The following is a 217,622-nucleotide window of genomic DNA, read 5'->3' on the forward strand; positions in this document are numbered from 1 at the left end:
ATGGCATATAGTTAACATAAAAAATCTGATTTAAATTACTGCCACTAAGTGAGAAACTGGAATAAAATATATGTTGTCCTGGATTATTTGTGAAATATTATATTATTATGATTACCTTCATCTATTAAGTAGACCTTTTCATTGTTGTTTTAAAACTGATTTAGTTCATTGACCTGACTAAGCCTGCCTTTTCCATGGATGTGTAGAACCTTTCACCTGAGATAAAGATTAGACATTGCATTTCATCATTCAACAGGAACACATAAAATCTATTTATATTGCAAGGAAAATAGATCATTTTAATCATTTCAGCAATCCCTATTTTGCAGATTATTCAAATTAAAAATAATAATAATAATAATCCATTGATATTTACATCACTAATGATGAAAAATAAATAAATAAAGATAAATAAATAAAGATAATTGCAGGTTTCTAATTAAGTAAATAGCTTAAAAGAAATTCATATTAAAACAAGAATTTCCGTATGTTGCTATTGACATGAGTGGCCTCACAGAAAATATTTCAAATTTATCTGCAAATTGTTTTCATTCTTTGCATATACTGTGAAAAATACAGTACTTTTTTTTTTCAGAAAAGCCTTTGAATTCCCATTTTTAAACACATTAAAAGACAAAATAATGGAAAATTAATTACTAACTTAATTTTTCTTCTGTGCGACATTAGCTGTCATATTGGTCTGTCCACAATGATATTCAATTAAAGTTTATTTTTGGTTGATGATACCAAATTTTTATTTATTTTAAATGCTAGACAGTATCAATCTTCTCTGCATTTTACCAGTGCCTGTGGCAGACTACAAGGTATTTGAAAACACTGACCCATGCATGAGCACAACAAAATTCAGCTTTTGTAGACAGTGCAGAACAAAGTCTACAGGTGAAAACCAATTCAAAATCAGTGTTTTGTTTGTTTGTTTTTTAAATAAAAGAGGATCAGAGGTTAAGAAATATCTATTTTATATAAGTACTAACTAGTATTTCTTGTCATTTTAAATTACAGAGTTGTTGCAACAATAGTCAATGTCAGCGAATGACTCAGATCTGCACAAGCAGAAAGAATCAGTTGTCTTCAGATCACCTAGACTGCAATTAAATTGGCCCAGATATATACAGATAATTCTTTATAATTTCTTTTCTACCTCTTTTGCCATCTACAGTATTTTTTCCCCAGTTCAGTGAGATGCCCCAAAATAAGAACAGAATGGAGACAAGCCATGTTCATTTTACCCAGAGATAAAGTCACTCAGGCTGCCCCCTCAACAGTGAGTGAAAAATAATGGGTGGGAGAAGATCACGTTAGTAAAAATGTGCTGAATGTTAAAAAAATAAAACAAACATACAAAAAACAAACATGAGCAGGAAAGGTAATTTTGAATGGAAGTTAGGGGCTCTGTGGCAACAATTCTCAGAACTGCCTGAAATTTAAATGATGGGAGCTGAATAATGACAGCCCCACAGCCAAGAGGAATTTCCCATCTTGTAATTACATGGATTGCAACCAAAATCACCCATCTATACACTCCAAACAGGAAAAGCAATATTTTTCTATCAAATACACTTTAAATATAGTAAGATATGGCACACAAATACATCATGCAAGAATTCTAAAGAAATCAAATTTAGACAAGGTAGGGTATAGGCAAGTATACACAAATCTATGCACACATAGCATTGAAAATCATTTAAACTACATATAAACTACATAACAAATTGCAACAAACTTTTAATAAAACAAAAATATTTTCTTTTTCCCCTGCTCTTTTCAAAATTAGTTCATTTTTCTCCTTTCCTCTATATCTATATCTGTATATATTGCCTTGTTTCTCTTTTTTCTGTTGATGTTAGATTTTCTCCCTCTTCCTCCATTTCCATGTGTATTCTTTTACTCACCTACCTGACTTCCCTCTTCTTTCTCTCCCCTCTTTATTTATTGCCCCATATCTAAATAGCTGGGTGGTACATAGACTCCACCTAAGACAATCTCAGCGACTTTATACCCACTGCTTAGGGAGGGTGCTCAGGGCATAAATGACTTTTCCCTGGTACCTCAGTGTCCCTTGTATCAAGGCACACTCTTGTCAAGGTGTGGCCTGAAAATAATGAGGATGGAAATCCTTTTGGCTTAGGGATCTCCATGTCTGTGGTTTAGAAAAGACAGTAGGTATTTTACTGTACTTTTTATTTTTAATTGGTTTTTGCATTTGTTTTGTTCAACAGCATGTTATTTTAAAAATAAAATAAAATAATGAAATGAAATAATAAAATGTGAATATATTTAAGCTTCAATTATATTAAAATCTATTGATGAGGAGAGGAGGTTCTTTTAACAGAGTGCTAGGACATTCATGAAACCTTCTCTATCATACTATGCCAACGTTTTTACCAAGAGGTTCTTGCAAAGAGCTTCTGCCTTAGCTTGCTCCAAATCCTATATCCCAGATGTACATGGGCTTTAGATTCTGATAATTTTTTTTATGTTCAGTCCAACCTTTAGGCAAAAATGCTTCTTTTAACCAAGGTGAAAAATATCCCTGAATCAAGAAACACATTAAAACTTACCTTTCCCCCCCCCCAAAAAAAAATAATAATAGAATAATACAGTTTCCAGTTTACCTAATTTTGAATAAAATTAAATTTATATATATAATAATGGATGAAATTCCTGTAAGCAAGAGATTTTCTCTTCAGAAAGATTTTGATGAATAATTGAATTCTGCTGGGAATCACTTCATTGTGAAATTTCCATTCAATATTAAATCAAGCCACTCAATACATCAATAAAATAGAATCATTGGCCCATTCATTTGTTAATAGAATTGTTACCTTCATAAACATCACAGTCATAACTGAATCTTAAAAAGCAAATGCCATAACAAGATTGGTCATTAGACAATTAGGAGATAAGTGTGGCTACCCTTGTGGAACACATTTCCTCCTCTTTTATGCATATCTCTTAATTGAAGTATTAGGTTGCCACTGATTTCTTTTCAATAGCATATGTGTTTTTGTGACCAGTCAAGTTCTGTCTTCATTCTTCTCTGCGCATTTATCCAGTCTGTTTACACTATAATCTTGTTGCCATTAGGAATTAAGGCAATGCCAAGCAACACGTGGCCTTTATTATCTATTCTTTATAGAGCAGTAAATAAAGTTTTAAGAATTGCTTATATAATCAAAGTAAGTTTCTTTTTAGAGCTCTTATGTTGTCAAAAGAGAGGTTACTTTTATTTTTCTATATATTGATAGAATGCTTTTTTGCAATTACATTGGAATGGTTCCAATAAAGAACTGTCTTTCAGACACAGCAGAAAATAAACCAGTCATGTGTGCTGTTGCAATATTCATATTTGACACTTTCCATATTATGCTTCATTGGAAGCTTCATTCACCAAATATGATGTCAAATGTGCTCTATTTGCAAACCTTAGTTGCAGTATTTTTGGCTACTCTGTTGTTTTCTAGGGCATGTTTTCTGAGTAGGGACTCTTCAAGTGAAGTTGTGTGCAATGACAAGGAGGCCATATGCACTCTCTGTTCAGATGCAGGCTGACACAAAAGAAAAGGCACACCATGCTTCCTACAGATACTTCAGAGCCTCTAGTTCTGGACTTTGTTTGATATATAGAACAAAAATTATTAGACCTTGAAAGCAGAAGCTACACGTGGAATGTGGCAACACAATTTCTAATATGCTAATAATATTTTTATGAAAAAATGCTGAATTTCTTTAGAGCATTTTTACCTGTAGGCAAGCAGGTTAGATGGCTATGTGCTTATTGTATCAAAGTGGGGAAGAAAGGCTCTAGGGAGACCATACTGAGGCCTTTCAATATATAAAAAGAGTTTATCAGAAAGATGGACAGATACTTTTTTACCAGGGCCTGTAGTGATAGGACATGGAACAACAGTTTTAAACTGAAAAAGGTTAGATTTGCATTGGACGTAAGGAAGAAATTTTTTATGATGAGGGTGGTGAGGCACTGGACCATGTTGCCCAGAGAAGTGTGGATGCCCCATACCTGGAGGTGTTCAAGGCAAGGCTGGATGGGGCTTTGAGCAACCTGATAGCAGATGATCGCCCTGCCAGAGGAGGGGAGGGCTGTTAGACTAGATGGTCTTTAAGGTCCTTCCAACCCAAACTGTTTTATGAGTCTATGATCTAGAAGTCAAGCTGGAGGCAGGAACAAAGTTGCCCTGGTCATGAGTGACACAGCACATGAAGTCCAGCTTCCCAAGGAAGTGGGCAGCTGTAAGCCGGTCTCCACATGTGATGTGAAGAGAAGGCTCACATCCTGGTGAGTGTGGAATAAGACAAAGGTGTATTCTATACCACCCTATGAGGGCCTTCAATAGCAGTCTATTGAAAACTGGATAACAATCCATCGGCTAAGAAGCACTACTGGAATGTACACAACTGGTTCATTCTGTGGCAGTGAGGAATGATTTGATGAATGTTAACAATTTCTCCCACTAATTGATTGCAAAAACAATCTGTGTAGAAATTGCTAGGATAAGGAAGAACCAGTTAGATCTCCTCAATGCTTACAGTTAATTAGGCTTATCTTTTCCTAGTGTTCAGGTACACAGACAGAGGGACCAGAGCAGGGACCATTCTCAGCACAAGAGAACTTATGTTGACAGACAAGCCAGAAAAAAAAAAAAAAGGAAATATACATCCTCTGTAACAAATGATGAAAAAGGCACAGAAACCTTAGTTGTAGTTGTAATGGAACAACAGAAGATCAACACAAAAAACATTCTCATTATCCCTGAAGGAAAAAAAAAAAAAAAAAAAAAAAAAAAAAAGAATGCACAGATCACCTTTAATGTCTGCCTGACTTTAAATGTCTGCCTAACTCAGACACCTGCCTGAAACAAAAATAAATTTTGACAGCATAAACAAAACAGGATCATTTTGACAGTGCAAGGAAATATCTTTGGGGGAACTTAAAAAAAAAAAAAAAAAAAATGGTAACATGGCAGGCATGGCAAGGAGGGATAAAATAACTACAATCTTGCTCAAAGTGGCAAAGAGAATCTGGGATGGCAGTCCTGTGTCTGAGCATACCAGTCACCTGAAGGACTGGGAAAAAGGAACCTCTATGACTATGAAACTGTATTATAAGTGGTATTAAAATACCCTTAATAACTGGCATGTGATCATATTGCTAACTATTCATGGCAAATGTACCACACAGTTTTTCTGATCAGAATGCTAGCAATTGCAGATTTTAATATCCTACCCCTACCATGTCAGTTATATTTTGCCTTTCGACTTACCCTCACCTTGCAGAGTAATAGTTGTCACAAAAGAATCTCGTTGAACAAAGCTGGTTGGGTGGTATCTCTCCTCTTTTAGAAAAAGCTTCAATAGTGTAGTTGAAGGGCATATGTGTAGACAATGGTGAGATATTCCTTTGGATAAAACAACTTTCTGAAGTATTGTCAAAATAGAACATGTCCTCAGATGTCCATACCAGGACAAATTTATTGGCTGAATATTTCCTAAATGATTAAAAACAGATATATCCTTTTCCATTTGAGCTTGCCTTACAATAAATCTCTTTCACCAAACCAGAATTCTGCAGGGAGACAGAGAAATTAATTTTGCTCATGTTGTCTATTTCCTTCAGACATTGACAGATGAACCAAAAACTTACTTAGTGACTGGAGTCACTAAATGTTAAAACTTTAGGAGAAAAATTTCAATGAGATTTCAGAAAAGGTCTCTATTTCAAGACAGTTGACTAATGCATTTATCTAAGCAGTACACTCATTGTTCTGATGATTACATTTTTAATGTAACAACTGAAGTCAGCAAGGAGAACCGTGCCTCTCAAAACCTCAGCTGAAGAGCTTAACACCATTGCTCATCACCCCTAAGTAACAAGGCTTCAGTAATAACTTTTGTGCTCCTGTGTCAAGGGTTGTGAAGGAGCCACAAGTCTTCCCTAGAGAAAAGCTTTCAGTGCCAACGTATGTGACATATTGTGAAGCTATTGGGCAGAACAAAGGAGGTGGAGAATTCGGAGCAGTGACAATGACCAGCAGCTATGCAGCAGCACAGATGCAAAAGTAGACACATCTGGCCAAAGTAATGAGCTTGTAGTTATATTGGCAAGCCCAAGAACAATTCACAACACATTTAAAGAGTAAAAGCTGAAAAGTTGATGAAAGCATTTATCAGAATTCTCTGAGATGAGATCTGTGTTTGCTATCTCTCAAAGTGCAGGAAAGTGACTGGATTGGGATGGGGGGAGGAGAAAATTAAAAAAAAAGAAAAAAAAAAAAAGGAAAAGGAAGAGTAACAATTAATTTGTTTTCTAAAGTTAAAGAGCAATACTCTTCTATATATTTTCTTCATACTTATACAGCTCAATCGACACAAAGATGCAGCTCAGGGCAATGAAGCTAGTGAGGGATCTGGAAAACAAGTCTTATGAGGAGTGGCTGAGGAAGCTGGGATTGTTCAATGTGGAAAAGGAGGCTCAGGGGCAACCTTATCGCAATCTACAGGTACCTTAAAGGAGGCTGTAGCGAGGTGGAGGTTGGTCTATTCTCCCACGTGCCTGGTGAGGGGGAATGGGTTAAAGTTGCGCCAGGGAGGTTTAGGTTGGATATTAGGAAGAACTTCTTTACTGAAAGGATTGTTAGGCATTGGAATGGGCTGCCCAGGGAAGTGGTTCAGTCACCATCCCTGGAGGTATTTAAAAGACATTAAGATGTAAAGCTCAGTGATATGGTTTAGTGGAGGACTTGTTAGTGTTAGGTCAGAGGTTGGACTCGATGATCTTGGAGGTCTCTTCCAACATAGATGATTCTGTGATTCTGTGATTCTGTTAGGTCAGAGGTTGGACTCGATGATCTTGGAGGTCTCTTCCAACATAGATGATTCTGATGATTCTGTGATTCTGTGATTCAAAGTGTATTTCCAGGGTTAACAAAACTGATGATCTGAAAGGAGTTTCACAGCTTTTAAGCCAAGCTATAGGACATATAGACAATTTTTTATAATACCACTGCTGATTCACATTTCTTCCCATGTAACATTAACTCAGTGAAAACTTGCCAGCATAATTGGCAGTCATCTATTATGATGTTATCATTTCAAATGGAACAAATCCAAGTGCAGATATACACATCAAATGATTCCAATGAGTAAATGAAATAAATTTATCATAGATAAATATAGTGCTTTATGAGTAATACTTTTTTTTAAGGCAAGAGTATTTTGTAAGACAATATTTTAGTAAAGAAGACCAGGGACAGTTTTACTACAAAGCCAGGGAAAGATCTTGTATACTCCCCTGGCTTTTAGTCTTAATTCAAATGCAGTAACAAAAACATGCATTTTTAAAAAGAACCCTTTAAACTATGCTGCTGTCCTTCTGCCTTGCAGTTAGTTCATTAATTAAAACACTTCCACTAAAAATACTAACTGGCTGAAAGTGGAGTAGGGTACAAAGAAAAATGAAATTGAGCTTCACGTCTATTATAATCTCTACACAGCTAAAGGAAAATATGAATTTATTGAGGGTGAGAATTTTTCTTTCTCTAATGGAAAATTTCCATTTTATTTTTTTTTTAAATTCAAGTATAGACTAGAAAATGGGTGGTGTTTTACCAACATTATATTTTCATTATGTTAATTCAGATAGTAAGCATCCACGGTTTTTCAGATCAGACAGATAGTTAAGATGATTGCTTCTTTTATGTATATATACACATTTTAAGAAATTGCATGCTGTCTGCTTCTGCTATTGATTTCTATCCCCTTTTTTCAGCTGATAAATGCAAAAAGTGTCTATCTGCTTGGTGACCTTCCCAATATATAAATGCATACCTTCAGCAAAGGCATGCCCTTTCCCAACATTTTTTTTTTTTAGTTTGCATTTAACAAAATAACTGCAAATGTCAGGTATTAGAAGGGTTGAAACAACCTTTTCTATTTTGTTGTCTTTAGAACCCCATCTTTTATTCATGACTTCTCTCTTGGTGCTGGAAGGGAGGCTGTGTTGCTATAGCAATGCCCTGCATATCCTTGTGGATAGCTTACAGTTTCACTTTTTTTAAACAACAAAGAGCCATTGATACTACATGTTGCCAAAGGTTACAAAAGTTGAATTCTAAAATGGAAATATTTCTTCTGTAAGACTGCATACTATATATGCCATGCAAATTCAAAGATTCAAGTAAATATACATCCCTTTTGTGAATACAGACGAACCTGGGATAATACTCTTTGGTGTCAATATATTATGCAGAAGAAAAGTATTTAAAATATACTCCTAGTTATCTCCTATTTTCAAGTTATAAATGTTCAGATATGTACGACATACTCTTACAGCTTTCTGACCTATGGTAGAAAAAAAAACCTTTCTACATTTTAACAGTTCTGGATAATAAAATGCAATCTCGTATTCCAATTATGATTTAATGGTAAATACACTCCCAATGTCAGGGAACAGTCACCTTATAGGAGCTTCCTTGCCCACAATGGATATTAAATATAGTTGAGTGTCCTTCAAGACTTCTCAAGTATGGTTTTTGTTCCTACCCTAACTGATTTCTCTTCTGTCATATTTGAGTCCCACAGATAGATGTTTACATAGTACGGATTCAATAACAGTTCAACAAGTTAAATCAAATAACGAGTTAGATGGAAAAAATTAGGGTTACAGTCATAAAAAAAGAAAGGTATACTGGTGATTCAGCAGGCAGCACCCAATGACTCAGAACAGATCAAAGAGGGTAACAGGGGCAAAGCATCTCCTGTCACTTCTACAGATGAGTAAATCAGAGAGAAAATCCAGACTTTTCCACCCGCAAAAAGCAAGACAGACAATGAAACAAATGCCTCTCTCCATGACCAGACTGAAGGTCTTTACTCGTTTCTCCTACTATGCTTACCAGAGAACTAAAGCAACTTCAGTAGGGGTTTCAATGAAGGGATTCAATTTCATGTGCAATCCTTTTGGGACCACTGACTGGAAGTAACATGGTCCAGGTTCAGTTCCCAGATCGCTAAAGTACTCAAAATGAGCCTTTCTGTAGAAACCTGGCACACAAAGGCCACCACTCAACACCTGATAGCAGTGCCACACCAAGCATCTCCTGTGCCTCACGCCCACCCCAGACCTCCCTCAGGCCTGTCCCAATGCAGCCGTCTGCTGGGGCCATGCAGGAGACCATCTCACAAAAACAGCAATCACAGAATCATAGATGGGTTGGGTTGGAAGGGACCTTAAAGACTATCAGCATCCTGGCTTGCATAAGAAACAGTGTGACCAGAAGGGCTAGGGAGGTGATCGTCCCCCTGTACTCGGCTCTGGTGAGGCCACACCTCGAGTACTGCGTTCAGTTTTGGGCCCCTTGCTACAAGAGGGACATCGAGGTGCTTGAGCGGGTCCAGAGAAGGGCGACGAAGCTGGTGAGGGGCCTGGAGAACAAGTCCTACGAGGAGCGGCTGAGGGAGCTGGGCTTGTTCAGCCTGGAGAAAAGGAGGCTCAGGGGCAACCATATCGCTCTCTACAGATACCTTAAAGGAGGCTGTAGAGAGGTGGGGGTTGGTCTTTTCTCCCATGTGCCTGGTGACAGGACGAGGGGGAATGGGCTTAAGTTGCACCAGGGGAGTTTTAGGTTGGATCTTAGGAAGAACTTCTTTACCCAAAGGGTTGTTAGACGTTGGAACGGGCTGCCCAGGGAAGTGGTGGAGTCACCATCCCTGGAGGTCTTTAAAAGACGTTTAGATGTAGAGAATCATAGAATCATAGAATATCCTGAGTTGGAAGGGACCCTTAAGGATCATCAAGTCCAACTCTTGACACCGCACAGGTCTACCCAAAAGTTCAGACCATGTGCCTAAGTTCACAGTCCAATCTCTTCTTAAATTCAGACAGGCTCGGTGCAGTGACCACTTCCCTGGGGAGCCTGTTCGAGTGTGCAACCACCCTCTCTGTGAAGAACCCCCTCCTGACGTCCAGCCTAAATTTAGAGCTTAGGGAGGGACTAAGCTCTACAGCTTAGTAGAGTAAAGCTCTAGAGCTTTAGTGGGGACTGTTAGTGTTAGGTCAGAGGTTGGACTCAATGATCTTGAGGTCTCTTCCAACCTAGAAATTCTGTGATTCTGTGACTATCTCATTCCAACCCCTTTGCTCTGGGCAGGAATGTCACCCACCAGACCAGGTTGCCCAGGGTCTCATCCAACCTGGCCTTAAACACTTCCAGGGATGGAGCATCCACAGCTTCTCTAGGCAACCTGGTCCAGTGCCTCACCACCCTCTGAGTGAAAAACTTCTTCCTAACATCTAATCTAAATCACCCCTCTTTTAGTTTAAAACCATTCTCCCTTGTTCTATCATTATCTAGCTTAGCAAAAAGTTGCTTTCCATCTTTTTTATAAGCACCCTTTATGTACTGAAAAGCTGCAATAAGGTGTCCCCAGAGCCCTCTCTTCTTTAGGCTGAACATCCCCAGCTCTCTCCTTCCACTCACAGAATAGAGAAGTCCGCTGTAAGCCCTCAAGTTGGTTGCCAAACCTCACTAGATCTACTAATTCACAAACATTTGCTAACACGATAACAGGGGCAGAGTGCAACAGACAGAACAAGGAAATATTCATCAAATATCATCCTGACTGGACCATGTGGCTGCTTGACAGTAAAACTTCACCATCAAGCAGAGACTGGGACAGGCAGGTTTAAATGAACTGTTTAAGTGGAAGAGAAGGAAAAGGAAAAACATATATAAACAACCCCAAAACCCAACACCCTGGCAGAGTACCTAGAACTTGTCCTGATGCCATCTCCTCCAGGTGAGAAACTGCTGAGGCAAACACGTGTCATCTCCTCCCTCCCTGACCCCCACCACTTGCCCCTGGTAGAAGTTAGTTAGCTGCCTTTCCCTGCAGAAGGAGCTTCCCAGGCATTCCCCCAGCCAGCCCAGACAACCATTCTCCTCAGGTCATTGCCAGCTGCTCTGATTTTGGTTTTGCCACCAGTGCTGGAACCAGGTCTGCTGGTGCCTCTCTGCCACACCACCTCCCAGGAAAGCAGTGACATACTAGCTCCACCTGGGCCACTGACCCAAAGGGAAGGCCCCACTCCAGGTGGTCCCTTGGCCTTGCAAACAGCTCCTTGAAGCTTTGGCTCCTCACCTTTTTTTTTTTTTTTTTTTTTTTCCCCAACTCTCAAACTGCAGAATTTAATTAAGGTGGCTCCCTCATCCCTTGAAACAGATAGGCTGCTTCAGCTTTTCCCAATATTTTACAACTTTATTTATTTTACAACTCAGAAATGTCCTTAAAAAGCTGCTTAATAAATAAATAAACAAACAAAACTTTAAAGTTTTATCCCTCAGAGAGGGACAGGTTGCATTGCCCTGGCCTACTGGCCCATTTCAGCCACCACTTCCCAAAAGAGGCTCTCAGAGGAACAGGGGAGCTCTGGATTTATAGTTCCCAGAAAAGTATTTATCTTTGTCTTTCTTGACACCCACAGTTAAGCATACAAGGAAATATTATTTTAAACAAAAGACTAGAGTAAAGATAAAGCATACCACAGCATCAACTCACATTCTGTAAACTACCACAGAACATTTTGTAAAAATAAATAAATAAATAAATAAAAATAAAATAAAAATTTAGATTTCTTTTTGTACGTGATGACAGTGAAAGCTTGCTAGAAACTCCTTGCTGGACATCTACAAGGCTGCTGTGTTTGAGCCTGTCCCTTACCAAAAACAGTCCATAGAAAGCCTGTATGGACTTAAAAAAAAAATAAATATGTATGTCTTCATACACATTTAGACATTTGTGAACGCGATGCTGCTCACTTGTAACATCAGTGTCCTTAACACCAAGGGCAATTTTATGAATAGCAGAAAATGAAAAATTGTTTTGCTGATACATTTTTAGTAAATAATATGTCAGTGCTACAATGCCAACTTTGACTATTAAAGTAGTCATAGGATTGTCTCTGAAGTCACTGTTTCTTACAGCAAATAAAACTTAGGGAAAAATCAAATGGTTTAGATGAAAATATGTCATGCTGTCATCATGATAGAGAAGGCAGCCAAACCCATTTAAAATAAAGCATATGATGCATTCAATACCAAGTACAATTAATAGGCTGTACGCAGGCAGCTGCCCCAGACTACCACGTGCAGCTTTTAACAATTTGCACATTCCAAACCTGGGCCTAGAAGCAAAGCCGCCATCATTAGCTGGAGCCAAGCTGGAACCCAGACTAGCCAGTACAGAACGATCTTGCAGAGACCATACTTAGGTGTCTGAAACTTTTATACTCATTTTCTGTGTCTCTACCTACAGCTTATTAGAAACAGTATTTGTGGGTTGCACAAAGCATCAAACAGCAGTTTGAGGTGATTGACTTGGAAATTTTGTGGGTTTGCTTGCAAAGTAGAAGAAAATAAAGCATTCAGAAGAATGTGTGTCACATATTTAGTGCTTGAAAAGTTGTTAATTCAGTAAGAAATTAATTTGTTGCCATCCTACTTTAACCAGAATTACTATTTCTGGTTTACTTTAATTTTCCACTTAACCTGGCATTACAAATGGCTTTCCAAAAACGCTACCCACCTCCCACTGCAGAACCACCTGCAGTACCAAATACTGTCTTTTGCTCGCAAGTTCTCAGCTGCCCATCCCTCTTCCCTAGCCCTATTTCCCTGCTCCTGACCCATTATACATCTTTCTTCTGCTCTCTGATGTGTTCTACAAATATCTTCTTTACTGTTTGTGTGCTAAGTCCCGCTCTCAACACGCTCTTGCAGATGAAGTCTTGGGTTATGGGCACAGGTCCAAAAACTGCTCTTGGATAGTTTCATACCCCAGATCACTGCTGAGCAACAAATGTATAAGGGCTTTATTTCTATTGTGCTAGTCCCCAGTTGGCTGCTGTGTTTAAATGTATGGTTTTATGTTGCAAATTCTAAGTAAACCTACATGCATTGGACCTCCCTCCAAAACCCAATAACAAAGATCCACATTTACTGTCAGATAGATACTACTGGAAGATGGAAATTTGACAGTGCACAGAAAAGTCTTGTGGTAAAACCATTAGAGGACTGAATTGTAATCATTCATAAAATCAGGTTTTATAAATCCTTGGAAAATCAGGATGAAAATTACACTTTAGATAAATCCAAATATATCAAGGTATTTAGGATATCATTATACGCCTTTTTTTTTTTTTTATCCCATATTCAAGGGCCTTATGTACTGGCCTGGAATAACACCAAATAATAATCATGAGATTGTGATTAGGCAAATCTGGCTGTCGAGGCCAAGCTCAGAGACCTGCAGCTGTCCCATGGAGCTATATTGAAGCTTAGAGCATTTGCTTAGTCTTTAAAGTATTTGTCCTTAAAAGTCTGATAATAGCTATCATAGCAGACCATGTATTTCCACAATTGTCAAAGTTTTGAGGGCTCTCATATTGGGGATTTTTGTGCTTGTATGCCTAGATGAAGTCCACATTTAAAGCACAATTCATTTTTTATGCTTTCTTGCTCTCATAATGGGAGGGCTATTCTTATGGCCATTCAGAACAAAATAAAAGATGGAGAACTGTGTACATGACCCAATTTTTAATTATTTTCAATTTAATTTTGTCATATTGAAATGTTTTCTTTTTTAATAAAACAGTAACCAAGTCCATCACATTTTCTGAAGAAAATCACTGCAGCTTTCATATATTAATGCTCAGTGCAATACCACATATTAAATGGTTATGCTGAAGATATATATTCTATACAATTTCTTCTGTGTTTAATATAAGAATGGCAGGACAGAACTAGGCAGCAGTACTCAAAATCTGAGCTGTATTTGCAAATACCTTAATACATTAGTGTATCAGGCAGCTTCTAGTATCCAAGTGATAGACCTTGTAAAGAATTCAGAGGATACAGTGATGTATTAAAATCAACGTGAAAGATGACTTAGAAGAACTTATTATGGACCAGAAGCACAAAATCAGGCATCCAGGAAGGCAGGGAGGAGGATGTCACAGTGGTTTAAAAGAGAATGACTTCCTTCTTGAAATGACAGATTTAGAGATTCTGAAGAATAAGTATCAGGCTTGGGGCACTCCTGACACATGGGTTACCAACTAGTAGAAGGGCTGAGTATTATGCAGAGGCTATCTAAACTAGTGGTGCTAATAGTCTCTCTTTTTAACTGTTAGTTAACATGGTTCATTGTCTCTTTGCCTTGATTATGCATTGCAAATTAACCCCTTCAATGTTGCTTGTAGAAATGAAAGTTAAAATTAAATGGTCTTATTCAATCATGTGGCAATGTTTGCCCAAATTAGAAGTTGTTCTCTCGACCTCTGAATGTTTAATAAAATGCTAAGCAAAGTATTATTATCTTTTGTTTGTTCAGAATGACTGTCCCATATCTCTCTCATCTTTCCCACTTTCTGATAACAGCAATTAATAAGCAGTCTGCCCTTTACAAGCTTACGAAAGCGATCTTACTTTCAAAGGAAATGCACAGCATCCCTCTGCAACTAGAAATGGTTAATCCAGCATTTTATCTTCCATTTTCTTTATATATATACATATATATGTATTTTAGACCACACTGTAGCTACTAGTAAGACTAAGCACACATTTCATTCAGTATCAATTTGAAAACTTAAACATACATTTCTATACCTAACCTATCACTTGGTACTCACACATACTTTTAAATATGTGTGCATGTTGTGGATTAAAACCAACATTTTAATAGATTCCAGAAACATGAAAAGGAGACAGTGGTAGACAAACAGACTCCAACACTGTGCTTCAACACTGACTAGGCCAGTCATGGGCAGGATTCAGCCTCTGTCTATCCAATTCAGAGAACAACTTTCAAACTAAGGTCTACATGTACCTTTCTCACAAAGAGAGTCACTTAAAGGAGTCCTCAGAGAACCCAACAGATGCATTCCGGTGTCATTACAACCACAGACACCATGTTTCATATAAAAAAAATAAAATTAAAATAGTATCTAAAAACAAGGACTTAAACACAGGTGTCCCAGAACAGTGACGTAACGGCTAATCTCTCTCCTTTTATGTTCAATAGGTTTTTAGAATACTTTGTAATATACACAAAAATCAGGTTTTAGCAGGATAGATTTTTACTCTAAAACACACATTTTTGGCCTGCTTGTTAAAGCCTTCTACTGGAACACTGATGACTTGGGTTGCAATCTCTTTCCCAAATCAAACAACAAGGAGATCTGAATGTAGGTTTATACATTCTTCTTGGGAGTCTTGGTTACTGACTGCAAATAGATTAGGGGGGTTTCTCTTTGCTGTTTCTGTGAATGCTACCTATCACCTTAAAATTTGTATTAAGCCAAAAACAATTCATCAAATTGCACTCAAATTTGCAAAGCTTTTCCTTTCTCTTGAAACTTTCTCAGTGGGGGAGGAGGGAAGCAGGAGGGAGAAAAACAAAACAAAACAAAACCTCAACCATAGTAACTATACTATTGGGCATAAAAATTCTCAGTCAAAAATAAGAGGGTATGCACATGTGATAATTTTCAGGTTTGAGAACCATAATTAATACTCAAAAAAGAGTACAAACATCTACTAGCTACAGAAAGGATGCTGCTTAATAATACTTTATAGCTTTACCTTAAAACATATTGAAGGATAAAAGGGAATTCTGTTCATTAGTCTCCTGATCTCATTTTCAGTTATATCACACATAGTTGTTAAAGACAGTTGTTAAGGAGAAATAAATAAATAAAAATAAAAAAATCTGACTTAAATTAGTCCCCAGATTCTCCTTTATTCATTCCACAATTCTCAATTACTGGTAAGACCATAGAATAAAATATATGTGGGAATGCCATAGATCCATTCGATTCTAATTGGGTTTATGGGCACTTGTCTGGAGTGTCAAGCGGATAAGCTGCCCCTCTGGGAGTCCAATAATGGGTGCACAAGAGATTCCATAACATCCAGTACAGAAAACACCTGGCAAGAAGTTAAAAATGAGCATCCTTTTTAAATGACTGCTTTTGCACAAGTCAGGACCCTATACAGTAATGGAAACAAATGGAAAGAAGCGGGGGAAAAATGACCAGAACCATTTTTGATCAAGGTAATTTTATCAAATTTTATACCAGAGGGTAATCACAGGAGATAAGAGTATTTGAATAAGTATAATAGAAGAATTAAACTGATAATGCTGAGCACACATAAAACATAATATTGTTTGTGAAGTCACAAGTTTTTAAGTAACATAATACTATAACCAGTATATATAAAATATATATATATAAAAATAAATGCAAAGTATTTATTGCACAATGGCTACAGAAATCAAACTAAGTTATCTGAAGACTTAGAAACAGAAGCAATTATTTTTCTAAGGGGATGTGTAAATTGATGTGGCGGCTGCATTAAGACACAGGAGGTGGTGGTGTGCTGCCCTCCAGAGACTGGATTGATTGCTTCTGTGACCACTTTCTTATTTTTACTATTAGCAGCAAAATGTTATGTCCTTGCTTTGCCCTGTGCTCAAAAAACTCTGAACAAATTAGTTTTGTGGCATTATAGACTTCACTAGCCACTTTAGGAAAATTAATAATTTTATTTTCTGCTACAGCTGAAATCTGATTCTAAGTGCAATAAGTAGGTGCAGTGCCTTATGCTTTTCATTTTTGGGCATCTGAAATTTCTAATATGTCCACAGTCATCACAACAAATTTGAATATTTATTCTTTACTCACGCAGAATCACATATCCCCACATACAGTTTCTTTGTGTTTACATTTAAGAAAATAAAACGATAGATGATTGCATCTTACTTCATCTGACCTGCTTAGCAGCCATCACAAATGTACCATGGTAAGTCTTCTAGCTCATTCTTCCACAGCCTTTCTAGCTGCCTGAGTTCTTGTTTGGATTTGATATACAAAATCATTGTGTAATGTGGGAAATAAAGTGTTATCTTCAAAAAAATAGGCCTAGGAAGCCAGAACTCAAATATTCACAGCTGCTTTGCTGGCTGTCTTGCCTACATATATTTATTTTTTCATTAAACCTCTCTCATCTTCTCAGTGGAAATCAGTCTCAGGTATCTCCTCCTTTCTGGTCCTCTGACTTACCTGGTTGCCTCTCAAAATAAAGTTTTCCTTTATTTTGGTCTGTTTTTCTCCTCATCTTTTTAACCAAAATGAACATTCACAAAGGACTACTTTCTGCTTCGTATCTTTTCATTGTAACATTCTCTTTGTATTGTCTACTTCAACTCTATGTTTTACAAACCTGAAACCATAGTCTGCATTTAAAATTAATGAAAGTGTGGAGTTGAATTGCCCACAGTATTTTTCAACTAATTCTTTCTGCTTTAACATCCTCTTCCCCTCATCATCCCTCTTCACCTCTACATCCACATGCTTCCCATTTTCTCTATGAGGTCTCTAAGGCTAGGTCTGTCTTGTCTTGATTTTGGTTAAATAAAAAAAAAAAAAATCACAAAAATAAACAGAAACCCTGGTAGAGAGTATTTGCTGTATGGTATTATAATGTCAAGGAAAGAAAATGACTCATTTCTCTTCTGTCCTTCATCTTCAATCAAAATGCAAATTTGTTATTTACACCAAGCTGAGAGCTTGTCATACTGTCCTCTGTATTTTGAAGATAGAAGAAGCGATCTAGAAAACGAAGGGTTAGATTTGTGGGAGATTGATTACAAGGCAAGTTTACGTCTTCTGGGTACATACAGTTCATTCCCAGCAGATTGCCCCTGAAGCGGGTGGGAAATGAGGTGCAGGAAATATAAGGTGAAGTTGAACGTATGTGGTTAACCGTAGGTGCAGGGACGTTTAGCACCTGTACAATTTCTGAGTGATATTTTCACAAGGTTGAAGGTAAAGAACCACACAGGTAAATAGAAAAGGCATATCCCCACCAGTTTATCAAATTAGAAAAGTCAATACTTGAGCTCACAACATACATTTGAGGTGCAGAATGCTTCTCACAGCACTACTGTTAATCTGCATGAAGAAACATAATCTCGTGCCCAAGGATTCCAGGGAGAGCACACAAAGATGCAAGGACAGGGGTAGTCTTGCATACTGTCATAATTCAAAACCAGCCAAGGGTTTTCAAGCCACTGATCCAAATCAGACCACTTTAGCTTTAGCCAAGTAAAGAGCTCATATAGAGCCAGTTCCCACTGTCCTTTTTCCCTTAACCCTAAGAAGAGGAGGTCTCACTACCTGGTGTCTGACTGGCTTAACAGAGTGGTTTTAATGATCACTACCACATGTTTGTGTCATCAGGTATAAGTTAGAACCAAAACAAAAAATGGAGACAAATATTTTGGATTCACTGGCAAACCTCAGTGAAAATCCTCTTTCAACAGGACACAATTGTAATGTGGCACATCTTTATTATTTAGGAGTGACACACACAGCATCTGCCACTTCCCATTTCAACCTCGCTGCTTTGTAGTCAATGTTTGAAAGAGATCGCTCCCTTTATCAAAAAACATACGTACAAACCAACAGCAGAAGTTTAATTCAGAACTTCAGTCATGATTAGCCGCCACTTCTCAGGTATAAACATACAAATTCATATATGCTGTACATGTCTATATATGACTGATACACACTAGGATTATATGCATGCCTCCGAGCAACCTGCATTGGTGACTACCCCGACTGCAGGCCACCCCAGCACCAACCAGGCTCTGTGTGAGCCGGGTCCCAGGCCAGGGCCTGGCAGGCTGGTGCAGGCCTGCATGCAGGTGAGGGTGGCCCAGGCCTGCGGGAAGGGCGCTCTCATGGCAGTAGGTGTCCCCTTTTCAGCTCAGTAATCAAATCGGTTTGACTGGTCGATGTCCGCCTTTGTCCGGCGCTGACCTACATGTTCTGCCGAGGGACATCTTTGTCTCACTTTTCTTTGGTCACCGAGTTCATGGACCTCAATAGGCTGCGGCTCGCAGTCCATTAACAAGGGTTCTCAGCGCGGCCCGGGCCACCCAGGAGCCCCGGTGCATGTTCTCACTGAATGGCTTCACTGGTGGCCCATTCAAATGCGCTAATGTCGGAAAAAAGGGTTGAATGGAGGAGCCAATGTACACCATTGCTCAGGCAAAGTGACTGCAGCCTCCAACAAAGCCTCCCCTGTGGCGATGTTAAGCAGAGTTATCAATAGTGCTAAGGCAGAGCAAGAACTAATGCTCCAATCATGTCATCAACAGGTGGCACAGATGCAGCCACTTCAATGCAGAAATCACAGGGCAACATTTCCTGGTAATTCTCTCCTCTTTCCAGTGCTAACATACAGAAAAATGTGCAGATGTCATGTGGTTTTCTTGTAGTGTGTCAGACCCCCTTGAACTGCGCTCCAAAGGACTTTTTTGTTTCCAATTTCTTTTACTATTCACACCAACTGTAGGCAATGTTAAAGTCTCATTTTGCGTAAAGCAGAAGACTTGGTTTTAAGGTACACATAAATAATTTTCTGTAGTTTTCCCTTAGCTGCATGAATGGGTATTGCAACCAAGAAAAGGAACCATTTCAATATGCACAATACTGGACACATTCTTATACCATTTCATTAATTCTTTAAGGAGCACACTAAGTTATTTCAATTTATTTTAAATCAAATTATCGTTGAACTCACATCAACTACGAACACAATTATCTTTTCAGTTCAGTACTATGTCCACCTCCAAGATTTTTGGGGAAAATAGGGCACAGTAAAAACAGGGCTCATAACAATTCTGAATGCAACATCTATACAATGTGAATTTGAAAAACACATTTGAGGCAAAGAACTGCCACAGTTTCTGGCTCTAATTAACTCATTGTTTTTGCAATGGATTTCCATTGCTGTGCTCATAGTAGGTGGTAAATGTTCAGCAGGAGGGTAGTAACCATCTCCACAAATGTTACTTCAGAGGAAGATGGACACCCTCCTCTGTTAGGCTTGAAGACTTGCATTAATTTTCAAACTATTAATATGAGACAAAAGGGGAGGAAAAAAGCTCTATGGAAAATTCCCCTCCCAGGAGAAATCCCAGCACTCCAGAAGGCTGAGATAGGACTCCTTCCAAAAGTGATTCCCACAGTCATCAATCTTTCAGGACAAGCCCCAGGTCGTGGATGCAGACCCCTCACAAGAAAGCTTTCGTGAACTCTGTAACTAACCTGAAACCAAGAACCACAGCTGGAATGGGTCCCACAAAGACACAGGAGAAACTACACCAATGTTCTAGGTCTTTATGTTACAGGGCATTGGTTAAATGGAATTCCCAGATGATTTTAGGAAGCAAATTGAGCCCCATGCTACAAAGGTGAGAGGAAAAATTCCCTTTGGTTTCTAGCAGTCCAACCTGGGGAAGAAAAAAAAAAAAAACAAAAAAAGAAAGAAAAAGAAAAAGAGAATACACAAACAAACATACAAACTGAAAAACAACAACAACAAATTCTTATTCAGACTTGGGCTATTGTTTGGATATCCTGCTTACCAGCAGGGAACAACTTCTTTAGATAGACAGGAGAGAAACTGTGGGCCAAAAGCATGAACTAGCAATAGTCAGTGCACAAGTGACAGGTTTAACATTCCTCCAGTTCAATACAAAGAATATCCACTTTAATGACAAATAGAGTTGATAAAATGAGATAAGATTTTCATTGCCATCAGGTAGGTTTACTGTCAGAAGGGGTTAGTTTTTTCCTAGCTGCTCTAAATTCTTATAAATCCATTAATGTGTATACAGAATACTGAACCAAGATTTCAGTTTATTTGTTTGTTCAGTTGTCTGCATGTGATCTACATTGTTTATTGATAGCTATTTTAGTCATACATAATTTAGCTATTCCAAATTCATGCTGATAATAAGAAGGAAGGAAGGAAGGAAGGAAGGAAGGAAGGAAGGAAGGAAGGAAGGAAGGAAGGAAGGAAGGAAGGAAGGAAGGAAGGAAGGAAGGAAGGAAGGAAGGAAGGAAGGAAGGAAGGAAGGAAGGAAGGAAGGAAGAATACACCTAGTAATACACAGTGGTAACATTTTCATATAATCATTAAATCAACCTGGCTCTGAGATGTGTGATTATTCATTAAAAACAATAGAATGCCTGTACTGAAAAGCGTGCTTTTGCTTTAAACTCTACAAAACCCTAGAGAAACAACTGTAAGACAGAAATGAGCCCTTTATAGATACCTACCCATTACAGCAGATTTTCCATGACCCTTTCCATGAGAGTTTATGGAGTAGTGAATCACCGAACACATTAGCATTCTTTCTCTGAGTTTTTGAAAGATGGAAGTAGAAGCAAAAAGATATCCTGATAAAATAAATGTTTTCCTTATTTCTTTGCAAATTGTTACAAATTGTTTTCAGCTTCACATCCAGCATACAAAATTTCTAGCATATTTCACATATTGTCCAAAAAGGGGTCTAACCTGCAGAATTCAGGAACCCTTTGAATTCTGTATTTATCTTCAGTCTGTGCTTTGTAGTAATTTTCATTATAACTATAACTGAACAGAGATTTATATTTAAAAAAAAAAAACAAATAATACTTTTTTCATATTTTCATCTTAAATGCAACTAAACTATTATTTTTTTTTAATTTCAAGTTAATTTGCCCCAAGCAAACCTGCTTTTAGTTAGCACAGAATCACCTGCTTTTCATTATTTTCCTCTTCTTTCATTCTGTACGCTTATGACCTTAAAAGCTCAGCAGATCCCTGTGGACCTTTAAACTGTGAAGTGGGAAAGAAACTCCTGCTGCTTTGCATGACTTAGTCTTTACTGCCTTTATAAACATGAACAAAAAATGAAGGACCAAAATGCAGACTGCAGTAATTTCGCAGCTAGCCTTCTCCTTCCACATCTGATATTCTCCACGTCTAAAAGCAGCACCTCTGCGTTGCTGCCCTGCACAGCTGGCAAGAGTCAGCGATCTGGTGCCTGGCCCAGGGGTGTGACCAGAGGCTGTGGCTCCCAGATGGCAGCACAACAACTTTTGTTCTTAAAGGACAGGCCAAAGTGCTTTATATATTCATATTTATACTCAGAATACAATAAATAAAAAAATATTCCTATAAATATCAGTAGCTCTTGATTGTTTTGTGTTTTTTTAAAATGTTAGGATTTACAATGCTGACTATTGTTCCTTCCTATTTCATCCAGGTGTCCTCACTAGGTTTTCTAGTCACAGGAGATACAATGAGGACTAGAGGTTCATACATGTAAGGCCTCATCCCTACAGGCATACTTCATATACCTTCCTGTTTACACTTAGAGAAGTAATTAATTTGACTAAACAGTCTTTGGCTAAAACAAATCTTTAATATGCTTTTTGGTGTTATGCATACATGGATGGAGGATCCAAATATAACACAGGATCATTTTCTGAAATACTACTTAGTACCTTGAAGAGATGGGACAATAAAAGACCAAGATTAGAATAACTGTATTTTAAACTTTAAAGCTGGCTTTTAAAATTGCTCCATTTCCAATGAGAAGTGGCAGTTTCAGTTCTCCACAGTGTAATATTTAGCACTGTGTAAAGGAAAAGTTTGGTGCCTTACAAATTCTTTAGTATGTACATCAACTATTTCATATCTAGGTATTTAGGTAATGGTAAGAAATGTTGGCATTTCAGGATAGAGTAGCCAATGTATTTGGCTCCAGCTACTCTGTCCTGCACAAGTTAAAGATGGGAGTGAACAGCAACTCTCTCACTGGTGCTAGAAGATAGCAAGCACTGCCAGTTTTCCTTAGGTCAGTAAACCAGCCAGGCAAGGCGAGAGCCCTTCTCGTTTCTTATAATCCACCAAGTGTTCGCATAAAACCAGAGAGTGTGAGAACCTCACGAGGATCAAAATTTGGAACAGCATCCAAGAGCAGAGATCCTCAGCTATACTTGCAGAGGAGCCCTCCCTACCTCCTCTCTCCCGCTCCCATGCAGGGACTATAAAAATATCCATCACAGGGCAGGCAGAAAGAGAGATAGTATAGGAAAGGGAACACTGTGGCTGTGACCTCTGCTTTTTGAAGTATGATTCTCTTTCTTCTTGTCCCCCTTTATCCCAGTGCATTTTGCAACTTCTGTGCTACCTTCCGCCCCCCGCAGTGTGTAAGATTTCCTTACTCATCTCTTCCTGCGGTGCTCAGGAGGGCTGAGAGAGCTGTGAGGACCTCCTTTTCTGTCTTCCACCCACCCCACACACAAACACACTCCCACCTTCTCCTCATGGAGTGCAGCAGCAGCCTGTGCTTTTAAAAAGCAAGAACTTGAACCAACCCCCCCCCCCCTTTTTTTCTTTTTATTTTTGCCCTAGTCACTTAACAACACAGAGCAGAGAAAGGAAGAACAGGAGCTTGAATATGTGCCAAAATACTGAGATATTGCTGTGAAATCATAAAAATGCAGGGCTGAAATAGACTTCAAGAGGTCATCTAGCGCAACATCTAGCAACAGCTGGGATGGGTCATCTGTGCCTATGTTTGCTCCACCTCTCCAGTCTCAGAATCCATCAATATTAACACTTTCAAGATTCTAAAATATCCAAAGAGTAATTAGAAGAGCAGTTAAAAGATGTGTTGTTCAATCCTAAATGCTGTGTGTCAACATAGGGATTTTGTACTTCTCCGAGTAATTTCTCTCCTCTATCAGAGTCTCCACTTTGCTGATATACAAAACCAAACCAGATTACTACTAGCAAGATAAAAAGTTCCTCCAAACAAGCTGTTTTTCATTAAGATAATGTCTTTTTTATTTTTTATTTTTTGTGGAGGGAGAGGCCAATAGGATGGAAATAGCAATATAAAGTCAAACAAGACAGAGTATTTTGCAAGTTATATGGCATTCCTGCATTTTTATAGCCCTGTAAAAAGGAATACAGATTTTTTACATCAAAGGTATATATTGAGCTTGTATAGGAAGGAAAATCAAGGGAGGGAGTATTGGCCATGTTAAACTGCCTTGACATAAGGTGAATAAAAAAAGAAATAAGGTCAACACGATACACCTAAACATCTCTTACTAAGTTATCTTGAAGCGTATTGTTTCATATGTGTTAGAAACGGGCCCATTCATAGCATGAGCCTTTGCCTGTAGTTCTGGAGCTAGCTAAGGATTGCTACAACTGTGTTTGCCTTGAGTTACCAGTTTCACCCAGATCCAGGATTTATAAGCAAGGTGTTTACTGTATTATGAGCAGCCCACCACGACAGCACGTTTAGCAGGGATGTCGCTGAGCACCATGTGCTAGCAGCAGGTTCCTGTATGTTCACCACTGGCACCACCCAGGCACTGCATTGTTCCACATCCATCCCAACGTGCCGAGGTGATCAGAAACACCCCACTGCCAGGGTGACGTGCTCAGGTAATACACTCACACAGCCAGCAAAGCAGTCTGAGGGACAATGTGCCAACTTCTGCTACAGGGTAACCACAAAACATCCAAACTTACCTTCCTACAGATGAACACATCCTGCACTAAGTAACTCGGCTTACAAAATAGGTTTGATAATAGTATATTAAGCTATTGGGTAATTCCTGACAAAGTACTTCATTTCTTGAAATAAGACGTAGTTTAGGGCTTCAGCATATTGTATATTACTTAGATGCACTGGATGTATCACAGTAGGTCTGCAGCCTCCCTTTGCAGAGACTGGTGTGTATTTCTATATACATACATGTTTTTGTATGTAAACATACACAAATATATATGCAGAAGTGAACTGTAAGCTTAGTGTAAACTATGCTGGCGTGTTAGACTTATGTTTCCCTTAATATATCCTTGCCATCACATTATTTTTGGCCACTCTTCAGCAGGAAAACATGAATCTGAGTTTAGGAAGTATTTGGAAGCAGAAAATGCCTGCTTAACTAAAATCACTTGAGGCATTTTATTTTTGTAGTAGTTAGGTATAGCAGATTATCCTTATTCTACATTAGGCCCACAGCTTTCCTGACAAACACAAAGAACTCCCTCTGTCCTGCAAAGAGTCATACTGCAGTATTTTTATTTTTTATTTTTGCCAGCTTGAGTGCAAAACTCAAACTTTCCACAGTCTGAGTGGAAAAGAATCTTTGGAAACAGAACCTGGGTTTTCATGTAGTGATTGAAGCTGTTTCCCATAAAACTGTCTTAACAACCATGTAAAATATTTCCAAATTCTTTTATGTGGTATGTAGCCCATTACATAAACTAGAAGATTTTGGCTAAGTCTAAACGGTTAATGCCCGCACTTGTACAATTTAATCCTTATTATATCAGTGAGACTTGTTTTATATTGCAAATCTAATTAGAAGGAAGCCATTCATAAATAACAGTGTACATAAAATAGAATGGAATAATAAGGATGCTCAATACTTGTGTACTTTTTCTATAAGGTTTCTGGAACCTTTTCTTCTCACAATAATAGAAAACCTTGAATTTAATAGTTAACATAATTGGCATATATTCATTTTCTGTGCAAATTGGATGAGAAAACTAGAAGCAAACATGACCCTGAAAACACAGAAATAAATTCTCTGAGTATGTCTTATAAAGGGACTTATGCTATAACAGGTTCTTCATTTTATCTCACCTTTCTAGCAACTCAAAAATTTAAAAACAAAACCACCAAAAAAAAACAAAACAAACTAAAAAACTCTTTCTAGTCAGATCCCTTGTTCCATTCTCAGAGGAAAAAAGACACACCCATAAACAGAAGAAACCACAATTTTAGGTCTTTCCAGAAATCTCATAAAAAGGAACACAGTATGTTCTACCTGTTTAAAAATACCACATTTTTATCCTCTGAAGACTTGTTTTGGACATGTGTTTTAATTAAACATCACAAGGCTATCACACGACTATTAAAGGTACAAATAATCATTGCTGAACGTGCCCAGTACTTGTGATTACAGAGCAAACCCATCCATTTCCATACTTTTAGATGTTCAGAAGATTTCAGCAGAGAATAAGTGATGACATTACTAAAAGTACAACGATGCACTAATAGAAAATAGAAACAGAGCTGGGTTTTAAATGGATATCTTCTGTGTGATTCCCTCCAAGAAATTAATGAGTAACAGAGCAAGCACTTTGTCCTTAGTATGCACCAGTAGTTCTATGAAAACGAGAATCTGTTTCCTGCTGTCCTTTGAAGCAAATAGTGTATTAAGCAATTCAGTTATTTACTGGCAAAACCCTCCCTTCTTACAAGAAAATAAAAAAAAAAAAAAAGAAGTTATGAAAGTGCAATGGTAACAAAAATAAAATAAAATAAAATAAAATAAAATAAAATAAAATAAAATAAAATAAAATAAAATAAAATAAAATAAAATAAAATAAAAAAATAAAATAAAATAAAATAAAATAAAATAAAATAAAATAAAATAAAATAAAATAAAATAATAAAATACTACAACAAAAAAGCCAATTCACAATATGGGAATCCCACCTTTAGGATTTCTGGTGTTTAAATTTTTCTGGTCTGAAAAAGACCAAGTTGCTAATTGGTGTTTGTATGCTCTGACCTTGCAACGACGTAGCGCAGGAATAACTGAGTTCCATGAGCATTATTATGAAAAACAGGCGGAATATTTTATCCAAACCACCCTGGGATCACAATGTGCTCAGTGCATTTCTAACAGAAAAAAAAACTGAAACAGACTTAAATTTACATTCCTGAGATGGGTTTCTGGGTTTTGTGCAAATCAGGTAAGAATTGTTGTGATGATCCATCCAATTAGTTTTTTCACCTAAACAATACCATTTTTACATTTTCATTCTTTGTATATCTAAGACTATATTTTCTTAGCCAAGTAACCAAGTGCTCATATGCCCTCAAAATTTGATAAATTTTTACACACTTTTATTCCAAAACTCACAGATTGTTTTTTCTGGATTACAGGATATCAGTGTTCGCAATTAAATGGCAGATAAATGCTTCTAAATGTGAGTAGTCACCGCACATAAAGGTTGAAAAATAATGTAAGCTGTTTTAAAAGGAAAATAATACAAGTGCTAGTGCAACAACTGCACTCATATTTTCTCTTTTAACTCAATAATTTTGTTTATTTTAGAGAAGTTGCCGTGAAGCCTCCAGCATTCAGCAAAATGAAGGACCTTGCAGAGAAATTCAACTCCATTTACTAAACAACTCTTAAAAGAAAGTCCTTGTTATTTCCTCCAAAATCTTTACCCAAGATCTGCCAGACTCGAATGCCTCAGGTTATCACCCAAAGTGCATTTCAGCAAGCACCAAGCACTGATGAGTACATTTCTCATTTCTCCCAGACATTTATGTGCCAGCGCCAGTGCTTGCAAGACCCAGCAGCAAGCTGTGAAGAGGATTTGATTGAGGTGAATAACCATGGAAGGAAACATCTGAGGAACCCTGCCAACCCCCGGATGCTGTGTACCTGACCCTGAACCCACAGAGAAGCCAACTTTGCCCACACTTCACAACAAGGGACAGGGCTCCCATTTTCTGTTTCTGTGTGTAAAAAATACTTGTGGCTTAAATCACAGACCACTACGAAAAATATTTCTATAAGTTTCTTAAAGTGATCTTATGCAGAACATTAACAGACAAATTCTATATTATGCAATGTCAACAGCAATTTCTACTGCGGCTGGAGCTCACATCTGTACCTACCAGCTTGGAAGGAACATCATCAGTAGCACAGACAGTGACATGGTAGCCTTAGGAGTACAGAAGTTTTAAACACAGAAGCTGATAGAAGGTAGGTAATTCTCCCTTCTCACTGAAAGCCAAAAGCCTGATCCTTCAACAGTTGCGCACCTTCACAAGCAGATATGATACCTCTGCAACCCTCCTTCAGGTCAGTAAGGCCCTCCAGGAATGCAAATGTTTATCCAGGTTTCTCAGGTACAGGAGTGGCCTGCCTGTTCTGACAGCACCTGTTATGCACAGAGCTAAACCAACATTAACAGGCATCTAAACTACACAAAACAAAAGGCAAACAACTGGAATTGAATAGCAGGTCCTCAGAGTGGCTGGAATAGCACTCATCTTTTCTTTGTACACCTACAGTTGTTTAGGTCTTTCAAGCTCTTATGGAATTTTCTCTAAAGAAAGCAATTATGCTCATTTCTACTGTCAGCCACAAAGGATGTTCACAGGAGAAGGTGCTGCCTTTTGGACAAGGACAAGGCCCTGCAGCTTGCTGGTATGGTGATGGCGATGGCCAGCTCGTCAGCACCCTGGCTGGAATCGCTGCTGCCATGAGCATGCTGCTGGTGCTCCTGGTGCACGTGGCAATCCCCTGTTAGTTGAACAAGCTGCCAAGCCCTAGATCCTCTTTATTTTTCTGTTTTCCTCAAGGATTCCTCAAGGATTCCTCACAGCATTTAAAAAGGAAAATCCATTACACATATTTAAACTTGATGTGCCAACTATAAAAATTAAATTCCCAAACATGATAATATACATAGAAAACTGAAATGTCTGTAATACTCTTCTCATGATTGTTTCTGATAACTTCCTAGCAGTTTAGAAAAGAAACTGTGTTCTGTGATAACTTTCAGGCTACAAATTACCAAGAACAAAAAAATATGGACAGCAGGCAACAGTATGAACATTTGGGATTTCATTTACAATTAAGACATAAAGCACTATAAAAGTTATAAACAAAGATATAAAGGAAATAAAACCCTATTCCTTATTGTGTTTTGCTTGCTCACTGCTTTGATATGAAATACACATAGGATGGGCAGAGCTGCTTCCCCTGGTGACAGCAAGGGCCAGCTGAGAGCTGTTTGTGCAGCACCCAGAGGTGTGAACGTGTCTGCCTACCCACACTGTAATCGCTCCTGCCAAGGGAAGGATGCCAAATTCCCCAAAGCTGGCAAAGCTGAAGGCATCTCTAAATGGATATCACTGAACACAGGTGCTAACAACAGTCTGGCTAGGTATGTTTCTAAAGTCAAAACCAGGGATAATGTCATTAGTCTGGCCTAAGGTATCAGGGATAACCACTATGGCAATGGACTCCTTCACAAAATAAAATATGAACGTGTTAGGGTGAGTCTTCTGGAAGAGAAAAAGAAAAAAAAAAATAAAATAGAAAAAAGAAAAAAAAATTCTTTTATAAAATACAATAATAAAGCAAACCACATCGTGAGTCCTACATAGCCAGGAAAAACATTTTTATGCTATGCTATTCCAAACAATACCAGGCTATTTATATCCCATAAAAGCAGAAAAAGAAAAAAGAAAACAAAACAGAGTGAGCATTACTTAAAATGAGAAACAGCTTTTTGTGAGTTGAGCATGAAATTTTTATGATAGAGCCCAATTCACATGAAGCCTGATTAAAAATGCTTCATTTGCAGGCATGTTGGAATTGGCTCACTACTGCCTAATCATCAGGAATATTTATATGCATCTCAAACTATTTAAAAGGGAAACAATGGAAGAAAGACTTCAAAAATAAATAAATAAATAACAATGTAAGCTTTTCCTTACTTTCTATTTAGAGATTTAAGGAATACTGCAGTTACACAAGTAGCAAGACCACGCAATAAGAGAATGAAGGAAAAGAACCTGAACAAACATGAGAATTCAGCAGCTGTGTTTTGTAATTAATACATTTTATCACAGTATCTCATAAGTTTTTCCACAGGTGCCAAGTTTCAGGCTGTTCAGCACAGTACCGCACTATTGCTGTCTGCAGCACCTGCAAGCAGACTCAGCTGTGTACCCGCTCCTCTGGATCTTGCCCACAAGAGACTTAGAATAATTGGTGGTAGAATGGTACCTTGAACGCTTCCTCAGAAGTTTGGGGAATGTATTCTGGCACTTTATCAACTCTCACATTTACCCATCATTTCACTTTGGTTAATGCTTCATGTCATATTTCACGATATAACTCCTCTGTGCACCGTGATGGAGCCAGAGAGAGGATTCTAGCTTATTTCACTTAAAGAAGTGTGAAGCACTAAAACATTCTACGGTCTTCCTTAGTATTTAAGAATATATGTAAGATACTATATATCTCCCTGTAAAAGATTAAGTTGATCTGATACTTTTATAATTTTGTCACATCTACTTTTTTGATGAAATCTGAAAACACAACTTTTCAGCCCCCACTCTTCTTAAAGAGCGTCCATTATTTTTTTCTCCAAATGGTGATTAAGAAAAGATTTTCTTCTTTTGAATGCATTTGAAGGTTGCATTTGAATGTGTTTGAAAGCCCTACCAGTTGTAATGCAGCTTCATATCCACCATAGTAGTGCGCCAACTGCTTTGGCATCATATGTTTGCTGCTGAATAAATACCCTGGACTGAAATACTTTAGCTGTCTCCTCACACCAAGGCAATCAAGAGCTGAGTGGCAAACACTGAAGGAGAACAATTTTTACAAGCATCTTGCCAAGATAAGAAAGCTTAAAAATTATTTGTTTGGTAAAAAAAAAAAAAAAAAAAAAAAAAAAAAAAAAAAAAAAAATCGTCACAGCCTTTAGAAAGGTGCAGATGGCTTAAGGGTCAAGTAGTGTCTGGTGTAGGGCTAACCACAGAAAATCAGGAATTTGGTATTTTACAGATGCTAAACACACTCAGAGCATAACACGGGGCATGTTGTTAATCATTTAATAGGATAAGTAAATGGTGACAATTTTGCATTATAGTGAGGTAAAACAAGATTTCCAGCACAATAACATTGGATACAACACTTGTGGTGATTTCCCCTTACCTGTGAGGTGTATTATAAGGCTCTGTGGTCTCATAGAAGAGAGAGAAGCCAGCAGCCACCAGATGATTCAGCACATGCAGCTGAAACAACTTGGGTGAAAGGGGGGGATACTGCCAACAAGTCGGGATGCCAGTGCATCCAGACAAGAAGGCAGAGCAACCAACCCATAACTAGCGAGAACATAGCAGCTCTGAGGACTCAAACATCCAATAAGATATTTTTTTTCCTTGGTGTTTTAGTGCAATTCACAATTATTCTAGCTCTTTCTAAACTCTTTTATTTACTTTGCTTGTTTGAAATAACACTGCAGATAGCACCTACTGCTTCCATTTGACATGAGAGACATTAGGGCAATTTTTCATTAGGATCAAATGCCTCCATTAGGGAAGGCTTAGGAGATGGGAGGAAAAAAAAAAAAAAAAAAAAAAAAGAGTCCCTAAGCAATTTTTTTCACAAAGCTAAGACACAATTCTCTTGTGAAAAATTTTGGAAAAAAAAGTAATAATCAGAGAAATTCAAGCTCAAAATGCAAATCAACATGTCAAGAACAAACAAAACCACTTATCAATAAGAGACGTTAACAGCCAATTACTAGACATCCAAAAGCAGTTATTCTCTGGACAGATTGTACCCAAATGTTTTCTTCAATTAAATTTTGAAAGTTTGGGGATAATATTCAGTGTGGGTAGTGTTTATATCTCTTAGTTCTAGAGAAGTATCACTGATCTACTCCTTTTGTTTTGCTGTTAGATACAGTTGTGCATAACAAAATATAATCCAAAGCGTTGGAATTTTTACAAACAGGCAGATATTTCATACCAGCACAGACAGGACTTAAGTACCAGATTCACATGTTAAAATGTTTTTTTTGACAGGATTGAAAAAATAACATCTGATCCATTACAGCATTTTGTATTGCAAAAGATTTTTTAAACTATTGATAAAAGTGAAGAATCACAGTGAAGAATTTTAAATGGAAACAATTTAGTAGCTTAAGGCAAGACTCTAGACAAATGTTTATTAACTTTAAACACATACAAGTAAATAATATCAGTGAATTGAGTCTCACTTCAGTGTCTTCAAAAAAGTATAAAGACGAAGACGCTTTCATAATATTCCAAAATAAACCTGTTCCTTAATAATTAAGCAGTGGTTTACTAAAACACAATTATACCTTCCCACATGGGTTTTTGGGGGTCAACTCTAACACATCTTTGGCATTGCCCTCCCCTCATTTTTAAACATTTTTTGCAATTTTTGTTTTGGGGTGGCAGTGATGTTACATTCTAAGTTGCAGCATTTTGCTTGTAGAATATGTTTATTTATTTATTTATCCTATAAACACTCCAAAAACATTTAAAACCAACACATTTTCCCCACCATACACAACCAATTTCTTTGTTAGATTAGTCTACTTTGTAACTATGAAGAACTCCAGGTAACTTTGCCTGATTAAAAAAAAAAAAAAAAAAAAAAAAACAGGCAAAAAAAGCAAGTCTTTGCCTTCTGAAATCTTAGCAGTGGCAGGTAGGCTAAAGCATGGAGGATGAATAGGTTTCAGCATACAACCCAAAAGAAGAAAAACAAAGGGAAAAAGTCAAATTATTTTTCTATTTTTGCTTGTTTACTTGAAGATGCGTGTATGATAGCATTGGTTGCCTGGACTAATGGATGAGATGCTTTAGAAATCAGTTTAAATATAGGGCATCACAACAGGGCACACGTACCTGAGGATGAAACAACTGGTTGTTGAAGGAATAAAAGGTAGGCAGGCAGGCAGACCTGAAATGAATTCCTGTCTCAGATAATTCCAGGATTTTCTTTTGTCCTCTTTTTTCCCCCTCTATTTCCCTTTTGGTCTCGAGTGAGCGGGTAGAGACGGGACAAACTTTGCTCTTGTAGCAGTGCTTGCTGTCTGTGTCCCCTTCTGAAATGTCCTACGATTTGTTGAGACCTGGAGGTGCCAAGGACTACAACTAGGTATTGTAAAATAAAGGAAGGATCATAAGAAGTGATAAAATAATTTCATGTAGAAGCCTTGCAAGCAGGTGGAGGCATACCGCATGAAGTGCTTCCAAGGTAAACAGTGCCTGAATTGGGTAGATTCTGTCATTTTAGCCACATTTTGTAGTAAGTACCTGAACATGAAAACAAACATTGATCTGAATACAGGGTTTCTTTAAATCTTCCTTCATTTGCTTCACCCTGACAAATCGTATATTGGCACATTCTACGTCTCTCCTTTTTCTTTTCTGTAGAACTGAAAGGCAACCAATTTTAGTGCTCCTCCTATGGCCACACTTTGAACCATGTGCTAAATAAAAGATCCTTCCACAGAAGCGTGCATCCTTAATTTACTGTTAGCAAATGTGGTCAACTTCAGAATTAAGCTAACAAAGAGCAGTAACAGTCACTGCTACCTTTCTGAAATTTAAACCATTAAATTTTATGATTAAAAAAAAAAAAAAAAAAGGTGCAACTTTCAAAGTATTTCATAAGAAACCTCAAAGCGCCCTCTTCTGGCAGCTGGTACTAACTGCTCGCTGACTCGCATGCTAACCCCACAGTACTTGCTGATTTGATGGAAGATCTTTTGACATATTATCTGATACAAAATCATACTTAAAGTTCGCATCATTTCACAGTATCATCAGTATCACATAATATCAATGTTACTAATTTGCAGCAGTACTGATGAGAGGCATCAATGTATTGCTTACTGATTAACACTCCCTTTTATAACTTCACCCTAGGAAACAAAATATTTTTGCTTTGGGTTAGCTGAGTGCCAAATATGCAGTAGACAAAAATCGTATTAGAAAAATAATCCCAAATCCTGTTTATTTCTTGATGTTGCAATATAAAATACTCATTGTCCAACCTTTCCTGAGTACTTTTCATCAGTGTAAGAGTTGAAATATATTTCGTTTTGTTTAATTACATATTTTGTTTCTATAGCAACTAGAAAACATCTAATCCGTTTCTATTGCTTCCTAAGCCTTTACAAAGCAATTTTCCTTCACGATACAGTAGCAAAAGATAATCCTTCTTTAGAGCTCTGTGTACTATCTGTTCTTTTTAAATATCCCTTAATTAGTATGCATTAGGATTAAAACCAATTGTAATAGTGCTACAACTAAGAGAAACAGAGTAGAAAAAAAAAAAATTGACAGGATCTTGACAGAAAATTCAAAACCTACCAGTAACTTGGGCATAAATTTACTGCCACCTGCAGGCTTTCAGCAAGAGCACAGGAGCAAGGATACCCCCACATCCCAGATCATAATGAAATTTCTGCCAACTGTTTCAGACTTATTTTGCTCACAGGAAAAAGAGGATCTACTCGTGCCCCCCATTCAAGGGAATAATGCAGATTATTTTTCCTTTGCATTGCCCTATTCCAGTTTGTTTCTATTCATGGAGATTGGTGCTTTCTATAGTTCAAATAAATTATTATTTTCAAAAATATAACCCAGATTTTAAAAATATCTAGCAAATCAGATCTTATAATACAAATATTGTCAGTAATAAAAACACCTGAAAACAGTTTCTAGCAGAATTTGGAGATTACAGCCTTAAGGTCTGGAGTCCTTTATGTTTCTATTTCTTCCTACACACAAGCCATTCTCAAAAAACATTCGCACTTCCAAAGGTCAGAAATGCCAAATACAGCTTGCTTGCTAAGCCATGTTTGAACTCATTGCCTTGTGGGACACTTCTTAATTAAAAAAGCTTTTCTTCCTATCAGGAGTTGTCTGTCTGTGACCAAGATAACTAGGACTAAGTTACTCATCGCACCATTTTTTCAAGCAGCAATTTTTGTCACACTTCATTTTTTCCATTTATCCATTCAATCTTTATTCTGCAATTGAAATTTCTTCCTTTCAACATTTCCTTCAGCACCACAACTTTGGGTCCTCTGCCAGCTGGTCAGTCTCTCAGCTCACTTCCAGCATTAAAAGATTACAGACAAATATTACAGACTTTGTACAAGTCTGTAATATTTGTGGTAGGTGGACAGTTGGACTGGATGATTTTAGAGGTATTTTCCAACCTTAATAACTATGAACATGCCTGGGAAAGTCAAATTTCTAGAAATGAGGTCTCTGGGAGGCAGTACACTGAAACAGCCTCCAGCTCATCACCTTCTCGAACTGCCTGACTGCAAAGGTGAACTGTCTGAACGCCTACCTGGGCAGCCTGCTCTGAGGAACCTGCTTTGGCAGGGGGGTTGGACCCTATGATCTTTCAAGGTCCCTTCCAACCCCTACAGTTCTGTGATTCTGCGAACCCAGAAAGAAATCTTAAAGGTTCAAAGTCATGTTTCATCAAGACCACGCAGAGAAATAAAAGCATACACAAGTGTCATAAGGCTGACATTTCCAGGAAATATCAGGCTTAAGGAATACATGCTGTGTTTTTGATTAAATCGTAGACTGTAAATCCCACGCTGATTTCCTGCAGCTGTGTCACGCAGCTGAGCTACACGCATGCTACAGAACCACCAAAGGATTTCCAGGCATCAGGCAGTTACCAGCAGTACCACCAGGAAGTACACAGCACCCAGAGCATCCTGGCTGCAAGTCCCCGAGGTAAAACATTGGCTACTTGGTCTTAATGTCAATGGCTGCTGTGCCCCTGACCTAGAAGGGCCTTGTTTCTGAAGAACTTCCTTAGAAAGAATTAAGTACCCTAAAAAAATAGCTCAATCAACCATTTTAAAGGGGTTTTTGGACAGAATTGTTATAGGTTAAATGTAGAAAACAGGCCTCGTTTAGCTAACACTGACAGTGAGAAGTGCAAACCCACCTGATACAGGTAAAAGCACAGAAGATTTTGGCTACTTAAATGTGCTATGTACTGAGCACATTTTCTCTGTACCACTTCTCCTTGCCCTCAAAAAAACAGACAGAAAACACACCTCTTCCCACATTATCAGTTGAAGGGGAAAAAAAAAAAAAAAAAAAAAAGGAAAGTAAAACAAAAAACGTAATGAATTGAACCTGTCAGTGGAAGACAGCATAGATTTTGAAACAGAGTGAAAATTTTAGTACCTCCTCATCCCTTACCACTTGATGGGGTTGGTGAGCTGGCTACGCAGGCCTTGGCTTAGAAATTTCTAACAAAATGTTCCATGAACTACATGTATAAATAGCTGATTTTTAGTCTTAAAACACACACAGTGAGATGTGCCAACAACTGAGTGTTTTTAGAAAGTTTAAGAGCTTGTTGTTACAAGATACCTAAGCTAAGTTCCACAATATTCATGCATTAAATGTTTTCAGATTGCATCAATTGCATTTCAACTGAATATACTGGATATTTTGTTATGAGAAAGATGAACAGATGATCTTGCTCCATGTGATCGTCAAAAACAAACAGCATCTCCTCTGAAGCACAGCCTCATATATGTGTGTGTGTGTGTGTGTATATATATATATATATATCTTTGTCTATACATATACAGAAAGATATTTTTGTCACAAAATGATCTATTTCCCTTTCACATAGTGTATGTAAAGAAATAGTATGCCCAACATCTTTTTCCTTTTGGTGCTCTACTGATTTTAATCCTATTTGTAGTTTAAAACAATGCTACTGAGGCTTGAAATGTTTTTCTGTAGCAGTGCAAAAGATAGAAAAGATGAACAAGAAGTTGACAATGTCTGTACTTGAGAAGATTTTAGTCTTTTGAAGCCCCCTTATACTTCATGACAGAGTGAGCAAACCACTACCTGTCAAAATATAACAAAGATATATAGCATGTATCAAATATGGTTTGCATAAAAATAGAACAGTAAGTCATGTTATAAAGAACAAAAGCAATTATAAAATCCCTTCTCACTCCTCTCCTATCACATGCACAGAAGTGACCACATGTAAGAAGGAAAGCCATAGCTTGGAATTGTAGTAATGAAATAGAGAGATTCCAGCTGTTTGATCACTAAGACATACTGCTATTCTTATTACCTGCCATGTTAATACAAATAACGTTTATTCTAAATAAAGAAACCACACTCACCATGTGTCAATCCAAGCTGCAAAGTTTGTACAAATCAAAGCTCTGCACCACAAGAGATCAGATTAGAAACAGCTTTAGAAATAATTGATTGCAACTAGTGTGGTGCATAATACAGGGGAGAAAAGAGGAAAGAAGTGAACCACAGCCCCAGTACACCCTAAATGCAAATGGATTTAAGCTCTTTGGGAACCAAAACATTTTTGACAGTGTTTAATTTTGATTTTATAAACAGTGCAGATTATTGCTTGCATAAAATATTACAGAAAAAAAGTTTAGATACACATCTATACATAGTCTCAAATTTTGAGAGAAAATGCGAGTCAAAGGCCTTTAAAAAGATTTACACTTTCTGAAAACAACTTTTGATTTAGGATTTGTTACATGAGCAACTCCAACAGGACTAGAAAACCAAAAAAGCAAAACAAAATACAAGATGTCCACTACCACCAATGATTTATTTATATACTAAGTTAAAAAATACGAATATTTTATTACAAAAAGTTTATCAAACAACTGTATACATACAGTTCATATTGTTAAAAGCCAACCTCAATTAATACTTTATATACATTTGATTACTAATGTCATACACTTGTAGAAAAGCATCACTCAGCAGAAACCGATTTGGCATTTGGAAAGTAGTTACTACCCTGCAGTAAAAGAGACAACTAATATAGGAATAAACCATTTTTATGTTACAATAAAAATACTTATTTGCTGTGATCCTTTAAACCAAATGGATGCTTTCTTTCTCCAAAGAGAGTCATCATAAGTGGAGATTAAAGTGCATATAACCAACATATTAAAAATTCTTCAACAATCCCATCTAACATTTTAGATGTTCCAAGCACATCACAGTAACATTAAGGATTTAGGACCTTTCTCCGTGGCTTAAACAATAAGATTCAAGGGAAATCCAGCTTTAAAAACTGCATTAAATAATTCTGGTGTACGATAAGACAAAATAGGTTACAGAAATTTGGAAAATTGTGTTTGGTGAAAAAGTTGGTGTAAATTTGCCCACTTAAATGATTTCTGGGGAGATGTTTTCCTTTTGAAAAAAAAGAATTCATAGTATTCCATACAACATGGACCAAATAAGCAGAGCATGCAATAATATTTACATAATTGTCACAGCAGCCATCCTCTGTAGGCTGCATATAACAGGTTGGAGCAACACTGTCTACTTTATGCATAAATTTTGCTGGTAATCTGGGGGAGAAGAAAAAATCACCAATAATTTGTTTACTACAGACTAGGGTCCTAAGCTAGAAAAATGCTCCTGAAAAACTGTAACTCAAAATATTGGCTTTGTCTCATTATAAGCAAGATAGTAAACCTTACGAAATATAACACAGTTAGAACTAGCAGAGCTGTTGAGGGCAGATTTTAATAAATCAATCCACTTTGGATAAAAGAATGCTTATGCATGTTACAATCTATTCAAAAGCAACAGCTGAACAGGCTAAATTTACATCCACAAGAGAAGCATGACAATGTTCACTGAAAACAAAGTGAGTTGCTGGTAACTGTGGTTATCATTTTTATCACACAAACTGGTCAACAATTAATTTATTATTTTTTTTTAATTTCATTTTTACAAATATGACTATTAATGAGAAGTTCTGAGCCATTACATTTGAAGAGCGTACTTCATACCTTAGGCACTGGACCCAATTTAGAGGTAAAACTCTCAACATGATTTAACATCCTCAGGTTTCTGAAGGCCATCCATATGAAGTTTACATACAGCACTACAAATACACATCAGATACTGCTGTAAATTTATAAGGAATACAAAACACTATTAAATACAACTTTCATCCCATGGCACATCAAGCATGGCAATACCACTTGTTTCATTTCTGGTTAGCAATAGTCAGTTGTGGTTATGCTTTATTGAATATTTTCCTTTCTGTAGCTGAGAAATATATAGCTTGGACTTGCTTCCATCCGGTCTTTTGAACCAAACTTCATCATGGTTAATTGTTGTAATTATGGCACTACAGAAAATGAGGGAAGAAGGGTCAGGGAGAGAAAAATAGGAAATATTTAGACATCTTAGAAGTAATTAAATAACCTCAAAACTGCAGCTGTATTTCTGTACTGTAAATGAAAGTATGCAGTAGGTATAAACGCAAGCAGAATTCTTTAGTAACTGCATGTCTTCAGTAAAGGCAGTTGATTTTCCAGCTGTTTTCTTCTCCTGCTATAAGAAAACCCGCACAGTATCTACAAATATTTTAACTGTTTAAATGAATAGTCACCCACAGTAAGCAGATTACCCATAATAAAAAACAGATCTGCTGGAAAACATATCCAGAAAAAAGTTAAACAGTCTGAAACTCAAGACAGACAGGAGGAAAAGAAAAAAAAGCCCAACTGAATTTAATTGAATCATTCTTACATGAACTTTGCTTTTATCTTTTTTGTGGTAAACCTTAAGACAAATACTGAAAAAAATAACTTTTCCAAATATAATTGATGACAAAAATGGCTCAAAAACAGAGTAAAACAGTTAATGGAAGAAATATCCATCACATACAGCGTGTAACAAAACTCCCTGCGGGAAACTCTTTGGCATTAACAGTTGCTGAAATCTTGAAAGGCTGGGGAAATTCCACTGTATGCTAAATGACAGAGCTTTTAGCCACTGTCAGACATGGGGCACTAGGAAGATTTTTTTTTGATTTAGTACAACTGTTATGCTGTGCATAACAGCACAACTTCGGAATTCTTTAAATTTCAGAAATAATATATAATTTACTAAAACACCTTTGTTTCAGCACTGAAAAAAAAAAATAAATAAATCTGCTCTCCCTCACCAGGGAATGAAAGGAACTGACTGTTTTACAGTAAACTACTGCTATATAAAATTAAAGTTTCCCAATTCATGCTTATTTTCCTTAAGGAACAATATCTGTCTTACCTGGGTAGCAATGCTTATTAAATCAACACTCTGCTCTTAGACTGATTTATCCCATTCAGTAGAATTTAACATATACTTTTAACTATTTTTTTAAAATATACTTACACTACGGAATTGACAAATATGATCCATATAGAAAAAATACATTTAGATATCGTAAACATTCAACCAAATTTGCATAATCATATTTAGACCAGGGAGAAACTTAATTATGAGAAGGAACACTGTTTAAAAAAAAAACTTCTATTTGGTTTATTTCAGAGCATCAATCAATCAACAGAAAAACAAAGCTTATCTTTAATAGCAGAAAATATTTTCCATAATTAAGTATTTTTCAGCTGGCCAACAGACCAAATCCTCAAAGGAACAAAATCCCCGCTAAAAAAAAAAAAAAAAAAAAACACAATCCCAGGGTATTCAGAAATGAGCAAGAACTGAAGTCTTCTAGTGAGATACCACCCTGACAAAACATCACATCGGTGAAATTCAACCTTCACTCCTATCTCAGAAGCTAAGGGCTCAAACTTCTTTGATAATGGCTGCCTTCCAATGTAAACTAGTAAATGTTAGTAAGCTGGCACTACCTCCAAACAAGCTTTATTCTTCAATGCCATCATGCTATCTTTTGCTTTAACAGGACTGTACAGAGCTGTATAAAATTAATAAACTTTACCTTGTAGGACATTCATCTTTCTTATCGATGCATATCGTCTGTCCACGTCCATACCACTCTCCATCGTAATAGAGCCTTCCTTCTTCAGATCTAGCACTATGTAGATGTTTCTCTAATTTGACAGGTGCTGAAATGATCAATAAAAAGGGATTTAACATCAACTGGCAGAAGTCAGTAAAATTTATAAACACACTCATTAAGTTATTTACACACAACACAGTTTTTCCATTGCCAAAAGTAGCCATTTTCTAGATAATTAACTCCAAATGGATGAAAATTAGAAGATAACTTTTTATTTCCAGTCAGATAGAAGTTACATTTCCATTTTCAGATAGAAGTTTTCTTCTCTCTGTGTATGAATTTTCACAAATGGGGTAATGCAATGTAGACAAGACTGCAAATGCAAGACTCTGAAGCCTCTTTATCGATGCATTATCATAAAACGCATGTAAGTAATGCATCGCTGAAGAAATACACCACCTGCTTGTTTTCTCTCCCTTTTCCTCATTACTAACCACCTCCACATACTTGATTTTACCTAGGCTTAATGTGCTTCTCACCTCAGGCCAAATTATCCTTTACCACTCCTTTATCAGACCTCTATTTTTTCCAGAATTGTAGCTTGCAGTGAACGTGAGCTGCTTTTAAAAAGCTCCCACAAGGTTTCTCAGTTTTCTGCTTCATGTTTTGTAAACATTAGCATAGCTTACCAATATTTACTGGTATAACCCACTTTTAGAACTCTAAATTTTTTAGTAGTCAAGCCACAATTATCAGCACTTGAGAGCAGGGAAAGGCAAAAAGCCACATCTGCCAGTTACCTCACCCCACCCTCCATCAGTATACCATGGCTAAGATAAATATGACCTGCCTAGATGCAGCTTGCATCACTGCACACAGCAAGTTCTGTCTTGTGAAACCAGACAATGTTTACTTACGTTCCGGCTTTACTCTGTGTGGCCCCAGCGTAGCCATTGCCTTGAAACACACACACAAAAAAAGTTCGTCAGCAAACAGTCTTTTTTCTTAGCTGTCAGCTTTAATTGGGTTGTGTGGTGTAGCTCAAGATACTTGCTTTTGCATGCAAAAACACAATCAGAACAAATCTGAAAAGTGTGTTGAACAGTGACTCAGTAACTGAAAAAGGGCTTGGGAGGGAGTGGAGAACCAATTTTTTTTAAATCAATCTTGATTTTATGTAACTTAAGTTTTCTAAATTAAATCTTCAGAACTAGCGTTACGTAATTCTATCAAAAATGCAATATTGAATTAATTCTGATTCTGAAAAAAGTGCCATCTGAAGAAGTTACTCTTTAGATTCATATGCTATACTCACAAGCATTCTTCCATGTGAATTGCAGATCTCACACAGTAGTAAAGTAGGTGTAAAAAACAACTTTTTTTTTTTTTTTAATGATTTCAATAAAAGGCAAAATCCCCATCAGATTCTCGCTTTAAATCATGTTACGCTATAACAAAGAAACAGGGAAAGCTATCTCGTGTCTATGCCTCTGGTTGATAGGTAGAGAAAACACTCAGACAGGCTTTCACATAGGAACCACATTTTGGTTCTTTAGGAAATATTTACAAGTATGGATGGAAATAGACTCAAAGTCATCTCCCAGCAAGCTTTGAATTCTCAAAGTTGTTTCCTACTCCATAAACCGGAAAGCACCGATTTTTGCTGGATTACTATGGGATATTTTCCAACTGCAGATGCAAGGCAAGGATAGCATTTGGTTACAGCAAGTTATATTAACAATATGGTAAAGATCCTACATGATACTCTGTACCCAAAAGTTGGATTTATTTTTTTTCCAAATATATTAACTTGTCAAAGAAATTTATCTTCCTGTAAACCCTGGTCCTCTTATAATCTGGGAAAAAAATAGTTATACTTTATAAAAAAAAAAGTTGTAATCAAAGGCTGAAGAAGTCTTCATAAAATAAACAATTTACTATCAGAAAACATACTAAATGGCATGTATTCTTTTTTTTTTTTTTAATTAAAACAAAATCCTATCAAATTATCATAGTCTGACATAGTTGAGTAGAAATTTTGAGAAATCTCATCTCTATCACAGAAATTGTGGTCTACACATTTTACAGATAAGCTCTTCCTCTCCCTTACCAGATTCCTCTGCATGATTTGGGTAGAATCAAAAAGAGCAGCAATAACATAGCTTGAACAGAAAGCATTAGCTGACCAATGAAGAAATGAAAATCTGCTTTAAGTCTTGATTGTATTTAAAACACATTTAAGTATTTTTAAGAGGCAAAAGGAACAGCCAAGAATCCACACAAAACCCAAAGGAAGCTACTGGCATTCAACTTTTCATCTTACCTTCCTTATTGTCGTCCAATCTTCAAGAATATCAAGGTCTTGTAACATATAAACTATATAAGGGCGTGGAAAAGTTAAGGAAAACTCAGAGATAATACAGTGATAATAAGAACACTCTAAAGATTGTAGAAAGATATTAACACTTGTTCTGCCAATCTCTCACACAAAATACCTATGTGAAAGTAATAATAAATGCATCTTTGAATTATGCAACCCAGAACCATAGAATAGCTTGGGTTGTAGGAAACCCTAAAAGCCATGCCTGAAATTGCTGGGCTTTTAGACCTATTACTATGTTAATATTTTCTGTTAAATGGCAAGGTATTTCACGGTCCACAGAAGCAAATGCTGTTTGTCTTGACCTTCTAAAGACAACGATGACCGAGAGCTAAAGGAATGCACTTTCACACAACCTGGCACTGAAATTTCCAAAAGCAGTTAAGAAACTAAAGGCATTTGTAATCTGTATTGATTAACAGCATTCAGCTTTTAAGCACTAGTTAAAAAACATCCCCACTAAACTGGATATATGATGCAATCTAAAGGAAGATCAGTTGTTATTAGTACAAGTCATCCATTTGGGACTGTTCTGATAAATCAATTAGGACAGGTACAGAAAAAGAGAAAAGATAATACAAATAATATAAATACAGAAACAAAATAAACATTTTAAAATAGAAAATGACCATTCTGTCAAAAACTTCTTTCCTCACACTTTATCCTCCCAGTTTGTCTGAAAACCTTGTAAAAGTAACAGGATTTTTTTCAGCACCTTAGAAATAAAAATTGCATGTATGCCACACAAGAAAAAAGTCCTTTCCTAACTTGTAATAACTATTTAAGCCTTTCTGCTCTAAGCCCCTTCTCCCAACTTCCTTGCTTTCCAGAAGAACAGCTGGACCAAGCATGCTTCAAGATACATTATTCATTATGTACAGGGCATTCCTTAATATGCACAGTGCCTAATTCAGAACTCTGACATCCTTCCTTTCCAACCAACCACATTGGAAAAATGATGGCAAATACTCACCAAATACCCAAAACATGAGACAAATTACTTCTATTTTCTTAAGTCAAAATATGTCAAAAAGTCAAATATGAAACTAGTAGTTAAGAGATTCTTCATTTCAATTTTCAACTATGTTTCTCTAATCTGAATTAGAACATTTGTCATTCCAAAATCAAATTTGAGAATGCATCACCACTTCAACTTGTCAACAATGACATATGTAGTAAAAGCACCTATAAAGCAGTGAATGCTATCAAAAAGAACACCAACTTCAGTAAAAGGATATCTGATACAACAACAGGTTTCTTTTTATCTGGACTAAACGGATCCTTCCTTTTCTTCCGGGACTGTAGCTCATCATTCCATAATTCTGAAAATACATAGTAAGAATATGTTATGAATCAGAAATATGCACATCTAGCTCTTCTTACAGTAAGAAACACTGTCCAGAAGTGAGAAATACCAGATTTTCTGGCGAGATGCTGTGTCTGAACAGAATGAATGATTATACGGTCACAGATTAATATTCTCAAAACACACAATGGATGCTGACAATTACTCGACTGAAGTTTGATTAAAACTTAAATTCAAACCCACCTCCCAAAGCCTACACTGTAGTTCTGAACAGAATACTACTGGATAACCTGAAATATTATGAGTACTGTCAACTGACTAATCAGTAGGTACAACAATATTAAAACAAAACAAAAACTTTTAATTTCCATTCACCTGAGGTAATATCAATGCTATGCCTGTCTTCTTCAAGTCTTCTAATCTTCTCTTCTAATTCACTTTGTACAGTATCATACAACAGAAGCTTTTCACTCTAAAAGAAAAAAAATTAGGCATTTATACATGACTAAGTTCTATCATCTAAACATACATAAGAACTATTCAAAGGCTCAGCGGAAGGAAAGAACTGATTTGAGATTAAAAAAAAATAATAATTCAGAAGCAGTAAAGCATACAACATATCCCCATATCCATTTCCTTAGCACAAGATCCTGGTTTCTCAAAGACAGCACATTCATTGGCATAAGCATAAATACAGTCATCAAATATCAGAACCAAGAATAACTTAGTATATAAAGCACACAGCTAGATCTCCAGAATAGCTACTTGTATTTTGACACAAATACAGTATTTTCCTTTTGGGTAGCAAAGATTTATTCATGATGAGTTACTGTGAAGTGTTAAGCTCTCCTCCACCTTTCTTTAAAGATCAAATAAGCTGATGCTTTCATGGAAAGTCCTTTATTAACTTACCTCCAATATTAACAAGACTGTAGTCATTGATAGAGAAGTATCATCTACTACTACAGAATTTATAATTGCCTATTTTCAGAGAACTGAAAAATACCTACTCACAACAGAAATAATTATGCACACAAACTAAAGGTCTAGAAAATTGTGAAAGCAAAACTGTGTATGTTAAAGCTGAGAGAAACATTTTAAAACTGCTTTAGAAAAGTATGCTAGTTCATCCTTTCAAAATATAATTTCTGATCCAAATAGATTAACACAAACCTTCATTCTTTTTATATACAAAGTGCTAAAAACACACCAAAGATAAATGGTAACACTTCGGTGTGAACTTTGTACGGAACATGTTAGTCTACCCTCTCTTCCGTCTCTAAGCATTTGTCAATGAGAAAATCAACTTTGTAGTACAACTGCTCTCAATTATAATTCACCATATAGGACTGGTGCCAAAGTTACACAGTACCTATATAGATGAGTTACCCTTTTAACAGCAGCTTCTGAACACACTAAATACAATAAAACAGTAACTTCAATTTAAGCTAAGTTCCAAGCTTCAAGACAATAAATTTACTGCATAAAATTTGCACACTTCCTAAAACACAAGTAGGAAACACAGCCAACTGTTAACTATTATTATTACTTTAAAGTTCATTTTCACTGAGCAGCATCTCCAACTACTCTGGAAAACAGAGACTTGGACTTACGGGGGGGGGGGGGGGGGGGGGGGGGGCGGGGAAAAGAGGCCGCTTAAGCAGCCCAAGTGTCTAGCTATTAGGTACCACATTGCAACCAAAGATTGCAGTCCCTAGAGCCAAGTCAGTGTATGTCTGCACCTCAACTGCTCCTGCCCACAGAACAGCATACCAAAAGAACCTTACTTTTACCAGCGTTCAAGTTGAACTAGTGTGAAGCAAAAAGAGGTATAAAGAAAACAAGGACTCCTATTGCAATAAATGGCTGTCATGTTTAACATTCCCTTCAAGTCACAAAGTACTTACACTCCAGAGACCTCCTTTCATGTATTTTTCAACCTCCTGTTACTAAAAATAAAAATATTCCCCAATGAAATTGAAAAGACAAAAGCTTTTTTATATATACCTGAAAGGTCAGATGAGTGTTATTTGTTCTGAGACGGTTTTAACATTAAATTATGTTTGTGTTTAGACCCCTGTTTTGCTGCAAGCACTTGGCGACAAATACAGTGTGAAAAGCTGTGATAGGCAACAGAGGCTGAATGGCTGTGCTCTAGTGTAACAATGATTTTACAGGCAGTTCTACTGACTTTGAAGCGCTTTCCCCCTGAGAGACCCTTATTGGATGGTGCATGTTTGAATTCTGAAGGTTTCACAGAAGCATAGCAGCAAAAGAACCACCTGAAAGAGGAATACATAGCCAAAGCAAATCATTCATTTGTGGATGGGAAACCCTGCCAGTCTTATAGCATTCTGTCCAGCCACAGGAGAATTCACAGGAATGAAGAAAGTCAGTAGTGAGTAGTCCTACATTAGACCTTGAAGTAAACAAGAAAACAAGCAAAGAAGAAAACGCTGTAATGGGGAAGCTGAGAAGGACTATGATGCAAACCTCAGCATCTAAGTAGCTAGGATAGAGGATCAGACATACATGTACTTTAAATTTTGCACAACAGTATGCAGTATTTAGATACTTAAACAGAAATAAAAACGTTTATGCTCAAGGAGAGAAATGTATCTTTCTCGTAACTGCTTTTGAAATGACAACTCTTACCACCAGCGGACCAAGGTACTTTAAAAAGACTTTGTAAGACTATTATTATTACAAAAGTGTAGGGTACCTTTTGCTAAAATTATGGTAGATAATTTAGCTACTGTTCTTGGTAATCATTTCTTTAAAAAGCATAAAAAAACTAATTAAGAACCTGCTAATGAAAAATAAGAACTTAATTTATATTCAAATCTAAATCTATAAAGGCAATTTTGATATGCTTTGAACAAGCTTCAACGTGGGCTTAAATATCACAAAACAAATGCATTAAATTAACAACTGCAGTAGGAAAAGTATGCACTGAACATGACACACAGTAAAGACAGATGAAATTAGCTATCAATATAGAATAGCTAGCACAACCTCACAGTGCTGCCGAGAGGCTTGAATTTCACATTCATATTTGTTCTTCACAGATTCCAGACAAAGCTCTCTATAGATACCTGTAATCAAGCAAGTAACAACAGTATTAATTTATTTAGCTGACATCTGATTTCAAAATTCTCTTTTAGAACTTCCTGCACATCCCAAAATAAGTACAAAAGGGAAAACACAGATATCTTAATTTAGGCAATTACAGTGCCTAGCTCCTTTACAAAGTAAAAACAAGAGATCTCTTAAATCTAAAGATCTGATGGAAAAAAAAAAAAAAAAAAAAAATGCTATTTTCACTTTTTCCCCTATCAGTCAACAGATTATACCAGTTGTCATGCTAGCCTTACAAAACAGGTCTACTTCCTATTTCTGATCAAATTATCCTGGATATCCTTACTTTTCAAATATGAGAAGTACTTGATGGCCTCTTCTATTTTCTAATTAGTATTTTAAATAACAGGGGGAAGGGTGTTAAACAGCTAGAAAACAGATTTTACAGATATTTGGAATGAGAGTTGCTTTACACAGCACACTGACAAATCACATCAATTAACAAGACGGTTCCATTCTTAGAACCAGCCTTCTTGCAATGCAAGGAGCACTGCTTCTGAGCATTAGGAGTATTTCTTACACCTACCAATTCATAATCAATGCTTATTTGCCTGAAATCAGCAGTATGAGCATAAATGCTTCTAGAAGAAAGAGAGATGTTTTATTGACTTACTGAAATAATCAAGATTCATGTTTTGTGTGAAGTGCTCACTGCCTTAGAGAGCAGAGTAAAACAAGTTTCTTTTCTATTACATCCATAGTTTAACTTTTTTTTTTTTTTTCCCCTTCTTCCCCTCTGTAAGGAACAAGTGGGTCCCTTGGACCTGCTGGAGCTCAAGTTCTGCTACAACCACTTCTGTCAAGGCTGTGAAACAGCAAGGGCAAATAGACCCGTTCTGCAGTTTCCGGTGTCCTCTGGAACAACTCTGTGAATCTCAAGTTGAGGACAGAAGGAAAAAAAGAAATCTGATTTCTAGTCTACAAGTTTCCTTGAAGTTGAGACTTCTCCCTCGGCTTTTTACATTGGAACATGCATCTTCAGTGCTGCTGAAGACTCGAATCAGGAAAATCTTTAATATTCTCCCTATCCACACCCACCTACATGGTTTAACAGAAAGTCACGTTTAAAACCGAAAAACAACAGCTTGGATTAAGGTTGTTTTCATGTCAAACCTTCGGGGAAGTTCATTTGGGAATCTACGTGTAACACAAGAGGGCTGCTTAGTACTACTCAAGTAAATTTGCAGTAAAAATCTTAAAACCCAGAAATTCCAGGTCACCATCTGAGGGAAAGCATTATGGAGATGACCAGGAGAAAGAAAAAATGAGCCATATTTTTAATGCAATGTTATCAGGCAATTTGTGGAAAGTAGTAAGAAACTCGAAACTTTGACTTGAAAATTACTTTAAGTTTAAAACTATGCATGCCATGGTGTTTCTAGCTTTAAAACGCATCACTTTAATAATTCTAAAGTTAAAAAAAAAAAAAAAAAAAGATTTCCCTTAAAATTCATAGCAACATGATACTGTTGAAGCAGAAATATTTACTTTTTATGCCTACCTGCCACTTTGGTTCGGATTTGCATATTTTCTTGCAATGCTGCCAATGGTTCTAAATATTCAGGTGCTTTTCCAGCTATGACCTCTTGTAGTTTTGCGTCCACTTGGCTTAATCTTTCTTTGTAAAGTCTTTAAAAAAATAAATAAATAAATAAATAAAGAAATGAAAGCAAACAAATCAGAAGAATTTTTTCTAAAAGACCTAATCTACCTCTCTTTGTTAACATTATGGCACATCCACTGAAGCAAATTTAAGACTTGTTACCATTTGAATTTTCCGTGCTTATATCATGGAAGAGAGGGAAGGAGAGACATTTTGTGGACAGAAAATCCCATCCACTTTGTTGTTCACTTATCTGCTCTCACCCTACCACAGACCAAGGCAAAAGATAAGTAGGCTCTTACTGAAGCATCCCCTGTGAAAATCCACATTTAAAATACTATCAAAATGTCATGGGATATTTTGTAACTGACATCTTCCATTCCCACCAAAAGGAAATATTACAATATTTTTACTTCACCTGAAATTCCTTCTAAAAACTGGTATTTACTAGCAGCCTGAAGAAATCCACTTCCATTTTAAAGAATTTAGTGTAGTATCAATTACAAGCCTTTCAATCACATAACTAGTAAATACAATGTTAAAAGACAGAATCATCAATATAAACAGCTCCTCCTGTTCTTATGCTTTTTTTACTTTGCACTCCACAATCAAAAGTGGTAACATTGAGGCAAACGCATACAAACTTCCTTGTAAGTGCTGAGAACACATCAAACATTACCTTTTTACACAGTCTCCTCTTCAGGACAGCAATGTTACCTTTTTATTTGTTTACAGTATATTGCTTAAGTAATGAATTAAACAGAAGACAGTTCACACATACCAAAAAATCAAGACCTGCTTGAGAACTACTTCCTGTTCACTTGAAGCAACACCAGCCTGATTTTCACTTTACCTTGATGACAACTTAATAGTTCAAGCATATGTACCTAGCCCAGCTATAGTTAAACAGTGACCACTTCTCTTCTTACCTGCAAACTGTTAATAGACAGACTCAATCTGACCTGCAGCTAAGTGACATAGCCTGCAGTTGATTAAAGACCAATTTGGCATGCAGTTGTTAACATCTAGCTACAGCAGTTTTATCCAACAACAACATAAGCAGAGGTGCACAGTGCACATGCCTGGCTCCATCACTAACATCAGATTACACAGCACCAACTTCCAGCTAAATCAGGCCTGGGTGCTGCAAGCACTTGGTGTCACATAGCAGCTGATGAACTAAAACTGCTTATCCACTAATTTCCAACAGTGATCTGCCTAAAACGGGTACCTGCTGTCTACCAGCGTAAACCCCATTTGTATGATCAAAATTTAGTTTCCCTACAAAACAATCACTTTATCATCTCTGCTGCTGGCTGAGATTAAACACCCTGTTGTTCAAGCATCTTTCTCTTCTTTCCCTATTTTATAAAGTTTGCTAGTACCTATCTCAGTTCACCAGTAGAAAGAGCTATCACACAATATGAACACTTATCTGGAATGCAATGACAATTGACTCATTTTCAATTACAATACGTATGCCTAAGAATAGACAAGGTTTCCTGCATGTTTCTTTTGCAGGTACCTGATTAAGTTAATTGCCAAATTCCCATCAATTTAAATCAGAACAGATGCATCTAGCTTACCTGGGCACGTCTGAAAATAAATTTTAAATACATACAGAAGACTGGGCCTAACTCAAACGAGATTCACTTTTGAATAACTGTGGCTATTCAGTTCTTCTATTTATTCTGAGTGATTTAGATATTATGGTAAACTACTAACAGAGCTAACACTGGTTTCATTTCCAGTGTTGGTTTCTGGTTTGCAGTAACCACAGGAAATTTTCATTAGTACTGGCTATAAAAACTGCTACTATACATTAAAAAATAATAATAACAATAATAATTTCTAGCGTAACAAAGACAGTGCTTGGATCTGTTTATGCAATTCACACATATATAAAATGAGGACAAGGATCTTGATACATGTCTCCAAAGATCACAATTCCTTGGTTTTGCTAAGCATCTAGATGCAATAGACCCACATCAGCCCTATGTAGCAACACTTTAAAACCATTCTTACAGCAAAGAAGAAATAAAATAAGTATTTGTATATACACACACACATACAATAAATATTCTGTATATGTATATATAGAATATATGAAAACAAATATATTCTCTCATATAAGAGCTTGCAGAAAATAAAATAATCTGGAACAACAGTTTGCAAATCATTTCAGAACTTCCAATACTTATTCTTCTCAAAAATAGTATCTGCTTATTTGAAAAACAAGAAACGCCAGCTGCACACAGCATTCTCATAGAACAAAGCCTCAAATGACACACTTAAAATATTAAAATACTTACTGATCTTTGAGGTCTGTAAATTGCTTTTCAAGATTGGACATTTCATCTAAACACTCCATTCTTCTTCTTTCACAGTCCTCATCATCCATTTCTAAGAATAAGAAAAAGGTAACATATTTTGAACAACGTAAACAAATAAACTGGATCTTTTTTCTAGCCGATTTTAAACACATCTGAATTTTAGCCAAAAACAGATCAGCCTCTATTATTTTACAGCAGGTTATAAGAAATCATTTGTCACATAAACCGCAAAGTTAATAAACTTAGGTCTAATTCTAGAAGAAACCCCATGAATTGCAGTTTTTCTTCCCCAAACAAGACAACACCATTTTAAGTCTTCAAAAGGTCAAATTTTGTAACTGATAATGCGAAGTACACCTGAACAAAGTAAGAAACAGAACAATTAAACATTGTAAACATTGTATAGCACATCAGATGGAAGGCAGCATTACCCATGAAGATTTATTTACCATAACTGAAACTTGAAATTTTATGTTTAAGTTTAAACTTCAAGTTCAAACATAACTTCAAGTGCATCCTTGTGTTAGTACGAGCAAAAGCAATCCACAGAAAGCATGCACAGTCCAAATATTACATTTGTCATACATAATTCACAGTTTAGTTTTAATAATATCAGTTAAAAAGAAAAATGTAACACTTGGTTTTGAAAACAGGTTTCAACCTTTACAGTTTGGACAGTTGTTTGGGTCTCAATTACTCATGTAGAAATATCTGCAGCTCATCATAATGACCATTTAAAAACCCTGTATATGTAATGAAACAGTTCTTAACAGCAAAACCTGCAAAATCTAGAATTTTGAAGAAATTTGATTTCAGATGCTTTTATGGAGTAAGAGTTATTAACATGGAATTCTTTCCAGAGCTTTTGAAGTGCTTTGAAAAGTGGAACTAAAAGTTTTACTTTAGTTTCCTTTTGTTGAAGAAAGCATTATCTATCTTTTTCCTTGTTTTTATGATGAATTAAATAAACTAAAAGTTGAGAAGGCTTTCCTCAAAACAGTATTTTTTGCTTCATTTCTCTTCACACAGGATCTTACCCTCCACTCTTTCAGATTTACCAATGCACTACTCAAGAGGATAAAAGGTATGGTATCTCAAAAGACGTATGTAACAAGTAGTAAAGCACACAATGGAAAACTGCTGAATTTTAGTGACATGCAACCTTCTGCTGTACTTCAGCAAATATAAGGTAGAAAAAGGCAAGTTCCAAACCCTAATTCTGTCAAAGAGGCACATTTCCAAGGCATTAATGAAAGCGGTGCTTCATTAACCATAGTTCTCCATAATAAAAAAATAAATATTTAGGCTCAAAGCTACAAAATTCTTCACTGCTTCCTGCCCTTCCTCCACCAGCCCTGCCCATCTGAGTGTTTTAAAAAGAAGAGTGAAAAAAGGGTTCTGCTAAGCCACATTCAGAAGACAGAGATGTGCTGAAGCAGCTTTACAGCAGCAGCATCTCAAGGAAATAGCTCTCCAGTTCCCGTACAAGTGACTGATGATGAATGAGCGCAGGAAGAATGGAGAGCCACAGCATTAGGAGCTGGGGCTGGACTGGTGCAAGCATGCCACAGTGTGAGAGCTGTCCTGAGGGGGCTATGCCCAGCTGAGCAGTTACTCAAGAAAACTCCCAATTGCTGATAGAGAAGTGAAGCAGGATCAGGAGCCGAGTGGAGATGCTCAGCATCCATTCTTTTAGAGCCCTTGATTTGCTTTATACTGCCTCCTACACCAGCTTAAAAAAAAAAAAAAAAAAAAAAAAAGCAGCATTCCTCCTTATTGTTTTGCAAAAGAGCATGGCAAATTGCAAAGGTGATGGGATGAAAGGAGTACCTTCGGGCATGCACATCACCTCCCTGACTCAGAGGAGTCAGTAGCTCAGATCTTCCACTTAAACCTCTTGAAGTACGAGGTTCAGTCCACGTACCTTTATACTGATACCATCACAAGCTTTTCAGACTGAAAACCACACTAGCCCTTTCTGCCTGGATATGAAAACCAATAGGCAGTGGAGCAGTACATGAGTCCAAATCAAAGCCTTACTGCAGTTCCTCACACCGCAGCAAGTACGAGCAATAGAAGGCAACCTTTACAAAATTATAAAACGTGGGGTAGCCTGAAGAGAGACAAAATCTGAAGTCAGATCTTCAGAAATTGCTTGGCACATTGAGAAGGGCGTGGGAAGAGAATGAGGCTGCTAAAAGACACTTTCATTTTAAACTATCATTCTCATAAAAAAGACAGATCCCAGAACTCAGAATAAGATCGAAAGTCAGATTGAAGAGCAAAGTTTTCGTTGGCTGTCCAACATAGCACTTAAGCCAAAATTGACTGAGCAACTTTCATCTTGGCCAGATTTAAGGAATGTGCCAGTCACATTACTTGAAGTCTTGTCTGAAGTATTTATGTGCTATAAAAATAAATTTGCATTAAAAATTGACGGAACCTCCCTGTGAATCCAGGCAGGAACAAGCCCTGGGAACCAGATGGCTTCCCACTTGCTTCTCAAGTTCACATACACGTTTCAGACGTTTCCAGGTATGGTTTTGTTTCCAGGTATGTTTTGGTAAATAATTCATTCAGAAGTTTTCCTTACATTAATTTGGATTTTATTGCTTGTGCACGCTTAAGGACTGCAAATAAAAAAATAATACTAGAACTGTGGCTGTTTCTGAGGATCAATGCAGCCTGAAAGCAACTGCATCTTACATTTTTATCTTCTGCTGCAAGAAAAGAGGAATGCATTGGGATGTGAGGGCACAGCTGACTCTCCTGCAGATGCTGAAATAAAACACAGCACTCTCCTCAGCCAGGTCCACACTCAAAAATGTGGGAATTCCTGCCACAGGAACTACGTTCTCCCTATAATACTGAATGGCAACTGACATGCTAATTCACTCTTCTGTCGTTTCTTTATTCTGCCAATTAAACTTTTTCAGGCTTTCAGAGTCTTGAAATATCTTAATTTCCCCAATTACAGAACTTCTTCCCCATGACCTTAAACAATGTACAGATTGGGAAATATTCGTTATTGAAAAAGTAAGTTTTGAGATTAAATCCCATGGCTTTTCTGTCAAAAATTTGTATTGCTTGAGACAGAATATTTCTCATTTTATATTAAAATACTTGCTACCAGGCCAAAATTGTCTCAACACTTCAGATTTCCCATAAAGTTCCCCCATAAAGTTCTATATTGCACAAAGCATTTGGGGCATTTTTTAACACTGTCGAAATCACAGTCATTTGTTTCCTATTGCATTGGAGTAGTCCAACTCCCTAACTAGCGCAGCCCAGTTTTAAGACACACACACACACACAAAAAGTACTTAAAATGTAACAGCACCTAAAATAGTCCTTTTTAATAAGCTATGGCCGACTTAAAGTGCTCCACAAAAATGTTCAAATTCTCATCTGGGATGGCAAGCATAACTTGTGGCTTTTTTATTCATCCCTGATATGCTATTCTATACCATGGTCAATAATTAAAAAAAAAAACTCAATATGTATCATCAAAAGGAAAAGGATTGAAACAGTGCCAGCTCTCAAGGGCATGTTATGCTGTTTCTAACCACACCTCCTGTATTCTCAGTCATATAGTGGGGGGGGGAAACACCAATGAATGCAACTAAAGTAAAGGACAAATTTAACAAAAACAATCTCTTCCTTCTAAACCTTCTTTTTTTCCCCCTACTAATTTTAATTAAGACTTATTTCTTGCAGTGCTAATCATCTTGTATCTGTAGAAGCAATATGCTTCCATGGAGTACATCCATATTTGTCAAGACACCGAGACAAGCATATAATTTCCTGTAATCATCACTTTTTAAGTGCTCTCTTAAAAGCATTTCTCTGTGGAATGCTACAGAAATTATCTGGAGGGTTTCTTGTATTATTGTAAAGAAACACTTTCACACTACATTCACTTAAAACATAGCTCCTCCTTCTTCCTCCCAATCCCCAAAGAATCCAAGACCGGGAAAAGATAATAGAATTATTTGCCCTTGACAAAATAAAATTAAGTTTTAAAAAATAAAATAAAAATTAAAGAAATCGACCAAAGTATCTTTGTGGACATGTAACCACCAGTTTGGTTTTAAATTGTCAGCTGGTAAAAACTTCATACAGGAGTACGAGCAGGTTTTGAAAGAGAGCAAACTTCAAAGTCAGTGGCTGGAACTAACAGAGCCATTTTTCCTTTCACCAGAGCCAGGGAACTGGGGGAAAGAAAGAGATAAGTTTACATCTGTTATACCAAGCTCCTTTCTCACACAGAAAATTAGATTATTTTTTTTCGACATACAGATTGGCTAGAATAATAGATGAAGAAAAGGCACCCCCAGATATAATTGTAATCTAATTGTAATCTACATAAACTACATAATCTATTGCAACACAAACTGGAAGACAGAGACTTCCAGTAGGCTAAGTAGGGGTTATTGTTGCAGTGATGCTCCTGGGCCTCAACAAGGAGTCTTTCACAGCCCTGTGTCTCACTCTCATAATGCCCAATAAAATCATGTGTTCCTCCTCTACACTATTTTATATTTTCCCCTGAAAGATTGTTAAACTTCATTCAGCTGTGTATGTGAGAACTTTTTTGAAAAATAGTCACGTTTAGGAGGGAATAGCCATGCACCTGAGTTTTTTTTCCAAAATACAGAATTCACTTTCTAGTCCGTGTACAATAGTGATAATGAAAGAATTGAAACACACCTTCCTAAATCACGTCTGAAAGGAGCAGAGTAGGCTGCTGTGCAAACAGGGACATAACTAGACACCTTTCCAACTTAAAACTTGATTACCTCCAACTGCTTGTCCTTATATCCGCACTCAAGTTTGCCCTTCTTCCAGCATAATCACCAGCGCATAGGGATGCTGCACAGCTTCGGTTTCATCAAACCAACCCATGACAATTAAAGCACATTTTTCTGGCCCTGTTTTTCAATTCAGCCACTTAATGTGGTTAAGGAAAGACCAATCAGTCTTCTTCAGCAGCAGATCTGTAGCTGGATCAATAAACTCTCCACCTGTATCTGGAGCCCAACTGTTTATAAAAGTTGTGTGCACGTTCATGTGTAAGTACAGGAGAGCTTTCAAGTGAGGATCTGGATAGGCTGGACCGATGGGCTGAGGTCAACTGCATGAAGTTTAACAAGGCCAAGTGCCGGGTCCTGCACCTGGGGCGCAATAACCCCAAGCAGAGCTACAGGCTGGGAGAGGAATGGTTGGAAAGCTGCCAGGCAGAGAAGGACCTGGGAGTGATGGTGGACAGTCGGCTGAATATGAGCCAGCAGTGTGCTCAGGTGGCCAAGAAGGCCAACGGCATCCTGGCTTGTATTAGGAACAGCGTGACCAGCAGGGCTAGGGAGGTGATCGTCCCCCTGTACTCAGCTCTGGTGAGGCCGCACCTCGAGTACTGTGTTCAGTTTTGGGCCCCTCGCTACAAGAAGGACATCGAGGTGCTTGAGCGGGTGCAGAGAAGGGCAACGAAGCTGGTGAGGGGTCTGGAGAACAAGTCCTACGAGGAGCGGCTGAGGGAGCTGGGCTTGTTCAGCCTGGAGAAGAGGAGGCTCAGGGGTGACCTTATCGCTCTTTTTAGGTACCTCAAGGGAGGCTGTAGCGAGGTGGGGGTTGGCCTGTTCTCCCACGTGCCTGGTGACAGGACGAGGGGGAATGGGCTTAAGTTGAGCCAGGGGAGTTTTAGGTTAGATGTTAGGAAGAACTTCTTTACAGAAAGGGTTGTGAGGCATTGGAACAGGCTGCCCAGGGAAGTGGTGGAGTCACCATCCCTGGAAGTCTTCAAAAGACGCTTAGATGTAGAGCTTAGGGATATGGTTTAGTGGAGGGCTGTTAGCGTTAGGTTGGAGGTTGGACTCGATGACCTTGAGGTCTCTTCCAACCTAGAAAATTCTGTGATTCTGTGTGATTCTGTGAGTCCTATGACTGTGTGAGCTAACCACCCACTGGGTCAATTTGCAGCCATTTTGGAGAACACAAAACAGATTATTTTCCTATCAATTTAAACCCAAAGCTTCATTTCAGATTCTTGTCAAATGTGCTCCAATGTCTACAGAGGACACAAGGGCTTGAAGCAATGACTTGTTCTTCAAGCAGCTTCCAACCAAATGTGTTCAGTTGAGGATACATGATGTGAAACAAACCTCTAACTGCTTTGGAGATGTATGAGCCTCAGCACCATCTACTCTGGACCACCTATCTCTACTCTTGGTTTGCCAGATCAGTTGTTAATGTAGGCACAAATAAAATCGCTGTGTTTATGATCATTTTGCTGGCAAGGCAGTGGCAGCCAACAGTTTGATCCAAGCAGGCAGCCACGGACCAGCAGGCTAGAGCTGCAAAATGGGCTTCTGTCAGCGATACCTGCCATCTCAGAGGCACAGGGGAGTAAGGGAGGAGGGAGGGGAAAAAAAAAGACGCACGGGAAGCTCTACATAAACCCTGGGCAGACTGGGGATTAGCCGAGGCCTCTACTGGGGGATCACCTCTGGTGATCACTGGTCCAGTGAGTATTAACTCAGATCAAGGGCCAAGGGCATGACTCTGCTGTCTCCCAGCACAGCGGCCACACTTTCCCAGCCCTGGCAGAGCCTTTGCTCTACTTCTGGGGAGCCAGCGTGGCCGACCCTGTCCCCGCCGTGCCCCTGCGGGCTCCAGCAGCTTGGCAGCCTACACACAGCCCAGTAACGCGCTGAGGGGGCTCAGTTACAGCGCAGCGCCCCTCCCCAGCTGCCTGACAGCAGCCCCCGGGCAGTCCCAGCGCTGCCCCCCCCACCCCTTCGCCGGGCCGGGGCGTGGCGGAAAGGCCGTGGGGCGGGGTCCCGACGGGGCGGGCACCGGCGGCGCTGTGGGGCCGGGGGGAGGCGGGGGGGGGCCGCGGGCCGGCCCCGGGGCGAGGGGCGCAGGGGGGGGAGGTTTGTGAGGGGACGCGGTGTCGGTACCTGAGCTGTCGCCCTCCTCGGACACGGAGGAGCTCTCGGTCTCCTCCTCCTCCGAGCTGCTCCCCTCGTTCTCCCCGTAGTCCACCTCCATCTCATCGTGGTTGTTCTCCTTCTTCTCCCGGGAGTGCACCGGCATCGCTACGGCACCGCCACCGCCGGGCCCCGGCACGGCCCCTTCCCGCCGCCGCCGCTACCGCCGGCCCCGCCCCGCCCCGCCGCCGCAGCCTACCCCGCCCGGCGCCCGCCGCGCCCTCCCATTGGCTGAGCCCCGCCAGCGGCCGGGCCAGCAGGGTAGGTGAGCCCGCGCGCGGGGCGTGCTGGGAGTTGTAGTCCTCCGCGAGCGGCGCGGCGGGGGTGGGACTCCGGGACGGGGCCTCCCCGCCGCTGCCTCCCCGCCCGGCCTCTCCCCCGGGGCCGTTGCAGCCTCCTCACGGGGCGGTGTCACGGCCTCTGCTCGTTTGCCCACTGCCTTTAATAACGCTGTGCTGGCTGAGCTGCCCTCTTGACGAGGGAGGTGCTCAGCCTCACCTCACAGCACGCATCAACAGCCCCGAATCCCTGCTGGGTCGTGGCCCACAGGCAAGCGGGGAGAAGCTGGGTTGTGGCCATGGGTAGGTGGCCCAGCTTAGCTTTGTTACGGGTCTGGTTATTTGAAATAAAACAGGAGCAACAAGTGGTGGTGTCCTCGGGTTCTCCTTGTTTAAAAGCAGCTGCTGAGACCCCCAAACGTGGCCAAGTGCTGGTTCATAAAGTTCAAAAACTTAAAGGAAATTACCAAAGGGATTGTAAGTTGGTGTTCCTTCAAGCTAACGTGCCAGAAGTGCTTCAGTAGTGGTGTGAGATATCCAGAGAGCTGGAAGGAATTAGGAAAAGAAATGAAGTGAGCTGGAGATGTCCCCAAATGAAAATGGATGAATTCCACAAACTGGGATCCATAGAGATCTGCCAAAAAAAAAGAAGGGAAAAAAAAAAAAAAAAAAAAGAGGGAAAAAAAAATAATCTAAGAATTGCAGATTTGCAGATTCAAGGTTTGCATTTTAGTCTACTAAAATACAGCTAGAAATTAAAAGTTACAGACAAAAAGAAAAGAAAAAAAATAAAAATACAACCAGCGGCAGGGAAAGGAAAGGCAGGAAATCTGAAAACCTTTGGCCTCCTGATTGTAATTTCCTATCCAAACAGTTGAAACTAGGTCCAAGGGAGCTAAAAATAAGTCCCAGAAGGAAAACAAAGTTCCCATGCTACAGTGGAAATCAACAACTAGGATGGGGAATTGGGCCAGTTTTTTTTTTCTTTTTTTTTAAGCTCATTATATGTTTTTACATGCTTCTTCTATTCATTTTTTATCCTTTGAAGGCAGGGAGGAGCTACCCAGCTAAAGCAATACAACGTTTACAATACAACATTTACTGTCTAGAGGAAGAAAAAATGTACCAGTTGAAGTCAACCTCGCTGCCCAAATGGAATGCTAGAAAAGCTAAGAGAACAGGCTAATTCCACAAGCTATGTATGGTGGCACAGCAGTGTTGGCACATTATAACTTGTTTCCAGAAATATAGGTTTATCTGGATAATGAACTTTATAAGCCCATAACATGTAAAATGGCAACACCTGTCTGAATCAGCTATCTAAGGCCCAGATTTGTGCTAGGTGGACGAGGAATGATGCAATTCTGGCTGGCTTAATAGAGGACATTCAAAGATTTGTATTCTTGCCATGTGAAGATACCATCTAGGAATCCACATTCAGCTACCAGAAGACCAGTCTATAGATTGGCCATCTTATCAAGGTAAATGAAGGGAAGCATTAGATGTCTGCAAAGCTATGTTTCTGGATTCAGTTATACCTACAACCAGTAGAAAAATAAAATAAAATAAAATAAAATAAAATAAAATAAAATAAAATAAAATAAAATAAAATAAAATAAAATAAAATAAAATAAAATAAAATAAAATAAAATAAAATAAAATAATAACAGCCATTAAGAAGAAAATGATCCTCATCATCTTCAATAGCACAGCTCTGCATTTAATGGGGAAGTGGCATTTAACATCTGGTATGTGGTATTTTTGAACAACTAGAAAAATGGTCCATTAGCAGGCATAGTTGGCAATAACATAAGTTTCAAAACTGGCAATTCTGTTAAAAGCTGTTAGTGAAAAAATTTGGACACAAGAATAGTTGTAAATGAAACATTGGCCTGCACAGCCCTTGACAGATGGTGAAATTTCTTCCCAGTATGGGAAATAGGGGGATGATCAGGAATCATCATAGATGATCAGGATGATCATAGATGATCAGGAATCATCATCATAGGGGGTTGATCAGAAATAGGGGGAGGATCAGGAATGTGCTCTCTGTCTGTCTCTCTCTCCCTCTCTCACACACACACATGCACACACACAAAAAGCTTGAAAATGCAGGCATCAGCTTCATAGGACTTAATCTGCGCCAATTTTAAACCATTGATAGGAACTGGCTATTGAATAACCTCTGAAACACGCAGAAAAGTGGAATCTCATACAGACATGGTGGCTGTTAGACCTGGTATTTTCAGAAAAAGGCTGGGAAGCTGAGCTGTAATTTTGCACCTCATTTGTTGAGTGGAGACAGTGACTGGAAATGTGTGTCACTTTAGAATCTGATAGCAGTTACTGATCATAGCTTTCTGATCGTCAAACTGATTGCCAAATTTCATTGTAAAGTAAATGGATTATAATCCTACACATTTCTACATGCATTACAAATCCTCTTTAGAGAAGTGGCTTGGTGAATGCAAAAAGAAAAACGGTTGTATGTGTCAGTTTTGCCTTCTCTCTGCCCCCTAGAGACTGTAACCACAATAGCTATACCTCAGAAGAAAGGCCAGAGTGTTTGAAACCTGCTTGAGACTAGCTTTTCAAGTATTTTTTGCATCTGAAACTGGTAAAAATCCCAGTTAGTTCACTGAACGTTTCTGACAAGAAGATTGTAAAGAGAGAAGCCAAAGATGTACAGTTAGTAGTGATGCAAGTATAGATGAAATACTCAAGGAGAAGCAGGGACAGAAAAGTTCTTTTGTGTGCGATCCAATACATCACATCTAAATGAGTTTGAAATACCTTGGTAGTTGTTGTTCACCCAGTTCAGAGATGTAATTTGTCTTGTACTGACCATAAGATAGATTGGGGGGCACAAGAACACAGAAAAAAACTATTTTCCATGCACGACAAGGTCAGCAGCAAGGTAAAGTAGCAGTCTTCACAGTGCTACTATCTGCATTGGAAAGCTATTGGAGCATGTTCCTCCCTCAGCTCATGTGTTATCTAGGCAAGATATTCTGGTATATGCTGCGAATGGTCTAAAGTAAACTTGAAACTACTAATGAAAATAAACCCAAGGAGATAAGATTTATTTCTAAAAGACCTTGCTTACTCCTACAGGTGAGATATGAGGAGAGATTAGGGACAAAATATTTTATTTGATAAAAAGGGAACAATCGGTGCAAAACTGGCTCTCCCCTAGAGGCTGGAAGACATGCAGAGCTTCTGCAGGGCTTTTCTCTTCTAGAAGTACTTTCTGTGGGTTTGTCAGTATTGCAATACTATTTCATAAGTTGGGAAAGGAAAAGAGAACATCTTAGTTGTTGAGAGGGAGAGTTTGAGCTTTTTCAGTTTAAAAAAGGTTTCGTAACTGTTGCTATCAGTATATTCATATTTCAAAACCTCTGTCATATCAGATATGGGTGCCTGTGCTTACATAAGAACTCAAACACTGTAAGCTGGAGGTGACTTACTGCAGCAAAATCTAAACTCTCTGGAACCATTGGAGGGGAATTAGTAATGGTTACACTTGTTAAAAATAACTTTCATGTGTATGAGTTTCTGGTCATGACAGGCCATGTATCCTTTCTGTTCTTTAAGCATGGCTGATGTCTTTATTTAAGCTTTGTTTTTGTAATTTGTTAGGACTTTATTTTTTTTCCTCAGTTGGACATAATCTTTGCTACTCTTTAAAGTGTTGTCTAATTTAGATTGAATTTTACATGAAAGCAGAAGCATTGAAAACACAGTTTCTGAGTGTTTTGCAAAACCGTATCTGAAACAAAAAGCCCCCATTAATGTCTCACAGAGGACACTGTGAGATTTCATTTTTACCTTTCCAAGAGTCAGCAGTGAGCTCACCAACCTGTATACACGTAGTTAAGTCTTACCTGCAGTTGGGCCTCTTGCCTGTCTCAAATAGGTGGGGAAGGACTAAGCAAAGGAACATTTATGGCTGTAGATGGAGGTGACTCATGGCATTCAGTGGCTAGGGTAGAAATTCAGATGAAATCTGGCTTCATTAATCCTGTAGCTCATGGAAAAAACATTCAAGCTTGGGCTTTTTAGTGGATGAAAAGACTACAGTGTACAGACTTCGTACCAGATGCCCACACAAAAGTGTTAATGCTGATATAGTACTTAGCAAGTAAAGTAATAAAGCAATAATTGGTTGCTCAGAACATATGCTCACAAAGAGCTCTTTTACTCAATTACAGAAGAATATAGCTTCCAGATTTTTATCTGTGAGATAAGGGGTTGTGTGAATGGGAAGCTGTGCTTTTTTTTTGCAGACGGACAGGATTTTGTTGTTGGCATAGCTAGCTGTACCATTATTCTCATGCTAGAAATATCTTACAGGATCTTGATATTTGACTGCCTCAGTCAAAGTGGCCAACACCTCCAGTATCAGTATGTTACACTAGAGTAAAGAATTGTACAGAGGCCTGGTTTTGACTAGTCAAACCTGTGTTATTTAGATTTGGGGGTCTTTTTCTCAAATTAAAGTTGCCAGTCAAGTTAACTAAAAATTTGTTACGCAGGATGGTTATGCAGGATGGTTCACACAGGCAAAAGCCATATACTCTGAGGATTACAACACACCACCCTAAAGCACAGTGTGCAACTTCAGTTAAACTTAATCGTGGAGGCGCCCTCATGGCTGGATGAAAATATTTGAAAAGTTCTTTCTTTAGAGTAGAAATGCAAAGGATTGGGTACAGTACTAACGACCTAGAATGTAGTACAACCTAACCCCTCCCTAAATAATCCTGGTCTTTTCTAACTTTGTCCTCTATGCATTATCAAAGTCATTGAAGTCACACGCTTCAAAGTCAGGCTTTTGCAAGACCATGGCCTTCTGTAGAACATGCCCTTCCTGCCTGGTGTGCTTTCAATGAGGACATCCTCTACAGAAGCCATCATTAACTTGGTTAACACCACTCCCTCCCTCCTTTCATTTACTATTTTGTTGATGTCTTACTCTGTTCGTTTATTATTTTTTAACCTCTGTCTTGAGTTGAAGTCCCAAAAATAATCAGAAAAGCAAGTAAGTTTTTCAAAGTGTTTTTTAAAGGTTGTCAAAATACAAAAATATGCTTAGAATTTGTAAGATTTAGAAAACAAAGCACTTTATAGCGGTCAAATCTTACAGAGGTAAAATGTACTGTTATGGAAAAATAAATAGTTGTAATAATAGTTACTACATAACATTACTGACCCTCAGATCTTATTTAGAAAAGTGATAGAACTGTGAAATGATTTGTGGCAGACCACATGGGCAGATGACACCGACTCCCTAAAGCTGACTAAACCCACTGCCCCACTGCTCGTAATATTAACTACGATTGGCCATGCATTTAAAGATTTGGGTTATGTTATTTATTTATCATGGATATTGTTCAAACTCTTTGCAACTCCTATGATTTTATAACGTCTGAAATAGTGAGGTATTCCCTATAGTAAAAACGCTGGCTGTTGTAATCACTTACGGCTGAGGGAACTGGATATCCTTGATAGAAATCCAGGTACCAAGGACTATTAAAATTAATAATAATTCAAGCAGAGCCACTAGAAATCGCAAGTCTTAATCATTAGCAGAATTTTATCAAAAAGTCCAAGAATTCTCAATACATTTCATGATTGTAAAATACCATCAGGATTTTAGGAGAAACTCGGGGGTTTTTTGGCAGTACTAACAGAGGCCTCAGCAGCAAAGTTCCTGTAGCAGACAGCACGTGTTTTTGACTGCTGCCACAGACCTCACTGGTGACTTGGACAAATTTGGCTTCTTGAGCCTGTTCCTTGCGTTTCTCCCACTCTTGAGGAGCCATTTCGCCGTTTATTGAGGACCGGCAAGGGCGTGAGTGGCCTAAGTAGCGCAGCACAGAGGCAAGGCCAGCACCGCAGAGTGTCATGCTGCTTCGACCACCCGTGCCACTTCACTCTCGATGTCACCAGAGGCGAGGTGACGGCGGGCAGGAGCTGCCGTGAGGAGCTGCAGCAACTCGAGGGCTGGCATGGCAAGAGGGGCTGTGAGGCAGATCCTGCTACTGCTCAGCTGGGGCTTGACTGAAAGCAGGCTTGGAGCCACTGCCTTGGCAACTGCATTCTTGGCCTGCATTTTCTGTCCATGTTCCCTACGAGATTTCACAGAACCACACAGAACTGTAGGGGTCGGAAGGGACAGAGACACGACGAGACCCGACGGGGCGCAGCTCCCCCCACACACACCCCTCCCCGCCCAGCCACCGGCCTCCGCCCGCCGCGCCTCCGGGACGGTGACGTCACGGCGCGGTTGCCATAGGGACGGCCGGGGTCGCACCTGACGGCTGTCGTGAAGCAGCGGGAGGAGAGCGAGGGAAGGAGGAAGGAAGGGGGAGCCCAGGCCCGGCCCGGCCCCCGCCGGGCCCCTCCAGCCCCGCCGCTCCGGAGGAGGAGGAGGAGGAGGAGGAGGCGGCCGGAGGAAGAGGAGGCGGCGCTGCTGCTGCTGCTGTCGCTGCCGGCGGCTATGTAGGGGCCCCGGTGCGGGCGGATCCGGAGGCCGCTGCCCGCCTCTGGAGCGCGGCGCCGGGGCCGGGCCCGGCGGGATGTTCTCCAAGAAGCCGCACGGGGACGTGCGGAAATCCACGCAGAAGGTGCTGGACACCCGCAAGGACCCGCTCACCCGCCTCAAGCACCTGCGCGTCCTCATCGGTGGGTGAGGCGGGGGGGGAGGTGGCGAGCGGGGTCCGGCCCTCGGCGCTGTGCGGCCGCCGCCCCCCGGCCCCGGTGCAGGAGGGAGCCGGAGGCCGGGGGCACCGGCGGCAGGGGGGCGGGGGGCCCGCTGGGACACCCCGACCCTAAGCCTCGGGGCCGGGCCGGGGAGCCCCAGGAGCTCAGCTCCCCGCTGCTGTGCCCAGGCAGCAGCAACCCCACCTTGTCTGGGGGAGGAATTCATCGGGCAGCGGGGGACAGAAGCGAAAAACCGATGGATTTCCCCACCGAAACGCTGTTGTGAAGTCAGTCAGTTTGAATAGAAGTGGTGAGCAAGCAGTAGTGGTGCCCCTGGCTCCCTAATCCATTTTCCTAAAGTAACAACTGTGTGCTCTCGAGTTGGAGCTGCCAGGGTGAGTGCTCACCGGGACCCCAGTAGGTGAGCATCCATACGGCTATCCTAAAGACACCTCTGCCTTGCAAATTGGTTAGGAGGGAGCATAAGCACTTAAATGGCACCGTAGTGCAGTGCGGACAGCTGTTTAACCTGACCAGCAAATTATAATGTGTGATTATATGCAGTAACATGCCTAATGGAAAAGGCAGAGTTAACCATTTCAAAATATCTGCTAGCTGGAGGTGTTTGTAGAGATCTAGGTCCTTGTCATCAAGCTGTCCTTGGAAAATGCAGCTTCCTCTCGAGCATGTTTTGGGTCCTGGAGTTCAGTAACTGTATGGGTTGTTTCTGACAGTTTATTAACGTGTGAGCGGAGCGGGGTCAAGGGCAACTGCGTTCTGTATTTAGAACAGAGTGTTGAATGGATTATTTTGGTTTCTGCCCACAGTCTGGGGGTATTTAAGTACATTGTCCTCAGCCCGCAAAGCTGAATTCTTTCCTTTCAAAGGAAAACGGTTCTTGCTCCCTTTTTTCTTTTGTATTAGTGTTTGAAGGAACAGCTGTTCCCACATGGCAGCAACTGCTGCTGCATGACTTATTTCTGCAATGTAATTATGTCTTTTGAAATGGAGAACAGTTTTGTAGTGAGCTATCCCAGACACTTCAGTAGTCAGATATAGCCTCTTGCCTCACTCAGAATCTTAGAACTCGTCCTAGCTAGCTGCATCGAGCCAGTTGTGGCTTGTTTTATGTTGATTTATGTTTATTTTTAGCTCCTTAATCAGTTGAAGAAATTTAAGAGGAAAGATCATTATAAAGAAACTAAATACAGCTCTGAATTTAGTTTTCCTGGCTGTTGTGGGTTAACCCCAGTAGGCAGTACACTGGGTAAAGTATGCTGAGCATTTCCAGTTTGCTGTAGTCTTCAAAACATCGTATTTGTCCAATTCTGATCTGTTCTATTTTGGATTTGGCATTTCTGTAACTTGTCTTTTATTTACAAGATTTTTTCCTTCAGGTTTGTTAACAGTCAGCAGTCAGGTGCATTTAGTAAGATGCAAGCTGCGAGCTCTGTGTCAAGCAAACATTCTTATCTAATCTAGGGTTTCTGCTTACTGGCTTTAGGACAGAATAAGTCTGCTGGGACATGTTTTCGTGTGATGGTCATTCCCCTTTCTCCACCCCAAATGCGTATTTCTTGGCTGTTGAAGCACAGTTCCCACATGCTTTGTCCAAGTTTTGGAGAATACAGTTCAGTGTATGACTGTATGTAGGGAAAGGTGTGACACTGCTCTTCAGTTTGTCTGTCTTGTATCCATCTACAAACTTTTATTGTTATTCAGGTGTATCCTAGATCCAGGAGGTACAAAACCAAGTTTTTTTATGGGGGGGCAGAGGGATACTTCTCTTATTCATACATGAGTGCAAGAGAATTACAGTACAGATTATTTGAAATCCATTTTCTTCTGTGATCACATCTTTGCTTTATTCCTGAAAATTCTCTCCTCCCTAAACAGGCCTTCAAAGCATAAACTCTATGCCCTTTCTTCCCCATTTGTTTCTTTGACTAGTCAGCAGGACCAGATTAAAGAAGAGAAATGTGCCCACATGGGACAGACTGCTGCCCAAGATGGCTTTGGATTCAGACACCAGCCTGTAGCTTGAACAGTGTAGTGCTGCATTTTCCTGTTTATCATTTTTCTTCAGTGACAACTTCCCCCCCGCCACGCACACACCCCAGCATAATAATCAGCATGCTTCCATGTGCTTCAGGGGAGCCAAGGAGCTAGTGCCAGCAGGCTGTCTGGGGGAGAGGCACTCGTGGAATCTCTGTTCAGTATATTCATTAATGAAAAATGGTTTGTCTTGTTCATTGCTCTTAGCCTCTGTGTATTGGAGACTAAAAGACCATCAAGAAGAGAATTATCTGACGTTTCTCATGCAGAGAATGGGGAGAAGTGTTTCTTGTTCATAAATGGCAAAGTGCATTGGACCAGAATTATTTTTTTGCCATGCGTTTTAGCATTTGGTTCAGCGGCAATAAACTGAAACATGGCCTTAAATTCATGGAGAAGACTTGCAAGGAAGAAAGGAGTGCTACTTCATCTTCCTTGTATTTTAGCAAGGCATCAAAAGCACTCATTTTCCATTAAGACATTACTAAGATAATGAAATAGTTATGAAAAGAGGCAGAGTGGTCAGTAATTCTAGACTGATTGTTATCTGTTAGCCAAAGAAGATACATACAAACCATTTTGTTAAGGTGAAAGATGAACAGTTGAATCCCACAAAGCAGTGGTACAAGTCAGACATCATCTAAAAATATTTAAGCTAGGATCATATGGTTGTTAGGCAAGACCAGAAGAGAATGAACAGTTTCAGAGAACATAATATGAAGTAAAGTGACCGGATAGCACAAAGGCAGGCAATGTTTATTTTTAACAAATTAAAAATAGTGCACACTAGATGGAATTACATAAATGCCTTTTACAAGACAACTTAGAATCCCATGAATTGTATCATTTTGAGAAAAAAATCCTGTTGTTGACAGCTAAGTGCAAATTAGTCTGCCTGAAGTATACAGAAAACTTTGTCTTCATAAAACAGTAGTGTACCGTTATCTGAAAATATCACTGCAGCATTACTAGTCTTGTTGCTGTAGCCAGTATAGAGAGGATTTAGAGATGGGAATGACCCATATAAGAATAAAAGTTTAATGTAAAAAGAAATCTTTGGAATCCCTTTTTGGAGGGGCAGAGAGTGAAAAATGTGGAAACATACATGAAAAAGACAAGGAAATAAAACCTGTTAAGAGCTACCAAATTTGAAGTTACCGTAGAAGATTTTTGGCTTGAGGAAGCTCCTGAGCACTACCAGCGTGTCTACCACGTACGGGTAAAGTGGGGGTAAATGTATTTGTTCCCCCCTCAACTCTTATCTAGGATCTGCTCTTTGCCACTTCAGACCAGTATCCTGGTTTTCTGCTCTAGCTCAGTATGTTTTTTTTCATGGGATATCTATTCACTCTGTTTTGTAATTAAGTATCCAAAGAAAATTCAGAAATTTAGGCGACCAATTCATAATTGATTAGTTGTTAAAGTAAATATGTTAAATGACCAATTTACGCATGTCACAGACATTAGGTTTCCTTATAGAGGTCAAAGCCTGGAGGAAACCTCAAAGTAGTAGTAAATGCTGTTAATGCTAAGAACTGCCATGAAAAATTGGAAAGAGATTGAAGTCATCCTGGGACTTATCAGTCTGTGAGCAAAAGTAATCTGCCTTTGTGTGTTGCCGCTGCAGTATCTTTCTTGAAACAGCTGGAACTATCTTTTGAGAGACCTGATGCTTTTAAGTTGGGTTAGTTTCTTCCTGTAGAGAACTGATCATCCTCTTTAATTAGTTCTGGGATGTGCCTTTGAAGCATACGGGCTGCTAGCACTATCTCTGTCAGCATGTGACTTTTTTTTTAATCAAACTCTTCTCTCCGGTTCATGTACACCGGGAAGGCTGTGGCAGTTGTGCTTACCCAGAGCTGCTTTGGTGGTAAGAGCACGGGAACCCGAGAAGGAGCATGGCGTGGGATTCTGCTGCCAACAGCATGGAAGTGCCTTGTCAGCTAATGGCCATTTGGGGGATTGTTAAGAGGAAATAGCATGGAAATAATACTGCCTTTTTCTTATCATCAGTGTTGCACTGCTTAATTGGACCTCAGCATCAAAGAGGTCCTTTTGCTGTGCATATGCACATAAACAGTAGTAACAACGTAATTAAGATTCTCTGGTTTTAAAGTGATAGCTCTTAGAAGTTCATTCTAGTAATCCTTCAAGCAGCAAATCATGCTTGATTTGTCGTGTTGTTAAGGCTGTGCTTTGGGAACTCCGTAAATAATTAAGGCATAACGTCATACCTTAATAATATTGACTTCTTGTTTTTTCTCTGGCTTTGGTACGAAACATGTTGCTGCTATGGCTGAATATGTGGTTTCAGTCAGAATTTTAAATACATGTATATAAAGAAAGCTAAAACCCCGATATCTTTAATGATTTCTGCATAGTCTTACTATGTGAAAGCAAGACAAATGAATGTACTCAGTTTAGAATTTACTTTTACATCTGAATTCTTAAGGGAAATCCTTTGTTTTTCTGCTTTTTGTTAGGGGAGGAGTTACAGGCCTGTAATCTGTCAATCCAGGGTAAAGCAAAAAAGGAGTATTTTGTTTCTTAAATAATTTTATTTGCATCTGATACCTTTAAAATACACTGTATCTCTGGAGCCCTGGAGAGCATACTTGTTAACATTTAATGCAAAGAGAACAGGGTGCTTGAAGTGTGGATCTTATTATCTTGTTTGGGTGTTCCCGGTGGTTGGTTAGTGCTCAACATCTCCTGTGAGTGATCTCTGAAAGGGAGAAGTCTCAAGCTGTGTAGGACAGAATGAGACAGTCTATATTGGACATTGATATATTTCTCAATATTAAACAGTATACTTAGACAAAGATTGCATTTGTCTAAAGGGATTTTAATTTAAGAAATGTATCTCACTGGCAGCCAGCCCTAATGCTTCAGCTGGATGACATTCATTGGTGTTGCACATGGTCAACATCGTTCATTAGAGTATCGCTGATGTACTGTAAGAAACAAAAAATGTTTTACGGCTGTTCAGCTGAAAGGCGGGTGGGGAGCTGCAGCAAACTGGCTGCCTGGAATTTCCTCTGGAGATAACTGTTCCAGAAGTTTCTGTGGATATGCAGTGCTGTATTATTTTTGGCATGAGTTGTGTGTATTTTTTTATTTCCCTCTCCTGGTAATTTGAACTGCGGAGGACATGTCACCGGAGGTATTCATGGGTTTAGCTGCAGGCTAAGTACAGTTTAAGACATCAGAGTTGGTGTTCTGTCAGTGTTAAGCCTGAACCCTTTCTGATCTGTTTTTGCCAGGAGGAAGAAGTGTTTTGCTTTAGGATTTTGGCTAATGTTCCGCTTGACTTGCAGGCAGCAGCACTGGCCAGTGCTGCTGGCTTGCAAGGACAAGGGCTGGAATTGGATCAAAGTCCCAGAGCAGACAAAGGGACGGCTCTGACCGCTTGGATGCGAGGGAAAGGTCTGCGTGGGTTCAGCTTGTGGCAGTTCACAATGGAAATGACTACACTGCTGTGGAAGTGTTTGAAGTTGCTCACGCAAAACCTACCTTCTGGAACACACCTGAGTTGTCATGGAAGTATTTTTGTAAAGCTCACCGGTGTTGAAACTCCTCTGGAGTCCGCAGGCAACCTGAAACAATTAGGTTGGAGAGCTGTCAGCCATGCTGCTCATTCCTATAGAGCACTGGTGTTGAAATTTGACAATGCTCTGTATGTAGAGCTTGTTCATTAGTGCTGTTAATGTGCTTATTCATTCATGGGTTTTGCCTTGTACGTTTGTCTCTAAAAGATGCTTGTGATCTGGAGTTCAGACTTGTCCAATGCAAAACTGAAGCCCATTAAAAGATTTCTTCTAGTAGGTTCTTTTTTCAGTACCAAAACCCTCAAGAATATTTTCTTTGACAAAATTACTTCCAAAAAAAAAATGGAATTGTCTGGCCAAGTAGTTGTTATTGTTACAATAACGCTAAGGTGCAGCCCTTTTTTAATAGAAGTGCATTTGTAGCGCACTGTTAGAGCAAACCATGTTGTTTCCATCAGCTCTTCTTCGCTTTTTCACAGTCTGTTAACTATGTCAGAGCCATCAGTTAGTACCAGATGTTTTCTACTTAACCTTTTAAAATGACATGTTTTGGTATTCCAGAGACTGCTTGTATATAACTGAATCTCTGCACTGCTTTGCTATGAACAGCAGTTAAATTTTGCACCATGGGGAGTTAGGAATAAGTTCTACTGGATATTTTGCTTGTATATTAACTGAAATTTAGGACACTTAGAAACTTCTTGCTTACTAAAGCCAACAATTTATTATGGAAATTGATACTGAAAACTTCAGGCTGTAGCAGGTCTCTGCTTTACAGAAATAGAATTAGAGATCTGGCCATCTTCCAGGTCATTGTTTGTTGCAGTTGTCACTGGTATTGTGTTTTTGGCTGAGGATGAGGGAAAGTGACTTAAAAGCCACCAAGTCTCTGAATGAGACAAGATAATACTTCTGTTATCTATCAAACTACGGCAGCATGTAATATAAACACACTATTAAATTCCCTAACACTTAAAAATCAAATGCAAAATGAACCACAATTTGGAATACTGGTAGACTGTTCTGTTAGCTGCTACAGTAAATTTCTGTGATGCTTTGTGTAACAGTAAATTTCTGTGATGCTTTGTGTAAGCTGGTGAATGTTAATGTTTTCTTTTGGAAAAGTTAAGGCATTTCTAAGATCTGTGCATGGTTTTTTGTTGTGGTTGTTATAAGGTCAGTAGGTTGATTGTTTACCACTGAAGTTCTGTCCTGTGCAAAAAAATCAGGTTTACCTGCTTTATCTTTGTAAGATTTTAATTTCATACAGAGGTGCAATTATCTACATAGTATTCCTTTGCTTACTTAACTCATTCATAAATATGCAACAGATATTGCAGATTAGTTTATAATCATCTATAATATAATATGTAGGAAACAAAATAGGGAAGGAGAGTTGTATTAAAGCTCACTGAGGTTGTCCTCCTGCAGAGGATTGGGGTGTTACACATGTAAACAGTTTTCCAGAATCTTGCTCAGGTGAGCCTGTACAAGTTTAAATATACAATAAAAATCTCTGCTTTTTGTGTTTTACATCTGACAAAATGGTGGTTTGTGTTTGTTGTGTTTTTTTTTTTTTTTTTTTTTTTTTACTTAAGCTCTCTGAGATGGTACTTGGACTTAGAATGCCGAAGTATTGAATTCTACATATACCATCCAGATCATATCCTTATTCAAATGTTTGATATAAAGGATTTTTTATTAAAATCCTGAATTACTTTCATGGATAAAAATTATTCCTTCTTAAAAAGGGAGATACTGATAATTGAACCATAATTAAAACCTTTGAGCAAAAACACATTTACTCCTCAGCAGAGTTGTGCAGCAGAATTAAGCCTAGAACTGCTCTTCCTAAAATGGTCAGCCTCTCCAGGCACAGAGATCTGCATAGTTTACTGAGGTACTTGAAAAGAATGTAACCTTTTGGAAAGCTTGAACGATTAACCTTCAAAACAGTTGGCCATTTGAAAATACCTAAAACCAAGTTCCTGAAAGAGCAGTTGGCCACTTGAAAATAAATGAAAGTAAATTCCTGAAAGTATAGTCGCATATAAGCACAGAAGTTGATAGAGGTGGAGTTTTTTTGTTATTTGGTTCTGAAATTTTGTTTTCATTTAGTCCGGTGCTACAGCTCTTGTCTATAAGATGGGAAATAGTACAACTTCCAAGATTCTATGGATTTACTGGAAACCCGAATTCTGGTTGATCTGGTACTCGGTTGCTCTTGTGGTGAGGTTTGTACAGCTACCTTAGAGGTTGTCTTCCGTTTTTAGTTTGTTTCTCTGTATCATGCAACAAAATAGAAGTGAATTTGTAAACAGAATAGTTTCTACAGCTTCCATAGCAAATGCTAATTTACTTGCTTTATGCTGGACCTAGAAAAAGCAAATGCTGCTTTCATAAAAGCTTTGGGGGAGGAGGGAAGGACAGAGAAGTTTTATGGTGTCCCTTTGTGCTTAAACATAACTTTATCCCTTTATTAAAAAAAATAAAAAGAATACATAGTTAATGTAGAGATCAAATTTGTACCAATTTTTAGGTCACAGAGAAGTAGTAAGGAAGATTCACAAATCAAAACTCCATGCTTATTGCTATTGGGAAACGTGAAGAAAAGCACGTTTTCTTGGCAAAACTTCTGTAAATAATGCTGGAAATTTGGATTTTAGTGTATTGGAACTATTTTTGTACAGTTCAATGTTTGTTTTTTATTTTCTTGGAGTACAGTAAAATATATTGCCCCATTTTTCCCTCTTCTGTTCTGGGAAACTTTTTAAACTATTCTAAGTGGTGCCAGATCTATTTTTGAGTCCTTTTTCTTTTCCATCTGGGCAGGAGTACCAAGAACACAAGGAACACATTAGTTTGTGTCAGTTGCATGAAGCTGTGGTAAGAGGATACAAAGTTCTTTTGTTTAAAAATAAATAAATTGTAAGCTAAGGAGGCAAGTCTGTTTCTGTGTAATCGTACTTCATGCAAAAAGGCTACGTCTCTCCTAGGAAGGCAGGAAAATTAAAGGAGCCAAAGCAGACAAGCAACTTCCTGCAAATTCCCAGTTCAGGGCTGTGTGAAAGGGGCATGCACGTGCTTCTTGTAGAGGAAATGGTTTTTACCTCTTTGCATAGGATTCATGATACTTCAGGGGAGCATAGAGAAGAGACAAATAAATGGCTTTGGGTTGAAGAAAATGGTTTAAGGTGAGGGGATTGAAAAGCTGTATCTTTTGGTTGATGACAAGGATAAAGGTGAACTGAAAGTTTTTGAAATACTTTCATTGGCAAAAATGATCAGATTCTTAATGGAAAAAAGCACAACAGTGTATAGCTGGAAGTCAGGTAAATCCAAATGGTGAGCAAGGGATGCGTTTTTGGTAAAGTCATCAAGGAGAGCTGTAATCTCGTTGTGCCTGTTGCAGCTGTGGGTTGTGCTGAGCACAGGGGCAGCAGTGAAATGGAACCATCTGCTCAGGTGGCCATGCTAGGTGACTTCCAGACCAAAATCTTCCAGGATCTGTGTCACTATTTCTGTGCTGTATCTGCTTGTTTTTTTTTTTGTTTTTTTTTTTTTTTTTCTTCCTACTCCTCCTTCTTGCAGAGGTTCTCAGTCCAGCTGTGCTTCAGTCCCAAGTTTCTGGATCAGTAACTTAGTAGTTCTTTAAGTGTGTTGTTTGATGGTAAGCAGAAGCTGTCCTTTACGTTAGGTGGCAAACAGTGCCCTTTCAGACCAAGAAGCGTGTTTTCCCTTCTTTAAAAGGAAAGCCAATTTTCTGCATTAACAGAAAGTGTGTTATTTTCAGGTAATGACAGGAGAAAATTCCCATTCAAAATGCTCTATTTTTATTTCCTTGCATTCTGAAGCAATAGAACTTATTGCAAACACTCCATGGTTAACTGAATTCCAAAAACTTCCTTTTGTTTATATTATTGTTTGGGATTTTAGGAAGAAAAGAGTGAATTTCATTTGCTAGAAAAGCTGCAAAGTTAAGGACCTTTTGACTTGCACCCTACTCTTCTGAGCTGTGGCTGTTCTGGAGGTGTGCTTTCAGTGCTAATCAGCTGTCGGTGGTAATACTGTAGGTCTAGGTCTAGCAGTGCTTCTTTATCTCTTTTTTGAGGTAACTGACACCACGTGGTATTAAATAGATAATTACAAACTAAAATGGAGTGTCCTCTGAAATTCCTGTAGAGCAGAGCTCTGTAAAGACATGGGGCTTTTTCATAGCACCAGTTATACATGTGAAAGTGTCACTGCAGTGATGGTGATACAGATAATGAAGATTCACTGTTGAGCTGGTTATCTAGGCAAGCCTTTAGTTTGTTTCCTAAAGAGTTTAGGAATCTCCAGAAATTAAGAACTGTTGTGATTAAAAGTTCCTTGCCCTGACCTCCTGCAAATCATGGGCCGTTTTGTTTAAAGAGGGAATGTTTTTTGTTGTCCTGTAGTACTGCAGACTCTAAACTATTAGCGGTTCAGCTGCTGATCTGTGAACGGTCTGCAAGAGATCTGCAACACTGGAGGTCTGGTAATCCTGTAGATGGTTGGGAACACGCTTACCTACCTTGACTGCAGTTTAGTGCTAGCTAAGACACCTTGCTTGAAGAGTTGATCTTAGTTTTTAATATAGCACTATCTTCTCCAAGAGCACGCCGGGTCCACCACGCTGACTGTGAAAGACAGTGCAAGAATGCCGGGATACTGCAGAAATTGAATGTGTATTAGAAAATGTTGTGGCAAGATTTGTGATAGAATTGAATTGGCAGCACTGTAAATACTGTTTAAAATATTTAAACTGCCTCCCTGTTCCCATGTGTTTCCCTGCAGTTCTTCTACCACCTAGTTTTTCTAGTTTTTCACAGTTAAATATCAGAGCAGGGAGTGTGGTTCAGTGAGTGTATTGGTATGAAAGAATTAGTTGGAATGTGGGTTTTAAATTAATCTAGATAAATGACTGTATTTCTTTGAGGATTTCCACATGAGTGTTCATAAGTACAGTGCTAGTCTTGATGGAATTCTGGTTCATCACAGGGGTTTGCAGGTGTTACAGTCATGCAAGATGCTGTTCCCCGTTTTGAAGTTTGCAAGGCACTTATGGCATGCCATATTTTTCATTTCATTTGGCTTCTGTTTAAAAGAATGAAAACTTCAAGGACTTCTTTAGCAATATTAATTACTTTTTGTTTTAAATATCTCCTATTATTACTATTGGATAAAAGTATATTGTGGGTGACTGAAGAAGAATGAAAATGATCTTCTGTTCTATTTTTCAGACAATGCGGAATCAATTGATCTCAAACAGTTTTTCGACGTACATTTCTCACATATATATTATGTGTTCTTTGAAAACTTTGTGACTATTGAAGTAGGTCTTAAACAAAAAGGTGGGTATTTCAACTAGAACGCTTTTTTATGTCTTTGCACTTCTGTGATCACAAATTGCATTAGGTATGCAGAAATATGTTTAAACACTAACATGGCAAATAAAGGCAGAGCAACTAAAGATGCACACTGGATTGAGGAAGGAGAGTTCATTCTCTCGCTGTTTTCAGTTTTGCAAAAGGAAGATTATTAAGATATTAGGCTTCTGGTGGTCTGCAGAATTACAGAAACACGCTATCTTGCAAAGCAAAGCTAACTTAATCTCTGCTAGCTGCTGATGCTATAATAAAAAGTTATATAAACTGTACATGTTTTAAATCATAACAAATCAAAATATGCTTTGTATTTGCAGAATGAATACAAAGTAATTCTTACATTGTAGAAATGAATGTCTTTGTTTTATATATTTAACGATCTCTTTCAGTGTTCCTTAAATCTTGTTTTGGTATCTTCTATTTATTTTTAATTGCATCTAGGTCACAAGTCTCAGAGAGAAGAATTAGATTCTATTCTTTTTATTTTTGAGGTAAGATAATTTGAATATTCCTGACTTTTTTTGACTTAGAATTTAGTCCTGTTGAATGTAACAGTATAGCTATACTGCAGTCACATAGAAATATGCTTTATGCTTAACTGCATTCCCTTTTGCTTAGTGTTGAATCTATGTGGTTAATGTAAAAAGAAAAAGAATTTGACTTGCGCTGTTTCAGGAAGGTGTCTTAAAGGAAGAAACATGTTTTCTACATTTGTGGATAGTTCCCAAGTTTGTTTTTGTGGTGGTGTTCCTCTCCCACTCTCCATATATCGTACACTTCGAAATTCTTATAAAAGTGATCTCTAATTACTCTTGATCTTTGTTTTTTGATTGCTTGTTGTCCCTGAGCTTGTTCTCATAATTAGATCGCTGTTGCAGAGGAAGTTTTTATAGGTTCCTTTTATTCTTGGAATGTTTTATGATTTGAAAATAACACTTCACAATATCCTTACCAAAAGCATAGCCTGACTTAAGATGGTTTAGATTCTAACTCAATAAAATCAGACCATTTCAGATCAGAGATCATAATTTAGAAATAACTTAATGTCATTTTTTGATTGAGGTTTCTGATCATGAATTTGATTATGATCATTGAAAGCTGCTGAATGCTCATTGCAGTGTTGAACACAGATTCAAGAGGCTTTTTTTTTTTTTTTTTTTTTTTTTTTTTTTTTTTTTTTTGAGTAATGTACGTTGGTGCTTAAAACTGTGGGGTTAGCTGTTAAAAGGAGAGCGAACCTGAAGAGAGCTAGTTTATTTGTTCCCTGGATCCTGCATAAAAGCGTATTAGGTGACCTGTGCTTTGGGAGCAATTGCACAGGCTTTAGAGGGACAGGGCTACTAATCCCTTTGGGAAATCAGTTTGTTTACAAACTGTTCATGCTTCGGACGTAAATATTTAAGTGCTGTGTAATAGATTTTTGAACTGCCTTTGTCTCTGTTCTATTTCTTACTATTTGAAAGATGGTATTCCACTAATCTGGCTGCAGAGGTGTTAAGATTATTATTGCTCCACCTCTGTCCATCGTTATTTTGCTGAAGCTCTTTACCTTGCTGTTGACAAGAGTGAAGCAACTGTTTGCCAGTGCCACAGAGACAAGTTCGCAGCTGAACATCCTTGCTTAAGCCACTGTGAAGGTGATATTAGCCTAATAGAGCCTGTTGTGAATGGGGAATTTCTGCTCCCTATGCTGCAAGAAGTAATATCCAGCAGAGGCAGTGAAGCCAGATAAACTGCAGTAACATCTGAAGTCTACAGGACTTGCTGAATAGTCTATCAGAGCCTTTGGGCTTCTTAACTTTAGGAAGGGAATTATCTTGAAAGGACAGTAATGCTTCTAAAGACAGCAGTGCGGAAACTTTCTAAAATAACCCTTCAGCTTCTGATCTGTGGCCTTTGTAAGAGTGCTTCTTGGCCTATGATATCTGTAACGTAGGTCTGCAGGTTCCATTTTGTTGTGTTGTGTTTTTTTTTTTTTGTAGAAAATTTTGCAACTCCTTCCAGAAAGGATTCATCAGAGATGGCAATTTCACAGTATTGGTAAGTTAATTTTCTTTATTCCTTTTTTTAATTTTGTTTTTTATTAGTAGCTGTTTCACACTACTCTTTTCTTAGTTTGCACTACTTTTCTAATAAACCTTTAAGTGCCCTAACAAGGATTTAAGTCTTGAAAGAGTAGCAAGATAAGGGGGGAGGAAAAAAAGAGGCAGGGTGTGTATGTGTGGAATGAAACAACAACAAAAATCAACAGTGTAGTAAGATGCTCTTCTAGGTACAAAGAAAGTTGGGCTGTTGAGAAAGAACATTGATGAGTATAATATTAGTTACCCATTCATGTTTAATGTGTACCTCCCAAAAAATCTTTTGGGAAAGATGTTATGGGTTATAAGGAAAGTATGAAAGGTGATCTTTTTTTTTTTTCTTCTGGCATTGAGAGAATTGCCTGAAGATAAAAAGTTCACCAAGATTAAACTGGAGATTGCCAAGGACTTGTTTAAAAGATACTATCAAGTCTGACCGAGAACTCTGACATATTGCTTGACAAAGAACAACAACAAAATTTTTTTTTTTTTTTTTTTTTTTCAGGATTGATTTTAAAGAAGCTTCTTCATACTGGAAATTCATTAAAGGTATTTGAAAAAGTTATATACTGATTAATTTTGTCTAAAATGTTTAAAAATACAAGTAAGAATATAAGGGTGAATTTTATGGTAAAATCATAGGAGTGAGGTCATGACTTGTGTGTCATGAAGTAATGACTTTTAATCATTATCCTTACTTCAGTAGAACTACTCACAGTAGTAATGTGCTTGTATAGAGTAGCCAATTTAAGAATTTGTGCAAGTGGTTGAAAGATTTTGTACTACAGCAGAAGTAAGCCTTTATCATTCGTTGTTGGGGCAAAGAAACTGGTTTTTGGAGCTGAGATTGTCTTAAAAGTGGAAGATTATCTAGGTGAAAGAGACTAATGGGTAGTGTAACAACAGTTGACCATGAGACAAAAGTTGCCCATGTAGTTTTGGTATAGCAACAAACGACTGTGCCACTTCTCTGTAAACCATCTGCAGGCTTGGTTGGTGCTGAAATTTTCCAGTGTGAGAATCAGGAGTAGACTGCTCCAGGACTCCATCACCTTCCTTGAAGAAGGAATGAAAAAGGGTAGAAGGAGTCCTGCTGGGGGGAAAAAAAAAAGCTCATTTTGCTGTTTTAATTCACAAACATATTTAAAAATCTTATGACGGATTTGGATTTTCTGAAAAATTCAGATGGCGTCTCGCACTACTGTATTCGAACAAATGTCTAGATGCATGTTGGTTTTCTTCCTCTTCTTTCAGGGAAAGCCCTATGAAAGATTCTGTGGGACAAACAGCAGTGCCAAGATGCCAGGGTTGTCCTTGCATTTTTATCAAGGACTTGCAAATGTGCTAGCTTGACTCTGCTGGTGGCCATACTGTCTGTCTACGCTCAAATTTTCTACACTTCCCTTTCTTCTTCTGCTTCCAGGACATGTCAAAATGTTTTGGGCCAAGCTAACTTGTTCCATTTTCTTTTTTAAGATACGTCGAGAGGGCGTACGTCTCTTTCTACTGTGGCTGCAAGCACTTCAAAATAACTGTAGTAGAGAACAATTATGGATGTTTTCTTGCTTAATTCCTGGATTTTCATCACCACAATCTGAATATGGTCCCCGAACACTAGATAATCTTATTAACCCTCCTCTTAATGTTCAAGAAAGTAAGTAATTTGATAACATTACTCAGTTCTTCATATAATTGAATTCTCAGCACAGAGCAGGAAAGTTGAAGCAGTGTTTGTAGCCAGGAAGATTATGGATCTATTAATCTGTTTCTTGATAGTTTGAGGTCTTACTGAATATTAACACTGTCCTTTTTTGTTGTTGCTGGCTTTTCTTTAAACATGTGGCAATGGTAGCTCAGCACATGGTGGGTGAAAATAAATTGACCGATTTCATTTATTTTTTAAGAATTACAAGCAGATGTTGCATCTACTGAAAACTTTCATAGGCATGTTCTGCTTATGCTGAACCGTTACACTTGCTTTGGCTTTATTCTACGGGGTTAGAAAAAAACAGTTTCTGCTATGGCTTTCAAGACAATAAGCAGTTGTTAGGGCAACGTGTGAAACCAAACAGTTGATCTTCCCACTGTGTCTGTGTATGACCAGGCAATTAAATCTGCAATATTCTTATGGCTCTGAAGGAGTTTTCCCCCAAAATGTCACCTTTTTAAATTGCAAAACATGAGGTCAGAAAGGCCTACATCATTGGAAAGGTGTCAGCATTCTGAGATAAGCTTGTTACACTTTTTTTAATGCCAATATAATTGAGTGATCAATATTGAGTAATCAGAGTATTTTTCTTTTTTTTTTTTTTTAATGACAATTTTTCCTTTGTTCACTCTAGCAGTGTCAGACACTTGTAGCTTTGGGGAACCTTGCTTCTGAACTCGATACATGTACCTGTTATTAGGATTTCAGGCTTATTGATGAATTGGAATTCGGTTATCAAGTGCAAACTGTGCATTCACACAAATGCAAATAAGAAGCTAACAACTCTTTCTTCTGAGTAGAAGACGCTGTTGCATTTTTCCATTGGTTCCACCCAGTGCATTAGAGCTGATGCAAGCTTTGCTTATAGAAGCAAACAGTGTCTCCTTCATTGCTAATTAAGTTTATTGAAAGAAAGCTGATGCTAGCTGCTGAATTTCAGCTCTACAGATTTTTGTAAAAATTTGCTGGATTAAGCCCTGTTTTGGAGTTATCATGTGTATGTCTCCACAGTGGGAAAGGAGGAACAAATTTAAACAGGATGTAGGCAGCATAGAATTGCAGAGTACAAAGGGTGTAATGCAAATATGGAACTGCAGGATCAAGAGTGAAATACTTATCTAGCTTCACTTCAGACACAAAGGAAGTATAAAGCTAAAACTTTATGCAAATTAACTGATGAATTGCTGAATAAAGAAAATAATGAAAGATAAAAAGGTTTAGCTTTTGTAAAATACAAACATTACTCTCTCTTCTGGCATTTATGCAAATAATAAATTGATAACGCCTTTTGGAAAAATTTGGTTTTAGCAGGTAGATTCCTGCATAGGGAGAATTTATCTTCTGTATTTTTAGATATAAACCAGTACAGAACTAGTTTCTTACTTTAGCTCAAACTTATTAAATTTCATTAATGTGTGAGTAGTTTGTTTTGCCTGTAGGTGTGTCTGTACATTTGTACTTTGGTTACTTGGTAGATATTTATGTATGGAAAGAAACGGCATAAATGTAGACCTGATCTTTTTTTTTAATAGCTCAAGTGACTATAGAGGAGATCACTCCACTTGTTCCTCCACAATCAGGCGATAAAGGACAAGAAGATTTAACAAGCTATTTCTTAGAAGCGCTTTTGAAATACATTGTAATTCAGGTATGTTCTATGTTTTCAAACAAATAAATATGAAATAACTAATATCTGTTTGTTCATTACAAGGCAAAAATTTGCTGCTAGCACTCCATATACGGCAAGTATATATAAAAACGGTTTAAACATCCCACCCCACAGGACCAAGTCCTTCATAAAAAATCCAAGTCTCTTAGAAAATCCTTAGTTGGCTTGTGAACTGGCCTTTCACCACAGGGTCCTGCATCAGATTGCCGCAGGGATGGAAAAAGAACATGCTTGTCAGTCATTGCAAGAAATGCAGATTCCAGCTCTTTGCATTTCTGTCTTCTCACCATGTTGTCTTCAAGCAGTGAAAGGATCAACTAGGCCCTTCCTTATTGCGTAGGCTTCTTGATGGTCAGGGATTTTGCTTTTCAAATTGGAGAAAAAAAAAGGGGAAACTTCTAACTGAAAGTACTGGATTTGTGTGATAAGGGTGTTTTAACAAGTCCGAGCAAACTTTTGCTGGCCTCTTTCCTAGGCTTATACTCAGGCTAGCTGGCAAAACCAAATGGAAATAGGTTGTCAGACACAGTGATCTGTAAAACTGGGACAGACAGTGTGTCTGTGCTCAGCATCATACTTTTCCTCTATCTCTTTCCAGAACTGATGCTGTTACATGAGATTTTATGTACAGCTTCTCCATTCTCTAATGGAAACTCTTAGTTACTGGAAAGTTCTAGTTATTAGAAATACTCTAGGGTGTGTTGAGAGCATGATATGGAGGTTATGGCTTTCCAGAAAGCGATTGTGTCTTTTGCTGACCAACAAGGTATTTACTGCCCAGATCTTGTGATAATCGATCAGTAACTTGTAGCTATCTTAACAGTACTTTCTGGGGCTTTAGTTCTAGGAGATTTATAAACCTAGGTGTACAGGTTTATAATACAGTACACTACACAGAGGTTGGGATTACTGGTACAGCTGAGCAAGTGAACCTTTTACAGACAGAAGTAGTGGGAAGCAATAAATATTTGGAATGCTTCAGATCTGACAAAGCTTATGACTTAAGCTCTGCTTGAAAGTAACTGCACTGATGAGATTATACTCATTGAGTGGCATTGCTTTGTGAAAACTAGGTAATAAGATCTTACATGTCCCAAGCTACCTAGAAGGTAGAACTAAACTGTGGACAGAAAATGAAGACTTGAGTAAGTACCTAGTCCACAGCAAGAAACTCGAGTGTCTCTTATTACCTCGCACTGTGTCTTTCCCTTTGTACTTTAACACTCCCATGATCTCCGTCAGTATTTCAGATGCCTAAGACAGGGCATGTCAGGAGCTTCTAACGAAAGCTGTTTGGCTAAGCTATTAGGATATAATTAATTTTCTGGCCAGTTAGCACACCGCTTCAAAGCCTGCTCTGCTGTTATGCTCAGCAAACAGCTTGGCTGTATGACAGTCTGTAGGTGTACCAGGGCACTGACCCTTTGGGTCAGACTTGTACAGCAGAACCCAATGGGAGAGGTATCTATAAGTTCTTCTTCATGCTTTTATAGGTTATGCTAAAGTGGCTGGATAGTGGCACAGATGCTGTCAAAATAGAATATAACATTTCATGACTTCTGTTTATCTGTCTTCCTCTGTGAACTTGCAGTGCTGGAATAATTAGCAGCCTCATTTAGTTGCTTCCAGCATCTCCCAGTTTGAATAGAGGCCATCATACTTGTGGTCTGTAGCTTAACGATGACTGTTAACTTTGACTAAAATTACCCTCTTACATTCTTGAAGACAACTGTCCTCTCTCTAGTAAATTGATAGCAGTTTATCTAAATTTAGATGTTGTTCGGACAAGTGTCACAGAACTTATTTGCTGTGTGAATGCTAGCATCTTTTGCTAATTTTTTTTAGAAGCACTGAAAATTTCAAGGTTAATAGTTACCTTTTTGGTGTTAATGCTGCTAAAAGGACTTCGGGTTACTAGTTTTTACGTGTTAGTCTGTTGACTTCTTTGGGGTGTGTGTATGTATGTGTGTTCCAGGCTTATTGTCATGAAAATATATCATTAATAAAACTGTGGACTTGGAGGAGGGAATAGGGTGTGTTTGGGGAAGGTGCTTTTCTGAAAGCTTCCTTTAATTTATGTGTAGTAGACTTTACGCAACTCTGCAGGCAGATGCATTCTCCAGGACAAAAACAGAAACTGGATATTGAGTTTATTATTGAGAACTTATGCTTTTCAATAGGAAAACATTTTGTAATGACGAGGGCTTAGCACTCATAACCCAAAAGCAGATCTATATAATTCAACTTTAAAGTTGAATCTTCTGATTGCAATTGACAAATAGGGTTGTTTCATGTTGAACAGAGATGAATACAAATACCTATTGTAAGGAATACAAGGACAATTGTTAAGTCAAAATGTGTTAAAACAAATTGTCAAAACAAATGTTCAGAGTAGCATGGGTAATTGTCCTTTTCTTATGAATACTTTGAAATATTGTTTGGTTTTATTAAAACTGTTTTTATTAGTTTGACTTTACTTCCTGACTTACCTAATATGACCATAAAAGTAGATGCATTTGTTCGTTTCAATATTTGTTGTGTTACAGTTCCTTTTCAATGGAAACAGTCTTTGTTTCATTGAAATTTACCAGCTAATTTCTGCTCTACCCTTTTTAAAAGTGTTTATTAAAATATATATGATATTGTTCCATAAAAATAAATAAGAAATTGTTCCATAAGAAATAAATCAGAACCAATTTCATCAGTCATCTTTCTCTTCTACTTCTAGATGTTTACTTTATCCAACAGTTGTTTTCTTCTTTTGCTTTCAAGGTTAAGAGTTTAGAATGGAAGAACAAGGAAAACCAGGAAAAGGGATTTTCATTTTTGTTCTCAAATTTTAAGAAATACTACTTGCCTTCTATTTTCCCAAACATCTGTAAGGAGACCAGCTTATATAACCCTATACTTGGTAAGTGTTAACATAACTGATAAAATCATTACATTTCCTCTAACACACGGTATGGCAAAGCAGTTTTTTGATTGTGACATTGCCTGTAAAGAATATTCTCCGAAAGTGTTCCATATGAAAGAACATGTTATGGTTTCAGTTTTGTGGTTCTCAATTCTCTATTTGTGGAGGCACCTGAACACTTCATTAGTTTGAGTCAATCTTACTGTATAAACCTGAATCAAGTAAATTAAATGTTGTAAAATGGTTCTTTAATGTGGTCTCTGTTGTTGATGCAAGTTATGCTCAGAAGAGAATTTTGTTGAGATAAGAAGTTTAGTGTGTTGTTCTTTGGGAGATGTTGGCTTTAACTGTACAGAATCACAGTGTTTGGATCATACAATCCTTGCTCCAATCTTCAGTCAGGGCAGAGTTGGTTACATTTTTGTATCAACTGTCTTTTGTCAAGAGCTTGCAGTAGGAGGAAGAAGTGAGGTTTTAACACCATCTTTAAGCTGATCATGCTAAAATGCGTCTTTCCATATCAAGACGCAATTCTAGGTGTTTGCTAAGCAAACCTAACTAGTTTTGTTTAGAGGATTTTAGCCCATTTTAAACTAGGATGTTGTTTGTATATCCTGATTTTGCTGTCTCACATTTGTGTGCACCCATGCACAAATTCTTGTAAGCCAACAGAATTGAAGACTTTTGTTTGTGAAACAATATCATCAGCTCAGGCTTTCAGCTGCCTGAATAATCTGGATACCTCACTGTTCTTCTTGCATATTGATGCAGTGTCTCGTAAGGATTAATAGCAATCTCTTCAGCCACAATTCCAACTTCTAAAATCAAGCTGTTAGAAGCATGTTGAAAAGGTCTGTCTTTCTGCCAGTCCATGTACATGTATTTGGATTATGGCCTTCTGCAGAGATGAGCATTTCAGAAACCTGGGCTGGGTGTTCTCCTGGGAAAGCCACACAGTGGACCTTCTCATCTAAGGGAGAAGAAACAATATAAATGCAGTTATGTATAACTGTAGAAGAAAAGTTGTGTGAAGATACTGAAGAGTTTGTGTTGAAATGGATACAAGTAGAATGATAGCAATGCTGGGAAAGCAAACCTACTTCTACTTGAGGTCGTGGAACAACATATGTGGAAACAATTTCTTTCCGTGGAGGTCTTGATGGAATCTTCCACAGAAGTGCTACTGTAGTCCTTTCTTTCTGTGAACCATAAACAAGAAGCTTCTACTGTTTTGGACAATGGGGAAGAAGAAGAAATGGGCTCAGATCTCCAAAACTACTGTCAGTACCTTAAACTGTGCAAAGTCAGAGGCAATTCTGAGGAGCTGGGGGAAAAGAACAGTAATGAAGGCAACAGAAACATTGGTAAGTGGGATAGGATTTTCTCCTTTCTGAAATTCTTCTTTGGCATGCCTCTCCCCCACCCTATTTGAAAACAGTCCTGTATCTGCCTGTTATGAACAAAATTGATAGCTCTTTCAGGCAGAAAGCAGTGCAAATCTTGACACAGAGCATGCTTTTGAAAACCAAATTTTTTCATGCTACTCACCTAATACTTAATTTAGGAAAAGTCACGAGACGTATTAGAACAGTAGTTTTACTAAGCAAGCATTAATACAGGGGCTTTGCTGGAGATGGCATATTGGATGCAGATTTTTTGTTGTTGTTAAGGCAGCTTTACAGATACACATATCAGTTACAGTAATGGACATTCCAGTTACAGGAAGCTAACAGTATGCCTCCTTCATGAATCTCACAGGCTTAGAAGAGCAGTACAGTACAGGAGTATGGATTTGTTTTGTTTTGATTGTCTTTTAGCATATATTTAGACTCAGTAATATGTTCTTTGGAAACTTTAGTAAGAGCTATGGTTACAATAGTTAGACTTCAGGCGAATTCTAACTTCCATCATTGTAATGTACATATTTGTTCCATTTCTAAGTTATTTGGAAGAGCTCCTTCATTTACAGGTAAACAAAAAAAGTAGGCTGCCATCTGGCTCTGTTAAGCTTGTTATTGACTTACAAAGTAAGCATGGTCAAAACTGCAAGTGTCCACTGTTACAACTCTGTTTTTTTCCTAGCTTTTTCATTCTCTGCCCTGAGTATGTCTTCCAAAGTTCCCTGGCGGGGCAGGGCAGAATGGAAAAATGGAAAATTGGGGGAAGGAAATATTTTTCTCTTGTGTTATTTGAGTCAATCTAGTAAACTTCTGTTTTACTTTGTTTTTAGGTCAGTGTCCTCACCTAGAGCCTTCACAGAAATGTGCAAATACAAGAAACAATTGAAGGAAGATAGATTTGAGAAGCAGCTGCAGCACATAATACAGTTGATAGAAAATGTGTATAGAGAGGATGTTCTGAGAAGATACCATGAAACTACAGAAGGAGACAGTGTACTGCAAGGACATGTTTACTGCATGTCTCCTGGTTGTCCTTTTGAAAATACTGTCCAGGTGCTGTTACTGCAAAGCCAGTATTGCAGCCTTCACACCCTACTGAATGCTAATAGACACCAGAGAGAACTGGTTTTTGCATCTTTTTTACTGCACTACCAGGCACTTCATTTTTATTTACTGTGCTGTTATTTATGCTGCTGTGTAAGATGTTAATTTTTTTAAATATTTTTCCTAAGCTGCTGTCTTCCACAGAATGAAAACAATGTACAGGTTTTTTTTTTTGTTGTTGTTTGTATTAAATAAAACCTTTGTAAACCGTTTAAAAGTATTCTGTGAGTTTGTAACTTAATTTAATGTGGTTGGTATGCAAGAGTCACATAGTTTTTCTGCTTTTTTTCTCTTAAAATGATGTTTCCATTAGAAGCAGTTGATGTTATTTTAAAGTGTGTTCTGGAAACAGTCATCTGTTAGCAGCACCAGAATGAGACTGTCACTCCTTTCGTATGTGTGTGTTGAAATGACACTGAGATATACCAGCCTGGATATCCTCTACACTGGTGCTAGCTGTTGTGATGTGTGTGTGTGTGATGTTAACAGGGAAACCTTTACAGCACGGTGGCAAGTAGGCTGTGTTCACTTCAGACACCTTGAACTGTATATGCCTGTCATAAAACAATCAGCTACTGTCTAGGCAATTATTTCTTTGCTGCTGTCCAGATTTGCTCCTTTTGAATTGTAACACCATAACCCAGCAGAAATTGTGCTGGATCCCCCTCAAACAACACAAAAAACTCAACTGTTGACCTGGCATTAGGAAGATACAGTCGGGAAACAACTTTATATTATACAGTGTGACTACTTTGCGTCTTCTTTGATTTCAAGCATAATTATTTTTGAACTGCCTTCTGGCCTACTCAAAGATTGTAAAACCATGGAACATACCTCACTACTTAGCTGCATACAGTAGAAAAGTTGAGACAGTGGTGAAATACTGCTCTGCACAATCGGTCTCTCTCCATATCTGAACAGGACCATTATGCCTTCTGTTTTGTGTTTTTGTTGTTTGCTTTTGTGAGGGAGGGGAAGGTTGCATGGTATCCCCAGATAAAAGCTGTGATACTGAAATGCCAGCAGTAGGGTACGTTCTGACTGCACATGGCATCTTCAGTCCTCGGACAGACTTTCATCAGATCCTTGTATTGGAGCAGATCTCATACTTGCCCTTCTACACTGAAGAACCAGGAATAAAGTTGGCACATACTTGCCCTTCTACACTGAAGAACCAGGAATAAAGTTGGCACACTGATGATAATCACAGCAATGTTCTATACTCTGTATCGGGCTGCAAAATCCAGAAATGGCTTTTGCAGTATTGAGGTAGCTGATACATGCCAGGAGTTTCACTGGGATGTTGATGCATGTCCTTGCAGAAATGTAGGTTATGCACCATTTAAAAATAAAAATAAAAATCAAACAACTATTCTCCTTTCCCCACTCTGTGTTTTTGTAACGCTTTTACTGCAGATGTCTTCCAAGTTGGGTTTTCAAGAACTGCCACTCTGTGTTTTTTTCTGTATTAGATGCAGGAATATCACTGGTACCGTCAGTATCTTTGTCACTTCTAGAGTAGAAAACCAAAAGGTGTACGCTATTCAGAACCATTGTGTAGAATATGGGATGGAGAAAAGTAAATTGTAGGTTATAAACCCCAAATAACTCCAGTTCCTTCAGAACTGGATTGTCATCCTACCGGGCATTGTTCATTGTGTTTCTTGAAATCTAGGATAGGAATTAGTACTGTTAGAATTGTGTTTTAGCTGAATCACGTGAAGTTGTATGTGCTCTTGCTCTGGCTGCAAAATCCACCAAAATTGCCTGGTGCAAGTGTGGCATTAGATGAAGCTGTGAGACTTAAGTGGCCTTGGAGAAGAATTTTTCACTGTCCTATTACTCATCTTTCACCTATTTCAGAGCCAAAAGAGTCTTTTCTTATCGCAGCTGCTTTTAAAATACAGTTGGAATTAAAGCTATCGCCTTATAGGCACGATTAGATGTTAGCATCCATGTCAGTAAACAACTGATGACCCTTATCTCTATGTGGCTTAACTATGGGTTGCTGCAGACAGAGATTCCTAGGGCTGCATTAGAAAATGTAATGCATTGCTTCTGAACTGCATCTGTTTTCCCGCTAGGTTTGGTATTAGGATGTGATTTACAACGGTTCTTCAATGTCTGTAAAATGAGTCGCAGATAAATTGTTGCTTTGGGATTATCTGTATCATAGCCATTTAGGCAAATTTTGGGATAATGCGTACAACAGCAAATATTAAAAAACAGAATCTCTGAACGTTCACCATGTATTGGTTATGGTTTTCAGATTTCTTACACGCAGTTTTCTCTCTGCATGTATTTTAAAATGTTGCACTTCCTTACAGATATACCACAGATGAGACCAAAGCCACACTACGTAATGGTTAAGAAAGATGCTGAAACCAATGAGGCAATATATTGCACAAAGGAACCTTTTATTAAGGCTCGTGTTATTGTCATTCGGTGGTTGGTGTCTTTCTGGCTTGAGCCAAAACCTCATGCAGGACCTCATATTCCTGGGATGGAAGGTGAAAATGTGCCAAAGAATATACAGGTAAAATCAAATACGCAAGGTTTTCTTTTTTCATGTGTTTGTCTTGATTGTATTCTCAGCAGCATGTAGCCCTCTGATAATTATAACTGATGAAGAATTGGAAAAAGGAATTTCTAAACAATTTTTCTGCATATGAATTCAGTTTAGAAGGATTTGCTGTACTTTAAAAAAATAAATAAATTTTCTAAACATTTGGATTTTAATCAAGTAGAGGTAAAAATCTTTGAAACACGGTGAATCTTGTCTTTTTTGTAATTCTTCTATGTAATTTAAATTTTATGTTCAAATTGTATTGCTAAAATGTGTTATGGAAATTCTCTTTAATTTTTGTTTCAGAGAGCAGCTGCTAGCATGGCTTCAAGGGAAGACAGCAAAAATGACAGCACTGATAAGCAGGACAGAAATGCAGAGCCAGAACAATCTCATTCTAATACAAGCACTCTAACAGAGAGAGAACCAAGTTCTTCCAGCCTCTGCAGTATTGATGAAGAACATTTAACTGATATTGAAATTGTCCGCAAAGTCTTTTCTTCTAAAAGAAGTAATGTTAATTTTCTAACTGAGATTTTTCGACAGGTAAAGAACCTGCTTTAGAACGCAAGAATATTGACTATTATACTATATACCATGTCAGAGTTTTTTCAAGTGTATTTGCTAACCAGAACATTATATGAGAGTTCATTTTTTGTCATCTTGCCTTTAAAATTAAAGCATTAGAAAATATTCCCTTTTAATCAGAATATCTCCAATTCCTGATTTTTCTAATTCTATTTCTTTACTAACCAGCTTTAGAGCATTTAACTTGGACTTTACAATTCCCTATAGACAACAACGTTTGATCTTTTCATGCATCAACCCCATAGCTATTAGAGCTCATAACCAAAAGTAAAAATAAACCTGCTGTAGGAGTCTGCAGCTGTTCAAGAGCTGTTTTAGGAGCAGTCAAATGCCCTTACCTTGACAGCATTCATCAGGAGAGTGAGACAGATGGCTACAGAAGGTAGCATTCTGCTTTTGACTTTACTGCAACCACAAGTGTTAGCTAAATGTACTCAAAATAGTGTTTTTCAGATGTAAACTTTACTAAACAAATTTAAACTAAGAACATATGCCAGAATACTGAGTCTTTCCTATAATACAAAGATACTTAGCTTTGAGCTCAAAGCAGAAAAATGGAACCAAGTAGATTTTCTGTATGCCCTCGAGAATAGGACAAAAGGTGAAGAGGTTTTTCTGAATAAAATTAAAGAAAAATCTGCTAACTTTCAGTTGAAGTGCAAGATGCTAATTGCTTTAAACAACATAAAACTAAACATGCAAAACCTCCAATATTTCTGGATGAAAGGGTTATTTTTGAATGCGGTGAATGTCAGAAACATACCCACTGAAACTTATCCATCAGAAGCTTAACCACATCCTGTGTGTTGAAGAACTTGGATGCATTACTGAAGGAGATAGCAGAGTTACCAAATTTAGACTGCCACTCGGGTTGACAGAGCCTGAGGCATTGAATGTAGATTCGAAATTATTGATACATCTATTTACAGCCCTTTCAGTTTTTTTTCTTCACACTTCATTTTAATGGGTTTCTTCTTTTTCTTCGCACTTTTTAGTTTGATACTCAGATGACACATCCATTTCTGGAGAGAGAGCATATTGTTTGTGTCAAGTGGGCACTACTTACAGGAGTCAGTGAGTTTTCAACATTCACACCATGGGCTCCATAAAACTATGTGTTAATGTAGTTTATCTGTTCTTTTTCTTCTTTTTTCCTTTTTTTTTTTTTAATACAGTTAGGTCATCGTGGTCTTTGGTAAATGCATTTATAGTTCGTTGAAACCTGACTAATGTTAAAAGTTCCTGATCTCTGACTACTTGTTTCCAGTACAGCAGGTACATAAAACCTGCTGAAGAGGGCAGAAATTGGCCGTCACACTGACTCAAATGCATTATTTTTAAAAATAATAATTTTGAAATCTTTTCAGGGAGTCAAGCTACTGTTTAAGGCTACTGTTTTGAATCTCATCTAGATAAAAATAAGATATATGCCTACCAGTAACGTATGACACTTGAAATTTTGTCATTTAGAACTCTTCCAAGTCCTCTGAATCAAAGGTGCTGTAGTAGAAACTTCTCCTCACTTCTTTTGCATGCTTTTGATGAGTGTTTGCGCTTTAATTTCAGCAGTTCTGGGCACTGCCTGTACAGATTCTCATACCTGTCTCTTTGGCAGTGAACTTTTCAATTTACTTTGTTGACAAGTTTTTTTGTTAAAACTTTTTCTCCATTGCCTGTGTACACACTTTCACATTTCAGATAAAGAAAGTGAGCTAACATTTAGGTTCAGGAATAATTTACTTGTTCAGAACCTACAGTGGTTGTAAGTTTGTATGTTTGTTTGTTTGTTTGTTTTTTCTCTTATGCCTTAGAACCTGGCCATTACGGAGCACTAGTTTAGTACTTATCTTGCTGCTTCTTGACTTTATAAGTACAATTTGTACTTAAAACTGTTCAATTCTAATTATAGCTTGAAGCCACATAGTTTAGTTCCAACTTGATTTCAAGTAATGTAACTGAGCTTTTGTTTGTTTCTGTTTCTACTCCCAGGCATTTCTGTTGCCAATATGTGAAGCCGCTGCCATGAGGAAAGTGGTAAAGGTTTATCAGGAATGGATTCAGCAAGAAGATAAGCCCTTATTTATGAAAGAGCCTGAAGAAATAATGCAGTGTACAGCTGTAGATTGTGATGAAAATGTTGTAGACCATAATTCATCTGAGAAGGCAAAAGAAAGAGAAGAGGTAAAATATTGTTGGTTACTATTTGTGCATCTTTTGCATAGTAGACTTGAGGCCAAGACCAATTGGCCTTCTCAACAGACTATACGTGGTTAAGTTGGATTTTACAGCATGTTGAGGGGAATGAAACAAAGGTAATTAAAAATTGCATGTATATGCTACCGATTTGTTCCATTATCAGTAGATACTTATGTGGCTATTTAAATTTAAAGAAATCATATAGATTTATAAAGTACTTCCAAGATATGGTTTATAAAGTATTCCAAATTTCAGCTGTGTAAAAATTATATACAAATAAATGGGTAAGAAAAAATCGTAATTATTTTGTCCAGATACTTTAAAATAATTGCTACAAACACCTTTAATCATGATGTTGTCTTTAAGATGCAACTGTGATATGTATTATCTATTACATACTTTGTCCTTTAACGTAAAACAAAAACAACCTGTCAACAAATCAATGGGATTTTAAGAGCAAAATATTTTTCAGGAAAAAGGTGTGAACTCCAGTCATGTTAGAAATTCAAACTGGGCAAGAAATGGCTGTTACCAAGACACTTTGCATAAACTGTCTGAAATTGATACTGAAGAGCAAAATGTACGAGCTGGAGTGCAGTCAGTATTGCAGGTATGGAATGAACTTGTTATCTAATTTTCAGCTTAATAGTAAAGAGTATGATATTAGTACGTAAAAGAGTAGAATATAGCATAATGGTCTTATAAAGGCATTCCCATACCCCTTCAAAACATCTCCAAATTCTGTACATTATTTTAGATATAATCAAAAGTATATAATTTGAGGTTCTTTGAAATGCATTTATGGTCATAGAAAATATGTGCATTTTATGTATAATATGTACAGACACAAACTTACGTTATGGTGTGTATATGACTGTAACCTTCTATCCAGAAGAAAATTTATTCTAAGCCAAACAGGTGGATATTTACTACTATTTACTACTCCATTGTGTGCACTTGAATTATGGGTTACCATCCCAATTAGAATTCAAAGTTTTTACTGTAGCTTGAATGATTTCCTGTAATGCTGTACACTGCTATATAAAAATAAACTTTGTAACTGAAATGACTATTTAGTTCAAACTTTATAACAATTTAACCTTCATAATCTTTGCATACCAGGACTACAGAATATGCATGAAGTGCTTCTAGGAAAGGAATGAAAAGTCTTTGTCCATTTGCAGTGTATTTTTAAAGTTCACACATCTGTAAATGTCTGAGAGATTCTTCATATTGAAGTTTTTCTAGACAGAGGTTCATTTGACCACTAAGTATCTTTAGCTGGAAACAGAATCAAGACGTTCTATCCTCGTACAGTGTCTGAATTTGAGAGGTTTCTGGACCACATTTGCCATTTTCTGTGAATGAAGAATCCAAGACTTCTATCTTAAGTTTTCTTCCCATTTAATTCTTGCATAGGCTTATTTCTAGGCCCTTCAAGGAGGGGTTCATTAGCTGAAGCAAGTAACTTGCAACTGCATAGTAATAGTTTTTAATCATTAAACTCCAAAGCTCTCAGTACAGGGAGATTACAAGTGTAGAACCAATGATTTCATGAACATGTGGATTAAGAAAGGCAAATAAATTGGAGATCTAGAGCTGCCTGTGATATAAATATTTCCTAATAAATTCCTAAAATGTAACAGCACTTTAGTAATAGGTCCTGTAACTTCTGAGGTGTCCATGTCTGCTTTGATTTCATTGTTTTCATTCTGAAAGCCCTAATTTTCTGTCTACTGAAGTCAGTGGAAAACTTGCTAATATTTAATAACATTGAAATCATTCAACCTTAAGAAGGCTTGTTCGCCAGATAGAGTCCAAAACCAGACTGTCATAATACTCTTTGCTAGATCTTTTTTTTTAAATATACAGTGTGTTACCCTTTTTCATGCCAAGAATGTTGTCACATTAAATGGTATTACATTAAAGAGCACTCCAGAGGACATAATTATTTTCTGTCCTCGCAATAGATGGACTCGCCATTAATTATTTTCTTCTGTGAAAAATACATTTCCCAACCTCCATAATGTGTTAACCCAGATTAAAAACAAAAACTGAGAATAACTTATGTTAAGAACACAGTTATTTAAAGTCTAATAGTGTATACATCTGTTTGGTTTGTTGTTGTTGTTGTTTTATGTTTGCTTTTATTTTTTTTCTTGTTGCTGCATAATGCTGACATAATACAATATCATTGCACTGCACAAGGAGCAAAGAAAGGATGGTCAATGGCATGAAGAATTGCTTTGACTATATTTTTCATTCATTTCTGCATATTGTGAAAACAGTGTCTTTCTGAATAGAGGCTTATATGCTTGAATTCCCTTAACTCCATCATGTACTCTGGCAGGCTTCCTAACATAAATATCTAGGAAGTAATACTTGTGAACATTCAAACTTGACAGCACAGTTAATCCTAGTAGCTTTTATATGCCTGGTACATTGCACCTTGGAAGAGGACAGCTAAGTAGCATCCATAAGATTTTCTGCAGCTTACAGGAACTTTTAAAACCCATTAAAAAATTCTGCTGCTTTCTTTCCATATAGAAGAATAACTTACATAAATTATGTAAATATACCTATGAGAAAAGTGAATTTGGTGGCTGTAGCTTTGGTTGTGAGCTACAAATAGCTTACAAGAACTCTTATTTGTCTTGTTTAATGAGAGTGTATTACATGTGGTGGTGGTAGATCTGTAGCAGTGGTGGGTATGGGCTTCCAATGAACACAGTTTTGCACTGTAAAAGGAACCAAAAAGCCAAGAGTTCCTGAAGCCAGTGCCACTACACATTACTTGGCTGCTGTAGTTTTTCCTGGAAATCTTGTCCTTTTTTCTCCCTTTGAACCATCCTGGGATTCATCCTCACATCAGCTTTCTGGGTATTTGACATTTGTCAATTGTATGAAGATTTTGGTATGTGATTTCATAGAACCAAGGAGGTAGTCCATATCTGATTTGCAGCATCACATGAGCTATTATAAAGTACATGCATATTTGAATCGTGCTGCTGGGTATGACGGCAACCACTTTGGAGAGGGTATCCTGTTTCCTATTTCTGGTAAGCCACACTGACTGTGATGGGATGAATACTGTAGATTCCCAGAGTGTACTACACTCTTTGTCATGCTGATGCACAAAGAGTATACAAGGACTCTTTCAAATAGTTTAGTGTGTGTTATACTAGTCAGTTGTTCATTTACAGTGGAACTTCTGTGCTTAAAGAAGCAGTGGACTTCTTTAGTGGAATATTATTGTCCATCATACTAAATAATTATGTAATTTTTTGTAGCATATATCCAGGAGAACAAAGATATACAAATAGGTTTTATAGATATTTTTTTTAAATTTATTGGTTTTACTGTAGTGTTATCATCAAATTAAACTAACTTGTGTTTAAGTACATACTTCTGAGTATACATGCAGCCCGTTCTGTTAATCATGGGTGTTGTCTTTCCTCGTAACTATCAGCTAAACTGTTGAAAACATCAAAGTGCTTCGACCTCATTACATCTACTTTTTTTTTTTACTTACAGGTTTTTATTATAAATTCTTCAAACATATTCTTTCTTGAACCAGCAAATGAAATTAAAACTCTGCTGGATGAACACACTGATATGTGTAAACGCATTCTTAATATCTACCGCCACATGGTAGTCCAAGTGACTATGGACAAGAAGACTTGGTAAAATGCTAATGTTTTTATCTTAGATTATTAGTTCACAAGATAAATGTGAGATGGTTCTTGGTAGTAAACACAGTAGAATAGTATTGACTATGTGAATCTGTTCCTCTAAATCAGTAAATGCATGGGCTTTAAAATCGCAAACGACTTACCACAGGGGAAGTGGTGAGCTCCTCTGTTAATGCCAATAATAAGCACTATCTAGTTTGAGTCAGCGTAGCCCTCAATGAAAAAAGAAGTAAGCTAGAGTATACAGACTATCAAGGATCAACTGATGACATTTTTCCGGGACATTTTGCTCATGTGTCAAAGTGCTAAGTATGAAGTCACATAGGAAGCTTCACAGACTTATTTAAAAATAAACACAAATCCTCAGATAAGCCTGGATAATTATTATAACGAGATGTGAGTTGTTCTTGATCTATAATTAACTCCAGCTTTAGACATTTCTTTACAAGAGTCCATTTACTGTTTTAACTGTTTTGTCCTTTCCAGTGTTTAAGATTCATAGCAGGGACAAGAGACCCTCCTTCAAAGTCATCTGCATTATTTCCCCCTCTTCTTTAAATAGATGTCTCTAATGAGGTAGTATATTGCCACCATTCTCCATTGTAAGGAATCAGTAGCAAGGGGATTTCAAATGGCTGATTTATTCCATTTTAACTTGACATGCATTCAGTCTCTCACTTGGTAAATAGAGCTGGCATTACATGCCATTTAAAATTTGTTTACTCATGTTAGGAAATAAGGAATCAGTTCAAGACTAGCCACTGGGAAATTTGGGAGTGATAAAAGAAAACAGATCACACTAAATTAGTATTTTCTTCTCCAGTTTCTTGTCACTAAAGAAGTGGCTGTAGACTGTGATGACAAAGTTTCTTTGCCACCCAAAAGAATTAATGAAGTATGTTTATGATCATGTAATATTGCCAAAATTTGTCATCCATACAAAAAAAGTATAAACTCAGATCAGAAATATGACTAAACCTTTGTCCTGCAATTTCAGGCCATTGTAAGTGATGACCCTTGAACAACCTTGCACATGATGTTACACGGCAGTAGGGGTTCCTCACTGTGAAAGTCAAGTGTGGAAGGAAGGGATGGGAGTAATTTCTTTTACAAGAAAAAAGTTAGGCTGTTTACAGTGTGTTTAGGCAAATCAAGCGCAGTCATTATCTTTAAAAGTATCTTGGTATATACAGAATTATAGTAAAATAGTAACTCTAAGTTTAATATTGTTTTGCAGGGAACAGATGCTACTCGTGCTGCTCAGGGTTACTGAATCTGTGCTGAAAATACCACCCCAAACTTTCTTGCAGTATCAAGGAAGAAAAAACTCCACCTTAGCAGGAAGGCTTGCAGGACCTCTTTTCCAGGCAATTAAAAATAAATTCACTTTAATTAATTCAGTTTAATTTTGACCAAGAAACTAGAAACAACAGCTGCTGTTGACTGGTTTGTCCTAGGATCTGTAAAGTCTTCAGATTCTTTAGTAGGGAAAAAAAAGATAGAAAATATATAAATGTGATGAGAACTAGTCAAGGACAGTGCTACAGAACTCTTTAACAAAATTTGTAACGTATGGAAACATCTTACACAAGCCAATCCAGTTGTTCCTCTAAGTCAGAAGCACGTGTTAACATAATACTTCATTATTCATGGAAAGTCTGTGTACGGGCAAGGAAGTGAATATTAGGACTACACAAAAATGTTTGTGGCAGTTAGAAACTTCTTTTTAAGCAGTAATATTTGAATGTTGTTATCTTTTGTTGGTAAGCCAACGTTTCTCCTTTTATTATTTTAGACACTTATAGTAGCTTGGATCAAAGCGAATCTAAACGTGTACATCTCTCGAGAACTTTGGGATGACTTGCTGTCTGTAATGTCATCACTGACATACTGGGAAGAGCTGGCCACTGAGTGGTCATTGACAATGGAGACACTAACTAAAGTATTAGCTAGAAACCTCTATAGCCTGGACCTCAGTGACCTGCCATTGGATAAATTAAGTGAGCAGAAGCAGAAAAAACACAAAGGCAAAGGTAAGACAACATTGTATACAATTTTAAGAGTTTGAGCGGTGCTAATGAGATGTTGGGTACAACGGAGTTTTTGTCCAGTCTTTTCAGAGTAGCTAATTAGACATAACTGTCACCTGAAATAGCCCAGTTTCTTCACAATAAGGCTGGTTTTTAGAACCACTGTGAAATCCTACCATAAAGGTTCAGTCCTGCAAATAGTCACATATGGAATTTAATTCCTAAAGGTATGTAGAATTAAACCTAAATTTTTACACTACAATGTGTTAAGCCTTTCCATTTTTATCAAATACAAATTGATTCCCAGCCAAACATTTTTAAATTAATGAGGATTACATGTGTGGTAAAAATTAGTTAAGTAGCAAGTGCCTATTGCAAGCATAATTGGAATATGGATTCTGGAATCCCATGAATGTTGATTAAAGGTGAAATGTTAGATGAACATAGTTTTGTTTGAGCAGTAACTCACTGCTAAACCATGGTGAAGACTGGTTTTGTTAAAGTGACTAGTACCATGTGAATGGTACCAGTTTTTAAACTGATGTCAATATGATGCAGGAAATACTCTGTAGGACAAAACTTAGGAAGAGAGGGTGGCTACTTGTATTGTTACAGTTCTGATGTTGTTGAGACAGGAAATCTGTCCTCCTATGTAGAGTGCTGAATTGAGACTGGCAAAGGCTGGATTCTATTCCCATATTAGAAACTGACTTCCTGCATGTCACCACGAGCAATCACTTCTGTCTTGGTTTAGTCTTCTGTATTATATGGGTGATAATACTATTCTTTATAAAGGGCTTTGAGAGGCCGAACTGTATTTAAGATGGAAATCAAGATGGAAAAAAGTATAGTTTTTAGTCTACTTTTTAATCTCTCTGTTTTCTGATGGATGTTGTTCATCACGTATTGCTGAGGGAGAACCAAACCTAAGGGAAGGTACTTACTACTTCCCTAGGGTTTGTCAGTGAGAAATAATCAATGTGCAATGTGCATGTGCTTTAAAAATATTTTGATTCATCTGTATCACCCATGCAAAGCACAAGAGAAGAGTTTGTTAGCTTTCAGCAGTAGAATTCCAGAGCCTCCATGATTAAATGTGAGTTGAAGAGTTAACTCTAGTGGGTTTTGGAAGTAATAAATCCCATACATATTATGCCCAAATTCTTTGGCATAAATTCTTTGGCATAAATTCTTTAATAATAATGAACATGCTCTATTAAGGCTTCCTTTCCAAGAAGATGCCCTTTTAATGATTGTAACTGTTATAAAGTGTAATTTGTGATCATAAGTCAGTTCAGTGTGGGTAAGGAAATACACTGCAAATATTCTTTAGTTCACTGGACTTTTTTACGTACAGTTTCTTGAAAATTCCTCATGTGAGCTTTATTGACTTTGATATAAATGGCAATTCTGAACTTGTTACATCTTTTCTTATAGTATTTTTAGGGTGAAATTCCAAAAAGCCTTGTTCTTTGAGCCTAAATTCCCTTTTACTTGCTTTTGCATTTGATGGTAAAATATTTTATCATTTTCACTTCATGTTCCTCAAGTGTCACAAAGTTATTTGGCAAACAACTGCAGCATTAATGGTATGTAATGTATGATTTTGTGTGTTTTGTCTAACAGGAACAGCAAAGGTTGAGATAGAGGTAAAATGTATATAGTTACACATTTTATTTGTCTACAGTCTTTGTAAAACCAGTTTTCTTGTGTTTTTCAACTTAATTGGTCAGAAAAGAAAATCATGATAGCTTAATAGCACCAGTGCTTCTGACAAAAAATTCAGTATCCCTCAGTTAATGCTAGCTGAGTGGATTTATAGAGACACTTAAATATAGTAATGTGCTGTTTAGCTTTTAAAATCATGCTAGCTTTGGTAATTTATTCTATCCAACTTTAAATCTCTCTGAAAGAATACAACTGTCACTGTTTGGTGATACCAGCATAGTAGTGAATAGATTTGCAATTCTATTTTTGCAGGAGTTGGGCATGAATTCCCCAAATCTTCTGTTGATAAGTCCTTTTCTAGAGGCTGGAGCCGTGATCAGCCTGGACAGGCACCAATGAGACAACGCAGTGCTACAACCACTGGATCTCCAGGAACAGAAAAGGCAAGAAGCATAGTACGGCAGAAAACAGTTGGTACGTATCTGTAAAAGCTAATAAAAGTGAGAGAGCTAATAATTTGAGAAAGGGGAAGGAATTCATAACTGACATTGTAGTTACATGGTTAACTTTATTTTTTTCTACAGAAGTATACTCTCTGCAGTAATTAGTTGAATATAAGTATAAATGATGTAGTCTTACGTGTTTTGAGGGTAGTTGAATAGCTTGTTCTTACTACAGTTACAGTTACTGCAAATGAGAGTAATGTAGTTAAGTATTGTGTAATTTTTAATGTTTGATCACATGCTTAAGATGTATTAGACAAATAATACTGTTGTGTGTCTATGGAAAAGAAAAAAATTGATTTGATCAATGGTATGGATAGGTGGCTTTTAAAGTCTGTTTTCATAAATTATGCACACAATAGGTTGAATATTTTCCAACTGTAGAAAGAAAAGTGTGAGAATTATGTACATGTCTGCATAGTTCATAAAATGTGCTGTCTTTTACTATACCCTGAATTTTGTGTTAATGAGAGATTGGCACAGCCGTGCAGTTCTCCATTTCTGAAGTGACCTATTTCTCAATTTCATTACTTGCAGATACTCTTTCCTGTGTTAGAAATGACTGATGGTAGTCAATGGTTTAGATGGATTGCTCAAAAGAATACTCATTTACATTTTTATGATTTGCTTACCATATCTTAACATGAACTGGACTGCAAATTTCTTTACTTTGTTTTCTCATCTTGATGATCTCGGTGCTATCCATTATGTGAAGGAAGTTTAAGCTGATTTTACTTTTTCATTTAAAAGAAGAACCTATTAAGGAGTATCTTGTGCTTTTTCACTATCTCTGTAGTAGTAGTGGCTTCAGTCATGAACTGTTTTTGCACTGGTACTTCTTGGAAGCAGGTACAATCTGATGCAGTTCTAGAACTCAGGAATGGTAATCAAATATGTAGTAGTGTTAGCTTTTCAGAGATTAACATCTCTGTTAACATTCCAAAAATCTTCACATTTATTTTTTGAAGTCACAGAGGTTATTTAGCAAAGAAAATTATTTGAATATTCTTCAAAATTTTTAATAAATTTTTAAGTTCTGTTTACGAGTAGCATCTGAAGCCTTCTGTTGGGGTGGGAGAGTTGTTTGTTCTGTAAGCACTACTACAAAAATGCTAGCAAAACTACCCAAATATGTATCCAAATGCTACACAGCATTTCCTTTATCTCATGCTGACAGCTAGTTTGACTCAAAAGTTTTCCTTATGGATTGCAGATACTTTAAATGTAACTTCTGCTTCTCTTCAGATAGGCTGTGATTAACTGTTGCAGTATTTTTGCTTTAAGTCTTAATTGTCTTAACAAGGTAAAGCTCATGTTAAAATTTATCCCTCTCAAATTATTATTTCAGATGTCAGAAGATTATACTGCATGATCGATTTTTAATGTTTTTGTTTTGCTGTTTTTTGAAAGATTGCTATTTATATGATGTTAGCCCTAAAATCACTGTTTATACTAATCAAGCTATATATTGACTTGGTTAGCAGCAAAATAATCTGATTTTAGTTTCACTCCACTTCAGCTTCCTTCATTTGGTTCTTTTTTGCCTTATATTTGATATTAATTAGCGAGGTTTATATTACTGTAACCAGTTAAAATTCATCTCTATTCATTTTATAGAACACCATCCATAGACAAGCATTAGCATTAGTAGGATAATTTTAAAAGATGAAAAGCCCTCAGAAAGTTGCCAGAGCCAGAATCCCAAACTCTTCAGTTCTTCATCAACATCTTTTAAGAAGATGTTGATGAAGCATCACATCTTGTTAGAAAAGCATACATCTTAACTGTCAGCAAAGAGTTGCTTGTTATTGTCTCCAGTCTTCTCAGAATGCTGCTCAGGTGCTTCTTAACCTGTGCCAGTTAAAATGGGGTCACATAACCAAAAATGGTTTATAGTCATAATAAGTAAAATTTTCTTTATAACATTTTGCTAGTTTGTCTGCTTCAGTTAATTAATGCCGCAAGCAAAGCCTAGAATTAAGTCACACCTCAGATGTGTTGCATGATATCTGATATGTAGTATATTTCCTTTGATTGTGAGTAATATACTCTTTATATCTGAGTAGGTAGGATGTGCATGTTGAATATGTTATGGTAAGAAAAAGCTGGGGTTTCTTTTTCATTTGTTTTATGTTGTACACATTTTGTGCACACCTTTGTTTTTTGAGCCATCCTCATGCCAGCGCACGTCTATTGCTGCACCAAGTTTCTGTGTATGTGTTTTACTCAAATAAAAATCACAGCTTTCCTGATATGCAGTGTGTACATTTTTAGCCTGAACTTATGTAAAGTAATTTTTGGAAAAGGGTCTTTAAATGCATATGGGTTGAAAAATCTTTTGTAGGGCTAGATATAGAATTTGTAGACAGCAGATTCTCGTCCTATAAAAATACCAGGTCTGAAGGAATTTAGGAGTCTACTGTTCCATGTGTGTTGTTTTTTTTCTATAGAGAACAGCAGATGGTTTTGAACTGACATATCTAGTCCACATCTTGTGTTAAGTCTGACTCTATTTGACTACTTAATTGAACGTGACATATCTTATTTAAAATAATTATGCAGTGAGGTCACATTTTCATTTTACAGCATCACAATGTTAATCTTGCTTTCAGTAATAATATCTTACATTTTTCATTTGAAAGTTTTCTATAAAATTTTCATTTGAAAGTTTTCTATAAAATTTCCATCTTCCAAATAGTAAAAGTGATTTTCTATTCCCTCTTTCTAGAATCAAATAAGATGGTGGAAGAAAATCAGTCAAATTACAAGGGACACTTATTTTTAATGATTTGCATTCAACATAGTACCCAATCTCAAAAGTTTGGTTTATTTACTCTGTAGCTTGATATTTTCTCTCAAGCGTGCATTCATTTTAAAATGCATAATGATGAATGCAATGCATTTATCCGTGACTGTATTCTGAAATTTAATATTGCATCTCTTAAAAATAAGTTAAAGCCTTGCATATAGTTGTCTTTTTTTTTTTTTTGAAGTTGGTTTCTGTCTTTTAAACTAAATTTAATTTAAAATAGAGGATGGCTTCAGTCTTAAAACATCTGTCTTTCTGAATTGTTTTTTCAAACTGTTGTTAAGATTCCACCTAAGTTGTGCTGCATTCATCAAATGTGTTTTCTGCTCTATGTACATAGACCTACCCAAGTTATCTTCATGTTGCTGTGTTAGAGACCATTCTTTAACAAGATCACATAAGTGTGATGTGCTCAACTTTTTCTGTACTTCATTCTTTTCTTCTGATTCCCATATAGATTAGGAGCACTGAGATTCTAAGGGTACATTTCATGTTTTGAAAATATGCTTATAGAAGTTCAAAGACTGCTTAAATATTGTGCAAACAGTATGTAGGATGAATTGAAGTTTCCTTATGAGAAGTTTATCAGCAACTATTTTAGCATAAATTCTCAAATTTGCAACAATTTGAAAAGGAAACTGCTTGAAACCATGAATAGAACAGTAATAGTACTTTGATATTGAATGCGATATCAGTTCTTGCTATGTCTTACTTTGACAATTGAAAACAAATGTCATAAAGGTTCACTTTAAATCTATGGGAAAAGCTGCAGTTATAACCTTGATCCTGTTGCCACAATTCTTTTGTAAATTTTCTTTCTGTAGGACTGTTGGCAGGACATGAGAAACAAAAAGGTGAATTAGGATCAGTTTAGAAAGATTTATCCAATATCCATTAAAGTCCTGTTGATAAGAATGTAACCCTTTTAGTTGACAAACCATTTCACTTCAGTCATTTCATTTTTAATGCAGAACTATACAATGTTGTATTGCATTTTTTTCCACACAGAATTGCTTGTTTCCTTCTTACAATTTTGAATCTCTTTTGAAGAATCTTAAATTCAAGACTATAGGTCAAAATTCAGATGTACTTGTTTAGGAGCAAACCAAAGTAAACTAGAAAAATGGAAATGTAGTGTAAGTTGTGTTTTTTTCTGTTAAAAAATACAAATTTCAGAGTGCTTGTGGAGTGCTTTAACTTGGATTTTTCAACCCCTGATGCAATGGGAGAAAAAAAAAGTGTTAATTAGTTTATTGGTTTTGAATGCAAAATCTCTGTAATAGCCATAGTAAAAGCATTGTTGCTGCTTTACATAAAAGTTGAAAACTCAAAATGTCTTATCAGTGTCCACTGATTTTTTCTTTCTTACAGCTCTGCCAATATCTGCCGTGCTGAAATGTTTTAATTTTTAAATTTTCTTCCTTTTTATCTTTGTTTTCTCTGTTGCTGCTTTTTCTGTGACACGAGCCTTTCATTATAGTCACTCTTCTTTTTTCCTTCCCCACTTCTTTCTTTTCCTTTTTAAAGCCATGAGAAGCCGATCCATTGGTGAATGTGCTCTGCCATCGGCCTATATACGCAGTGCTAAAAGTGCTCCTGTTCTGATCCATACTTCCAAACCCTTCTTGCCTGATATTGTTCTCACTCCCCTTTCTGATGAGCTTTCAGGTAGTGCCACCTCTGCTAATTTCTGCACCCCCTTTATCACCTTTTTAAACCTTCTGCTTTCAAATTCTGCAAAATCATTAAATTTTGCAAAGTAAAAATACTTTGGGGGATGGGATGGGGGGAGAGGGGAAGAGATTAAGAATGAATATTTTGAATTATGTAATATCATGCTATTTCGCAATTCATTCTGGAACTGTTAGAAGTTAGTGCTGTGCCAATGTTTACTACCATAAAAATGAAAATGAGAGGAATCTCTTGCTTTTTCAATTTATTGGTAAGCAGTAATACAATATCCATCAGAGAGTACAACTAATGTAAAGATTTTGTTCGTGCTTAATGAGGGAGAGAAAGGAAGAAATTTTAGTTTTATTTGCCAGTTACATCTTTCTACTTAATTTTTTGAATTCAGTGTCATAGGTGTTGTGTGGCCAACCATGATAATGATATAATTTAGCTCCCATGAAAAAAGAATTCCTTAAGTATATGGTATCATATAATATGCTTTACAGAATCCCGGTTTTTCATTGGTATATAAAACCTTAAAATCTTAAATACAGTTTTGGATTCTGAAGTGCTATGGTTTGGTTTGGTTTGGTTTTCCAAATTATCTATCTTTACAGAGTTCTAGTTTTATATAATGTTATGTTTGACCCTGCAAACTCCTTGGCTAGGAGATTTGATAGTAGCTTTCTTTGAAGGAGAGCCTTTGAGCAAGTAGATTAAACAATTAGGGTTTTCACAGGTTTTTAAAAGGCACATATGAAATTTTATAGATAATGTTTTTTCTTGTACTCCAGCTGCTACTTAGGTAGAAATTAGTGAAGGCTGACAATATTATTATGCCTTTGTCTCAATGAGTACAAAAGTGAAAGCACCGTAGGATATATATGCACACACTCAAAACTTTGTACGAATAGAAGGACTTATAGGCAGTACATTTTTATATGGAAGATATGTTCTGTGCTTTCCCACTTTCTTCTTGCCTGCCTCTTGTTACCCAAGAAGTATCAAGAAATGTGTTTTGAAAGTTGTATTCCATGCCAGAATGTGTTTGTATTTTAGCATATCTGCCTCCCAGCTGGTACTGAAAAGCTGTCTTTTCTTTCTGCCTTCAAGCAGAAAAAGGGAGGTAAGGTTGGTTTAAGGAAAGTTGTGATTGGATGAGAATACCCAGAACTACCAATTTCAGTGTCTTCCTTACTGTAACATCCTAGGAACCAGGCCAGCATTTCTTCCAAGTATGTGCGCCATCAGAGATGCAGCCCTCTGTGGCACACTCATGATGTAGTCAGTAAAACCTCCTTAGGATAGTGTCCTATTTTGACTGTATACCAGTGTGCAGGGGTGAGACCTGGTTGCCAAGGAGGCTGTTCATTTGGATTTTAAAACATCGTATTTTCGGTGCTGATAATACAATAGCAGTTTTTCATTACCTTAATTTCTTCTATTCTACAAAAAGGAAATTTCTGTTGGCACAAGCACTACACGATTGTATGAAAATGTTTGTATACTTGTATGTGCTAGTCCTGCATACATGAACACCTAATAAATAATACTGGATCAACATTGAAATAAATATAGCTGAGTTTATTTCAATGTGTGGAGCTGCTTGGCGTGCATTTGGAGTTCTCCATCCAGTAATTTTTAGCATCCTAGAAATCATAATCACTGCATGCATGCAATCCTCAGGCTGGTACTTTATATAAAATGAAGTTTATAAAACATATGAAAGATGCATATTGAGGGCTCAGGATGAGATCAATTTATCATAAATATATATGTATAAATCTCATCTATAACCTTATCATGCATATTTTAGCTGCATCCGATGGTCCTCAGTTGCTGCTTTCATTAAGACCAATTTCTTACAGCTGCAAAAAGAAATTCTTGAGGCTCTATAGGCACGGTCCATGTTAATATTTGCCTAAGTCAATGAAGACTGAAATAGCAGTTGTATCTAGAGAGCAACATCCATTTTATTGAATGTTAGTCTGTAAAGTCAAATAATAAGTTGAACAGGAATGTTGTAGAGAAATTTGTTGCTGGTGAAAGCAGAAGAGAAAGGAAATGGTTAATAAATATTGCAGTATACAACAGTTTTCAGTTTATGTTTATTTTCTGGAAGAGCTTATATGTATACTCTCTTTCTCAGTATAGACTTCTCCATTTCCTGTCCAATAGCTTCTTTACAGTTCAGTAAACTTTGAATTGGGTCAAACTCCAATTTTCAAATTATAACTTCCCTGAAAAATTGAGCGTGGAAATGACCACTTTTCATCATATTCCAACACATACACTTAGTTAGCACTGATATATCTGATTCCTCCAGGTTATATGCTTTGCTCAGAAGGAAAATATGACAAAATCCCTTTCCAGCTCTTTCTCAGAAAAGTGAGCACTTCAAAACGGGTGACATTTTTAAGGTGACTTCTGATTACCATAATTAAATATTATTGAAATAGGTGTAAAGACCATGAAATAATAATTTGAAATATTTTAAAATGAATTCAACGTAATTTCTTTGTTTTGGCAATAACACACTGGGAGGGGATTTTAGGATGTACTGAGTTCAAGTAAATCCAGTTACTGCAGACCTGAAGATAAACTCTCTAGATAGAACAAGGTAAGTCTGTTCATTGTGGCAACTGTTACTCTTCATTGTTATTCTTGATTTTAAAAGCATATCTACAACTTTTTGAGCCGTATGTTTAAAAAATAAATCAGGGGAATAAATGATTCTATGAGAAAAGGAACTAACAGAAAACTGACAAAGTTGTTTTACCTTAATGTTCAAGTGCCTGTCCCTTAAAAAGACAGCAAGGGATAGCTTGAATTTGTGCAATTAGTTGAAGAGATACTTAGCCTTGGCTGTATCAGTGATTTTATAGTATGTAGTATTCCTGTGACATATCAAGAAATGTGATGAGGTATGTGAAGGTTCTTTATTTTGGTGGATGATATGAAGTGGGTTGAAGATATTTCTGTACGTTTCCTAGGTGATCTCTGTTGGAACTGCAGCTTTCATTACAGTTAACTATGATGTGTGCTGATGGTAGAGTATTAGCTGTCTCAACAGAGACCAGGAATCACTAATTTAAATGGTCATAACAAATATTCTTGTCTTTACATAAGTAAAAGTGATTTTACTCTAATGTTAGCTGTTGTGTGGCTGCAGGATTTTTTCAGTAGCGGGGTTCTTAATTTGGTAATTCTTAGGACTCATGTTGAGTAAAACCGGAAGAAGATGGGGAGGTTAGCTTCCATTTAACATTTAGTTTTGCATTTTGAAGATGAGAGATGTTTCAAAAACCATTGTTTTAGAGGAAAAAAAAGTATATTGTTAAATAATCTGTTATTTATAGTAATCTTTTCCCTACAGGGGCCGTTCTTCCATAAAGCTTAAAAAAAATAATTAAGTCTTCAGGTATACACTATATTACATATGCCATAATACTCGTACCTGTATACTATTGTTTCTGTTATTTCAGTAACGTATGTACATGCACACAAGTTATGAAAAAGTAATAGTTAGTCACTTCAGGAGACAATTCTAATCTTCCAGAAAACTTGTATGTTCTCTTTGGAGTTGTGTATTTTTCTGAAGATGTAAATTCTATGAAGGGTACTATTGTTAAGCTAATTTATATTCAAGTTAACCATTTCTTCAAGCTAGTTGGTGTAATATTGGTTGAATTATTGAACTTATTGGCACAGCCCTAGCTTTAACTGTACTTCCAAACGTTCCATGGTCTCACTGTTTGTTCTCATGCATGTTAACATTTAAAACTGTGTTCTGATGGTCTAACTCATTTATATTACATTCTGTACTGGATATTATGTGTGTTTGTTTTTAACACTCTAGTACTGGAAAAAGTATATTCATTGTACTTAAGTAAACAAGGCTCTGGACTTTCCTGGCTTTTTAAATCTCATAATTAGGATGTAGTGGTAAATAAATATGGTCTCTGTATGTAAAAGCTCGTGTGTATTACATATACCTTTTTCCTACAGACATTGATGATGCTCAAATTCTTCCACGTCCACCTCGAGTCAGACATTTTTCACAGAGTGAGGATGCTCCAAGTGAAGTTTTTGGTGCATTAAATGAGGAACAGCCGCTGCCACGAAGTAGCAGCACCTCTGACATCCTGGAACCATTCGCAGTTGAACGAGCCAAAGGTGCAGTTCCTGTCATTGACAGTTCATCCCATCACGCTCCAAGCTTACAGAGTTCCACTGAGACCTCTTCAATGCATAGATCCACTGAAAGCCATATTACTGATACAAATAGCAGAGAGTCCTCCTTGGAAGTTGGGGATAGTATTTATGACCATCTTTGTCATTTAATAGGGCCGGTAGAATTTGCAAACACAACCTTTGAACAAAGCCAATATGTTGACCTTGAAGGTGAAGATGATCTTCTTTCCTCTCTGAGAGAATATCTTAAAGAAAAAGAAGAACTTTGCGGTAACTTTGAGATAGATAAATGTGAGGCTTCTGCTCACGAAGGTGATACATCAGTAAATAGGAATGATAGATTACCACTGGATGGATTAGAAAATAGTGATCAGACTGCTCAATGCACGAATAGCATCACTGTTACAGAAAGAGCTGATAACACAGAGCTGCACCTAGAACAAAACCAAAGTGGCTTTATAAGTAATATTGCACCTACTCAAGTAGACATTTTTGCAAGAAATGAAGTGCTCGATAAAGCCAGACAGTTGAATATTGATAAACAATATGAAAACCTGTTTGATCATGGGTCAAGTAGTCCTAGCAGCAAAGAAGGGAAGAGATATCTGTACAGGCAAGCAGCCACTGAAGCTGATGTAGATTCAGCTGTGGAAGCAGCATTAGCTGAAAAGCATAGAAGTACCCAATTTAATGAAAAAATAACCAACTCACGTGTTATGCATGCAAAGAAAATTCTTCCTAAAGCACAAGTTAACCCTCAAATGCCTCACATCACAGGTACAAGCAAACTGTCACCAACTAAACGGAGTATATCTGAAACAGTAACTCATAGGGCCAAAATCATGAAAATAACAACTAAAAAAAGAAATAGTGTTCATGTAACTTTTAGACCATCTACAGAATCAGTTCAATTTTACAACCCTCTTGAGAACAAAGAGGCTGCTTGGAAAGCACGACTTCGTAAACTCAGTGGCTTCAGTAGTGGTGGTAGTGGTAGCAGCAACAGCGGTACCAGTACAAGCACCAGCTCATCAGCTGTCATGGAGCTGGTTAGACCTGGAATATATAGACCTCTAGATGCAATCAATGCTGCTTCAGTTGGTAGCAAGCAAATTAAGGAAACTCCAGAAACTCAAGCAGCCGTGCTGCAAAAAGAAGGTATTGCAGTTAACCAGTTCCATAGCCGTAGTGCATTTAGGTCGTCAGGTCAGGAGTCAGCGCAACAGCAGGGTTCCCTGGGTGGTGTTTATAAAACTGTTGTACATGCTCTTTCGAAGCCGAAGGCAAATGTTTCCCCACAGAGGCAGAACAGAGTGCCAGCAGAGGCTCCACTGAGGGATCTGTACAGTCATGTAATGGGCTATTTTGGAAGGAAAGCTGCAGGTGAGCACTAACAGTGTGCAGAGCGCAAAAGGAGAAAGGCAGCACCAGTTTGGCTTAATGCAACTGAAGCAAGCTCTGATAAGCAATCAAAAGGCTTTGGGATGATCACTGCTTTCCCTGTTTGGTTATGCATGCGCCTATAGCCAGCTGATTTTCTCCCAGCATAAGTTACTTTTACATACTTTAAATTACTAATTTCCCTTTTTAAAGATATTTAGTTGAACCTCTTTGCTGCTGAAGACCATCACATTAGGGAAGAGGAAGAGACAATAAATGACCTAATAAAGGACAGAACCTTGAGAGTTCTGAATTTTCATCTACCATGCAGAGCCTCAAAATTCAGCCTACCAAATGATTGGCATGTGAACATGATATCAGAGTGTACTACTCCCCTGTAACTGTACTTTGTTTGTCAGAAGGACCTGGCTATCAACCAGCTACGTTCAACTGACTACATTTCTGGTTCATTTAGTGTGTTTTCTTCCTCCTCCTCTTCCTCGCCCCCTCTTTTTCCTCCTCCAAAACAAAAAAGCCCCTCAAATTTACATTTGGAGGTCAGTTTGGATAACATTTTTAAAAATTGTGGACAGAAATCTGTTACTGGAATCATTTTGTTGTGACAGTTCTCTGTGAATAGACATAAGGTTTTGTCTGAATCTTTTCAAAACATTCTGTAGGCCTTTCTGTATGCATTCCTCAAAATGGATACAGTTACATCTTGGCAACATCTTTCATTGCTTCTTTTTTCCTTGAAATCATTCATGGATGTTCATGAAGGTCTCAGGATAGTCCTGCTAACTATGAGACCTCTCTGGACTGAGCAAAAAAGAAGGCTGTCGCTCTAATATCCATTGGCTTAGTTCACATCCTAAATAACCTTAAATGAACAATAAATTAACTTTCAGCAGTAATGTAGGTTTTCCTTTTTTCCCATTATTATGCTAGCATGATTAACAGAGGTTCTGTAACGCATCCTGCATTGAGATGTTAATGCCACCTGAGGGCAGTCTGTGAAAGCATAGCACCATGACAAATGGGAAGTAGTGTGATTGTCGCATTTATCTACAAAAAAAAAAAAAAAAATTGTTCTCAGTGATTTCTGTTTCTCTGTAGGATCTTTTCTGACAGAGATATCTAGAAAACATTTTATTTAAAATCTGTAATGTCAAGCAGAGCCTCAACATGGAGCCATGAGAGAGGACACTGAGGGGAAAATTCGTATAGAGAAAAAAAGAACTGAAAAAAATTGAAAACTTTAAAGGCTAAGATCATGGAGTTAGGTCTAACAGCCACTGCTAAAAATTAAAAGGATAATTATATCAAAAATATAGAACTAATACTTGAGTGAACTTAATTAATTGTTCATCACCATTTGACCATCCAGAGATTGAAGTTTCATTCCATATAGTAGCATGCTGTTTTATTACATAAGACTTTTATTTGCACATTTATACTAAGTGTATACAGTGCCACATTGACATTTGTCATTATTTTATATTGCAATCTAGTTTTTCCACTACATTGCTTTTCATTAAAAATGCAATGAAGAAGGGGTGCCTGTAGGAATCGTATACAATTGTTAGGATTTATTCCTTAATTTTTTGTGATATGGAGGAAGAATATGTGCTGTATCCTTAAAGCAAGCATTAACAACTTTAAGTAGTGCTTTCCTATAAGCTTTCTTGCTCTTAAAGGTTTTACTGGAAATTGACTAACACCTGCTTAGTGGGAAGAAGTTGTTTTACTAATTCCTACAGTAGAATCTGCTTAAAAAGAGGGAATTCTTAAAATGCATGTTTGGCAATTTTGATTATTTTTTTTTATTTATTAGCAGGGCTTCTTTATTTGTTGCCTTTTGTTTTGAAAATGTGTTGGTTTGTTCTTTACTATATACAGTTATTCATTTGCTTTTAGCTAATAGAGAGGACATGAGTCAAAAGCTGCACCCTATTGATAGTGATATTGGCAGCAGCAATACAAATGTTCCTGACCTCATGGATGAATTTATAGCTGAGAGACTCCGCAGTGGTAGTGCACTGGTAAGCCTTTAAATTTCCTATATTTCAATATGTAATCTGCACATTTGTGTGAACTAATAAATGACATTATTAAATCACTTTACTACATAGTAAGATGTTTATCTTGCTCTGTTTTTTATGAATCAGAATTCAGAATATCACTAAATTATTCCTTGGCTTTAAATCATTTTGAAATAGACTTCTGGTATTTTATGCATTCGTGTTTACATTTTTATTAAATTTTTATTGTTCAAACAAGGTAGAAATGTCAGATGAATAGTCTCATTGAATTAAATGACTTTAATTGCATCTGCAAAGATCTTTGTACACAGGCAGCTCCAGGATAATAGTTTATATGTAAATTTGCAGACTGCAGTGTAATTCTGTATTTATGCAAATACTGGAGTACTGTAGTATGGTACTTACTATTCCCTACCGTTTCAGCCAGTGCAAGACTACAAAACTACATTAACATATGTTTTTCCTTTTTTTTCCTACTTAAAAGTGTTGAAAAATTTCTTGTACTTTTCTGTTAACAGAACCAACTTTTCATATGCTTTATTCCTATGCTTTTCCAGTAATGTCATGTTGTTTTGATTATCATTCATAATCAAAAATTTCAATCAATTTTAAGTCAAGAATTTCAGGTTACACTTGAATGCTTACCAAATAAGACAAGTGATTTGAAGAGATGAGTGTTTTATTAAGTAGCAAAGAAGGGGAAAATATTCAGAGAAATGCTGCAAATGAAGAACAGCATGGGTGATAATTGAAATGTATTGTTTCAAAGTTGTTCTGTTCTTTTTTCTACTTTTTTATTTTTTTATTTTTTTTAAAGGAAAAGGTCATTGTAAGACGAGCTACTGTAGAAAGTTGGCAACAAGTATCTTATTTGTTGCTATTGAGGGACAGATTCTTCAAGGTGATTGGAGAAATTAATTTATCAGCATCTTTAATTATGGAAAGGGAGGACCTATAGAGTTTGTTCAAATGTATGCTTTTTTCCTTTTTTTTTTTTTAATTGAAATTATGTTTATGAATTTTTTTTTCATCTTGCGTTACAAGATAAAAATGCTAACTTGCAGTTAATGATTTTTTACATATTTCAAGTCGGTAAAACAGAAGTCATCAGAGCTGGCCACAGAAAAAGAGAGAAAGAGAAGGGGGTGTTGTTCATTTTCTCACATAGTTGGTCAAGAACTTTGATTATTAATAGTTCAGGTGAGAGGATTGATACTTTCCTCAGGTAGCAAAAAACAGCCAAGGTAAGTTTGAGTAAGTGTTATGAAACTTGCCTGTCACTGATCTTGCAATCTAGCACACAAGAATGGATATTCTGTTTTAAAACAAAGTACCAAGTTATTAAGATTACTGTTAGGTTATGGATCTATTGAACACTAAATCCTTGTATTTTGTCAGACTTGTCATTCTGAGTAAATCTCGAATTAGTAGTAAGATGGTGACGGGAAAAGAAGTGACTAGAACTAATGTAAGTCACCTTCAGTCTCTTAGTTTACAATGCATAAAGATTTCAAGCCATTTCATAAAAGATCATAAATTTCTACATTTATCTTTTTTCTCCTTCTCAAACAAACAGTCCCACTTTCCACAGTCCTTTCCACTCCATGAAGAGTGACTTAAAGAAAAGGCTTGAGTAGAACAGCTTACTTTTACATGAGCAAATCTGTATGCGTTATTTCTTGTATATACTTTTTTTGCCTTAAGTCAATACTAAGTTTTGGCTTAATCGTAAGAAAATTAGATGTGTATTAGAAAATTAATTTGCTTGTGGTGTACATGAAATTTTTGATTATAGCATCATAGTCTATAAGCCAGAAAACACCATACTTCTTGAAATCTTTTTTCTGCTTGTGCCTGAAACAAAGGTTAACAAGTCTTGTTTAGTAATTTAGAATAATTTGGAGACGATGCACTTCTTTACTATTCTTTTCTAAAGTCTTATATAAGTGCAGCTCATTTTAGTCTGAATCCTTGTCTTTTAAAATATGTACCCAAACATCTGTTGTGCAAATACAATTTATATGTATGAAATTGTGTGACTACATAGGTTCTTCATTTTCTGCTGTCTGGGGTTTTAGGAAGTCTTGGCTATGTAGGATGATGAAAATTTTTGGTTTAGGTATTTGTCAACTGTTTGTTATATATACATTTATATATATGTATATATATACACGTGATTATATATATATACACATACGTGTATATATATATAAAAGTGTATATATATACATTTATATATATACGTGTACATATATACATTTTTATACATTATTATATACATATATATACATTATATATATACATTTGCAAATGACATTTGCTTTTTCCATTGTATGTAAATAAGCCATCCAAGGTTGTAAACTACTTTGTCTCTTCAATGTTTAGAATGTGACAAGACGAGGAAGCAGTCCTGGCAGCCTGGAAGTTCCAAAAGACCTTCCTGATGTATTGAACAAACAGAACCAAATGCGTCCTATAGACGACCCAGGCGTGCCATCCGAATGGACATCGCCTGCTAGTGCAGGCAGCAGTGACCTCATCAGTTCAGATAGCCACTCTGACTCATTCAGTGCTTTTCAGTATGATGGCCGCAAATTTGAAAGCAAGTATACTTTTTCAAAGTAGGAGCATTTTTGGTTGACTGCTCGTGAATTTCCTTTTCCGAGTTTTCTTTTTTAAGTTATATGCCAGCAGTCTTCTGTAAAAAGAGCTTATTTTGATTCCCCACAGAAATTACTAGTAGGTTAATGGAGCAAGCAGGATTCTTGAGAGAATCGTTTTTATAGTATATGAATAAAACAGCACTGAAACATTGCTGTACAAAAGCTGAACAACAGTGCACAGAAGTTAGAAAGCAATATTTATTGTCTTTTCTCTGAAGTGTATCTGTGTTTTACACACAAAATGTAAAAATGAAAGACTGCTTACTTCAGAATTTATTTCAATTCTTTTGAAAAATTTAGGTAAAAGGTAAAGAAGGCCATCTGATATTTTTACAGTGGTCTTTTTATAACTGTAGATTAATCGAGATACTAAACGTAATATCATAAAATTAGTATGCTATTCTAATAACTTAGTATGCTTTTTATTCATTTCATGCATCTGTTCCCACTCTTACTCATATGAAGGGATTATTGTAGTTGCTTGGAATTATGTTTTCATGTATTACAAAAGGGAGAAATAATGTTTGTATGGCAGAAGTATTTATTGATGAAATTGCAATTTTTATATATATATATATATATATATATAGATGTTTTGTAACTAAGTTATGTTATTTGACTACATTTGAGCATGATACTTTGTCTTAAGTGTTGAAAGAAACACTAGCCAGAATGTCATTTGCTGTAATATTTGTAGTTTGAAGTTAGTACTTTAATGAAAAACTTGGCTATTTCTTTCATTTTACAGATTTTGCATATAAACTTCTTAATGTATGTTTCCATTATTTTTACTTTATTCTCATTTAGGTACGCTTACAGCGACTAAGCAGAATACAGGACATGCAATAGGAATGTCTTCTCCAGAAGTTCAGTCACAGTTTTGTGACAGAAATGAGAATGTCCATAATAGCCAATTACTTTCTGCTTTTACATCTTATGTAAATTGTGCAACAGTGTGTTGGAAGCATAGGAGATGTACATACAAGTTTTACATGGAAGATTTTGGAGGTGCTAGGCTTTTGTATTTTATATTAGTGGTATTTTTAAATTGTCAGTTAATACAACACTTCCCTCATACAGATTTCAGCTTTGGCACCGAGGCAGGGACGCCAGCTTCCACTGATGTTGATGCAATTTCAGGACAACAACAGAGTGCTGAGGAGCAAGAAGTAGCCAGTCTAACTACAATCCACATAGATTCGGAAACAAGTAGTCTCAATCAGCAACCATTGTCTGCTGAAGCTGCAACTATTACTGGTAAAGTAGTTTAAAAAAATAATAATTTGTTTCAGAATTTTTCCACCCATCCTGAAGAATACTAGGTTCAGGTTCTGTGATGAATCTATATTCTGTATAAAACAATTCTTGGAATTCAGTTACTGTTTCATTGCAATAGAACACTAATGTGTGAAATAACAATTGGAAATATTTTGTTTGACTTAGCTACATACATAATCCATTTCTTGGTGTTAAATGTGTTTTAAACACTTCATGACATAATCTATGTAATTATCAGAGAGAAAATGTACCACAAAGTGTAAGCTAGATTTTACCAGTGTCCTTATATTACTGGTTGCCAAATAGCTAGTTTTGAGTAAGTTATTTTTCCTTGAAAGGCTTTGCAAGTGCTTTCAAACCAGTGCACAGAAGTCTTACGCGATTCTTTTGTGTACACCCATCTTAACCTCTCTCCATATTGTCTATTGTTAAACTTGGAACTTTCAATATGCAGAATGTTATTGTAACATGTAAGATCAGCTTCCATTTGTGTAACTTAATTCTTTTTCTTTTAGGATTTTCCCTTTTTTTTCATAAAAGTAAGCCTGTAATGAACCAAACTAGTGTTTCACAACCTCAGTCAAACTTATTTTGCAACTATTTCTTGAGAAAGAGAGAGGATTAACAATTAGATTAACAACCATCAAGTGATACAGTTAACCCAAATTGAATGGGCTGCTTTCTGAAAGAGAGAATCTCCCTCTCTCAGAAGTATTTGGAAGAAAGGTCTCTCAACATATTTCATGAATGAGACTTTAAGATATCCATAGTCATTTTTATACTCCTTGTTCCATAACCGTTAAATGCTACCATGCCTACCACAATCCTAGAAACAAGTACTGATTTGTCTGTGAAAGCTTACACCTACCTACAGTGTCCTGTCCTCTGACAAATCAAACTGCATTTTCAGAGATACTGAAAAGACCATCATTCCTTGCAACTATTTTCATATACTGAAATTGCCTTTCTGCTGAAAAAGCATGAAATTAGCTTTTTCAGAGTTGTTGTTTAGCTTGTTCAGCAGTGATCAGCTTGACTTTTATTCTCTTCACTTTTCTCTTTGCTGTGTGTTTGTTGAGAGTCCTTGCAGACAATGTTTTCTGTTTGTTTCTGTGTTAATAATGTCATTACTGTTTGATGTTTTTGTCTAAGTTTGCACTATAATTGTTAAGATTGCAATTAATGACGGAGTAGTCCAGTGAGGAAGTTCCGTGGCTGTCTTTTCTTGTTGTTTGGACCACTGTTTTAGAGAGGCAGCTTTTGTGTGTCATTTGTATCAGTTAAATGCAAGGTTTCCTGAGAGACTTGTGCACTTTTACTGTCTGTCTCTGTCTGACTGTTCCATGCCCCCAACAGTGTGGGAACCCATTGTCTAATTTCTGCTAAATTGACATATTAAAAGAAAACAGAAGGGTTTTTTTGTTTGTTTTTGTTTTTTGTTTTTTTTTAATTATTATTATTTTTGTGAAAGATAGGCAGCTGTATAGTGAAAAACACATGTATGAAGAAGGGTCCTATAACAGGAAGACTGCAATGTGAATTCTCTTTATTAGATACCAGAAAATCTATGCAGAAACTGAACGTCAAAGCACATTCATAGGAAGCCAGTTTTCAATAGCTCTGCTGCTCAGAAACCTACTTGTTTCTAAACACATTTGGGGGTTTGGGGAAATAAAATTTCTTCCTGGCATATAGGCATTATTTCATATTCTTAGCAAATGACTGAGTTTACTATAGACTGCTGTTTACTAGTCTTGGAACAAGTTAAACCCATAGTATTTGCTGTCAAATTTGAATCCATATATGCTGAGGTATCTTCTAGTGCTTCTTAGATGACTCCAGTAGTTCAGTAATTTTTCCATAATTGTCTGTCCATTATTTTCCATTATATGAAAGTCTGTTTCCCTCTTTCCCTCTCTTCTTCTCTCCCCACCCCATTGCTTTTTCTCTGCACCCATCTCAGTCCCTCTTAGTGAGCAGAATGGAGAAGTAGGAAAAGATTTCTTTGAACATCTTTAAATGTATATTTTATATTATCTTTGTGTGTATGTGGAAAACGAGGGACCGGTAATGAGTGGAGAATATAATTTAACTGTTGAGTTAAACAGTCGTCTGTGTGTGAAGGAGTAGTTGTAAAGGAAAGGCACTACCACAGTTTGTCATTTACAGAAATTAATGACATTTATATGTATGTCCATCTCTCCTGCATAGAGGTGTTGATTTAAACATGGTAAAAGTTGCATTACCTTTGTCATTTAAAACAGATAGAAACCTTTGCAATTTAACAATTTAAATTCATTTACCACAATTTCTGTTCTGATAACACTTCACATTTTGTGTCAAGTTCTTTAAACAATGTAATTTTCTTCAGAAGAAAGTACATTGACAGCCCAATAATTTGGGGAAAATACTCTTAAGAGCCTCATTTTTGATTTGCTATCCCTAAAGTCCAATTAAACTTGTTTAGCAGAAGATAGTGCAGAAGAAAAACACAGCTCCCTCCCCCTCTGTAGATATCTAAGTAGAGATCAAGTAGTTGCCTAGAGAGGTTGCCAAGTGGTGATCATGGCAAGATGCCTTTGCAACACTGCCAAACTTGTGTTATTATGTCTTAGAGGAAATAACATTCCTCGCACTACATAGAATATTCCCTCCATATGGATTTTCTAATCAGCAGATAAACATCAAAGAATATCAGTTCCTGGTATGAACTTTTATTTATAAATTAACATGTATGCATCCATAAACCTGGAAAAAAATAGTTGTTCCAGCAAAATTTCTGCTTAAATAATTTGCTGGAGAGAAATTTAGATGAAGGAATGTGCAGAGAAATTTGTCTGATTCAGAGCACTGAAAGTGCTCCAGAATAAATGCAGCTAAAATATTTCTGACTTAAAATGGAGCTCTGTTAATCCATTTGACTATCTGATTTTGATGTTCATCTCTCAGCTTTCCTGCATGTAATTTGTTGTCTTTTGGAGCACCATTCACAGGGAGATCTGCTTAGAGTTTTTATAACTTTTCTTTCTCTCTCTCTCTTTTTTTTTTTTTAACAGATTTGGTATATTAAAGTAGTTCAGTTTATTTTAATGCTATGCTTAGTCAACATTTCAGCTCAAGAAAATAGAAAAGGCTTTTAAGGTAACTGTTAAAAATTGCATTTGCAGGCTCTGAAAGTGCTTCTCCAATCCAATCTGCTCTTGGATCCCGATCACAGACACCCTCTCCTGCCACTCTTCATGCAGATCATATTGAGCAGAAGGATCTGCAGCTGGATGAGAAGCTCCACCACTCTGTTTTACAGACGCCAGATGACCTAGGCAGTATCTGGAATAGAAACTATAAACCTGTTCTTTTTTTTCCTTTCCAGTACAATGTAGTAAAATAGCTAGTACCCCATTAGCTGTAGACAATCCTGTACAAGTCTATTTCATTTACACTTTTAAAAATACTTGATTGCAGTTATTTTCTTTAAAAGCAAACAAAACCCTTTTTGCATTTTGTCTTGCATTTCATTAGAACTATTTGCAGTAGATTACTGGTCCACACATTAATAATTGTTCTTTTTGATACGTAGAGTTGTGCCAACTTAACTTGCTATGTCGTCCTCCCATGGACAGTTCTATCATTAACATACAAGTAATAAGACACGATTTTTAAGTAGTGTTTTAATTTCTTCTTGGAATATCTGTTGTTTTCCCTTTATTGTTTATAAAATATATAATTACTTTAGTTATCAAATTCTAGAATATGTTTTGTAATGTACAAAGTTCCCACTTCTCCTATATTTCATCTCATGGAAACAGAAGGTCTGATGCATGTATCAGACCTTTTTCTTTTAAGTAGCCTACTGATGGACAAAAATGCCATAATTTTGCTTTATACTTTGAAATCTACAACCCAGAAACCATTAGTGTCTCTACCACAGTGGTCCAGATCTTCAAAAGAAGAAGCTATGTGATCAGGCAGAATTCAGGTGTCATTTTCATTTTGTATGCCTGTGGGAGCTGCAAGATTTTCAGAAGATCTCAACAGGTTCTGGTGCTGAGGTGTTTTGAAAATAAGTGTGAGAGGAACTGGAGTTAAAATCTGGATACGTGCAGCTTTAAAACTATGGCTCTTCAGCTGGTTTGGTGTGTTTGTGTAGCCACATCAAGAGCGAGCCATTTTTCTTTGTACGGATGAACTGAAATGAACAGACCTTCCACCTAAAAAGACTGTTCGTTCATATAATGTGTAGAGATAATGTGTACCGATGTGTAGGGAGAACTGGTTGAGAGTAAGACTGCATGATGCTAGGTTACTGAATGTTGCCTCTCAGTCATACAAATTTACCACTTAAAGAACATTAGCCAGAGACAACTGTTTACTCCAATCTTACTCTTCAATTTGCAAGTAAAATACATGGATAGTAGATTCTAAGGAAAATCATCTTTCTGTTTTATTGGAAAAAAAATATAAAGTTGATATGTAGCTATTCTTGGAGGAAGGCAAATGGAGTTCTGGAGATTCATTGACTCCAAAATAAGAAGTTAAGAAACTTCTTACAAATGTATTGGCCCAGTGAGGTCCATCAGATTAGTATTAGGGCTGCAGCAGTGACCTAGATTATTACTTACGGAATGAATATAAGAAACAGAACTATTCTTTTAGAGAGTTTGAAAGTAAATTTATACATGTAGTTAAACATTTTTGAGATGGCTTAATGGGTAAGAAATATCTTGCTCTAAAAGCCTTTTTCCCTTTGGTTTTAAGAAAACTGTATGTAATAGTTATAGCAGAACTTTTCTTTCTCTGAAGTAGGTCTCACTGTACTTTTTTCTTCCATTACAGAAACTAGTGAATTTCCCTCAGAATGTTGCAGTGTGATGGCTGGGGGAACACTTACAGGATGGCATGCAGATGTTGCTACTGTGATGTGGAGGCGGATGCTAGGAATTTTGGGGGATGTCAACAGCATCATGGATCCAGAAATTCATGCCCAGGTTTTTGATTACCTATGTGAACTGTGGCAGAATCTGGCCAAGGTAAAAGAACGGAACATCTTCTCCAAGCTGACCTGATTGGTCAGGATTTTCAGAGGGAAAAACCATCACTGTATATATTTCCCTTAAATGTTTTTATCTTTTTGTTTTGTTTTTGATGATTGCAGATAAGAGACAATCTTGGTATTTCAACAGATAATCTAACTTCACCATCTCCACCAGTTTTAATTCCACCACTAAGAATTCTAACACCTTGGCTGTTCAAGGTAAATTTGAGCACTGAGCAGTGAAACAGAAGTAAAAAATTGTGTAATGTGTGTAACTTACTTTTGTCTTCTATGAATAATAAACACTTTTCTAAAACTGTAGGCAACAATGCTGACTGATAAATACAAACAAGGCAAGCTACATGCTTATAAGCTCATTTGTAAGACAATGAAGCGAAGACAAGATGTATCTCCAAACAAGGATTTTTTAACTCATTTCTACAATATAATGCACTGTGGACTTCTTCATGTTGATCAGGTAAGTTTAATTATGATATTGAAGTTAAAATAAATAGAGCTAACAATTAAGTTGTTTTGTTGGGAATACTGAATGGATTTTAGCTGAGTAATTTAACTTTGTCTTTAAAAATAGTTACATGACTGATCCTTTTTACAAGCTTTGATAACTGGCCCACATGTTCTTGGTTGTAATCAGGAATGCTTTTTTTTGTAGTCCATTTCAAGCAAATAAGAGGGTAGAAAGGGTACTCTTTCTTTTTTTACTGATTGTATGGTACAGATTGAAGCATACAAGAATGAAGGAAGTAGATCTCTCTAATGTCTGCTCTTCTTCTTACTTGCTCCCTGATGTAACAGTTCAGCTAGTGGAAGAGTAAATTGTGCTCACTATATGTCTGGAATAGTTTATTTCTACAGCAAGTGTAGGAACCAGCAAAATGAGACATACTAAGTATATTTAATTGTGGGAGGAGATCTTTATAAGATTTAATATGAAAAAGTCTGAAAATACTGTACGGCTTACACATTCTTTTTAGAGGTGTACATCAGAGGTGGGAAAAAGTTGTTTTTGTGACCTTTTTAGATGAGCACTTGAAGGTATGGGGAGAACAAAGGTTCAAACAGCCCTGGTTTTTTAGCTGGGCTAACCAAAACTACTTTAAAATTATTCCACAGACAGCTATAGATAGGACAGATCTCCTATCTCTGTCCTCTAACAACTACTTTACTCTACTTTTCTTACTGGATTGAAAATCTTCATATAACATATTGCCATCTGGTTGGATACCATTGTTATTGGAAAATTATGTGGAGGGGGAAAAGGGTTTCCTTTTTGCCTAATCTTGGGATGCTTTTTAATACTGATTATATTTTACACTTCTTTTAATACTTTGGAAGGGAATGCATCATGTACGTTATTTTAAAAACTGCTTCACTAAGTCTACAATCACGTAATATACTGTGTTGAATAACTATATACCAGGTATGTTATAAAACACTTTATTATAATTCTTCTATGGTTCCATAAAGGATATAGGTAAGAGCTTAATACCTTTCTAAAAGTTATAGTCAGGTGACACTTGTTGGAGGGGATTTAAACATGTTGTTAAGAATGTATGAGCAACTTGATGTAGTGAGTAGTATCCTTGCCCATGGCAGTGGGGTTGGAACTAGATGATCTCCAAGGTCCCTTCCTATCCAGCCATTCTATGATTCTATATAAGAAGTGGTTATCTCACTATCTCTCCTCTGTAGATATTTAAATGAATTGTTAGTCATCTATTAAACTGTTTAAATGTAAGTGGATATAAGATGGGACGTGATGCAAAGCTGGTGCAATAGTGTCCAAAGTTAAATCTAGCAAGTTAATCCATAAAGTATACCACAGCTTACTTGTATTAATATGAATATTCATGAGGAATATATCTTTTTAGTGCTACACCTTCCTCAGTAATGAGAATTTAGAGTGTCATAATTGCTCCAATGAATTTGCATGCTTTTTTATTCTCAAGCTTCAGTAAATACCTGCCTTTTTCATTCAATGTTCATCTTCTTGACATTCTTCTTTTCCTTTTTTCCTTCTTCCTCTTGCAAGGATATTGTCAATACAATCATCAAGCACTGCTCTCCTCAGTTCTTTTCACTTGGTTTGCCTGGTGCCACCATGCTTATTATGGATTTCATTGTGGCAGCAGGAAGAGTGGCAGCTTCTTCTTTTCTCAATGTAAGTGCTCATCAGATCATTCTCATTTATGGGCAAATAGGAAGGATATGAGAGAAAACTGATGAATATTTTTCCTTGGCTAGGGGGTTCATTAATCTCCATACGTCAGTGTAACAGTTAGAAAATACAGGTACTGTCAGTGCTTCGCTCTAGAACACTACACATGCAAGTCCTCTACAGAAAATGTAATGCAAAGAATACAAAAATTACTGTAGAAACAGTAATTTGGGAGTCCTAGAATTTATGACTGCTTTAAAATGTTTTAAAATAAATGTCCATTTAGACTGTAACTTAATTTTAGAAGTATGTATATATGTGTATATAGATATACTTGTATACTGGGTGTGTATGCATGTATAGATATATTTCTATATCTAGTATACACATATATATATCTATATACACACTGCAATGACTTTCATACTCTGGCTCAAGAACTCATGTATCTGATATTGCTGGCCTTTTCAGATGTCTCTGATATTGTTCCCTAGGCATCTTCAGCCTTGTATGGTGATACTGATATGATTACCTAGGTTTTGTTGACCTTGCATGACTGTACTCTCTCAAAGGTCCACAGTACTCCCCTCCAGTTGTCAGCAACTTTTGGCTGTTTCTCAAATCATTCTCCCTTTAAATCACCTATGAAATTTAGCTTCCCTTAAGACACTATCAAAGCTGACCTTTGTCATCTTCTTACACCGTTATCTGTCACATCCAGCAGTCTCATGTCACATCCAGTGATTTTCCACATCCAGTTCAGTTAGCTTAACCTAAGACCCGAACCTAGTTAGCCGCTCAGTCATTTGTCTGTAGTCCTAACAATTCCCCCGCTTCCCTTCAACCGGCTTGGAAAATGGGAACAAGAAGTGTGCATGAGTAGCAATCCATGGAGCTATGGTCTCAGTTTACTCAGCTTTGCAGAATTTGGAGAAGGAGAAAGGAGATAGCTGTGCAGAGTTTCAGTTATTGTTCTTTATTAAGGCAGCTAGAAATGTCACCTTCCTGATTGCAGTAAGAATACTCCTCATATTTTTTTTTCTTTCAGGCACCAAGAGTTGAAGCACAAGTTCTTTTAGGATCTCTTGTCTGTTTTCCCAATTTATATCACGAACTACCAGCTCTTCACCCAAACATTCCGGACATTGCTGTGTCTCAGTTTACAGATGTTAAGGTAGGAAATTAAGTATATGTGGATAGTATTCAACCACCAAGTATATTTTTAATATGATGATGTTCCATGAAATATTAACTACAATTTTAAGATTCTAATTTTTTTCACAAGTCATTTCAAATAGATTATAAGGCTTAAGACTACAAAAAATCTTGTAAAACTATATGCTTCTAAATGTACTGACTGTTTACTTGAGCTTCATTGAGAGGGACAGTTGAGTCCGAATTCTTCCTGACATTGTTCTTAAGGCACTCTTAATCATTTCTTCTGCAGATATTTCCAAAGACTTCTTTAATTAATATAATTTTGATTGGGAAGAATATGAATGTTTAATACCTACCTCAAAGAGGCCAGTAGATACTTTGTGTAATATCCTTCATGGCTATTCACAGAAGCTAGCTTTAAGGGAGATAATTTTTTTGTTTGTCTGTTTTGTTTGATTTTTTTTTCCCCCAATGATACATTATGAAAATATGTTGGATGAACAGTTAATTAGCAGAAATTAGGACAGTAACCTGTGGAATATTCTTGGGGTAGCACAATAATGAGCATTTGGGACAGATGAGAAGCTTGGAGTAGAAGCAAGCAAACAGTTTGTCTGACCATAACTCTAGAGACTCATCTAAGCTATGTGCCTGTGTGTGCTGTAATAAAATTCTAATTTCCTAAGATTTCATGTGACAGAGATTTCATGTGGAAAATCAGTGAGTATTTTCATCTTTGTTTTAGGAGCTCATAATTAAAACTGTGTTAAGCTCAGCAAGAGAGGAACCATCTGGTCCTGCACGGTAAGTCATACAAAAAAGAGCTTCTACGTTAATAGCTATATACATGTATACGTGTATATATACAGAGAGACAGTAAAGTAAAACTTTGTATGTATTTTATTCATGTTTTTCTTCATCACTATCAAAACTGTCGTCCACCATGTTAATTCAAACTTGTTTGTAGAGATAATAAAAGACATTATGTGTCAGATCAGAGGTTGATAGTCCTTTCTCTGACAGTGGATGATAGAAGAAGGTATAAATATGAGTAAGAGCAGAAGCCTTATGCTCTCCCATGCTAACCTGTTGTTCAGCTCAGGAATTTTCTGCACTAGAGGGGCACTTTTGAGTTTGATTAAGGCCAAGATTATTTATGAAGGAGGTACGGTTATCTTTTATTAGACCACATGATTTGGAAAAACAGAAATAATCCAAGGAACTTGAGCTTTTCTTTACAGTATGGAAGTGAAGTAGAGAACATAGAGCTAAGCATTAAACTGGGAACAACTGCTGTGATGCTTAAAGCCTAAGCACATTCATCAAATAGAGAACTTCAAAGAAGATAATTACCATTCTTCTTTATTGTTTCTTAAATTATTTAGTGTTTTGTTCCTCCTTCCCAGTCCCCAGAGTTACAGGGTCCTGCATATGAGATTGGAATGGGAACCTGTAATCTGAAGAGCACATCTTAGTGCTTTGTGTATTTGGATAGTGTCTATATATGTGCTCAATTAATCGATTTTTACTGAAAGAAAAAAAAAGTAAAATAGGGGAAACACATGCCTGAGGAATGTTACAGAAAAAATAAATTCATTGCACTTTAAAATGTTTTGCTGGAAAACCAAGAGCAGTTTTCATTGGCCCATTTATCTGTTCTTCACTTGAGCTGGTAATATCTCCCAACGCACGCAAGAAAGCGAAGGGAAAGGATGTCCTGAGATAATTTTAATTTTCATGTTTTTTGTTTGTTTTTTTGTTTGTTTTTTTAAAAAAGAAAAAGAGCTCAAAAAGCATAACACTCTCCATTCTGCTTTTGAAAAAGGTGTTTTAAATTCAGATGGTTCAGAACATTACTGCTTATTCTGTGGCAACTTCAGTTCTGGCAGTGTAGCTGGGAGGAGAAAAGGAACATTCTGCATGTCATAATACCCTGTCTGATGGTGAGGGTTTGTATATAGGAACAGGAGGCACGTGTGCATGCCTGACCTTTCAGAATGCTGAGCGATTCTGCCCCCAAACTGCAGAGTTGGAGTACTGTATGTAATGGCATTAAACAAAGATTAAAAAGGAATAGATTTCCAGTGTCTCTTTGGGATATCTGTGTCCTTTTCCTTCTTCTGGGAGAAGGATGGGTATGTCTTCATTGTGGGGAGAATGATGTTTCCACAGCTTTTGAACAAGCCTCTCTCTTCAGAGGCAGTTTATCCACTGGTTTCTTTGGGGAATCATCTCTCTGATACCATCTGCTTCACAGCAGTACAGAGTTCACCTGTGTTATGGTTTAGGTTACATTCAGGATATGCATTACCGTTCTGCCGTATCATCTCGGTGACTAGTCGAGACATAATTGTCTTTATAGTTTCCTAGCAGATAAGTTTCATGGAGCTTAGGTTCATAGCTTTGTATATCTCTAGCAAATCTGAGTGCTGTTATTGTTACCCAAGCTATGAGTCTATTCCTTATCTCTTCCACAGAGGCTCAGTGCCCTGTGTTACGTTGCATACTTGCCCCAACTGAGCTTCAGGGGAGTCAGTTATCTGAAAATGCATTCTACTCTTAGATCTCCATCTGTAAAGATTAATAACTGTGTTAGTCAAATTCTTCTCCTACTGCTGACAGTCTGAAAAAGAAGCCTTAGGTTCATCATATAAGTGTTCATCTCTTCATCTTCTTATGCTTTTAAGGCTGCGACTCTGCAGTCACAACATTGTAGGCACACAACTACGCAGCTTTTCAGAGGCTACTCAAAATAACAATAGCTACCGTGGTGTCCTTAGTAGAAACCTCACAGACTCCTGGATATTTTGCAAATCAGTGTATGATCAGATGTAGAATGATTCTCAGTAGTCTGAAGAAAACTTTGAATTAGTAACATGGACTTAGAACTGCCTGCTCTTCTATATACTAAAGGTTTGTTTTCTGATTCAGCTTACACAAACTATGATTATTGTTCTGTATGTGCTTTGCTCTTATTTTCTTTTGTTCAAAAAGTATTGAAACACATCTTATGGAAACAGCAGAAACGTAGATTAGGAAGGGACTATGAGCATTTCCATAAGCTCCTCCTTTTCTGAGGCAGAAGTGTATATAAAACATTTCTGGTAGTAGTTTGCATAAAACTTTCTGAAAATATTCAGAAAATTACAAAGAGGAAAATTACAAAAATCTTAGACTTCCAATATTTAACTTCTATGGTTAGATAGTTTTTATTACTGGTATATAAGAGAATTGTTTACTGGAAATCAAACTCTTCAGTGCCTAACTATGTCAGAAGATTTCTTATTGTTTCCTTCCTTAATTGTGATTTAGAGTCAGTGAGCTCTTCAACTTTTCTTCCTTAAGTAATATTTCCCCAAAACCTTTCTCATTTTTGTCACTTTTCTTCTGGACTCCCTCATTCTTGTCTTTATTCTTAAATTGTATTATTCAAAATGGAGGCAGTATTGCAATTGTGCTTTCAGCAACAGTGTACAAAGCAAGCATCTACACCCTCATTGTTGCACAGAATTCATTCCAAGATGTATTTTTGCAGCATATTAGCAATTTAGCGATTCTTTGTAGATTTGAACTTTTTTCTGTACTATACATCTTCACAGACACTTCTGTTTCTTTTTCTATTCCAGCATATGATTTTCCCTTCCCAGATCTAATGTTTAGCTGTTCCCATGACTAGCTTTCTTCTTGTTGATTCTTGGATTGCTCTCCAGTTTTATACAGATGATTTTGGATTCTGAAGCTGTTTCCAGAATATTTGCTGTCTGTTTCAACTTGTTCACATCTTTAGTTTTATTTCTGTCGTCTATATTTTATAACTCAAATTATTAGTAAAAGTACTGACAACGCTTGGGCCCACAATAAGTTCCTTTATGGTTGGCTTTTGAAATGACCCACCAGTTTGGTTTTATATCATTGGTAATTGGTAAAGAAATATGTACAAACTCTCACACTGGGGAGGAAGGATCTCCAACCATAGTTTTACTTTGTCTTAAGAAAATACTTCTTAAAAATAAAATATTAATATTAATTCAGAATATTAATTTAATAAATTAAAATGTTTAAAAGAAATAAGAAAGTATTTTGAATCCATAAAGCATATAGAGATTCAGTGGTACTTAATTGCTTTTAGATTTTCCAGTTTGTCCTTTTTCCTTTCTTGTGTTTTGACAGGGGTAGGTGGGATTTCTAACTCATTTTTTTACAGTTAGAAGCTACAGAATTTTAATTACAGAATTTGTTTAGTTCTTTTAGTAATTAAAACAAAATATTTATTAGGTTTTAGCAGGGCATGTCATGAATCATAAAAATTATGCATATTTTTGAAGCATGTTTTTCAACTCTTTATCCTCCGCCGCTGTTTTGCAGATGTGTTGCTCTTTGCAGTCTTGGTATTTGGATCTGTGAGGAACTAGTTCATGAATCCCATCATCCTCAGATTAAGGAAGCATTGAATGTGATTTGTGTTTCTTTAAAGGTGAGAGACTAACAATTTTACAATGTACATTATCTTACAGATATATTGCCTGTTCAAAATCATGATGACATTTTAGCATCCTTACTTCACAGTCTCATTTTCAGTTCTTACAAAAGCATGAATTCAGTTTAATCGTTGGATTTCTAAACTTTTAATATTACCTGTATTATAATTTACTCTTACTTAAGTTTGGAGGAAATGGTGTGCTGCAACATGAGATAGTGGATTCTGTTTAATGTATATCATTAGCCACTTCACTGTGACCTCTACCCATTGGAATATAATAGTCCATCACTCCATCTTCTCATAAATAATCCTTGCAATTCAAGTTTCAACAAAAGCACTGCTGGTTTTGTCTGACTCTGTCCAGCTATACCCACATCCTGTACCCAAGGTTCCATCAGGGCTCTCTGTATCTCTTTGTAACTAGCTGACTTCTTGCAAAACATCGAGGACTCTGTGGTGGGCTAAACTTTCCTAAGGGTCAAACTCCCAGCTGCTCACACATTTCCCCCTCCTCTATAGGACAGGGGAAGAAAATAGGATGAAGAAGCTTGTGGGTTGAGATTAAGACAGGGAGATTGCTTACCAATTACTGCCATGCTCAAAACAGACTCAACGTGGGGTAAATTTGTTTAATTTATTGCCAGTTAAAATAACTTGTGTAGTGAGAAACAAAGATAAAAAGAATTAAAACAACACCTTCCACTGCCTCCCCCTTTCCCCAAGTTCAACTCCTTCATTCCCAGCTCCTTCACCTCCACCTATTCCCCCCACACAGAGATGGGGGATTGCAGTCAGTCCATAACAGTTCCATAATGCAGGTCCTTCCCCTGGTTGCAGTCCTTCAGGATAAATCTGCCCCAGCATGGGCTCTCTATGGTCTGCAGTTCCTTCAGGAAATATCCAATGGTCCTGTGTGGTGTCCTCCACAAGCTGCAGTGCAGATATCTACTCTGGTGTGGTCTTTCCCACAGGCTGCGCTGGTGCCTCAAACATTATCTCCCTTCCTTCTTTTCTGACCTTGCTGTTTGCTTTTTTATTTTTATTTTTATTTTTTCCTCTTCCTTTCCCTCTGCCAGGGTGGCATTTTTGCCCTTTCTTAAGTACGTTTCCACAGAGGTGCCACACACTTGGCTGGTGGGCTCCACCATACCCAGGGGTGGGTCTGTTTTGGGCCTGTCTGGGACCTGCTGTGTCTGTGCAGTCCCTAGCCTATTCTCACAGAGGCCCCCCTATAGCACCTCCACTACCAAAATATTGCCACTCAGTATGGATCCCTACAAAGACACTGGAATGCAGAAGTGTCGGAGTCTTTCCTGCTCCAACATTTAGACATCATCTGTCTAGACTAGACATGGGTGCCCAAGGAAATCACATTCTCTACTAATTGGCATCCTGTGTTCCCCAACTCTGATGAACAGTACTGTTGAACCCTCCATGGTACATTCTCCTGACCCATTACAAAACGGAAAAGCCAAAGCAGAGATGAAACAGAGGAAACTGGAAGGAATCCCAGTTTTGTGAGCCATCTGCCATCATATGCAAAAGACCTGTCCTAAGCCAAGTGAATGCCTCGTGCTCTTTGGTTGACAGAGCAGAGCATCCAGTGTAAGAAGGGGACAAGGAAGAAAGTGGAAAGGTGACAAAAGCTGAGGGCAAGCAGAATTTTCCCAAAGGTTCTCATGCTTCTTGCTTACCTGTCCTCGTCTTGCCCCCACCAACGAAATCCCATTAGTATCACTTCTTGGGCCTCACCAGATGTTTAGAGGAAGGTAGAGTACTTAAGCTGTATGTTTGGAAGCACTGGGAAGATGTTTGATTTCCTGTGGTAAAATACTTTTCTGTGCTCATTACCAGACAGAATCATGTAGGACCTGTTAAAAAATCTGAATCCCAAGAGAGGTCAAGAGTTTGCATCAAGTTTCTGTGGTTATACCACCTATTGAAAGGGAATAATGAGAACTCTAATTTGGTGAAACATAGAGCTGTTTTTATGGTTATTTTAAAAATGAATTTCCAGGTTTTAACAAAGCATGTCAAAGGAGATCACTTATCAATTGCTGTTGCAGGCAAAACAGGGAACTTCCAAGTTGGGGAAATGAATTTACTGCCAATTAAAATAAATATTTGATTACCAATTTGGTTAGGAAAAAAAAAAAAAAAAGCCAAAAGCATTAAAATACATAGGTAAAATGCCTTTCCTACTCTGTTTCCCAATCTCAACTTCACTCCAAGTTCTTCTCCTCCTCTTCGAAGTTATCACTGCAGGTTACAGTCAGTCCCATGAGCAAGGCACCATACATCACAAGTTGAAGGGGTGTCTCTTTTCCTTCTCTCTCACCCTTTTCCTCTGCTCTAGTGCGTGCTCTCCAAAGGCTGCAGGGAATATCAGCCCTGGGACCAGCTGTGTATGACAAGGAGTAGCTCCTCACCTCCTACTACCAACACCTTACCACCTAAACCCAATGCAGTGGATCTGAAAATAATTTGCAAGATAAAATTTTACAGTTTCTGGTAGTCATTGTGCCATTCTGCACAAACACCTTCACATTACATTATTGAAATCTGAATAATTTACTGGCTTGATATTAGCTGTTTTGTTTGAATTTGTTGGACATGGCTAGCATGCAGTGATTCTCACTTAGAAATGCAGCTTACTCACATATAGCTTGTTCATTGTGGTGCAATGCCTATAAAATGTTTCTGAATAGATTTGCTGTTATTTGTCTTTTGCAACTGACAAATCTTCGCTATTCTGAAACTAGTGTCACTGGATTTCAAGTCTAGTCTTGAGATTGTGTATTGATGGTAGTACATCAACAGCTTTCTTTCATCATCTATGTTAAGAGGTTGGAGTTTTGGGGCTTTTCTGTTTGTCTTTTTTCTTAAACAAGTGCTTCTGCTCTTCCATTGTTTTGAATACCATTCCCTGTTAGTTAATGTTTTATGAAATAATTAGAATATCAATAAATACATTTTATAGCATTTTACAGGCTTGCATTCATGTTCATCAACAGTAACTTCAAATTAAATATTTCCAAGTTTATTTTCAGGAGCTTTCTACACACTTCTTGTTTACACCAAAACTCAATATAGTCTTTCTGTATATGTGTGTTGATAAAAATTGGGTGTACACATGTTATACATAGTTTGTGCCAGATGTTGCTGACTAACTATTCTTTTCAGCAAAGAGAATCTGAAAAATATCTTAGAAAATCAGCTGATGACATCCCATGAAGCAGGATTTGAGTCTGCTTCTAAAATGGATTGCTTCAGGGCTTTTAGTATTAGTCTCTAAATTGCAATTTCCTGTTTTGCAAAATCACATTCATGCTTTGCAGCTTTACTAATTTTCTCTTCCAGGGTTTTCCCCTCGCTTTTTAATATCCCTTAACTAATTCATTTTATCAGGTTCCTGTGCAAATTTGGTATTAAGCCAATGACACTGTTATCATCTTACTTCTACAATTTATCAAATTTTTGAAATATATTTAATCCTGACATTCACAGTGTTTTCTCCTATTTTTCTTTGATGTGTTTATTAAACCAATTATTCGTATCTCATCTGTATTAAATATAAATTACTTCTTGAATGAGAAGACAAAGGTGTTTATATTTCTACTTTTATCCAGGGCATGCTGGCTTTTCTCCCATTTTGAGCAGTGGTATAAACTCACAACAGAACTTAATCATGAAATGATTAAATATATATCATGGGAAAACAAATTAATTTGTTACCTAAGCAATCTCTTGGTTTTGAAATACTCAGCTATCTGAACTCCAAGAATTTTCTCAGTTTCAGGATAAATGAATGGATAGAGAGCTATAGTCCTAGTCCAACCTACTGATAATTACAATTGAGCAAATAATATTAAATATAAATGTTAGCAATGATTATATGCTTATTTCTGAAATACAGAAGTTATTGTCAGAATTACAATTGAGCAGCTCATTCCAATTCTCACCAAACTTCCCTCAGCGGTGTGGAGATAACTGCTGTAGCTGTGTTAACCTCTGCTGAAGTCTGAGTTCAAAGGATCCTAACCAGCCATCCAGACCTGTGCATCTCATGATTAAATTATACTCCTCTCAAAAGTGTTGCAGATACACCACAAAAATATGTTGTACAGGCTTAGTTGAATGAGCACTAAAATAGTTTATTTGCAAGTTTAGACAATGTTAAACTACTTATGTGGCATCCAGAAACTAATGGGTCCTTGCAAAGATTAAAAGTATGTTAAGACTTACCCTTCTGAGAAAAACTCTGTGAGTTTTTCACTTATCAAGCTAAGTGCCATTGGAAGCTTCTCTTATTCCCATTGAGTAACTTAAAAAAATACATCCACAATTACACTACTAAATATAAAATAATATAAAAGTAGTGAATTCTTATGCTTTGTTAAACATCTTTCTGAGGTGGAGAATGGCTGGTGGATTGTTCGTTGAATTGCACAGCAACTTTTAGGCAGCTCTGAAGGCTCTTGGAAAGAATTCAGAACAGAGTAGTGTGAATTCAAGGGGTTGAATTGTCCTGCTATGGAACATAAACTTGGTGCTGCTGCTTGGATTCAGGAGAAGTGTCCTAGCAGGACACACAGGTGTTTGTCTGTTCAGAAGTTTCCTTGTATTCTTTTGAAACATGGTTGGTAGACTGTGCTGGGACAGATTTCTGAAGTAGATGAAGGGTTTGAACAGTTTGGGACAATCTCTGTATAGGTAAAAGCTTCATACCTGGTGCTCTTTGCATGCATAAATCTTGAAAAATTCAATGCACAAGATTTTAGTTTTATTCATGTTCATTATTTTATACCTTTCAGCCTTACAAAAGGAGTCTCCAATACTCCAATACCTTGTTCTCTTTTTCTTTAAAGAAAAAAATATTTTCTCTCCAACCAGAGAACAGAAAGAGATTAAATAATTTGCATGAAACACCACTTGAAATCATTCACTTAATTCATTTTAGAGCCTGATGACCCCCTTTTTTTATTAAAAAAAAAAAAAAAAAAAAGCTCAGTTTTTATATAGTCAACAGCTAACTGTACAAAGTCTCTAAAAAGTGTCTGGGTCTCTCAGGCAATTTTTCTTAAATTCACTAATCTGGACATTCTGCATTAAGATACTCTGGTTTGACCACCCATTCTGTCTTCTTCAGTGACTCTGGGGTTTTCTTGCAAGCTTGTAAGGATATTTCCAGCAACCTGGATTTGATCTCAAGTTCTATAATCAAATTGTTGCACTTTCAATTTTATTTAATTTTTTTGTTGCCTGTTGAGCTTGAACATTAGAATCTGCACTCTGCTTACTGCACTTGCATGATGTACCTTCACGGAATGGAGAGAGGCTGTTTTGTGAGGAATAAAAAGTAATGGTGTTCTTATCGCAAGCTCTGGGAAGGCTTGCGGATGTAAGATGTCTGCATTGTTTTGGTTCAATAACAGCAGTAGTAGGGAACTGTGACCACTGAGAAAAAGAAAACAAGAACACTGAGAACAAGAATTAACTAGCCTGTCTACTTTCTGACTCTGTGGCTGTCTTATAAGAGCAAATCACAGTCTTTATTTATGCTTCCATGCATATTAAATAAAAAGTGTTAAAGCATGGTACTCCATACTTTTGCTTATTTTTGTACCTTTTTGTCTTCTTTTCAAGACCTTAGATATAAAATATGATAGCTCTGCTTTGTAAGAAGCTTGCTCAGGGTAGAGCTTTCTTCCAGTGTATTTTTCACCCTCACACTTTTGCCATTCAAAAATTTTATTCTGCAATCCTTAATGTTCAATTCAGGCTTTGTTGTCCAGGTGTTTCAGCTTTCCTAAAGCTTTTTTTTTTTTTTTTTCTCCCTGTAGGTTTGTAAAATATTCCCATCTCTGAAAGTTAATAGCACTGGACTGATTAAGAACACATTCTAAGAAGCCAAGAAAGTAGATCTAACTATTTTTATAACATAATTCTGACTTAGGAGGTAGGCACTTAGCCACGCTGTAGCACGCATCTGTGATAGTTTCACTGCTAAGTGAGATAAAAACAAGTAATCTACATTATTAGTCTTTTAAGAAAGGAGGAATTCTAAAGTTACTCATCACAGAAATAGAATAGGATCTTTCCTAATTAAAGCATGGATTGCCTAAGTATTTTCTGTGTGATTTGCAATTCATCGGAAGTATGGTTTGGAATACTGGTTTGGAATATGGTTTGGAATATGGTTTTCAGCAAAGATACAGCATTTTTTTAAATTAAGAATGTATTTGAAATACTTCCATTCCCCATATGCTTGGGGCTATTACATGTAATTTATTCTATGAATTTTATGCCGTCTTCTAAAATCTGTAGTTTTGCTGTGCTAAAATAACCATTTTGAGTGTATCTTTAGCTTAGATTTGTAGGATTTTCACGTCCTAGATGAATGAGATTCACTTGTAAAACTGACTTCGTCATTTGATGCACAGCTTAGTGTTTGAAGGCAACTATAACACAGGAAGAAGACTCAGTTACATGTCCTGTGTATTAACAATTCAGAGAAATATAACCCTGTCTCTTCTTTTTCTTTGTTTTCCCTCTTAGGAGTCTATTGCAGTGTATACATCCACTCGCAAGACTAGAGATTGTAGGCTAGATTGTATAAATCCATTCACGTCAGCCTCAACCCGCACAGTTAATTTAAGCAGTTTAGGAACTGTTTAAACCAGGCTCCAGTGCAGCAACATTGTGCTACCTTTAAAAGACAACACAGAAAACAGGAGTTAAGTGTAGAAGTCAGGGTGCATGCAGTTTCACTCAGACTAGTACTGTACGCAGCAGTCATTAAGACTTGGCTGTTGACATACCTTGGTTCTCAATAAAGGCCTCTGAAAGCAAAATCAGATCCTTGTTTTTTTCAGTGATGTGTTAACATTAATAATCATGCAGGTACTATGAAATTAATTTGTTTGTTCTGGCTTCTTGGTCCTATACTAACCAGTCTGACATTGAACTTGGAAAACCTTTCCCTCGTTGTGTGCAGCTCACTAATTGTCTGTTCCAAAACTTTGATGTTAGCTGATAACATTATTTTATTCCCTTTATATTTTGTAAAATGTGTTGTGTTTTTTTTTTTTCCTGTAATAAGGTACATAGGGAGCTAAATGTATAAAACTGTCATCAGAATTCCTGACCAGCTTACCAACTAGCATGCTATTACATGAAATCACATAATGTCATTACCGTGCTGTGTTCTTTTCTAGTTTCCCAATAAAACAGTAGCCCAAGTTGCCTGCAGTATGCTGAACATGCTGATACATTATGTGCATAGACTTCAAGTGTATCAAGCTGATTCACCTTTAAGAATTATTCAAGTAAGTAATTTTTATTTTTTTTTATTATTATTCTTTTAAATTTAACAGTAAAATGCATTTTACTAAAATTAAAATACCAGAATATTGGCAAGTATGTTTCACAAAATTAATATAAATATAATCTTACCAAACATTAACAGTATGGGTTCACATAACACTTGCTAACTTCAGTATTAACATGGAAAATGGCTATATAATGCTTTTTTTCCTCCAGTACAATTTTGTCATTATTTACATGAGCCATATTGTCAATTAAGTCTTTTATTTATATTAAATATGGGTGAATATGTATGTTTAAGTTTAGTGAGAAAGTGATTACTTAAAATATGGATCTGCAATTCTATTCTACATATCCATTGAAATTTGTCAGTATTAAGCAAATATATATATATTTTTTGAATATGCTTTAAGTAACAAGGAGTTAGGCTATGGACTCTGAGAGACTTAACAACAGAAAAAAAGATAGAGGCCACCCAGGTAACCAGAAACGGAATTGTGTAGGTGCTTCTTAAGAGGTATAAGAAGTATTTCTCTGCCCCTGTGCAGTCATGTTATTGAGTGAAGGTGAAGGGAGAGTGTTTACAAATTCTAGTATTTCTAAGAAATAATGGAATTCAAATAGTCCCATACACAAACCTTCATCAGGCTCTTTACTGCACCCTACAAGTGTGTTGAATTAAGTTATCTTCCTGCCTAAATACTTGGAGTAGCTATGTAATTTCTTTGTCCCTAATGCACCTATGTCAGCCATGAATAACATTTTCCTTTAGTGTCTTCTTTGAAATTCAATTAAAAGGGTTTTATTTACAAAAAAGTGGCCCTATGCTTTGTCTCAAAGTAACTTAAATAGAATTTAACCATGAATCTACCATTGTATCACATTTACCTGCTTAAAAATTCATTATATAAACTGAAATATTTTAATTATATTTGTAACAAAACTATGCTATATTTTCCCCAGATTCTGATAGCAACTATTACTCATCTGTTACCCAGTACAGAAGCTTCCTCATATGAACAGGACAAGAGGGTAAATACTTTCCATTCCTTTTTAATGTGTTAATATTATTGCAAAGGTGTGACAGAGTTTTGTTACAAAATTTAAGATGTGCCTTAAAGTGGGTATTCAGCTTTTTAAGTATAATGCAGTATAGTCTTCCCAGACTTTCAGCAGTATTCTCTATGGAGTGAATTTCTGAAGTTTTTGTAGGAAAATATGCATTTAACATTAATTGAAATAGATTGCTTTCAGTAATTAAAAAATTGTATGTCTTTTTTCCTTATGCTAAGTGAACTTAGAAGTAATGTAGATGCTTCAAAATTATTTTATAGTGAAAATACATTTTTCAACTTGTAGAAAGTACATTTCAGAATACTTACGAGGTTATGATTTTTTACTTTTTCCATTGTAATTACATTTTTGAACAAGATAGTTTGTAATATTCAGATGAATTTGATTGTTGTCATCCTTCAAAACAGTTGCTATTTTTTTATATTTTCAGGGCATCTGAGTCCCCTAATTAAGACAAGCTCTTTCTTCAACCCTCTGATACTCACAGTAGTATTTGCTGTCTCCTGAAAGCTGTATCTTCTCTGAATTATTTGGCTTTCCTCTTAGACTAGGAGAACAAGAGCTGTGGGACACAGTAGTCATTTAAATTTGGACATTTCAGTGCGATTTTACACTGGCAGCTCTGCTGTTCTGGAGCACCCATTCCAATGGGAGCTATGATTCACCCATTTCACCTCTTGTCTTTGCTTGTGACAAGCCAGTGGCTGACGATGCTTCCCATAAATGAAAAAGTTTTCCTATGACCTCTAGCTGATCATTTTATGTCAAATGCTGCATCAGAAATGGGTTTGCTTAGTTTGACAAACTTAGTCCTAATGCCTTTTCAAAAATTTCTTTAATAAAAAATACTTAAGAGTCCTTCATTGTTAGGTTTATTTTATGGTGCTTCTCTGAGACAAAGTTGTAGTGTATTACGTGAAATGAGCAAGATGTTTTTATGTCTTTTATTAGTAAATTACTTAAGTGGATTTTCTTTGAAAGACTTTCATTTAACTTGGAAAATATTTTAGAGAATCTTAAGCTATTTATCTGAATTGTTTCATCTTCCACAGCTAAGTTTTTAAAATTAAAAATAATCATTTGAAGCTGGTAAGTTATTAATAATTTGGCGTGTGTGTGTCTTAATCTAATTATCTTCTACAGTCTTTACAAATATCCCCTAGAGGGAGTTGGTTCTTCTGCTGACTGAGGAGCGTACAATAGAGAAAGCAGTTGGATTTCTGTCAGATGATACCTGATGTTGCATAGCAATATTGACATGTTGTGAAGGAAATTCTGTATTAGTTATAAAGCAGAAATGCAGCTGTGTTAGTTCGGTTTTGTGTAATCCTTCATTCACTTTACAGTGATTTATATTCAGAATGGTATGTCAGCCTTAATTTGTATGTTTGTAATCTGTCATTTTGTAAACAGCACCCTACAGACCAGTTTTGAAAAATCACGGGTGTTTTCTTAAGCACAGTAGCTACTCAGATTTACCATGATGATAAACTCTAGTATGAATGGTCTTTGTTAAATATCTCAGTAGCTAAAATTTTTGCTCATGCTATAGCATTTTGAACATACAGCAGCTTCCAAACAAGTATGACCTGCCATTTCTGTCTAAGGTTGACAGGTTCTCTAAATTGAGAGAAGAAAACAAAATAGAGAAATGAAATACAGTGGTAACTGTGAAGTAACAAGTGCTGGTTTAACTGATTCGTAATTGAAAGTGTTTGTTGCAGTTGGTGGTTTCTTTACTTCTGTGCCTGTTGGACTGGATAATGGCCTTGCCATTAAAGACCTTGCTGCAGCCACTTCACTCTACAGGAGCGGAAAATGATAAGACTGAGAGATCTGTTCTTAATTGTATCTATAAGGTACATGTTTCTTTACTTGGTAAATGAGAATACCATTAGCAATAAGCAAAGTAAAAACTGTTAAGTTATGATTACTGTCTTCATGTATACAGAACGAAGATTTGTTCTGTTTCGGTATTTTTTAAGTGAATGGGATTAAAACCTCCAACAGAATAGAGCTAGTGTATGTAGTTAGGGGGGACAGGAGATCTACAAATAAAAGTGGCTTAATGATTTGTTGGAAAATGTGTTTCATGTTTCTGTACTGTTAAATTCCACTTCAATGTAGACACAATTTTAGTGGTTTTCTTTGCAGACCTGTGTTTGTTTCTGTAAATATTGAGCATCTAAAATTTTCCATCATTTTATCCTACCTACATGCTTCTAACAATTTCATTTGAAAATGTAAATAAAAATAAACTTAATTTCTTATAAAACTATCAGATAGACATTTCAGTAATTAATGTGATGAAATCCTGTTTTTTTTCTAGGTTCTTCATGGATGTGTCTATGGTTCTCAGTGTTTTAGCAACCCCAAATATTTTCCTCTAAGTCTTTCTGATTTGGCATGTGTGGACTACGATCCTTTTATGCATTTAGAAAGCTTGAAGGAACCAGAACCACTGCATTCTCCAGACTCTGAGCGTTCTTCTAAACTTCAGCCAGTCACTGAAGGTTTGTGAAATTGCCTAAATACATTTTCTTTCAAAAAGATTTTTATCTTGGTTTCCACTATTGAAGTGTTTGTCTAAAGCATAAGTTTTAAATTATAACTAGACACTACGTAAGGACCATTAGTATGGAATTAGCTAACATAATTTTGAGCAATTACTGTTCAATTAACTGAAATACATATCTTCTGAACAATGTGAAGATCAATTTGATACAGATTCTTCTGTGCTCTGTATCAACAAAAAGCGTTACGGATTGCAGCATGGATAAATGTTGCTTTTGAGTTTACTTTCAGTAAATTATTTTTTTCTTAGCTTTACTCCTTTTTCTAAAAATATTTCAGATTTTGTTCTTATCTGAGATTGCAATATTATAAGCTTTTTTTTTTTTTTTTTAACTTGTCATAATTTGTTGTTGTTCTATTTACACTTTTAGAAGAGAAATTTTCTCTCATCTGTTTGGAACCATAAGATACCTGAGAATTAGCATTTTCTTCAGAACTCAAAAATAAAAATAAGAAACTAAGATACACTGTATAATATATACTATTCCTCTGTATCTAGTAAATATCAGATGGCTACTTTGGGAAGAAAATTGAAAAAGATGAAATTAATACTGATACCAGAAATTCTGTGTAGTGCTATTCTCCTTCCATATTAAGTTGTTCCATTTAGGCTTCCTTAAAGGTATTAAGAACCAGATAAATGCAGAAGCTCTTTGTAGCAGCTGTGTGCTAACAGCAGGTGATTTTGTGGTCTGTAGTGACTACGTGCTGTTTTTTATGTAGAGAAAATGGCTAATCATTGTGCCCTTGTCTAAGGCATGCTTCATCATCCTCAAGTACTTTTTTGGCCAAAGAATTCTAAACATAGAGCTGTCCCCTAATAAGCTCAGTATTGGATTGAACAAGTCTGATTTGAGAACTATTGGCAGGAGGAGCTGTAATTATTAAATTTACTGAAGAATGAAGCAAGGTACTATAGTTGGCTTTTTGTCAAATGGCTGTGGTCTTATTAGTAAAAAGTAATCATCTGCTGGGTCAGAATGAAAGAGGCTTCGAAGGATTCATTCTGTCCTAATTACAGTCTCACCTATACATATTATGTAAAGCTAATATTTAAAGCATTTGCCAAAATTAACTTCCACCGCATGTTCTATTACAGTGTAGTGAATTGTAGTAGCTTTTTATGCCTGGCATCTTTTGTATTCTGTAATAATCTGTAATTATGGGTTTGCAGCAAATGCTGTGTGGCTTGTTTAATCTGACAATCTGAAAAGACAACCCTGAATAGATTTCTCTTTAAATGAATGCAGTTGCACAAAGCCTTAGCATTGATATCTTCATTTTGCATTTCCGTATGTGATCCGTTCTTTTATGATTTCTTGTTAAATTTCTAAATAAAAGTAATTTCAGGTGTGCCTTTTCTCTCTCTCCAGATAAGTTAGGGAAGACCCGTATGTTTTTAAAGTTTTAGAACTCAGGAATTGTAAGTCAGATTGCAAAATTTAATTGGCAAATGACAGCATTATAACACAACCATGGTCTTGCAACCTTGGCACTTCTAGCCTACATTGCCAGGAAGAGAATAAAATTGGCAGTTTTTAACTGATCACACAGCATCTCTGACACTGTTGAAGGAATTGGACAAGTAAATTTAGTGGATAATGACCAGCCTAGGACTCAATCAAGACAAGGGGGTCAGTTAGTGCAAGATAGTAGCAGAGCAGTTTGTCAGCATCTCATTTAGTAGAGTAGAAGTGCTATCATATCTTTTTGAAGATTATGGAAACAGGTAGGACAGCAGTAGTAGGGAAATCAGGCAAGTTACACAAAGATAGGGTGGGGATTGCTAGACTCTTTCCTTAGGTAACAAGCAAAAGTGAAAGTACTGAAACAGTAGTATTCTAAACAGGATGCTTGTTACCACTTTAAGGGTTGTGATTCTTGTACCCCATTATGCCCTCCCATTGCTCAAGGTCAGATCCATCACAAGTTTTATGGACACTTACCCACAGTACAAATTGGTATGGACTTTCAGTGGTACAGCTATATAATGGGGACAGGACCTATTCAGAGGTTGGAGCAAGCCCTCCAATAAACAGCTGTGCAAAGATTTCTTAAATCCTCTGGAAACACGCACTGGGGGGAGAGAAGAGGTATATTCCCATCTTTCTTTCGTTAACTTGCCAAATGCTGTCTCTTGTAAGGAAGGCATTAGATAGAATTAGTGAAACTGCTTTTTCCTCCTTTTTTTTTATTTTTCCAATAAAGTGGTAAATTGCAGCATAAGATGCACAAAGTATGATTTTGAAATTGTGTTAAGTATATTAAAGTGTTATATTTAGACCAGAAAGAACTTCCAGCAGCTAACATTAGACTTCAATAAGCAGCTTTTCTTGCATCATCAGAATTTGCAGACAGCAAGTCTGTGGTGCATTCATACATCTAAGGAATCACAGAGCATGTCTACTAGATGACCATATCCTCCAGCTTGTAGCAACAACAGCTTCCTCTAGCTACAGTACAGTCATTAAGTGCTGCCTGTGCTGATTAACCGCGCCTAACTAGCCTGGAGTCAGTATCACACTGATACAGGTATACTTTCACCAAGAATTACAGCATTATAGCGTACAGGTTAGTTATATTGTGCCATGATCTGCTCACCTACTTCTGATCTTTTACCTGTCATTAAAGAACCATGAACATATATGAGGGAGAATTAAAACGGAGCCTCTCATTTAATTTTTTTTTTAATGTTTATATTAAATGATGTGAACATTTTCGAAAAAAGTACAATTATTTTCGTAACACGTGTATAAACAAGGAAGGTGGCTACATGAAAATATGTAGAGTTAAGCAAGTGCTATATATCTTCTAATATTAATAGATAGCAAAATCAGACCATTGAATAGAGTCTAGTTGGAAGGAAATAATATATTACAGGAATCTCTTTGCAACTGTAGGCAAAACACTTTAAATCCTGTCCTTCATAAATCAATCTGTTAGAGGTAGATGTGATTGGAAAGGCAGTAGTTGCATTGCATAGACATAGTGGTGCATCAGTTATTGACATCATGTATTTTACCCTATTTATGTCATTTCTTCAAACGTTTTTAAACTGTTTTGTGTAGACTGATCATTTTTCCTAACATGTTCGAATTTCCGAAGAAAAGTTCTCCATGTGATGTAAATTTAGTCTTTGTTTTTCTTCAAAAATTAGAAAAATAAGGTACTTTCACATTTTTTAAGGCTTTGCTGCTGTTCGCTTTTTTACTGAAAGGAGACAAAAAGTACACATTTTAAAAAATAGCCTATACATGGTGCATCCAGGTTTGTGTTTTGTGATGGATATTCTAGAGAGGGTTTCTCTCTGTACCTGTAGCTTAAAATTGGAAAGGAGTAGGACTTCCATAAACTAATGTAAAATTTAGATAACTAAACTAAGCTGAATTCTCTTAGGCTCCATCTAAAAGTAATGGAGGAAAAGAAGAGTTTCCAGAGAATGATTCATCACATTTCTCCAGTTTGTGCTTTTAACTGAGATGAGTCACTCTGTACTGGTGCATCATTCAAAAGGATGAGGAGAGTTTAATTCTACCCTCAGTCATTACTTTTTCCTTCTACTACATAACTGTAGTTGTTTAGGAGCAGTTCAGCCAAAGTTGAAGTAAAGTGTTAACAACACATCCTAAGGAAATTCAGGAATCCTCCGTTCATGCCACTGATACAAATTAGTGGCGATGGACTTTCATTCTTCCCACAAAAGTGGTAATTTCAGGAACTGAGAAAAATGTAACATGCTTCTAGCAAATTACCAAGTGATCACGTACACATGCAAATTGCATTGCCCAAGTGAAAGACTCTACTGCTGTAAAGAGAGCAGAGATGTGTTCCCTTAGGATTACCTGTTGGCAAAGCAGCCAGTTATACTTCTTTAATGTGCAATAGCATGGCTTAGTTGGTAGAATTTGTAGTAAAGCTGTGATGGCTTGCATTATTGCATATTTTGAGCTGTCCTTTCGAAACACAGTGCATGGTTTAGATATTCATTTTAAGAGTTGTAATATATTGAATATGCAGTTGTTCTTGGTTGAGGAGATGTGCTTCTAGGAACAAATTCCTAAATGTATCCTATATGTTACAAATTTAATTTAAAACTCTCATATTTTCCAAATGCATTATTGTTTGGTTTTTGATTTGTTTGTTTGGTTTCCTTTTTTAATAAGGGAAACCATCACCAAAATCTAATTTGCTATGTGGCAAAAATGTTTATAGAGACTGCTTTATTTTATTTCAACATAACAGGCTATGTCTTAGAGTTTATTTTTCTGTACGCTTCTCTTAATAGTTCTGATTTAAGTTTTCTGTGACGTTTTTGGATCAAGTGATCAACATTAACATACTCTGAAGAGATGCAGTGAGAAGTACTGTTCTCATGTTCTAGTGGAGGCACTTAGAGATTTATATTATTGAATTAAAATGTTTAAAAAAAAAAAAGAACTGCAATAATATTTTCGTAGAATGACTGTGGTAGGGCTGGGAAATGGACCTTCCAAATTTTAGCTTGATGTTCCATTCTTTGTCTCATTGCATGTCTTTCTGTATGTCTTCCAGCTCCTAAAGCAGTATCTTTATGCATGTAGGCACAATACGTCTGTGATATGGTTTGAGATCTTTAGGGTTTGCCACAAAATAGCAATAGTAATAGCTTACATGCTATTAAATCCCTCGTGCTTCAGTTGTTTCAGCAGAAACACACTGAAGACAGTCTATTCAGTGTGAGACTTCACATAGCTGGGAAGCTCACATCTGTTCCTAGGAACCTGGCAAAAGCATTATCGTGCTTATCTGTGCAGTAACAAGTTGTAAACATTTGGCGTAAATGTGCTGACAGAGGTGGCCAGCATCTGCACTGTCCAGGTGCTGCTTAGTAGCACAGATAAATTATTCTTCAAGCATCCAACTTGTTTTCTTTGTCTTGTATACACTTGCTTACAGTTCCTTCTTACGTTTCAGCAGATGGCACTATAACTTAATTTCCTCATATGCTATCAGTATCTGGGCATTTAATTCAGCTTCACTGAATGTTTTTATGTTTGTTAATTTTTAAGCTTCAAGAAGGCTGTTGATAATAAAATACTATATCTAATTTGTTTTTATCTGTTTTCAAGGACTTAATCGAAATATGTGAAATTTTTCTGAGTTTTAGGATAGTATAGAAATTAAGCTGCTTTATTAACAGGATAAGATGTTTTCCTTTTGGCAGTTCAGATGTAATGCTCCCTAAAGGTATGGAAGAGCCGGATTCCTAAATGTCCCTTACATGCTTTACCCAAACCTTGGGAGAGAAAAAAAGAAAAAAGACAAAAAAAACCAAGGAAATATATACTATTTGTTTATTTTTGCAGATGCAGAAAAGATTCAGTGCTTTAGAAACTAATTAACTGTCACAACAGTCATTATGCATTACAAATTGGCCTTTATTTTTTCAAGTTAAACCAATTGCAGTTTTTCTAGGTAAACAAATTTGGACCTTGAACTGCAAAAAGACATTAGTTTATTAAGCATTAGTTTTTATTGTGTATTAATATCCAGTATAAAGGGAGATGGGCTAATTATTCTTACTTATCCAAGAGGTTACATTTTCTGAGTAAATACTGAGTGAATGAAAAATTAAAAATACTGAAAGAACGAAAAAGAAAGGTGTTTCAGGGTATTTTAGTTTGATGGATTTTAGGTAACAGAAAAATGGGAGGGGACAGAGCCAGGACAGCTGACACAGACTGACAACAGGGATATCCCATACCTTACGGCCTCATGCTGAGCAATAAAACTGGGGGAGTTGGCCAGGGGTGCTGCTGCTCTTAGGGGATTGGCTGGGCATCTCTAGGCAAGTGGTGAGCAACTGCATTGTGCATTGCTTGCTTTGTATATTCTTTTATCATTATCATTATTATTATTACTATCATTTCCTTTTCTGTCTTATCAAACTGTCTTGATCTCAACCCCTGAGTTTTTACCCTCTTTTTCGGATTCTCCCCTCCATCCCACTGTGGGGTGAGAAAGGGAGTGAATGGTTGTGGGGTACTTTACTGCCTGCTGGGTTAAACCACAACACAAAGCTATATTGAAATATTGTTAGGTTTCACAGCATGAATTTCGTATAAGATGGATACAATTTGCTTCTCTTTCTCTCTCCAAGTTTTTCCAGCTTGAAACTTTTTTAAATGTAGTTAGGCTTGTGCGTGCAATATATTTATTTATTATGTTGCTAATGTTAGCTTTTGTTCAGTATAGACAGCCTGGTCTTTGATTGAGTACTTTAAAATCATCCAGTGTTATTCTCAACCTAACCCGCAGCTATATGCTCCCCTGGGAAATTAAGATGGATTAGAGGTTTTGTGCATCTATGTTCCTTTGTTTTTCACAATGTAATGATGTGTATAAATACAAAAATCCATTGCAGTTGGGAATGGTCTTCTTACAACATAATTATGATCTTTAGCTCATCAGCAATTTAAGATCTATTTTCACTAGAATAAGAATTGCTATTGTGTGTTTTAGAGAAACCACGCTGATTATCAAGGTATGGTAAGGAACCTGTAAAATAATTAAGATGCTTCTTTTGCTATATTGAGATTTTTCATGCTGTTTATGTATGAAACCAGTGTTTGTCAAAATGTGTATTTTCTGTTACTGCATTGGCTGTATGCTAAGCTCATGGTGCTTATCCTCTGTTTAAATCTCCAGAGGAAGAAGAGACCAAAAGAAATAAGTAAATCTCAGTGTTGTTTTCTGAAGTCTTGCTTTAAAACCTGTGTTCTTCCTTTCACAGTGAAAACCCACATGCAACAAGGATTAATTTCTGTTGCTGCTCGTACTGTGATAACACATCTAGTGAACCACTTAGGCCACTATCCTATGAGTGGAGGTCCTGCTATGCTAACTAGCCAAGTGTGTGAAAACAATGACAATCCATACAGTGAAAGTCCTGAACTTTCTCCCGAACTTTTTGAGAACCCAAACCTTCAGTTCTTTGTGTTAAACAACACTTCCTTGGTGTCTTGCATACAAATCCAAGCAGAAGACGACATGCCTGGCGGAGGACTATCTGCTGGACTTGCATCTGCAAATTCAAATGTCAGAATTATAGTGCGTGACTTGTCTGGCAAATACTCGTGGGATTCGGCCATTTTGTATGGACCGTCATCTTTATGTGCATCATCACAACAGACGTCTTTTGCACTTTCACTGTCTCAACAAGACAAAACAGAAGATGCTCTTTCATCTTTTGAACACGTGGAGGATATATCTTCAAGGGATGGAATTACACTCCAAGTAAAAAGGAAATTTAGAGACACTGTACCGACATGGGATACAATTAGGGATGAAGAAGATGCCCTTGATGAGCTCTTGCAGTATTTAGGTGTTACAAGCCCTGAGTGCTTACAGAGAACTGGTGTCTCACTCAACATTCCTGCTCCTCAGCCAGTCTGCATCTCAGAGAAGCAGGAGAATGATGTCATCAATGCAATTCTGAAACAGCACACAGAAGAGAAAGAGTTTGTTGAAAAACATTTCAATGATTTAAATATGAGGGCTATGGAGCAGGACGAGCCAACCTCACAAAAGCCCCAGTCAGCATTTTACTACTGCAGGCTACTTCTCAGTATATTGGGAATGAATTCTTGGGATAAAAGGTAAAATGAAAAGACAGGACTTGGTATTTAAGAACTTTTTTTTTTTTTTAAAGGTATTGTGGTACTCTTACTGTGTAATAATGGTTGTTCATAGAATGGGTCAAGCCAAAAATCCTCCTGGGCAGCCAACAAAAGCAGAGAGGGGTTGTGCAACTAAGGAGAAAATGGCAGTTTTCTTCTGCATTTCAGCCTGTCATTTATAGAGACAGAAAAGAGAAGCCTGTTGCCTTTATTGCTATTTATGTTCATAGTGTTGGAAGGAGAATTGAAGGAGTGATATTTTTTCTAATAATCCTTTCACCAGCTGTACCAAGGGGTACTAGCATAGGTAGACAAGACATCTTTTTGCTTCCGTTGCTTCCCTTGTACATTTGTGCAAAAATCATTACATTTCTATGCCAGAATGAGACTCTGAAAGTGTCATATTCTCAGCTATTGTGTTGCTGGACAGTTTCCTGCTGCTTTGCCTGCTAAGAGCATGCTTGCATGCAGCCTCAAAGCATTGCCTCCTTGTTAGCTAACTAAAAAGATGTGTCCCCTACTATTTATTTCGACATTGGCAATGTTTGCGTATTGTTTAGAACAACAGGAGACAAGCCATGTTCAGTTATGAAAGTAAATATCTCTGTTTACATTATTGTTATTACTTGTGTTTAGGTGTATTTAGATGTATGTGCACGTTCATGTGGATGTGTACAAATATTAGCATTCTAGAATTTAAGGGTCATTCTGAAAATTTATTTTGCCATATCTGTCAAATTTTATATTAGAGATCATGAAAAATGTTCTTACTATGAAGGAAAATGGGTATTTTTAGAAGAATAGCCCATGTCACTGAGATACCACTGGAATCAAATTTTTTTTACTTCAAAAATGTTGGTGTTTTGGGCCTTTAGTTCCTCAAGGCAGTCTGTTTGTGAATAGCACTACTGCTCTTAAATTAATTCCACTGTGTTTTATGGGAAACATCTTAAGTGCAATTTCGTTAAAAATGAGAAGTGCCTTTCTGGTTGTAACATATTGTTTTGTGGTTTTTTCCTTTAAATAGCTACAGCTGGCTGGGCGACTACTGAGCTGTGCTCTGTTTTCTTCAGCAATTCAGAAGAGCAGCAGCTCAGTGTTTAGTGCACTAACTCCCTAGAACAGTAGATTACAGGAGCGTCTTTTGTCACTAAACATGTAATATTTTGGCCTAGTAAAGTTTACAGTTTATATATGCATCAAAGACAATTCTGTCCCTTCTTCCGTAGAGAGGAGTTTGCAGCTTGATCCGGTAGGTGTACAGAAGCAAGTGGAAAGAAATAAAGGTTGTTTTCAGGGTTATAATGGATATAGAAGATTTCCTGGAGTTAAAAATGGCTTGTACATATTTTTTTAAAAAGATACTTTAATCATTTTATTTAAGAAAGGACTTTTGAAAAAGCAAAAGCATTTGTTGGCTATTCTTGCTTGGACCTGGAAATGTTTTGTACAGTTCTTGTACTGTTCTGGTGTTCCAGGTGAACAGGTAATAAAAAAAATTACAAATTTCTCTATTTAGAAGGAGCTTTCATCTCTTGAAGAAAAATGAGAAGTTACTTCGAGAACTCAGAAATTTGGATTCAAGACAATGGTAAATTCTTCTAATGGCTACCCTACCTTATTTGTTTTATGTTTTATACTTAATTGCATAGATGAGAGAATTGAACTGATTAAAAAAAAAAATGTAAATTATTCATTTATACTGTAGTTATCGTTGTTACATTGAAGTTGCATTATTGTTACTTGTAGAGTGAAATTCTGCAGGTAGAATGTCATGAAACAGAGCAAATTTCAAAGTAACTTAAAATTATGAAAATCTGTATATGTAACATGGGATTATTTTATTTTTAAAATAACTTTAAAAAATATTTAAAACATAGATAAGTAAGTCTCCATCTTTTTAGCTTCAGTTACTTGTTTAGCTGTTTTCCAATGCTCTTAGTATTTGAAGATGTGGAATTATAAGTGGAGATGTAGCACTGAATTAACAAGTTTGAATTATTTCTGTATATGTTTAAATAACGTCCAGTGGAGGCTTTAGACTATATCCAGGAAAATCCAGTCTCTCAAGCCAAATGATGGTAGTTTAGTGTATAAAACAGACTTTTAGTTTGATGAGTTCTTTGCAAATGAGCACCAAACTAGCCTCTGAGGGCTTTCTCAATACACTGATGAGGGCATTCAGGGATGGATATTAGAAGGAAATGTTATCTTTCTGCCCTTGTGGCACTGCAATTAATTTCAGCAGTTAGGCAAGATGGGAACTCACTTAACATGGACTGTGAAAATTTTACAGGTAGAAGGGTTGTGGGAATTGCTTTGCTTCAGGGACAGTACTGAATGCATTCAAAGCATACCCTGGGAAATTGGTAGTTACTGCTTGGACTGATTTTGGATAATCTATCACAGTTGAGTAATCAATGAGCAAAGTGTGTGAAACTACCTTCAGTTGCTCCAATGTCTAACTGCAAGCTGTGAACAAGAGACATTGTAGTACTTAAAAATAATTCATCTGCTTAAGATGCATTTGCAACAGCATTCACAAAGCCTTGTTGTTAATGGGCAGTGCGATGTAAATGCCTGCATTACAGGTTTTGTTCATCTCAAAACCCCAGCTATTCTGTTAGCAATTGGTAGTGCCAGCACCATCACATCTTAAAAGTGATGAAGGGGGTAAATGCTGTACACGTATTGCCAAACTTTAGGCTTTAGAGATCAGACTAGAAATGACAGAATGGGTATATGGAAATAGAGAAGATGTTCAAAGAAGTTGTACGTTGCTTCTGCTGTCTTTTTCGAAGTTATACAAGTCATGTTCTGTGTGTACTGTTTGCATATTTTGGTTTCGTATTAGCAAAGGCACTGTCATGCAGTGACTGACCATCCTGTGTTTTGCAGCCGAGAGACCCACAAGATTGCAGTGTTTTATGTTGCTGAGGGACAAGAAGATAAACACTCCATTCTTACTAATACTGGGGGAAGTCAAGCCTATGAGGATTTTGTAGCTGGTCTTGGCTGGGAGGTATTTATTCAAAAGTTTTATCTTAAGTTTGTTTATAGAGAAAATTATAGATCTTACAATTTGTTGTTTCTTTAACATTACTTACAAGTACTAAAATAGACTGTTTTGCTAGCAGCGTAAAGAAAATGATTCTGGTTTTAATTTTATTACAATACTAGCTATATATTTCTAAGCTCTTTCAATTTAGGAAAGTTAAAGCAGGCAGAGATTATTCAGTAATATGCAGTCCTGTACTTGTCTTTCATGGACTGATTAGCAGGCATCTTGATTGCCCTGTGGGCCTGTGATGCCTCTCATGCAGGGTTTCTTCAGAGCTCAGGTAAGAGCTGATGTAGTATCACAGAATTTTTATAAAGTCAAAAAGCATGTGTGATTCACTACTGCCAATAGGTCAGGGAGTAATGAAATAGATACTCATATACACATCCCTTACCTTTTTCCAACGTCATCTTCCCAGCAACATCTGTGGTGATCATGGAATATAGAATGCCACTGCACTGCAGTTGATTTCCAGTCTAGTCAGTGAGTCTGAACACTGCTAGATAAACATAATTGTACTGACAGTGTTATGAAAAGTGACCTTCAATTTTTAAAATTCCATTGAAAAAAAAATTTAAAAAGTGTGTAAAGAATGTATTTATCACTTGATTTTTTTCCCTAATGTCTCCTGGACTTTACTTGTAGGTGAATCTCACAAACCATTGTGGCTTTATGGGAGGACTGCAAAAAAACAAAAGCACTGGATTGACCACTCCATATTTTGCTACCTCGACAGTAGAAGTAATGTTTCATGTGTCAACAAGAATGCCTTCTGATTCAGATGACTCTCTAACAAAAAAGGTAGGTTTTTATGATTAACAGGTTTTATTTGAGGAAATAACCCCATAAGAGTCATTCTAAAAAGAAAATCCAGTAACTTTCTCTAAAAAAAATCATAAAACATAATACCTTTACTTGCTACTAGGTGGCATTTTACTGAAGGAGGTTAAGCCGTATAAATTATTCTCTGTCAATCCTTAATTTTGCCATAGGGGTGTATTTTGTCATCATTGCAAACGTTGGTGGGATCACATGAATAGTGTGAAAAATTAAGGGAGGTAATTGTGTAGGAGAAAAAGCAGTACATCTGAATGATATTTTAGATTTGAGACTATGCCAATTAATAAATATATGATGAGTACTTTCTAAGGTGACTTTTTATTCACTGAAGAGTCACATGCTGTCTATTAACCTAATTTTTCCTCTTAAAAAGTTTAAAATATTAATAATTGGACAGTGTTTATATAAGGTGTTTTGTTTTAGAACGGGCACAAGTGTTCAACGGTGATAAGATCTCTTATAGCCACATTAAGAAAAGAATGGTTTTCTGTATTGGTATTTTTTCTTTAGAATTTAATAAATTCCACATTAGTGATAATAAGTTACGGCCTCCAACATGCGTCCTATTATAAATGAACAATTGGCTGTCATTAGACTGTCCCCTGTTCTAGGTACATACATCTTCAGATGTGCTAATCCATTCAGTAGACACGTTAATGAGCACTGGTTGAAGTGTAATATTGGAGGAACTGAAGCTGGTTGACCTCAGCATGGAGTTTAATACTTGTAATTAAATTAGACAGTAGACAGTTAGTAAAGAGAGAAATAGCCATGCCTCTGGCAAACTTCAATTATTAATGACTTTTTTGTTCTTTGTGTTCAACTTGAAGAAAAAATATTATTGTTGTTATTGTTATTATTATAGACTGACTATGAATTCTAACATCTTGCTGTCGCATCTCAGATTATTATTTTTTTAATTAAAAATATTTTTTCTTGTATGCCTATGGTGCTGGGCCCTTCCTGTTCTTTATTCTATGAAGTATAGCCAGAGTAATACTCAGGTTATTAAATGATTTATAAAATTGGTTTATTAGAAAATATAATTAATTTTTGAACAAGATTGTTGCTATTGTTCTAGTGTAGAATATAATATATATACATTGCTACAATATATACTGCTAAATTGACTGGCTTCTGAATTTTTTAAACAGAAAATTGATTTTATAATTATGCTTTTTATAATTTATAAGCTTGTAATTAAGCTTACAGTCCTTGCATATAATGTTTGAATTAGAGCATTAAAAAGTGTTGACAGGGGGAAAGATAATAATAATGAAAATTAATTATTTTTTCTTAAATAATTTGCATATGCTGTAGGCTTCAGCAGAACACACAGGAAAGATCTCATGTCTGTTTCCAGGAGCACTCAGAATCTAAATAGAGCTGTTCTGCCAGAAAAGGTTCAGTGCTGCTCCATGCCTCCTGTGATTTCACTTGTGAAAGTGGTGTCAGCTGGACTTTTTTAACAACTCCAATTTGCCCCAGGCCTGTTTCTCTCCTCTTTCACCCACAATCTCACTTTTCAGTAATTAAGAATATTTGAGGTCTGTATGGATATGTCATGAGGGTACATATCAAAAGATTGGGATTGTATTTGTAGCCCACTGCTGATGGGTCATTTAACTTTAATCAAGCTACTTTATTCTGCATTGCTTTCTTGCCCGTTCTTCCTCTGCATGTGTTTTTTGTTCATTTATAGCCCAGTTTCCTAATGAACAAAGGCTTGTGAGTCTGCCTTTATGTCCTCCCCTAATTTATTTTTTTTAACCATTTCAATCAAATTTAGTAGAGACATATTGGAAATTTCTTGTATGTTCAATGAAGATGGGCTAAATAAAGGAGTAGGAGAGACTCCTTCCTACTCATCGGGTAAAGACTGTATGGGAAAACATTAGACATCAAGGATCCAGCACAAGAGAGAGATACTATGAGTGTCATCCCAAATTAGAGAAAATGATCATGTTTGCACCTTGGGTAAAAAAACAGCAAGTCAGGGCCATAGGAAAACAGGTTTAATTCTTTTACTGTTCGTAGAACTGCTTGTGCTGCTTAGTCTGTGAACAGATCAGAAAAAGACCTGTTTTTATGAGATGCACCATTTTATGAGGTGCTATCGAGCACAAGCTCACACCCAGTAGTGTGGACCTCAAAGTCATCTGAGTGCCATGTGTGTGCTAACACGTGTAATTGTTCTGAGTGCATGTACTGTTCATGACCTTCAGAGAAACTTGAGTTTTGAGTTTCTCTGGTTTTTCGTGTGCTTTCTTTCATTCAAAGAGAAAAACAAGCAAACTTGCAGTTGTTGGCTTAGTAATGCTGCTGTTTTTTATATTGTAGAAGTGCCTAGAGGTGCATGATAGGTTCATCTTATAAATGGAAATTAAATTAAATTAAAGCAAAACTTCTTCCTGCCGGTCCAGCCACTGCAAAATCAAGATTCTGCTGTTTCAGAGGCCAACCCAATTTTAAACTTATTTTCCATCAGTCTTAAAGAGCAGTAAATAAAACTTCTAAGTGTCTTGGATGCCTCTGAAGCATTTGTTACTGAAGACATGAACAAGAGCAAGAAAGGACATGATTACAGGAAGAACAAATAAAAAACTTCTGGATGTATAGAGGAACTTAACATTGAAAGTTAAGCATAACCAAAGAATGTATTTAATTTGTAAATACTATATTAAAGATTTAAGGTCGATAATATAACCCAGTTTCTTTTTCTCTAGAATTAAAAGTTAGAGTAAAAAGCATTAACAGTAGCCTGACAAGAACAACTTGCAAAGAAAATGTCAGAATTAAATGAAACTGTGAAAACTCAGTTCACAGAGTGAAAAAGCTCCTATCTGTCTCTACAGCTTATCACCAGTCTATCTGCTCCTTCCTTACACAGATAACTGAGTGGAGGTGTTGTACATGAGCTTATACACAAGACATGTAAATAAATAATAGTAATGTTATTAACAATTGGAGTACTAACTCATCTTGGACCTTGGGTGTATTACATCATTCTAGGTTATCTGTGAGGTTGTCCTAACCACCTAAAAGAATGATAACTCTCAGTATTAACAGCTAGCTTTTTCATTCTGGTATTAACATGTATTGGGAAATTGAAGATTTATAAATGTAAATTATTAGTACAATACTTCTTGAGTTATCATTAAGTACACATATTGCTAAAAAAAAAAAAAAAAAAAAAAAGTCATCAACACACCATAGGTACTGAATTAAAGTTTTGTGAAAAATTCAACCAGAGGGTACATACGCTGTAGACAGCAGTGCTGCCTACATTTAATGGGCAAAACTATCTGCAGTGAGCTAATACCTCAGATGTTTCTGCTACTTTTATTCTCTTTATCATGAACACTTTCATTTTTGAAGAAGAAACAAAGTTTGGGCTAGCTGTTATAAGAAAATATAATAGCCTTTTTTTCTCCCTCCTTTAGGTAAGCGAGTATTAGAAATTACAGTAATTTTGGCAAGAGTTCAAGGGTTAATGCAACAGATAAATAAAAGGAATTTTCTGTAAATTGAGCCCTGCATTATTTCACTTGTCTTGCCTTTCCAAACCTAACTCATTTAATTTTAAAAAGTAAATACTTAAATTCTTCCTGACAGTGTGCTTTGCTTTTACTATCGTTTATTACTTCAATTATGCTTGGTATCACTTAGAACAATCTGCCATTTGGAAATTTCAGTATAGCCTGCAGCTTAGTATTAAGTCTGGCTGCTATTGTAACATGTACAGCATATGACACTAATGTATCAAAATTAGATTTGATCATCCCTCCTGGTTATATTTATTTCACGTTTCTTTTGTATTCAGTTAACATAAATGTATTAGGAGAGCTGACACATGATGATGGCTGTAGAGTAAGAATATTTTAAAGTATTTTGAGTTAAATTTGAAATTTCAGGTAACCTCACAGTCGGTCATTTTTATATATTTATTTTAATGGAGTAGAGTTTCAAAGCAAGCCTAAAAAAATCTGTTCATCTCTGACATCTCCTCAGGCTGTCTTCCCGTCAGCTCAGATTTAAAATTGGTAAAACAGGGCTCTTAATCTCTTTCTCATTGCCACCTTTCTGGATCACCATGGATAACGTGACCATTGTGCCTGTCACTTGTGCCCATAACTGGAAATCATCTTTAATTTGGTCCACTTTTCTGGATTCTTACATGCAGTCTCTGCTTAAGACTCTGTTCTTTTTTCTGCAACATTTCTTGCAATATAGCCTTTCCTTCTCCATACATGAAGCTAAAATTTATCCACTATATCCTAAACTGTTGTATTGTTTGTTGAACCTTCCTTTCTCTGGGCTTGACTCTTCGATCCTTTAAGAACACTTGTCTTTTTACAGACTTTTTATATTTTTCCATCTCTATTCTGTGTATTACCTTATATTTTGATAACAAACTCTTGAGAACAGCTATACCTGCATTTATACAATATTTAGTATTTTATATATATTTTATATAAAGGTGTTTCAGCTATAGTGTATTACCAGTTACTTGAAGCATAACATTACTTCAGTGATTTTTATTATTTATATTATTGCTGTGCCTTAAGTCTCTAGTAAATACTTGCACTCTATTTTGCTTACTGTAATTTATACACGTACAAAGGTGTAAATTTAGGGAGACAAGGTCAGGAGATGAGTTTGAAGATGATAATGCTTTACAGAATTAGTGGTGAGCTTTGAATAACCAGTGGCATAGATTTCACTCTTGGTACCTGTATATGCTGTACACAGTACATCTGATTCTGTCAGGTAACACCGGGACCACAACTCCTTGGGAAACCATGTTGCCGTGTGTTCTTAGGACTCAATGCACAGAGATGGTTGTAACTCAGTATCTTTGTACCACTTGTGTCCAGGACACTGAGTTCTGGGATGCTTCCAATTCAATGCAAAGACATAAAGAATCCAGATTAAAGTTGAAAGAGGTCAGCCTCTCACTCTTCTGTGGTGTAATAATTACAGTGAATGATGGATTCTCCTAATGTTTGCTGTGATTGCAGGAGAGCTTTGTAGTGGAACACTGCTCAATTTCAGAGTCCTTCAAAAGGGAACTGAAAAATGAAGAAGAAAAACTGAAATTCTTCTTTCTAAAAAGTTGATTCAAAAATCTAGCAGGCCTTGGAAAGCTTTTTGAAACAATTCCAGATATTGGATCTCTTCCATGAATCAAGTGTTTTGATCAGTCGAGTTACCAGCATTCAAACTTCCTTATAAGCGTTGCTTGCTGACCACGGTGAGGACATGAAAGAAGCAACAAGGAGCACTATGTTAGGATCAGAGCTTGTTCTGATCTACTCTAGAAAAACAAACAGAATGACTTCTCCAACATTTATTTCTTCTTCAAACATAAAGATAAAATCAGCAACTTGTACCAGATCTTGTATACTTGTCTATTCTCTTGTCAACCTTTTGTCTCCTATGATGGAAACAAGCCATTGATCATAGTTTCAATTTTGGGTACAATGCATCTTGTTACAAACCACCATATACAGTTTATACCATCAGCCACCTGCTTGTACCATCTGACTTTGACTCTCAGTGCATTGCCAAATGTCACAGAGATGCCATTCAACACTTTACTCAAACTGAGTCTTTGCCAAATCACTCTTGGTAGTAACTATGAGGTGAAGCACACCTGACAGGACTTGGAACTCAGTGGAATAATCCAATTCATTTTCCTTTTCTTCAAAAGAAGTTTGTGAGTTTAGCCTGGACTGTATCCTCACACCTCCATGGGCTATAAAGCAGATTTTGAAATGGAGAAAAAAAATCACTGATGGGGCTTCAGTATACTTGGCATCCAATAATACATGCCCCTTGTCAGTAGTTCCTGTAAAATAACTGTACAATGCACTTTTATCACGCTCCAAAATCTGTGCCAATCTGAGTTGAAAGTATACACCAGTAGTGATGCTCCATCTTAGAATCACAAAGGTTGGAAAAGACCTCCAAGATCATCTGATCTAACCATCACCCTACTACCAATGTCACCCACTAAACCAGGTCCCTAAGCTGCTGGTTAGCTGCAGATATCAGTAAGAGGTACACAGGGGCAACCTTTGATAAATGAAACTCAGAGATGCCAAGAAGGTGTACTATGTAAATTCTCTATACGTTTTGGATTTTAAGGCCATTTATTTGGCATGTAGACTGTCTCTGTCCCTTGTTTCAAATCTAATGGTGTGAGTTATGTTGTCTTTGAGTCCAAAGATGGTAAGTAAAGGAGAGCTAATTCTAGTAAATAGTTCAATATTGCTGTACTAGGAGCGGTACAGTGCAGTGATGGGTGTTCTGCTTTTTGGCGGCCAGTTCAATAGAGGTGCACCAGACAACCATGTCTCAATATAGGATCCTATATTGTACAATCTTTTCACATTCCACAAGATTTAATTCCTGAGCCTCTTACTTTCCCCTTTGATAAGGCGGTCTAATCCTTCCTGAGCTTTTCACTTGCTTCTAAATGTGGACCCATCAGTTCCACATGCCTTTCTGTCATTGTTAGATTTCAACAAATAGTTTGGCTGTCACTTCACCTGGGAAGGTAGAAGAAGCTTAGGCCCTCATAACAGTTCCACAGTTAGTTGTCTTTTCACAACATACATCACTGTTGACTGTCATCCAGAGTTTCTGCAGCTGCTGTTTGTGTTTCACATCAGTCATTCAGGTTGCTGCCTGGTTTTGTTCTAGTGTAGTCAAATAAAACTCAATATAGTGAATGTTGTTATAACCAGTTCTTCTCTGGGTCTGGGTTTACAGTTGGCACAAGAGCATCCCTAAGTGTTGTTCAAAATAACTCAGCCATCTACAAAAGAGGCAAGAATAGCTCACTTCAAAGGAACTGCAATCATTGTACATTAGATGTATGTACGGTCTGGTCCAAGCGACACAAATGACTTGTTGAGCATCACACAAGATGCAGGGCACTGATGCCATCTGTCCTTTGCCCAGTCCAACGCTGAAGAAAAACCTTTTCTTGCAGAAATGCTATGCAGGTTTTCAGGCTGATACAATTCAAAGTCAGCAGAGAAGAGCAGAGGCGGCTTTTTTTTTTCTTTTTTTTTTTTTTTTTTCCCTTCTTTGTTTTGTTTTTGTAAAGGCTGCTGCTGACAACCAATATAAGCCTTCAGATAAGACGAAAGCAACATTCCAGGAGGTTTCATAATATAAACAAGCAGATACTTGCAATGAAATTTCTCTGATGACTGTGTATATGTTTTGCTTTTATTTAAAGTGCAGTTGTATTTTGAAAATGAATACAGAAAATTGTTGCCTTTTTATACAAAATAACTTCTTGTAAGTGCTCAGATTAGAATCTGCATGTTACCTGTTAACAGCAGTTCACAGTGCTGTCCTTTGAATAACATCAATGCAATTGTTTGACAAACTTGAGTTGGCTAAAGCTGTGCAAACAAACTGAAAACTGTGGGTGAGGAAAATTGTCAGCTCTATCTGGTGATGCACAAGGAGGAAAAAATGAGATTCCAGCTTGAATTTTCACAAATGGCCTTTAGTGGAAGGAAACTTAATCTTTAATAATCTGAATGTATTTGATCAGCATACATAAAGTCTCTCTCCATGATGTTAACAGTGTTTTTTTTTTCTTGGATGGCAATGTTTTACCTGAAAGAGCATTTGGGGGCTTTAGTGTGGATAATTCCAAAGCATTCAGTATGTTCTTCAGTCAGGTTATGTGACTACAGCTGAGGCTGCAGCACTGATTTTCAGTATCCCATTCAGCCATTCTGAGCAAGTTTTTTTAATTAATTTTTCAAGACCTGTTTTTGTTTACAGGTGGCTGGTTAGTTTTCCAAAGGTGTTACAGGTTTCTGTTTCATCTAGGGATGTGCCAAATGCAGTATCTCGTCTCCTTTAGAAGGCTTTTTGTTTGTGGTGGACAGTTTGGAATTTGGCTAGAATGATGAGGTTAAAAGACTCCTTAGATAGGTATCTTTTATGCATATGCTCATCCACATGCTTATAAAATTCATATAGAAATTAGTAGTTCACTGCCTGTGAACGAAGGCAATCTTGAAAGCATTTTAGCAAATCAGATTGAGTCATTCAGCATTCTTGAGATAATATCAACAAAATTTTAGCTTTTAGTAGTCTGTATTGACGTATCTGTTAAATAGTCATTGGCACTGATGTATAAAAATCTGTAGCAAAAACCAGTACTGCAAACTAATCCTGTGACCGAAAATGTAAGAGAACTATAGTGTAATATGTTTACTTTATTCATCCTTCTTTATTTCTTTTTAGTGGGTTTGTCCTATTGAAATATGAGCATTTAGTATAGCAGTATGGCTACAAGATATATTTAAACTGACAGGCTTTTATCTCTGATTTTTCAGCTAAGACATTTAGGAAACGATGAAGTACACATTGTCTGGTCAGAGCATACTCGGGATTATAGAAGAGGAATAATTCCAACAGAATTTGGTGATGTTCTTATAGTTATCTATCCCATGAAAAACCATATGTTCAGTATCCAGATCATGAAAAAGCCTGAGGTAAGAGTGGGGAGGTTTGTGTGTATTTCCTTCATATGTTTATAATGAACTGAATTCTGTTTTGAATGGGAGCGTTTGGTGTAATAAACTGATTTAAGGTGATCTGTCTTTAACATTGACAATTGCAGTGGAGTGGTAGGAGGAAAGGGAAGAAATCAGTGAGAACAGTGCATGGTAAAACAAGCAACTTGAAACTGCAAAGATCTGATCCTATCAAGTAAATCTGCTAACACTGTAAAATGCAAACAAAGCTGGAATATTCTGCATAATTATTTAAATTCTAAGATAAACTTTGAAATCTTCTTTGTCAAATTTGATATGTGACCGTGGGCATTGAATCATAGCCTGCTCCAGCTTTCTCCATCTATGACATATTCCCGTTTCTTCTTAAAGCCAGTTTTCACCTTCTCCTGGACTCCATGCAGGAATTTGGAGATTAATTCAGCAAAGCAGGGATCATTCAACTCTAAAGAATGATCACAGTCTTTCTAATGACTTTCATTAAATGTCTGTGCTAGCTCTGTTCTTAAAATAGTGGTTTAGGGTAGTGAACACTCACTGAGTAAAAATAGTCCTAAATGTTTGTACTACATAATTTCTGTTTCTGATGTCACTTGCCATGAATTTCTGTATTTCAAATTTTAAAATTCTTTCCAGAAGTACTAAAATTAATAAAAGAGATATAACAAATAGAGGTTCGCCTATCTCTCTCTGATGATAGGAATGAAATGATGCCCAGTACATGGTCCTGTTACTGCTGGATTACTTACATATTAATTAATAAGTATATTATTTTCCGTACTATGTAGGTACAATGAGTTGTATTATGGAAGGGCTTGCAGGTTAAAGAGGAAAAAGGAAGCTGCTCTTGCTTACTACTACCTACAATATTGTCATCTAGTCTTTAAACCTCATAAACATCATGGGCATGACTGTTCTTAGGATTTTGGCAGCAAGTGTTGAAAATAATCTTTGATGAGACATAGTATTAAAATGGTTGCTTAATTTTCTTCAAATACTATGTTATCTATTACCAAAGATATCAAGCTGTTATATGGCTGTATATTTCCCCAAGAGAAAAGGTCTGTCATAGAGCACAATAACTGGTCTGATTGTCTAGCAATGAGGAGAAAAAATTATATGTTTGAGTGCTCTATTGTTAATGTTGATTGCTAATTGTTATAGCTTAGATCTTGCTTTATGCTGGATTTCTTAATTTTTTATTCAGGTTCCATTTTTTGGTCCACTCTTTGATGGTGCTATTGTGAATGGAAAAATTCTTCCCATTATGGTTCGCGCAACAGCTATAAATGCAAGCCGTGCATTGAAATCATTAATCCCATTATACCAAAACTTGTATCCTTTCACTCATGTGGTTCCCAAGGCGTATACATTCCCTTGCAGCTCTACAAATATGATTTTCGTGTTTTCTGTCATATTTTATTTTTGTCAGATTAATTTAGTGAAAATAGTTTCAATGTATTATGGTGTCATTGCCTTTAGGAAACTTAAACCCATAGGACACCATTCAGATAAAGACCATTTTTAATTAAGCAAAGAATAGATTCAGCACTAAGAAGTTGTTCTTCTAGTATTTTATAACATGGAATAAATTCTTACCACATTGTCTTAAGTAATTATTTTAATGACCATTTTGTGGGTAGACTTTCTAAAACATCCATGTCATGGAGTTACTAATCTTTCTTTTTCTTAAATATAAAGTATTTTTCCAGTATTAGTATGTCTTAGTTTTATTTTCCAGAAGACAACCTAGCATCCTAGAAGGATGCCAATACTGTTTTCCTTCAAATTAGTTACTTTTTTTTGTCCTATAAATGTTGTTGTTCAGCTCAGAATGCATTTTTTTTTTGTCAAAAAGAAGTTAGTGCCTTTGTAAACATGTCAGAAAACTATCTAATTTTTTTGTTGGAACTGAATTGTGGTATTTTGAAAGGGCTGCTCTTGAGAGAATACGAACCAGAAATTAAGAAACATAAGGTAAGTCAATCGCTTAGGTGTCTCCTTCTTAAGATCAAGTTCTATTCTGTTATGTACATGTTATTTAAATCAACAAGAACATACTGTTTCTTGGTTTCATAAATTCGAAGGTAAGTTTAAATTTTGATCCAAAAGAAATTCTGTACTTAATTCCCACCCAAGCTGTAGATATTTGTATTTGTTGTGTGATAGATTGCTACTAGAATACTCCATTCTTTTAAGGCTGACTGTTAATACTCATGTTTGTTCTCACTTTAAATATGATGAAGTGGATTTACAGATGAGTGATGGATGGTATTTGATGTGATCACATTAAATGACGTTGGTGCCATTTCTGTACATGACGTTGATTCATTGTATTTTTATGTTCAGAAAGGTCCGATCTTTTTGTCATTACTCAAGTGGCTTAATCAAAGTATTTAAAATGTATTATCATCATTATACCATGAAAAGTGATGGCTTATTGCATTATATTGATGTATAGTGATGAGCAATTGGAAAACAATTTACTTTGAAATAGCAAACTTTTAGTAGGAAAAAAAACACAAACTTGTGATTTGCTTCTTTATAGAATATGGAAGTTGTAATAAGTTCCTCAGTTAGAGCTTGCCAGTTCGATCTCTTGGAATTGGGCAGGTCCTAAGAGCTGTTTATTGTATATTCATTTAAAGTTCAGTTCTCTAAACTGTACTTTCTCTATGCATCAATTCCCTCCACGTCATTGATGAAATAATGTTGTTTACATTAAAATGTTGATATGTCTCCATCATAATAACTACAAAAAGCATTACGTATATTTAATATTTGATAGTATTGGTTGGTAGGTTTTATGTCATCACTTGGTAAGCTTATGAAACATCAGTTGATTGAGCATTGATTTTAAAGGCTCTATTAAGTAGCCAGTGGAATTCTTTTTCCACCTGACTTAGAGTATCTTATGCTCATTGCTTTGTATAGTACTTCAGAAACTAAAATGGGGGCATGAGGACTTCTTTAAAAGCTGTTTGCTTGGAGAGAGAGTAGTAAAAACATCTAATTTCCCTGGCCTGAGTTAGGCTATGGTGGGGTCAATTGCATCAGTAGGGAAAAGAAAAATAAAATAAAATACATTCCAAAGCTTGGCCAAGTTCTCTGTGTTTAAAAAAAAAAAAAAAAAAAAAAACTCTCAATTAAAAAGTCATGTCCTTGCTCTTGGTGTTCAACCCATCATCAGATTTGAGGTTGAGAAAGAATGTCCCTTAGATAAGAACAGCAAAGACTGGTAGGAGTTTGTTGTAACATGGACATAGTCTAAAAATATTTGAAGAATATTTGAAAATTGAATCCAGTTAATGTTGCTGCAGTAGAAAGAAATTGAAGATGTTGAGGATTGTCTTTAGTGTCTCCCACTCTTTTCCTCTGGCATATTTTAGCTGTGACAAAAGCCTTTCTCTACTAGCTTTTAAGTTTGTTGTGGAATGAAGGAGGCAGGGACAGAAGTATTTTATGGTCTGTGGTTAAATAGCATTTCTGGAGACCTCTCTAGACTTAATGTGTATTGTGGAAGACAGGACTTTTTGAGCAAATAAGGAGAGGGCACAGAGTAATGAAAACAATACCTCTGAAGACAAGAAACAGAAAAAAAGGAACAGAAAAGCTGTTTTTCAGAAGGTGCACCAAAAGCAGCAATTCTTCAGAAAACTGAAGCTGATAATCAAGGCCTCCCACATGTCCAGGACCATAATTGAGGAAGACTTCTCAACTGATCTGCTTGAAATTAGTTTTTATTTATCTATTGAGTATATTTTAATACATTTGAGCAGTGATCATTTTTTAGGAACTTTGATGATGGTTAAGTGGAAATATAGTTTAATGTGGATCTTGAGGAAATAGGAGAAAATAGGAATACTGAAGACTTCTGTTGAATACATAAAGAACAAATTTCAAGCCATACTCTTCTGTATTTGCTCTCCTTTTACTAATGTAGTAGACCAACAAAATAGGTAATTAGAAAGCCAGTATCAGATGGCTCTGTGCCTGCAAGGCACAGCATTTCACGGTGCTGTGGAATACTTGGTGGACATTTTTTCAGTCTGCATGGGAGTTGATGATATGCAGGTCTGTGCTTTTGTATATTTGAGGAATATTTACAGTGTTGTGTTGCAGGTCTTTGTGGTTAAAATGGGTCATGGTAAACTCTTGATTAAACTAGGTGTGTGCTGATTTGAAAGCATATGGCAACATGAAGAAAGTGGCACTGAGTTTGGCCCTCTTCTTTCCAAGGAGAGGGTTTATCCATCCTGAGTTAGTGCTTTTTCTAAATGCAGACCTGACTGAAAAAATCAGCTGTCATTTGTAATCAGCAGGGATATTCAGTCCTCTTCATGTAACCTGATTGCAACTTTTTCCTTATTGAGCTAGCCTGTTAATCATGATGTGGCAATGAGTAGTACATGTGAATAGTATAATAATGGTTGCATGGATACAGGAAATTCTGCTCATCTCCCTTTTATAATCTGCTTCGACTTTGAGAATGTATTGTATGGTCTGAAGTATCTTTCTGAGGTTGAAATACTCTGTCATTCACCTCCCTCTTTCTGATGTTATTTTGACACTCCTGATAGCAAACTTGGATAGCAAAACACTGAAGATTTGATTTTGTTAATGATTGTTAAAACTTTCATCTGCTTTGTTTGCATTCTTTGCTTGGAATACTAAAATAATGTTTCAGTATTGTAGTATTTTAAGATTAAAAATGTACCGTATTTATCAGCAGACATCAGGTATCAGCAGGTATCATGCTTTTATTTGATGCTTGCCGTTTTCATTGCTGTAGCTTCTTGAAGAGAAAATAGCCATTTTAGATGGCATTACTATGTTGACTTGTGGAATTTGCTTTAGTTTCCCCTTGAAGGATTCTGGAGCTCCTCACTGTCAGTTGTCTTGCTTTCATGTAACAGTACCCCTTCACCAATAGGCGGCATATATGCATGCAGTAGCAGATGACACTCAAAATACTATTGTTGTCTCACTACCAAAGCAGCAGTACCCCTTTCTCTACCTCATATATGTGTTACTTGTCATTCCATTTGCCTTTGTACACATGTATCTCCTGAACACAGTTCAGCTGCATGTATGCTAGGAAAGCTAGTAAGACTCGCAGCAGAGTCTAGCAAGACTGCAGGTGTAATAATGGTACTGAATGGTGAGAACAATTGTTTTCACTATGATGTAGAATAAGCAGGCTGCTATTTAGAGGGTCATTGAATATTTTTTATTTACTGAATTGTATGGAAAGTCCTGGTAGGAATGGCTTTACTAATGGCTTCAATATCTGAGCAAGCGCTTTGTTACATTCTGAATTCAGAAACTACTGTGTCTAGGAAATCGATCAAAATGAAGTATTTTGAGCAATAGAAAGAATGGTTTCATACAGAAGTTTACTTGAACTTCCTGAATAAACGACAGGTGTTAGTCAGATGCCAAAAGGTACACAAAGATAACACTCCTTACTTGGTATAGTAGGCTTGTCCAATGATCCAAGTTGTTAAAATTATTTATAGTATGCAACAAGCCAAGAAAAAAAAAACTAAAACCTTGTGAGAGTATATTGTGAAACACTACTGTATTACTTTCTAGATATTTGCACAATTTTTGGAGCATTATCAATTATTGCAAATTCTTTGCACTTCAAATTGTCCGCGCTTCAGACACCATAATACTTTATTTCTTATCTAATATTCCCCCCCAAAAAAAAAGGATGCTACCTGATAGGTAGCTGCACACAGAGCAAGGAATCCTACTTAGCATCCTACTTAGCATCACTTGAATGAGCATGTGTAAGAAAAAAATGAATGCAATCTTACTGCACCAGTGATAAATGTGTTTAAAATGGGAAAGGCATAAGAGGTGCTTAAGGAGCATTCCTTCTCTTTCCTAAATATATATCAATTCATTTTTCAGAATACCACTTAATCAATTTTGGTATTGGTGAAAGAAATAACACACGCTGTTATAATTGCTCTCCTAATATGTTCATTCTTACAATTATTTTGAAATGCCACGTGCCAAGACTCTCAGCAAACTTCACTGTATTTCTGGCAATACAGTTTTGATATATGACATTTAATAAGCTTTTAAAATACCTGTTATTGCTTCTTCTGTCATCATAGGTGAAAAGAAATAGATAATAAATATAATGCTTGATATACTTTTTAGATATTACTCTATATGCTTTACAACAAATAATTGAAAATTTCAAGATTTCAGTGAATATTTATCCCATCCTGAGTCATACCATTTTAGCCTTACCTGTTGTGAGCTCAAGTAAGAGTCACAGATGAATTCATCATATGACCCCTGCTGTTCCTTCCATGAGGAAATAGAGTTATTTCTAAAATCTACTTTACTGTTTAGTGATGGAAATTATTTTCCAAATTCAAGCAGGAATCACAAGGTAGAGAATATGATGTTCAGTCTTTCCTAATCCTAGTTCTGCTGACAACTCTTTTAATAATTCATAATGTAGTTACTTATATGCCTGCTTACAATAGTAAAAAAAAAAAAAAAAAAAAAAAAAAAAAAAAAGTGAAGATTTCCCTGGCATTTATAAGTATCAGATTGTTTTAATAGACTGTTCATCTGTTTCAATTTCAAGGAATAGTGTAACAGTTTCTCTCACTATTGTTAAGACCTAAATATAAGAGAAAGGTTCTGCCTCTATATAGATGCATACATACATGTGTGTGTGTGACTAGTTATAGATATGTAATGACAGTAATAGCTTTTTATATCACCTTTATGGATTTTTCTTCCTTGAACTAATACATCTAGTTAATGTATTTTTTCCTTTGATGTCACAAGCATATTTGGACAATAAGGGACTGTTGTAAGAAAAATTCCAGAGGAAATACCAGGAGGATTTGGTTTCTTGTAAACCATGGATAGCTAAAGTACTCAGAATGGCAAACCACTAATGAAAAAAGCAAAATGAACAGTACTTAAATAACCGCTGCATTTATGAATATTCATAATCAAGATTAGCACTTCAATATGTTATACTGAAAATTGCTGCACTTCGAAATATCTTACATAAAGGAATTGTATACATGATGGCAATGGAACGTAATAGAACCATATCAAGTAACTTCTATATGGATAATAAAATCACACTGAAATTTGCCCCATTAAAATAAAAGGCCAAATGAAAAAGCAGTGAAGATTCCAAAGCATAAATTGTGCTATTTATGTTCGTTAAGTATAGTTTGAATCCTGTCTTAGGGACATCTCACCTAACTATATATCTAATGTTGCTCAGTAAATGAGGCAAGTATTGATTGGCATATGCTGCTTAAATCGATCACCTTGACAGCCAGAATTACAGTAATCTGTCAGTATTAATGACTGTCTTTCAAGCTTTGATACCTCTCCTTTGCTTGTCTCGTCTTGCCTCACTTCTGTTTGAAGTGCATTTTCTTGCAACCTCTGGTTTTGTCAGGGTAGGTACTTTTGTAGTGTTTTTTTGTCCCCTGAGTCCAATTTATTGGCTTGATCATGCAATTAGAGTTAAAATGCAACACCAGGGAGCAAAAGTAGGCAGTGTTCTGAGTAACAATTGGACCTCAGGGGTAGTGCAAGCCTGTTCTCAGCCATCATTTATTAGTTACCTGTTGAAAGAACAGGATTGTTTTGCAATGAATAATTCCAAAGCATCACTTTAAATGCCTTTGATTTTAGCCACTAGAGACAAATGATTGAACCAACATTTGTGATAGGTTTTTAAACTCTCACCTTAGTGTTTGTCATATAGACACTTCAAATAACTGCTTGGAGAAATACATGCAGATGTGTGTTATACAAAGCTGCTGCTTTTCCTGCATTTTCATGTAGACATATACATCATTTGAGTTGCTTTTCTTTGTTGTTGTTTTTCTTTTGTTTTGAATAATGTGTTTTTAATACTAGGAGGAACTTGAAATGGAAAGCTTGAGAGCACTGCTTCTGTGTTATAGTGTTATATATTTTCATGTATATAGTCCATGAGGTTTTTTGGCGAAACGTACACGCAATGCTTTTCTTTAACAGCAGTTCTGGATTTGTATCTCTTCAGGTAAACATATTTTCTTCAGTAATTTCCCTGCTTCTAATCCCACAGAACCTGCCTTCTCTACCCCAACAGCTCTTCTGTCTCTCGCTCTTTGTATGGTCTGTCTGCAGATCTTAGCTAGGATGTTAGGAGCACCTCTTAAAGAGGTATAGTGTAAACACTTGGATTTAAGGGTAATAATGTTGTCATTACCAGATATGATAATTTGGTTTTGAATTACAGTACAGTTTTATTTATTAGTTATTCTTCCCTAATGAAATGCATGAGACTCTCCTGAAAGTGGTAAAAAAGCAAAACATCAAATCAGGCAAAACTGTTTCACCCTAGTAATAAAATTTTCTTCTAATAATTACACTTATAAAGGCCTTAGTGTTCTGTGCATAGAATCATACAGTGGCTTGGGTTGGAAGGGACCTTAAAGTACATTTAGTTCCAACCCCCCTGCCATAGACAGGGATGCCACATGTGTTGGTGTAGATGGTTTGGGATGGGGCTCAAATCTTTTTGTATTGTTCAGAAAAAAAATAGTCGTTCTTCTACATCTACGTTCTTTCATTTATTGACTTTACCCTTCTGAAGGGAAGTCTACTGATTTCTGTATAAAATCTGGGTAGGCTTATTCAGGTGGCATTATGATTTAGAATAAAAGAATGTCAGTGGGCTACTGTGAAAAGCAGTGAAGTGCTTTATCAGCCTACTAGAACTTCTGAATTGGGATCTGTCAGCACAGATTGCTTGAGGGAGGGAAGTTCCTCTTTGTTACCGCATCTTTTGAAGGTAGGAAATTTTTGGTATGTTGTAAGTTGAACATTAGTAGAGCAATCACTCTTTCATCAAAAAAATGTGCTTTAAAGGTCTGTATATCCCTCTTTTAAACAAAAATGTGCAGAGGAAAGAAGGCTGAGAGTCCTTAAAATGGAATGAAAACTATAAACCAGTTCAATCATATGCAGAGTGATTGCTCTGTACATAACACAAAATGACAGGTTTTTTGTTAATACCTACTTAGCCTTATTAATTAATTAAACATTTTGGATGACAAAAGCCCATTGTTAAAATGTTAAGACTCTTGCCCCTGTAAGGTGTTAAAATTCATACATACAGATTTCTTTGATAATTCTCAGAAGTCTGTAAATAAAGAGGAAGATTAAACAATTTTTCCTGTCATTTCTAGGATTTAGAGTAAGGTGGTTTTTGTTGTTGTTGTTGTTTTAATTATTTAAGCCCTGTCTTTATGCTGCAAAAGAGAGCGTTGTTTGGTGATTTAATTGTTTTCTGGTCATAAACTCCTAATAACAGATAAATGACTTGCAAATAACTTGGAAGTTTTGTATGCTAAACACTAAAAGCTGTATTTATAAGAAGAGTTAAGTATATAACATTGATATGTATTGATTGTGTTACATAAATTAGTGGGAAATGTGGGATATTATTTGCAACAAGCAAAACTGACAAACACTAGTGTTTGTGAGATGAGAGAGATGCTTTCAGATGATAATGACAAACTGTTTCTGCATCATTCTACATATGGTAATCAAGACTACTTTCCAGTACCAACAGAAGAATTAAAAATGATACAAACAAAAAAAAAAAAAAAAGAGAGAGAGAGAGAATAGAAACAAGCCTATTGGTTGTCTTTGTTCTCCTACAAGTCTCCTACAAATCTGTATTTCAGTTATTGAACAAAGGGGTTTTATATAATACCTGTGAATATGCAAATATATCTAGCTGGAATATGTAACAATATTCAGTTAAAAATTATAGCCAAAAAAGAGAGTATGCATATAATTAATTTTGTATGTGCCACATATTTAGTAGAAAAACTGAATAACATAAAGCAAGGATTAAAAGTTAGTATTACAGTAATTGAAATTACCATATGGTGGTCTGAGAAACATGAGTCCTAATCATAGCCTGGCCAATCAAATTAATCACGAAATAGTTTCTGGACAAGACATTAGAAAAAAAATAGTTTAATTGCTGATTAACTGCACCTGAATAGATCTGTGGGTCATAGATATATCTGTTTCCTTCTGAATGCTTCTCTTCCCAAACATAGAAGAATGCAGGCTATTAGAAAATCTTTTAATTTCTGCTTGCCAAACCATAGTTACCATCCATCTGTTCTTGCCAATTGTGGAAAAAGGTCAGTTTTCAGCAAAGCCATGCATTTCACAGAAGGTATGTGAAGTGAAATTTCACAGGGGACACGATGGATCCTGATTCTTAGTGATAAACCTTTGGGGCCAGCCGGGTTGGCATATGGTTCAGCATGATATGAAGGCTTGGGTTCCCTGGCTTCACTTCTTTGGCGTGGAACTGATAAAACCTGGCTCTTAAGTATTGTTTCAGTGGACACCAATCATGGGCAGCAGGAACTGCCCATTTAACTCTCTGTGGGAAGGAAGCCCAGACCCTGTTCACAATAGTACCATTGTAGTGCTGCAAACTGCTCTCAACAGCTTGACAGCACTAGGGAGGAGGGAGAAAAGGGGCTGCTTTACTAATTGCTCTTCAAAATAAAGGAAGAGGGGAGCAACTGGAAATATTTGTTTTCATCATTTGAATAAAAGATGCCTGTCTTCTAGTTCCGAAAATTATGGAAGACTTTGGTGCCATCCAAAGAGACTTATAATTAGCTTATCTTGTATCTGTACTCTAGCAACCCAGGGTAAAGATTAAAAAAAATAATAATAAAAAAAATCTCTTCAAGTATAAAAGGAAAGGTAGTTTAAAGTTCATTTAAATGCAGATTGGAATTAACAACAAAATTTCTCATATGAGAAGTTATCTTTGTTACTATGTAGTGTGGGACTGCAAATTGATTTGTCTATGTATGTATTCTTTACTGGATTATATTTAATATTAATATAATTTTATATCTGTAATTTTGCAGTTTCTGGTGAAGTCTTTATGAAGGGCATTTTCTTAACTGTTTCTCTCCTCAGTAAGTACATCTATATCATCAGAGATAGTATTTAAGATAGAAATTTAAACTTCTGCAGCATTCAAGACAATACTAGAAGCAAAGAGCCAGTTTTGCTTCCCTGTTTTTACACACATCAACCTTCATTTCTTGATTTTAAACTGATACAATGCTGAGTATCAGAGTGGGGATAAGCCCCTCTCCCCAAACCTGGCATTTTTGTGAGGCAGCACTTCCCTCTGCCCTATACTGTTCTACATTATTTGTGGGCTGAAGTGATGATTGAAATGGCTGAACACCTGTCATTGGCACGTTTGGTGCAGCATCCTTAATAAACTTCAGCCCTTCGGCCGGTTGTATCTTTGCCTCTCCTGCTGCTTGCCTGCAATACCACTGCCACGTTGGAGGTTTGGGAGCTGCTCTGGCTGCCTCAGGGAACCCAGTTCCAAGGAAGTCATGAGGCAGGGGTAGCTGTAATGGTCTGCAAAATAATTAACACAACACACCTTAGAGTTTCATTGATTCCTGTCTGGGCGACATTAGTAAGACAAATCCTCCCTGGAAGGTGGAGTGGAAATACTGCCTGCATAAGGGCTGCAGCGCTGTTCTGTTGCTGTTTTGCTTTCACCTCTCTAGCCTGTTACTAAAACATAGGCGAGTGGGATATTTGTAAATGCTGTCATTAGTCTTCTGGCAGCACCACCAGTAAATTTAATGAGTAATCTGTTACGGTCTTGAGGTATTCTTCCTTCCTTTACTGTTAGTCATTTGACCTTACTGTCTTTCACGTTAAATGTGGTTCAGGCTTCGTAAAATAAGTGCACAACAAATGGTAGAGAGCCTGAGACTTTCTTCTATATGTTTGTGTTAATCTGCTCCTGCTATATTTCAAACAGATAATTCATTGAATGCCCATTCTTCCTCTTACCGCAGAGTAGATTATATTTAAGTCAAGATTAATGGATAGATTCTGATGTTAAAACCCAGTCTCTGAGCCTGTCATTCCCTAGAGGCATATAGTGCATTAGTTTAAGCCAATATGCTGCTTATCATAGATACTATGACACTGTCTTGAATGAGTTTACTGTACTTTGTTACTGCTTACTCTGGTAATAAAATCACTATATTGTGTTCTTGATAATTACAATATTAAATAGAAACTTAATTTGATTACTGCACATTTAGATACAGATAGGTCTTAAGTAATTGCCCACTGTAAAATTTCTGATACTCATTTTTTCTCTCATGAGGTGTGTTCTGTCAGTGTCTAAGCTTACTACTTAGTTCAGTCACGTTAGCTGAAAAAGTGATGAAAGAAAGATCCACAACGAGACTTTCTGGGTATTAGGCAATATCTTTTACCTTTAGTTTTCTCACTTGAACATTGTTGTTTACTAAATGCTTCTGTAGGATGCTTTCATTTGCCTAAGGCCTTAAAATAAAATAAATTCCAGGTTATACAGAGTAGAAGAATTCAGTAAATACTGTTAATTCAGAATTTTTCCCCTTAGCTTTAAAATGGCTAGAAATCTGAACATCAGTGGTGTCATTTTTGTTGCATAAGCAAATGATGAGAATTAGAATCCATTCCATTTATTAAGTGTAATCTCATAATATTTTGCTATGGTAGTCTTAAAATTATAACTTTTTTTTTTCTATAGCTGTTTTTTATATGCTTCAGGAGAATATTTATCCTAAAGATTTCTGTTAAGCCCATTGCACTTGCACTTTAATTCTACATATCTTTGTAAGTGCCTTTTCTAAAGACGCTTGGTGCAAAGTGGTTACATTTTTCGTTTCATAATTGAGTGTTTTAAGTGGTTAAGCATAGTCCAAATTTTATCCAATTCCAGCTTGTGTTAATGGTGCTACGCTCACACTGCCTTAGCACCTGTTATGGATTTTGAGTCATCTGGCAGCCCGTGGGACTTAGATAAAGAAGTACCAGGTGTCCTGCCTGTCTCTTAATTGAGACGCAATGTAAACAATATAGACTTGGCAATATGGTTATAGGAATGGATTAAAGCCCAGCTTTGTCTGCTCTGATGAATCACAGCTTTTTCTTCACAGAAGATGTTATAAACCACTAAAGAATTTAGTTAGCTGTAAGGTCTGATGGAACAACATAAAAATAAATGATATACCAAGGACGTTCCTAGAAGGACAGTACTGGGCTTTCCAATGAAAATTTAAGCATCAATTATCATTTCTTGCAATAATTTACCAATTTTGAAAGTGTTTACACTGTAAAAATGCAGGTTCTCATATAAATTCAGATAAAGTCAATGCTTTTCGATGTGCAATGTGGCAGTAAACTAGACAGAAGGCAGTATTATTGACTCAGAAGCACTTAGTGGCTGCAACTTTATCTAGCCTATACTTGCCTGGCAAAATTTTTAGTCATTTAACTATAGGGTAGATACACTAGAATTAATCTCCTTTAGCTGTAAGATTAGTACTCATTAAGAAAAAAAAGCCTCGAAATGGCAAAAATGTGTTGTTATAATTTCCTCAAAACTTTAATTTATTAAAAACATATTGAACTTTTTAATAGTGTAAAAAATAACTACTACTTTTTGTTATGTTCATTTAAGGAATTATGCAAGTATATGCATTGAAAACAAATTTCAAAATCTGGAATGATGGGATTAATTTGTATGGATATATCTATTGCGTATTTCCTTATTTTTCATCACGAAGAAATTATACCTTAGAAATTGCCTCAGAAAGCCCTTTGGCAGTTACATTTTTTTCTGAAAGAGTTTCATTACGGGTGCTAGATATTGTACTCTGCTTAAATTCTATAGTCTGTTACTTGCTTTTAATAGTAATTTTGATTTTTGTAATGAGACACCTATGCTACCTAGTAGATTGTTGTATATAATTCACCTTCACCTGTGTGAAGCAGGTGTCAATTGCAATTTTTTTCCTGCTTTAACCTAAATAACTTGCATCAGATATGGGAATCATAAACTGAATTCTACTTTATGAATCATCAGTGTTGAGGATAAACTCGTATATGTAGAAGCTGCTGTAATTTACAGCATATCTGTGTAAACAGTTGCACAGAGCAAAATACTTACATGTAATTTTCAATATTGGCAGTATTTAAGGAATAGAAAAGAGTCCATGCCGACTTTGAGAGTTCTAGTTGACTTGAGTTAACAGAAGTTGTAGCTGGAAAAAAGAATCTCTTTATTTGTATACTGTGCAAACTAGATGTGGAAATCACTGAAATGCAATAAGTAGGGAACACCATGATGCCACTTCTACAGAGTCAATTTTCAGAATAAAACAGAACTTTAACTATTCCTCTCAGTGTTGCCGGTTGATACTGATCACCCACCTACATCCAAAACGTAGCTAGTTGCAGGGCTTCCAACACTGGATCAATAGCAGCCCAACTTACATCCTTAATTCTAAGAGCAAACAAAGAGTACAAATAGCTGTGACTCAGTATGAGTTCAGCTGGTTCGAGAACCACTGCACAATCTCTTCTTTCAAAGTGAGATTTCCCAGAAAAAAAATTCAATTTCTATGATGTCTGGGTTTTGTCCTGTCTTCCTTTAAAAGTCAAATTTTGCTATGGCTAAGTTGTTTCTTTCATCTCTAAAACCTTGGTCCTAACCTGTACTTGTTGTCTTTTTCTGAAGGCAATCCTCTTTTCACATTTTGGTGTCAGGAATTGTAATTTACTAGGAAGAATGTGCCCAATAAAATAGACATTTTCTTCGTTCTAAGTACCTCAAAATTGTAGCAATTTCAAATTGTAGCAATTAATTCTGTGGGTTTTGCACACCTTTTCAGGCCAGGGAGCAAGAAACTTAAAAATTCTACCAACATCTGCCATTTATTGTGCCTTGCTATTTCTATTTTTCCTTTGGTCTTTAATACCCTGGGAGCATTTTTTGACTGTTGACAATACTACAGGTTTTTTCCTTGCAAAGAAGAAGTGAGCTTCCAAATCTGATGAGGGGGCAAATGTAAACAAAAGGGTGCCATCTTATGTAGCTTTTGTTAAAATATTGTTGATCTCCTTCATATAAATAGTGTACATGCAATCAAAAAGAAAAAAAAAAACAGGTGTCCATTGACCCTACAAGCAAGTAACTCTGGGTGGAGAGTTTTCATTTTCCAGTTAAGGATGGAAGCAGTACTTTGGCTTCTGCTTGTCTAAATTATTTTCCAAATGCCTGGCTGACAAAGTCATACTCTCCGCAATCATATCAATATATATTGACTTCTTAGATGATTTTGCTAACAGTTGGAACTGCCAGAGATGCTGCTGTACATGTATTTCTGACAATAGTTTGTAATTTAACCTGAAAAGGTCCGTCTTCCTATTTAGAAATGCATTCTCTGGCTTTTTTCAAAGAGCTATTTCTAAGCAATCATCAAAAAAAATCTCTTTTTCCTAGCATTGGAATCAAAGACTCTCAGATGCTACATACTATCAGTATTGTGATCACATATGCCAATATGCAGTTACATTGTGAACCTACACAGGTGTGCACATACATATAAGCAGCACAAGTGATTTATGACAAAAACTTTCATGAAGGTATTTGATATTTTGATTTTTGTTCAGTTTGTGTAAATGATACAGACAGTGATGTAAAAAGAAAAAAAAAAAGCCAACATTTTTACTCTATTTCATGGGTCTTTGGAAATGACAGTCAACATTTATGTTAAAATTCAGAATTATTTAAAAAAAAAAAAAAAAAAAAAAACACCACTTGTGCTTTCAGTCTACTTTACCAGCCCATCAGTGAGAGTCTAGAAGTGGCTGTAGCACCTTTGGGCCTGCGGTTTGGAACTTCATAGTTGTAGGGTATTTCCTGAACTATAGTGACCTTGATGCATTTTAAATTATCCAGAAATGATCTTGTAGTCATCTATTAAACTGGAAGCTGTGGCATGACTTTTTATTGTTTTATCTGAAATGGTAAATACTTTCTTCAGACTGCTGGGAAATTACAGATTTTCTGCCATTGGTGACTTTAGGTACTTCACAAATGCAGTTGTTTCAAATTCTTTGGAACAACTGACGTACTCACCTTTTAAAGAGATTTTTCAAGCATTATAAATCCTTCCATAACTATTTAAACATATTAATAAACTGTGCCTTCAGCCCTTTTTAATTTTTCTGTCTTTGAATATGTTCCCCAGCATAATCTTTCCCCCCAGATACAGCTTAGGAAATCCATTGTGATAAAACATTTTCTGTATTTTTTTTCACAGTCTCGAGAGTATTTCAGCATATAACTACTGACCAAGTCAGTCTAACCCAAGTTCCTACTGAATGCCCTTTGAGGTGCCTGAGCCTAAAATGTAGGTGCTAAGAATCTCCACACAGCGAATGCCCGGTGTTGGATGCCTCTGATGTCCACAGGTATCTGCAGCTTCTGTTGCTACCCTGCCCTGGAAACCTATCCACATCAGCACACGCTAGAGCTGCCTAAGTCCATTCTATCTCCTGAATAGCCACACACCCAGTTCATACCTCTCTTTATCCCTTAAGTAGGAACGCATTTCTTTACTCTTCTTGTCTGTAAGGCAGCAGTGCTAGGAGTTTTGGAAGTGTGCTCGCTGGATTAGAGCCCACACGAAAACAACAGGAGGCAACTCAGTTGCATCAATCATCCAGGAAATGAGAATGGTTTCCAATGCTGAGGCCACATCTACTGCCTCTTGCAAGGGTGTTGCTCTGGCCATTGGGACTGAGGACTTTTTGTAATATGGCATGCTCAGTTCATAGCTGAAATTGTTCTTCGTTCCATAAAATATACTCTGCATCACAGGGAAAGTCCATGTTCATCTGTAGAGACCAGTAGTTATGGTACTTCCCTGGGAGAGGAGAGTCCCTGGATTCCAGTCACTGCTCAGGAAGCCTTTGTTATCAGATGGTCTTGGGAGCAGACACTAGAATTTCTTCTCCAGCCCTTTAATGAGTCTATCACGTAGGTTACAGAATTGTGAAGTGCCACATTCTTGATTAAAGTCATGGAAATATTAATCCATGTTGAAACTGCTTTTTTTTTTTTTTCTTCATTTTTTTTTCAGAGTCAGGTTAATGAAATTTTGAGATTGTTATTCCCTGGATGATGATAACATACCAGTCAGTTTTCTTTAACTGATGAATACTGAATAGGTTATTTGCAAAACATATTATTTAATTCTAAAGCTTACAGGCAGAGTTTTTCCTGTTGTTAGACAGGTGTAAATAAGAATGGGAAGAAAACCAATATTTAGAATGAGACAGTAACTCTACAGAAATGATTATGAGGAGATGGACAACGTAAGGACTTTAAAGATGAAGACAGTAGAAGAGGCTGGGCAATACAGGATCTTATGGAGCTTGCATGGTTCAAATTGCAAGAAAGAAAAATTGAAGACAAATTGAGAGATGTGGGTAATTAGCAAATAGATTTCCTCATCAAATGGAAAGATGACAAATTCATGGATAAAAACAAGTGGATCTTTGAAGGAATTGTTTTGGATATGAAGGAAAAAGATGATGGATGAAAAAGCACAGAGAAATATTTCACTTGTTTTATTGTGGCACATACCTGTGCGGTGCCAGAAGTTGGACTTGATGATCCTTATGGGTCCCTTCCAACTTAGAATATTCTATGATTCTATGATATATTCCCTTCCTATAGACCAGAGTCTCTTTATAGTATATAGACAAGATAAATGTTTGTTGTTTGAAGTCAAAAAGCTAAATATAAAAATGAAGACAATAAATGAAGGCAGATACAAAATACAGGGAAATATGAAATAGCAGTAATCAGCATGAGTAGTTGCATGATCTACACACCAACAGATGATATAAATCTTCCAAGATGTTTTCTTTGTTTCTTTTTAGATAAATGTAATAGCAAAGGGAGGAGGATTAAAGGGTGGTTGTTTTGTGGACATTTATGGAGACCTGGTGCTAGGCAAAGGAAGAAAGTACAGAAGTGCCTGTCTGAAAATGCCATGTGAGTGAGAATGGTTGTGTTAACAGCAGGTAAGAGTAGTTTTGATCAAATGGACCAAATAGGTATCAACTGTAAAGTTAAAATAAGTAACTTGTGTTTGCAGTAGCGAATGGCAGATTCATGGTGGTATTTGAAGAGACTGCCTCATCTAAGTGGGATGTTCAGAACGTGGGCCGTAAGCTGTTCTGGGTAGATAAAAATTCATTTATTGAGGGGAAAAAAAGCATAGGGCAGCAACTGAGATGTGAGGTAGGACCCTAGACAAATTGTTCACGTAGGTGGCTAGAAAAAGTTCTAGCTTAGGTTATGCAGAAAGAATCTGAAGATCTAGTTGTATGCTGCCATAGGAATTTAATGAGACCTTAAGTTTTTGTTGTTGTTGTTTTGTTTTGTTTAGTTTTGTTTTGTTTAAAAAAGTAATACACTCAATGCTGATGAAGAGCTATTACGTGAACTGTTGTTTATCAGGCAGATTAAGCGCAAATAGGTGGGTGATCTGACAGCCAGAATTTTGGTGCTTGCTCCCAAATGTGAATCAACAGGTCTAAAAAAGATCTCATGTCTGTAGTAATGGAAAGTACAGTATTTTCAGTATCATTAGAAATAATTGCAGATTTGGAGAATGAGTAAAATGGATTGTAATGCAAATGAAATTTTAATTGCAGTGACTACATCCTGAATGACCTGTAAAGGTACAATTTCTGATTTTTCTACTGTATTGATCATATTTTTCATAACAGTAACTTCTGGAAAAGTATAACGAAGTCATTTCTTCAAATCTTTGGATTTTTATTTTGTTGTTTTGCTTTTTGTGGATTATACATCAGCAAGTTTTTAGCCAACAGATTTGGGTGGGTGCCTGTACAAATAATGGGTATCTTACCTTTTTATCTGTTGTCTTTTGTTCTGGTTAGCATTTTCTTTGGAAGCAGAAAGCTCACAGCATTGTTAGTTTATGCATTTAGTCACTCTCTGTGCCAGATTCTTTCCCCATTGGTTTGTCTGTACATCCTTCCCATTCCATCTTAATTGCTGATGCCAGTGGCAACATCCACTCACAGTAAGAATACTGCTTGCATTGCCCTATTATTACTAGCCATTGAGTTTGTGTGTGCCACTCAATTTATAGGTGCTAATAACTCTTCCCTAGAGAGCAGCATTTTAAAGAAATAAATGTCCAGCCTATTAGAAGTAATGTAGAAATTAACTACCATGGGATTATGGTCACTCTTGCAGATAGTTGCATTCAAGTGCAGTGTGGAACTAGATTATCTCAGCCACAAAAGCGTGACAATTTGGAGTTTAAAATACTAGAATGTTCCTAAAGTCTGAGTGAATAGAAGATATAAGTAGCCAAATCTCAGCTACTCAGTTTCTAACAGAAGAGCTGTTCTTCTGAGGAGACTGTGTCCTTTCTTAGTGCAGAATGCTGCAAGCCTTGGACTTGGCTTTCGCCTCAGATTTGTGTTCCTTTTTAAGCGGGGTTCTGTTATTAACCCGGTGCAGATGGTTTTGTGGATTGCTAAAACGCGAAGTAACCTGGCTAGCTGAATTACTTTTCTCCAGGTGTGCTAAGCGTGCATTTGAATTTGTCTTGTAGAACTGATATAAGCATGTCCTCTCCATTGTGTAACAAAAACATCATTATCCTCCTCAGTCAGCATCTGTGTCAAGACTTCTCTATTTGGTTAGGAGATAGGCACACAGATTGGAGAATGGGAAAGTCCTTGTCACATTCAAAGTGGTAACTTTCCTTCATTTCTGCCTTATTTGTGTATAAGCTTTGGATGTAATAGGATAAACTAAAAGGTTTCCTTTAGAGACCTCTGAAAGTAGAACATTTTAAAAGCAGGTAGGTGTCTCCACCCTACTTTTTCAAGAAACATTTTACCCATTCAAGCAGACTTTTAAAAACAGCTTGTTTTGATAGCAGCCTGTTCTCCTGTGGGCCTTCAGCCTTTGCTTCCTGGCAGCACCTTTGGTGCGAAAAGAGAGTGATCAATTGGGAGACTATCAGTGCCAGCATGCATAGAGTGATAAGTTAACACACCACTGGGAATTTCTAGGGCCCACCAAGATACTTCACTTCTAATGTGCTAACAAGCTCATTTTTCTACCTCTTGCCTCTTCAGTTATTTTTTTTTCTCAGAAGAGCTTAGAAGTTGAGTGCATCAGGCATAATGAAAAGCTCTGTAGGAGGGAGAAGCAATAACCCCATTTTTCCCTTTTCAGCCAAATAGAAAATTAGTTTCTGGTAATACACAAAGGCCAGTATTTTTTGTGCAAGGGGCACTGCTGTGAATCAAAGGACTCTATTAACTGCAGAAAATTCAGCAGCTGTGAATCTCCCCCAATGAAAAAAGTGCTTTTCAACAAGTTGTGAGATACGTAGTATTATTTAGACTTCAACCATCAGTTTCATCCTCTACCACTTATACATAGCCTCTTAAAAACTGTGCTATATTACTCTCCTCTCTTAAGGCTCAATACTGTGTTTATCCCCCAACCTAAGAACCTCTACAATGGGAGATTTTTTTATATTTTCTCTTGTCCCCGTGCTTCTGTTATAGCTTCTCCAGATTGAGAATTCTGCTGGTTTTCAGGTCTCTGAGGATCCGGAAGGAATTTGCAACACAAATTTTGGAGGGACAATTGTTTCACAGTTTCACTATGTAAGCAAGTCATGGTCTCAGGAAATACAACAAAGATGATGTTATTCGCTATAAAGGTTTTTTTCAGATAATATGTTCTCTTTACATTCCTTCATATTTAGATGTACTGAAATATCTATTGTAAATATTGTACAGAAAACAAGGACAGGAAGGTTTCATAGGTAAAGTTCTGTAACAGTTGAGGTATAGTTTTAATAGCTAAGATGAAGGCTGTTGTTTCCAGCTGTAATTTAAGGCTGAGAATTGTACTGATCATCATAACTGAAAACAATACAGTTAGTTGTTTAAAATGTTAGCACTTGGTATTAAAAAAATAAATTAAAAAAAAAATTGTCACTTATGCAGTTCTCATGTTTCAATTGCTAAAAAGATGTGTGCAGGACGCAAGATACTGATTCCCCTCCCACACCCCAAAAAAGAGCAGCAAACCTGAAGTCAGAACTTCCAGCCTTCCTGAACTGATCCTGAATGCATTTCTCCACAGCATGCTGGTTTGGTTTGGTTTGTTTTTTCTGTTTTGGGGGTTTTGTTTTGTGTTTTTGTTTTTCTAGGAAAAAAAAAATAGGAAATTGATCTTACTGTCTACAAATAAAATATGAAAACAAAATGTGCACAAGCATAAATGCCAGGAAAAAATCCTGATCATTTTATGGTTACGTAAGAAAAGTTGAGAAGGTCTCCCTCATTCAAAGTATTGAGTCCTGCCAGAGGACCTGGAAAGTTGTGAGAGAAAAGGTTAACTGATTTCTCAGTTCAGGAACTATACGACATGAAGTCAGCATGGGAGTTTTTCTTGATAATTGTATGTTGCTGCCTGCTGCTCTACATTTTGACAGCCATTTCCATAGTTGCTTTCATGAACAGCAGAAATATTCTCTCTTTTTCTCGCTCACTCTGTGCTAACAGCACAATCAGGCCTGCTGGAACAAGCAGCCTGGAGAGGGTTCTTCAAAAGCAGCAACACTTCAAGATACTGGTCTCTTGTCAATAATATCAGAGAAGGAGAATGCAGTGAAAAGGAAGAAGTACAGTATTTTGCTGTCAGTGCCCTGCCGACAACCTGTTAGCCAGTATTTAAGGGTCCTGCAGGTTCTTTACAAATATTCTTGCTTGTTTTAATGGCGTAATGGATGAGGTGTTTTTCCCAATACTCAAATTTAGCTATGTACTTATCTTAACTGCGTGTGTGTTTAGGGATTATGGAAGGAGTTTGTTATTGAAAAGTGCAAAATAAATGATTTTGTTAATGTTCATCTGTTACTTTTCATGCTATTCTCTTAAGAATTGTGAGATTTTTGTATTTAATTGTAACCAAACTGCAGCCAAATCGGTTACTTTAAAGAGAATATTTACATTGCTGTTGGAAAAGATTTTCAGAAGGTATTGTATGAGACTTGAAAAAGAGATGGTTTAACCATAATGGTTCACATTGACCTTGTGTGCTGTACAGTTCATAGCACTACAGTGCATCAGATAATCTCAGAATTATGTAGAGTTAAATTAAGTGTGTACTGTCACTGAAATACACAATATGTGTTTAACAAAAATAGGAACTCTGAATTACTTGGCATTGGTATTTAGCAGTTACAGTACATGATGTAAATTGTTCCTTAATTCTTGGCTAAACCAGTTATGAGGAGAGAGCACGCTACCTGCAAACAATTGTTCAGCATCATCTAGAACCTACAACTTTTGAGGATTTTGCTGCGCAGGTTTTCTGTCCAGCACCTTACCACCATTTGCCCTCGGACACAGGTAAGCAGTACAGTCAAGAACTGTTTTTATACAGTCTTACTTGAAATGCAGTATCCTTACTTATAAAGAATAAAAATTCAAACATTTACATATCATTAAGAGTTACCATTAATCTGAAAGACTGTATGCACCTATTTTGAGAACTTGGGCAAAGTTGCCTTTAATTCCTTATTCTGTTGTCTGGCATCATGGGCCAATGTCTGGCATTAAGATTTGGCAAGCTACCGGAACATAGCAAGCAATGAATTTTATTGCATTCTCCTGTATAAAATCTGAAAGTGCTGGTACTTCTTTATGTTGGGTAGTCCAAACAGATAAATTCTTTAATGTAAGCACGCTTTTCGTATAAGAAAGTTTTAAGCTCTCATTTTTAGAATGTAAAGTTTGAAACTAGAAGCCTGAGAGCCTTGCAATCACCACTTTCGTTTCCAGGTTGTTAGTTGCAAAGTTGTTTTTAAGGTGATTTTTACTTTCCGCTAAAATACGTGGTTTATAAGAGGATACTGCATTTTCAGTTACTAATAAGAAAATCGGTAAGAAAATGAGTAACTCAAGGCCTTCCTGTTCTGAAATTCCTTGAACTCCTTATGATTATTTCATTTATTTTATTTCCCCTCTTTTTAGATCATTAAATATCAGTTCTGTTTATCTGAAGGTAAGACAAAGTGTCCAAAAAAACCCTTTGTTCCTATTACTTTTACTAGAGCACTAAGCTTGTAACCAAATTGTATGCAAACTTTCCTTGTTGCTCTTGTTCACACTAAAAAGAATTTCACACTGATTGAGAAATGACCACTACATCTTCTTAAAGTTTTAGTCTTTTACTAACCTCAGGTCTGCATGAAGCACTAACACTGGTTCTGGGATTAAGGTAACTAATGGTAGAGACAGTTGTTGAATGAGTAACACTTTATTGTTTTGACCTTTGTTTCTCAGCATGAACAAGTAGTACTGGATGGCAGTGGTGTGTTTTGTACCCTGTACTGTCTTTCATTGATGTTGTAAGACATTCTGAAGTGATAACGTAGGAGAGAAGGAGAAGAAGAATGTGTAACACTTGAAATTCTTTGTTCAGAAAACTTTATTTAATGTCAAATAAATCAAAGTGCTACTGTGAAAAAGCTGTAAATCTAAATAAAATAAATTTTGTAAGAATTAATTCGGTAAGCCATTATCTCAAAATTTGTTTCTTAATTGCAAGAATATGCAGAAATAAATTTTAAAATTATTAAAGCATTCTGATTAGGACTGCAGGAAGAGTGACTGGGAGATATTAAAACACTGAGATTGCTTTGTGTGAAGGTATAAACTGTAAGTGGAAATGAGGCGCAGTTTTAAAGTGTAAGTGTATAGCTGTGCCAGTTCTAATCATCAAAACCAAAGGGAAACCAAATTAAAAGGCAGTGATTTAAAACTAATTAAATCAGTACAAAAATAGTAATTTAATTTAATGTATGAAAACGTTTGAATAGGAGAAATCTGTAACTAAAAACATTGGAAGCAATAAGCAGGGATACCAGTCCTTACCACTTTTGCTCCCTACAGTGCTCAGCAAGCATTCAGCATCAGACACTTCCGTATCACTAGTATAGATCGTATATTCTAGTGCACTCTTATCAGTTCTGCCTGATCACTTTCGGAAATCTCATTTCAGGCTAAATCATTCTCTGTTCACCTAGCTCCTTCTTTTGGGGTGAAGCACAGCTGCTTTTCTCCCTTGCACCAAGCTAGTACAGAACAGGGGCAATTCCTATATTCCCTTAAAAGTTGTCCAAGTCGTACTTGCTTTCTCTAACTTGATCTAGAAAAAAAAAAAAATCTAACTGAAAAGCTTGATTTTAGTCTTAAGCTTTCTCTCACAGGTACTAATTTTCTGCAGGAATCTCATTAATAGGAACTTGTGATGTATTTCACACTTGAGTGTATGCACATGTGTTTACATAGCAGAGAACATCATCTCCTACCCTAAGGGACATCTTCTTCTGAACTTTGTGGAGAGTGGTGGAGCTGCCCAACACATCCATGCCAGGAGCAGCCAGGATCTCCGTAGGACATAGATGCAGCACACTGTGACCCAGCATCCAAGAGCCTGTCCCCAGAGCTCTCTGACTGGGTTGTAGTTGCAGCACAGGGATACCAGGAACACTGGGTGTCCTGGTTGCAGCCTGGCCCCTTGGGGCTGACCTGTGCTGGGTCCAGGGCTTCAGGTGCTCTGGTGCTCAGCTCCAGGACAGTGCCTGGAGTAGCACTGCACCTTCTGCCTCCAAGCTGACTCAGGAGAGCACAGACTCTAAAGCCTGAAGCAGGTGTAGTTTAGTACTGTGGTCATCTGCCAAATCAGCTTCCCCAGGGCTTGGTTAGTGGGCAAACCACTGGTGTCCGGTTCTTGTGAAGGCAGACCTGTGAGCAGGGTGCCTGCAGATGGCCCTGAACTTTGAAGGACCGTGATCCCAGAAAAGAATCCACCTGATGTACTACTAAAATACTTATTACCCCTATGTTACCAGACATGCATCAGACAGCTGTATTGAAAGATAGGTACGGAGGTCTTGCTGGTGCCAGGATTACACATAGGATTGGCACTGGAATCCTGCCTGGGCATCTACACGCATTCATCACCCCTAAGATGACTCAAAACCTTGCAGGCTACCTGCCAGACATCTCTGTGTCATCTGAAAATTTCTGACCAGCTTCAAAAATATGTTGCAATTACTTTTTTATATAGTATTTTATTTATATCTGCTTTTTATGAAAAAAAAAGACCACAAGCAACTAGAAAATATTTCCTTATTTTAGATTTGATTGTTTAGTTGGATCACAATCTTGAAGCTGATAGTTGTCAAGTATGTTTAATTTTTCTAAAATACTATATACAATTTCTTCTTCTAAGATATATACAGAAACTGCGAAGCTACTAAAGCCCATCAACAAGCACTGTATTTTATTTTTTTGTTGTGACTCCATGGGCTGCTTTCAGCATGCCAGATTCTTCACTTGAACTATGACAGTCAGCAAATAGAGACTATGCCATCCAGTTACCAACTGTATTTTCTCAGACTGGTGTATTTTATGAAAGCCTCAGTCCTCAGCAAAAGCTGTTTCCTTCCTTAGAATGGCTGCTGCTTGATACAAAGTAATTGTGGCTGCTGCTGTTTTATCTGGATATCTAGGTTGCCCTGTTAAAATACCTGAAAAGTCCATCTTCTCAGGTTTAGGAACTTGACTAATGTAGTGAATGTATGCTTTTTTTTTTTCTTCTTCTTATTTTCTATTTAAAAAAGAGATTTATCCCTGCTTAATCACAGAATGTAATTCTGTTGCTGCTCCTAATTTTACTTTGTGCTGACTCTGGTAAGTAGAGTTAACCGCAAAATAATATTTCCTGCTATACAGCTATTGAGTAAATCAGACTTCTGTGACACCAGAGTAGGCTGAGGAAACCGTCAATGACAAACTCAATGATATTGAAGGGCTTATTGACCCCTCGATGCTAAGATTCTGAGTTTTAAATTGTACTGATGATTTGGTTTTGTTTTTTCTGTCATCTTTTTTTTTCCTCTCTTGTTACTAAAAATAGGACCTCAGTATAGTAAACCTTGTTAAAAAGGGTCATAGTATTTTCCTTGTGATGCCAGCAGACTGTTTGATCCCTACAGTCATCCTACATTTTCAAGCCTGCGTTCAGACCAGTCCTGCTGCCCCACTCCCAAAGTCAGTGAGGATGCCAGCTTACAGGCAGAGAAGTGGAGGAATGTAGATGTAGTGGTGCTTCAGCCTCGCACAAGAAAATCTCAAGTTCCATGGCCTGCATCTTAACTCCATCTGCTGCTTGTTTGCTGTGTAACTTGAAACAGAGAATCTGTTCATCTTTTTGGCCCTGTTATCCCTTTGCGTATTAGATTGATGGTGCTAAGCACCACTGGTGATAAGCAACGCTCCTGGTGGTGATGGTTGAACTTTGTGACCAGAAATGCAGTTAAAAACAGAAATGTTGTTTGAAGGCTGTGTGTCTGGCAGGGCTGGGAAGAGTTTCTCATTATTCCTTCTCCAGTCCAAACATAGGAAGAAATGCTTTCGTTCCAGATCAGAAGAAACCCACAAAACTTAATGAAATTTTCCAAAAATTCCACATTGGATGACTGAAGCTGAAATGTTATGCGTTTCTGAACTGTTGCCCATGCATTGACCACTTGGGTTGTAGTAAGCTGCGGATCCTCAGCACTTCAAAATGATAAATCCAGTGAGGACTGATGGACACCCAAACAGATCAACTTTATTCATTTCCACTGAAAAGCAAGGAATATGACTGTCCAATTTAAAAAAAAATAAAATCCATTCATATATACAAGGTGATGAAATTAAAGCAGCATGTGCAGTTTTAATTCTGACATTTCCTAGTTTTCAAATGTTTGACCTTACAGATTTATTGTCTTGTAACAACATTTTGTTGTGTAAGTCCTTCCATTTTTGTTTTGTTTACTGCATAGGGCAGAAGAGAAATTCCTTAATACCGATTAACCACCGTATGATTCGTAAGCAAAGCTGTAGCCTCTAGATCCACCACCAAGTTTTGTAAACTGAAGTAGTGCAATAATGAGCTGTCTTACCTCTGCCTGAAGGTTTCCTAGTGTAAAGACTGGAAATTTGCCAGTGGGTTTCACAGCTATTTGATGACACAGAGGAATAGGTTTATCTAGTAGGTTAAAGCCAGGTTCTAAAGAGCATTCTTTATTTAGGACAAGGAGTAATGGTTTTATACTAGAAGAGGGTAGATCTAGATTAGATATTCAGAAGAAATTCTTCACTCAGCAGGTGGTGAGGCACTGGACCAGGTTGCCCAGAGAGGCTGTGGATGCCCCATCCCTGGAAATGTTCAAGGGCAGGCTGGATGGGGCTTTGGGCAGCCTGGTCTGGTGGGAGGTGTCCTGGGCCACGGCAGGTGGCTGGACCCAGGTGATCTTTACAGTCCCTTCCAACCCAAACCATTCTGTGATTTATCGGACACTGGCTTTTCTGCTCATTCTCCATAAACCACTTCTTGCTGTACATCTTCCTCATGTCTGGCTCTTAGTTCTTTCTCTCCTACCCAGTTCCAGCCTCTCAGGTCTTTAGGCCACTCGCCACCCTCCTCAGCTTCTTGTCTTGCTTGGCAGCTGCTTCTGCAGTCTTCTTCTCTGCATCTGCTTCTTGCTTCCTCTCATCTTTTCCCAAAATTATTGACTTAATGCCTTGACTCAAGCAAGGTTCTGCTGAGCATAACTGATAGCTTGGCCAGCTTTGGACCGGTATTTGTTTGAGTGGCAAAGGGTAGAAGCTGTACAAAAATGATTGCCCTCTTCCCCGGAGGCCACATGGGAGGCTGAAGTATATTAAAAAAACATCAAAATGCATTAACATAGACAAGTGAAATTTTCCTGTGCCATCATTCTCAGAAATGGCACTCAGGATAACGTTGTTCCAGACAACTGGTGTGATAAAGCCAGAAGTCTTAACAGGTAGCAGCATATCAGCACCCTATCAGACATCTAGTCAGTGACATTTTTACTTCTTTGAAAGTCAGAATTGTTGAGCGAGGTGAGTCGTGCAAACAGGTGTGCTATGGTACGCCTGGGTCCCTCCACCTCAGTTCACTTGTAACACAGTCTTTGTAGTTAGGGTGCCATTTTACATTTAAATAACTCATTTCTGAGGCAAATAACCAACATACTATCTTTAGAAGATCCTAAAACCTTCAAACAGAGTAAGAAAGTGTCCCATTTCAACTTTGCTGAACAACTTTGTTGTTCACAAACAACAGAAACAGCTTTGTGTTATGGTCCTAAACTATCATAGCTGATCAAATTGCTTCATGCTAGCCTGGTCAGTTGTCAAGCCTAAGAGAAGGAAAAAAATGGATCACTTTCTGACATTTTTCAAATTCTTGAAAATGCTAACATGTTTATTTGAATTGAACTTTCTTGTTCCAGGTCAATTGACAATAAGGCTTCCTTATTTAACCCTATTTTTTTAGTTTGGATAACTAAACATTTCACTGCATAAAGATATAAAGATACAGCATTCTACACTGAAGATTTTAAACTGAAGGGGAAACAAAACCTGCAAAATTTATATAATCACATATATTATCCACGTGTGTATGTGCGTATGTATGTATATATAGATACATATATCTAAAATCTAAAGAAATTGAGTTATTAATCAGCCTGTTGATTGCTGCCAGACTAAATATATTTTAAGTGCCATTATTCTTCACTCTTCTGGTGTAATATGTTCAGATGTGAAAATCACTTCATATGACTTCTGTTCTTCAATAGCTCTACATCAGTTTTTTAAAATGGGATTAGATGTGAATCTGTGCTTCCTGATGTCTGTCTGCAGAAATTATAAGCAAAATTTAAAGTATGACTGGAATAGTGCCTTAATTAAAATAGTTGGGGTTTTAAGGTTTTCTTTATCCAGCACTTGATAAAATTTCACAGTATGGCTTTAGTCTTTGACTCAGACTAACAAGTTTAAATGCAATGTTTTTTTATTTACGTGATTTCAGCAGTCTTGTGTTAAGACTGGCTATAATTGCTGCATACATAAAAATGTGAAACAGCTGGGGAGCAGAAGCCATATATCAAATTGCCATTTGTTTTTCCTTCTTGATTGTGTGTATGTGTGTGACTATTGAATTGTTTTCACAGACTTTAGGAAAGCGTTTCAGGCAATGTTTAGGATGTATTTTGGTTGCTAGAAATAAGGTTGCTGGATCTGGATAATGTCATAGAATTCTTTTCTTTCTCTCTCTCTTCTTTTTTTCTTGTAATGCTTAGTTGGTAAGTATGACGCTGGATTTCAGAGCTGTTGCTTCATTGCACATAACTAACTCATCATTCTCTTTAACCTGTAGCATGAGCAGCAATTACATAATGAAATTCAAAATTCTGTTTTCTGTGCTCATCTGTTAATACCCTTCAATCTTTGCGGTTCGTGTCTCATGTCTCACACCTGTTATCTTTTATCTTCTCTCCTCCCCCTTCCTCACTTCTTTCCACTTCTCCTTCCTCATCACTTCTTCATTCTCAACAAAGAAAGAAATGCTGTGATATTTCTTCTCCTTCCAAAACCTCCACTAGAAAGCATTGGCCACATCAAGGTAAAGGGCAAAGGCTTGAAACGGAAGGTCTTTCACGCTAGCTGTGAATGGTATGCTGTGCAAAACAACAACGGTTATTTTCTATTCTCTATCTTCCACCATTTGAAATGCTTTAATTCCTTGTAAAATTAGAACAAGATAGAATTTCAGAAAATGAGACTGCATGTTTCCCTGCTTGCCTTTTTTTATAAGGCACAGTGAGTCAGGCATTATCATGCTTTTCCAGATTGTTTGGCAATGAAGTACCTAGTTCATGAACAGAATTACTGTCACCAGCTGGGGAACAAATAACAGCCCTTTTTCCTCCCTGTCACTTCAATGGCTCATGTCGGTTTGAAAAAGACAGAAAGTATTGGGCCGTCCCTCTGGAGCAGGCAGATGACGGACCGGGCAAGGAGGACATCCAGGTCGCTAAATCCTTTAGGTTTATGACAGTGTTTTAGATGTACTCTTAGACTCCTTACCTGATGACCTGGGATTTTATTTTAGAGGAGTCTTTCAAATGAAATGTGCTCGGTTTTGAATGTTTTTTGTGCCCATTATATATGAAATGTTAACTGAGGGAGAGAGATCTCCAGTTCTGATTATTGCACTATTATTTTAAATTATTACCAGTAATAGTGTGATGTGGAAGAAATAGCAAGTGATATTCTGGCTTACTGAAGTCAGCAGGGGTTTTCCCATTGACTTCTGCGGGACTAAGCTTCTGCCCGTAATTCATACAGCTCAAAAGTGATTAGTGGCAACTGAGGTAATTGGGTTCAATCAGCCTGTCGGTCTCTGCAAACGGCCAATTAAAATGCAGTTTGGTATTGTGCGTGCGAGTGCATAGTGTTAAAGTTCTGCACCCAGGAAGGAGAACGTAATTTAGATTGCACGTTGCCTCCTTTCCCTTCTGTACCTCCGTGGAGGCTGGCCGGAGGCAGTGTCCTGCTGGGCTGTCTGTAAGGGAAGGGCTCTCATGGTGAGGACTCAGGGCCCACCACGGAGTAGCTTTGGGTGCTGGGTGACAAACGCCATGCCGTTATCTCAAATTCATCTTGTTCCTTTTACAAAGAAATTGGGATGTGTAGTGCATCCGCTTAGTACGATCTGTTCAAGCTTCTGCCTTGTGGGCCCTGTAGGAATTGGCCTTCTGAAGCACTGACTAATGTTTAGATGGGAGGAGATGTGTTGCTCTCCCAGTTCACCCCAATTCACTCCACCTTTTCAGCTGCATTCCCAGAACTCCCTTCATGCGCAGTGAGCCTTTACCCTTCATGTTCTCATTATAGACGGGATTCTTCTGGGTGATGGCATGAATAATCCCTCCCCATCCCTACCAGGGAACTGGAGGGGTCAGTTCTCCTGGCTAGCAGGATGACACTGCCCACCTCAGTGCTGTTTCAGTCGCCGAGGGTTCTCTGCAGTCTTGCAGCTCGGTGGTTTCTGGCATCATCTTTTCTCTAGAGATGATTTTGTGGCAGTCACTAGCTCCGTGTGCGGTGCAATCACCCACAGCTGGTAAAGGGCTAGTATATGCTGTGGGCTTGACAACAGCACTGAAATTCCTACCTGCCCCTTGTGTGTATAGATTCACACGCTGCACGTGTGGAAGGCAGCACTGATGGGTTTGGTTCTTGCTGTCCTCTGCAGGCTTCTGCCCAGAGACTCAGCCGGGAGAAATTCCAGCAGCAGCAACAGCACAGGTGGATGGAACAGACTTAGCCTCTCCAATGTCTCCTCGGACTAGCAAGAGCCGAATGTCCATGAAACTGCGCCGCTCCTCTGGCTCGGCCAACAAGTCCTAAGTGTTGAGATGCCTGCAGCTTTCTAGTAACCAGCCGTCAGCAACCCTTCCTATGACTCGCAGCTTTCAGCTGAAGGATAACATCTCTAGTGTGTGTGTGCCCCATTCCCTGCATACCCGTTTTCTGTATGTTTATTTTAAACAGTGACACTGGAATTTTACTTTAATATTTTAGCTTTCAGTTGTTTTTGTTTTTGTTTTGTTTTTTAATCAAACTCCAGGCTGCCTTTTTTTTTTCTCCCCCTCCTTTTTTTTTTTTTTTTCAGTGCAGTTTGTCCTCTGCACCTTTTACCTTCCTGGATGATTACGATATCTTACCAGTAGTCATTTTTAACTCTGGTTGATCTTGAGTGACATACGGAATTGGAGACTGCAGTTTGATTACACTATATTTATTGTGCCCCACTGCAATTTTCTCTGTAACAAAGAAAGAAATATGTACAATTTGAAAATGAATGTACAATTTTAAATTGAAGTTGCATTTGTAAAGTCTTTGTCAGATGTCACAATGTTAATGCAGAGGCTGTGTACAGACTATTTATGTTAAGAATAAAATACTTAAACAGCCTTTCAAGCATTACAGTGTCCAAACAAAATAACTTGCCAGTAGCACCAATTCTTTCTTCACAAAGCAATGTATCATTTCTTAACTGTGCAGGTGGTGCCATAATCTATGCCAGAAAAAAAAAAGGAAGAAAAAAAAGAAAAAAAAAAAAAGAAGAAAAAAAATCACTGTGCTGAAATTCTACTTATGCTTGGCTTCCAAATATTTTTATAATGTTTGCTTTTGGAAGTGTTATCAATAGTAAATGCCATTGAGTCTCATGTTTTTTAGCCTTTATCACCGGGCTGCTGGGTCTAGATGTATATTATTGTTTCTTACATTTAAAAAAAAAAAAAGCACTTTCCTGATACAAATTCATTGCTCTGATGCTGTGTACTAAGGAAGAAAAGGGAACATGCTCCAGGAGGCTGACCTGCAATGCTGATGATTCCAACCCTGTAAGTGCAGGTTAGTACACGCATTCCAACCATCCAGAGATATTTTCCTCCAGCAGATGAAATGCTCACATTTTGAGTCTGGCAAACAACAAGATGCTGTTAACAAAATGTAGCATGACATCCGTACTAACTGCATGTGTAAATATATCATATGATATGGGCAACAATAAAAATATAAATTATGTATTGTCATTCATGTAGTATCTACAAATTTGTAATGGTTGAAGAGAAAACATGCTATTTAATAATACAATAAAATTATTCTTACCACCTTTTGTATATTGGTCATTCACCTCAGTGATTAGATTCCCACTGCAATTTGTAAAAGGAAAGCAAATTACACGTGGAGCAGTTAAGTGCGATACACGGCTTGGTTTTCATTCGTATTAAAAGCTTGGTGTGTCAACTAGTTCTTGGGAGCTCTCCCCGTCCGCTGCAAGGACGCCGTATCAGAAACTTGTCCCCAGCTCTGCTAAATGCCATCTGTAGCCCTGTTTCTTTGACCATGTGAGCAGAGACAGGAGGGTGATGTTTTTAAAAAGCACAGTGACCTTCTCCATGGGAGAACTCAATGAATGGCATAAACGGGCACTGCTATCTGCACCTCAGTTACCGGCAAATGATTGAAAAACACCCTACTTAAAATGAGATGCTTTATTTCTGGTGGGGGAGAATAGCGAGCTGCAAGTTTAGCCTCCGCCAGGCAGCAAACATCGGCAGCTGCAGGTTACACCGCACTGATTCGTATTTTCCAGGTCCTGCAACCAACACTGGAAAGTCAGTGGAGCACGTTTGAAATAAAACGCTTGCTTTTGGCCTTCGGGCAAGATGTACGCGAGCCTTTTGTTGGGTGTAACGAAATCTAAACCTAGAGAAATAGCTGCATTAGAGGATGCTAATGAAAAGATGGTAATACTCTGCGTGCTCTAACAAAGGCTGGGGCTGGGATCAGTTTGTTTCTTCGGGAACCACCAAGCGACCCGCTTTTCCCCTGCTGAATTCAAGAAAGGCATTAGCTTCGTTTTAAATCATTTATTGAATTCGCTCGTCCGTTTTGGCCTCACCCGCTATCGCATTCGGAAACGAGCACTCCCGCGTGAAAATAAATAAACAGACGACCAAATAAATAAAGCCTGAAAGGTCCGTAGCTGGCAAGGTGCACAGAATTGCAAAGCATTGGGCCGGGACGCCGCTGAAGCCGGGGGGAAAACGCAGAGGGTGGCTTGGCCGGGCCGGGGAGCGGCGCCCAGGGGTCTCCCCGGCTGCGGGGCACCCCCCAAGGGGCTGGAGCCGCCCGCAGGGCCCCCAAAAACACGCGTGGGAAGCGGGGGCGTGCACCGAGCTGGGGCAGGGCGCCTCGCCTTCGGTAAGCGGACAGCACGACCGGGTTCCCGCACGTTTCGCTAGCTATTACAGGGCTGACACCGACTTAGCATGAACATTTACCTTCGCGACTATTTTAGCACAGAGTACGGCAAACGAAACACTGCACGAGAACTTAAAAGTTCGAGCTTGGGGTGTGGGGGGGGGGAAGGCTATGAAAACAAGGTAACTAGGTCAGGCTCCTTTTCTCACGAAAAATAATAATAATAATAATAATAATTCCTCTCTTTTAATATCCTATGTACAGCTGGACTCCTGCCGGCCCGCGCCCCAAGGGCGGCGCGTTCAGCGGGCACCCGCCGCCCCCCAGCGCCCCGGGGCAGCCCGGAGGGGCCGGGGCGGAGGGCAGAGGTTGGGGGCCCGCAGGCGGCTTCGCCTCGGTGGCCGTGTGCGCACCCAGCGCGACTTTCCATAGGAATTACAGCGTGGACGGGACTCGCTCGGCGCTCGCCCGGGCCGTCGGGCGACGGGGTCCCATCGGGGGCGGCCGCGGGGGGCTAGCAGCCCGGCCGGACGGGCACCTGGAGCAGCAGGACCTGCCTGCCCTCGGGCGGGTGGCACTTGGTGGCGTGCCGCGCCAGCCCCGGCGCGCTGAAGAAGGTGGCGGGGCAGTGCTTGCAGGGGAAGCCCTGCCGCTCGCCGCCCCCCGCCGCCGCCGCCCCGCCGCCCTCGGGCTGCCCGGCGGCCGGAGGCGGCGGCGGCGGCGGCAGCAGCAGCTCCTCCCGCACGGCGTGCCACAGCCGGTGCTTGTCCCTGATGTCCGCCGAGGGGAAGCGGGCGCCGCAGAGGTGGCAGGCGAAGGCGAGCTGCCCCCGCTCCGGCGGCCCGAAGGCGGCTGGCCGCGCCGCGCCGTGGGTGCCCAGGTGCTTGCGGAGGTAGGCCTGCCGTCGGAAGCGCTTCTGGCAGCAGGGGCAGGCGAACGCCTCCCCGACGGGGCCGGGGCCGGGGCCGCCGGGGGCCGGGGCCGGGGCTCCGCCGGCGCTGTCCGCGCCGCCGCGGTGCTGACGGGGAAGCGGCGGCGGCGGCGGCGGCGGCGGGGGGGCGGCGGCGGGGCCGCGGGGCCGCCGCTCGGGGCTGTTCTCCTTGCCCGGCGGGGCGGCGGCGGCGGCGGCGGAGGAGCCGTCGGCGCTGGGGCCGGGCCGCGGCTTGTGCCAGCGGCGGTGCGAGGCCAGGTTGGCGGGGCAGCTGAAGATCTTGTGGCACTCGGGGCAGCGGTACTCGACGCGCACGATGCGGGAGCAGCGGTGCTGGGCCAGCGCCAGCGGGTCGGCGTAGTGCTCCTTGCACAGCTGGCAGATGAACTCGCCCAGCGGCGTGCGCCCCCCCGACGGCGGCGGCCCCGGCCCCGGCCGCCCCTCGGGGCCCTCCTCCTTGATACGCAGCCCCAGCACGGGCGAGGTGGTCACCTCGTCGGCGAAGCTCAGCTTCCGCGTGGCCTTCGCCTTCTTGCCGGGCGCCTTGGCCCTCGACGGCCGCTTCAGCGCCGGGCCCGGCGGCGGCGGCGGCGGCGGCAGCGGCGGGGGCTGCGGGGCGGGCGGCGGCGGCGGCGGGGCGGGCAGCGGCGTGCGGGGCTGCAGCAGCAGCTTCTCGGCCGGCGGGAAGGAGGCGGCCAGCGGGAAGGACTCCGCGGACGCCGGGGAGCTGAGGCACCGCTCGAAGAACGCCGCCCGCGGCCCCGCCGCGCTGCACGGCCCCGCCGCCCCCCAGGCGCCCGCTCCCTCCGCCGGGGCTCGCAGCGGGCCCCCGCCGCCGGGGCTCCAGGTCGCCGCGGCGGGTGCGGGTGCGGGCGCGGGGCAGGCGGCGGCGGCGCCCTCCTCCTCCTCGCCCTCCTCCTCCTCCTCCGCCCCTTGCCGGGCGGCGGGGCTGCCCCCGGCGGCTGCGGCGGGCGGTGGCGGCGGGTCCCGGTCCCGCTCCCGGTCCCGCTCCCGAGGGCGCGCCCGGTAGGAGCCGCCGGGGCGCCGGCTGCGCTTGACGAGGAAGCCGCGCGGCATGGCGGGGCCGGCAGGGCTGCGGGAGCGCGGCGCGCAGGGCCCGCCCGGCCTTTATACCCCCGGCGCCCGCTCCCGCCCGGCCGCCCTCCTCCCTCCGGCGCCGGCGGCCAATGAGGGGCTGGGGCCGGCGCCGGCGGCCGCGGGGGAGGAGGAGGCGGCAGGGCCCGGCCGGGCGCCCCCCCCGCCGGCATCGCCCCGTCGAGGCTGGTGCGGGGCCGGGGGGGAGCGGGGCCGCCCGCGCCGCTCGGAGCTGAGCTGCGCGGCCGAGCCCCGAGCCCCGACGGAGCGGGCTGCGGGGGAGCGGGGCGCTGGGAGCCGCCTGAGCGCCCCGCTGAGCCCCGCAGCAGATCCCTGAGCGTGCTTGGCCCCGCGCTGCTCTCCCGCTTCCCTCCGCTTTCACCGCTGCGCTGAATTTTGGATGAGGTTACAGCCGGCGAGCCAGAGATCGCCCCTCGTTACTACAGAGCACTGTGACTGGGGGCGATGAGCCGTGCTGCGGCACAGCTAGGTCGCTCCCCAGTCCATGAATTTTTCCTAATGCCCGGTTGACCTTTGTAACTGGGACTTCCCAACTCCGTTTCTCACTGAATTACTGTATCCCTGCTTACAGAGCCACTGTGTTATGCTGTTCCTCCAAGCAAAACGTAAATAAGTCTTTCAATTTGCAAAGCCGCACTCCTTCCTTTCAGTGTTCAGTTCGCCTTGGTCACACTGCAGAAGGCTGTGGTGGGAATGCCCAGCTCAGCCCCTGCCCTAAGGGGTGAGGAACCTCGCAGCGCCTTTTCCTACCTGGGAGCACCACGTGCTGGCTGGGCAGCAGGTGCACGGAGAGCATTTGCCGGGACCTTGGCCATTTTCCAGCACTTCAAGCTGCAGGCTGGAGCTGAGCCAGGGAGCTCCCCCAGGCCCTCAGCAGCCAGGCCAGACGCGGCCTAGGGGCTGTGAGAAGGCTGCGGGGCACTTCAGAGCCTCCCCTCCTGAACCACTGCTCCAGCCCCAGCCCCTCACCACCTGCTGCTCCTTCCCCCAGCGTGGAAGGCGTCCGAACCCCACATGCTCTTGTCTGAGTCTGACTCTGTTGCACTATTGGTTTGTGAGGTGGAGCCAGAAGTGAAGAACCCAGCATCCCATTGATGGCCTCACTGCAACATGTGCCACTTCCTGGGGGTCTTGAACAGACATTGGTAAAACTGCTTTGGGATTCATGCCTGGGTTTACCTCAATAAACCTATTGCCCCTACCCTGCCCCTTCTCCAGTGCTGGCTTCCAGTTCATTGGCTCCCGTTTAATATTTCTCTTCAGAGTATTTTGCACCACCCAACCACAAGTGAATTTGGTCCTGGTGACCCTGGTTACTCAGGGCTCTGTGAGCTTCTAGGCTTTCTGAATTGTCACATGGCTTTATACTCCTGGCCTCAGCGTTTTTTCCTTCCAAAATTTTCAGAGTTAAGACATTCAGATGATTTATAAGGATATTTAACAATTTTGCACATGCAAGTACACACAAATCCTGGGGGGATTTGCAGGATTTTTTTCCCCCTAACATTAAATTCCACTGGTCCCATCACACTGCTGAGAGAGTGACACCCAGTCCACCTGAATATCATACATGAGAGAAATTCATGTGAGGTGAAGGCTTTCTTAAGCAAGCAGCTGAATGCTGTCGGGAGAAGTGGCAGGTCTCCTGGCCATACACCGTGTTCTCTGGAGTCTGATAGAACTAGGTTAGACCTCATCGAATGTATTGGCTGCTTACATAAGAGTCATCCTCAGATGACCTTGGATTAGCCAAAGGGTTAATCCCACAGTTAATAGGAAATCAAACTTCTAGCAGAAAGATGCGATGGCTAATGAGCAGAAAGGGCACGGGCGCTCCTGGGGAGCCAGCGGGGCTGAGAGCACAAGGAGGCCATTTTCTCTCTTAAATCTTCACCTCCTCAGACCCCAGCCCTCCTTTCTGACCTGTGTAAATAAGTGCAGGTGTGTCTAGGAAGCAGAAGGGAGCTGGATGCTGCTGCTCTTCCTCCCCTTGGCAGGGGCTTCCCCTTCAGTGTGGCTGCGCTTTCACCCCTGCTCACAGCTTCCCTGACCAAACTGGGCCGTATTCAGGCCTTACTGGGATTCAGAAGCCAGGTTCAGCGATGGCCAAAGCAACCTCCTGAGGAAGGAAAGCAGCAAACCACAAACAGCCAAATTATGGCAGCGAGTTCCAGCGCACGGTGCTGGCGCCTCGTGCCTGAGGCAGCTGAGGCGACACCACCTGAGGTGCCAGCACCCACAGGTGGCCCAGCAGCCCGGCCGTGAGGTGGGCACCGCTCTGCCGCCTGCCCAAACCCAAACCCGCCGGGCTCTGGCACCTCGCCTCATGTCCTGTGGTGGGCTGGGGACAAGCAAATCATCACTGAGCGAGAGGGCAGCTGCGTTTGGTGTTTCCTCAGGCATAAACAGAGAGAGGAATGTATGGCAGCCCTGCGGGCTGGGAGGGAGAAAGAAGGTCCCGAGTGAGAGCTGGTTCTCGGAGAAAAGGCTAAAAACTCTTCTGGGGGCAGAAAGAGGGAGAAGTGCCTTTAGCCACTTAATAAGAGAAAAAAATAACCACAGCTTTAAAAAATAAGAGTTAAAAATAAAATAGAAAAGGACTATAAGCAAAGGATTAAAGGACATTTTTCTCCTTTATGTGTCCCCTGCCCACCACAAAAAAAAAAGTCATTGTGGTCAAGTTTTTTATATTTCAAAATTCAAATAAAGTTGACTTTTGAGTCTCGACATCTGGTTTGTAATTGAGGGAGCAATAAATAGAAGGGAGGCAAGAGCCGCCTCAGAAGACTGCCCTTGATAGAGGCTGCCATGACGGCCCTGCCTGAGGAGCGGGGCCAGCCCTGGGCTCGAGCACCCCACAAACAAAATGCAGGCTGCTGCTGGGGGACAGCCACCAAACCTCCCCCTGCAAGGAGGCTGCCGCTTACCCTGCTGTGGTCAGGGTTCGGTGCTGGTGACAGACATGGAAGGAGATCTCTGCATTGCGAGGGTCCGTGTTGTCTAATATACCTGGCCTCGCTGGTAGATTAGTTGGGATTTGTTTTACCTGAGGACAATTGGCCTCAGGGGGGGAATTATGCTAACAGCTGCTGTTTTCTTTATTGCTCAAACATTAACGAAGAGGTTTCCATAATAGAAGGTATGAAACAATTTGTTCTGTGAAGATACTTGGACTGGAGGCATTTTAAGGGGTTTTAGGACACTATGAAAGCTTTCACCCGTCCTTCTTTTTTGTAAATAACGTCACACCATCGATGCCGCCACACTGCCGTCACTGAGCTGATGCGGGAGGATGGTGATGCTCTCCATCCATGAGCCTCGATGGGACCATTATGACTTTTGTTATTTCATTACTGATTTCAGCTGGTGTCCCACAGGCTGAAGCCATCTGCCATTACAATTGTGCTTGTAATGGAGTTATTTATTGATCTCACAAAGTCATAAATAGGAAGCTCGGGCTTCCTTCAGCATGAGATACTCAGCAGTCTTTTTCCTACAAACATCATTATATGTTGTAATTCACTGAAAAAAGATACTCCTTTTCATGGAAAGGCCACGGTTATTAATTATATGAATAGCAGTAGCGGCTTTCAGTGAGCCCGAGTCCCAGCTGCGCTACGTGCAGATGTACGTGCAGATAGGTAGGCGGCTCTGCATGGGAAGAGCACAACAGCTCAAGAGACAGAGAGAGCAGGAGCACAGGAGGGATGAGGCTCGTGAGTTGTGCCTGTTCTGCACATACCTCCTGGTAAGAAACACAGCCAGGCACAGGCAGTGCACCCATGGAGACTTCCGCAGGGACTCAGTGCAGGGAGCCGAGCCCTCAGGAAAATATTTACCTGGTTGTTTTGTTTTGTTTTTACCCCTTCCCCCCCCCCAAATATTTTTCATGGTCATGCTCCAACACCAACTTTCTCCATAAAATTTTGCTGGCTTGGAGAGGGTACAAACAATTCCCATGGCTGGTGCCAAAGACTCGTCTTGCCATGTCCTGTCTACTTCTCCTTCTGTTTTATCAGGTTCCACCAAACTCCCAGATCCCTCTCTTGCCTGAGCAGCAAGTAACTCCTGTTGGAAAAATATTATTGAATCTTTGCTTTCCTATGTGGAAAAGCTGCAGGAACTGTTGAGGAATAAGGTGTGCATCCCTCCTGGCCACTTCAACGCAGATGGCAACATAGCAGCCATAAGCCCAAGCAACAGCAGTTACAAAGGGGCAGGTGGGGCACCTAACGGAGAGATAAGGAAAAGCAGTGGCAGGGGATGGAGAAGAGAGAAAACCAACACAGAAAGCTGACCAGAAAAACATCATAAAGAAACAAGTAGCAAAACTGCATTACCTGGAAATAAAACACATCTGCGTTGGGTGCCTGCATTTCACAAAAGCAGCAAGGAGGGCAACAGCTCGCACAAGGAAATGACTCACACAATTCATCTCAGTGCATGAAAACTTAAGAAAAATGGGAAGAAAGATGGAGTGCTGGTTCAGAAACCTGGCTGCTCCTGTAAGAAGCTCATCTCCAGCCTCTGAGGTCAGCCAACTTGCTGGTCCCAAAAGCCAGAGCTGGAAAACTGTGGAAAAGCCCCTGGGGGCAAGGACAAAATGAGCTTCCAGATGGGGAGTCAGAAAAGGGGAAATGTGACCATGTGTAGGGATGCAGATGGCAAGGGTGGCCGGCACCGGGTACTTATGGTGTCTCCAGCAGGGAGCGTGGAGGAGAGCAGCAAAAATCAGAAACCATTGCCTTTCTCAAATCATTATATTGTTTTGAAAATATTTTTGCAGTTAGGAATTTGCCATGTTTACTCCAAAGTCAGACAAAACACAGGGGATTTGAAAACAGCGTTGGGGCTAAGGACTGCAAACATCGGCGATGACTAGCAGTTGCCATATGAGATTCTCCAAATGCATCTGTTTTGCTTCTTCCATGACATTTGATTAAAGTCTCACTATCCTGACTATTAATTAAAGTGTTTGGAGGCGAGGCCCAAATTTCACTTCCCCTCCCAAGTTCACCAGCTCCATACTCCTCCTCCTCCAAATATGTTTTGCTATAAATTACTGGCACTGTTTCTGTTGATAGTCAACATAATCAAACATTTGTAAGCATGCTGTCTCTTCAATCTGTTCAGTTGATGCACTTTACCTGATCTTTCATTAAAGTAATCAAAACACTTGCTGTGCCGCATCTAATGAATGTTGCATGTATGATTAAGTACTTTCATTCATATTGCAAGTTTGATTTAATGTAATCTGCCTTTCAGACAGCCATTAGCCTAGCTCCTGCGTGAATTCGATTAATTGGCTGAATTCTTCCAGATGTCCATTAAGTATTACAGGAATTTCTATGTAAAAACAGCAGGGACTGTCTAGCAGAGAACCAAACAATGATATGTTATATTGCTGCCATGACTTACAAAAAGCTGGATTCATTTTCATTAATAAAACATCTGTACTCCTGCACAGCTATGCATCAAGATGCATTTATTTTATATGTTTATTTCTCTTATGACTATAAATAGACAGTTAAACAGAAGCACAGTATGTTCAGTTGGAAGATACACAAACAGAAATGTATTAGAAATGAAAATATGAATAAGGAATAGCTGAATTAATCCTTCAAATAAGCATTAGGTGTTGTAACAAACAAGGCAGCGACCCTTATAGCTGCGTGCTATTTCTTCCCACAAAGGCATTTTTCTTTAGACAGCTACAAACCCACCAAACAGCCAGCTCTTGAGTTGAAAAGTCCTGTGCCTGCTCTATGTTACAAGGCACACCATCACACCTTTATGCGGGAGCAAAACCACAGTTGAGCATTTTTCAATGGCATGGGGTAAAGAGAAAAGCTGCCATTGAAATAAACAATTCTGATAAAGTTTTTCTTCTTAAAACGGGAATTTTCTTCTTTTGTTTTTAACACAGTTGCAGTCTGGAAAGGAATCAGTTTTTCGTAAAAAGCAAAGTCAGTTTGGATTTCGGTGTGCCATACCGAGCTCGTGTGGGGAATGATGGTGTTTCAGGGGGTGAGGAGGATGCCTCCACATGCAGATGGAGTTCACAACTTTCTGCTGAACATCCTAGCTCCAGGAGCACCTTTCAAAGCACCGTGTGGGACTTGTGGACCTCCTTGCCCCTTTCATTCCTTCTCCCTCTCACCAAATACCCTTCTCTCCCTCACGCAAGGGCAGGAACACCAGCAAGCAGCCTGGGGAAGCCTTGCAGGACCTTGCACTGCCCTTCTGAGGTGCTGACCCCAGAACAGCTCCATTTTCCAAATATGCCATCGAACATCTCCTCATAGGCAGGGAGCTACCAGGACACCACAGTGCTTTATTTCTCCCTGCTGTCCCAGTCAGCAGAAGCTGGTACAAGCCTGTTCCTTAAAGATGCTCAACTTACAGGAGACAGCTGAAGTAATATCCCTTAGTAAAATTCAGACCGTACAGCAAGAGGAATCTGGATTTGCTGAATACAACTCTTGTTTTCTTTCAATTGCTCACACAGTCGTGATGCTAGCTGATAGCTTTCTTGCTTATTTACACATTGTGTCCTCGTTCCACTTCTTTCTCCATTTCTTGCTTTTGTTGCTGTGTTCTCTGCTACTCCCCTATAGCAAACATACAAAAAAACTCCTGACAGCCATGCACATTTTTACAATTCAATGCTATTTCTGTTCTGTTATGAAAAATACTTTAAGACAAATTTTCTACAATAGTTGTGCTGTGAGAACTTGGTCCAGGACCCAGGCAACTTAATCAAGTATGGCCCTATAAGCTTCAGTGACCACACCAAAATCTCTTCAATAACCCACTGCAACAGAAGAGGGGACACGCTCTCCCCTGTGAGCCGGAGCAGTGCTGGGTGAAGCAGTTCCCCGCTCTGAAACGCATCAGAAATCTGGCTCCTAGCACAACCAGAAGCTGCCCTTAGATTGCTGCACATAGCAAAATCTTGTAAATATCATTTATAGGTGACCAATTTCAAAATGTAATGTAGCAAAGCAAACTGAGCCTTGGCTAATTTACAGAGCCGTATGTTTTCCAAGACGAATGCGGACAAGTCACATCTTCTTTTGAAGCCCGAGAGACTGAAAAATTAAATCAGTAGGCTTTGTTATTGATGTTTTTCTAATACAAATGTTTTGAAATCCCTGCCTTTCATGTGTCTCTTACAAATAAGCAGAAATGTGTGATGAATCATCTCAGCTTTTAATTCCTTTAATAGATTCTTATCTCACCCACTAACGTCTAAACAATTTTTGTTTCTGTAACAATCCCTTCCTCAGTGGTAAATATTGCTCTCAGACAACATCTTGTTGTTTGGAGGTTCATTATGTTCATTCTGTGGCTGAGACTCATTATACTCAGTTATTTATTTAAAAGAACAAAATGACAGCAAATGCCTGCATTTATCATGTTTCCCTTTACACATTTATAAAATATATTTCAGCAGGAAGGCCCAGCCACTCTCACAGTTTTGAGCAAGCAGCTGGCCTTCCTTCATAACCATCACTCCCCGATAAAGAAATACTTAAAGGCTATGGTGCAGCCTCACCTCGCTCGCTAAGTGAAACTCCGCTGATGCTAATGGGAGATCTGGCAAAGGCAGGAAAATAATTTGTGAACTATTTCATTTTTTTTTCAATTACAAAATAAAAACTTTGGGAGTCGTTGCCGAGGAAGAAGCAAATGAAAATGCCACTGTAAGACACCGTGAAATGGTGTATGTGGAACCAGTCCAAGAAATGGTTTGGATACCTGAGGGTAGGTTTGGAACTCCCTGCACGAACAAAGTGTCACCCACCTACCACTGAAGAGCTTGCACTCTGTCACACTAAAAAAAGTTCATTTTATTTTCCACAGAAAAGTCACCAGCCTTTAAACTAGTTTCTCACCAATAAAACATCTGTAGAGTGGCTTCTGCTCATGTTATTCTTATACAGTTCTACAACCCCATCTCCTAAACCAAACCCCTAGTCCCAAAGTGGCACCCGCTTCTGTTCCCACCTAACTATCTCTGGTCCCCAAAAGAGAAGGGCCAACTGGTTCAGTCATAGCAAAAAGTAATCAAGATGCGTATGTAGATTTTAATCAACCTAATTAGAAAAAGAGAGAGCAGCTTGGCCACAGTGAGCTGTAAAATACATTTTTAAATAGGCCACTGATACAATGGAGGCAAGATGAAAAACAAGAGAGGAGGGTAAAGGTTTGGCTGCATGGCCATTCTGGGAACTGCCTGAAAAACAAGAACAAGGCTATTCAGAGCAGAAATGTTAAGGGGAAAAAAAAAAAATCTAAACTGAGTCTAAAAGATAGGAAATAGAAATATGAAAAAGTATCATACAAAGCAGAGGTCAAAAAGACACCAGTAATTAATGGTGAAAAGATAAAGAAGCAAGCACTTCATTTAAAAGAAGTAGTAGAAGAAGGCATAATGGTTCTGCAATCGGGAAAAAAAGGATTTTGCAGAAGTAAATGAAAATGAGTACGATTGCAATAGGGGAAAAATGGATAATTGAAGAAGTAGAAGAACTGTAAATTGCTGCAGAAATTCACCTGGAACATAAATCAGTTGTTTAGGACTGAAGGCGAAAAACATTTCTGAATGGATCAATTTTTTCTAAGGGACCTTTAGGCACACACCACCAATTTTGCTCTGATATTGTTCCACATCCAGTTTTTGTGCATGGAAAATACAGGTGAAAATGTCTACTGTGTTTGGAAGTTTAAAGATTACTGTCTGAAATGCAGACCAATGTATTTTACTTCTATCTAATCGTAGGATGCCTGCTGGAAGGGAATGGGTTGGAAGCACAAACCCAGAAAAAATGGAAAGTACCAGACATTTAAAACCAGAAGATGCAACACTATTAGCATCTTCCCAAATTTTCTGCTTGTTTCGTTTACTGAGCTTCAGTGTCAGATAGGAAAAAGTAGATAACGCTGAGGGTAAAGCAGCAGGGGACAGCCTCAATTACTGTCCTGAGCTGGAACAAAAGAAGCAAATCTTAAGGGAAAATAAAATAAAATAAAATAAAATAAAATAAAATAAAATAAAATAAAATAAAATAAAATAAAATAAAATAAAATAAAATAAAATAAAATAAAATAAAATAAAATAAAATAAAATAAAATAAAATAAAATAATAAAAAGACTCGGGGAAGGTATGGCTTCCCCACAGCCTCTGGTGCAGGAGACTGTCACACCACCTCCATCAGAAAAGGACGTGGAAGAGCAAATGATTTACTTTACAGTTGCTCCTTGAATTGTTTCTGTTTATTTCCCAGTTAAGCCCCTCCAGGAGCTGAATAAGAAGACTCGTTTGCCAAAATAAATAAACAAATAAATAAACAACTTGAGTGTGTTAAACAGGTCAGACTGTTCAGAGCAATCACACTTAACCTGACGCTCTCTTGGTTGAGCCCCCTGATGCTGGCTGGGTGGCTGGAGGAGGATGCTCGGGTCCTGCAGGCTGGCAGAGCCCTGTGCAGCAGCTCACAGAGCAGCGGAAAATTTATCTGCTCTTCAGAAGAAGCTGCTGCACCGGAGGTTTGATGTATTATGCAGTAATGCACAAGCCCTTACACCAGACAGTGACCGTTCCAGTCTTATCAGAAGGATTAATAACCACATCAGCCCAGTATTGCAGAGCTAGCTCAGAGACTGTAATTCCCAGGGGCTGGACCGCAAGCTGAACTTTTACGTGGAAATGTAACGTGTGGTGCTGCGGGCTGTAAAGTACAGTGTGAGCCTCTTCTGGGAGGAGGCTGGCAACAGATTCACCTGGTACAGCTGTGGGGTTCGGGCAGCAAAGGAAGATATACATGGTATGTGCTCTGTGGGAAGGGAACCTGTTTTAGCTGAAAAGATGCAGTGCTTTCCCTCAAATACTGTTTTTCGGTAGCACACCAGTGTGTGGATCCAGGAAAAGGCAGTCCGTGATATTCTGTGCATCCACAAAACTTGGCAAAACTAGGACATTTATTCCCTGCCATCTTCAGAAAAGAAGCAAAAGAAATCTTAACAGCTGTAAGGGTTGAGTGAGGCGTAAAGCCCTTAAACACCGTAAATCACACCCAGGAGCATCCCCCTCTGGACGCTGATCCTTAATCCCCAAGCGTCCTGAGCTCTCGGAGGCTTAATCCCTTTCAACAATGGGATGAGCTGGGGGCCATGTCCTTCCAGGATTTGCCCAACACCCCAGCACGTCTTTCAGGAGGACAAGACCAATTAATGTGACCTGAATTCACATTTTTACAGCCATTCATTTTACACCCATGTCTCTTTCACTGGTGGGAAAAACTGAATTACAGAAGTTGCCCTCAGCCCATGAGCACCACGGGGTGGGAGCTTCCCAGCCAGCTCAGCTCCACGGGAAGCACTCCTGCACCCATGTCCTGGATCCTGACCCCTTGCCCCGACACACGGTGTGCCTTCTTGTGGCAACCTCCCTGCCAACCTGCCAAGTGTGTGTTTTATATCCTCTCAAAACTTGAGTGGGAACCCATGAGAGGCTTCTTTAGTTGGAAGCTGTTGCTTGAGGAAGAGTAACAGAAGACTGATATCTCTTGGGAGAAGAGAGCCAAGGGATACCAGCACATGCCAGGGGTGCATTCCTATTTAACCTTTCATTGTGCTGGCAAATGGTTAAAATCTGTCCTTTAATGGCCTCTTAATGTGCCATTCATCTGTTGCAGATCACTTGAGAGTGATCTCCACCATGGAGCTCCACGGTTGTCCTCCATCTCTGCAGGGCTGCAATAAGTCATATGTAATTGTGTCAGTATGAATACTGCATCCAGAAAAATGAAGTTTGCTTTGAAGCAAAACTGTTTTCCGGTGAAGTTCTTGGTTCCTCCAAAAGGGAGAAGCAAACCTGACAACAGCTTTCCTCACTTTAATTGCTGTAAGTGTTTTCTTCGTGCCAGCAATCTCCCATGGATGCAACAATCAATTCTCAGGACAAGGACAGATGAACAGCTAACACATCTGAACTGAAAGGAGAGGAGAAAAGAGATATGAAATTGAGAAAAAAAAAAGCTTACAATGAAAATGAGCCCAACTTTTGGTTGTCAGTTGATACCCTTGCCTCTTCGTTTTCCCATCAGCTCTGTTTTGTCTTTCTTCTCTTATGTGCCCAAGTAGCTGCTTCATCTGAAAACTGGCAGATTCACAGAGCTCCCTTGGCTCTGCTTCAGCAGCACTTGTCTCTAGCTGCAAAGCCCTTCTTTTATTTTGCTGGGGAAACATTCCAGCATTATTAACTATGTGATTTTCTATGTAAGCTTTAACCTCGCAAGACTTTTCAGTCAACAGCAGCAATGTTGGCACATGAGAACCATCCCTTCAGCTCTTATTTGGAAAGGCAGGGCTATTAAAAAAAAGGTGAGGAAGAAACCTAGAAATGTAACAACACACAAAAGAGACTGGGAATTATTAAATTCTGTCCCTAACAGCTAGAACTGGACACTTACTGATATCCTTCAAGTGGACCCTGGAGTGGGCTTTGGACCTTGGCAGCTCTAAAGAAATGCCTAGCTCTTCATTCAAGGATTTCAGTGCACTTAAAATTGAGGGAAATTCAATACTTGGGTATTTTGGCTATCCACAAAATCAAATATGGATATTTTTGTAGAGAAAAATGGAGCAGAGAATCAGCTTGCTCAAGATAACCAGAGAGACAGACGTGGAGCCAGAACGGAGGCTTATTCAGTACCAGACCTGCACAGCACCTGCAGGGGCATGGGTGCCCAAGGCAGGCAATGCGGCCCCCAACTCAGCCCCATCTCCTCAGAACAATTCATGGAGCCACTCATGGGGCAGAGAGGGAGATTAAAAGGGAAGAATTGGCCCCCATCTCAGCTACAGAGAGCTGGGAGTGCACTTAGATCTTGCAAAAACACAGTGTTTGGCTTAAAAGATGTACAGAGTAGACATGCACTAGGGCACAGCCAACAGGACAGGGACAGAGTTATACAGAGGTCAGGGCAGAATCACATCCAGAAAATTAAAACAAAGATGAACACACAATGGGTCTCTTTACAATTTCAAAATATTGTTGAAGAAACACAATAGAAAATAGATATTATTTGTGCCACACACATCCCCCACCAAAAAAAAAAAAGGGGGGGGGGGGAGCATAGGCTGTCAATCAGTATTTTTCAGATTTAGATTTTTTTTCGGGGGTACAGCAAGCCAAAACGCAAACAGACACAAATTTCCATTTGGCTAGCAATCCAGTTTTATGTCCCATAATACTTTCCATCAGCCTTAAAGTCAAAAAATTGCCAATAAAATAAGAGCTGCCGGGATTGCTAGGAAGAATTTTGTGACAGGCAACTTCCTGTTAATAGCCCCTTATACACAATGTTGTGGAAGAGAAAGAGGTGAAAAAACACTGCTATAAGCAATATGGCCATTTAATCCGTAACATGGGAATGTATTTCTGCTCTTTTTCCCTCCCTAGATTCATTTTATGTTCCCATCAGAAGGTTAATTGTGTTAACAGGAGTTACGGCCACAGGGGAAAGATGTGATTGAATGCTGAGTGCAGTTTTAGCTGATAACCTCCGAGTGAGTGAAAGGGCACAAAAAGGGGCTGATCTCCTCTAAAGGGGTTGTCAGTCATTCAGGAAAAATGCAGCTGTGGGAGAAACAGCCTTATCTCCCCGGACACGAAGAAGAGAAGCTATCAAAATAATCTCAAACCTGCACTCATCCCAGGCTGTATGGCTGTGCCTCTGGATCTGACAGCCGAGTTAAATATGAATGACTGGCTTTTTTTGTGTGCGTGAACAAACAGACCCTGACTTCATGCACATTCTTGAAGACTGATTGCATTGCATGAAAATGTTTAATTAACAACAATGGGCCCAAAATAATTATATTTCTAAAAAGCTGGCATTAAATCTTGACATCTATAACGTGACAGCACAACTCCTGTTTGCTGAACTAAGGACATCATTGCACGCTGAGATTTTAGTTAATAAGCACTGAAGTCTTTCCCATATATTTAAACTTAATCAGAAATGCATGAAAAACAAGGACTGCCCTCTCCACTGAGCATTTAGGCCCACATCTGAACTCACTGTGTAAAATTACATAGGATTTTTGGTAAGTAGCTTGGAGAAGAAGGGTTTATTTATTAAGAAAAAAAAAAAAAGTATTTCCATAAGCTGTAGTTGATGAGAGTGAGTATTTGTGGAACTAACTGCAGCCACAGAGACAGGACAAAGGACCTGAACATACATCTGTGCTAGAATATGGGAAGTGAAGTTTGCAGCTGGTTTGTCTTACAGGTGCACTGCAGGCTCCAGAAACATTAAGGCCTTCTCCATGCATGCCCAGAGAACCTCAGAAATGCCTGCTGTTACCAGCTGCATCACGGCTAGCCTTCCCTACCTTGAAAGTGGGCGGGATGCTAACCCTCCGAAACCTGGCAGCCCCTTCCTGTTCAGTGAAGATCCTTTTCTCACAGAGATAAAAATATGAGACCAGTTAGACCCAGAATATACCCCTTCAGTTTTGGGGGAAAGAAAGAAGGAAAAGGAAAAAAAAAAAAAAAAAAAAAAAAAAGCAGTTGCTAAAGAAACGTTTAGACTTTTCTTTAAAAATGCCCCCATATAAATAAACCTATGTGCCTTTTTTCCCCCAAAGCTTCCAAGTGCAAAAAGTTCTGTAATATTAACATCAACAGTGCAACTTGAACAAAACAACTAAAATGCTTATTGACTTGGTAGCAGGGAAAGCCAGTTTGAAATATTTGATCCTAACACCAGCTAAGCAAGTATGTGTAAAGTGTAAAGCCTGCACTTGTTGATTTCTGAGATAAAAATCAATAAAACTGTCCATAACCTATAACTCTTTGGTTTACCTCTCCATAGAGATCAAAAGAGAGTAATTAGATTTCTGCCTGACTAGCAGGGGTAGAAAACTGTTTCATTTTGGATCAAAACCTTCCCAGTGGATTACACCTTCTAGCCACTGCCTATCAACACTTAACAATTGCTTCTGTATTTGACTTTGACAGAACTACCAGAATGTTACTATCTAATTTTCAGTATAGTTGATACAGGGTTTTGAAGCTGTATTCTAGTGTCAGATTTTAAAATTAATTCTTCCCACTTCATATTTTACATTTTTACTCTGCTTGGTGTTTTGTAACATCCAGTCTTTCTAATGCTATAAATAATTAAAAAACAAAACGACAACACCCATCCAACCTCTACTTTACAACAGGCAAAAAACCTTAATCTATTATTGATGATCCAGCCTCTGGATTCAGATATAATTCTAAACAAGCAATTGTCTGCCTTGGATTGTCTCTACATTTCATATTCAAATGAGGTTGATGCTGTTGCATATATTTTCATCTGATGACATTTTAATATCACCAGATGCTATTGCCTGCATAGGAGATAACTGCTTCATATACAGCCTCCTTCCCCTTCTAAGCATAGCAATATTGAGGGGCAGGCAGAAAACAGGTCATGTTTTAAAATAACAGCTCTATAACATTTGCTACTATCACTGTTTTCTCACATTTCAACAGTCCTGGAGTCTTTCTGCAATAATGGCTTTTTAAAGAGAAATGTCACTCTGCATTTTGATCTTCCTTAACTCAGCACCTTTTTGAACAGTCTGAGAGCATGAAATAGCAAATAACAAAAAGCACTCGCAACAACTTCACATGCTAGATAGAGATTAATCTATTGGAAAATATGTGACAGCCTAAGTTCAAGTTCCATGTAATGAGCTGTGTTGATGGACAGATGCAATAAATTCCTGTCCTGATACGGAGGACTTCGTCAGATGAAGTCCAGATCACAGACAGACACCCCCAGCCTCCAGCGCCTCCTGCTATACCCAGAGTAAGCGTGTGGGGGCATTTTGCGCTTACTTGCTCACAGGATTTAGCAAATATTTCCATTCTCACAGCTCTGAGCATTAAAAACAAACAAACCAAAACAAACAAAAAACTAGCCTCATTTTTAAAAAGAACTAAAACCTGCAGTATTTGAACCTGGACACACTGTATATCTGTGCAAATGTTTGAATTAGGTAAGATTTAAGCTTACTCTAAGTGTATGCTTTTTGATTGAAACTCCTTGTGAGCTGGATCATTTTTCACTGTCTGTTGGACAGGTTAAAGCACTCTAATCTCTAAAAAGTAATGTATTGCTACCAGTTACTGTTTTGGCTGCTGATGGGGAAACCGTCCCAGGACACCTCTCTCCTCTGCAAAGGGAATTGAGAAGGATAGTGAAGGCAACAAACTAGGCCAGGATAATCTGCAGCTTTCCAAGGCTGCCAAACCCTGGGCCTGGGTATGTCCCAAGGCCTTCCTGTTTTGGATGGTGAAATCCTCCCTTGCCTGATCACAGCAGTCCACAAAAGCAAGTGTCCCACTAGAGTTTTGTCACTGCACTCCACAGTGTGGGATTAGTACCTCCAGGACATCTCCAGCATCTCCACTTAGGGGGCTGTTTCCACTGGGAGACTTTTGGGTGCTTTCTCCATGCCATGCATGAAATGGAGACAAATGTCAGCACTCACTCTGAGACAGAAGCAGGGCTACATTCTGTGGTTGCTGATACTTATGCTCAGCATGTCCAGAAGTAATGTCACCAAGCAGCACTGAAATGCTCCACTTTTGTAAACTCATATACAGGATGGTACAATTTGCCCTACTTCCCCACTTTCTTTGTGCTGGCACATCTGCTCTCCAAATCCAGGCAGCATTTTCATTGCAGAGTCCAAGCACCACAGTGGCTGCTGTACGTGCGGAAGCCCTCGTTTATATACCTGAGCAGTGGATCCGAGCAACTTCATACAGGGATGTGATTGCTTGTGAAATGTGGCCGTAAATATTGTAAGCCTAAATACACATTATTGAGAGCCATTTTTCTAACCTCAGGACCATCAAATCATTTCTTTACGCTATGCTACATTTTAAATCAGATTCAATTCTGTTTGTGGTTTTATTCTGCCCCTAGTGAAACATCTCTTTATCCAATCTTTATCTTTTATCAGTTTCCATTAAATCCTGCCCAGATGCATTAGCATTAAAGCAGAGACAGTAAAGATTTTCTGTGTTATAACCACTGAAGAGTTACATTGGTAGAAACAACCTAACGTGCAATTTCCACAGCACAATTTCCAAGTGGCAAAGCTGGTTCAAGATAGCCCCACCCTTTTTTGGTGAAATTTACTGGTTCTACCTATGGGGTTGATAAAGCTACTTAGAGAAATATGCCCTAAATTGCACCAGTAAAAAATTACAGAGGTTTTCAAAAATACATATTTTTATAGAGTTACTGCATTAAACTGCATTGAACTTTAGTAGTAGTTGTATTGTCATAACTGCTCAGGTGGTTAAACTAAATCACGAATTCTTTAGCTTTGTTCAGCACTCTCGATATCATAATATGAAACAAATCTGCATTTTGCTGTGGCACATGTGCCAGAGGGGTCCATTCCCGAACTGCACCCAAAAAAGTCTTGATTCTGACCTTTCAGGGGACGTCAAAGAGACAGCAGAAGTGGGGAAAAGGCATCTGAGGGAACACAACTTAGCAAAGTGCTTGCCCTCATGCCTAATTTGAAGCTGCAGTTTACACACTTTGCTGAATCGGGACTAGTGACTTAATTGTGAAGTTATCTGTATTTTGTCCTATGTTAGGTACAATAATTTTATTGGGTAACCTTAGCAACTAGGGAGGACAGTTAAATTATAAGTGACACCCTGTTAGCATGAAGCCATTGTTCACCTGACATCTCAAGAAAGGTGTTTGGGCACTTCATGTTCCCTCCCCTGATTCTGATTTTTCTGGTGAGAAGTGTTCTATCTCCATCACTGCCCCCATTCCTCCCCTGCCTTGTTCTTTCTGTTCTGAGAAGGAGGAAGCTTTCTGTCTTTATTATAAAGTCACACCAGTCAAGAAGTACTCCCTTGACATGTAACAGGCTGAAACACAACAGATTTTGAAGAGCTGGCAATTGCACATTGTTCTATGGTGCTCTGTTCTCTCGGTTCTCCTTTTGGAGAGCAGGTGATTGTGTGAAAGATACATACAGTTCCTTTCCAGCGTGCACGTGTGGCTGTACGACCGTCTGTGTGCCTCAGCCTCACGGGCATAGGAATTGCACACAACCTATTTCCAGGCAGGCAGTGTTCTTAGACCTTTCTCTATAGATGCCAATTAGAAGATTAGCGTCTTTTCTCTTCCCCTCTTTGCTATTAAATAGTCACACAAAAGCTGAGCTGACAAATTGCTCTCTCTATGGTGTGGGACAAAGACAGACAATAGATCAACATCATTTACTATACTCAAATCCTATTAATCACAGATTAATGAGAACATGTCTAGGGGGGGGAGAAATTACCAGAATGTAGGCATATTGGCTTGTTACTCATGTAACATCTGCTGTAGCTTTACCTTCAGAGTCATGTCATCTTTTATCACATTGAAATAATCTTTGCTCCATAAACATAATTAAGATAATGGGTCCTTCCTTTAACAATCACTGAGGTACAGTAGGATTATATTTCTTAGCCATTTGTTTTTTTTTAATCTCTCTTAACTACTTCCTGAATATTTCTATCAGTCTTTATGTGATTAATGAAAATGTATTTATAAGCATTAATAGAAACTTATTATCTATATTCTTATTAATCATAGTTTAATTCGTTATCTCTCTCCTCTAACAAATTACACAAAGTAAAACTACATTTTAGCTTTTAGTTTTCAAGCTCTTTCTCTTTTAGGAGTAACTATTACTAATTTTTCATCAATTCAAATTACAACAGTGTTCAACGTTACATTTGTTTTGAGAAACGTGCACGTTTCTAATCTTCTCCTTAAAGTACTTGCAGAGTTGAATTGCTTGTCGGTCTGTCCCCCCATTTTCTTTTCAGCTGCTGCCATTGCCAGGGAATATTGTTCAGATCGACATCCCAGTAGGTGCATTGTCTCAGTGTGTTTAACCACCTACCCTGGCTCGAATAGTCTTTTTCCATTAATTCCTCCATTTGCCTTTTAGACCTGAAATTCGAAGTCCTGGGTTTAAGTAACCAGTGTTCTTCGTGACGCCTCCTAACACCATTATCCTCAACACAGGGGAAGCTCTGCCAAGGCTAAATAGCAAAACAATTACGGCTGTAATCAGCCGGCCATAACGCAGGGCTGCTGCCCACACCCATGACCGTGTCTCCCAGAAATTAATTGCCCCTTGCCCTAACGACCCGGGCCCTCAGGGCCCTGCTCCAACACCAAAGGCCCAGAGAGCTCTGCGGGCCTTGGGGCTGCTGAGGGAGGGCCCTCAGCTCCCACCGCCCTCTGACGGGCCCAATCCGGCTGAGGCCACCAGAGAATTCCCCCCACACGTTGTAGCCCCGTCTGGAAGGGCCTTGGTGCCTTGTAGATCTGCACCCAGGGATTGATCCTGCCACTTGTTTCCCTAGAGGGAAGTGTTTGGACTTGGGATTTTTAGACTTGCACTCTCCTCTCAGGGTAGCAATGTCAGCCGCCAGTCTGGAAAACCAAGGAAGGGATCGTGCCTTCCTGTAAAATACAATCATGTTTCACATCCTCATACAACCACTGAGCTTAGTCATCCATGCCACAGGAAAACCAGGCTCAGTGCTTGTATCTGTGCAAGGGGAGGCCACCCCTTCCCCTTCCAAAAGTGTCCCTCTCCACCTGACAGCAGTTAGCTGTACCGGGGCTCTCTCCACTCACCCTGCAGAAATGAGGTCGCTGTGCTTCAACTACTCAGACATTCACAGAGAAAGGGGGAAGAGGGCAATCAACTCTCTTGCTTGGTGGCTAAGACAACCAGAGGAAAATCTAGCCATCTGTTCCAATCCCCTCTCGAAGAATGGCTCATACTTCTTTATCCAAGGGTTGTTGCATTTAGTACATAATAGCTGGGCTGCCCACAACACAATTTTGCCCAGACCACAGTGAGTCTTGCATGAAATCTCGTATTTCTTAGCTATCTCTGAGGAAGTTCAGCACAGTGGCCTGGTTCCCCACCCTCGGGTGACACACGGAGCTGGTGCACTGCATCTTTTTCACCAGGCCTCAGTGAGATTACCTTGTGGATCACAGTGAACTGGGAAGTCCTTCTTTTTATCTCTTGACTTGGGCAGTTCACTGGAGATATACACATAGATCTGAACCCTCACAATCAGAAGGCCTACTGCTATCTCGCGTGTGACTGATCTAATCAACTACTGGATATAAAACCAGTGATAGGACTGCCAGAGCTCTTTGTATCTGGGAAAAACAACAACAACCCTCAAAAAAAAAACAACATTGATTCCACTGGTGTTAGCTGTGAAAGCTGGCCCAAGGATTTCAGCATACTCAGAGCATGTGGTGGCAAATTCACCTTCCAGAAGGGAATGAGGAAAGACCTGCTGAGGCCAAAGGCTCTGACAGGGAAAAGGTTAGACATACCAGCTGCTGTGCCCTGAGAAAACTGACATCCTTCAAAGTAGGGACAGAAGGAAATCCTCAGGTATGGGGGATCTCAGGTATGTCCAAAACAGAGGCACATTCAAAATGGGGAGGCTTTGGGTAGCATCTGCAAAAAGTGGTCTTGAGAATTAGATCTGGATGTAGGAACCTCATTTCTGCCTAAATTCTGCATCCTTTTGTGGCTTTGGTCTGTAAAATGGGGGTATGCAGCCCTTCCAAGTGACCGTGAGGATAAAAGTATTCATGGTTTTGAGGTAATGGTGCTAAAATTCTGGTAAATGGGGAGCCAGAGATAGATGAGGGCTGCTTACTCACACCGTGCTTCCTTTCTCAATAACTAATAGCATGTCTAGGCTTTGATGTTGATGGATAGGCAGAAGAGTGGTCTTGATTAAAAGCATTAATTTACCTCTCTGAGATAACAGATTCATATACACAGGTCTAAATCAGGAGTAACTCCATCAAAATAAACAGCCCTCAGGTAAAACGGGTGTAAAAGAGAAGAGAGCCAGGCAGCATCTAGCAGATATATGACAAGGTAAATGGGTGAACACAAGGAAAGTGAATTATTGTTATTATATGTGCACGTTACATTCAGTGCCATTAAAAACTAATACTACAAAGAAAATACCTTTCAAGCTTTCAAAGTATAGGCAATAGCGGCTGCCAAGAACTCATCAGAATCTGTGAATGTTTCCTTTGTATATGTTGCCTTCATTGCAGCATTGATGTAAATCGGGAGCACCTTCATTGGCATAAATCTGACAGGAGAAAAAAATCAGGTCTGCTAGCTCTAAGGAAATTAACTGAGACCCATTGACTCAAGAAAACCTTTAGAAAATTTGAATTGCATCTTAAATGAACATTTAATTTCATAATTTGTCACCTTAGATAATAATGTTAAGAGATCTATGCCGGTACAAACCACTGCGTTAATTACAGTAAAAGCCATCAAATTAAATTAAATTTCTGGAATCAATAGCATTTCTACAAGTACCATCCCTAATGACAGCCATACCTTTCATTAGGAGTTTTATTAATGCATGTGTTATATCTGTCACCTTCTTCAGTTGTGAGCAAATTCGCTATATGTTAATTCACACCAGATAACAATCGTTTTCCTTGTACTTACCTTCTAAACCTGCTGATAAGATATGTCAACACCTATACTTCTTCTTTTTTTGTTTGTTTTATTTGGGGATTTTGTTTGAGTTTTGTTCTTTTTTTATTTTAAATTTACTGCTAAATGACAGTTTCCAGGGATTTTAATTGTAATAATGGACAATAATAGTGAAGAGTAAAAACTCTACTCTCTTTGCTGCAGTCTCCACAAATGTGGAGTAATAACCCAGTAATGAAATCTAAGCACATAAAGTTTTATAAGTTTTTCTTCTCACTTCAAGGGGAAAGTATTCTCATGCTTCCACACAGACAAACCACGGCAATATTCATACAGTTATTTACACACACTCTCTAAATAATCTGCTAACATTAAGTTTAGACCTAATACTCTAGAAAATTCAGCATCACACCAGCCTTCCTGTTTATCAAGTGTTTTCACGCTGTGTATCACAGTCAAAGCATCACCTCCTTCAATAGACACTCTCATGACAAACTGCCAGGACACTATGAAAATTGCTGTGAGTGCATAACACCTTATGCTAATTTCCAGCATGTTTAATCTCTGCAGTTTTACCTCCTTCTACCAACCATATCATCAGCAAACTTTTCCAAAGCAACATAACCTTAATTACATTTTAACTTCATCACAGAGAGAAGTGATATATTCATTTACTGTTGGGAGGCAATTTTCAGGTTGAGCTGTGGGTGGTTTTCTTTTTTCAGGCACAACTATTTTTTTTCAGGCACAACTATTTTTTTCAGGCACAACTATAACAAAGTATTAGAAAAATACGTGCTTTTCCTTAGCTCTTAGTCATTCTTTAGTAGACTATAAAACTGATTTTAAAAAAACAAACAAACAACAACAACAAAAAGCCACCACCAGCAACAAAAAAACACTTTTCATGTAACAACAACTGACTGTATGAACATAAGGTTAAGGTGTCCCTCCTTATGTTAACAAATTTTAGCCACTTGAAAGACAGCTGTCTGATTTAAATCAGTTGGTTAAACACCTTCCACACATGAACAGCCTTTTTGGTCCCTCTGTGGCACAGCTGAGG

General features: G+C 38.0%; 3 protein-coding genes and 2 long non-coding RNA genes across 20 annotated transcripts; 3 read left to right on the forward strand and 2 right to left on the reverse strand.

Annotated features, from left to right (window-relative positions):
• Positions 1-37,188: 37,188 nt before the first annotated feature.
• Positions 37,189-58,283, reverse strand: BRMS1L (BRMS1 like transcriptional repressor). The gene is made up of 10 exons (XM_084520581.1): positions 58,092-58,283; positions 51,115-51,205; positions 48,701-48,828; positions 47,077-47,156; positions 44,437-44,533; positions 43,994-44,077; positions 42,699-42,763; positions 41,293-41,332; positions 40,355-40,481; positions 37,189-38,755 (listed from the first exon to the last, which is right to left on the reverse strand). The coding sequence occupies exons 1-10, from the start codon at positions 58,225-58,227 to the stop codon at positions 38,632-38,634; spliced, it is 972 nt and encodes a 323-aa protein (XP_084376707.1). The 5' UTR covers positions 58,228-58,283; the 3' UTR covers positions 37,189-38,631.
• A 6,421-nt stretch (positions 58,284-64,704) lies between these two features.
• Positions 64,705-192,807, forward strand: RALGAPA1 (Ral GTPase activating protein catalytic subunit alpha 1). 16 transcript variants are annotated; one of them, XM_084522417.1, is made up of 43 exons: positions 64,705-65,086; positions 75,972-76,082; positions 76,557-76,606; positions 78,098-78,155; positions 78,702-78,745; positions 79,673-79,850; positions 81,437-81,552; positions 84,346-84,484; positions 89,319-89,527; positions 89,864-90,103; positions 92,135-92,326; positions 92,814-92,951; positions 95,876-96,024; positions 97,271-97,400; positions 97,829-98,066; positions 100,044-100,205; positions 104,571-104,711; positions 108,723-110,291; positions 112,206-112,330; positions 114,716-114,932; positions 115,801-116,001; positions 116,074-116,250; positions 119,439-119,591; positions 121,105-121,298; positions 121,424-121,522; positions 121,626-121,781; positions 123,357-123,485; positions 124,531-124,656; positions 125,386-125,444; positions 129,006-129,114; positions 136,338-136,448; positions 137,410-137,478; positions 139,245-139,379; positions 139,850-140,033; positions 146,867-147,731; positions 149,272-149,343; positions 150,651-150,774; positions 151,459-151,614; positions 160,026-160,184; positions 161,413-161,540; positions 182,479-182,603; positions 189,680-189,794; positions 191,380-192,807. In XM_084522417.1, exons 1-43 carry the CDS (start codon positions 64,981-64,983, stop codon positions 191,474-191,476), a joined length of 8,055 nt encoding a protein of 2,684 aa, XP_084378543.1. In that variant the 5' UTR covers positions 64,705-64,980; the 3' UTR covers positions 191,477-192,807. The 16 variants fall into 16 exon arrangements, with proteins under 16 accessions (XP_084378543.1, XP_084378552.1, XP_084378555.1 ...); XM_084522426.1 differs by having other exon boundaries at positions 189,680-189,744; XM_084522431.1 differs by lacking the exon at positions 189,680-189,794 and adding an exon at positions 183,228-183,258 and having other exon boundaries at positions 64,706-65,086; positions 191,380-191,517.
• Positions 175,506-182,166, forward strand: LOC311438249. Its single transcript, XR_014694027.1, has 3 exons — positions 175,506-176,585; positions 176,995-178,205; positions 180,747-182,166. It is a non-coding gene; the product is annotated as an uncharacterized lncRNA (long non-coding RNA).
• A 114-nt stretch (positions 192,808-192,921) lies between the features above and the next one.
• LOC311437123 lies at positions 192,922-201,414 on the forward strand. Its single transcript, XR_014693307.1, has 2 exons — positions 192,922-193,901; positions 199,968-201,414. It is a non-coding gene; the product is annotated as an uncharacterized lncRNA (long non-coding RNA).
• Positions 194,302-196,034, reverse strand: INSM2 (INSM transcriptional repressor 2). The gene has a single exon (XM_084519983.1). It carries the CDS (start codon positions 195,907-195,909, stop codon positions 194,416-194,418), a length of 1,494 nt encoding a protein of 497 aa, XP_084376109.1. The 5' UTR covers positions 195,910-196,034; the 3' UTR covers positions 194,302-194,415.
• Positions 201,415-217,622: the final 16,208 nt, after the last annotated feature.

This window comes from Aythya ferina (genome assembly GCF_964211825.1).
Source record: "Aythya ferina genome assembly, chromosome: 5".
Lineage (NCBI taxonomy): Eukaryota > Metazoa > Chordata > Aves > Anseriformes > Anatidae > Aythya > Aythya ferina.

Excerpts from the sequence above, each read along its gene's own strand:
- BRMS1L (XM_084520581.1), bottom strand. The coding sequence starts at position 58,227 with ATGCCGGTGCACTCCCGGGAGAAGAAGGAGAACAACCACGATGAGATG. Across the intron at positions 47,157-48,700 it reads AATCCGAACCAAAGTGGCAG|GTATCTATAGAGAGCTTTGT; the intron begins GTAGGCATAAAA and ends GCTTGATTACAG. Across the intron at positions 44,078-44,436 it reads TAGCATTGATATTACCTCAG|AATTATGGAATGATGAGCTA; the intron begins GTGAATGGAAAT and ends ATGTATTTTCAG.
- RALGAPA1 (XM_084522417.1), top strand. The coding sequence starts at position 64,981 with ATGTTCTCCAAGAAGCCGCACGGGGACGTGCGGAAATCCACGCAGAAG. Across the intron at positions 65,087-75,971 it reads GCACCTGCGCGTCCTCATCG|ACAATGCGGAATCAATTGAT; the intron begins GTGGGTGAGGCG and ends TCTATTTTTCAG. Across the intron at positions 121,782-123,356 it reads GACTTCTTCATGTTGATCAG|GATATTGTCAATACAATCAT; the intron begins GTAAGTTTAATT and ends TCCTCTTGCAAG.
- INSM2 (XM_084519983.1), bottom strand. The coding sequence starts at position 195,909 with ATGCCGCGCGGCTTCCTCGTCAAGCGCAGCCGGCGCCCCGGCGGCTCC.